Genomic DNA, 288,358 nt, shown 5'->3' on the forward strand with positions numbered 1-288,358 from the left:
AACTTGCAAAATCGCCACTGCTCTGTACTGCCGTGCTAAGGAAGAACGCCGTATGAGCCTTCAGACGTTGCCGAGTTTCCTCCGATAAAACCGAATTTACCGAGGAAATTGCAAATATTATTTTCTGAAAATTTCAGACATTTTGTACGCAATTTAATCTAAAATATCTGGAAATTTCAAGGGAAATTATGCATGAATGTTGTCAAAAATATATGTTTCATCAAGGGAAATTAGGCAACTCTCGAATGTTCATAAGGCGTTCTTCCTTAGCACGGCAGTGTACCACGTCGCACAGTAGATCGAGTCAATTAGAGAGGTTGGACATACAATTTTTTACTAAAAATGCAAATTTTTATGTTTGTTTCGTCACATTTTAAATTTTCAGGAATGCTGTCAGAAGAAAATTCCACGAGGAAACCAATCGAATCGCTTTTGGAGCGTAAAAGTTTTGTACAAACAGAGTTATAAGCGTTTAAAGTTTCCAAATTTTGCCCGACCTCTCCTGTTGACCCAATTCACTGTGCGTCGGTCAAAAAGAGACATTCGGGGTCGATTGGTGAAAAAGGGCACTCATGAAGGAAATGTTGGAACACAGTGCCACAGAGTCCTCTAGTATTATAAAATTGCCTTAGTAATACTAAGATCATAAATTTTATACACTCAGTATTTTGGCGTAAAATGCATCGAAATTATGTAAAATTTACAGGATGGTCGGCAAATAGCAGTTTTTGAGCAAAGGAAAAAAGTTAGAAGTTAGACAATTTTTTCCTATTGGAGTGCCCAACGCAATCAACCGTGATGGAAGGTTTAAATAATTTGCGTAAGTTTTTACAGACTTAAAAATGCTCAGAATTTGAAATTGGGTGTTTCTGTAATGTGGACTTCAAACTTGGTACACTGCTTTTAACTTGTTTAAATCACCATCAAACCGTCTTTGACTTTCATCAGTCAATAATATGGGAAAAGTTGTTTTAAAAAAAGCGCTATATCACTAAGTCAAATCCGTTGAAATGTCGACTCAATTAAGGGCGTCACATTGCACATTCAACTCCACAAGATCCTCCTAACATTAATATATTTTCATTCATTATGTGTGTGTGGAATGAGAGGGTTTTTTGTACTCATGCGTAGCGTGCGGTATTACCGTTTTTTTGCAATGAAACGATTTATTTCATTAAATATGCACCCAATAAAAAGATTAAATTGCACTTTCAAAGTTAAGATAAGGTAACGATGCTGGACCCCTACTATTATCTCGCACAATATTCTACTAAATTTATTCTCTGACTCATAATCTCTATTATTGTCTTGAGGGTTCCGCACCTTTCTATCCTTTCTATGGTACTTTCAGTAAGTTAATTGGTGCAGGAATCCAACTAAATGTGTACAGAGTCCAAGCTATAATATTCAGAGACCGATGTCGTGGAATTGCATAGTCATTCATCTGAAGGAAATTTATGTACGCGCGTCAGAAAGTGAACGATTACATGGCTTAACATACTCAGCGTGTTCAAGCGCGCTCTACCACATTCTACGATACGCGTCGTCGTGTGTTGAATATAGATTCCTACTGAAAAATGTTAGAATTAGTTTCATATTTGATCTATACATTTTCGTTTTTCTCTTAGCTTTCGTGAATCTTTTGAAAATTACAGTTTTGCTCTATCGGTAGTATTCGCTGAGAAAAAATTAATGGCGACACTTATACTTTTTGGGAGACCCTCGTATTTTATCAAGGAGAATTAGCGACGTTCGAATGTTCATACGACATCGGGGAAAAAGTGTAAGAGGTCATCCCTAAAACTGTGGCACAACCCCGATTTCTTGGATGATATGGGCATTTCCAATTAACTGTAGTAGCACCGCGACTCGAGTTGGGATAGTACCGCAACATGTGAGTTAGTAACCTAATTCACTGGGCTGCTACCAAAACTAAATGAGGCACTACCACAATTAATTGGAAGTGTCTAAGTTGGGTCTTAACCCCTTCCTCCTTTTTCCGTGAACGCTTTCCCCTAACACGGCAGCATACAAGTCGCTAGTGTATGTATGAAAATTCAGTGGCGAGGCGTGCTTTGCGATGGATCAAATGCAATTTAAACCTAGGGAAAAGGATCGATAAACAGGGTGTTCGCAACGAACACCGTAAAAATCGATTCTTCACCATAGCTTCAAATAGGGAAACATCAATAATCGATCATTCACGCCTCGCCCGGGTAAAAAGTCACCTCCAACATATTTTGGTGAGGCAGAGAGCGCATCCGATGAATAAATCGGTCGATGTTACAACCAAACAAGTCCAAACGCCTGATGAGCCGTGTAAAATACGCACTTTCATGGAAATCAAGGCTCACGACTTGCCAGGTTTTTACACCAACCGAAGCAAAAATCGTCACCTCCAACATTTTTTTGGTAAGGCAGAGAGCGCATCCGATGAATAAATCGGTCGATGTTACAACCGAACAAGTCCAAACGTCTGATGAGCCGTGTAAAATAGGCAATTTTATTGAACTTACGGCTCATGACAAAATAGACTTGCTAGGTTTTTACATCAACCGATTTACTAGCGAAAAACATCACCGTCTCAACCTCTTTCCGCTCGGAGTAAATCGATCGATGTTACAACCAAACAAGTCCAAAACACCTGATGAGCCGTGTAAAATAAGCATTTTTATAGAGTTCAGGGCTCATGACGAAATAGACTTGCTAGGTTTTTACATCAACCGATTTACTAGCGAAAAACATCACCGTCTCAACCTCTTTCCGCTCGGAGTAAATCGATCGATGTTACAACCAAACAAGTCCAAAACACCTGATGAGCCGTGTAAAATAAGCATTTTTATAGAGCTCAGGGCTCATGACGAAATAGACTTGCTAGGTTTTTACATCAACCGATTTACTAGCGAAAAACGTCACCGTCACAACCTCTTTCCGCTCGGAGTAAATCGATCGATGCTACAACCAAACAAGTCCAAAACACCTGATGAGCCGTGTAGAATACGCATTTTTATAGAGGCCAGGGCTCATGACGAAATAGACTTGCTAGGTTTTTACATCAACCGATTTATTAGCGAAAAACGTCACCTTGTCTACCTCGCTCCGCTCGGAGTAAAGCGCAGCTGTGAATCAAAAAAATCTCTTCCATGGGAAAGCTTTTAGACTGACGTCGCCGAAAATCTCGCAAGAGCTAGGCCTGAGCCGCGTGCCCCATTTCCCACCCCCCGGCCTACATCTGACACCCCCCCCCCCCCGGCGGTGACTCCCGTGGCCCAGTGCGCGCGGTGTCGCGTCGCGCGGTCTGGCATACCTCCTCTCCGGAGCGTGCGAGCGCGCTCGGCTGCTCCGCCTTTGCCTCTGCCTTTGCGCAGATCCTTTTTCGATCAATAAGTACGCGCGAGTGGCGAGCCGCGCCGCGGTGTCGACGCGGCAGTCGGCCACGCGAGATTCCCCCGCGATCAGTCCCCGGCTCCGCGGTCCTCGGTTCGAGCCCCAGTGCGTATCGCGGATCCAGCCGCACCGCTAGCCTCCCGAGACTAGAACTCTCTCCTTGCCATCCGGTAAAATGCACGAAATCACGAGGAGATTTCATGATTTTGACGTGTTTAGAGCGTCGGGTGCAGAAAAGGCATTTCTTGGTTACGCTGTTTTAAAATCTCCACTGGTAATTTAAATTTTAGAATGTAAACTGTTGTCTAATTAGGAGTGAGCGAGATAATTTGCGATTTGATCGGAGAATGTATCGCGATTTTATCGACGTCGATTTATTGCTACATTAGCGGATAAAAAATTGCAATTTCATAACATAAATTTGCAAAAAAAATTGCGATTTTATCGACGGAGATTCATTGCAATACTATTGAAAAAAAACGTTGTAAATTGAGATAAAATGTTGATATAATCGAATGTGATTGTATAGAGATAAAATTGCGACAAGATTGAGGATAAGCAATCAGATGTTGGTGATTCTAGCTATTTTGTCGCTAGTAAATCGTAAAAAAATCGCAACTTGATTTCAAAATATCGCGATTTTTTCGTCAAACGATGCTACGTGGGTGGGTGAATTTTTTGAAAGTTTAAGTTTTTAGCATTATGAAATCATAGAGAGAATTCAGTAAAAGTTTTAACGAATTTTATGTATTTGCTTTGATCATGGTGGATGAAACGTTAGCGGAGATTCTGAGACACCGCAACCAAGAAATGCCTTTTATGCACCCAACGCTTCATTAATGTTAAATGGAACCATGTGGAAATGAATGACATCGAAAGGAACTATGATAAACGCAAATCCTATGCACCTGATTTCTTTTGAATTCGTTCATTTTCGAATAATTTCTTTTAGCATAAATGCGTCCATTTGTCTATAATGAACCTACCGGATAGGATTTGTGGAAAATCTCAGAGTGTATTTCACTCTGAATCACTTAAATCGTCCCAGAGGAAAGAATTTAACTCCATTCTAAAGTCGAATATTTGACTTTAAAAAATAAATTTTTCTGCAAGAATGATTGTGCAGTTTCCGTTTAAAATTTTGCTGATTTTTTGTGGAGTCGGAAAAGAAAATCAGTAAAATTTGCAGTTAGAAACGCCCATAACTTTTAATTAAGAATAATATTTGCAGGTGCAAATTTGACAACGCTGAGATGTAGTTATGCTCTTTCTTCTGAGAAACGACGATTGGTTCCAAACAACATTAGTGCTATAAATTTGAAGGGAAAACTTCTCTTTTTGCGGAGTAACATCCACTTTTCAAGAATGAATTTCACTCCTCATTCGAGTAAAATGAAGTAATATCACTAGATAGGTCTATTTACTGAATTTTAATTCCATCGAAAGATTATGTCACAGACTTTTGTTTCCTTTTTTGAAGAGAGGGGGTTTTTTTTACACATGAGTACAAGCTGATTGATTGTTGCATGAATTCGATGTTGATACTTATTGAAGCCATTTCTATTTTTCCCCCGAAATGGAAGATTTTTAGACAAACAAGGAAGGCGTTCTTCATTTCTCGCAAAAAAGCGAGCATAAAATGGGATCATAAGGATATGAAAGTAAGCCTTTGCTCTTCAATGTATTTAATATTTTAACGGACAAAATACCTTCCCATGTGTATTCGTTACTACGCAAGGTAACAACTTTCAAAAATAAAAAGCATGCTCAGTCATGGAAAAGCAGTTCTCAGTTTAAGAACTTTTCTTTTTCTCTCAAATTATAAAATTTACACAAATTTAAAATTTTGCAACGATCAGCTCAATTTAAATTAAAGTCAAAATTATTAGATTCAAAATTATCGAGCGATAAAACTTCCTCTATCCTAATTTCGACCACCCTTAATTTTTTAATACAGTGAAACCACCCATGGTCCGTAAGAAGTGTTGTCGGGAAATTAGACTGCGTGTGTGTGTTGAACTGTGACGTCAACGTGTGATGGGAGGCATGATCGAAAGGCTGCTCATAGTATCGCGCCGAACGTGGAAGTTTTTCTAACATTGTTGAAACCGGACCCAAGTTCCGCCGTATTAAGCTCACCGTCATCCAGTGGAAACTAACTCGACAAGAACAACGTAAGTTCAGAGCATTCACTATTCACTGTTGTCTTTTTTTCATTCGGATTTTATATTGGATGGGTTACGCTCTGATGTTGCCCTACCGTTGCTCCTCTAAGGGCGTAACTCCATTTTCACATGAGCCCTGAAAATCATGGAGTTACATGGAGAACAGGGCTCACATTGAAATCGAGATACGCCCTTACGTCAGAGAAGCGACGCTACGCTGGAAAAAAAAACACATTGGATCTAGAGTCCAGACTCTTAAAAACATCGACAAGAAAAGGTACTCTTGATTCAATCAGAATCTAGCTTAAATCAAGAACCAAGCCTCTTAATTTAAGCGGATTTCGTTTTGATTCAAGCAAAAATCCGATTAAATCAAGAGTATCTTTTCTTGTCAATGTTTTCAAGAGTCTGGACTCTAGATCTAATGTGTTTTTTTTCCAGTGTAGAGGCAGAAGTCGCTTTAATTTACTAATTTATGGACCGCAATAGCGATCTTGCATGGCATAGGGATTTGCGATTTTAGCACTTATCACAAGAAACATGATGGTGCCGCTGATTTTCTCTGAAAAAAAAAAAAAACCTCTGTTCCTATAAAAACCCCTTGAAGTTGGGGCTGTAATGAGGGATCTCCTACATTATGGTGAGAGTTCGTCCTTTCCTCTGTATCCAGTCAAACACCCCATGCACAAATCGACGGTGTGAGTCGGCAATCACATAACTCGGTTTGCGACATCTTCCTGTCATACTTATTTTTTGAACGGAAAACTACTCAACGGCGATTCTTTAAAACTGCCGTGATTTTTCTTCTCGGTGTGAAAAAGAGTCTGCATAAACTTCAAGGAATGATGTCAATTTGTTCTCCCTTAAAAAAATAACAAAGAGGCGGAGATTTTCTGACACCGCAAACGAGTTATGTGATTGCCGACTTACGCCGTCGAAATAGGGAGTAGGCAGTAAATACACAGTTGCCGTGAATACAGCCTTGTAGTCCCCATACAAAATGGCAACACTTTTAGTGTATTTGCCTCTTTGCCGTAAATGTGCGTGGAGAATTTGACTGAATATACAGATGGACTCTCGCTATAACATAAAGCGATTTCCTCCGTTGCGGCCTTAAATTTGAGAGCTTTTTTTGAGCTTCGAAGTTTGTTTGTGAGTATATCAGTGGCTTGAAATTGAAAAGTAGAAATATGTGACGAATCGTTTTAAGTCTTACCTTGTTTAGTGCCTTAATTTCAAGTTTCGGATGAAGTGATGATGCCCTAATTCTTACCCTGGGTAGTCTAATATCTGGACGTGGGACCTTAAAATCTCCGCATTACGCTGTATGTACATATCGTATCTAGACTTCATAAACCTGTGAGGGAGAGTTCTCTTCAGTTCTCATGGGGATTGCAGGAATCGAATTCTTGCTGAGGAATCTAAAATTGACACGACACCGTAGGGAATAACAGACTTACGTTAAATCCATTCCCGTCTTGAAGTCTGAAGGATCACTTACTGAATCGTTTCAAGCTTTTTCCGGAATTGAAATATTTCGGATCCTCTTCAGAACAGATGACATTTTTATACTGGAGGAGGTATGCAGTTAAATGTTTCAATGAAAGTGGATCACCAGCTTTAATATCAATACTCCGCGATCAGTTGGACGCACTTCTGTCAAATGGAACAACATGCAATAAGACATGAGCCCTGAGACCCTTAAGAATATATGCATAACAGGGCTCACGTCATAATGCACATAGTTCCGTTTGGCAGAAATACGTCTAGTTGGAATATGGAAACAGTACTTCTGAACTTACTTTAAAGGTTTATTTTTTTAGACGATCATTTCTCGATAATTGTTCTGTGGACTGACATTCCGGTTTTTCGAAAAGAAAATTCATAATGACTAAAATCTACAATATCTTGAGATATTGGCAAATTGCTGAATGAAAAAATCCACCTCAAAGAATCTTTATTCTATAATCAGAAAACGTTTTGCGAAAGCAATTTACGACTTGATCTTCGCATGAACTTCAGTACGAATCTGCTCTCTCGCAGTTGCGGGCTTGAGGGAAAATTTAGATGCACGACTTTTGCACTCACTTCTAATTATAAATTATTCTAGTTCCGTGTAATTTAAATTAGAGTGAAGATTAAAAGAGGAAGAAGCGCGCGGAATGTCCGGTAAAAATATCTCTCCAATCCTTAAATTTAGGAGAGAAATATTGGTAAAAGGCGCCAAGGCACTCGCTTAGGTCAGCTAGCGAGGAAGCTCATTGCCAAGTTTAAGGTCGTTCACCGAAATTCTGAATTTTTCGTCGAGAAAACACTAAAAGACTTTTCCGACGTCCCATACAGTAGTTTACACAAACTAGTCGTTACCAGTGTTGCACCAAGCAGCGTATCTCTTTGAGGGACAATTGTGCTCACATGGGCATTTTCTCTCTGTGTTGAGATTTCCAGCTTTATGCTGATTTTTAACGCACGTTGGCTAAAAAATTCCAAAGTGCAGTAATTTATTTTTAACATCTTGGTTGAACAGGCAAGCCTAATTGATGGTAGCCGTAAAATTACCAGCTCGGACTTGTTTGATTCATCGCTCGTTTATGACGGATTTTCCATTACTTATATTCACTTATGTTCCATCTGGATAAAAAGTCCCATCAATCACCCTAACCAGCAAAGTACATCAAAATCACCAAATTATAGCACAGATGTTAGAAGGTACGAGAGGATGCATACTATCCAGTGCCGTAGGTGCGCTTAGCGATAAATCGATTGATCTGCCATTTAAACCTATAGAAAAGGATCGATAAACAAGGTGTTCACAACGAACACCTTAATAATCGATTCTCTATAACATAGCTGCAAACAGTGAAATATCAGTAATCGATCATTCATTTTAAATTGATCGGGTCAATAAAATATATACTTTGATGCGCTTTGACAGAGAACGTCTCCTTACATTTTTACCACAATCCGGTATATCTACCTTCCAAAAACTTTATGTTACAAAACTATGGCATTGAGCTTCTAAGAATGTTTGTTGCGCGTGGCTTGCTGACAAGAGCGGAATATCATAATTTGCTTTGAAAGGCGATCCACTCACGAGTCGTCGCGTCGCTGCGAGTTCAATGAAATCCGGAGCGCCTGCGAGTTTGGCTGCATGCAACAATCGCAACACCGTTCTTAGTTTCGGACATTTAGATGCGTAAAAAACAATTTGTGTGCAAACCAACTCATCTCAAATCGATATTTATAGTGTACATAAATTGAGCTCAACGGAGTTACCGTGTTCTATTTTTGGCGTTATTGGTGTCACTACAAGGAGTTGCAAAATGCAAATATTACAGCATAAAGCCATAGAGTACATAGAGTTGTAATGTAAGTGGGAGAGCTGGCGCCACCTTTAGGTAATTTCCAGCAACACCGGACGGTGCTTACTACTGCCGTGCTAAGGAAATCGCCGTATGAACCTGCAGGCGTTGCCGCATTTCCTTCGATAAAACGCGAATTTCCTGGTAAACTTTTGAAAATTTTCCTCCCAATTTTTCAGGTAATTTTGTTCGCAATTTCACCTAAAGATTCTGATAATTTTAAAGGAAAAATTTCATAATTTTCTTCAAAAATGAACAATTCATCGACGGAAATTTGGCAACTCTCAAATGCTCATACCGCGTTCTTCCTCTGCACGGCAGACGAGGGCAGGATTTGGATTTCCTTTACGGACGGCCTCTAAGATCCTTTGGATATCTTTGAATGATACCCTTCAAATTTAAATGGCACACCCGTTAACCAGGACATTAAGCTTTGTCTTGCGACTGTCATAACGAGTTGAGATAAAGATGAAAGTGTCGATGAGCACAAGGCTCATTAACGAAATCGGAGACTATTAAAATTATTATTCTTAGCTCGGAGTTTGAATCTATGCGGGTGATACGGAAGCGTCTTACAACGGCTCCGATGTAAAGAGATTCTTTTCTTAAGTTGCCAAGTCCAAAAGATAGTCTTCAGAGTCATACTGGTGTGAATTATGAGTGATCATCTGTGGAAAGAAAACTTTGCAACTATGGAATGTCGTTAGTAAATGTTTCCCCTGATATTGATGCTTTTCTCGCGCGGCGAGTGAACTTTCTTAACCCTCTCCCTTCTGTTTTCTAACGAAAACTCATGGCACCTCGAATTTGCGGCAACTCAAGTGAACGATTTCATGCTAAAAGGTATTATCTAACCATTGATAATACTCTAAAAAGAATTTCGTTTTTGATACGCAACGAAAAGTTCTGAATTATTGGAATTCAAATTATACGTATGGTTTATATATTTTACTCATACTACTTCTATCGTTAAAAACAATTATTACATAATTCGTAAATCATTCAAAAGAAAGAAGGAAGAAAATTTATCATGAATTTTTCCATGAATCATGACGAGGAGAAATTTTTCTTTAAGGATTTTTGACTCCAATTTCGTGTTTATCTAACCTTCAATTGAATCAAAATAAGAAGAGAATAACTAGATTGCATTAGCCGATGTCAATTAAGTTATCTTTGTAATTTATTTATTATGAAAAAAATAAACACCTTATGAAGTGTCACTTTTCGTTGTCTTATGAATATTATCTCACAAAATTGTCAAAAAACCTTAAAGACCTGATAATTCTTTCCTTGCGAAAAAATTGAACTAGTAAACAAAAATTTTGCAACTTCTGAATTAAAATAGCGTCTCCTCCTTCTATATTGAATGAAATTTTGAACTCTAATTCAATTAATGCCGTAGTATTATAAAAAGTCCTTTTTTCCAAGAATAAAGCATTCATGCCATAAAATTCTAAAAACTCAAAAACTCAAAAAAAGCTCCCAGAGTTGAGGCCGTTGGAAAGGACATCCCACGCTATCCTGAGAGTCCATATCTATATCATGTCAAACTCTCCATGCAAAGATAGGAGGCAAATACATTAACAGGGTTGCCACTTCTTTTGGGAACTCCAAAACTGTAAACACGACAACCCTGTCTACGTATTTTCTCCCTATCTTGGCATTGAGAGTTTGACTGGACATAGAGGTGGACTCTTAGGATAGCGTGGGATATCCCCTTCATTAAGTTCTCAACATTTTGAGATCTTATTTTGAGCTTTGGAGTTCGTTCCAGAGAAAACCAGTGGCACCATCGTGTTGCTCGGGATATTCACGCAAGAAAATGTACTTCAATCGTAGATCCCCCCAAACATGCAAGAGCCCTACTTGCCAGTTTCAATTTGATCCTCGAGAAGTAGCTGTCAATGCTCCCACTCCATGTCCGTCAAAAGTTCCGAAATTCGGAACTTTTTTGTTCCAATTGCTCCCACTACATGACCATCAAAAGTTCTGGGAAATTCAAAAGATCCGGAACAATTCTGACCAACCAACTCTGACTCTAGACCAATAGGTCCCGGGTTCGTATCCCGGTGGTGGCGACAAATTTTCACGGAACTGACGTGAGGATCTGCAGAAACAGATTCTACTCGGCCTTAATCCCTGAAAATTTGAAAGCCGGAGCATGGATGCCCCTATCGCCTTGTTGTCTACGGACATTAAATCTCTCTCTTTAGTTGACTGTAGACCTCTGATTTAGAGGTACAAGCCATTAAACCTGAAAAAAAAATCCGGAAAATGCAAAAGATCCGGAGAATTTTGGAAATTTCAAAAGTTCCGGGAAGAGTTCAGGAAAATCTAAAAATTTCCGGAATTCGAAACTAGTCCCGGAAAATTGGAGCACCGGTAGTTCTGAAAAAATGTATTAGATTCGACAACACTGGTTCAGTAATTTGAGGCGGACGCATCTGCCTCTTCCTCCACCTCGCGAAAATGAAAGTAAAGCGCGGTGGGGTGTAGGGAGCAGGTGCGCTGGGAGCCATTGGGAGGTGCGAGTGTCCAAATTGACAGCTACGACGCAATGCCTTCATAAATCGACATCCTCTTTCGACTTTCACATCGCCCAACTTGATTTTCCTCGGGTCAGCTACCCCAACCCCTCTTATTCGTCAGCTATCTCAGAACATAATTTCCACGCAACTCTCTTGCGTACCTCACTCAGAGTGGGGATCGATGGGAAATTGCGAAACCACTTACTGCGGTCAGTATCGGTTTCTGACTGAAAATTGAGAGGCAGCAGAATTGAAACGAAGGAGGTTTGGCGAGTGTCATGCACAGTTCGCTCAATCTTATTTCGCCTTCAATTCCCGAGGTAGGCCACAACACTTACTCTCTTCAGCAGTAGTTATCTTCTCGATTTTTGAGTGCCGTGCAGTAAATAATGTTGGACTCCGCGTGAAAACATTGATACCATGAAGTTGATTTAGTGTTGATGACTCTATTGTTCGATTCAAGTCTCCATATTTGATGATAAACACACTGCGAATGAAATCTCTATTGCCAAATAAAAAACTACCCATTGAATTTACTTTTCCCTTGTGCAGATATAATAAAATTAACTCGTCATCGTATTTTTCTCACTTCTTTCACAGATAAATGTATTTTAAACTAACAAAATACACGCATTTTTTGGGGAAAAACCGCCTTATCCGCCCGAAACCTGTCATGTTCCTCTTTTCAACCATTATATTTTATTTTCATGTCCGGTTTATTTTCAAACGAGACTTATTACTTTATCCATCACTTTCTAATCTATATATATTAATTTAATACACATTATTCACGAGTTTTTTTTTTACTTTCAGTTGTCAAACTCGAAGAATGAAAATACACTACTTTTCTCCCCTTCTCTCCAAATTTTCTACCATTACATTTCATTACCTAAATGTATTTTTCGTCAAAATTCTATTGGTGTCCAATTGATGTTAAACCACAGCGAGCACAGGTATCAATCAGCCAATCATACCTCTGCCTTACAGCCACCTCTTCACCGCCATTTGGCAACGTTTCAAGCTGAAGGCGATGTTTCTTAATCCGTCAAGTTGTTTCGTTCAGCCCAACTTTGAGCAAGTTCCTTAAAAGTATAAAAGTTTACCTTCCTTCATCTTTCCTCTTAATCGGTTTCCAAGCTTCGGATCGTAATCCCAATATTTTTCAACCTAAATCTGTTGAAAAAGTTGTGATGAGATTTGCTGACGCCCCTTTTCAGCTCAGGGCAAGACAATTTTCATTCAATTCATGTCTATTTTCCCTGTCCGCATCATATTATTTTGTGAGACGTTTTTTATAACTTAGTCGTGCTGAAATCAATAGATACATTATAGAGACTCTCTACTGGTAAACAGACATTGATGGAACGAAAAGCTTTTACTCTAGGGTATTCATCATTTTCTCATGGGTAGCAACAGTTATAGATCTATATAATTTTTCCGAACATTGGCTAGTTCGCTACACTATTTGCTCAACGTGTTCCTCAAAAGCCAACAAGGAGGTAATTTCAAAGTTTGAGATGCCCCAATGCCCCATAGGGTGAGGTTTCTTATCTTCAGGAGGCTACTAAAGAGTCACTATTCCGCTCTTACGAGATAACTGAGGAAATGAACGGTCCTCCACCTTAGCCATAAGAAATGCCACGGTTGAGGGTGCCCCAGCCTTTTGGAACAGCCAAACCTTTCAACCTGCGCCAACAGGAAACCTGAAGAAGAAAAAATCTCGATTGCATGCAGCGTTTCTATCTATGATACTTCTCTATCCTCTCGAGAAAAACCAAGTAATGTTTCCTCAAAAATCTGGCAAACATATATTAAAGAAATATCATGTGAAATTCCGCTCTTAAAATCAAATATGAAAATGAAATGGACAGAGGGTAAGGTTACTGCTACATTCCAAACCAAGAGTCGCATGTTACATTCAAATCATACCATCAATGAACTGAAAGATTTCTATACGAATCAAATGATTTGTTATGACCGTCATTCATTTTTATGAAATGCAGTTTTTTAAGAGGTATCGGTCATTATTGTTTTTTCGTATGGATTTTCCCATACTAGCGAGAATCTCACTTGAGGAGAGTTGGATGTGGGTAAAGAAATCAGGCCTGTTGTCAGCGCCACTACCGGTTTCACGCTTGTTAGCGATCGTCAGGTGTGCATAGACAGCCAGTCCCGATTTGAAGCCCGAACACTCTGAGATGCCGTGCAAATCAGAATGCCAAACTCCGGCGGGAACCACACTAGCAGCGCGGCTCACGCCCTCTACCGTTAGCCACCCAACAACTCCTAAGTTTTACTTCTGGCGGCTGCCGCGAACGCGACTAAAAAACCAACCCGAAGGCCTCCATACGGAGGAAATTTGAGCAGTCCATTACGGACATTTTGCTCAGCACGTTCACGCCTCTGTGCCTATACGAATCAAATGATTTGTTATGACCGTCATTCATTTTTATGAAAGATTTCTATTTATATTTAATGATTTTAACTTTTCAGCCTCCTATGAGAATATTGATAAACGAATGTATCTCCTATCTCTATAGATATGCTTAAAAAGGTGAGCAAAAAAGGAAGATTGATCCGAGGAAAATTGATCCGAATTTTGCTGAAAACACGTGACCCGTGGGTTAAATGGGGCCGATGATGCCGGTGCATACGAGCTATAGGTGAATCACGAGGTCCAAAAAGGAAAACAAATCGAGTTGCAACCCAACAAAAAGAAGGAAAGACGTAATGGGTCTCGTTTTTCTAACTTCTTTCATGCACCTGAGAGCACTGCACACACTTCGCGCCCACAATTTTTCAGACGCAACACGGACATCCATCAAGTGCGAATAGTTGTATCTCTGCGCCGTCTTCAACGCGCAACATATCCCTTGCTCTACTCGTATTTCCATATTGTGTTGGTTCTGTTCAGTGTTCGTCTCATTTGTAGTGGTGGTTCAACGGCCACCAGTGGCGTGGCGTGCTTTGTGATATATCGATTGATCGGCCATTTAAATCTATGGAAAAGGATCGATAAATAGGGTGTTCGCAGCGAACGCCTTAGTAATCGATTCTTTACCGTAGGTTCAAATGACATATCAATCGATATATTGCAATTCGCGCCACGCCACTGACGGCCACGTGAGTAACACAGCCGAGGATAGGAAGGACATATTCAGCCTTGTTCTTACTTTCTCGCTTTTTTAAGCGATTCATTGCGTAAGCATGATCGCTTCTTCCGATCAATTCACTAATCTAAATATCTATACTTCACCCATTTGATCGAAGCAAAAAAATCGCGATCTATAGCATACTTCAAATGGCCCGTTTCGGTTGAAATACTTCTGAACGAAAGAACAGAGTTCAAATGAGCAATTTCATTTAGATAAGTTACAGACTACCCGGTCGTTTGTACTCACACATTTATTTTGAATTTAGAAACAAAGTGTATAATTTCATTGTGAAAGTTCGCTTAACACTGATAAAAAAAAAAAAAAAAAAAAAAAAAAAAAATGAGCAATTTCCAAAATCCGGGCTCACCTCAAGCGCATCTCATTTAACTTTTGGGTAATTATTAATGAAGAAACAGCTTTTGCACGCGTTCAAAGTTTTACACGTCGATTAGTCGATTACTCGATTGTGAGGTTATAAAAAATCGAAAAAGAACTCAGCTGATTTGAGACGTATTCATTTTTGCTCTCACGGCATTTCCATATTTCAACTCGCCTCTAGTCGATTAAATTTAAAAGATAAACAACTATTCGATGGAACATTGAATCGCTTCCTTATCCGGCACCCGAGGGCCGGAGATGTCAGCTTGTTTTTATTCTTGGCAACTTTGATCGAATGATAGCGTATCTCATGCAAATTGATAAACTATGATTTTTAATGCTTGAGAAACTCACGCCTGTCTTACGCTCATAATTTAAATATTTAATTTATAATTTTATTCGCAGTATTGTAATGAATTATGTGAAATTTTACGTTCATCTTCCCACCCATTCCCCTCTCTGAAATGCGTATCTCAAGTTTTTCAAGTTGCTGCTATGTAAATACCGCAAATATTCAGATTTCCTCGTATCGTATGAGAATGTCCGTTTCTATTTAGTGATTACACTCCATTGATTGAGCCTCACATCTACGATCTATGTTTAGTGATATCCGCCAAATTCAGTTACCGCCCGTGATCGTATACAACGAACACTTACGTGTTCGACCGCGCGCGGTAAGGGAACATCTCAACGGTTAATCACACAGACGTGGCCTTCGTATCAATCTTTGAGCAGCGTACAACACAGATTATCTCCTGTTGCCAATTAAAGTTCATACAAAGGTTACTAATCCAAGGACTCCTTCCAGTAATTGCGCTGCAACACGCAACGCTCCCACGCACTCAGCATGCTCCCTCCTCAGCTTTGCAGGAGACTAGCCGACACTACACTGACAGGAACCACATTTTGTGTGATGAATCAACGGTGAAAGTACAAAAGTACTCACCTAAATTGCGTGTATTTCCAAATTGCCGCTGCTACTTCATTATTTTTTAAGAGTTTTTTACTGAACGTCTTTGTTCCTTTAAACAGGTTCGCAAACTCCGCTTTTTCAACTGAAAACTTTCAACCGGCTTTACTCTGGTTTATTTTGACATGTATGGCATCCTCACGAAGCAAATAACGTAAATACATTCTAATGTTGCCAAACTTCCGCTCGCAAATCTCATTTTTACCAGGCAAATTGTGGAAATTTCTATCTAAAATTTTTATTGATTTTTCTTCGGATCTGGAGGAAAAATCAGAAAAATGTTGACACGAATTTTACAGGTCTATTTTTGTTTGAAAAAATTGAATTGTTCGAGTCCATTTTGCAACCTTGGAATTGAGTTACCTTCCTTCATGCGGGAAACAACGAATTGAGGTCCGTGCGTTTTGCGACTTTCGTCATGATATACTGAGGGAAAATATAGGAAATATGCTGAAGGGAAATAAGAACAGATATAAAAAATACAAATCTTGATGATCTCAACCTAATAAAATTGCTAGTATGTCATTTTACCCATCTGCTAAATATTACTATAACAAAAAAAATATTTGCAGATAAAAGTAAACACTGATAACACTGAAATTAAAAAAATTAATCTTACTAAAAGTTTGAAAAAAATCAATGATAAAATTGGAAACGAGCAAAGTGCTGCGCTCTCTTTTCAAGTTACAAAGCTTCGAGAAACCGCTAATTTTTTTTTTTTTTTTTTTTTTTTTTTTTTTTTTTTTTTTTTTAATGTTCTACTCCCAGCACTAATTACGAGTAAAAGCACCCGATCGGAGCTGGAAAATACTCTTGAATTAATGGTGGTGAACAGATTATCGGATTACCCGACGCACAGTGGATCGTGTCAATAGGAGAGATCGGACAAAATTTGGAAACTTGAAACGCTTACAAGTCCGATTATACAAAATTTAGGCGTTCTAAAAGTGGCTCCGTTGATTTCCTCGTGAAATTTTCTGCTACGAACACCCCTCAGAATTCAAAATGTGACGAAATAAACTTCAAAATTCGCAGTTTTAGTCAAAAGTTTCACGTCCGACCTTACTAATTGACTCGGTCCACTGTGCGACGTACCGCAATGCGAACAACTCAAAAACTAATCGACTCGGACCCACCGTTGGCAGATTGTCCTCTCATGAAATATTCCTGGAAACTGGTCGCGAGGTGGGAGAGTTTTTTTTAGAGCCGGGCGACTTGGCGATAAATTCTTGATGAAGTTTTCGGCCCGACGCAACGGGGAGCGGTAATCCGCGAGAATCAATCGAGAAACTTCGACAAGTGCTTTGAGGAGCGTGCCGAGACCGTGACGTCACTTTCACGGGATAAATTGCTGTATTATAGCGGAGGAAATGAGGGTATAATAAAAACCGCGGGGAAAATTCAGGTCGCGATGAAGACGGGACGAAACAGAGGCGGAATTCTCGGAGCCTAATTAATCAAAAGAGAGGAAACCCAAGGTATCCCGGGGCGAGGCTTCTAAACCCCTTAAATTTTTATTCCCTGCGCCGTAGAATTTTACTGTTTCGTTCTCTTACCAGGTTATTTCATACTCTCTGTCTGAGAGCAGAGAAGAAAGTGTGAGGAGGAAAAATGGCTAATTCACCAACATTAAAGCTTTGGGCTTTAGAGACTTCAGATTTTAAGAAATTCTGAACACGACTTTTTGTGACTGAAACCTTTTACACGCTGAACATGGTTAAAAAAATTGATATTTTTGTACTCGAAGATCATAGAAAAATATACGTACTCAACCAATGAAATTTTGCTAATAAAGCAATGGTGAATTTTTTAAAAGAAAGACGAAACTCTGGGCTGATTGTTGAAATTGAAAGACAAAGATTAAGACAAAGGAGACAACATGTAAATAGAGTGACCCTATTGGTGGAAGCGGGTGGATGCAATAGACATAGGAGGTAGATAATAGACTAACGAACGGCAACCCACGAGAGATCCTATGGTTAGTCCACCATCATGTACCCTCTTAGTTTATAAAAGAACAACCAATTTCAACCGATGGGATTGCTCCACACTCCCTATGTCTCCTTTGTCTATCGCTTTGTCAATCCATTTCAACAATCAGCCCGCTTTCGGTTTAGACGATGACTCCAAGATCACAGTATACGTATAGGGGCTGGAAAGCTTCAGACATTCTATCTGATGAAGGATGACGTTTATTCATATCATATAATACCTATGCAAATCAAAAGTCCTCACACTTTTACATCAAATTGGACGTATTTCAATCAAAATGAACTATATTAATTCTGACATGAACGTGAGATCCATAAGAGTTTGTGCATCCATTAGAAAGCTCATGTCATAATGGACATAGTTCCTAGATAGTTCTTACTGCATATTCTGTGAAAAATTTGCTCTCTAATTCCAATTTTTAAGCATCAAATAGTCTGTTTGAACGCTCTCTTTCCACCATAAGGATCCATGTAATTTTAAAACTTCAAACGCGTATTTCTCGAAATAGCAAAAACTGCTCTCATGCAGCTCGTCCTCGAAGCCTCTCAAATGAGCAGACGAGCATAATTCTATAATATTGATGCGATTGATAATTGATTTTTGAGATAAAATAAACGTTGCAAGTATAGACCACTGGGAAAAAAACACATTGGATCTAGAGTCCAGACTCTTAAAAACCTCGACAAGAAAAAGTACTCTTGATTCAATCAGAATCTAGCTTAAACCAAGAACCAAGCCTATTAATTTAAGCGGATTTCGTTTTGATTCAAGCAAAAATCCGATTGAGTCAAGAGTATTTTTTCTTGTCAATGTTTTCAAGAGTCTGGACTCTAGATCAAATGTGTTTTTTTTTCCAGTGACTGATAAAAAATGTCAATTTTTCTCAACTATATGAAATTCAACGAGAGACCGAAAAGTTCGAGTCACTTTTCCGTTTTCATTGTCTCAGAAGAGGTAAAAGGTGAAGGTTGCCGAGTTTGAAAGGAGACAAGGCCACCAGGACATTTGACGATCGCTCAATGTCCTGCTCAGCTCATGTACAATATTCTATGTATCGCGAGTTTTCATTTTCTTTTTTTCTTCATACTTTCTCCATGAACCGCTGTCATTTAAAACTGATTACTCTATAAAATTGATAATTTATGATTAAAGAAAATACAAAAATACAGAGACTTTATCAAAATTTTAATCTTATTTTTTTTGTCCTTTTTGGCCGTATGGCCTCTATTAAATGACATTTTCGTGTAAGGCTACGATGGCGGAATCAATGAACACAGCATCAACGCTGACATGACGTTCATTGGCGGATCCAGCAAATTGGCAATATTGTCTTTTCTCCATTTAATTCTATGGAAATATATCATTCCTTGGAGGGGCCAGGTGCTCCGACAAGAATCGATTATTTAGCATAGGTTTAAATGAAGGAAATCCGGTGTTATCAAATTGCTGGGTACGCCTCTGATGACGTAATCACGGAGACTTCATGATCGGAAGTAGACTTAAAACCGATTGGAATGCTTGAGATTTTGAAGCACTGACTATAATTACAAGACGATAATCTCCCGAGCGATTCTGAAATCTACCTCGATATGAAAATCATCTAAACCCGCTTAACCTCCGCCTGCGTGGATTGCAAACCCAAGCAGTTTCTCCTCCCCTCGCTGAACCGAGAACTGCGGCTTTGGTCGCCATCGCGACGCAAAAGAACAAGTGGAGCTCGGAAACAAAGCCCGGGAAAAACGTGATAAAGCGCGGAGGATGTCTTTGTTTCGAGATGTATTATTTGAACCCACAAAGCCAGTGGTTGTAAATGCTAACACTGAAAGACCTGAACGCCACACAACTGGCACATCCCACAGTAATTAAGTTCCTGCTAAGTTCAGGAATGCGCGGCTGAATGTTTAACCGACCAGCCCTGGACCCTGGTAAAAATTGGCAGAAGGATCTTTGTTCCAAAATACTATAGACCTACAGACGGCTGTACGATTTCCTATAACTTCTATAGCCGACTATGCAATTTCTTATAGCCTTTTATAGCCTATAGCGATAAAGCTACTACCAGGCGATAAACTGTATAGCACGGCTATATACTGTATAGCCCAGCGATATACTGTAAAACCCGGCGATAGGAACCATAGCCCGGCTGTATAATTTTATATCGCTTCGTGTGGCCCGTCTGTGTGATTTTCTTCGCTTTCTACAGCCAGTTATATAATTTTCTATCGCCTTCTATAGCCGGCTATGAGAATTCCTGTGGTATTTTGAAACGCAGCTCCTATTGCTTATTTTTATCAGGGGAGCACCTTCATAAAGAGAGTATAAACTGATTTAGTGGTTCCATAGTAAAAATTGGCAGTAGAATCTGTGTTCCAAAATACCATAGACCTACGGCCGGCTGTAAGATTTCCAACAGCTTCTATTCTTCTATAGCCGGCTACACAATTTCTTACAGCCTTTTATAGCCGATGGCGATTAAGCAACTCACAGCCAGGCGATAAAGTGTATGCTAAACGTCACTAATTACGGATGCTAGGACTTGGTGAGTTTTTGGACCACTGCTCTCTTTTTGGGCCGTAGTATCTTGATTTATTTTGCGAGGAAAGCTCCGTACTTTTGATGGATGCCTGCCATTCCTAATATATTAGAGCGCCTTCAGTTTCGTATGATACTGTGCAATACCTCTGGTGTGAAATAGTTGCTTCAAGCGCTGTGGCACGCTGCGGCGCGGCAGGCGGGCAGCTAGCGCGAGACTCGCCTTGGCGCCTACAAACCTAACAGGGATACTTCACGCGTTGCACAATGCGTGAAGTATCCCTGTTAGGTTTGTAGGCGCCGTGCGTCGCGCCGCTCCGCTTTGTGTTAGGCTCTAATATTTAATCTGACGGAGTCAGCGTTAGTCAACTCATGATTTTGAAATGTTTGCACATCCTGTATGGATTGTCCTCATTTTGATTGATGAAAAAAAATATGTATTAAAGGAAAATATAATGTGTGTTTTGTAAATATTAAGGTGGTTCCGTATCAAACTTAATGATTTCCAAAGCACACGAATTTCTACACAATTTCTTATAGCCTATTATAATCGATGGCGAAAATGCAACAGCCAGGCGATAAAGTGTAAAACCCGGCGATAGGAACTATAGCCTGGCTGCATAATTTTTTATCGCTTCGTATAGCCCGGCCGTATGATTTTCTCCGCATTCTACATCCAGCTATATGATTTTCTGTAGCCTTCTTTAGCCGGCTATAAGAATTCCTATGGTATTTTGAAACGCAGCTCTTATCGCCAATTTTTACCTGGGCTACGTCATTATCGCGACTTTCGACTACTGTACCATGATTCCAATCAGAAACATGATGAGCGTCCAGCCCACTTTCAAACTGGGACTCTCAAACTGTCACCAATTCTTCAATTTCTCAGCCATTTCTACACAAATTCCTTGAAAATTTCAAGATTTGATCTGTGATGTGTCCCAAATATATCGGTTACCTTCAAAGATGGTCGGTCCGACGATCTTTGAACAGCACCAGTCGACAGTTCTATCGATGAGCCACTTTGAATTCCCTAGTTTGTGCCTGGGCAGGACGTTATAACAATCCAAGCCAAGTCGTATTTTGTTTGAGGTAACAGTTAGGAACTAGTTTCCGAAAAATTGTTATTTGTGAACTTTTTCTCGACCAAGGAGCAGCCAATGCGAGAACAGACGAGCAAAGTGAGGTTAGGAACTCCGCAACAATCTCTAGAACTTGCTCAGAGCACGTTCCGATTGTTGCACATCAAAGCGCATCAAAATATTACATCAGCGTTGTCATGTTGTGCAAAAAAATCCAATTTAATAAGTACCATCCATTGACACTCACACAAAATAGGAATGTCACGCACTGATGCGCAACTGTTCCCATTGCTACGCCTAACAAAGTACGACTCGATTTAATCGTATCATAGACAATGATAACCAATCAGAAAGGTATACCTGTCGGTTCTTCCTTGACATCGTGTGTGCTGCGTTTCCCTCGACCAATAGAGACTAATCTTCAATTTTGACCATACACTAGCGACAAATCTGCCAGGGAGTATCTATTTAAAAAACACACATTAATTTACCTCCATAAACTTTGATAGAGTTAATAGACAATACGTGAACCTTTTGGCAGAGGTCAGAACACGTCCACTGAGGGTTCGCCTTCAATCTGGCTGCTTAGGCAACAAACTTTCTGAGGAGTGCGAATCAGGAACACCTACACACACAACATCCGTCCGAGAAACACACATTTATCTCGCTCCTAAAGTTTGATAGAACAGAGCTGTGATATTTCCTTAGCTACATCTGAGGGAATCCTGACTATGTAACTTTGTTTCCAATTTAGCGATAACATCCCTCACGATCAGTGGCGTGGCGTGCTTTGCGATATATCGATTGCTATGCCATTTAAAGCTATGGTAAAGAATCGATTATTGAGGTGTTCGCTGCGAACACCCTGTTTATCGATCCTTTTCCATAGGTTTAAATGGCATAACAATCGATATATCGCAATTCACGCCACGCCACTGCTCACGATATAGCTGAAATTTAAAGTAAATCATTCCGACTTGAACTACTAGCTCAGGAAAATTATGAATAATTTGTTTTATAATATATTTTTGACTGATCAATAACAATTAGTCAGTGATCTAAGTTCCCAGGGCTGATTAAGAATGTCGAGCTAGAGTGAATGAGGATTCGATTATGGCTGTTTATATTGGGTTAAGCTGCTTTCAGGCAACTTTTTTGGGGTTTGTTTTTTCTGAATTATATTTTTTGGCAGACCATGGTCTACCTGAAACTCGGGGTCTGCCACTGTAATAAATAAATTACAGTCGCGATAGTCTCGACTTATCAAAACTTTTAAAACTTTGCTGATGGATTTGCAGGGGATCCCTATTGAAACGGTATGATGTTGAAGAATTAAAATATTGAGCGCATAAAAAGGAGACAAAATTCGCAGAACTCAACACAAATCTTTGTCTGCTCTGAAAAGGCGACAATACTCATAATTATTACCACCTCAACGTGACAGAAAAGGTTGGTCTCAGTGAGCCGGGGAATTAAGCGTCATAAAAGCAAATTAATATTTATGGTCTTTTGAAACTGTCGCCATAAGAAAGAGATTATAACATCATAATCCCGAGGGGTAGAGAATGAGTAGGGGCGTGGAGGTATGAATGGCAAAAACAGTCAACAATGCCCCCTTCGTTGCGAAGTTGTCTCTGTCCTACGGACCCCGTAGTTTCTTCACCTCCCGTTCCCGCTCTTGACTCAGGGTAGAAGTTTATTCAAGCACGATTCTGTTTACCTCCATCGGCGAACTGGGTTTGATTTATTCATTGCTCCCCTGTCTATACATAGATACTACCAAGGGAAGTTTGGGGTACATGCCCTCCAAGGCCCCCTACGTGGTGAGAAAGATTTTATGGAGCCTCCGTCAGATTTTTTTCCTAACATCCTAATATGTATAAAGTCGCTTTACAACGCACTCTGGCGTTCTACGACACCCAAACGCCACTTATGCCTGTCTTCCCAGAGGATGTTTGGATGTTAGGATGTTAGGATGTCTGGGAAGACATCCTAATATCATTCGAAAAAAATTAAAGGCCATGATTTAATTGTTCTTACCTATATCTAGAAAAAAATTTTAACTTAAAAAAAATTATTTCATCATAAACACAGTTCGTGAGGGGAATACAATTTTTTTAATTCATAAAAAAATGGATTCATAAAAAAAATTTAATTCATAAAAAAATTATAATATCATTTTTTTTTTTCATCATAGGTACTTTATCCATTTACACTTACAAACGGTTTAATTTTCGGTTACCTAAGTGAGCATTTTAAATGCGCATGCTGAGATTTTAATAGAAGAAGCCTTTGGAACCTTTATTGTGAGAGGAAATGGAAACTAAGAGTATTAAAATCCCTGAGCATATCGTGGTTATAATCGTGGTATCGTGGTATATCATGGGGATCATGGTGTATCGTGGTATTGTGGCTAGTTGAATAACAGAGAGTGAGTATAGTTTTCCAAACGCTTTTTACGTCTATTTGCTCCTCAGAATAAATATTTCAACCCAAGAATGCAGTACCTATTTTTTTACTACATTTCCGCATCCACCTCCTTTACAAGGGTTCAGAATGAAATGAATATCCCAATGACCCACGAGCTAAATTATAAAAATTGAACATCGTTCATAAGCTATGGGAGTAATCCATTTAAAATTATTTTTACCGGTATGCTCCATCCATAAGAGTTCAATAAAAAATATCACGTACTCAGTCACCCTCAACGAATGATCAGCTTATAATCTTAATAAAATCGTATCATTAAATCAAAGTGTATGTATTATATGTTAGAGCTAAAAAATAAAGCTCTGATGGTGGACAGTTTCTTCGAATCAACCCGACCCTCTTTTCGAGGAAAAGACTATTATTTATATCGGCTTATTAGAGCAAAGATTCGCGATAAAATACGAGCTTATACTCGACAGCCGACAGGCCTGCCACTCGTGAGAGTGTGATCCTTTTTAACCCCCTTTCCCTCACCCCCCCCCCCCTTTATAAAGCATCGCGCCTATCTTCATTATTCTCCCAATATTGTTAGGATGTACGCCTTTTATTTTTTTATTCCTCGGACGTCATTTTTTTAAGCGTGCCAGTATTGTTTTTCTTGTATTTCCCGTAAACAGCGTCAATAAAAACGTTAATATCTCAGTCGTAGGAGTTGATTTCAGTGATATTCATTGCGCGAATCGTGATCTACTTGAAATTCTGGCACAGCATCATGTATCGGAGTGCTTAAATATACCTTTTTTAATGGTCCATTTGATCTAAAAAAGCGAACATAGAGGAGTTTCCTAACTTTTCTCGGAAAAAATATTTGATCGGGAGAAACGAGGCAACGTTGGTCTGCTCATACGGCGCCGAAACACAACATGGGCCTTTTAAGCCCCATTATTCGATGCCGCGATTATTGTGACGAGAGTTCAAATAAGCGCGCCAAACACAGTGCGGTCGGCGTTAAAAGCATATTAGCGCCTGCAAGACTGCATGAATACTTCTCGCATTGCGCTCAACGCAGTGCAGTCGGTCAGTTGTCCCGGAACGCATATTAGCGCCTACAAGACTGTCGGAATACCTCACGCATTGCGCGCACAGCACGGTGCGCGCCTTGATCGTTGTAATTTCTCGATGTTTCTCGGTCGGACACAATGTCCAACCAGCGTACAACGGAAGCCTGCAATCGCGAAGCTACGAAGCTTCTAGACCTTCTTGGAGCAAAAAAGGTGCACTGAGAAATATTTTCCAGTTATAATTCTCTGACGAGAATCCTTGTTTAGTCAATCGAAAATCTCTTCGAAATGACAGAATGTCTCTTTGACTTGACAGAGATACCGTTAAAAACAGGGAGCTTTTTTGAGGATTCAACGAGAGATCTCGTCTAGAAATCACTTAATTGATGGAATTTCTGATAATTTAACATACAATTCCTCTCCGTGCGCCGTTTTTGAACGAGCTCTTTCCCTATACCAACGCAGAGGGAATGTCTCATTCAAAGATTTTGATCAAAGAGAATGATCAATTTATGGATACTTCCCCATTTGAAGCCATGGTAAAGATTGATTATTAAGGAGTTTAGTGCGAACATCTTGTTTCTCGATCGTTTTCCATAGATTTAAATGGCAGGTCAATCGATAAATCGCAATGCCCGCCACTCCACTGATTTTTTCTATGTATACGTTTCATGGTTTTTCCGAATAACTTCTACGCATCCATTCATTTTTATTGATACGTTTTAGCGCCTTTGAATCTTTAGCAAAACTTTTTATTTTGCAGGTATCCAAGGATGAATCCGCCCGGTTTGGATGATGTGGCGCCCAAGGACCCGAAAGCCGCTCAGCAAACGCGCCAGGAATTCACCGAGCAAGATTTTGAGGGTAAGCTTTCTCGCCACGCTATTCACACTATGAATTCTCTTTAATTTCAGTCCAAAGTGTCTTCTCATTAACGAGGCAGCGCAGAACACAATAGCTACCCTACCTCACAACCTCACCTAAAAAACTAATCGACGGTGAATTATTGCAAAAATACGTATCTCAGTTGCAGCGTTTCAAGAGCTCTGCTCATGCTTTATTTTTTAAAAATATACCCAACCAACATTATGGCTTGAAATTTTCATAGAATAATCATCGCACACAGAGTTAAAATCACGGAGGTTTTCGAGAAACGACGTTTGACAGTTTTCTGGGTAGAAAATAAAGGATAACACACGGAGAAAAAAACTTCGTGCGTGGGAACCGAAGTTTAGGTCATATGGATCTAGTTTTCGGATCACTTATCTAAAAACTTGAGGTCCAGCTGCCGAAGTTCGGGTCAGACATCTGAAGTACTTCGATATATACCGATGGGTTCGGGTCACACATCTGAAGTCCTCCGGCACATACCGAAGTGCCTCGATGTCTGACCCGAACTTCGGCAGCTGGACCTCAAGTTTTCGGATGCGTGATCAGAAAACTTCAGAGATCCATATGAACTCAACTTCGGGTCCCATGCACGAAGTTTTTTTCTCCATGCAGGAAGTCTGCGACGCCGCCAACCGAAATGCGCAGTTCTGCATGATGAAATTGCACGCACGTATGTAGGTAAAAGTTTAGTAAGGGTAGTTAGTGCATGTTGGTAGAATTTGATAAATGTAACAGAAATACAGAAAAATTACCAGAAATCGGCAAAATTGCCCATAGTCGGTATAACCACTGAGCATGTTTTGTAATTTCACAGTATTTCCGAAGATTTTATCATCAATTGGACGAACTTAAATCAAAAGGAACTATATTCATTGGGACTTGAGCCCTGTCACGCGTGTATTTTATGGACCTTAGAGCTCATATAAGAATGGATATAGTTCCTTTTCATTTAAATACGTCCAATTTACTGTCGCACATGGTTGGTTATATTACTGATAAAATATGATAATATGCCAAGAAAACAGTTACAGGTTTTCTGCGAGCTGATTATTGAAACTGATAGACGAAGCGATGGACAAAGAAGACATACGGAGCCATCATATGGGTTGAAATTCATGGGTCTTATAGACTAAGGGGGTAAAAGATGGACTAACTATAGGGTCTCTCGTGAGTTGCCGTTAGTTAGTCTACCTACCTCCTTTGTCCATTGCAACCACCCACTTCCACCAATAAGATCTCTCCATACCCTTTTTGTCTTCTTTGTCTATCAATTCCAAGAGTCAGCCGGCAGGAAACAGCAAAATTACCCAACATCTCCGCAGCATTCCCGTTGATGGGAAACAATTCCGGTAATTTTTCAGTAATTTTGGTGATTTTACCGATCTCTTTTCCTCCTTCTCCCACACGGAGAAAAAAACTTCGTGCGTGGGACCCGAAGTTGAGGTCATATGGATCTCTGAAGTTTTCGGACACGTATCTAAAAACTTGAGGTCGAGCTGCCGAAGTTCGGGCCAGACATCCGAAATACTTCGATATATACCGAAGGGTCGGGTCAGACATCTGAAGTACTCCGGTACATACCGAAGTGCCTCGATGTCTGACCCGAACCTCGGCAGCTCGACCTCAAGTTTTCGGCTGCGATATCAGAAAACTTCAGAGATCCGTATGACCTCAACTTCGGGTCCCATGCACGAAGTTTTTTTCTCCGTGCAGAACACGCCTATTTTGGGGCAAATGCCGGCTGATTTCACCGCGCCCGCCACGACGCTGGCAACGGGGTCGAAATAGTGAGTGGAATGGAAAGAAGCCCCACACGTACTAGTGCAGGAGTCATAATCGATACACTTTACACGGAATTGGAATGTGATGCGATGCGCCGAGGCTTTGGTGCCCCACCGCGCCCCTGTTTCGCCCCGCCCCCGCCCCCACCCCCCGCCCTTGCCCTCGCCCCCTCGCCTTCCGCCCTTGTCCCGTCCCGGCGAGCCATGCTGCCTTGCCAAGGAAAAACGCCGTATGAACATTCGAGAGTTGCCAAATTTCCCCTGATAAAATCATTATTTTGAAAGTAAGTTTGTATATGTCGCAGGAAATTAGCAATCGCCGGCAATTTGCAAGCGGTTCACACGTTGTTTCAATAATCGCATGATGCGCATCGGCATAATGCAATTTCGAGGGTTATGTCCTTCAAAAAGATGAGCTCAGCTTGAAGCGCCTTCATTTTTTGGATACTCTACGTTTTGTCACGATCGTTAGTTTTTAGATTGCTGTCCGATCTCAATCCAACTAATGTCACAGAGTTCACTACACGCTCTTCTAAGTGTCATATTCCTCCATGTGTTTTCCAGGATGTAAAATGACATTCACATTACAGCAACATAATCAGCACTCTAAATCTCGTTTTTTTATTTTTGAATTTTATGATGTCCCAAGATTGTATCCACCACCAGCTGTAAATTGCCGGCGATGCGAATTGCCTGCGACTATATCGACGGTGAAACTACCATAACCACGTTTTCTCGTTTGCGTGATAAAAAAATCTACGGCTCACATTTTATATTTTTGAAGAAGACCCAATCAATATCAAACCTTGGAATTTTCCACGGAATTTTCTCCGCACAAAGAGGAAAAATCACAGAAATTTTCAAGACTGGGATGTTAAGTAGTTTTTTCATTTAAAAATAAAGCATGACAGGAAGTCTGCGACGTCGCAAACCGAGATACGTGGTTTGGTAGTTTCACCGTCGATATATCGCCTTGAAGTTTTCAAATATTTTAGGTTAAATTACGAACAAAATTGTCTGAAAAAATGGAGGAAAAATCTTCCCAAATTTAGATAAATTCGTATTTTATTGAAGGAAATGTGGCAACGCCTGAAGGTTCATACGGCGTTTTTACTTAGCAGGGCAGCATGCTCGTCCTCTCACCCCTAGCCCGAGAGAGGGCTCATTCTCAATCTGCCTCTTCCGCCCTATGTTCCCGAGTTCCCGAAGCCGAAGTACTGAGATCTCAATTACGACACTTGCATTTTTATCGCTTTATTCCGACCAAGCATGACAACCTGCATACTGAATGTGATGGAGTCAGGCAAAATGCGCCTTTGCGTGGGAGCTCGAAAGCGGAAAAACTCGTTTCGAGTCCAAAATATCGATTTCCAATTTTCCACGCTAAACGCTTTCTAATGACCTCGAGATATTGGATCAGAGTGGAGATTTTGCATGTGGTGGGGACTTGCGATTAAAGTACGTTTTCTTATCGAGGGCTGAGAAACAATACCGCCTATCTCAACATTTTGGCGATAACGAGTTAGCGACTTTACCGCATTCTACGGTATAAAATAGGCAAGCTGATGGTTTAGTTTCTTCAAATTTTGCATGAAAGAACTGTAATAACGCTGTTATGTGAAATAAATCGCAAATCTAGCCCTCGTAAAAATTGGCAGTAAAATCTGTGTTCCAAAATACCATAGACCTACAGCCGGCTGTAAAATTTGCAATAGCTTCTATAGCCGGCTACAAAATTTCTCATAGCCTTATATAGCCGATGGCGATGAAGCAATAGCCAGGCGATAAAGTGTATGCTAAACGTTACTAATTACGGATGCTAGGACTTAGTGACTTTTTGGACTACTGCTCTCTTTTTGGGCCGTAGTATCTTGATTTATTTTGCGAGGAAAGCTCCGTACTTTTGATGGATGCCTGCCATTCCCAATATATTAGAGCGCCTTCAGTTTCGTATGATACTGTGCAATACCTCTGGTGTGAAATAGTTGCTTCAAGCGCTGTGGCACGCTGCGGCGCGGCAGGCGGGCAGCTAGCGCGAGACTCGCCTTGGCGCCTACAAACCTAACAGGGATACTTCACGCGTTGCACAATGCGTGAAGTATCCCTGTTAGGTTTGTAGGCGCCGGTGCGTCGCCGCTCCGCTTTGTGTTAGGCTCTAATATTTAATCTGACGGAGGCAGCGTTAGTCAACTCATGATTTTGAAATGTTTGCACATCCTGTATGGATTGTCCTCATTTTGATTGATGAAAAAAAATATGTATTAAAGGAAAATATAATGTGTGTTTTGTAAATATTAAGGTGGTTCCGTATCAAACTTAATGATTTCCAAAGCACACGAATTTCTACACAATTTCTTATAGCCTATTATAATCGATGGCGAAAATGCAACAGCCAGGCGATAAAGTGTAAAACCCGGCGATAGGAACTATAGCCTGGCTGCATAATTTTTTATCGCTTCGTATAGCCCGGCCGTATGATTTTCTCCGCATTCTACAGCCAGCTATATGATTTTCTGTAGCCTTCTTTAGCCGGCTATAAGAATTCCTATGGTATTTTGAAACGCAGCTCTTATCGCCAATTTTTACTAGGGAGCCTCAAAATCATCAAAATGTCAAAGATTTCTCTTTACTCTGCAAAATTGTCAGTTTGCAAATGGGCGATATATTGTTCCTTGGCCAAGATTATGTAAAATTTTGTGTGGTGCACGATGGTACATTAATTCTCCCTGAAACGGGATCCTAAGTTCGAAAAAAGCTCTAGAAGTTAAGGCTGTAATGAGGGTTCCAAGTGAAACTGAAACTCCGCACCTCTCACTAGAGGACAATCATATCGATTCTCAGTTCTTTATGTTAAACGCTCTTCAATAATATCATGAGCGTTTGAGGTGGATTATCTGTTTGCAAGTTGACAGTTGTGCCGGCAAAAACTGCATTTACATCAAAACTATGTACCGCTCTCTAGCTTGAAATGCTCTAAAAAGTTCAATTTTTGGGAATTCGGGGAAATTTTTACGTTGAATGATTAACCTGAACCAATGAACAATCAACTTTAATAACCTCGCTAACCTCTGAATAAAATGTATTAATTTATTTCTACTCAAAATTGTTGGATAAAAATAACAATTTCGTCAATTGCACACGATATGCTATAAAGTGTTTGCAACTTATTCCATTAATACCGGAGAGACTTTCCATAGAAAACTCAAACATCTGACTTTCGACTCAACTTGACCAAATTTCTCTCCTGTAAATTATTTTCCTCTGTTTACAAAGGTGACAAGGATCACAAATCTCGCGAATACCCCAAAACTCAAAGGGAGATCTAAAAAAGGGGTTGGACAAAGTTCTTTTTGAATCAATGGACCGTGGATTTTAAATGACACCCCACCCTCTCAGAGGATTCAAAAAAAGGCGTTGAGATCCCCCCATGACGCAATTATAAATCAACTACTCTTGCCTGAATCCCATGCCAGCTTGTACGTGCCAGCCATGACCCGATTTTACCAATTACTTTTTTAAACCATGACCCCCGTGATACCTGGCGCAAGAACAAAGGGAATGAAAAAGCAAGAGGGAATTTCGCTCGGTTCTCAAATCCCTCGGTAAACCATAATTTCCTATGCACCCGCTTGAATGAAAAAACTACAATCGAATTACATTGCGAACGGATTGTATATCAATGGGGCGTGGAAAACGCCCAGGAACGTATGCAACGTGACGATCAATCTCAATTTGCTTGGGTAAATCTGCTTATAAATTCTGAGTCCGACCCGTCGAAGGATTCACCCGTCCGGTCGTATATCAATTTCAAGTCCGTATCTGCTCGACTGAAATATGTAACAATTTTCAGTGTTGCCGAGTTTTGTTTCAATAATTTCATATTTTCATACGCGGAGGGGGGTCTAAAACGGAGCACGAAGGGTTCAAACATTCCTTCAACATCTCACTGGCCCCCTCTCCCCATTCCTCAATGGCGACTCCTGCAAGTTGACAACACTGTTTTTTCTCATTTTAAATGTATGTGAAACAATCGATTCTTGGTGAGGCAGCTTGCCTCACCTAAGATCGATATTTTCAATGAATTTAAATGGAGGAGAAACAGTGTTGCCAACTTGCAAAATCGCCACTGCCCTCCCTCCTCTATCTTTCATTCTCTCTCTCTCTCCCTGTTCTTCATAAAACTGCGATTGATACATCGCCGCTAATTTTACTTTCCTTAAAAATTTATCGAGAATTTTCTCCACTCCTTCAAGAGATTTTCTCGTTTAAAAAATGTCAAGGATATGTTCGTAGTTGTGAGTTAAATAAACATAAATAACAATTTTGGAGAAATCGAGTTATTTGCATCCGCAACATATACTTATTGTTAGTAAGGGACCTATATGTGTAAAAAAATGGTTATAATATCAGTACAGATGTTACAATATAACCATAATTTCTAGCTCTTTTCGGCAATAGTATTTCCCATTAGTTTGGCGATGACGCCTCTATGAATGAGTCAGAAATAATGGTTCCTTTTTTGCAAAATGAAGGCTAATTTTTCCTATAGCGCATAATTGGAGATTCTGAAACGTTTCAATAGCGATACGCTTTCAACTCGACCATCGATATAGGATACGCCTTTGAACTCTGAACCTAACATTTACCGTTTGATATCCGAGTGGTGTAGTGCTGTTGTTGAGGACGGGGGTTTGTCCCGTGAAATGCCGCGACCGAGCGGGGGCGGCGTGGATCATCGGCCATCGATTTATTTCCATTTGAAGCTATGCTAAAGAATCGATTATTAAGGTTTGCGTCGCGAACACCCCGACAGTCGATCTTTTCCCATAGGTTTGAAAGGGAAAATAATCGATTCATCGCATAGCACGACACGCCACTGGAGGTGAGAGTGTTCCCGGCAAAGCCCCACTCGCAAGCCCGAGCGTGCAATCAAATTGTTTACAGGAGGAGTGACAAGCGCCTTTCCGCGTTCCGCCTTTGCGCCACTCCTGAGCGAACTTTTAATGCGGTTGAAATAACATCGCGCATTTGCAACGGACGTGGAGCGCGAGCGGTGGCCGGCGAAAATGCCGTGACCTGGTCCCGTTCCCTTCCCGTTTTCCCTGAGTGATGATTTTCGGCGTTGTGCGCACGGGCAGCGAGTGCGTGTGGAAGAGCGTTTAGAAGCGCGTGGAGACGGAGCGACGACGACTTTCGCATTGACGTTTGACAAACTTAATTTGCGCGGGACGGCGGCTCTCACGGCTGAGTGCTTCCATCAACCGCCAAATTCCATCAGCTGCCGAATCCTTGCCGACCGTTGCCGATCGTAGCGGGACAATATTTTGATTACATTTCGCAATGAGGAGCCACTATCTCTGGCTCTTCTATAAAAGCATGGGTAAACCAATGGCATATATGTTGTTTCCAAATGAGTCAGAAATAGTAGTTCCTTATTGCAAACTATGGTCAATTTTAACGATGCTGGCCTAGTATTACGAGTTGGTTCGTGACAATGGAGGAGAAAAGGCGGTTTAAATTTTCCAGTTTAAAAACACACACTGGAAAAAAAACACATTGGATCTAGAGTCCAGACTCTTAAAAACATCGACAAGAAAAAGTACTCTTGATTCAATCAAAATCTAGCTTAAATCAAGAACCAAGCCTCTTAATTTAAGCGGAATTCGTTTTGATTCAAGCAAAAATCCGATTGAATCGAGAGTATTTTTTCTTGTCAATGTTTTAAAGAATCTGGACTCTAGATCCAATGTGTTTTTTTTTTCCAGTGCAGTTTGGACCAAAAAGTACTTAAATTCCTACTTACCATAATTTACTACACTGCCAGATTGTAATGCAATTGTATTTAGCAAATGGGTGGTTTTTTTACGAGATTAAGAATAAACAAGTGGTTAGAAATGAAAACAAAATAATACGAACTATGAAAAACGATAATCCGGGTATCGGAACTCGGCTGTTTTGAAAACGCCTTCAAATGCGGCGTGATACCTCACGCATTCCGGAGAGTTCAAATAGTTGTATCATTGCGCCGTAAGAATGTGACGGAAGATTACAATTGAAATAGCCTTCATGCACGCTAGGCTTGTCGATTTCCTTTGACATTTTTGCGGTGGTGATTGCAAAGCTGAATTGCGCTCCAGCTAGAATTGAATTTAGCAAATGGGTGGTTTTTTTACGAGATTAAGGATAAACAAGTGGTTAGAAATGAAAACAAAATAATACGAACTATGAAAAACGATAATCCGGGTATCGGAACGCGGCTGTTTTGAAAACGCCTTCAAATGCGGCGTGATACCTCACGCATTCCGGAGAGTTCAAATAGTTGTATCATTGCGCCGTAAGAATGTGACGGAAGATTACAATTGAAATAGCCTTCATGCACGCTAGGCTTGTCGATTTCCTTCGACATTTTTGCAGTCGTGAATGCATAGCTGAATTGCGCTCCAGCTAGAACACAAACTTGCCATTGGCACAAAATGGAACTAGAACAAAAAACAAAATTGAACAAAATTGTGCCAGTGGCAAGTTTGAACAGTCTAGAATTGTTTGAATTCTAACAGAACGCTCGCAACTACGTCATAGAATACCGGAAAGGAAGAGCTCTCCATCGAGACTTGGCGATCGATTTTCCTCCTCAACTCGGCAAAAACCGCTCTCCTAAAACTCTGCAACTGTTGATTACAGTCTCCATTCATGGGGACGGTCACATTATACGTTTAAGATCTCCCTGGCAATCTATGCACATACAACTATTTCGTCGCTTAGGGACTGATTTTGCCTACACGGTGGATAGGAGGCGAAAAAATGTTCGCTCCAGGTACAGAACGTAATTTAAAATGGGTAACTGAGTGCGTCAACTTTCGTAATACCTGGCGGAAACAGACTCTGTACGAAATACGAGTAGTCTTTCCCCGTAAAATACCGACCTCTGCTAAGTGCACGTTACGTGAGGTTACTTTATGTTACCAAAAATCTGAGCTGAAGATTACAGAACGGGACTCGAGTCATTCTTGTGCGGAGGTACTCAGTGGCAATTCTTGCACGTTTGCGAATGAATCAGTGCGAACGAAAACCCACCAACTCGGTAACTCGAAAATGGTCAATTTTCATTTAAGAGAATCAGTTTTCATGAGGGTCATTGAAGTTAACGCATCTGTTCCAACTTGGACCTTTAGGTAAAGTGTCCACTCCTTGAGTACTTGTCTCTCGGCACCAAAAATATTTTTCTTGTACAAACTTCTGCAACTTGTGTGCATTTTCTTGTTTCTTGGTTGATTTCGTTTTTTCGAGTTGGTGTGTTTTCGTTCTCAATGATTCAAATCTTGATTTGTTCATTTTAATTAACTAATCAATGTAATCGAATTGGGTTGCTTCGCCTAAGATGAATCAAAAGGAATATATATAGGTTAGAATGGATTTCAATTGAGAGGAAACGGCACTGCCAGCCTGTAAGAATCGCCACCGGTAGTGCTTGAGCGTTGGATTCCACCTGAAGCACTCTAATCCCGAAATTCAATCAATCCTTTAAACAGACAAACTCTCGCTGAAATCTACCATTGACTATTGACCTCTTTTGCGCGAATGAATCCTTTTATTCGTTAAGGAGTCTAATTGTTAGAATTCTCTCAAGAGAGGGCTTGCATTTCCTATCCACTCTACCGGAAAACGTCTGATTTGATTTGTTGCGGGTGCCGGTGCTTTGCCCGGCTCTATCACCTCCAAATAAAACTTGCGCTCTAGTTGAAGTGGTAAAAGGTACTTCAAATACATGTTAAATTTATCACAGCATCAAGAAAAGAATAATTGAACTACATTTTGCAATGAGGAACTACAATTTCTGGCTCAGTTTAAAAACAACTAGGGCTGGATTAAGGGGGTGGCCACATGGGCCGCGACCCATAGCGGCAAATTCAGGGGGCCGCAAATTTTGCAATTTTTTTAAATGTAGGTATAAAAAAATCGGATTCAGAAAAAATTATTATCAATGAGAAAAGGGACAAACTCTCTTTTTCCTGAAAGTATAGTAATTTCTAATTTTGTCGTTTTTCGGCGATACAAGAGACAGCATCTTCAATTTAGTCGAGTTAAGAGAGGAACTAAACACGCGCGCAATTTAGCCTGAAGCTTAGCGCAGAGAGGAATGATGACGAGGACTTGAGATGAAAAGGACAAGCCCTCGGCGCGGCAGTCGGCATGGAACACATATTAGCGCCTAAAAGACTGCATGAATACTTCACGCATTGCGCCAAACACAGTGCGATCAGCGCGGCGTAGCGGCGGAAGTGAAAATTATTAAACCACATTTATGTTTGTTCTTTCATAATGTTTTGGTTCATTTCTTATGAATGGAGGACTTTGTCCACACAGAGATAGGTTTACGGAACTTAACTTTCGCGTCAAGTTCCGTGAAATTTTGCTAGTAGTGTTGACAGGGCTTTCGCAAAAAATCTATCCAACACGAGTAGGTAAACGCATCTTATGCACCCCTCCCCCTCCGGCACGATCACTTGATGGTTTTTATCGATGTTTCAAAACTAATGAGAAGGAGGCGGCAAAATACAGGCGGCCCATGGGTGGCAAGTAGGTAAATCCGGCCCTGAAAACAACGTATGTACCATTAGTTTCCCTATGTACATAAGTGTTTTTATGGATGAGCCTGAAATTGCAGTCCCAAATTTCAAAATAAAGTCCAATTTTCTAATACCTCGATTTTATAGCCTTTAAAATATTCCTTAAATCGGACTACAATGATAATACTCACTGCCAGGTACTTCGAATTGTTCCTACATTTTTAACTCATACATACTGGTACTCAAAAAACCTTACTAGAGCACCAAACCATGTAATTCATTAAATAAGCCCTTAAAGCGGACAAACCAGCATAAAGCTTGTTAATGTAAAAATAGAATTTTAATTGCCTTTTCCTGCCAGGAAAGCAACACTGGAAAAAAAAAACACATTGGATCTAGTGTCCAGACTTTTGAAAACATTGACAAGAAAAAGGACTCTTGATTCAATCAGATTTAAGTTTAAATCAAAAGAAAATCCGCTCAAATTAAGAGGCTTGGTTCTTGATTTAAGCTTAAATCTGATTGAATCAAGGGTATTTTTTCTTGTCGATGTTTTTAAGAGTCTGGACTCTAGATCCAATGTGTTTTTTTTTTTTCTCAGTGAAATCTAGGCATGGGTCTTGCCTGTTGAAGTTAGAGACGACGTATGATGGGTATTAAATGCGATGAGTGGAAACGGCCCGTTTTATAACAGATGGAATGGCGTTTCCTCAAACATACGATTCAAATACAACCAATAAAAAATGCGTACATGAAATACACAACGCTCTAAGGGGAAGGATCTGAGCCTGCGTTACGTGGAAGGGAGGGATCCAGAGTCGCTTCGTATTACGCTGCATTTTTTGAAGAGGATTTCCGTCTCATTTTTCTTGGAATTTCTCCTTTGTCACATTATTTTTCCAGGGAATTATTTGATTGTAATATATTTGGACTAATTTTTTTGCCTTCATTATCTCCTCTCCGTTTTGCCTCATTTTATTGACAAATGGAAAAGAAGGAAGGAAAAACTAAGGTTTACTATTCATTTTTCTACTTTTTTTGGAGTCTGCATTTGTGTAAAATATTTTTAAGAGAGTGTAGACCTTCTTACGGGGGAAAGGAGACAAGGGACAAAAATCCGATTTCTAGCGTTACGTATTCTATGAACGGCCTCAATCATGGAAAGAAATGCCGGAGAAACTGCCTCAACAAGTAAGAACACTGTGCGAGCCACCAGGCGTTGACAAATTTCCTTCGATAAATCACGAATATTCAAAAAAAATTGTGAATATTACTCTTCCGATTATTCAGAGGATTTCTTTCGTAATTTGGTCTAAAAAAAGTTAAAATTCCAAGGAAAAATATCGATAACTTTCCTCAAAAATAAATATTTCTGAGAAGAGACTTGGCAACATTCGAATGGTTATGCGGCGTTTTTACTTCAGAATAGTGAGGTAGAAACGGTCGCACGGACCCCTTAATCCACCGTTAAGCGCGGGGCTTTTTACGTTCTTGAAAATTGACGAGTTACCGTTTTACGGCCTGCGTGGCGGGGGAGCTGAAACTAGAATCTAATAAACTGAGCCTTTAGCGGTGAGAGGCGAGGGACACGGTGTGCGGTGTGGCAGAGACGGCCCACGCCCTTAGGCGGCGAGGCTCCGGTTAACTACCGCCTAAAGTCATTACCTTGCATTCCTCCCGCACGCCACAACGCCTAAAAGGCTTAACTTTGAGTCACTGTAGCCCCGTTGCATGATTGGCGCCCGCCGCATAACGAAGGTGAATCAAAGAGAAACGCAGGGGAAGTATTTTAGAGAGGAGGAGGGGGATCGTTTCCCCCATTCAGTATTTGATCTCATTTTCAGGCAAGTTTCATCAATACCATTCAAATTTCAAATGTTCTTAAAGATTTCTGTTGAAGTCCCGTTCCCCAAAAAAATGTTGCCTCCCTCCTACAGTGTAAAATAATCAACATGATACTTTTGAGAATGTTTTGCTTACTTTCATATGATTCTATACATGCACAGGGCCGTATTAAGGGGGTGGCCACATGGGCCGCGGCCCATGGCGGCAACTTTAGGGGGCGGCATTTTTTGCAATTTTTTTAAATGCAGGTATGAAAAAAATCGGATTCAGAAAAAAAATTATCAATAAGAAAAGGAAACAAAATCTCTTTTTCCTGAGAGTATAGTAATTTCTGATTTTGTCGTTTCTCGGTGATACAAGAGACAGTATCTTTAATTAGTCGAGTTAAGAGAGGAACTAAACTCGCAACTTGGGCCTGTAGCTCAGCGCAGAGAGGAATGATGACGAGGACTTGAGATGAAAAGGACAAGCCCTCGGCGCGGCGGTCGGCATGTAACACATATTAGCGCCTACAAGACTGCATGAATACTTCACGCATCGCGTCAAACACAGTGTGGTCAGGACCGGTTGCATGAAACGCATAGCGCCTACAAGACTGCATGAATACTTCACGCATTGCGCCAAACACAGTGCGATCAGCGCGGCGCAGCGGCGGAAGTTAAAATTATTAGATCACATTTATGTTCGTTCTTTCATAATTTTTTGGTTCATTTCTTATAAATAAAGGACCTTGTCCACACAGAGATAGGTTTACGGAACTTAACTTTCGCGTCGAGTTCCGTGAAATTTTGTAACTTTTGAAATGTATCCAACGCGAGCAGGTAAACGCGTCTTATGCACCCCTCTCCCTCCGGCACGTTCACTCGATGGTTTTTATTGATGTTTCAAAACGAATGAGAAGGGAGCGGCAAAATACAGGCGGCCCATGGGCGGCAAGTTGTTAAATCTGGCCCTGTACATGCAGCGTTTAAAGCACTTACTTTCTTGCAGAAGCACATTTATCTCATTAAAAAATAGCGAGGATTTACGCAAAATTTCATACTTGTGTCTCCAGAGAGAGTGATTATCTGTCCCGAAAGAATAGTTTTCACTCCCGAGAGAATAGTTTTCTCTCCGGGGCTGTTTCTTCTCTTTCCTTGGGTTTCACACAGCCACGCAATTTACACCCTCACGGGGCATTCGTTTCACTTTCGAGACGGTTCCCACTGCTTTATTTATTTATTTTTATTTATTTTTTCTTTTGCCATGATGATATACCTTTTTTCTCTTCGGGGAGAGAAGTCTCTTTCTCGAGAAAGAGAGGAGTTTTCCGTCCCGGTTGAGATGTCTTGTCTCCCGGGTGAAAGGTTTTCTCTCCCGACGGAAATGTATTCTCTCCGAAAAGAAAACTTTTCTCTTCGGAGAAGGAAACTATTTTCTTCCGAGAAGGAACTCTCCCGACAGAATAGTTTTCTCTTCGGAGAGAGGAGTTTCGTCTCCGGAGAGGAAAGGGATGTTTCTCCCCGGAAAGAAGTTCGGCATGTTTGTTTCGACAACTCTATAACCTTTTTATAATGTAAAAATACCCATAATTAAAAACAACCAGGAGAAAAACAAGTTATCCAAAGGTAAAACGAAACTAATAATAATTATGTTTTAGTCGTAACCTGAACTGTTTTTGATTAGGAATTATCAAACAATTCTCCTGCAGTTGATTACAATTCAAATTTTGAAACAAAAACGTTTCTCCGTAAGAAACTGGAGAGAAATGCTACGACGCGCTGACTGCTTGTTTCCCAAAGAACTTTGTTCACCCTGCTACACTTCATCCAAATCGTCCCGGTTGGTCCGAGCAAGCTGACACAGCACGGAACTGCGAAAACCGACGGACATTCTGCGGGGCGGTGAAAAACGCTCGGTATCTAAATCCCGCCGTAAACTCGCGCGAAACGACGGCCGACAGAGTTGGCGAGAAAAGTTATTCGTGAAACGGCGTCCCGGATTCCCACGCTTTAATTATCGCGTAAAATTCGAGGACGGCTCCTGGAAAAACAGATCTCACCCTCCATCCCTCCATCCCCCCATCCCCCATCCCATCCCCGAAACCCAGGATCCCTAACTCGCGGCCGCCTGCTTGTACTCGCAGCTCGCAGCTCGTCCCCCTCCCCACCCCGCCCTTCCCGTGATCTAATTCTCACTCTGCTCCGCAGTGCTCGGATAGAATAACGTATCTATTCAGTGTTGTTGCGGTGAGTTACGCGTTTCTGACGCCCCTCTCGCCGGCAGGAGCCACGACGGTGTATTAAATTATCCGAGCCGAGTCCCTGCAAACACCCGCCGGACAAAACTCCCGGGTTTACTTACAATTTACGTCACTCAGTTCAATTTACGTCATCCGGTGACACGCCGGATTAGATCGGGAGAGACGCGCCTCGAGCGATTTCGCACCTTCGATGATTTGATCGCGAACGCGCTGATTTGGCGTTTCCGTTGCCGCGGGAATTTGCGTTTTGGCGAGTCGATGTTTTAGCAGAGTTTGACTCCAATATAAATATGAATAATCTAAATGAACGACAGTGTCTGATTGCAATGCCATTTGTTATTTGTCTAGAGGAAGTATTGATCCAGAGCTACCTTTGCAGAGTTTGGATTCAATTAAAGTGAAAGTAATTTAGTGAAGGGGACATAAACGAGTTCGGAAAAAATGAGACGGGAGTTGGTAAAAAGAAGTTGACAGAAATTAATTAAGTCACATCAAAATCGAACGGAGTAAAAGAAATTAGTAGTATTATTCCTACATAGAACTCGGCAATGCGTGATGTGAAATTCAATGCCTATTTTTACATTCAATGTATTTTTTCTCGAATTTGAATTGTTGCTAGGTGGAAATTTTCTGCTGATTAAGATCAAAGCCAGGGCTGGATTTACCTACTTGCCGCTCATGGGCCGCCTGTATTTTGCTGCCCCCTTCTCATTCGTTTTGAAACATCAATAAAAACCATCAAGTGAACTTGCCGGAGGGGAAGGAGTGCATCAGGCGCATTTACTCGTGTTGGACACATTTTTTGGGAAAGCCCTGTCAGCACTAGTAGCAAAAGTTCACGGAGCTTGGCGCGAAAGTGGAGTCTGTGTGAACAAGGCCTTCCATTTATGAAAAATTAACAAAAAAATTATGAAAGAACAAACATGAGTGTGGTTTAATAATTTTAACTTCCGCCGCCGCCGCGCCGAGCTGACCGCACTGTATTTAACGCAATGCGTGAAGTATTCATCCAGTCTTGTAGGCGCTATGCGTTTCACGTCGACCGCTGCTGACCGTACTGTGTTTGACGCAATGCGTGAAGTATTTATGCAATCTTGTAGGCGCTAATAGGTGTCACATGCCGACCGCCGCGCCGAGGACTTCTCCTATTCATCTCAAGTCCTCGTCATCATTTCTCTCTGCGTTGCGCCACTCCAGGCCAAAATGCGTGTTTGGTTTTTCTCTTAACTAAACATATTGAAGGTGCTGTCTCTTGTATCACCGAAATGCGACAAAATTAGAAATTACTATACTCTGAGGAAATGAGAGATTTTGTCGCCTTTTCTCGTTTATAATTTTTTTTCTGGATCCGATTTTTTTTTATACTTACATTTAAAAAAATTGCAAAATATGCCGCTCCCTAAATTTGCCGCCATGAGGCCACCCCCTGAATCCGGCCTTGCAAGCCGCTTTTAACTCATTTTTACAACAAATTTGAGTTGGTCCTTTTTTATTGTATCAGTTCAGTTTTGAGCATAATTAGTTACACGTGGTGGTCTTTAATGAAACACTCAAGGTTAAGAAAAGAAGTTTTCAGCATTTGGATTCTGGCGTTGAACTTTCTCTCGAATATTGAGTCTCATCGAGGAATAAAACTTCAAACATCTTTTCCGCAGTTTAATCTTGATTTGACTTGGCTCATCTTTGTTTTAGCTGTTCCATTTTGTCACAGTATCGATTTGTTCCGTGAGTCGTGAGCTGTAACCTGAATTTTCCCCGATTTATTTAGAGATTGCTTACAAGAATGCTTGGGGTGAGAAAAAACATCACATGAATATTCAAACGCTGCAAATGTTCTTCCGATTGTCAAATTTTCTGAGACAGGACGGTGAAGTTTTTACTTTGGAATTTTCAGAATATTTTTTCACAATTTCTTAAAGCATATTCGAAAATTTTGAGGGGCAATAATGATGAAATCTATGAAAATGAAACATTTTAACGGTAGGCAATTGGCAACATGTGAATGCACACTCGGCATTCCCACTAAACCCAGCATTCTAGAGAATTGCATTTCGGACTTGAACGTTCCATTGGGATCATTCAAACCTCTCGAATTTAAAAGTGACGAAAGAAACGGCTCTGAGAATCCAAATAAGAAACTCAACTGCACAGCAACCCTCATGCTTCTCTGATTGAAGCTTCGTTTTCGTTCCCGAGTCCAACTACACTGGGGAAAAGAACTACAGGGGAGCCTTGATGCGTGGGTGGAATCATTTGGGCGGAAAAATGATAGATGGCTTACAAGAACAGAGGTCTGATGATCTACGCAATAAATCCGACGAACCCAGGATAACGATGCGTTCCGAACTCACTGCGTCAGGCGTGGGAGAAAAATCACCTCATCGGCCCCCACGCTGAGAATAGAGGAAATGAAAGGGTGTCGCAGAACACGAAAAGAAGAAGTCAATCGATCAGCAGAAGTTTATTTATGACAATTTACGGGGGAGAATGGAGTGCCCCGGTCAACGGTGCAATGAATTTTTTCAGTGGCGCACGGTGGATCGAGTCAATAGGAGAGGTCGGACAAAGTTTGGAAACTTTAAAAGCTTATAACTCCGTTTATACACAACGTTGAGGTTCTGAAAGAGGTGTCATTGGTTTTCTCGTGAAATTTTCTCCAAGAAACATTCCCTAATATTTAAAATTTGATGAATTAAACATCAAAAGTTGCAGTTTTGGCGGGAAATTTCATGTCCGACCTCTCTGGTTGATTCGATCCACTGTGTGGCGTGGCTTGTTCTGCATGTATCGATTGATCTGCCATTTAAACAAATGAAAAAGGATCGATAAACAGGGTGTTCGCAACACACACCTTCATAATCGATTCTTTACCACAGCTTCAAATGGGGAGATATAAATAATTGATCATTCACGCCTCGCCACTGCATTTTTCCGCTATGAAACTCAACTCATCGTTATCACAATCGATCACTTAGTAAAGACGCAAAGTTTTGGCGCGTGCGGAGAACCAAATAACCGTGCGAAATAAATTCCTCCCGCTACTTTCTCCATGGAAAAGAATATATTTTACATGAAAAAATTGTTTTTCATTTTCTCACGATAATAGTTAATAATATTTCGGTCTTTTTTGCCTTTTAATGTTAGTTTATCACGCTCGGCTAGTAAACTCCCCTATTTCTGTGAACCGTCATCATTTGTTCTAGAGATCTTTTTTTAAGCATGTAGGCGATTCCCCTTGAATAAGGAAAAAACTGCAATAGAAATAAGTCGCATCCTCCGCTGAGCATCCAGTGCTATTCACGAGAAAACTTATTTAGGCCAAACTTTCAGGGCCTCTTTGAAGCACCAGACTTTTATTCTTACCACATAAAAATCTGAAGTCGGAATGTTATGATGTACTCGATCGCCTTGTTTCGAAACCTACTTGAAAGTTCTGTGTGTTTTGCCGCAGGATAATAATCAAATCCGGCATTTCGCCAAATGCCGATACAGACTGCTCATTCTATTTTAGATTACGATTCTGAGATTCGTCGCATTTTTGGACAGAGGCTATCCAAATATAAGGCTCTGATGAACGATGTGAAAACTTTCGAAAAGCAAAATGTAAGGAAAATTGTCATTTTCATCTATTTTTTCTCTTAACGCACGGAAAAATTCAGATACGATTTTTCCTTTTTATAACAAGAAAACATCTTGATAAACCCTTTAAGCCTGACGATAATCCTCCAAACATTTATCAAAATGCCGACATTTGCGTCCAATTCCCAAACTTCAGGCGATTTCACGGGAGACCATAAGTCAAGGAATGATTTAATAAGCGTTTTAAAATTTTGGTCTTAGTCTTTGTACAGTGGAAAATCTTGAGCTATGGGAATGTTTTAAGTGACCTCTTAAAATCGTAGCGTAACCGCGTAACGCTTAATGATAATGGCTGAATGCAACTATTCGTGGTCAATAGCTGCGCGTATTGCATAAGCAAAGAAATGAAGGCGGATCGGTGTTACAAACGTTCCAAGCAGCTTAACGAAGCAACAACTGGGCGATCGTAAACATAACATTCTTTCAGATATGGCCGTATTTTCATGCAGAATCTGGCTGACATAAGCTTATTCACAGCCGTCTCCTGCACAAATGCGATTTTGTATATCTCCTCAATAGGGACCTGCATCGGATATGAATGAATTGGTTTCTGGTAGATAGGCGTGCGTCCAAAATTTTAAATATTGTGTTTTTCTGAATGCCTTTTACTCATTTTTGAGATTTTGCTCTTTAATATTATTTCGAAATAAATAGAGCAATGCTTAGACATTTTTACCTTTATCTAAAGTTTGTATTTTCATGATCTACTTTAATAACGGAAATGAGTAATTAAGCTTTCAAAATTTACTTTAAACCTAATTTTTCTTCTTCATTTTCTTAGAAAAGGATGAATCCTTTAAGTATTTAATATTTTTCCATCAATGAAATTATTTCCGAACTCTTAAAAATACATTAAAACCAACCTTTTGAACCCTATAGAAAATTTTTAGTCCACATGTTAGACAAGAAAATCAGTTGTTTTTCCTCTCCTGTAAAATTTGGTTTTGTGGACTATGTTAAGTGGACTACAGTTCTTCTGGATACCGATTTAAAAGGCTACAGCGAATGAAGCAAGAAGAAAGCAATCCATATGTTGAGCTAAAGTAGAGTTCGCAGCAATTTTGAGCTTGCGCGTAAAATATTTTCCTGTCAACAATTCAAACTTGAGAAAAAATATTTTGAGTGTGAAAAGTGCAATCATTGCGACAGTTTGGGACAGCGAAGAAATTCAAAAAGAAATGCCAATCAGAAATTGATTCCCCATGTCTGAAGCGGAGTAAAGGATCTCTACTCCCTTTCTCACTCTCTCCTGATACTCCCTGGTGTTTTTTCACTCACTGTCGGCGAGTGAGAAGAGATGGAGACGCGAAGATATCGACTGAAAGACATAATGTTGCTTCCCTATTTACTTTTCAGCCTCTCCTCCTCTAACGTTGCCGTCAAACTGAGTAGAAAGGCTTGTTGAGACCTTTGAAATTGCCCTTTTTGAAGCCTTTCTTTCCAATATCCGAGATGCGCCGGCTCGACACGATGATCCCCAAATTGCTTTAAGCTCATACTTTTTTACTAGGCTGCAGGCCTCGCTCTAAATTTTTCCCCGGTTTGATGTACTGTATGAATTTCGACGAGTGCGAGTTTCGCTTGGGGAGAGCTTTTAAATAATTCTCGGAAGGATCTCGAAAATTCTTCAACATCTTCAAGTTCATACAGAGCGTTTCAGAATTCGTAGAACCCACACCGGCGATCGTATAAAATTGAAAAATGATGTATACATTGAGGATGATTTGAAATGTGGCTCGAAACGCCACCGCAATTCTGGGAATTTTTTCGCTCTGGAACCAGAGATGGAAGAGAAATAATTGGACCGCGTTAAACAGAAAGGAACCAAGTCACATCAGCTATTGCCAAATTTATTCGGGCAATTTAATTTTTTACGTGAAAACGGTTGTGCGGATTTTTGTGCAAATTTCTATGAATTTTCTCCATAATATAAAGCCAATTCCTTAAAATTTTTGAAGGAATCCGCACACACGTTCTCTCGTAAAAAATCTAATTCCCCTGTTAAATTTGGCAATAGCTGATGTGGCTTGGTTCCTTTCTGTTTAACGCGGTCCAATTCGTATAGGGGTCCCTCATAAAATACGTAAAGATCTGGGGGGCAGGGGTGGAGGAGCGTGTTGCGCCATTTTGTTTTCTCGTTTTAAGGAAAAGATACCTTACAAAAACGTCACGAAGGGAAGACTGGGGGGAGGGGTGTAGAAAATCCAAATTTAGCGTCACATATTTTATGGACGGCCCTAAGATAAAGAAGGCTTAAAGGAGACCCTCAACTGGCATCATGAAAAGAGCGATACTTACGGAGTTCAAGTAAGATCCGTAAGTGCAGCTTTGGGAAAAGATCTTTACAAGAAATTGAGAAAGTTGCATAAAAACACATACGAGACATAAAATGATAAATTATATATTAATGTGAAACATTGAGGGAGGGTTGAATTTCCTTAAAATTCGCAAGACCCGCAATGCACGTTTTTTACTGTTTTATTTTAATTGAGTAATCTTATTCTTCGCAAAGATCCATTTCCAAAGTCATACAGTTGAATTTTACTCATAAAATGGTCTTTTTTATGATGCCGCATTAAACATCTCCATCATTTACTCCAAGTCACAATGTATATGATATGTGGCCTCTCCAAGGAAAGGAGCAGATTAAGGAACGACCGTATAAGTGAGAGTGAGAGTACCGTTGAGTGAGAATTGGTTTACTAAAGCTTTCTCTATATCTGTATGTCTGTCTAGTTCTGTCTGCTTTAATATATTAAAAATATGGTTAAGTCTCATTATAGGATTACAATGGGGACTGGAATTGGATCTATTGCAACTTGAGTAAAGACCCTATAAAAGTGACATTTTTAAAGATTGTTGAGCGATGATGCTTAAAATTCTGGCTCAGAATCGCGTTATATTGATGAGAACATTTGCCTTTTTGAAATATTTGCTCATAAGCGCATTTCGGTTTAACTTTGATCGTGTAAAGAGATCTTAAATTATTCATCGAAGACTCAGGCCGAAAGGCGCCTTGACGCCTACAAACCTAAGGGATACTTCACGCATTGCGCAATGCTTGAAGTATCCCCTTAGGTTTGTAGGCGTTTTCAGTCACCCTAAAAAGGTGACATTTTTAAAGATTGTTGAGCGATGATGCTTAAAATTCTGCCTCCGAATCGCGTTATATTGATAAGAACATTTGCCTTTTTGAAATATTTGCTCATAAGCGCATTTCGGTATAACTTTGATCGTGTAAAGAGATCTTAAATTATCCATCGAAGACTCAGGCCTCGTATCAAAATATATGGCTGGAATTCCTCAATATTCATGGAAGTCCTTCAATGCCGCTCTGAATGCAACTCAGCTCGAGGCAAAAGTTCGATCTCGACGACCTTTTTTGAGACTGTTCTCTAGGCTCTTGACCTCTCTTCCCTACAACCTCTCCTCGCTTCCCAGCATCTATCTCTCTTTTCCTTCCTTTCTCTCTCTCTTTCTTCCCTCTTATTTTATCCGTGCTAAGTTTTCCCGACGAGTGCTCTTTACCGGGTCAGCTTTTTGTTTCGCCTACAATCGACGAGTCGCTTTCTGAAAGTTTATGCTGTTGTCCGCATTCTTTACTCACAGATTTTTTTTTTTTAATATTACTGCCATCAAATATTTTCTTTCTCAATTGATTCCTCTGACTGAAGTTTAGTGCTTTTTTCTAGGTCTGAAGTACTTATGATTCCTGCGAGAAATGAAGCGTTTGTAGATGGAAAAAAATGAGTTCCCTTGTTAAATCCTTTCTTGCGAATTCTCAATGATTTGCAAGTAAATGAAAAGTTTGTTAAATATTTGAGTCATTCTGTTTTGCTCAGAGTCTTCAGTCCTCACTGATTTTAAGGTAAAGTTTGTCCCCCGGATTAAGGGGTTGGCCACATGGGCCGAGGCCCATGGCGGCAAATTTGGAGGGCGGCAAATTTTGAAATTAGTTTAAATGTAGGTATAAAAAAAATCGGATTCAGAAAAAAAAATATCAATGAGAAAAGGGGACAAAATCTCTCTTTCCTGAGAGTATAGTAAATTCTAATTTTGTCGTTTTTCGGTGATACAAGAGACAGCATCTTTAATTAGTCGAGTTCAGAGAGGAACTAAACTCGCAACTTGGCCTGGAGCTTAGCGGAGAGAGGAATGATGACGAGGACTTGAGATGAAAAGGACAAGCCCTCGGCGCGGCGGTCGGCATGTAACACATATTAGCGCCTACAAGACTGCATGAATACTTCACCCATTGCGCCAAACACAGTACGATCAGCGCGGCGCAGCGGCCGAAGTTAAAATTATTATAACACATTTATGTTTGTTCTTTCATAATTTTTTAGTTCATTTCTTATTAATGGAGGACCTTGTCCACACAGAGATAGGTTTACGGAACTTAACTTTCGCGAAAAGTTCCGTGAAATTTTGCTAGTAGTGTTGACAGGGCTTTCGCAAAAAATGTATCCAACACGAGTAGGTAAACGCATCCTATGCACCCCTCCCCCTCTGGCACTTTCACTTGATGGTTTTTATTGATGTCTCAAAACGAATGAGAAGGGGGTGGCAAAGTACAGGCGGCCCATGGGCGGCAAGTAGGTAAATCCGGCCCTGATCTCTCCTCTCATGATAATTAATAAGAATTTTCTGAACATTTGAGAGCTTATTTTTGCTAATTCTCAGAAAATTTAATGTACATTTTAATCTGTTGTATTTAAAAATTTAGATAAAAAATTCATTCATAAGTTCACACAAAAAAGCAATCATACATAAGAGACGATTATTCAACGTCAAATTCTTTTTTCATAGTGCAGTACAGCCCTTAAAACTGATCACGCTTACACGTGCGGCATCTATGTTCGACCTTACGGCGTTTTTAGAGGATAAATACTAAGTTCGCCTAAGTTTCCGGGAGTTCATTGTGCATGCTAAACATGTATGCCAACATGAATGATGGAAGTGAGGCACTCGGGGCGCACAAGTGGAGGTCGTGAAAACATCAATTCAATTTATCCGTTTTCGTTGTTGTTTTTTTTTAGAAACTGAGCCCTCGTCAGCGCCAGATAGAGGGGCGACGAGTGGGAGAGAATCTCGTTACTCAAAGGTTCGTATGGCGTCGGGCGAGTATTAATGGCAAAGCGAGGATCATCGATCGATATTTTCCCACTTGAAGCTATTGTAAAGAATCGATTATTGGTGAACACCCTGATCGTCGACCCTTTTATATTGATTGAAATGGCAGATTCGTCGATTCATCGAAAAGCAAGACACGCCACTGCAAACGAGTATCAATGGCGTACTTATTGCCGAGTGATTCAATTTTGGCACTGAAAGGGAACCCTCCTTTACACCGTCAAAGACGATTTCGTGGAATCATTATAAAAATATAAATAGACTGGAGTCACGGAGTTGTAATGGGATTACTGAACAGTCATGGCACTTGCAGCTTTTCCTGATATTTCAATGAAAATTTGCTATTTCGTTTAATTTGAAATGTAAGAGGCTCTTAGCGCATATTCTGCTCTTTGATCGACTTATCTGTGCTCAAAAAATTTATTCTAATTTTAGTCAACCTAAAAGCCGGAAGCTATAAAAGTGTCATGTTACTTCGCTGTTGAACCTTCTAATAAGGCGACGCCAAATCCCCAAAAGCAAGCAAATTATAAGACCCACTTGGGCTTATGGTTGCCAAATTTGGGGCTGTGCCCCCAAAACTAGTTTAAAATCATTGCAATCAATGCAGTCTAAAGTATTAAGGAAATTGTGTGGTGCCAAAAGGTATGAGACTAATAAGGACATCCATAGAGACTTAGGGAAAGGAGCTATTTATAAATATATTCAAAAATTTCGCAAAGATACGAAGACAGGCTACATCGTCACCCAAACGAAACTGCCATTGAACTTCTAAATAATATCAAGGAAATTAGAAGATTCAAAAGGAAAAAGCCATGGGAGCTTGTCACCAACGCTGATTCTGACTTTTACGAGTTAATAATACTCAATACATTTGAATTTCACTCATTTCATCCTCCTAATCCTTATGAGTCCTTATTAATCTTAAAATTAAGCCACAAGTTTAACTATAATCATTATAGAAATAAGTAATTATCCAGTCGTTAAATTTATATACCCTTATGTACATACATTAAGATAATTGTATATGTTACGGGCAACGTCCGGGTCTCGGGCAAAGTCAGTCTTTGCCCGGGCATTGATGACGGTGCCCAACTCGCCTGGGCATCGTCGTCATTGAGCGGGCATTGACGACGGTGCCCGCGCGAGTTGGGCATCGTCTTCCACAATGTAATTGAGGCATTAATGCCCGGGCATTGACCGTCCTTGGCGGGCAGCGGCAACGATGCCCCTGCACCATTGGGCAACGGGCCACGGTAGGCGACCGAACTTGTCACTGCTTGAGGAGACCGAATGGACCTTGTGGCAACGAATCTAGTGGATGTTTTCTGTCTTTTAGGAGCACCTTTAATTTTACAATCTGACAACGGCCGTGAGTTCGTCAATTCCATTATGAACAATTTGAAGGATATGTGGCCCACTTTGAAAATAGTGCATGGTAAGCCTCCACAGCCAGTCGCAAGGCTCTGTGGAGCGGGCTAACCGCGATGTGGGGGAAATGCTGGGAGCCTGGATGAAAGACCAGAATTCTGAAGACTCGGTTGCGGGTCTCAAGTTCGTTCAGCTAAGTAAAAACAGAGCCTTTCATCTTGGAATCAAAATGTCTCCTTATGAAGCGATGTTTGGCTGCCCTGCAAGAGTGGGACTGAAATCTACTTCCTTGCCCAACGAGTTGTTGGATGAAGTCGAAACAGAGGAGGATCTGGAGCGTTTGCTTGATGCTGAACCAGCTTCTGAAGCAGCGACTTCTGAAGCAACTCCTACTTCTGAAGCAACTCCTACTTCTGAAGCAACTCCTACTTCTGAAGCAGCTCCTACTTCTGAAACAGCTCCTACTTCTAAAAGAACTCCTACTTCTGAAACAGCTCCTACTTCTGAAACAGCTCCTACTTCTGAAACAGCTCCTACTTCTGAAACAGCTCTACTTGAAACAGCTCCTACTTCTGAACCATACATCAACAACATACTTAGAAAAAGGTGTGTTGCTCTACAAAACCTTGAGGTTCAGGCCAATAAAAAGAAGAAGCAATCTGACGCCAAATTCAGTCCTGTTTCCGTAGGGAAAACAGTCCTTGTGCCCATCCCCGCTGTAGATCGTTCCCGCACCGACTCCCGAAATGTGTCGGCAGTGGTATTGGAGGAAAAGAACGGATTTTATAAGTTAGGAACAACGGAAGGCGTCATCCGCTGTTTGTACACTAGGTCCCAGTTCACGCCGTGCTCATCTGACCTCGTACCATTGGAGTCTGTTCCTAGCACGGAGAAAAGTTTGCGTCAAATCGTATGTTCTGCATCCGTATCCGGTGGGCAAGGGATGCAGAAATGTGACTGCCGCCAAAAATGCACAACAAAACGGTGTTCTTGTCGTGCGCGAAATGTGCTGTGCAATTCACGCTGTCACAACTCCCAATCCTGCACTAACAAATAGGTGATTCATTATTTTCATCTCACTTATTTTTCATTTTGACGGTGCCCGATAACCCTTGGGCATCGTTGTCAGTGCCCGGGCATGGTTGCCTTACTCTCTCGATCCCAATCTTTGCCCGACCGTTTAAAGCACTTCTCGGGCACCGTCGTCAATGTCCGGGCATTGACGACGATGCCCAGGCGAGTTGGGCACCGTCGTCAGTGACCGAGCATTGACGACGGTGCCCGAGACCCGGACGTTGCCCGTAACATATATATTTCCTCCTAGGAAATAAACTCTTTTTTAAAAAAAAAAAAAAAAAAAAAAAAAAAATCCCAAAATATATTACTTAACTCTAAGTATACTTCCCCCAGCCCCCCGTCCCTCCCCAAAAGGACTCCTCCGAAAGACTGGCCACTTTTTTATCAAATGATTTTTTTCGTGGGGGAAAATTTAACATTCCAATTCTCTCATTGAGATAAAAAAGAATGGCAAACACAACTAAATTTTCAGCTATAACGTCCAATTGTTAGTGCTTGATACCTTATAACGAGTATGCATCTGTTAGAAGAAATCTAATAAAAAAGTATTAATTGCTTTATATAACGGGGCTAAATGCTATTATAATAAAATTGGAGACAACGCGTTTCGGCGTCTTATTGTGACATTTTTAACTGTGAAAATCGTAACGGTTAACATATTCTAAAGTACAAAAAAATTAATACCTCACCACTGCGACGGCAAGCAAAATCCGAAATGCAGCGCAAACAGAGAACGAGAGAAAAAAGGCACAGGAAAACATCCAAACTGAAACATCTAAGAATTCTCATGTGTGATAAACATTATCAGACATCTAGTACTGGCTACAACATTTTCAAGTAATCTTGCGTACCTATTGCCAGAAATCTAGTATCCACTATAATGGACCACTAGACAAGGTACGAATTACAGCATTCTGATACATGATTTCTGACCAAAATTTCACGTAGAACACGATTCGCACAACGAAAATTACCGAAATTAACTCCTTACGAAGATATTTAATGATTCTTGGTGCGTGAATTGAAACCACCCGCTCATGAAAACTCAATGCTCTACGTGATTCACATCGCGCGCTAAACGTTATCATCAACGTCTCAGCGATATATAAATCTGGCAACCTCAGTCCTGACGCTTTGGCTCAGCTATAGCAAATTGCTTATAGTTTGAACAACACATGGTGGGAAATGAACATTGCTCGATTGAGAAGCTTGCTGAAACCGTTGTAGTGCGCGATTTGACTCGCGTAGAGCTTTGAGTTTCTTGTGAGCGGCCAGTTCAAATTCCTCGTAACTGATGTGAAATAAAAACGTTAATATCTTCGCTAAGAGTTGGTTTCAATAACTTTTGTTGCGCGAATCGTATTTTACGTGAAATTTTGGTTCAGAAACATGTATTAGAATGCTAAAATTCGTACCCTGTCTAGTGGTCCATTATGTTTTACCCGTCTTATCCTCGTCGCTTAAAGTGGATGCAGACCCTCTCCGCATTCTAAAATTGTCAACTAAGCCTCGCACGAACCCTTTCCATATAAAATTCCTCCTAAAACCTTCCTAAAGGTTCTTGACAGGCACGAGGGGGTGGATTGGGGCTCCCTGTTCCTATCTGGATAAGTAATTTTACCCATTGAATAGCGGAGGTAAAATCCTCAAGGTGTCTGAATCTCACGCTGCATTTGCAATCATGTTAATGAGCTTCAATTCAGTTACCGGAACTCTATTGTCGTAGCAAATACTCCTTGATTAATTAACTCCTACACAAGCGCAAATTAATTAGGGAAATTACTCACTCCTTGCACTAACCAATGACTAATCCGTTTATACGGCCACGCGCAGGCAACAATTTTGGTTGACACTGAAGGTTGCCCAATTGTGCGCTTTCAGCTATTCGACAAGTGTATATAATGTATTCCATTTCTCTTTTCAATTTAGTAAAGTATATGATAGCAAATGGATGGTAGGAATTCGAAATTGCTCTCTGATCGGCACTATTTGGAGTGTTGTAAAGGTTTTGCACACTATCGAAGGACCGTAATGCCTTAGTCGATTTTTAATTGAAACGTTTCTCTGAATTTAACCTCCACGGAAAAAGGTGTTAGGTGTTATTCCCTAAAATAGTGGTACTACCTCATTTGTTAGATGCTATGGACATTTCTAATTAATGTTAGTAACACCGTAACTCAAGTTGGGGTAGTCAATACCGCAACATTTCAGTCCGTAACATAATTTATTGGGGTAATATCAAAATTTATTGAGGTACTTCACCACAATTAATTGAAATTGCCCAAGCTGGGACTTCACCCCTACCTCTTTTTTTCCGTGTCGATTTTTGGGCACGCGGCGACAAGAGACTGTCTCAGTAAAATTGAATCTTCTCGCGAACCCTTCGACCGAATTTCAAAACCTTGAGTTTATTTTGAAGCTTAAAGTATGTCAAATATGACTTTTGTTACCGATTTGATTTATCTGTTTTCGTTCGGAAGATACAAAGTAGCGAACCTTAATTTTCGGATGACTCTCGCACAAAACCTTGTTTCTTGATTTACGACAGTGCATATATTTATTTCCTCTTTTAAAATGTTTTCCTATAAAATCTCATACGAAACTTCTCCCATTATAATTTTAAAATTTGCAGAGAAGAGCTGTTCAAAACTTTGCAAGCGAGGTACATGTTTCCGTAGCCTCTCCGCTAATACACTGTCTCTGGACAAAGTAACGTTTTCTGCTACGTTAACGTTCAAAAATAAAAAACAAAAAACAAAAAAAGTTTTCGTTGTGATCACGTGACAGGATGCAAGTGAGGAGTTCAAACCGGAGCTTAAGAAGTATAACTAAAAGGCAAGGCATTGTGTAACCCAGTTCTATAAAAATTGCTCCACTAAGAAATTTCCTTCCGTACGGACGGTTGCGTATATTCTACGAGTACTACGAGCTGATTGTTGAAATTGATAGACAAACAAGGTAGGTAATAGACTGACTAACGGCAACTCGGCAACCTGAAACGCACACTGAACCCAACAGTTAAAGACAATTTGATATTTTTGTACTCAGAGATCCTAAAAAAATTAACGCACTCAATCGATGAAATTTTGCTACAAAACGAATGGTGAATTTTGTAAATGAAAGTCAAAAGCGGGCTGATTGTTAAAATTGTTAGACAAAGCTATAGACAAAGGATACAACAGGGATATGGAGTGATCCTATTGGTGGGAGCGGGTGGTTGCAATAGACATAAGAGGTAACTAAAGACTAAATATCGGTGACCCACGAGAAACCCTATAGTTAGTCCATCATTCCCCCCCCCCCCCTATGGTCTCTAGGAACTACCTATTTCAACCAATAGGATTGCTACATACTTTCTATGTCTTCTTTGTCTATCGCTGTGTCTATCGATTTCAATAATCAGCCCGCTGGAAGGATGCGCTCACATCATCCTTCATTGAAACATCCCGATCGTATTCTGCCGTGCTAAGGAAGAACGCCGTAAGAACATTCGAGAGTTGCCACATTTCTTTCTATAGAATGTTTATTTCTGAGGGAAGTTTTGAATATATTCCCTTGAAATTTTCAGGAATTTTAGGTGAAGTTGCGTACAAAATAATCTGAAAAATCGAAGGGTGAATATTCATAAATTTACCAGGAAATTCGTGCTTTATCAAAGGAAATTTGGCAACGCCAGAGGTTCATACGGCGTTTTTCCTTAGCACGGCAGTATTGTTGAATCTATCGGCAGATAGTGTCCTCTTTGAGATGAGCGCGGGATCCGATTTTACACGCGGAGGAAAAGCCCCGGCTGACGTCACGGACCTCTGTGCCTTGAATTTCAAACGGGAGCTTAATTAGATGCTAAAGAGACGTTTGATGCAAAGCCACGTCGATTCTCGGGGCTTCGGGCTCCCGCAAAGCTTTAAACTTGGTAGCGGAGATTAGCAGGAGCGAGCACGAAGCTATAGCGAGCGATTTCAAAGTCTAATATCTTTTGCCTGCATTTAATTGGCCCCCGTGCGACCGCGGAAGATTTTGATTTCATGGCCGTTGCGGGATTGCCGCGTCCTTGGAAATTTACCTTCAGAATTAGCACAAATATCCATCGTACAAACAGAGTGCAAAGAGGTTTGGCAACCCCGGTCGATCGAGATGATTGTGAAAGTGAAATTTCGCTTTTCTTATTCCTCTCGTGTGCCTTTCCGATTAATAGCTCAAACATCATTCACCGTGTTCAAACACGAAGGAAGCGAATGATTCGTGAATTGGTTTTCACATTATTCTTTAAACAGAGTTCGAGTTCCTTTATGGGGAGAGTTAAAGCATAATCATGTCGAGAAACGTCATCCGGTAATGTTGGCTACGAGGTTTAACCTCAGAAACCCCAGACTTTTTTTTATAAGTTTCGAGTCAGATCAAATTATCCCGTATGTAAATACTATGATTTTGATAGTTTTTGATGTATTATCAATGTTATTTATATGTTTTTGAGGGTACGAAATCATTTTTCTGACATTTTCGCCTTTGTATTCCATACTGGCACTTTCTCACAACTCCTTTTTCACCCGCCGCACCACATGTAACTCTCCCAGAAGAGAGGAAATAGAGCACAGGAAAGGACGCGTATTAATGACGGCGCAGAGATACAACTATTCGTACTTGATGGATGTCTGTGTTGCGTCTGTAAAATTGAAGGCGCGGTAGCGCTCGGCATACACTCGCAATGCTCCTACCTTCGCTGTCAATGAGAAGTTGCTCAGATTCGGGAGAAAATTTTAAAGAGGAGGCCTGAGCACGCTTCTCCCATCTTATCCCATCTCTCATCGATCGTATTGACTCTGGATTTTTTTCAATTTGACGTCTGACTATTCTTTTAAAATGTTTTTGTAGGCGTTTGTCTGAAGCTCGTATGTATCAGTCCCATGCAAGCCTCGAGGCACGTGTTTTAGGCTAAAACACGTGCCTTTTCAGCAAAACTTTTAGCAAACCTTTGGTCCCTTTGACCCGACTTGGGCATCTATGGATTAATAAACTGTTCGTCAACTATGTAATCCAATGACCACCTTATAAAAACGCGCGCCTCGAAATGTAAAGTTTGAAATTACAGCTTAATATTTTATGTAAGTCGATGAACTAGCTGTATTGATTAAATTTTTACAGAATATCTGTCGCTCAATGGAAAAAAATCATCGAAACCCTCAAAAGTTGACGACGATTATGGTTTTTCAGTAAAAAGAAGAAACGAATGTGTGGTAGGAATTATGCAACGCCATAAATCGGACTGAGTGTAGGAAAAAACTATTTAGTCTATTTTTCCCTTAATTTCTCAGCGTTGTCATTCTTATGTAAACGATTGTGGCTACCTACTTATTAAATCACTGACAAAACGCATCTAGTTTCATTGAGCACACAGAGTTGTAATGTAAATGGGAGAGCTGACGCCACTTTTAAACATTATCCAGGTCCCGAATTTCGAGACTCCTGTATCACGTCCGGTCATCTTTTCGATTTATAATCGGTTGTTTTCGATACACGGGCACCCGACCATCCGATGTAGACAAATAGGATAGGGATGGAGGTGTTGCATGTGTGAGGAATTTGCGATTTGACTATTGATTCTTGTGTAAAAGTTTGCGACAAACACGATGGCGCGGCTGGTTTTCTCTGAAATCAACTCCCAAACTCAAAAACAGCTCTCAAGTTGAGGCCAAAATGGAGAAGATATCCCACGCTATCCTGAGAGTCCACCTTTACATCAAGACAAACTCTCCATGCAAAGATAGAGAGCAAATGCATTAGCAATTTTAGAGTCCCCAAATAAAGTGACAGCTCTGTCAATACTCGTATATTTGCTCCCTATCTTTGCATGAATTGTATGGAGAGTTTGTCTTGATGTAGAGGTGGACTCTCAGGATAGAGTGGGATATCCCCTCCACTACGGCCTCAACTTGAAACCTTTTTTTGAGCTTGGGAGTTGATTTCAGAGAAGCCAGTGGCACCATCGTTTTTCTCGCGAACTTTTACATAAGAATCAATGGTCAAATCGCGAATTCCTCACACATGCAACTACTACATTACATGCAACACATGCATTACTACGTATTATACATCGCCATTTTGGATCGAAAATGTATGGAAAAAGTGACGACCAAAGCTCGGCGCACACCGGGCTCGGAACTCGTCGACGAAGAACATGGCGCCAGCTCTCCCATTTACATTACGACTTCATGCACTCTATGTCTAGTTCAGATCACCCGGTTATGCTATTTTGAGATTAAATAGTTTTCTCCAGTAATTCCATGCATGGAATCAGGGATGTGAGACACGTTGAATGGGGAGCGACAGTTCCTGCGTCGCGGTGACGGGGATCGTTACGGCCATTAGGGACACGTACGTGCATCTAGATTCCGTATGGTGCCATCCAAAATGCAGTGTTGCCAACTTTGTGCGCCACCAAAGATCGGTGCTTGGACTACTCACCTACACTGCCGTGATAGCGAGAAGAGCGGTGAGTGCAAAAATGAAGTTTTGAGAAAATGGGCTCCGTAGCTTCGGCGCGGAAAATGTTATTAAGAGAATTGGACGTATTTATGCAAAAAGGCGCTAAACGCCATTTCCAAACTTCTCAGTAAAGCAAGTTTGACTAAAACAATTGGCGTTTCCGTACTAATGGACCGATTTTGGTTTACTTTAGCTTGTTTGAAAGCTGAAGAGTTCCTCTAATTACGTACGTTGCCAAAATTAGGAAAAAATGCATATTAAGCGAGATATAGGGGATTTTTGCACGTAGGTCCATTTGATTTAATGCGCTAACCCGGATTCCGAATTAAATCAAAAGGCGCTATCTCCACTTGAATCACTTGATTGACGCGCGCGCGGCGAAGCTTGGTGGAAACTTGGTGAAATTTGGTACCGGGGGTATTTTTGGACGGGAAACTCGAATTTCGGGTCAAATTTTGAAAATTCAGAAATCCAAGATGGCGGACATGGCCTAAAATGCTATCTCGGCCCCTATCCAGCCGATCTTGGTGAAACTTGGTATCAGGGGGTATTTTCGGACGGGAAACTCGAATTTCGGGTCAAATTTTGAAAATTCAGAAATCCAAGATGGCGGACATGGCCTAAAATGCTATCTCGGCCCCTATCCAGCCGATCTTGGTGAAACTTGGTATCAGGGGGTATTTTCGGACGGGAAACTCGAATTTCGGGTCAAATTTTGAAAATTCAGAAATCCAAGATGGCGGACATGGCCTAAAATGCTATCTCGGCCCCTGTCCAGCCGATCTTGGTGAAACTTGGCATCGGGGAGTATTTTCGGACGGGAAACTCGAATTTCGGGTCAAATTTTGAAAATTCAGAAATCCAAGATGGCGGATGTGGCTTAAAATGATATCTATTTCTTAAACAAACGCACTACACGTCTAGAATGGCCGCCAATGAACCTGCGTAAAGCGCACGGGCCGGGTTGTGAAGGCCGGAGGTGGTGGGAGCCCAAATATACCTACCTAACCTCAATCTGCTTTCCCGCTGCATCTTGCCAATGTGGATGAGATGTGGAAATTTCCACGTTTGTAAACTTTAAATATATGGCACTCTACACGGAGAAAAAAACTCGTGCGTGGGACCCGAAGTTTGGGTCATATGGATCTCTGAAGTTTTCGGATTGAGCATCTGAACACTTTAGGTCTAGCTGTCGAGGTTCGGATCACACATCTGAAACTTCAGTTCTTACGTCTGAAGTCTTCAGGTGTGAGAACCGAAGTTTTTCGGATGTGAGAACCGAAATTTTCGGATGTGAAAACCGAAGTACTTTAGATGTAAGAACTGAAGTTTCAGATGTGTGATCAAAACCTCAGCAGCTGGACCGAAAGTGTTCAGATGCTCAATCCGAAAACTTCACAGATCCATATGACCTAAACTTCGGGTCCCACGCACGAAGTTTTTTTCTCCGTGTACGTTCACAATACACCGCCTCGTCGAGGTGCGTGGTTTACCTAGCAGCGTCGGATCGTGAATTCCCTTCATGTGCTGATTACCTATGTTAAAATTTTCGTATCTAAATAAAACAGTTTCTGTTGTCATTTTGAGCCCCTAATACCGAACTTCACACAAACGATTCAGGCATTGAGCTATTGTTGAAGGCCACATCCGCCATATCGGAGTTTAAAATTTTAACAATGAGGTTATTCAGTAATTTTTAATTTTTGCATTTTTTTGGAGGATTGAGTACGCACAGTTCGCTGGAATTTTCTCCGATTTTTTGAAACATTATTAACCCACGGAAAACAAGTTCGAAGTTGCGTATTCTGAGCTCCCATTTAAACTCGCGTCTCCGAGGAAGTCAAGATGGGGCCTGACGAACCCCTAGGTGACGGTCACGCTTTTGACCACGTAATCCTTCCAGCGCGCTCTTAATACTCATGAATTTCTAAATACTGTTCCGATTCCAATAAAGTACCTAACAGTGATTTTAATGAAAATTAAGTGATTCCGATGGGTTCGTTAATTTGTTCGCTCGTTAAAAGCCCCTTGTCCATGTCAGTGCACACTGACATCGATCGAGCCAGAGGGAACGCACGGTCGATATGTGACCGTCACTCAGGGGACGACATCTGGGATTTTTTGGCGATGCGCGTTTAAATAGGAGATAACATTTTAGGCCACATCCGCCATCTTGAATTTATGAAATTTTAAAATTTGACCCGAAATTCAAGTTTCCCGTCCGAAAATACCCCCTGATACCAAGTTTCACCAAGATCAGCTGGACAGGGGCCGAGATAGCATTTTAGGCCATGTCCGCCATCTTGGATTTCTGAATTTTCAAAATTTGACCCGAAATTCGAGTTTCCCGTCCGAAAATACCCCCTGATACCAAGTTTCACCAAGATCGGCTGGATAGGGGCCGAGATAGCATTTTAGGCCATGTCCGCCATCTTGGATTTCTGAATTTTCAAAATTTGACCCGAAATTCGAGTTTCCCGTCCGAAAATACCCCCTGATACCAAGTTTCACCAAGATCGGCTGGATAGGGGCCGAGATAGCATTTTAGGCCATGTCCGCATCTTGGATTTCTGAATTTTCAAATTTGACCCAAATTCGAGTTTCCCATGCGAAAATACCCCCTGATACCATGTTTCACCAAGATCGGCTGGATAGGGGCCGAGATAGCATTTTAGGCCATGTCCGGCATCTTGGATTTCTGAATTTTCAAAATTTGACCCAATTCGAGTTTCCCATGCGAAAATACCCCTGATACCAAGTTTCACCAAGATCGGCTGAAGGGCCGAGATAGCATTTTAGGCCATGTCCGCATCTTGGATTTCTGAATTTTCAAAATTTGACCCAAATTCGAGTTTCCCATGCGAAAATACCCCTGATACCAAGTTTCACCAAGATCGGCTGGATAGGGGCCGAGATAGCATTTTAGGCCATGTCCGCCATCTTGGATTTCTGAATTTTCAAAATTTGACCCGAAATTCGAGTTTCCCGTCCAAAAATACCCCCCGGTACTAAATTTCACCAAGTTTCCACCAAGCTTCGCCGCGCGCGCGTCAATCAAGTGGAGATAGCGCCTTTTGATTTAATTCGGAATCCGGGTTAGCGCATTAAATCAAAGGGAATTACATATAGTTCCTTTTGATTTTATTCGTAATCGCTGATTCCCTGTTTTGCGATTTTTCAGGGGCTGATTCCAGGGGATGAAATTAGTATTTTGGGGGCATATTTACGTGTGAGAGCAGCCTATTACATGGAGAATCCAGTAACGTTAAAAACTGAAATTTGGAAATTTGGCGCTTAGTTCCCTTTCGTATAAATACGTCCAATTAAGCCTCCGTCCCTTGTCAAATTGCCACAAATCAGCCGGAAGACTCCTGGAAATCGTTCGGATGATTAAAAATCGACCGATTTTATTTCAATCGCCTAAAAATGGTATTGTTCATTTTCATCCTAAAAAAGACCAAGAATCCTAAAAAATAATTTCCTAATAATGGGAATTTGGACGTGAATTATTCACGGAATATACATTAAGACTAGTTTTAGCTGAAAGCAGTACACAAAGAAAAAAACTTCGTGCGTGGGACCCGAAGTTTAGGTCATACGGATCTCTGAAGTTTTCGGATTGAGCATCTGGACTCTTTAGATCTAGCTGTCGAGGTTCGGATCACACATCTGAAACTTCAGTTCTTACATCTGAAGTACTTTAGATGGAGAACCGAAGTTTTTTGGATGTGAGAACCGAAGTTTTTTGGATGTGAAAACCGAAGTACTTCAGATGTAAGAACTGAAGTTTCAGATGTGTGATCCGAACCTCGACAGCTAGATCTAAAGTGTTCAGATGCTCAATCCGAAAACTTCAGAGATCCATATGACCTAAACTGCGGGTCCCACGCACGAAGTTTTTTTCTCCGTGTAATACCTCAATTTTGTCAAAAACTGCACTTGTGCGCTTTGTCCTTCAAATGCCTCAATTCATTCAGACGTAGTTCCTTCTAGCTGTTTAGGAACATTTCCATGCTTATACGGCTCTCGATGATCCCATCCAAGCTCAGGGCAGTGCTCCATGCATTCCATGTCCGTCAACAGTTCCGGCATTCTTTTGAAATCTTTTCAGAAGTTCCGAGAAAGTTCCGGAAATTGCAAAAGATCCGGAGCATTCCGGGATTTTCAAAACTTCCGTGAAAAAAACCATGAAAATCTAAAAAGTTCCGAAATGGGCCTGTTGCATGCAGGAGATACAGCCGCGCGAATAGACTTTTTAAATGTTAAATGACACGAAAATTACGATAGTCACATTAAAAAAGTCTGAAATACACTCCTTACTGCGCAATTTGCGTTGTTAGGAACGCGCTTTTTCAAATTTCCCGCGTCTGGGGGCAGTTTTCTAATCACCGGAAACGAGCAAACGGCGGGCTCGGTGATTTCCGGAAGATGCCGAGTCGTTGTTGTTGTTGTTATTTTTTCCTTCAGTTTGTTTACAAACCCAACGTTATCTCTTATAGTGGTCCATATACGCTTTATGCGGTCACCAAATCGATCAACTTTTAAATATCCAACGCAATCCTCCTACATTTCATTTCACGATGTCACGAGCTCCGATTTTTAGGTTATGTTGTCAGTTTTAGTTGACCGGAAATAGCCGCGAGTTGCCGTTAATTGTTTCCGTTAGAAAACTGCCCCCAGACGCGGGAAATTTGAAAAAGCGCGTTCCTAACAACGCAAATTGCGCAGTAAGGCGTGTATTTCAGACTTTTTTAATGTGACCATCGAAATTTTCGTGTCATTTAACCTCTGAAAAGTCTATTCGCGCGGCTGTATCTCTTGCATGCAACAGGCCCATTCGGTACTAGTTCCGGAAAACGGGGGCACCGGCTCAGAAAACGTGGGCTCGGTTTCACCTGATCCGGCACCTACGTGTAACTATTTATAAGAGATTGCGAAGGTGAGTGCGCTAATGTCGGCGACGGATTTGTTTCAGGTCACAGAGCAGCCATGTTCATCGGCGTCCACCTACCGGGGCAGAAAAAGCACAGGCGCCACCACCGACACAAGAACAAGAACAAAAACGACGACGAGGAGGATGAGGAGGAGGAGCGACCATGTAAGTTTCTTTCACTCAGCAACTCGGCAACATTGTTTTCTCCATTTAAATCTATGGAAATGTATCGATTCTTAGAGTGGGCGAGTGCCCCAACAAGAATCGATTATTCAACACAGTTTAAATGGATTTTTTGCAATAAGGAGCCACAATCTCTGGCTCTCCCACAAAAGCACATATCGACGGTGAAACTACCAAACCACGTACCTCAGTTTGCGACGTCGCAGACTTCCTGTCATACTTTATTTTTTAAATGAAAAACTACTTAACATTCAGTCTTGAAAATTCCTGTGATTTTTCCTCTTTGTGCGGAGAAAATTCCGTGAAAATTTCAAGGAATGATATTGGTTCGGTCTACTTCAAAAAAATAAAATGTGAGCGTAGATTTTTAAACACCGCAAACGAGATACGTGGTTTGGTAGTTGCACCGTCGATATTTGCATAGGGAAATCAATGCCATGTACGTTGTTTCTAAATCGGGCCAGAAATAGTGGATCCTTATTGCAAAATATAATCCAAGGAAAACCAGTATTGCCGATCTGTCGGATCCGCTTTTTGTTTTATTCTTCGTCATCGGGTTTTACAACCAAGATGGTTATCACGCAAGAAACTGTCTCGATGAATCGATGATCTCCTCGTCAGGGTGCACTTTTTGTCGACCGCGCTAGAATGCACATAGGTGGCATGTGCATCGTCCATGAATGTGAAAAATGCCCATAAGAACTTAATATGACCCTTAACGCCGTCGTAGAATGGTAGTGACGTTATTGAGGGTCATTCATAAGATTAGTGACACTTTAGACAGGGGCGAAGAAGGCTCTGGACTGTCTGAACCCACGTTACGGGTGCATCGTGTGGAGGGGAGGGGGGGGGGGCACTTCGCGTCAACTCTCCAAAAATGTCAGATGAAAAATCTATGCAAGGTGACAATTTTGTATTCAAATTGATCACTACACTTCAATTTCAGGGAACGGAAGTAATTAAAGTGTTAAGTCATTTTTTCAAAGGAGTGTAGGCCTCTAGTACGGATGCGTAAATGAGAAGAGGAAGGAGTAAAAAAATCCGATTTTCAGCGTTTCAAATTTGTAAACGGCCTTTTAGAACTATTGCAATGCCAACGCATTATATGTATGTATTTAAACTAATTTCAACAGGGCGAACCAAGTCACCTTTTCGAGAGAAATGAATTATGAGTGTTTTTATGCTCAATGCGAGTACATTACATACTCCTGCTAAAAAATCAAAACCCGCAAATAATTTTTAGTATCATTACCATGAGCTCTCTGACCCCTTAAAGTATTTTAATATTTATCACAGTTTGTTCCACCGTTTCGCTGAGCCGATTTCCATGATTTCTGGGCCACCGACAGGTGTTTTCTCTTAAATGAGTCCTGAATAAGATTTTGGAAATATGACACAGGTTTTTGAATATTACATGGTAATGTTGTGAATTCTCCAATTAAAACACTTTTTCTTTTATTATCCAAGATTATAGCCCGGAAATTGTGATGTTTTCCTGGGAAACTTTTCGACAGTAATGCGTAAATGTAACATGGAATATAGATCGGCGTAAAGTACAAGCGGTAGTGTAGATAATATTCTAATTAAAAAGTGTTACAGTATAGAGAGCAACAGAGTAAATTGGCAATGATCTCGGAAGAGGCCAAGGGCAATCTCAAATTGCCGCGCCGCCCGCTTGGTATTTATTTCTGTTATCAGTCATTTACCCACTGCTGACTTTCAACTTGACATATTTCTCCGCGTGGGAAATGTGTTTATTTTCATCAGAGCTCGGCTAATATTACTATCCCTGCATGTTGTTTGTAGTCATAATTTGATACTTTGGTCAAAAATCACCATTTAATTTGTGTTTTGATACTTAGTTTTGGCTAAAAATCATCAACAATAATCGTAAAATTCCTTGGTTATGTTCTTTAGTTCTTCAGTCAAAAAATGTCCATGATTTAAATAAAGTTAATTCTACCCAGTTGCGGAGGGACACAACATGAGAACTTAAGCGTTGCCTACTTTTTTAGAATAAAAAATGTCTCTCTGCGAGAAGTTGAGCCTATTTTTCCTTTAATTTACTGGCAAGTTAAGTGAACCGTTATTAAAATATTCAGAGGGGAAAGTTCAATAGCCTTCCGGAAAATTCATATTGTATCGGTGGAAATTTGGCAATATCCAAATGTGTGATCAGAGATTTTCTCTTAGTGCGGCAGCATTGAAAGCTGAATCTTGTTATCAAAAAATAACGCTTCATAACTTAAAAAAGACTAAACCGCGATAAAGTGTAGAAGTGCTTCGGTAAAGCTCTGCTGCTCTCGGTTATTAGTTCGAAGCTAATAATTTTATTTAAGGCTGAAGGTGAAATGTATACCAAAATGTGCATCTGTAAACAAAGAACCACATGAGGGATACAGTTCGGTTTTTCTTTCCAGAGGAAATCTCATGTTTTCACTGACGTAGCTCAGTTTTTTACCGTGCAGTGAAGTGTTGTGTGAGGCAAAGTTTTCGCCGGATTAAACCAGAATATCTTCGATTGCTTAGAGTCAGCGTTGGCGCATGCTGGCTTACTTATATATTTAATAGTGCAACTTCGGACGTCATAAGATGGCTGATAAGGAAAAGAACGACGATGAGCTTCAGATGGCTGATAAGGAAAAGAGCGATGAAGTATTTCCCATGGCTGATAAAAAACGTAAGCATTGAAAATCAAGTCAGTACATCACGCAGCTTGGCGTGAATGATAGTAGTCAATAAGTCAGGTCCGCTAGTTTTAAAATTTTATTTCGATGGTTAAAATCAGTGGCGTGGCGTGCTTTGCGATATATCGATTGATTTGCCATTTAAAACTAGGGAAAAGGATCGATAAACAGGATGTTCGCAACAACACCTTAATAATCGATTCTTTACCACAGTTTCACATGGAAAGATACCGACAATCAATAATTCATGCCTCGCCGCTGGTTGAACTCTTTAGGTTAGCAAAGAAGTACGAAGTTTCCAATTTTCAAGTTTTAAAGTCTAATATTAACAAAGGTACCGTATCCGTCGAAAAAAACACTGTCGGTTGACATCATCATCCACTCGCAATGGTTTTTTTCCTACTTTGAATGGCCTCATGCATAATTTTGCTAGAGCGAAAAGAAGTTGAAAAGCTCTTGTCTTATTAAGCTAAGGTGAAAGACACCATGGTTTGCACACCGCCTAGGCAGACGACGCAAGTCTCACAACAATTGGACTGAGTCAAGCAGAAAGGAACCAATCCACATTTTGGAAAAAATTGAGTTATGAGTAGTTTTGAACTCAGCCACTGCTCTACTATCTATCGCCAAAAATTCAAAGTTTTTGTTGGAGCAAATTTTGCAGAAACAGAACTTAAAGTTTATCTTTTACATTGAGTCTTATGCAGGAGCCAAACTTTAAACCTCTTTTTCTCGGTTCGATCCCGATGTGGCTTGATTCCTTTCTGTTTAACTCCGCCCAATTATTGTAGTTTGACACAATCAAATATTTAAATTCTGTCTCAGGAAATTCAAAATTTAACACCTTGAACTTACATTTTTGTTCCACGATTTATTACACGATTGTTTCAACTGATTCACTGATTCGGCATTGGTTAAGCATAAAATTCTAAAGAGTGGAAGTATCGCAATGCTGGAGTGTGTATTTTAATTTTGCTAGCGTCAATGTTTTCACTGTCACCATCCATAAACTCCCGTCGGAAGTTCTTTTAATCATTGAATTTACGAGCCCTCGAGGCGATGCTGACTAGGTGCGCCATTAAAATGATTTCACGTTCCGCCAACTTAGTGAAACTTTTTGAAATTATTAATTGCCAAGTTCACTCAGGGATGCAGGGCATTCACTTAATTACTTTTCAAACAATAAATATTTCATTAAGTTTCGTCGCTGCAACATTATTCATGATTCATTTCATACTACACTCACTTTTTATAGCGGGCCACATCTTTACTTTACGAGTATGTGTGCTGAACTTTCAACTTTTTTCTTTTCCCAAAAATTTGAATAAAAACCTCGCGCTTATACAGTTAGTTAGTTAGTTATTATAATTTTGAGACATTCAGCGACTCAGGCTATTAACGTCTTTACAGGTAATTTTGAAAATAGGAGTATAAACGAAAATTTAGATTTTTAAATTAAGAGAGGTGAAGAGTTTCAGCCGATGCATAAAAGTAACTTCAGATACATGAATAATTTCTAACTAAAATTTTAATCCGTAGTTTTTTCTGTACGTCAAAAAGACATCTTCGATTAAAATGTTAGTTGCCAGTGTCACAGAGTAAAATGTAATATTAAAAAATCTCTCATGAATTCATCAGAACTACCATAGTAACACAGCCGTATTTCAAGAATTGATCTTTTTATCAACAGGAGCTTATTCGATACCTTTCAAAACTTGGTTTCAATTTTTACACTTCAACGTCGAAATTGATGTGGCTGTAATTTGCCAGGATCCAAACTCTAATTATCATGAATAATTTAGATTTTGGTTTTAGAGATAAGTTGTTAGGAGTTTCGATGGCCAACTGCAACCAAGTAGTTTCGTCAAATATACAGACACCCTCTGCCGTCAAATAAACGCTCGATTTTAGAAATTCAGGGTGAGTCCGATTTTCGCAATTTTGGCTCATAACGACTTGAGGTCCCTTCATTGACATCATCGAAAGTGAATTCAATGAAACATTCCACGAAATGTCCCAATCTCTCATATCAATGGCCAAAGAATGAAATCACGACATTACAGTTTTCTTGTCATACTTTTTATTGTATTTTTTGGAAAACTAATCAACGTAATTTCTTGAAAACTTCCTTGATTTTCTTTCTTTGTTATCAGACTATTTTGTATAAACAATGTACGAAGTTGGCTTTTTTCTCTTCGAAAAGTAAAATCGGAAAAACCGCAATTGACATACCGATGGTGAAACTGCAGAAATGCGTATCTCGGTTTGCGGAGTTGGTTATAGGACATTTCGACAACGATTTTGCGTCCACGCACCTGTTTTTTCTAGTAGTTTACGTCCACGCGTTTTTTTGGCAGGTGAATTTTGGTCCATTTACCAATTGAGACCCAAAGTTAATAAGTCCACATGTGAATACATGTAAGTTCTAGTATCTGTATTCAATAACGTTTAGCATGATGTTTGAACTTCATTAGAGGAAGGAGGACTTGATTCAAGCAGAAATAAGCTCGAATTTACCACCGAGAGAATTTCCTCATGAATCAATAAAGAAAATTATGCTTGTTTAAAGAAAAGAAGATACTTACATGAAAAGAAAAGTCACTTCCATCAAACAGAGACCCGCTTTCATTCAGCTACTTTCTTCTTGATTCAAAATATAGTCTTCTTGACTGCATACTCAGGAATGTTTCTGCCTAAATCGAGTCACTTTTTTCTCTGACGACATCCAAAAAGTATGCTAAGCGTCATTAAATACGGATGCTATCACTCACTGAGTTTTTTGACTACCGCTCTCTTTTTGAGCCGGAGTATCTTGATTTATTTTGCGAGGGAAGCTCCGTGCTCTTAAAGGAAGCCTTTTACTGTGAATATGTTGGAGCGCCTTCAATTTCGTATGATACTGAGCAACACCTCTGTGGTGAAATAGTTGCTTCCGGCGCCGTGGCAGAGCGGTCAACGTGCAACGTGCATTGGCGCCTACAAACCTAAGTGGATACTTCAAGCATTGCGCAATGCGTGAAGTATCCACTCAGGTTTGGAGGCCAATTCGCTCTGTGTTCGACTCTAATATGTATATTTAAACTCGCGGAGTCAGCATATTTCAACTCGTGATTTTGAAATGTTTGCACACTCTGCGTGGATAATTCTCGTTTAAAACGATGGAAAAAAATATGTAAAGGAAAATATAATATGTGTTTTGTGAATATTAAGGTAGTTCCGTGTCAAATTTATTACTTCTAAAGCACTTTAATTTTTTCTTTTATATTTTGTGATTTTATGCTGTGCTGCAGCGTGATGCACACGCAACCAAACGCTCAAAATTGGACGCATTTGACTCTAAAAGGTCGATGTAAAAATACCGATGATTGCGTGCTTCTTGTTTATCTTTTCCTCTTTTATTCATTTTTATACAGTTTCTTTCAACACCTCTACGGCTAAATGGACTGCATATTGCAATTTGGAACTATAAATTCTAGCCCGGTTTAAAAACAACGTATGTGCCAAGAGTTTTCCTATGCACATAAGTGTTTTTCCAGAAGAGCCAGAATTTACAATTCCAAATCGCAAAATGCTGTCCAAATGATATTAATATCGGTACCATCTCTTAGCAAGGACTTGCCACGTTTTAAAAATGTAAATGTCTTTAAAATGAAGTAATATTTTCATTTTAAAAAAAGAAAAAAAGGTGTATATAAGGTATACTACAATACTTCACGTCGAAAATTTTAAGGAAAGAAATTGAACCATATATTCACCCATAACAATTTGAAAAGATGAATCAAAAGGAGAAAGTAACATATCCTTTAGAAAAATGAGTCACCATAACAACATCTCCTTCTCTTTCAATTTTCTCATTTTGATAGTGTCAATATATGATTTTACATACTGACTAAAATATAAAGCTTGGACAAAGTCACTGTTGCTTATTTTACGCGTGGACGTTATCTACTGGACAAAACAGGTGCGCGGACAAAACATCGTCGACGAAATGAACTACGTTTTGCAATTTGGAACTATAAATTCTAGCCCGGTTTAAAAACAACGTATGTGCCATTAGTTTCCCTACGCACAGAAGTGTTTTTTCAGATGAGCCAGAATTTATAAGACCAAATTGCAAAATGCAGTCCAAATGTCCTGGAACCGCGGAGTTGCAGACTTCCTGTCATACTTTATTTCCTACATGGGAAACTACTGAGCGTCGTTTTTTTAAAATTACAGTGATTTTTCTACTCATTATGCAGAATATTCTGCGAAAATTTCAAGTTATGATGTTGGTTCCGCCTTATTTCAAAAAATGAAATCGGAGCAGGGATTCCAAAACACCGCATCCGTGATACGCATTTTTGTAGTTTCGCCATCAATACGTGGTTTCACGTCATTGCCAACGATAGGTATATTCCTCGCGTTTCATGGCACCCTGAACCGTTCGAAGCTCCCTCGAAAACAGTTCCTGGAAATGCACGTCATCAGGACCATTTTAAGGCCTTGCCCACACGAGCGTGGTTCGCGAAACTTAGTTCCAGGAACTTGTTCCCGCAACAATTTTTAGCTGAGCTGAAAACTTATTCCTCCTAAACCCGGAACTTCCCCCGTACTTCGAGCTTCTACATATATGTAGAAGCTGTATGAAACATATATGTTTCATTTGATGTGAATTTGTGTGTTTTTGTTTTTTACGTCCTTTACATGTCTTGGCATTAATTTTTGTTACTATGGCGGCCGTAAATATCTATTATTTTGCAATAATTGTATAGTTTTATTGAAGTTCCGGTTCCAGTTCGGGCAAACTCGTGTGGACAGCATCCCTCCTTTCAAGTAACAAGTTCCGGGAACTGAGCAGTTCGTCGAATAAGTTCCTCGAACCACGCTCGTGTGGACAGGGCCTTATGTCTTTTGATTTTCCTGCACGACGGGCCTTTTGATTGAGTTACTGACCGAGACGATTGACTTTTCCCGGCAAATGATGCTCATCCCTCGAGTTCAAAACGGAGGGTGATGACTCGATGCATGTGGAGGAACGGAGAAGAGTGCATTAAGCGAGCGCCGAGGCGAAGGGTTAATGTGCTTCAATCTCGATGACGGAAATAAGAACAACTTGACTCAATTATCCGAGCTGTTCTGAAGAATCCCGCTCTCCTCGCCTTCCGTTTTCCGCGGAAATCAACATCAATGTCGCTAGAAAGACCGTGGACCCCCTCTCTCACCGCATATCTCATGAAATGTTCTATATTAGGTCAATTTCACCACAGAGAACTGACCCTTTCAAGTTAATTGAATGATAGAGCTTTTGAACTTGAAAGTTGCAGCAGCCGCATGATATGCTCAAACCTCGATGGGAAATTGAAAGGCTGAAATTTCAACTTTTGTCTCCTTCTATTATTTTGTAGACCCATTTGATCGATTCCAACCACCCAAATCATAAACGGTAGGAGAAAGAGCAAGATTACCACTTGTGTAGAATTTGAAGTGAAAAAAAGGAAAAAACATACTTTGTACTCAAAATTAAAAAAACCCATATCTTTCTTTTCACATTTGAAGAGTTTTCAAACGTTTTACAGCCCTAACTCTCCTCAGAATGGGGAAAAAAACACTAAAAAGTGGCCCAAGCTGTATGTAACAAGGTGAAGAAATGTTGCTGGGTCCACACCATTTCGCAAAGCCAAGAAGTTCCAAAAATTACAATTAGAGTTAAAATTAAATTTTGTTGAACTGTAATGCGAACCAGTACGAAACTGAGGGGGGAAAGTGTTCAGCTCAGGCAATTTGCATTGGAATATTAAGTTGGAGTCACGCCGAGAGATCTATACCGGTTTGGGCCTTTTTAGACCTCACACTCGGCAGTGAATCCAACTCAGTCTCGTACTGGTACGCTTTAGAGTTCAAAAAAATTTAATTTTGACTCTAATTATAATTTTTGGAATTTCTTGGTTTTGTTTTCCCCGCAAAATGGTGTGGACCCAGCACCATTTCTCCACCTTGTTTCCGCAGAATGATTGCTGATACGGCGTTGCGTACTTGCTTCCACCAATTCAATGCGTCTCTTGGCAAATCATCCGCAGAAAACTTAATTCTATTTAGCAAGAATGTATTTTGACCTAATTTGCCTTTTAAAACCATCCTATCAAACACGGCGCGGAGTGAAACACTCCCGTATCCGTAGCCGTGATCACCGGAGAAATAATGATTATCGTCAGATCGCCGGATTGTCAGATCGTGCAAACATTTCCCCACGCTTCCGGTGTAAACGGTGATTAGTTCATCATCCGAGCGTAAGTTCCCTCACACAATCCGACAGTTATGAAGCGCCAGGAGTCATGGCAGTTTGCGAGCGGCGGAGCTTTATCAACGGACTCCAGGCGCAATAACCATCTCGTCGCCGAGTGAAAAATGGAGCTCGTGAAACGTAATCAGTTTCGTTGTGACCGTACTACAGCGTCGAACTAGAAGTTGCCAGAATGAGGTAGGATTTGAAAACAGGCTGTCAGCTCAATCTCTTTGGTGAAAAAAGATCTTACCACTGAAAACTGGACGTATTTCTATGAAACGGACCTAAGCGCCATCGGGTGAGGAAGGTAGAGGGGGGCTTGGATTGGCGGCGGAATCGGGCATCCGGCTTATTCCATCCTATACTCGCAATGCTTTTCCATGGCGCTTAGGTCCGTTTGACAGAACGCGCTATCCGGGATTCTATATTCCTCAAAAGGAACTCAAATTGGCGCTTAGTTTCGTTTGATAGAAATACGTCCAACTAGAGTACCTTTATAGACAGAGTATGGCCATTCGTACCTTTTAACTACAGGAAAACTGTGCCACTTTTTGATTGGTCAACGAGTTTTCAGGCTGCATGATGCTCTTACGGCCGTAAATAAACAAACAAGATGGCGACCCGCCGTAACATTGATAAGAAGCTAAACTTTGACAAAAATTTCAATTATACGGCAGTAACAATTTAAACTAGCATATCTACGAATAACACATAAAAAACACATGAAAACACTGTTAAATCGCCTTTCGCCTTAATCACAGGAGGATGTAAGATGTGCATTACCTCAAACTTGCTAGCTGATAATAGCTATCTTGTTTGTTTATTTACAACCGTAAGAACACTGTGTCAGCCTATTTTCACGCGACCAATGAGAAACCGGCACAGAAATGGCCATACTCTGCCTATAAAGGTACTCAAGTCCGCTGCGGCGCGGCGCGACGCGACGTGCTGCCAGCTCGGAACACGCTCTGACGCCTACAGACCTAAGGGGATACTTCACGCATTGCGCAATGCCGCGGCTCTCCCGGCGGACTACAGTACCTTTATAGACAGAGTATGGCCATTTCTGTGCCGGGTTTTCATTGGTCGCGAGAAAATAGGCTAACACGATGTAACCTATGCTTGACCTTCATTCCTTTATGAGGTGCCGCCTTTACCGAGAATTTCGACATAGCGCCGGCGCCTGGATTTCGGTTTTGCTTCCGAGATTCACATTCCTTTCTCTCACTTCGCGGAGAGGATAAAGAGACCACCCACGTTGAATTTATGGGGTTTAACGTGTATATGTAAGTGTGGAGCTTACATTTTTACTGTGACAATTGATACATCATTTCGGGATAGTTTTCAATGAAGAATTCGAATATGAGCTCAGGTTGTAGGTATCTTGCAGTATAATTTTTTGTGTGGTAGTTATGAAGCAGAATGCACTTCATTAGATAGGTCTAAGATAGTTTGGACCGCGTTTAACAGAATGCAACCAAGCCATATAAGCTATTGCCAAATTGAATTGGGCAACTCAATTTTTTACGAGAGTTCGTTTGTGCGTATTCCTTTGAAAATTTAACGGAAGTTTCTTCGTACTCTGGAGAAAATTCACTGAAATTTGCACGAAAATCTACACAACCGTCTAAAATTAAATTTCCAATATTCGATTATTATAAAGTTGGCAATAGCAAGGTGGAGAAATGGTGCTGGGTCCACACCATTTCGTGGGAAAAACAAAGCCAAGAGATTTTCCCCACGAAATGGTGCGGACCCAGCACCATTTCTCCACCTTGTTACATACAGTTCGGGCCACTTCTTAGTGTATTATTTTTTCATTTGGCAATAGCTGATGTGGCGTTGTTTATTTCTGTTTAACGCAGTCCATTTGGAATGCATTTCGCGATCAGAAAATACATATTTCTGGCTCATCCGTAAAAACAACTTATTCGCGCATGGAAACTAATGGTACATAGTTTGTTTCCAAACTAAGCTATAATTTGTAGTTTCTATTGGCGAAACGGAGTCCATTGTATCATCTATTTTAAATACCCATACTCTATAAACTTGGGCTATATCCATTAGTTTTAGAATTACATCATACTAAGCAATGATGGGAGAAATGCCCCGCGAAGAAAAATATTATAAACATAATTAATCGTTCAAACATGTTCGCAATGAGCAAGGCCAAATATAAATGAATTAAAATAAATCTAAAAAGCCGTAACCTTGCAAATAACGAAATATTTAAATAATTCGCAAGGTTATGGCTTTGTAAATTTATTTTATTTTATAATTAATCGTGATTTTGCTTCATTATTTCAAGAATTATTAAAAATATTGCATTTATTTATTGCATCATATTTCATTGCATTGTAGGAAAGAAATCATATGTTTTCATTTGCCTTTTAACTTTCGAAATATATCGCACATTATTAAATTTGTCATCAGAGGAAATAATACTGCGGAGCAGTGATTTTGTCTCTGGGCGATGCGCCAAATGTATCGCGGTTTGAGTTAATTACCACTCACAGATATTAATTTCCCGCAAAAGTGTTGCCATTCTCTTGCCTACGTGTTCCTGCATATTTTATCTTTGTAACATTCCTTGCTTATTTCTATAAAATAACGCCGAATTAAACAGAGAAATTACGGATAGAAAATCGAAATTTTACCGGAAAATGATTTCCAGCCATCCTCTTGCACAATGAGAGCTTTGAACTTTGTCGTCACAACTTTCACCTTGCTTTTACTTTCCTTCATTGTTCAAAGCTGCTAACTTGACTAAATGCTGATGAAACTTCTTGCAAACTTTCCTCGATATCAGTAGGTAGCTCGTAACTCACGCAAAATTGTCTTACATTGTTATTAGTGCTTCAACATCGGGGCATAGAACTTTTCTCTCAGTGGTGCAGCAAAACTAGCGAGTTAAATCATTCTTTAAAAAAGCAAATGCTGCATCATTTTGTCACAAATTAGAGCTATAAGACATTAGCTCAAGCGCATAGGAGAGATAAATCGACGGTGCGGTGTTAGTCCGCAACCTCGTATCTCGGTTTGCATCGTTTCAGACTTTCTGTCATACTTAATTTTTTAAATGGAAAACTCAACGGCAATTCTTAACGACTGCCGAGAATTTTCTTCTCTTTGCAAAGAAAATTCTGCGGAAACCTCAAGGATGATGTCGATTCGTACTCCTTGAAAAAGGTAAAATGGTCGCGGTGATTTTCAGACATCACAAACATGATACGCGGTTGCGAACTGCGACACCGTCAAAATTCAGTTTAAGGAGCATACCGCCGGAAGGACGGAATCTAGAGTGATAAAATACACCATGGCTAACGTCGGAAAATGCGTATATTTAATTGCTTTATAGAAAAACTCTTTTCATGTTTTCTTTTTTTTTTTTTTGAGAAGAAACTTCGAAGTGTATCAACCCATGCCTCCTTCTCTCCACGTAATATTGAGTCTCACTTCAGAAAGAATAAGTCGATAAAAAAAAAAAAAAACCAAGCAGTTAAAAATATGCGACCAACCTCTATCTTACCGTGGTGCTGAACGCTCAGCGCTCGTATGAAATGTTGGTGGCGGTGTATTGTACCGCGTTACGTTATTGGATTTTTGCACGTGTTATCGGCGGAAGGCCCGATGAGGCTTTACGCCAAATTTGTGTAAATTCGTCGCTCTTCTGACATAAGGGCTTATCTTGAATACATAATGAGCCCCAGATATCATGGACTCACATGTGAAACAGGGTTTACGTGGAAATTGAGGTACGTCATTACGTCAGAGAGGCAACGTATTGAGCTCGAGGCTTCACATGTCGTTCCGAGTTTTGCCCACTTAAAAGTGACACATAACACGCTCGCTAATTTTTCCTACGGATGTAAGCATGACTTACTGATTTACTGGTACTTCGGGCATGTAAAACTCCTAGAAACATTGTTTACTTCCAAATATCTGAAAGTGTTTCCCGCTACTGGGTGTCTTGAGACTGATTTCAATAGTGACGTTCATTAGAAATGTGTAAGCTCCAATCAAGATTTAATTGTGTTTTAATCTGGCGCGGTTAATTTTTGTCACGGATTTAAGTGTTCTCTCTGCTTTATTCCGTCGGTTCTTTGTAGTGTGGTGGTTGTAGCACCGGTTCTTCTATCAGGAGGTCCGGGGTCCACTCTCGGCTGTGCGATCTGAACTTGATGGTCTTAAACAACGGGTCTCTTTGGGGACTGTTAAGTAGGAATGCAAGCAGGGAGATTGGGCTCTAATTTAAAGCGGAGGGATATCCCTTACGAGGTATTTGAAGTAGTGAACAAAAAATAATTAAAGGTGTGCCATAAATAATTGCAAATTTTCCGAGCAGAATGTATGTGTGAAGGTAAGAGGCCATGGACTGATACGCACATAGAAGAAACAATCTTCCTCGAAATTTCTCTCCATAGTTAAAATCAAAGTTTCCATTTAAACTTGGATGAATCTCCCCATTCTAAACTGAAGGACAAAAACTCAATCTCATAAATTACCGAAAGATTACAAATTTCTTGAATATTCTATCTAAATCCAAACCCATCACATCTACACTGAAAAAAAAAAAATCTTGAGATATTATTTTGACTTAGAGCGTCCTTTCTCTTTGACAATTTTTTTTTTTTTTTTTAAAGTTAATTCCGTGCGGATTTTGTTAAAGTCACTTTTTGGAGTTCAAGGAATGTTGTTTTGGTATCGTTTTTTTAATCAAAACTTAACGAAACAAAACAACGTTTCTTTAACTAAAAAAACTGACTCTAAGTTAAATCCACACGGGTTTAACTATAAAAAAGCCAATTTTGTAGACAAGAAACAACCCTTTCAGTCAAAATAAAGAAAAAACAAGCAGTGAACTCCAACACAATGTGTTGATAAGGCGCGTCATTAACTCGCACATATCAACCCCTTTAGTTTTCATTTACAGAGATTTCAAAAAAGGCAAGCAGCACAACAGGAGAATTCACGATACAACACTACAAGGTCAACGACGCACCTTGACGAGACCGTGTATTGTGAATCTAGAAAGCTATTCGAACAAATTTAAGTTTTTTGATCCGCCTCAAGCAAAATTTTATCAGATTCTTGAGGAAAAGTGCTACGGAAAAATTTAAGCGAAGAAAGGAAAAATTCTGTCGAATTCCTAGAAGATAAAGTCGATTTAAAGGTATTTTGGGGTTAAAATACCCAAATCACCGGTATTATAAATCCCGTTATATTATTGAAAAGAAATTGACTCGATATAAATGCAATTGTATTAAATATGTCTTGATTTTGTTATTTAAACGTCTTTTCATGCAAAGAAGCTCAACCATGTCCATGCTTTATTCATTCATGAATTGAAAGTAAGCAATCCACATCCCGAAAATCTACCGATTTGCCGTAAAAAATCGCAGAAACTTGATATACCAGGTCGATGTACCCACTCTTTGAATTTACCAATCAATTTAGTGAGTGCACGTAGGTATGTGAAAGTCAAAATGCTATAGTCATTTTGGGTGCATTCATTTTTCATGAAACAATTGTAAGTAATTTCAATCCCGAAAAACCATAAATTTTCCGTATAAAATCGAAAAAATCAAAATATGTCGACTCCCTGACGTGAAAATTGAATTCTACGTGTGAAAATACTTATGTATCGATATGCTGAACAGAATGCCCGCCTCTCCTCGTAATGTACAAACCGTTCCTATACTCATCTTAAAATTGTTCTCAGAGCTTTGTGTTATTATCAGCTTCCATTTAAACCCCGGTTTGATGGCCGAATCGGCTGCCCAAAAAGCAAGCCATTTTTGAAGGGCTCTATGAGAAATTCGTGATATTATCAGCTCTCAGGAAATCACCTCATGGGTAAAATTGCTGATATAAATCGAGTGCTTAAAATAATCGTATTCAAGAAACTAAGGCATTAAACTATGGAGTCAATTTCGTTTTAATAATATAACGGGATTTACTTGTCTTCAGGTCAAAACTCATACAAGGAAGCCCCTTGCAAGAGGCTAATTTTTTGTAATTTCACTCAATTTTTTCTCCTTTTTATAATTGAATTGCTTGTCACATTCTGAGGTCAATCATATTAAATTGTAATTTATACATTTCTTTTTTTCCCCCTTCATTTTATTTTTTGTTTGGAGAAGTTTTGTTGATTTCTTCGGATTTCGAATACTGTAACTTCTCTTCTATTTGGCCGATTTTTATGAATGAGACCTCTTTTAATTCGTGTTTTAACGGAGAGTAAGGAAAAAATTGCTAAAAACTCGCGAAACAATTTTTTTTGAAAATTGGACGAATCCTAGCGTGACGGTGAAATGGTTAATGAAGCGTAAGTAATTGGGCGAGGGGCTGAGGATCCCGGCATCGCTTGGCAACCGTCATTAGCTATTGTTCGTCGAGACGCCGACGCAGTGAGCAGGAGCGTGGGAAAGAGAGGGGTAAGTGGATTCCTGTATGAGCCACGTTTAGCTAATGGTCTAATGAGTCTCGAGGCTCATCACAGATTGCACTTACACAGATTGCACTGTGAAAATATACATTTTATCAGCTGACACTGACAATGTTGTCAGATGAACAGCACTATCAGAGCACGGGTACCAACTTTTGGAAATTATAACCGAGGTTACAGATCTGTCAAAGCAACGTTTTGAACAAAACGGAGGAGTTAAATTCTCATTTCGAGAGTGCCGACCTGCTCAGCCATCCTCGAATCAATTCGCTTGATTCTGCTTATATATGCATAATTTAAATCAGCGCGTCGCATTCTTAGGCTTTTTTTGAAAAAACCAAGTAACGTAGACTCTTGGTATTCACTGCACATAAACTAATGAGCCCCAGAATGAGAAACAACTTTAAATCATAATTATTGATGGATAAATAAACTTTTTACACGCTTTGGAAAATCTCAGAAGTTCGCGGTAGTCACTTTTCGGTAAGGAACTAAGGGACTCGGTTATTGTATCGAGCAGGGTTCGAAACGATCGCAAAGGCGGTATACTACGTATACGCGCCAATATTTTCAGTGTATGATGGAGCAAAAATCCATCTTTTTTCCATGCCACGGATTGCGTAGCTCTCGCTGAAACCGACATTTAAAGATTTAAAATGATGTAACAACCAGAATAAACCATGGAAGTCAACAACTTACCGTGTAGAATTCATTCGCATAACATAAATTGGAGGACCTCGGTAAAGAACATTTTAAAAAAAAATCTGACTTTGGCTGTTATAAACCGGCGCTAACGCCTTAAAAGCATCTGGTAGATTTCAAGCTTAACATCAAGAAAATGCAAAAAGCGTTGAGCGCCTCGTCTAAAGCTCAAGCGACAGATAACATCCTCGTTATGACAGACGAAAGTCTCTTGTCATGCTCACAAGACGCTGTTTTTTGTACAACAATTCGCTCCGACGAGACTGAAATTAGAGAGCCCACAAAAGTCCTGTTGCAACATTCTGCGGGGCAATTGAGCGTTTCTGCCGCTCCTGCACCCCACTCAAAAATGAAGCGAATTTCATCGCAGTCTGAAAACTACGGCCGTGCGCCCCACTTTTAATAATGGGGCTGAAATTAACAGGGCGAGGATTTTTCCCGAGCTGAAGGTAGAGTTACGGAACGGTAACTGTTCGTAATTACAGGAGTGTTGTCAGATGAGTTGCCAAGTTTGCCTTTTCATACCGTAGACCTCGCCTGCTCCCGTGACATCATCGGTGAAATTATTTGATACTTGGCAACGCCATTTTTCCATTGTATCGATTTTGTCACCAAAGGTATGTAAAGCATGATGTTATGACAAATATATGCCCAGACAGGGAGACATACATCGTTAATTCGTTAATAGGATGCTCGGTGGGACAAAACTACATGCTCCATTCTCTTTAGCTTCGCCCTGCAGCTTCATATTACTGGCGTAGCAAAGATTCTTTAAGGGGGGAGGATCCGTGACGGTAAATTTACATTATTTTGTGTACGTCCCTGATAATATTTTACTGGGGGGCTATTCCCATCCATGGCCGCTACGCGGCCTAACCCCCAGAGGGCGCTTCGCGCTCTAGGTCCGCGTCGACAGGAGGACGACCAAAAAAAAATGAAAAGATTTCAATACCCGACTCTCATTTGTCCAATCTCCCCCCGGCCGGGAGCGATTGGACCAATGCGAATCGACGGAAAGAATATTTGTTCAAACTTCACGCCAAGACTGGAACGGAACGGAACGAATCGTTTCGTCGCTTTTGGATAGTCTGCACCAAAGGAGATACCTTCGATTCACTTACCCTACTAACAGATCAGGATTCAACATTTTCCGCTAAATTTGAAATCCCCCCCTTTCTAAGCTTTGTGGTCTTCTCTAATTTAAAAACACCTGGATCTTATTTCCAAAATCTGATTAGAGCGGGCTCATTTAGGAACTATCACCTGTCGATAACCGAAAAATCATGGAAATCGGCTCAGTAGAACGCTCAAACGAACTATGACAAAAAATAAAAAAATGCATCGTTTAAATGGGAGAATTCGCAGCTTTACCACGTAATATAAGAAAACGTGGGTCATATTTTCAAAATCCGAATAGAGCGGACTCATTTAGAGACAATTGCCTGTCAATAGCCGCAAAAATCATGAAAATCGGCCCGGTAGAACGCTGGAACTGAGCGTTACCAGTTATGCAAATTTAGGAGGTCTCTGAGCTTATATATGATGTCTGCCCTCCAATATTGAAAAAAGGTAAAATTAACGAAGCTAAGGGGGTTGGGGGGGGGGATCCAGACCCCCCTCTACGCAACTGCGGCTGAGAATTATTGCAAGATTCAGGGTCCCTTACAGGGAACTACAAGATTGCACAAGCAAGAATTTTTAATAGCATCTGTAATTTCTTCGTAAGGGGTGCCCTAGTTTCTTTCCTATTTTTCTCTCTTGGGAGCAATAAATCGTAATTCTCGCGCGCCAGGGTGTATCCGCAAAGACTTTTAAGCACTAACCTCTGGGGCAAGGTATACGCATTCACCTCTTGCACCCTTGAGCGAATGCTATTTAGACCCGCGGTATAAATTCGTCCGATGTATTCCACCTGATGTTTTACCCATGGATGTAAGATGGAGGAACTCCGCAGCACGAATGCTTCAGCCGAAAAGATGAATGGAACAGGGAAGCAACAAATACAATGCAGACCTGATGCTGGGAAAATTTGGAGCGGAGCCAACTTGTAGCTCAACCGCGGTTGACAGCCTCGGATGATAAGTCGCCCACCAATTCGGAGCGTTATAAGGGCGGAATAAGGGTGGCTCCACACTCAGCGGGGCGTCCTGGTGGTTAACTCAGCGACGAATAATCGCTCAATGCCACAAACGCGTCTCGCAAACAACACAAACGTATTGAGACGTCGTATCTCGCTTGAATCGTTATCGTCACGAGCTCACGGAATGGCTGAAATGGAAAATCATATCTGGTCGTCCATTGCAAAGCTATGTGCGCAAAAAGGTGCCCCGTCTTTTCTCTCCGTGGCCAATCACCGTCATAATTCGAGGTTCCCGTGACGCAGATTTTCCATCAATTTCTGCTGAATAATTACGTTTCTTTTTCACTTTCAGCACAAAATCCTGTCGAATCATTGCGTTCAATAGATCCGGCAAATTTTTGAAATCTTAAATCTACCAGGGCACATTTTGAGGTTTTTGTGATGAAAATTTTAGAAAATACTAACTGAATGAACACGGGGTTTTTATTTGAGACTCTACGTTAAGAGGGATAATAATCCTCGGTTAGGGGTTTTCAATTTTTCCCACCATCTAGAATTTTGAGGGGAGAGGGAGGCAGATGATACTATTTTCAATCCTAAAGGGGGCCTTGACCCACATTTCGTACGCCCATGAAGTTCAGAACTTCCTCCACGTTTCTGTTTGTTTCTTTCTCATCTCTGATCAACCTAGATGTTGCCGCTCGATGATTGAACATACTGATCATCGATACCGTCGCTTTTAACCACCTCAGTAGGTGATTTCAAAATAACACATCAGAAACTTAAAATATTGCGGTTTGACGTCACCAAAGTTGAGGTTTGAATATAGAATATAATGTGCCGTAAAGCGGTTCGGATGTAAAAACTAGTTCCGGACCTTGAAATAAAATTCACTCTTTCTTTTAAACCCTCTCTGAAATAAAGTAAAGCATCATGCCATTAGGTACTCCAAAAATATGCTTTAAAGATGTGCGGAAAAAATCATAATGAAGTTTCTAATTTCTTTTGTTACAGCACCGCGACTTATGATGCGACGACGAAGCAGCAGGCTGGGCAGTTTTACCGACGATGGAGAATGTAAGTTTCAAAATGTTGATTACTTTATTAAGCGTTTTTATTAAGCGCTTTAAGGCGTTTAGTTAACCCTACAAGAATTTCTTTTGAATGGTGAGTGAGATTACCATTTTTTGCTCCTCATTCAATTGTAAATGAAGGGACTTCAAGAAAAAAATTCGTAAGCGAATATGATGGGGGTATGATTTCAAAATATTAATCTTTACCGAAATCATGCAAAGTTGAACGGTTTTGACAGGCACAGAACTAGGCTAAACATATCGGACGTTGCCTAATTTCTACCCAAATTATTTAAATCAAATTTTTTTTCTGACAAAATTTGTCCTTAGTTCTTTTTTTACGATCTACGGCATTTTCACTGAAAATCTCAGGGCATTAAGTTGCCCCAATTTTGGTCTAATGAGAAAAATACGCGGGAAATTAGATGACATTAATTTCAGTTGAGCCGGTTCTACTTAAAGTTAATCAAAGTAATGTACACCGGAAAATATTAAAAAGGAGGATGAAAAATGAGGTAAAATGGAGGACAAAGCAGGATCATAAGAATAATTTCAGCTTCACTTTAAACTTTGCTCTTTCAACGAACTCCTGCCGGCTATGATTATTTTCTACGCAAAAATAAATTTGCCAGCGCCCACGGGACACCGACCTTTAGTCCGTATGACCTTCACTTTTTTTAATTTCAAAATTAAGAAACATCTCAAGCGCAGAGATAAAACTATCTGCGATTGATGGATGTCCATGTTGCGTCTGAAAAATTGAAGGCGCGATGGTGCGAAGCGTGAACGGGCAATGCACCGATCTTTGCCACCAATGAGATGTCATTCAGATTCGGGACAAAAATTAGAAAATCGAGGCCGGATTACGCTTTTCCCATCTTCGGCGGTGTTTCTCACGTGGCTCTTGAAACATCATCACAAAAGACAACCGTTGAATTAAGAGCAAGGAGAGGCGCGGGTTGACGACGGCGCAGAGATACAACTATTCGCACTTTATGGATGTCCGTGTTGCATGTACAAAATTGAAGGCGCGATGGCGTGAGGCGTGAATTCGCTATGCTCCGCTCTATGCTGCCAACAAGGTGTTACTCAAATTCGGTTACTCAAAAACAGATCGCATAGATTTGAGGATTGATCAATGGAAAGTAATCACGACTAAATAATAAAAGATCAAGGGAAACGGACATTCTCGTACGATATTGGAAAATATGAATATTTGTAGTTTTTACATTTGCAGCAACTTGAAATACTTGCGATGTACTTTTCGGAGAGGGGAGGGAGTGGAAAAATTTTCATAAAACTTCACATGATTCATGACAATACTACGAGTAAAATTAGAAATTCAAAATTTAAATTATGAGTGTAACACAGGCATGAGTTTCTCAAGCATTAAGAAACATATTTTATCAATATTCATGAGATACGCTATTATTTAATCAAAGTTGCCAAGAATAAAAAAAAACGAGAAAGTAATAACAAGGCTGGATTACTTCTCTCCTATCTTCGACGGTGTTGCTCAAATAGCCCTTGAAACATCACCACAAATAAGACAACCGTTGGATTAAGAGCAAGGAGAGACGCGGGTTGACGACAGAGCAGAGATACAACTATTCGTACTTTATGGATGTCCGTGTTGCATCTACAAAATTGAAGGCGCGATGGCGTGAGGCGTGAACTCGCAATGCTCCGCTCTATGCTGCCAACAAGATGTTACTCAAATTCGGAGGAAAGTTTAAAAAAAAGGACCAGATCACATCTCTCCTAAATCCGGCTGTGTTTACCTTCCTTTTTTTCAATTTGATGTCTAGTCCTTATTTAGGATTTGTTTGTAGGCCTAAGCGCTCGTATGTATAGGCCCCTCATAACCCACGAGCCACGTATTTTAGTAAGCCTTGGGTCAATTTGACCTAGCTTGGGCATCAAAGGGTCCGACACAAAGCCTGCAGAAAATTTAATTTAAATTTTTTATTCTGCAATTCAGTGCGCAAAGTTTCCAGATCGTTATTAATCTTTACGCCATCTGTCAGCAAAAAAAAATAATATTAATCACTCACAGCGTATTATAAAATGGGCTGGAGAGAAACTACTGTGTCGAAAATTCAAACATCTAACATGACAGATATCTTTCTATGAAAAATTGGATATCGACGGTGAAAGTCGGCAATCACATAACTCGTCTGCGGTGTCTGAAAATATCCGCCTCTACGTCATTTTTTTAAAGGAGAACAAATTGATATTATTTCTTGAAGTTTTTGCAGAATTTTCTTCGCATTGAGAAGAAAAATCATGACAGTTTTAAAGAATTACCGTTGAGTAGTTTTCCGTTTAAAAAATAAAGTATGACAGGAAGTCTGCGACGTCGCAAACCGAGTTATGTGATTGCCGACTTTCACCGTCGATATAGTTTTTCACAACAGTCGCATCATTATTGTCACATCTACATTAGTATCGCATCTACATTACCAAAGTTTTGCACCAAAAACTTCGGTTATCTTAACTGAGGCTCGGTTTTTACGACTGAAAATCTCATGCCGCCTTTTAAGTTTTTGAAAGAAAACCCACTAAGATCCCAACTTAAAAATGGTTGCGATTTTTTTTTGCACAAACGATGGTTATTTACAAGACATTTTAAGCGTGAATGATGGATCGTTTCCTTCCAAAAATTTAAAATAGGAGATGAGATTTTGATACACTGCATTGTGTACGTGACATGTATCGCTTTAGTGTATGCGGTTTTACATTTCTCATGCCTCCTTTTAATTTTTAGGAAGAGAACGAACCAAGATCTCAACTCGAAAATTGTTGCAATTTCCTTGCCCATACGATGGTTACTTACACGAAATTTTAAGAGCAAATTTAAGATCGTTTCCTTCCGAAAAATTCAGATGAGATTTTGAAACACTGCAATGTATACGTGACGTGTGATGCTTAAGTCCATCCAATATTACATCCATGAACCGAGGTCTATTCTCACGGGCTGTCACGATTAGACGAAACATTTGATACTCGAGACACATGTTTTTTCTGTTTGTAATGTGTTCGTATCCAGATGAAAAATTCATTCCAAGAAATATATCCTCCCCACGGAGCCGCGTTTCGTTTTGAACGTACAGTTAAATTCGTTCGAGTGATGATTATGCTTTATTTATGCGATAGGGGCGCCACCGTCGCAGCGAGTGCAATTTATCCTGGGCGAGGACGGAGACAACGACTCCCACGAGTCGCACCCCCTCTTCTCCGAAATGGAGGAGCTCATAGGAGACGGAGACTCAGCCGAGTGGAAAGAAACTGCCAGGTAACGTTGATACCCACGAGAAAGATGAGGAGGAAAAAGGCAATATTAAAGAATAATTAAAATTGGAACCTTCGTTCTTGCGAATATTTTTGATATCATATTCTTAAGAGATAGATACAAATTTTTAAGAGCAGCCCAAGACAATGATAACAGTGGAAAAACGAGGATGAAAAAACGGGAAACAAGGCTAAAAATACACAATTAATGAAACCCGAGACGTTTCGACTCAAAACTGAGTCATTTTCAGTCGGAAGCAATAAAAATTTAAAAGAAAAAACGATAAAAAACCTGAGCCCTACGTGGTGGCGGCCGGGATCTGAGAGAAAGGAGAAAAGTTACAAATGAGAGAAAGTTATCAATTTTCTCTTTCTCTCAGATCCCGGCCGCCACCATGTAGGGCTCAGGTTTTTTTATCGTTTTTTCTTTTAAATTGTTCTTGTTTCCGACTGAAAATGGCTCAGTTTTGAGTCGAAACGTCTCGGGTTTCATTAATTGTGCATTTTTAGCCTTGTTTCCCGTTTTTTCATCCTTGTTTTTACACTATTCTTAAGAGAAATACTTATAATTAGAACGCAAACCGATTAGGTTTTTTTTTTTTTTCGAAGGGGCCAAGAATTTAATTTCTCCCTCCCCTCCCCCCCCCCCCCCTCGCGGAACGGTGGAACGAGTCCTTGAAAGAAGTCGGACAAGAAATGTTTCACAAAAATCGCAAAATTTATCGTTTATCTCGTCTCAGTTTCAATTTTTAGGGGTGCTCTAGATAGAAAATTTTAATTTAATGCATTCCGTTTGTTCCTTGCCGAACCCGTGATTCCCGGGTCCATTCCAGATTATAATCTTTGCAATTGATGAACATGTCATCTTTATTCCGTTTGCAACACTGTAAAGTCCTAAAATACGGAGACCAATCAGGAATGGATTCACATTGTCTTAACTCGCAATAAAAGGGATTTCATTTTTTTTTTTTTCTGCTGGTTTAATGGCTTCGTGTCTAGCACCTTCGGGATTCTAGTTCCAAATAGAGAGATTCACATAAGACGATTTTGATTTTTAGGTGGATCAAGTTCGAGGAGGACGTAGAGGAGGGCGGAAACCGATGGTCGAAGCCTCACGTGGCGACGTTATCACTCCACTCTCTTTTCGAGCTTCGAAGTTTGATCCTCAACGGGACTGTCATCCTGGACATGGAGGGTCTCTCCCTTGAACAGATCGTCGACAACGTCCTCGACAATATCGTCAGTTCCGGCTCGCTCGAGGAACATCTCAGGGATAAGGTGAGACCGCACTTCACCTCAGAGTATTCTGCGATTCCTAATTGCCTGCAACATTTATGCCTGAGAATGTTTGTTAAGAAATTAATGAGAAAAAAAATTACTGACTGAACAATCACAATCACTGCCTGTGCAAATGTTAATTAAACAATACTAAAGCACCTATAATCGATGGTGAAAGTGCAGAGGTGCGAATCTCGGAAAACACGATTTTCCAGGAGAGTAAAAAAACTGTCTGCATTCCTCTTTATTGTCGTTAGAAGGGTAATAATTCTTGAGGATAGCAAGAATGAGATGCTTTTTCAAACTCCATCAGCAGTCTCAATAATTTCTCGAACTGTTAGAAAATACGGCAGAAATGCCGAGATTCGCGTTTTTGGCACTAAAAATCGACACTTCATCAGGAGATACGCATTTTTTCAATCAGTGTTTTAAACTTGTTGGTGGATTTGCATCATTTAAGACTGAAAAAAGGGTTTCACACTTCAAATTCCTTATCGGATAAGATTTAGTTTGTCATCCATGCAACATCCATCCATTCTTTACGCTTTCTTAATGGACCAGTGGACAAAGTACCTGTTCTTCAATTTTAATTATTCACAGTTTATCAAAGAAAGCTCATTTTATCCGTGCGAAGCTTTTTAAATTCACAACCGCTTTTGAGGAAGTTTTGATCTTGTAAACGGCGACTCTTTCAGTTTCGATTCAGAATACGATGACCGAACCAAGGGACTTAAAATACACAATCTGATGCAGCCGCCTGCGCTCTCTTCTTTGAAATAAGAACGTTGAGACCAAAAATAATCTCATTATTTTTTTAAAATAATATTCCTCGGGATTTTTGGAATATGCGGCTCGATTAAAAACCCAAAATTATGACCTTTTTGGTCAACATCATTCTACAAGGCTACTCACAATGTATACAGAAGAGCGCCTTCAAATCAATCCGTAAACGTAATGAAAAATTCTGATACCACTATTCGTGCGTCACGGCAGTCATTTTGCATACCCGGCCATTTGAAGGCGAATCATTGACTTCAGGCAACGGGGTACGAATTACAGCAGTGTGAGGAGGTGAATCAACCTGCAACTCAACCCTCGCGGTGCCCCCCCCCCCCCCCCCTGACATCCAAACCACGAGGGTTGAGTTGCAGGTTGATTCACCTCTGGAGTTTTTTCTCCCTAAGAATATCGAATGACATTGCTGTAATTCGTACCCCGTTGCCTGAAGTCAATGATTCGCCTCTCTTTTCCGCATTTGTACAAGAGGGATAAATACGCTCGTGAGGGCAGGCATGGAAATTGGTCGAAGCGTAACGAATAAAAGGTTGGAATTTTAAAAAAATTCCCGTATAATCGTGTTTTTTCCCAATCACCATAAATTCTATCTGGAATCGATGGATTGAGAGCGAATGGTGATCTGTAGCTTGTCCAAAACATATTTTTCCGCAAAACGAGGGCTCATTCAAGTGAAATGACAGGACCCCTCCCGCCTACTCGGCCGGGAACATGTCGATTGACGTGCAATCGTTACGTCTCTACTACCAAGCTAAGGCAAAACAACGCATGAACATTCTGGCGTAGCCAAATTTCTCATGATGAATTTCGAATTTCCTAATAAATTTATGAGTGGTTCTGTTTGGATCTTTTAGGGAATTTGATGTGTGGTTTCATCTAGCGCAGCTGAAAATTTAAATGAAAAATAATAATAATAATTTTCCCTAAAAATAAATATTTCACCAGAGAAAAATCGGCGAAGAACGAATGTTCTTACGATGTTTTCTCTCAGCACGATACACTACTTCAGACCCTTTGAAACTCATTAAACCTCTCCGACTATTTGAATCGGTTGTAATGCCACATCCAACTTAACACGCGATCTGTTTTTCGCAACAACGGCTTCGAGCTGGCTTCAAAATGTCAAAGGTCCTCGATTGAGGTGTGCCAACTGAACCATGGAAACGTAAAAGACTTGAAGAGGCTATCTTCATGGATTATTTTTAGATCCCCTCCAATTTTACTCTGTTTACTTGCGTGGGCGACCCCGAAACCGACCTGAATAATGAAGGCAATTGCGTTCAGTGAAAAGGCCTGGTGTTTTTAACTCTTCCTTAAATAACCATCTCATAAATGTGTAATTTTCTGCCGATGCTCTCCTGTCTTTTCTTGGAAAAAGATGGCTTGAAATTATTGTATCACGATAATTGTTCTCGTGTGTTGATAGGTTCATGAAGTCTTGATGAGAAAACATAGACATCAACATGAAAGACGGAAAGAAACCTCGTCGAGACTTCCTATCATCCGTTCCCTAGCTGAAATTGGAAGAAACCACTCGTCCTCTAAAAGTAAGTGTTTCACTGTTTTGCAAGTTTTTGCTTTCAAATTTATACGTTTACAAGTGTCTTTTTTCGATGATATCAAAGGCCAAAAATATACTAAAATCCGTCAAACTGAAAAAATAGGCCGGATTAATAATTGTCACTCTTTTGAAAACAAGTACCTGACAATCGTTAAAAAATTGCCGAGAAAAATTCTCGTTCATTCTGTATTTACCCATATTAAAAAAAGCTAACTGAGTCTAACCTTGAACTGTTTCTGATCTGCGTACAGTGGAAATCAGACCTTACGATTCTCTTCTGAGACAGTGGCAGATGCCGGAGAGGGAGAGGAGGGGTCCCAAGACCGTCCCGATTCCTTCTTCCATCTTGTTCCATTCTGATTCCACTCAATTCCTAGCTTAAAGTGATTCGACGGTTGCCATTTTTTGTGTCAGAGCGACGCGCGATTTATCGCATCAATTCGTTCCATAATTTTAGCTATTTGTCATTTCTGTCGAATTTTGCATTGGTGCAAGCGCTTTGTGGAAGAACGCTCATTTCTGACATACTTCGCCATCTTTGTTTGAATTGGAATCTGAATATTGGCAGTGAAATTTTGTGTGTTAGAAGGCTGGCTGCCCTTTTGGGCCCTGAGCCCTCCTTGAAACGATCTGTCCAAACACTTGCTATCTTTGTGTTCAAATAGGTCAACCTTCTCAGTGCTCAGTAAATTAGAGCCACCAATTTTAGAAGAGGTGCGTTGTGTAAGTTACCTCTACAGTGTTGCTAGGATTATCTAAGTTTCTCGAGGTTGATTCTGATCATAGGCGTAGTTAGGTCATTTTGCTAGGGAGGGGGCCGGCCCCTCACCACCGGGGGGCCACCCCCGGAAAATTTTTGAAATTTTAACTCCATTTGAGAGCATTTCGAGGCACTTGTGGCGCTAATCTTCCTTCAATTTCTGCCTAAAAATCACCCAGTTTTATGCATTTTAAGGTTAAAATACTTTGAAATTGTTGCACTCAACGGGTTATACTATTTAGAGGCATATGTTAGGCATGGTTCACTAACATACTGAATACCTACTAACATACTACATGTTTACTAATTGCCGAAATATTTACTTTCTATTTGTGACGCATGAAAAATGCAAAAATTAAAAGGTAAAGAAGAAAAAGAAAACACTGTTCGTAATGCTTCTTTTGATGATATCAGCTTGCTGCGTGCAGTAAAATGAGTAAACTAACAATGTGTTGCGTTCAGTTAGGTCACGCAACTAAACTAATCTCCCGGAGAATCGAGAAGTATAGCCAGATTTGAAGGCGTTCTGAGCGTTCGGTTGGGCCACGCAACTAAACTAACCTCTCGGCAAAGCGGGAAGTATCGCCAGATTTGAAGGCGTTCTAAGAGTTCGGTTGAGTCACGCAACTAAACTAACCTCCCAGCAAAGCGGGAGGTATCGCCAGATTTGAAGGCGTTCTACTGCTGGCTGCCATCATTAGAGCGTGGCCGAGAGCCATCAAGAAGTAAGACATCTGTACCACTCTCATGCGGCCAAACATATCTGATAGAGGTCCACTTATGGCTGATGAGATGCACGTACCGATTGCAGTTGAACTGGCTGAAATTCAGATTACACAACTCAGTTCAAACATTTGAAACAATTGGACTACATTTTACAATTAATAACTAATATTTCTGGCTCGTTTCCAAAACTACGTGAGTACGTATAATAGTAGTTTCAATATGCAGACTTGTGATTTTACGGATGAGACAGCAATTCTTGCATTCGATACTGATATCGAAACTGCACTCGAAGCTGATATTTTTCCTCTAAAAAAATCCAGCCCTTATTACGTTGAATTGCTTTGTCAAATTTGGTACACGAATTCTGCAATCTCATGACAACAGAAGTGCGGTCTCGAATTCCGAAAGAAATGACAAGTAGCTGAAATTATGGAACGAATTGATGCGATGTATCGCGCGTCGTCTGACACAAAAAAAAATGGCAACCGTCGAATCACCGTAAAAAATATGCGTAACTGGAACAAAAGTATAGATCTCGGGTCGAATAAAGACCAGATACATATACCAGAAAGAGGTTTTTATCTACAACGGAACTACGATGCAATCGGCAATTCATCCATAGGAATGATTACCATCAACAGTTGACTATGCAGTAGAACATTGCGCAATGCAACATTCATGGCGCATGCATATTACCGTGCACAAAATACATAATGCAGGGACATCTCAAGCGGAGGGACCGGTGCACTTCATTACACTGAAATTGTGCTTTGGTTTGTTCGTGTTTGCATTCAATTACATACTCCGGCGATTTGATGCCGGCATTCCTACAAACCGCGAAAGGACACAAGCTAGCTGTGATGCATTCAAATACTTTACGATACAAAAACCCAGATATGATGGAGCTTTTCTCGAAGAGATGGAAGTTGATGGACTTTTATTCAAAATAGACTATCTAATTTATGATTTCGTTCTTTTGTCGCTAACCTTTTTAAATTGTGCCGTGAACTATGAAATAAATAAAGCCATGTGCGCGATGTAATTCTGCCGTGATAGCGAAGAGAGCAGTAAGTGCATTTCTGTATGAGCAATGATTAGGGAGGGTATGGATTCGATCGACATGAATGTATCTAAAAATGAAAACGTGAATCGATCGACACCGATTCGATCGACAAATTATTAAAAGACCGGTGTCGATTCGATCGACATGAATCGATCGAAAAATTAAAACGTGATTCGATCGACACCGATTCGATCGACAGTTAATTTAAAAACACCCGTATCGATTCGATCGACATGAATGGATCGAAAAATGAAAACGTGAATCGATCGACACCGATTCGATCGACAAATTATTAAAAGACCGGTGTCGATTCGATCGAAAAATTACAACGTGATTCGATCGACATGAATCGATCGACACCGATTCGATCGACAGTTAATTTAAAAACACCCGTATCGATTCGATCGACAGGAATGGATCGAAAAATGAAAACGTGAATCGATCGACACCGATTCGATCGCAAAAATTCGATCGACTCACGGGTTTGTCGATCGATTCACGGGTTTGTCGATTGATTCACGGTTGTCGATCGAATCGGTGTCGATCGATTCATGTCGATCGAATCACGTTTTAATTTTTCGATAGATTCATGTCGATCGAATCGACACCGGTCTTTTAAAAATTTGTCGATCGAATAGGTGTCGATCGATTCATGTCGATCGAATCACGTTTTAATTTTTCGATCGATTCATGTCGATCGAATCGACACCGGTCTTTTAATAATTAGTCGATCGAATCGGTGTCGTTCGATTCACGTTTTCATTTTTCGATCGATTCATGTCGATCGAATCCATACCCTTCCATGATTAGCACATGCTTTTATGTGTCTCGAGGTTCATCCCAGCATCCACTTACTGCTCTCTTCGCTATCACGGCAGAATAGTGGAACCTTGAGTGAACTAAATACAAAGAATAGTAGCTGTTGTTTGATTCTTGACTTTATTGTAGACCCCCCCCCCCCTCCAGTTGATTTTTAAAAAGATTGCATTCGCTTCGTGATTTAAGCAAGCATGCAGGACCGTAAATTCCCAGGAAAAACATTCATAGCTATTCAAAATGAATATTGTATCGGAAGATTTTATCGGAGGAAATCTAGCAACATACGAGTGCTCATACAGCGTCCTTCCTTAGGACGGCACACAGTGGATCGAGTCAATTAGAAAGGTCGGACATGAAACTTTTGACTAAAACTGCAAATTTTGATGTTTAATTCGTCACGTTATAGATTTTAAGGGGTGGTCTTGGAAGCAAATTTCACGAGAAAACCAGTGGAACCATTTCTAGAACCTCAAAGTTTTGTATGAAAGGAGTTAAAAGCTCGTAAAGTTTCCAAATTTTGTCCGACCTCTCGTACTGACTCGATCCACCGTGCGGCAGAGCGAGGGTCCAGCTGCGGGACATACACCCGCGGCTCCCCGCATTTGGCCTGGATTGTAAATAAACGAGTGGTCAACGCTCGTATCCGAAGAAATCAATCCTGGCATGAGTCATCGCTCGCGGACGAATAAAAAATAACAAGTCTGAACTTTGGAATTCAATTACGAGTCTTCCGACTCAAAGCTCGCCCCCATGTCAGCTCTGGTCGCTACAGATGAACGGTGAAATTCGACTCTTTTTCGTCTCCCCCATATCGTTAGAGTGTAAATTGAATTTTCCTAGCCGCGAACAGGAATTAAATATTGCAGCCAACGGTCCTCCTTCAATAGTTTGAAATGTCTCTGTTGCACTCAAGAAACATACACTTGGGGGGAAAAGACACATTGGATCTAGAGTCCAGACTCTTGAAAACATTGACAAGAAAAAGGACTCTTGATTCAAGCAGATTTAAGCTTAAATCAAAAGGAATCCGCTCAAATTAAGATGCTTGGTTCTTGATTTAAGCTTAAATTTGATTGAATCAAGAGTATTTTTTCATGTCGATGTTTTTAGGGCCTGGACTCTAGATCCAATGTGTTTTCTTTCCAGTGCATATGATGCGTTGATAAATGGATTAAGTTTCTTAAAATGTAAAATCAATAAAAATCAATAATCATCGCTCTTTAAGGTACGATTTGAGTAGTCTCTATTATGCGTGGTCCTTTTCAAATTTTCCCCGCTTAAACTTGATTATACTTAGACGCTATTAGCGGTAACGTCACCATAGGGATTCTCCACTTTTCTCTTTTAATGCTAACAATGAGAATAGATCGATGTGTATCGCTTATGTGTGACGTAGCACTAAAAGCGTCTATTCCCTGCAGGCATCCAGGATTGCCTACAGACAGATGCGAGAAAACCTAACTTGAATAACAAATGATCTCGGAAACTGTTTCCTAGCTTTAATGCAGCGCTAATGCCAACAGTCGATTTTGAATGACAGGGGAAATGCGGGCTATACCTAGAGTGACAGTCATATTAACTTTTGAAGCTTCGAATTATCGAGGGAATTTCTCGCTTCATATCGAATCATGGACGGCTGCCTTCAACTTTCTGAAATTCGGAGAGGAGATAATCGCATTGATTATTTTTCGAATGTGAAAGAGATTTTCGAAGAAACTGCTACTTTTACTTTGAATCTTGGAGGCTAACACATGAAGAGGTGACTGTAATAATCCACTTGTTGGCTGTCAAAACACGGGAGCGCTTGATATCGCAAGTAAAGAAAGACATAAAAACGGTTTATGTTACAACAAGAAGTCACGACAAGCACTCTTATTTAGTAATAATCGTTTAATCAAATGCAAGCTTGAATGCAACTGAACAAACCAATAGCACTGAAAAAGCCTCGTCGTAAAATAATACTATAGCTATATAGCAGCAAAATCCACCGTGCGTGCATTCTTTATCTCTCTGTCTTTTAAACTTGATCTTTCATTAGGCTAGTTTGATCAATTTTGGGGCACCTTTGGGAATTTGTTGAAGTTTGCTCCCCCCATAGCAAATTTTCTCTTCTTCTAACAATCTAACAAAACCCTCCTCTCCCCTATCTTTCCCTTCCCTCCCAAAAAAAAGAAAATTAAAGAGATGGTGTCAAATGAATGACTCGTGTTAGAAGTTTCCTGTTCACTGTCCTCGAATGCAGCAAAATTAACACAGGATTTTCAGGTTTATTTTATGGTTTGCTTTTAAGAGAGTGTCTCCAGCCAATCCAGCGATACTGAGCTGACAGTAAGAAGAAGCGCAAGTGACCCTTCTTCCAAATACTGTGCGCAACCTCCAACAACTTATGGTTCTTTTTTAACCGTACCCGGCATTCCAGGGGTTCCAGGTACCAGAAATTTACCCCTCTTGTACGGATTGTAACTGAGTGCGTATTTGTGAAAATTCTACTGATGAGTATTGTTGAACCCGTAGCCGGTCGATTGCTAATTATTTCCGCCTAATACCCTGGGTGTAAATTTCGCTCCTGTATATATCGTACGTTCAACCTATGAGCGAGTAGTAACGGTTTCATTTTACTCGGTTGGCTTTAAAGTTGAATCACGCACGCATAATTGATTGCTCAATAAATCCGAACAGACGCCCTCAATTGAATTCAAATGTAATGGACCACTAACATTATTTCGCCTTATAATTAGCGGCCAATTTATAGAAGATTGTGTCATAGAGAATTTTGACAGCTATCGTGTAATCTCATAGATAATTTGTCTCACGCCATATATTTTCGTCGCACAAACTTGAATTATCAATGCAAAGATTGTGTATGATTTGTACTTAAAAATTACGAGAGTATTTTGTAATTTGGTTTAGATTGCGGCTGTCCGTTATATCTTTCCTTCATTGTAAGTTATGTGTCGTAAGTGTGTATTTATTGCCAGTATATTAGGAATTTAAAAGCTTACTCGCACACTTGGGCCATTAAGTAGGGAAGAGCCTTACGTTGATTTGGTTGTGATATAGAAATTTTGAAAAATTGTACCACAATTTGACGTGTGGCGTCCCCCGACGAAGTTTCTAAGTCAATTAGGTTGCCTTTACATTGATAAAGCGTGCAACAAATTGAGGCATTTTATGCCATTTGTATGATACTTGCTCAGGGATAATCTTTTTTTACGCAAATTAATACACAATCCAACATTCTATCAGTGTCAATACAATCATATAAAATTTTTTCAGAAGTGCCAGGAAATTAATAAACTTCCTCGTAGAAAAAACTTACAACACTGGTATTAAATGCAACTGAGAGGGATTTTATAAAGCGCCCCTCTATTTTTCTCGAGGCGCCTTGTGAATGCAGTGAGAGTAATTAAGGAAAGGAAATGATGAAAAATCACTCCATTAAGAGATTGAATGTACCTACACAAGTACAGTTCCGGTATTCAGAGCAAGGGAATCGAGATATTTTTCAACGAAATACTCCATTTTAATTAAATGAGACGCATTATCATGAAAAATACCTTGCAGCAGATAATGCGATTAATTTATGACGTACATTCTTGTTAATTTTTAAATTAATATTAAATTGTCACCAAGAAAGATTCTCGACGAAGGTTATGAATGGAAACGGTCCAGAAATCAGTTCTAAACAAGAACCTAACAAAAAGCTCGCTTTTTTATTCTCACCTTTTAACTGATTCCTAAATCTATGAATTCTTTTTGAGTAACACGTTTCTTTGCGATAATAGCAAAAGTCTTCATGGCGTATTTTGTGATTAAGCCTGTTATTTTATTGATGCTTTTACTATTTTCCTTTCGATCAGCAAGATTTTCCCAAAAGCTCTCGCAGCATCTCAGACAGATGAAGAGAACCATGTATACAAGGCATCTCTCCTAAAATTTTCTCTATTTTGAATCTAAAGGATTTCTAAAATGAAACTCTGTAAGTATTAGACATTCTCCATGAAAATGTTTAGCTTAGGCTCAGATCTAATTTTGAAGAAACAATAATCCAGAAATACATTTTAGCATATATAACTATCACATGAAGGAACTTTTTCTTACAAAACATGTAAATTGGCAAGCCGTAACATTAAGATCACTTGGAGATGAAAGCTAACATCCAATTTGAACTTCCCCCGCTCTGAGGTTTTATGTCTGTCACACGATAAGTCCATGAAATCCCAAGTTTCGTCAATCGACAAATAGATCTATTTTAAGGTAGGCTGTTTGATACGTCAAGATTCAGAAACTTTTCCTTCATTGAGGATCCCTTATGTTGATTTTTTCTTTCCTGTGTTCACTTTTTCTAAGGATCACTAATCATAAAAAAGTCACGCACCTTGAAAAACTAGGATGGGTCTAAATGACAGTCTGGTCGATATCGTTCTGAGAGAGCTATCAGTTTCCCGCGCGAAATTCTAAATTCTTATTTGTGCTCAACAATCACGTTTTTATCGGAAAAAGTTTTTGCTGAAATCCCCTTTCAGCTAAACCATCCTATAAAGTGTCATCAGCAGAGACGCAAAGCGTACACCTCATGGCACTTTAAAAGGATTAAACTGTTATTTTTACTCGAAACACCTCTCAGAAAAGCTTTTATGCCAACCTGTCTTGAGATAGACTCGAGAGTCCCTTTGATTAGAAGTTTAAAAAAAAAAATCCTTCCTTGAAGGGCCAAAAAATATGGTTCTTTACACACTACTCAATTTCCGTCTGTGTAGAAAGCAGCATTCACACATACGTCTTTTATAATAGTTTCTGAATCTATCTGTGAGGAAAGGACAGAATTTTGGAAATTCTAATTTTTATGCAAGATTCATCATCATCTTTTTTTTTTTTTTTTTTTTTTTTTTTTTTTTTTTTTGCGTTTGAATTTCCTCTAAAAAAATTTGATAAAAAGTTAAAGAAAAATTTGCCAGCATACGCGTTATATTTAAACTCCCTTAACCATGTAATGCACATCTTAAACTTTGGGCTCATTATAAGCACGAACGCATAAATCTTCATGAGAAGAAATAAGACAAAAAGGTAATATTGCTTGCTGGCTCAATGTTACATCAACATTAATTTAATAATATTGCTGAGGCTTTGCGGATTTTGAGGCAATATTAAAAAATATTGCTTTGCGAAATGGATAGAACAAAGAATGGGCCTGTTGCAAACTTTTGCTAGAGCAGAATGAAGAGTTGTTTCCTATAGATGATGCCTCAAAAATCACGATGAGCGCATCGGCAAAGTCTGAAATGCACTCATAAATTCACAATCTCCGTAAGAAATTTGCGTTATTTTGAGCTTCCCGCTTCAAAAACGATACTACTGCACAGGTGAACATTTTGTTAGATGAGTCCCTCCATCGTCGGCAATATTCATCATGGCCGACGCTTGCGCAGTTCCGCGAGTAATTCGAGGAGAGTTCAAGATCAATTAAGGCGGGCGAGGAAAATATAAACGTAAACACGCCGATTGTTATCTGGTTTAATCCTGTTCAGATGTTATCTCGTCCCATCACAGGTGTTTCGGCGGACTGGCGTCGGCCATGATGAGTATTGCCGCCACTGGAACGACTCCTCTAACAAAATGTTCACCTGTACCGTAGTATCGTTTTCGAAGCGGGAAGCTCAAAAAACCGCAAATTTCTTGAGCAGATTGTGAAGTTATGAGTGCATTTCAGACTTTGCCGATGCGCTCATCGTGATTTTTGAAGCATTATCTGTAAGGAACAACTCTTAGTTTTGCTCTAGCAAAAGTTTGCAACAGGCCCATTGTGGCTCTTAAGTCAGGTGTTGACCAACGTGATTAACGCTGCTTTAGCGACGTTTTCGACTTTTCATTGGTGCAGTCTTGAACGGCGAAGTTGAAGCGTGAGAGTAGGTGATAATCTTAACGAGTGAGGTCCTGTTAATGTCCTTTGAAGCCTCATCCTTTTGACCTGCCGTTTGAGCTTTTACCTCGCTTTTTAGCGATAATGGTTCCCTCTTGTGGTGAATTGCGCCACCTCGGAGTCAAGTTAGCGTTTTTAAATCTCCTTACTTGTAATGGACCACTAGACAAGGTACGAACCTCAGCATTCTGATACATGTTTCTCAACCAAAATTTCACGTAGAACACGATACGCACAACGAAAATTACCCAAATCAACTCCTGACGAAGATATTTAATGATTCTTGATGCGTGAATTCAAACCACCCGCTCATGAAAACTCAATGCTCTACGTGATTCACATCGCGCGCTAAATGTTTATCATGACAGTCTCTGCGATGTAAAAATCTTCAACTTCAATCTTGACACTTTGGCTCAGCTATAGCAGATTACCAATAGTTTGAACAACTTATGGTGGAAAATGAACATTGCTCGATTGAGAAGCTTGCTGAAACCGTTGTAGTGCGCGATTTGACTCACGTAGAGCTTTGAGTTTCTTGTGAGCGGGCAGTTCAAATTCCTCGTACCCAATGTGAAATAAAAACGTTAATGTCTTCGCTAGAAGTTGATTTCGGTAATTTTCGTAGTTTGAATCGTGTTCTACGTGAAATTCTGGTTAAGAAACATGTATCAGATTGCTTAAATTCGTACCTTGTCTAATGGTCCATTGCAGATTTTACTAGCTTAAACGCGTTGAAATGGAATCGGACGATTCTGAACTCAAATGAAGAAAATTGTAAGAAATATAAGAAAAACTTCCTTATGTTTTAGTGAACTGAATTTAATTGATTATAAATCACTTTAAAAATATTATGATAGTGAATGTGAGCGGCCTTCGCCTCCATTCGATAATAATATGAATGCAGTGAGCGGTTTTCGCCTCCATTCGATGATAATATGAATGCAGTGAGCGGTTTTCGCCTCCATTCGATAATAATATAAATGCAGTAAGCGATATTGTCGCATACAAACTGAGAGCTTAAAAGCTACATCATAGAGAATGTAGTGAGCGATATTTTTCGCCTCCATTCCCGATGTGAACTCATGAATTAAGCTTGGATAGAAATAAGATTGCAGTGAGCGATATTTTCGCCTCCATTCTTATCCTTGCAATACTTGTGTAAGACCTGGGCCTAGGCTTCTAATTCGATCGGACAGAGGCGGTGTCTCGACACGAACGAAAATAAATAAAAAGACCTATCTAAGCGAAAGTGCATTTAGGCAAAAATGACGGCTTTCAGCCGATAATAATCAAAAAAGACCTATCTAAGCGCAAAAGTGCATTTAGGCATAAAAGACCTATCTAAGTCTCAGTACATTTAGGCTACCAGCAAATAGATATTTTTGGCTGCTTATTATTTTCTGCACCTGTGCAAGGAAAGCAATACTTCCCCAATGCACTGCAAATAATTGAAAATAATTGAATCCAAGAAGATTTGAGGTGAACTATTACTTTTCTAATTTACACTTAATTTGACCGTGATTTGGAAAAAAACAAAGCAATTTTCAAAGTCGGCATGCGGAGTTGAACATAATTTACTCGCACAGCGGGACAGGATTCATTGGCAATAACAAGATGCAAATCTTCGGATAGGTTACTATTACAGCACTGAGGATGTTGTCTGGCCTACTTCCAAAATTGAAGGCGAAATGAATTAAGACATGCGCAACCGCATACTTCTCTGCCCTTTCTGCGTGATAATCATCCCTTCCCAATTCTCAGTAAAAAACACCGCTGTCCTTTTATTTCAAAATGTAACAGGAGGATAAGAATAGAAAACTTTTGGGACAACCCTTACAACTGCGTAAATCTCACAGTTCGAGTTTTCTACCCTAGTATCCAGTGGCGATTTTGCAAGTTGGCAACACTAGTTTTACTTCATTCAAATCCATTACAAATATACATCGATTAAAAATATCGATAAAAATAATCGAAAAATTCGAATCCATCAAAAATATTGAATTCTATTTTTATTTTTTTTACGTGTATTTAAATGGAGAAAAAACAGTATTGCCAACTTTCAATAATTGCCACTATTAGCATCTATAATGTAATAAATGACGTGCATTTTACTCCAGATGACGGCTCGGCTCAGCTTCCGCACATGATCGGCTTTACTGCCTGGTTTAATCTATGCAATTTTCCTCATTCAGGTTTGCCAACATGAATTTCCGCACATTTTCATATTCCTGTCTTCGTGTTGTCCCTCTTGCATCTTTAGTCTAGACCGTCCGTCACACTCATTTGTCCTCGTAAAAGTTGTATATTGACAGGAAATATCTTAATTTGTATCGAGTCACAAAATTATTAGATCATGACGATACGCTAGCAGCATTGCGAGCAAACAGGAAAAGATTAGATATTAAAATATTTAACGAAGGATTTGCCTTCGTCTTCTTCAGAAATAATATTGATAGTGAAACCGTAAATCACGTATCTCGAGAGCAATGTCTCAAAATGTCCACCTTTTTTCAAAAAAATTAAGCTCACTGCGTTCCTGTGATCAAACCGGATCTGTAGAGATTTTATTTCTCCCAATTACTGACCCTTCTGTTTTTCGCAGGGACCTATATTCGTTTGCTTAAAGAAATAAAAACGATACCGCCTCTTCATAACGAAAACTACACCCTCGCGACACATGTGCCGGTTTTTTTCCTGAAGAGCGGAATTTAACAATGCACCTAATAAAGATGTTGTTGACTGCCTATCCCTCTCGTCTCCTTGACGTGATTTTAGATGAATCAAATTAGAGGATACATGTATAATTCACTTTCACCGCTTGCAGTGACTTGTCCCATTCTAGAGGTTAATTATTTCTTCTGTGGCACTAAATTTCACTATGTATATTATCAAAGTGATGATCACCCGTCAGTAGCGCAGATTATATTATAATGTGTTAAGCTTTGAGCACGGAGAAAATTTCCCTGTTTATAATTTCCTCGTCGAATTTCTACTTAAGACAAAGTGAATTCCTGTTGTCTTTTTATTTATTGTATTTTATCGTTGACTCTATAGATTAACTTAATCTGATTAAGGTAAATCTGAGGGGTGTATAATCTGTACAATCCCTCGAACCTAGGATTGCAGGCTCATGGTTTGCACTAATCGGAAATGTTGCACACCACGGTAGTTCCGGCACCGAGAAATTATGCATTTTCACCGATTAAAACGCGCACCGTGGTGAATGCGCAATGCGCGAGGTATTCCCACAGTCTTGTAGGCGCTACTACGCGCCTCACGCTGACGGCTGTCGGTCGGCAGTGTCGGCACTGTGTTAGGCGCAATGCGTGAAGTATTCCGGCAGTCTTGCAGGCGCTCTTGTGCGTTCCGCGCCGATTGCATTGTGTTTGGCGCGATAGTTTAACTCGCCGATTTAGCGTTTTTCAACTACTACCATTAAGTTTTTACCCACTATGTGCGGATTACTGTCATTTAAAATGATAAATAAAAATACATAAAATCAAACAAATTTTCACCTGTTTATTTAAAAGCGGTTTGCAACATGCCCGCACCTCTTGCGAAGCTACACAGAATTGTCAGCCGCCGGAAACTCACGCTCTTAAGAGGGTAGATTACTTCCTTTCAGCACCGTGAATTTTACTTAAATGTACGTATAATTATTACGTAAACAATAGTGTTTTATTCAATGGAAAATTACTTTCGAGCATTACCTTTCAGAATTACTCTCTTTTGAATAAACCTTATTTTTTTCTGTGACAATATTCGCAGTAAGTCCAAATGGTATAATAATTGTCACAAGTTGGCAACCGCTCGTCCAAATTCTTGTTAGGACAGTCAAAACCCCATTGGGACAACAAGAATTATTCCGGTTGTCTCATATAGTAATCGGATGAGGAAATTATTAACAGGGGGTTCCCATATGCGCTCCCGACAATTTTTCACCGCATAAATAGCCTCGTTTAGTGTCAAGTTTTTCCATCGAGAATCACCTCAGATGAATAGTCATCAAATTCTCTGGAGTTTTCCGATGAAACCTCATGAGTTTCAACACCAGAATGCAATGGACCACTAGACAAGAAACGAATTGAAGCATTCTGATACATGTTACGTAATAAGAATTTCACGTAGATCACGATTCTTGCATCGAAAATTACTGAACTCAACTCCAAACTAAAATACTAACATTTTATTTTACAGTACGTGAAATTCTCTACGTGAGTCAAATCGCGCCTCACAACAGTTTTTGCGGACTTCCCAATCGAGCATTATTCCTCTCCTACTCTTTATTATTCAAAGTGTTAACAATTTGCTATAGCTGAGCCAAAGCGTCAAGATTGAGGTTGCCAGATTTTCATATCGCGGAGATTGTCGTGGTAAAGTGTGGTGCGCGATTTGACTCAAGTAGACAAGTGTGTTTTTATGAACGGGAGGTTTGAATTCATGCGGCAAGAAAAATTATATATCTTAGTCAGGGGTTGGTTTCAGTAATTTTCGTTGCGTAAAGCGTGTCCTACGTGAAATTTTGGTTAGGAAAAATGTACCAGAGTGCTTAACTTCGTACCTTGTCTAGTGGTCCATGGGCTTTCACGATGGCTACCTGTATGTTTTTCCTACCACTACGGGTGATCGTCACTGCAATCTGCACGGTAATGTAGCATCGCGTCCATGATATTGGACTCCATGCTCAGCTATATGATATTCGGTTGCTCATCACGTCCAAGATCTTGGACTCCATGCTCACTTTAATTAGGGATAATTTTTTCGAAAAATCGAAGTGAGCATAGCGTCCAAAATTGTGGGACGCAGGTATTCTCCGACAATATAGGAGCATGGGGTCCAAAAAATTTATTAAGAAATTTTTGTGAAATAAAGACAAAAAAATGTGTTCTCGAAAAAAATTGTGCATTGCTTAGGTTGAGTTAGGTAAGGTTAGGTTAGGTTAGGTTAGGTTAGGTTAGGTTAGGTTAGTTCAGGTTAGATTAGATAAGCGAAGTATACGATTTTCTATCATGATGAACTTTAAAACTAAGGGAGGTCTACTTGCTTTTGGACTCCATGCTCAAGCAAAGAAGTGAGACGTTTAGCGATGAGCATGGAGTCCAAGATCTTGGACGAGATGAGCAGGTAAGTATATCAAGGATGAGCATGGAGTCCAATATCATGGACGCGATGCTACATAATAATGCACAACTCTATACATATTTGTAAGTACTGTCCTGCGTGGTTCCTATTTGTTATGTTGAACCGTATGGTTTGAATGATGTCCACAGTCGATGAGCAGGCTTCTTCTTCTTTGGCTCCAAATCGGACAGCCTCCGGCAAATTCCTTTCTATCCCTGGCTCTGGTAAATTCCCCAACTTTAGACTCTACTGCCCGTTTTTTGTTGTGTTCTCAGCAAATTCAAGTTTTTGACTTTCAACAGTAATTTGAAGTATTTCTGCTTTATTTTCTTGCTGTGCTTTTTCATGTTTTCTTTCTATTAATTTTTCAGTTCTCATTTTTACCGATTCAATTTTAAATTCTTGTGCATGGCTATCTCATCTCTATGAATACTTTTATCGGATAAGTAAGTTGAACTTTACATACTAGTTCCTTTTTTTCGCAAGGGGATCCAATACTCTAAACTTTGAGGGACTTTAAAAGTTGAGAAGAAAATCAGAATATGCGACCGTTCACAAAAGACAGTGTCTTTATGCTCTTTCTATACTTGCTGGCGCAATTTCTATATTACTTATAGCTTTTAATTTCAACACATCTTTTCATGATCCTTTGATCGGAGGAGATCCTTATGTATTGTACAACATTTTTGTTTTGTTTTCTGGTCATCCTGAAGTTTATGTATTCATTTCGCCATGTTTTGGTATTATTTCTCACTTACTGAGATGAGATGCTAGTAAATTTGGACAAGGCTTTGAAACTTCCGCGGATTAAGAAGATCGTGAAATTTTAAAGCAGAATTTTACTTGGTGTTTTTGAAAAAGGAGGGAAAAGGACAAGACGCATAAGTGCAGTTTTTGAGAAATTGAGATATTGATGATCTCAAGAAAAAATAGTCTCAGTGCATATTCTGTGAAAAATTTGCTCCCAAATTCTAATTTTGAAGCATCAAAAAGTCAGTTTGAACTTTCTTCCCGCCATAGGGATGTATGAAATTTCGAAACTTCAAGCACGTATTTCTCGAAATAGCAACAACTGCACTAATGAGCCTTGTCCACCATGCTCTTCAATTGATTCTGGTTAAATTAATTTGTCCAATCTTTATTTTAAGAGGCCCACAAGCAGTGTTACCACAAAAAGAGAATAGTTGGGAACTAAAACTAGGTTGTGCCTGAAATCAGACATAGTACCGCAAGAGCTATGATTTATTTTACTCCATGCTATGCAAGGATGTAGCCTTGACTTTTAAAGTTCCAATTCTACTTGACGAAGAATGAGATGAGCACCTGGAGATTGACTTCCGCATAGGGATGATTAAGTTCGATCACTTCGAAGTTTAAACGCTTTGATGGGCGGATATTGCGTGGGACTCGGCGAAAGAGAGAACGGCAGGACTTAGAACTTGTTGTTCCTCAACCCGCGCCACTCTAAGCTTTTATCACAGCAACCCTTAAACCAGGGACGAGAAAGAAGCGGGCTGTCATAGTCTCAACGAAAGTTGTTTATTGTAAAGACAAACGAGATAGACACTAAAAGACGCAATCCGCTTTTCAGAATTGCTTCATTTGCTCGGAAATCTTAAGTACTGCTCTCAATCATTATTCGTTAGCCGCCCTTATTTTATTTTGCTAGAAGAGATTAGTTTCATTTGTCTCCACGGTGAACTTTCTCCGCTCGAAAGAGTCAGGTGAAGGGCAGACAAAGCGAGGAGGGAACTTTAGCTCCTACATAGCTCTTGTCCGATTTAAACTGAATTAAACAGGAAAGAAGGAAGTCACATTCTGAGGAAAAATATGAGTCAAAAGTCGAAGTTTTGAGTCTAACTTCCCGCACTTTTCCTCCTAAAAGTCTGGGAAAAAAATTAATATGAAAACGGGCACTGATTAATAGCTCTAACATCGAGTTTTTTCGTATAATGAAATCCTAAACCTCGGTTTGATCTTTATATTACTTTGTTTTGTCTCTCTGTTAATTTTGGTTAGTTTCAGGCCCAACCTAAAATTACAGTCCTACTTTTGTTCGTTGAAGCAATATTTCAAATATTGCAATTTTTTACGTACATTTAAATGTATAAAACCCAATGTTACCAACAATATTTCTTTCTTTCAAGTAATGAAATGTTTTTATTTTGTCCCTTAAGAAAGCTAGAGGACTTTTGTCTCTCAATTTGTATGCATACATATCTATCGATACTAAAGTTGATATCCGTCATTTTCACTATAATTTTAATTAATTTTTCTCTCACTACGTAGATTGCGTACACCCGTGGTACGAAGCGCAGAAAAAAGTAAAAAGGAAGCTTCAGGGTTATTAAATTTTTTCATTTGCCTCCTTTCGTTTAATCCTCTCGAGTGTGTTGACTGTGTAGCACCCGGGGAGATGGTGTGCCGTTTGGCCTACTTTCCGAGCTGAAACGCAATTTCAGCACTGTAGGAACTTCAATGTAATAAATTTAACTTACTTTTTCAATCGAATTCTGGACCTTCATGTGATGGTCCTCGGGGGAAGGACAATACTGCACGATACCAACTTTTTTAAGAGAGTGATTTGTGTCGAGTTACGCGGATCTGAACACGGTTTTCTGGGTTTTCGACGGAAATCTGATGGTGAAATGCAGAGCTGAAGTTTATGTTTACCCGCTTGTGTGAGTGAAATTAATTCTAGGCTACATCTACTTTAGAATAGAGTATAATTCGGTCATTTTGGCTCCAGAATTTTACTCTCAGGATTCTGATTGTGTAGTATCCGACAGAAAAAATAACCAGCAGTCCCATTCATTTTCAGGCTGATAGCGGATAGAAAGTTGCACTTGAATTCAACAATATACTTCAAGCCCTGAACACAGTAGGTTAAAACCTGAAATAGTTTATTTTCCAAATCGTGTTTCTTTGGATAGCATACAAACTTCCAACAGTCAAAATCTCGATTTGATATTACATTTTCGGCTGCATTTTTGCCAATGTCCACAGAATGCTCCTTATACCTACAGTAGTGCCAATATCTTAATTTTAAACCTGTTGACATAGGGGTCTATTTTCCTGTGAGTGATTGTATATTGATATTTGAGTCAATCCTGTTATCGAATTTGTGTTACGTTTACCTCGGTGATTTTACTCAACAAAGCTGGTCATTGATTTTAAAAACTACTTAAAAAAAAAAAAAAAAAAAAAAAAAAAAAAAAAAACTTACTTGAGATGTCGACTTATGTTTCTCCAAGCGTAACCTAAATGAAAGCGTTGAATTATTGTTCCAATATTAGCTCGATGTTTGAACCAACGACGCAACGGGTAACGCAATCCAATAAAGGCACGTGACAAGATGATTTTGCAATAAATCTCTTCTCTCCTCCTCCGTATACGCCTTAAGTTACGAGACATAGTAGGGTCAACATCTTCAGCGGATCAAACTCGGTAGAGTTCTTTGTAATTTAAAACGCTGTAACAAAGATGTTAAAACAGCGAATTAACCTTATTATTTTATTTCATACGCTATTGTCTTCTCTGGGATATGTCAAATGTGCATATGTGCACCGGAGCATTGGTGCATATGATGGTCTTTCTCAGCATGGTCTCATCAATCGGAAATGAGTGAATTTTGCATCAGTTACTCCACTAGAGTCACTAAGGAAAGTGAAGAGAAGGAATTCATAATACCTTTATGTGTAAAGTGATGCAAATTTACAAAAGCGAATGATAACATTCATTATGCTATACATAAGGCAACATTTCTATTTATATTGGACACATAGACTTACCATCTAGACAAATCGAACGAAGGTCCATGTATCTTTAGAATTGAGACTTGAAATCACGATACTATACAGTATATCCTCCTGCGACTCTTATAACAGGTTGGAGAGGTATTCACATTTTTGTAATCATTCGGTGCGTTACCATTAAGAATTCACAAGTCAATTCTGAGAAAAATTGAAATTGGGCAAATTTTTATTTGCTCCGAAGAGAGGATTAAGGTTCACTGAGTGCATGCTGCTTAACGTACATTTAACTAAAATAAAAAATGAACCCTGTTCCTCAATCGCAGTTTCACCATAATCTGTAATTTTTACCTTATATTTTTCAGGGGGTTTTAATAATTGTGCATGAAATGTATAAAGAATATGTAAAAAGAGAACCGTGTGTAATTTCACAAAATAAATAATGGTTGGTTCCCTTCTTTATGGATTATGGATTAATTGTAGAAACAGTTTTAACGTTTTGGCGAAGATGCAGGATTTTTTTTAGATTTTCACTGAAGATAATTAAGCGACCCATTTTTGTGATAACGTGTTTAGGGGACGTCCCTAAATTACGTAATGCATTTTTTCGACATTTTTGACCCCTCCTCCCTTGTAACGTTTCTGTAGCGTAGGACCCTAGCGTTATCCTTCAACACTTCAAATCAAAATGGCGTAACGGTCTACTCTTTGACCGCCCTCCCCCCAAAAGCGCTACGTAATTTATGGACGGCCCCTTATTTTTGTACATGTGCATTCACGTAGCTGATATTTTAACCACACTCTTCGTAGATGCATTCGGTTAGTTATTTTCGATGTACTTGGTTAGTCTAGTATGTAGCTCATTAGATTCTTGATTAGTACTTGTTTTCGATGTACTTGGTTAGTCTAGTATGTATAGCTCATTAGATTCTTGATTAGTACTTTCAATTTCAGCTTACTCGGTTTTTTCTTTTTAGCCTTTTTTTCGATGCTCTTTCCTGGAGCAGCAAAATAAAATACAAATCTGAATTTTACCAATAACCAGGAGTATGCCGTAAACTATCCTTATTTTCCACAATATTAATTAAGTAAAATACTTTTTTTTTAAATTTGTCAAAGCCCTCTTAATTACATAAAAATTCCTGAAACTGACTTATATAGGATTTATGGTATCCTGTTAAAGTTTTCTTGTAAACAAATTTTGGTTCAGTTAGCGGTTGCACGTTCCGACTTTCTAACAGGTTGCGTGACAACTTGCGCTGGATATCGTGACATAAATTCTGAGAATTGCAGAATCACGGAATGAGTATCAACTAAGGCGCCTCCTCTCAAATAAACATAGCCCAGTTCTCGAGTTCCGCAATTCCACCCCGTGAAGATCCACGTTTTTGTTTCTCTTTTCATTTCATTCATTTGAACGTATTTCTGCTAAACGGAACTATGTGCATTACGGCGTGAGCCCTGTTATGCATATATTCTTATGGGTCTCAGGGCTCATGTCTTAATGCACATAGTTCCGTTTGGCAGAAATACGTCCATTTGTAACTCGCTCGTAAACTTTCTGCTCGAAAATGACTTTTTCACTGTAATCCTCAAACTTGCCAGCTCAGGAATAATTTCATGAGACTGCAACAGCTTTTTATGCTCTGACAATCTCACAAATTTGGCATCAATACTTTTCCACGATCCAATTTTTATGACTCAACCTTTTAATCATTTTTTATGACGTATACAACTGGCGTTTAGTGAAATATCTCGACATTGCATTTCAGCTGTATCGTATAGCTCAGTTGCGCATAAAAGGGGCGTTTGAGGGATGAAATTAAGGGTAGCGGAAGGGTTGCGAATGAACAAACTTTGGGGGGGGGGGGCTGCGCCGACTTCAAAAGCTTAATCCTCTTAGTAAAACCGGGGTCTTAGTTTAGGAGAATTGGAAGACGGCTCCTAAAACTGAATCACGGTAGAATATTTGAGCTAACTTTATCAGAGGTAGAAGTAAAAAGTTCAGGAGAAACTAGTGGGCGCTAAAATGGTAGGATGATACCAACTTTATGACAGATCGTATAGAAATATTGCTTTCACCCAGACCCTTTTGAAGTTCCATATTTGCTCACTTCGTCGAGATATATTGAAAAGCTCTGCACTTTCAAATGAATCACATATAGACGAGTGAATTTAAAAAGGACCTAAAACACATTTGTGCAGAGACATATAGTGACGGTAAAATTTCCAAACGTATCTGGATTTGGTTTCAGGACATTTTGTCAACGTTTTTTTGTCCGCGCACCTTTTTTGTCCAGTAGTTTACGCCCACACGAAAAATAAACAACAGTGACTTGGTCCAAGCGTTATATTTTAGTCGGTATGCAAAATTATATTGACAATATGGAAATAATGAGAAATTGAGAGAGAAGGAGGTGTTGTTATGGTTGCTCATTTTCTAAATGAAATTTTATTACTTTCTCCTTTTGAATCATCTTTTTAAATTGTCATTAGTGAATATTTGGTTTTATTTCTATCCTTAAAATATTCGATGTAAAATATACCTTATATATGTATAGGTACTTTTTTTTTATTTTTCCTTTACGGAATTATTGCTTCATTTTGAAAACATTTATATTTTTAAAACGTGACAAATATTTGTAAAACCTTTTCCAAGCGACATTAATCTCAATGAGCCGCAGTTGTGCCAACAGAAACTACAAAAATGAATAAAAGAGGGGAAAAAACCAAGAAGCACGCGATCTTTAGTTTTAACCCATTTGTACGTCGATCTTTTAGAGTCAAATATGTCAAATTTTGAGCGTTCCGTTGCGCGTACACCTCGCTGCAGCACAACAAAAGCACAAAATGTAAAAGAAAAAAGTAAAGGGCTTTGGAAATCATTAAATTTGACACGGAGCCACATATATTTAAAAAACACACATTATATTATTATTCTCCTTTGATAAACTGATACATATTTTTTACCATCAATTTAAATGAGAATAATCAATGCAGAGTGTGCAAACATTTCAAAATCATGAGTAAAAAAAACAATAAATATTAAAGCTTAATAGAGCGGAGCAGCTTGCTGCCAGCGCGAGAGGCTCACTGGCGCCTACAAACCTTTGTGGATACTTCACGCATTGCACAATGCTTGAAGTATCCACTTAGGTTTGTAGGCGCCAATGCGCGTTCCGCTGGCCGTCCGCCCGCCCTTGCGGCGGCGCCTGAAGCAACTATTTCACAACAGAGGTGTTGCACAGAATTATACGAAATTGAACGTATTAAGAATGACAGGCATCCTTTAAAAGTACAGATCTTTCCTCGCAAAATAAATCAAGATACTCATCGTCCACAGAAAAAATCTAAGAGCCTTTAGCTGAAGCAAATATAGAGGTTTATCCGGTTCAGGTATAACAAGGTGGGAATCTCTTGAAAGATAATTAAGTCCTATTACACCAAAGAGGTGTAGAGAGTTGACAAAACAAAAAAACAAGCAAACCCTCATTCTTCCAAGACATTATATATTTTCATCCAAAAACGTCGTGAGCAATTGTCGTCTGTATTTACATGTGGGCCAATTAACTTTGGGTCTCAACTGGCACGTGGACCAAAACTCCCGTGCCGAAAAAACGCGTGGACTTAAATTACTGGAAAAAACAGGTGCGCGGAGAAAAAATCGTTGATGAAATGTCCTATAACCCTGGATTTGCAACGTTGCAGATTTTTTGTGACACTACATTAAATCAGTGAGAACTATTCAACGTATTTCTTTGAAAACTTGAGCAATTTTTCGTCTCTGCCTGAGGACTCTCCCAACAAATTTTCAAGGAATGATACGATTTCTTTAACATTCAAGAATACGTTGGAAAAAGCCACTTTTAAACACCGCAATCAAGAGATGTAGCTTGGGAGTTTTATCGCCGATATGAGACCGTTTGGGAACTTATACTGGAATAACTTTTGTGCAAAAAATCTCAAAATCGAGCTATTAGGACCCAAAGATCTGAAATTGAACCGGCTTTAGAGTGATTTGAGGTTTGCAGTTCGAGAAATCTAGTTTTGAGAGGAAATTTTATAAACATTAAATCGACTTACTTCGGGGCAACATTCGTTTGATTAAACCGTAATTTTATGCCCTCCACCGGTACCAAAATAAACTATCTATAAATACCATTGATATCTTATTTTTTGGAATAATAGAGATTAATTGCCGTTGTTGACTCAAATTCCGATTTTTTTAGTCGACTTAAGAAGAATCTCTATCCCGAAATTGCCTTCGAGGACTGAAGTCCGTTTCTCAAAGATGGTCACAAATGCATAGATCAACCAGTATCCTCGACAGGGCATTTCTAAAATGTATAGTTTTATAGATTGTGCAGCATGAAATGTTCACAATTTTCAGTACTTTCTTTATTTTACCATACTTTCATTCCAACAGGAAGCAATCCTGGTGGCGAGGGTATGGAAAGAAGTCCTAGTTCGGTGTCCATGAACAAGAATCATAGCGCGGGCGAATTAAACGGTGATCATAAGGTAAAAAATGAATTATTTCATGATGTGTCATCTATTTATAACTATGTAAGTATGATTTATTACACTGTTCCGACTGAAGAAAAAGAAGAGGAAACATTTAACTTTACAATTTGAGCTGTTAAGAACATAAACGAGGCACCATCATCAATGAGAAACCTCGCGCAAGGCGCCGCATTTGATCGTAACGCCTGGATGCAACTAAACCAGCTCAGTCGTTGTCCACGTTGCATACGTAAAAAATTGAAGGCGCGCCGACTTTTCCGCAGCGTGCTCACAGCGATTCCCGTCGTATCGCTAGACGTCATCACTTGTTCGAGCCGCCCAGCAGGCCGATTATTGAAATGGATAGACAAAGCTATAGACAAAGAAGACAAAAGAAATATGAAGGGGTCCTATTGGTGGAAGCGGATGGTTGCAATGGACGAAGGAGGTAGGTAATAGACTAATTAACGGCAACCCACATGAGACCCTATAGTTAATCCATCATTTTCTCCCTAAGTCTATAGGAACCACCCATTTCAACCAATAGGATCGTTCCATACTTCCTATGTCTTCTTTATGTATAGCTTTGTCTATCAATTTCAATATTCAACCCCGTATAGTTGAGGAAAAAATACGTGTAAATTACAAGGTCAACACTTGCGCGATGTTTTTGAATTTATTGACTGTATACTGTGTCAATATCGAGCCAAAGCTGAAAGGATAGCTTTAATCCATCATTTCAGTGTTTACCTAATATTATGGCGTATTTTGTCGATATTTTTCAAACGTCTAGACAGTATTTTTTTTTAATCTTACTGCAATATTGATTTGGAACTTTTCTGATATTTCATGAATTTTTTTTAAAAGTTTTTTTCATTGAATGTTAAATAAAGTGTTTCATGACGAAACCTTAAAAGGTAAATTCCAGTGGTTAATATGTTTCTTCACGGACGAGCTTGTTGCGTTCAGCATGAGATAAATCCAGTCACTAGTGAGCTAGAAAATTGTCGAATAATTTTAACTTTTTATTCTTTTTTTTCAACTTTCTTACTTTAATTTTTTTTAATATTAACTGATTCCGATCATGGATACTCTTGAGACATTGCATTCACATTGATTCAACAGCTGTCTCAGTCAAGCAGCGAAAGGCATTATGGCTGCTGTAAGCTCTCGTCATCAGTTAAGCGCTGACGAATCATCTTCGCTGCCAAGTTGAAAAAGTTGTTGAATCAGTGCTCCACTATTATATAAGTATTAATGGTCAATGAAACGTTAAAGTCATTATAGAATTCGCTGGCTTAAGAGAGAATCATCGGTGCTGCATGAGTGGATTTCTCATCCTAAGATGCTGAGCTCAACAAGCCTTTTCCTGAAAATACAAACTTATCTAGCCCGATCTCAAATTACTTGAACTCACTTCCTACGGTTTCGTCGTGAAATTTTATCCGGGATTCAATACTCAATATTTGAGGGATAACAATGGCGCAGGCTCCTCTCGCTCATGTGCGAATCGCTCGCAATTCGAAGTGCTTCACGCTCGAATGATCACCCATTCAAATCCACGATAAAGTCCACCATCCTCTTCCTCTGTCATATCCTCTCCTTATTCTTCGATGCAGACTATTATACTTCGATGTCTCCTACACTATACTGATAATTTGTAAAAAATAAAGGGGGGGGGCCAGAGCACATAAACTTTCCCATAAGGAGTGCTGTGAGAAAATGACTGCGTGAAATCTAATCACATCGGGATCATGTTTAATCTAAATTGCCATAGAACATTTCAACAAATTTATTCAATGTGGCCCATCCACAAGAAAAGGGGCCTCTTTCACCTGCAAAAGCTCAAAGCGTCAGTTTTTTTTTTCAGTTAAAAAATTATCGTTTTGTTATCATTAAGATTAAGTTAAAAATGATTTCAAAACTACGTCCCCTTAACTCAAACAACCAGATTTTGTCGAAAAGGAACAACGCTGTAAGTCAAAACAATACGTCAAGAGTTTTTTTTTTTCAGTGCAAGCAAAACTAAAATCAGGATGATTTGAAGTTTGTAGTTAAAAAAATAGTTTTTAAATAAAAGACCAGCCGACTTTTTAACATTCTAACTTTTACAGTTGTATTGTTGTGTTCCTCTTTTTTACAGGCTAATACCCATTTTATGCGGAAGATACCTCCAGGAGCAGAGGCCTCTAATATCCTCGTAGGAGAAGTAGACTTTCTTAGTAAACCACTTTCCGCCTTTATTCGGCTCAAACAGGGAATTTTTTTAGGCGATTTAACCGAGGTTCCTGTTCCAACCAGATTTATGTTCATCCTTCTCGGTCCCATGGTAAGTAATAAAGTTTCATTGCTACCAACATTGCCGGATTCAGCAAATTGGCAACATTGTCTTTTCTCCATTAAAACCTATGGAAATGTATCGATTCTTGAAGGGGTCAGGTGCTCCGACAAGAATCAATTATTTAGCATATAGGTTTAAATGAACGAAATACGGTGTTGCCAAATTGCTGGATCCACTTCTGGTTACCAAAATAATTTTGACCTCACAAATTTACGATTTTTCCTTCCCGCCAGTTTTCCGAGATAGCCAATTTTTTCCAGGAAAAGCGCTGTAAAAAACTAGTTCAGCCTTTTTGCGAAGAACGTGAGAAAAAGAGTTCCTGGACCAAGAAGGAGAAGGGACTACTCTTAGACTTCTTAAGTAGTATTTTGAGCTGCTTCCGAGAATGACCTTAGTTTATTTTGCTTACTATCCCTTCAATTTTCCAGAGGAACTATTTTGTCCTAGAACAGGTTTTTACCCTCTAAGGACGTAAAAAGCTCCTCCGGGAAAAACTGATTCTTCTGAAGAACTGCAGGGCTGTAACAATATAAACGTCATTTTTAGAAAGAGCGGCACAAAATACACTATAATTACCACTTTACAAACCTGAGGAAGTCTTTATCATGTTTCTTGAGGCAGCAGGGACAGTTTTCCATGGCATTTTTCTGGAAATTATCGACTGCAAGCCTTTCAATTGACTCCATATTCTCAAAACCTAATGACATCGGCCTTATGTAGGAGCGCAACGCTTAGTCGCCATGAATCTTTTCCCGATTTCTGCGTACTCCCGAAATCTACTTTTCCGAGGATGCTTGGCAGGAAAACACACACTGCTACATATTTACTGGGTAATTGTTATAAGACTCCGAAGAGCCACTGGGAACATTTTTGGAATGTTCCCGGAAACTTTTATTTGAATGTTCCCGGAAACTTTTCTTTGAATGATCCTGGGTACTTTTCGGATGATTGTCAGGAACTTTCCCTTGATCACGTCTCCGGCACTTGACTTTTCCAGCAAACTCAGATCTTTGAGGCCTTGTAAATACGAGCTCAGTTTAGACGATTAAATTCTGCAAACTGGGGGTTCCAGAGGAACAAGTTATACGTAAGTTATAACAAGTTCCTGGAACCAGTCCGCTGAAGTTCCTCAAACCGCGCTCTCGTGGACAAGGCCTAATGTTGACAGTTCCCGCTGCCAGATCACTCACCTTAAAGATCGACAATGACTGCAACCTAATATTCCATTGCTTTTTTCCAGGGTGGGATCGGAAATTACCATGAGATCGGGCGTGCAATGGCAACGCTGATGTCAGACGAGGTCTTCCACGAGGTAGCGTACAAGGCCAGGAATCGGAACCATCTCCTAGCTGCCATCGACGAGTTCCTCGACGCTGTCACCGTTCTTCCACCCGGGGAGTGGGACCCCACCATCAGGATAGAGCCACCCGCTGCCATACCTTCTCAGGTACCTCGCAATGGGTCACTAAACAGCATAGAGAAAAAAAAGGAGGTGTTTGCATCTTGAGGATTTGTACCCACCTACGTCATCAATGTAAACAAGACGCTCGTTGAGGGTTATGTTGACGCTGTAAAAACGGACCATAATGTCCGATTTTTTTACTTAAATCAACTCTTTATATAATTTCAAGCACTTTTTATAGAATGACTTTTTCCCTTAAATTACACCATTTCCAAGAAAATCGACAGGATAAAAACGTCGCTGTACCCAATGACGTCATCAAAGCTATAGATACTCTATGAAAAATTCCAAGATGCCCGAAATACAAACACCTCCTTTTTTTTTCTCTATGACTAAACAGTGTTCCCGGGTGTTCCGTGTGCGAGATCCGCACGCTCTAGAGTCCCTTCATACTGAGAGTCAAGACAACTTGAATCCATTTCTGATTGGTTCCCGTATTTTAGGCCTCCACAGTGTCACAAACGGGAATAAAGATTACATTTTCACCAATTGCAAAGATTATAATTTGGAATGGACCAGGGAATTACGGGTTCGGCAAGGAACAAACGGAATGAGAGGAGGAACGGAGAAAGGCATTTGAGAATGGGCCGATCAAAGATTACGAAAAACGTTCAATTTCTGTAATCTTTATTCCCGTTTGTGACATCCATGAGCCGAATTGTCTTGACTCTCAGTATAAAGGGACTCTAGTACGCTCTACCGCTCTCCGTGCTGCTATTGGCTGAGCGTCATTCTGTGACGTCACGCGTACGGATATTTTAAGATAGGGAAGCGTTTTTCCCATAAGGTTTTTGTCCGTAGGCGGTCCGTGTCGGTATAGGGAATGTCCGCGCGGCACGGATAAATCCGTACGCCTGGCATCACTGTCACTAAACCTTGTTTACTTTATTGAATATTCTGAAAGTACAATGTGAGTAGATACCGTGGTGATTTTTCCGCATTTTTATGGAGCCGAAATCGCGGAGAAACCCGCTTTTGAAAAATCTAAAAACTGCAAGACATTTCAAACGCACCCGAATGGCGGGAAACTGACGGTGTTGAGACACTGCGGTAGTCATATCGCAATCTTCTCTCATCTTCCTCTGATGTTTGTTAAAATAAATCGTGTTTCAATATGGAAGTGTTGCTCGTTTATTACAGCTAACATATGAATGAGATTCAAGTCTTGAGTTCAAAAGATATAATTTTGACTTTAGTATTGTTTCCATATACGAAGAGTAGATAGACATTTAACGGAAGTCGTGGAAACCCGTGCCCGCTTCTGATTGGTGCCGGATGACATCATTCGGCGCGGCGCGAAACCGGGGCGTTTTAAATTTGCGTATAAGTTGAGCGATTTGCACTGCGCATTTCTCGGCTATTGAGTTACTTGTTCGCGTTTTTAATGTGCGAATCGTGTTCTACGCGTCATTTTCTTTCAGAAAACTATATTCGCAAGTCAAAATTCGTTCATGGTTTAGTGACCCATTTCCTCCACTTCCCCCTTCATAGGTACTATACATGTCAAAAGCTATGAGAGACATATCGAAGGCGCGGCGTAAGTCCGCAACCGCATATCTCGTTTGCGTTGTCTGCAAATCTCCGCCTCTGTGTTATTTTTTTAAAGAGGAACAAATTGACATCATTCCTTGAAGTTTTTCAGAATTTCAATTATACGGCAGTAACAATTCAAACCAGCACATCTACGAATAACATATGAAAAACACATGGATAATACTGTTAAAACGCCTTTCGCCTTTATCACAGGAGGATGTAAAATGTGCATAACCTCAAACTTGCTAGCTGATAACAGTCATCTTGTTTGTTTATTTACGGCCGTAGGAACATCATCGTGTCAGCCTATTTTCTCGCGACCGATGAAAACCCGGCACAGAAATAACCATACTTTGTCTATAAAGGTACTCAAGTCCGCTGCGGCGCGACGCGACGCGACGTGCTGGCTAACAGAGCGGAGCGGCGTACTGCCAGCGCGTAACGCGCACTGACGCCTACAAACCTAAGGGGATACTTCAAGCATTGCGCAATGCGTGAAGTATCCCCTTAGGTTTGTAGGCGTCAGGGCGCGTTTCGAGCTGGCAGCACGTCGCGTCGCGTAGCGCCGCAGCGGACTTGAGTATCTTTATAGACAGAGTATGGCAATTTCTGTGCCGGTTTCTCATTAGTCGCGTGAAAATATGCTGACACGATGTTCTTACGGCCGTAAATAAACAAACAAGATAGCCTGTCAGCCTATTTTCACGCGACCAATGAACCACCGGAACAGAAATGACCATACTCTGTCTGCAGCAGACTTGATTACCTTTATAGACAGTCAATTCATAGGAAGCGAAACTCAAACCAACCCTATTTTGTGTTGATTCTGGTGCAGTTTCTGAGGTGACTTTAGCCTAGAAAACAAAAGAGGGGACCGGGAAACCCCAGATTCGACCGCAGGCGAAGGTTAATTTGTGATTTATTTCCCATATAAACCAAACTGTAGTGTCGAGTTTTCTCTTTGCGTTATAGAGGCTCCACCACTCAACCCTTGAAATTTCTTTCTTCGTCTAGCTATATTATTTAAATAAAATGTAGGATGTGAGAAGGAAATAAAACCAATTACACGGCCGTTAAGTTGATGCTAAGATCGCGTAACTGATCCGTTCAACGCATGAAAAAGGGACACGTCTAATAGTTTGAAATTAGAAGATTAACTCATGTCTGTGCTTGAGGTTCCGATATTGATTGTCGTTTGGAATTTCATGAGTGATTGAAGTTTTATTCTATGTTTTCAATCCACGCAGGACACAAGGAAACGACCATCGGATAAATCGAGAGAGTCTATCGACCCGGAGTTGGAGGAACAGAAACTTCGGGAGGAATCTGGACTGTCTCGAACAGGACGGCTTTTCGGCGGTCTTATTAATGACATCAAAAGGAAAGCGCCCTGGTAAGTGAAAATCAGGAATAATAACTTGAACTTTGCATTTAACTTGGGCATTAGGAAAGCGAAAGCTTACCCGAAATGATCAAACGTCCATCAAAGAGACTGCTTTCTCATGGATATACAGGGTGTCCCATGATTAAGTACGAATATTGAAAGAGTCGAGTCTCTGGGTCAAAAGAAGACGGGAGGATAACGGGGCCCCGTTATCCTCCTATTATCAGCTCCCATTTTTCCCTTCTTTTTTTTTCTTTCTTTTTATTCATAGAAAATAGACATGAATACAATTCGCATAGAGGCATATAAATAAATGTTCAGGTTCTAGTTGAGATCTCAAGTATGTTAAATTAAAGTTATGAGATCATATTCATGATCATGATCAGATGGTAAAGAGTTAATCATAAGTTAATCATAATTACAATCCGTGTAGAAAATAGTAACATAAATATACTAGGTCTGCATGAGATCTCAAAACGTTATAAGCTGGCCAATTAATTAATCAGTAAGAAAAAATTAATCATATTTGCATAAACTTGTCTATTCCATTTTCTACAATACCGGAACCGGCCGTGGCCACTACATCGGTTTGATTTTTCCCTATTAGCCTCTATTATCTCGAAAACGATGAGTTATAGCGAAAAAACGCAGGGGGCATGTTCCCAATATTTTTCAACTCTAAATCTTGTGGTGCCGTCAAAAATCGTTTTTTGTCGCTAGAAACATTAATTTTGGCCACTTTTAGGTTCGATACCCCCTCTAAACCCCCCTTAAAATTAGTTTTACCTTTTGTAGAGGTCAGAAATGAAAAGAACGCTAAAAGTTACTCCCAGTTGCCAATTTTCATTAATATTGGTTGATAAACATTGCCGCAAAGTTAAAAAGACGATTTTTTTCGTCCAATTTTGGGGAGTCGTGGCGCCCAGGCAAAGCGTTTTAGGAAAAAAAATTAACCACAAAATCGACTTTTTTGACCCAAAGAATCGACTCCTTCGATATTCGTATTTAATCCTGAGACACCCTGTATGCATTACTGTCATATGTATGCAATCGCCCAGGGAACATATTTTGATAACGTTGTAGGAATTACTCGAAAAAATGTGTCAACATTTTCGAATTAGAGAGGTCGTTTTGGTCTTTTTTACTTAAATATACCGATGGGGTATTCGTAGATACAACGAGCAGCGAAGTGACAAAGCCTTACGGCAGTTGCGGTACCTTATTATGGAGCAACAACAACTGCCAAAGAAGGCGAAGCGGCGCAGATAGTGTAAGAAATCCAGCGCGCCTTCATTTCATTTGAATGCAACACACATAGCAGGCCTATTTGAATGCAGGCGTTACCGTAAATGATGCGCCGGGCCACGCTTTACTCGTTTAGAAAAATACAAAGATGGGCTTTCTCTGGCAAAATCTGTCTTTTACATACCAGTGAGTCTTTCTGACAAATTTAAGATTGACTAAAACTTAGATTTGCATCATAAAAGGTTTGAAAATCATAGTAAGGACATTGACAAAGTCTAAAATTAGTTTCTAACCTCACAATCACGCTGAACGATAGAGGGTGCTGATGACAGCACCTCCTGTAAACAGGGCCCTTGCGCTTTCTTTTTTATGCTTACAGAACTTTTCTGTTGAGAGGATAGAACTTCAACCGTGAGCACAGAGTACGCTGTTCTCGTAACAGAAACTTCTGTAGATGTAAGCTGTACCTAAGATAATGCAAGAACCATATGAACAGAGCTATTTTTTTATGATCTGCGCGAGAAATGAGGATTTTTCAGTTTCCCGCTTCAAAAATATTCAGCGACGAAGATATAATTTGATACAAATTAGCCATTTTAGTTTCATTATTCCATGCAAAACTTAAAATGCCCACCCTGATCAGACGCAAAATCTAGGAAAGCAACGAGAGGACCACCAGCTCTGAACCAACATCTGTATTCATGGGTTGCAGGTACCTCTCGGATTTCAAAGATGCGCTGGCGTTGCAGTGCGTTGCATCGTGGATTTTCCTGTATTTCGCCTGCCTGTCGCCCATCATTACTTTTGGGGGTCTCCTCAGCGAGGCGACCGGGAAGAACATGGCCGCCATGGAGTCCCTCATCTCGGGGTTCGTCTGCGGGATGGGCTACGGCCTTTTCTCCGGTCAACCTCTCACTATTTTGGGATCCACCGGACCTGTTCTCGTCTTCGAAACCATAGTCTTCGAATTTTGCAAGTCAGTATATCAGCACGCTTCAGAAAAACGCCGTATAAACTTTTAGACACAGACCAAATTTTTCCTCTAATGTAACATGAAATTTTTTTTTTAGAAAACTTGTAATTATCATTGAATTTTCCCGAGAAAGGTACTTGCATTTTAAAATCTACTCAGTACTTGCAAAATTTACTTAATGCTTGCTTACTCAAATATCTTCTGCGCAATTGAATCGTTGTTCAGGGTATTTTATTCGGATTTACTCCTGTTCTTATGCGAGTTTAAGGATAATGTATGCAACACTGTGTTTGACAATGTGGTAGTTAATCGATCAATCGATGATATCTTAATTTAATAATACTTAAATGTTGTAATCGAAAAGAAAACTGAGAAAAACACTGGATTGCGTCAAAATATTCGTTTACAAGTTTTGATCGAGACATACTCTGACAAAACTCAAAAAACACGTCTCCAGTGTACATCGTGAATATGTTTGTCCTCTCCTTTGAAATATTCACCCGAGACTTAGTTTTGAATTCATTACAAAACAAAAATTATCATTATAGTATAACAATCGATAAAAAATGTCTTTTTCACGATTTGCTTAAATATATAGTTAGGTAAAAACACATAGGGATCAAGTGAGAGCGAATATGGCAGGATATTTTTCGTGTGTGCAAATGTTCTGTTGCATTTCATCCTTGGGTTCTGTGCTGCAGCGGTAGGTATCTGTTCAGCTCACTTCGGTAATGAGCCCCAGCTAAAAGATTCATACGAAGAAAAATCTTCGACGAAATTGAGTAGCTAAGAAATTGGATAATTTTATGATAATGGGATGCGGGAAAGTCCGGTAAAAGTTTATCCGGGTGAAACTTTTTAGAGGAAAATGCAAGCTGATACGCCCTCTAAGTTATTGGAAGAACAGGAAGTATGAATTAAGGAAATAAACGAGGGAGAAAGATGAATTTTGGAAAACTTTGAGCCTCTCGGAATTGAAATTAACTTGGTAGCTTAACTTACCACCGAATAATTTCTCGCGAGGAAAGTGATCCTCATTTTTTGCCTCTCTTGTGCACGGAGAAAAAGAATGTCAGTAGTGGTTATTAGATTCTTGCTTTTATATGATCCCCAGTAATCCTTCCGTTCCATTCCATTTCATGCGCTCATTGCAAATGCTCTCTCAAACTGCACTGAGTGCATAATGCGTACTAACCGTATTGCAAATGGTCTTGCCAACTCTGCCATGGTAAGGAAAAACGCCGTATGAACCGTCGGATGTTGCCAAATTTACTCTCAAGAAACGCTTATTTTTGTTTAGAAAAATTATGAATTTTTTCCATGGAATTTTCAGGAACTTTAAATCAAATTACCGACTAAATTCGCTGACAATTTTGAAGATAAATACTTACAATTTCCCCGAAAATTGTTGATTAGCCAAAGGTAGTTCGGCAACGTCTGAAGGCTCATACGGCGTTTTCCTTAGCAAGGCAGAGTTCTACCGTGCTAAGGAAAAACATCGTACGAGCCTTCGGGCCCTGCCGAATTTCCTTTCATAACCAACGAATTTACTGGGAAATTCTGAATATTTTTCTCGCAATTTTTCAGACAATTTTATTCATAAAATCTAAAATATCGGAACATGTTGAGGAAAAATACCCATAATATACATAAATACATGTTTTATTCGGGGAAATTTAGCAACTCTCGAATGTTCATACGGCGTTCTTCCTAGCACGACAGAACTGCATTGAGTGCATAATGTTTTGTGTATGTGGCTGAGTGAAGGGTAGAAATAGCGATATTGCGTACTTTGCTCCTAGGATATCGCTCTATTGCTTTGTTTCACCCGGCAAATACGGGGTGAAACTGTACATTCGTTTTATTGTTATTACAGGGAACGATCTTGGGATTACATGAGTTTCCGCTTATGGATCGGCCTGTGGATAGCCTTTATATTGATCGTTCTGGTTGCAATCGATGCTAGTGCTCTCGTCTGCTACATCACCAGATTCACCGAGGAGAACTTTGCCACACTCATAGCTTTTATCTTCATTTATAAAGTGAGTAAGCTCCAACATACATTTGAAGTTATTGGAAAGTTAAGCTTGTAATAATAAATCATAATCCGATTATATCGTGTAAACCACGAAATCCGGTTAAATTGTAAAAAGGACTTCCAAAAATACTATCGTTAAAACTAAAATTGGAATTTGAGAATTTATATTTTTGACATTAACTATGGTTGAAGCGCTTTGTTGGAGGTTATTTGGACGTATTTATGCTAAAAGGAAAGGAGAGACCGGTGGAAAAGAAAGAAATGTGCTCTTTAGTGGAGGGTCGTAAGAATGAATGGGAATTATAAAGTGCCAGTGACGTCAGCGGCGCGACGACTCATTGTCAGACGTGCGACAACGAGGAGGTTCGGTGTTGGGGCACTTTAACTCATGAGCCCTGTCCACGACGCTACTGTCACATGCCCACTGCTCATGAGATAGCATATTTTAACCATAGCTTGGTTCCTTTTGATTTAATGTTAAATGTCACTTTTCCATTTTCTTAAAAGGAATCAAGCATCAAGCCTACTTTTAAAACGTGTCTTATCCAGCTTTCTAGAGCACACCCCCATCTTTCCTACACGTCTCTAGTTCCGTTTAGCAAAAATACATCCGATCAGTTGTGTTATTTGAGAGCGTTTTCTTGATGCAGTTAGACGAATGACGATGGAGTTTCCAATTTATACTGCAAAAAATTATACTGCACGCTGGGCGGAGCCGAGAGTTTTCCTAAATCTAAGGGTATTTGAAGTAGCCGGATTTCAAATTTTATGTCGAGCATATAGAAAAAAAGTTGAATTGGAGAGATCTATAAAAAGATATGATTCGGAAAAGAGTAGGCAATCGCTATTTTTATGTTGTGGCACTTACGGCAGCTAAAAGCTACGTTTAATCATAAATGTTGACCGTTAGGGGTTATACCTTTGCTAGCTTTGTAAGAGAGAAAAACTAAGGAATGAACGAGTTCAGAAAACATGGAATCGCTGAGAATTTATTTCCAAATGCCCTTGATCAAAATTCATGCATATAGCGGTGCTCTGAACGAACATCAAATCTTCGTAAGATGGGGCATTATTTACTCAGAGTGAACGATAATTTGGGTCAATGGTTATTTCACCACCTTTCCTCCCCTACATTTCCCTACAATGTTTACACTTTTTCGTTCCCTCTTCACTCCCCTCTTTATTACTCCCTCACCTTATTTACTAACTTGTCACCCTGATAATATCCGACATTTCTCGCCCACAACTCATATTTTTCCTTGCACAATCGCACGCAAAGAAAGGCCGGGGAATGCATTAACTTTTATTGCAAATTACACTCTCTCAGCGTCTAGTGGAACTTTTGCTCGTTAAATTATCGTTAAGGTCACAAGAAATAAGCAACATTGTTTACAATGGCACGGAGCTTACAAGAGGATAAAACTTAAGTTCATACAGAATTCTAAGTTTACAGTTATCACGTACCTGTTTTCCGGCACAAGGACCGTACGTTAGTTCGGGTGACTAGAGTTTTTGATATGCACACGAATTTTCGCACCAAAGACCTCCGGTCTCTGAACCAGCCGCGATTCTTAAAAGTTGGCAACACTGTTTTTCTCCCATCTAAATGTATGTAAAACAATCGATTCTTTGTGAGGCAGCTTGCCTCACCTAAAATCGATATTTTCAAAGAATTTAAATGGAGGAAATACAGTGTTGCCAACTTGCAAAATTGCCACTGATCTGAACTAAAATTCGATTTTTACGACTGAAAATCTCAGTTACCTTGACCGAAAACTTTTGCGTTCCATAAAAACTGAATTTTTTTTCTCTGTGTATGCTCCACGAGACACGCCAATCTTTTTGAAGACTTATGATTAATAATTCGTGTACTTTTTTTCAGGCAATAGAGAATGTGATATCAATCGGAAAAAAATTTCCATTAAATAGGAATAAACCTTTAGATTGTGTCTGTCTTCCACCGTCATATATTAGCGATTATCAAGTACCTGATTCAACAGATTGGACCTCTTTCGACAACACGTCATGTCTCGTAAGTGGCCTTCAACATTTCGTCTCTTATGGCGAACCTTCTAAGTTTTGGAACATCATTGAATCACGCTAACGCTGATATTTTTCATTGTATGTTTCATTTTTGTATTGTTAGAGAATGTTCTTACGATTAAAATAGTCTCTTGATCATTTTTTCAGATATGACCATTGATTGGTGGTTCATTCATGGCACGCCTTTTAAAGTCAATGAAACAAATTTAAATTTCATGCAAATCTATGTATGGACCACATTTTCGCAATAAGGAACCACTATTTCTGGCTCATTTTAGAAACAACGTATATGCTATTGGTTTCCCTATGCCGAAAGGTGCTTTTATGGAAGAGATAGTGGTTCCTTATTGCAAAATGTAATCTGTATGATCAACGCGCATCCAAAGGCGCATATTTCAGAAAAATAACGAGATTTTTATGATGAAGACGTCCGTCGGTGAGATAATTTTTTACGAATTTTTTTTTTTTTTTTTTTTTTTTTTTTTTTTTTTTTTTTAGGCCCTAAACGGGACAATGGGCGGTCCAGGCTGCTCTCCTCCTCCATATGTGCCAGATGTCTTTCTTATGTCAATCATTCTATTTCTCGGAACGTTTATTATTTCTATCGAGCTCAAGGATTTCAAAAATGCCCTATTTTTCCCATCTAAGGTAAGTCCTGTTCATCCTCAGCCAAATCAGTACTAACATCATTGGACAGAGCAATTATTCATAACGAGCAATTATTAAGAGAAAAATCTCCAATTTATGAATTCGATGTTAATTCGTTTTCGAAGTAATTGATAGAAAAATAAAATTGTAAAATGTATAAATGTACCACCAAGTTCAAAATATAAGAGACGAATCGGATAAAAAAATATATCACCCCAAGTAAACGTCATGGTATTTACACAGAATGTTTTATTTGAACAAAATGTTGAAATATTATTTATTTTGTTGCATTGTCAAAATGTTTTTGGAAATTTTTTGGAATAAAACCTTGTGGAAATAACTTGGCGTTTAACTAAACAGTTACATATCATTAATTTCTCTCATGCAAATTGTTCCAGTTAGTTTTAACATTTCCTGCACGGCGCTCATTACAGCAATTCTTCACCTGAATCATTATTGCCAGTCCAAAAAAATATCGCCAAAAGCTGCATTAAATTTTAGCAATACACTCATGTAGTATTCTCACCAGGAGCCTTGAGAAGAGCTCAGACTTTATATCTGCTTGGAGAGCACTTGCACCCTCCAAACTTGACTACGTCGTAAGAAATCTATAGGGGTGAAATCTGAAGTGCATTACCATTTGGAGCCTGTTTTGCCTCTAGAAATATTGAAGGATGTGAGTGAAATACACTTTTGATTTCACCCTTGGAGATTTTCAACATTAACTTGCTAACCTGAGAATTTTTCCCCCCAGGTTAGGCAATTGATCAGCGACTTCGCAGTAATTCTGGCTATCCTCTCCATGTCCGCTTTGGACTATTTCTCGGGGATAAAAACCCCCAAGCTGGAAGTGCCAAGCGAATTCAAGCCGACACTACCAGACCGGGGATGGATTATCATGCCATTTGGTATCAACCCAATCTGGACGTGTTTCCTAGCCTTTTTACCGGCCGTCCTCGGCACGATCCTCATTTTCATGGATCAACAAATTACAGCTGTCATCGTCAATCGCAAAGAAAACAAACTCAAGGTATGTTATATCAACTCAAAATAGTTGCCCAAATGCTTGGATCGGAATCGCACCTTTACTCGAGTAAACGTTTCCTGGTAGAGTTGGCCATTTAAAGAGGAGATTTAATTAAAATATGGGTAAACAAGGCTAAAAAATTATTAAAACACTAAAAGGCAAGACGTTTCGAGCTGTTACCAGCTCATTTTCAGCTGCAAAAACACATAAAAACAAGTAAAAAATTGAATGGCGACCTGACCCCAGCCGTTATCACGTAACCACTGGAATTCAGTACCGAAAAAAAAGAAAAAATACGTGATAACGGCTGGGATCAGGTCGCCACTCAATTTTTTTCTTGTTTTCATGTGTTTATGCAGCTAAACATAAGCTGGTAACAGCTCGAAACGTCCTGCCTTTTAGTGTATTAATAATTTTTAGCCTTGTTTACCCATATTTTAATTAAATCTCCTCTTTATTCGTACATTCGGGCTACGTTTTTTGTGCTTTATCGTTTGCCATTTATTTGCACCGAAAAAAAACCTCGTAAAAGTTTACAAATTCAGAGACCTCACATGAATAATTGTGAGCATATTTTTCCGGTCAAGAAGACTCAGTTAGTATGAAATACTCAGTAAACCGTTAGGAAGAAACGGAAAGTAAAATGCAACAATCGTGCTAATACACGAACAAGAAAAATGTACACGGCGAAAAAAACTTGTGCATGGGACCCGACGTAGGTATAGATCCCTGAAGTTTTCGGATCACGCATTCAAGAACTTGAGGTCCAACTGCCAGAGTTCGTGTCAGACACCTGATATACTTCGGTACGTGCCGAGTACTTCAGATGTGTGACCCGAACCCTTCGGTATGTACCTAAGTACTTCAGATGTCTGACCCGAACTTCGGCAGCTGGACCTCAAGTTTTTAGATCGTGGTCCGAAAACTACAGAGATCCATATGACCTCAACTTCGGGTCCCATGCACGAAGTTTTTTTCTCCGTGTACGTAAACATTTTACATTTTTTTTCTTAAACAAATCTAGAAAAACTCGTAAAAGTGTGATTTTAAAAAAGGCTTCCTGCTCATTACCTATTAGTCCATAGTTATTCGCCTTGAACCTTAATCATTTTTTAACACACTGGGGAGGGGGGGGGGGTCCGCATCTTGATCGATTTCCGAATCGACCATCCGAAGTGCTTCGTGCCTCAGGTGTTGTGCGTTACGCATTACTCTTATGATAGGGTAAGACAGTGTCATAGATTTCTTAACAATCAATATAACTAGGATAGACCAAGTTTCATCGGAGAAAATCAAGTACTACTCGGGCAAGTTTTAAAAAAAACACCGTGCTATGTGGGGAAACTGGTAACAGATGTGTTGTTCCTAAAATTAGTCAGAAGAGTTGTTTACTCTCTGCTGAACTCGATGCTAAACCCAATCCAAAACCAATCACTTCAAATAAGTCACCTGTGATGACCGACCTGCACACCTAACACGATGTACACATGATCGAATTTTTTCGGTCCAGATTCGTCTAATTTGTGCTGAGAAATTATTTAAATAATTAATATGAGTAACAAATTAAACCACTTTTGATAGGATTTTATCAATTCTCAATATTCATAACTAAAGCACAAACACTCAAACTTATTTAAATCCTATCAGACTATAATTTTATGAAATGTCTCCTACCGTTATCGAAAATTATCTCTTTCCTATAAATAGTTCTTCGAAGCAGATCAGCTTATTAATTTACCTGCATTTTTTTTTTGACAATTTGCAGAAAGGCTGTGGATATCATTTGGATTTATTTGTGTTGGCGATACTGATTGCAATTTGTTCAATAATGGGTCTACCATGGTTTGTCGCTGCAACTGTTCTCTCAATTAATCATGTCAATTCTTTAAAATTAGAATCTGAATGTGCTGCTCCCGGTGAAAAACCTCAGTTTCTTGGGGTCAGGTAAATGGATACTTTCTCATTTGTTCACGAACATAACTTTTTGCGTGTTCTCACGTGATTTGCTCAGTTCCCTCAAAAAAAAAAATCATGCTAAAACACACGAGAGATCGCAAAGACGGCAAAATGCAGGAATCACCTGAGAGACTTTAACGCGAGGCAGAAAAATAAGCATACGGACAAATGCAAGTTGCTTGACGCATGGAGACCCTCTTATTTGAAAATTTGCTCAGACTGAAGCATATCGGAGGTTTTTAGATCATTAGTTGCATATTTGGACTGCATTTTGCAATTTGGAGCTGTAAATTCTGGCTCATCTGAAAAAACACTCATGTGCATAGGGGAACTAATGGCACATACGTTGTCATTAAACCGAGCTAGAATTTATAGTTCCAAATTGCAAATGTAGTCCATTTGTGCTTTGCCTGAAACTTTGATAGGCAAGAAACGTGATTTGCAATGAGTGCAACTCATTTCAGCCGCGACTGTCGCAATGTTGCAGCAAAAGGAAAAGGGCTTGTAAATTATTTGGGGAAAACTGAGCTGGAGATCTGTGCCAATTGAAGTCACACTATGTAATACTTAGACGTGCTGACGTGTAATTGGACAAATCATTCCCCGAAACGAACCATGCGCAAATGAATGAAATCGAAAGAAACTACGTATCACTCAGATTCTACATATACACTTATTAGTTCTGTTTTACGTTTTATTTAACCACTTTTAACAAAGCTTTTTTAACGCTGATTAATCACGTCAAATTGATCGTTTACTGTTTACCTTTTTACTTCTGACTAATTTTTTATCGGAGTCCATGTGAACGATATTTTCGACGGAATATTGGGTAGCTAAATTTGTGACGTAGTCAATATTACTCGTATGAAAATACTTTAATCTCCTTTACTTTCATGATGAACGAAAAAAAATAATTAGTCGAGAACACCATTGTCGTCCAGCTGGAAACAAATGTAAAAATCTTGAATATTTTTACTTCATTCAATGAAAAGGGTAACATCTCTTGATTAAAGAGCCACCAAAAATAAGGGCTCACTTTCGCCACTTTTTCGGTACTCGATTCGATCATCGAACCAAGGTTTAAGTGGCAGCTTATAATGCCAGAAAACTCAATAAAAAATTTCAAGGTGAGTATAGGAACCGTTTTGAAGTTACGGGGGGAGGGGGGGTAAAGGGGTCAAACTCCGGCCTTATTTTTCGCTATTTTCTCGTTGAATTGATGTGTCTAAGGAGCTGTTATCGTCGTTTACACATGTTATACCAGCGGTTCCTACTTATATTTCCACGGAAAATCGAGTCTTCATGTTGATGAGTCGAATTCGCAATCGGTTTTATCGATTTTTTAAGATTCTTTACGGAAAATCGACGATTTTTTGAGATTGAAATTATTCCTTTTTGATTCATGGATGACTAATTGCACCTAATATGACTGTTGCACACCAACACGAACGTATTGGTTCTTGTGGAATCGATTTTTCACGTTAAGGAGTCGATATATCCATCGCATATATCGAATTTTTGCAATTTTATAGGAAAATCGATCATATATTCGAATTGAAATTGGTTAATCTCCATCCGAGAAAAAACGACATGCTTTGGCTACTCAGGGGCCAGGTGTGCTGCCCCGGCTTTGGTTCCTTAGGGGCCAGGTGGGCGGCCCCCGGCTTTGGCTTCTTAGGGACCCGGGGGCTGGCCCCCGGGTTAGGCTCCTTAGTTGCCAGGGGGTTGGACCCGGATTAGGCTCCTTAGTTGCCAGGGGGCTGGCCCCCGGCTTAGGCTCCTTAGTTGCCAGGGGGGCGGCCCCCGAGTTTGGCTTCTTAGGGGCCCGGGGGCTGGCCCCCGGGTTGGGCTCCTTAGTTGCCAGGGGGCTGGCCCCCGGCTTACACTCCTTAGTTGCCAGGGGGCGGGCCCCCGGCTTACGCTCATTAGTTGCCAGGGGGCGGGAGCCCGGCTTAGGCTCCTTAGTAGCCAGGGGGATGGCCCCGGCTTAGGCTCCTTAGATACCAGGTGGGCGTATCCCGGCTTTAGCTTCTTAGCTGCCAGGGGGCTGGCCCCTGGCTTACGCTCCTTAGTTGCCAGCGGGGCGGCCCCCGGGATTGGCTCCTTTGGGGCCCGGAGCCTGGCCCCCGGGTTAGGCTCCTTCCTTGCCAGGTGGGCATTTCCCAGCTTTAGCTTCATAGGGGGCAGGGGGCTGGCCCCCGGGTTAGGCTCCTTAGTTACCAGGGGGCTGGCCCGCGGCTTAAGCTCCTTAGTTGCCAGGGAGGCAGCCACCGGCTTTAGCTTCTTAGGCACCAGGGAGCTGGCCCCCGGGTTGGGCTCCTTTGTTGTCAGGGGGCTGGCCCCGGGCTTAGGCTCCTTACTTGCCAGGGGGCTGGCCCGCGGCTTAGGCTCCTTAGTTGCCCGGGGGCTGGCCCCTGGCTTAGGTGCCGTAGTTGCCAGGGGGTGGCCCCCGGCTTTGGCTCCTTAGGGTTCAGGGGGCTCACCCCCGGCTTTGGCTCCTTAGGGTTCAGGGGGCTCGCCCCCGGCTTCGGCTTCTTAGGATTCAGGGGCTGGCCCCCGGGTTTGGCTCCTTAGGGTTCAGGGGGCTCGCCCCCGGCTTCGGCTCCTTAGGGTTCAGGGGGCTCGCCGCGGCCTTGGCTCCTTAGGGTTCAGGGGGCTCACCCCCGGCTTTGGCTCCTTAGGGTTCAGGGGGCTGGCCCCCGGCTTATGCTCCTTAGGGTTCAGGGGGCTCGCCCCGGGTGTTGGCTCTTTAGGGTTCAGGGGGCTCGCCCGCGGCTTTGGCTCCTTAGGGTTCAGGGGGGCAGCCCCCGGCTTTGGCTCCTTAGGGTTCAGGGGGCTCACCCCCGGCTTTAGCTCCTTAGGGTTCAGGGCGGCGGCCCCCGGCTTCGGCTCCATAGGGTTCAGGGGGCTCGCCCCCGGCTTTGGCTCCTTAGGGTTCAGGGGGCTGGCTCCCGGCTTTGGCTCCGTATGTTGCAGGTGGGAGCCCCCGGAGTGTTGGCCTTTTGGATGACTCTTCTTTAATTCATACCCAGTATCTTGAAGTCAATGATTCGCCTTCAAATGGCCGGCTATGCAAAATGGCTGCCGTGAAGCACGAATAGTGGTATCATAATTTTGCATTAAGTTTATGGATACATTTGAAGGCGCCTTTGTGTATCCATCGTGAGCGGCCTTTTACAACGATGTTGACCAAAAAGTTCATAATTTTGGGATTTAAATCGAGCCTCTTATTCCGAAAATTGCCGAGGAATAATAACTTGGAAAAATAGTAAGATATTTTTTGGTCTCTCCGTCTCATTGCAAAGAAGAGAGCGCCTGGAGGCGGCTGGATCAGATTGTTTATTTTAAGTCCCTTGTTGTGCGGGCATCGTATTCTGAAGCGAAATTGAAGGAGTCGCCGTTTACAAGATCGCAACGTACTCAAAAGCGGTTGTGAATTTAAAAATTTTCGCACGGATAAAATGAGCTTTCGTTGATTAACTGTGAATAATCGAATTTGAAGAAAAGGTACTGTATCCACTGGTCCATTAGGCAAGCGTAAAGTATGGATGGATGGAGCATCAATGACCAACTAAATCTTATCTGATAAGGAATTTTAAGTGTGAAATCCTTGTTTCAGTCTTTAAATGATCCAAATCCACCAACAAGTTTAAAACACCAATTGCAAAAATGCGTATCTCCTGATGAAGTGTCGATTCTTCGTGCCAAAAACGCGAATCTCGGCATTTCTGCCGTATTTTCTAACAGTTCGAGAAATTATTGAAACTATGCTGATGGAGTTTAAGAAAACATCTTATTCTTGCTATCCTCAAGAATTATTACCCTTCTACCGACAATAAAGAGGAATGCAGACAGTTTTTTTACTCTCCTGGAAAATCGTATTTTCCGAGATTCGCACTTCTGCACTTTCACCATCGATTAGTGCTTTAGTATTGTTTAATTAACATTTGCACAGGCAATTATTGTAATTGTTCAGTCTATAATTTCTTTTTTTTTCATTAGTTTCTTCGCAAACATTCTCAGGTATATATGTTTAATAATGTATGATAATTAGCAATCGCCGGCAAATTGCAATCTATTCGTGCTTAATCAACAAATTAAATCGTTTTAAAGTGAAAAAACGAGATTGGAAGTAGGGATTATTATGCTTTGAATTCAAACATACGTTAGCCCCTTCTTCTTGGATACATGGTGCCAGCTAGCACACTCGCGAGTTCGTGAAATGTCATCAATAATCTGTGTTAGGTTCGGTTAAGCAACTAAACTAACTCCTTGGCAAAGCGGAGAGTATCGCTGGATTTGAAGGCGTAAAGAAATCTTTACTGAAAACTTGATCTGAAATCTTTACTTAAAATTTGATTCAATCGGAAATATGACCGATTGGAAACCACAATCAACGGGATTCGTTATCCACCCGAAATTTCACTTCATCAGAAATCGAAAATCTTAATTTTTACTCTACCGGAAACGTGCCCCAATCGAAAACTTGACTCAACTGGAAATCGACCCGACCGGAAATGTGTTCCATCCCAAAATTTGTTTGTTCTCGGATGGAGAATAACCATTTTCAATACCAATATGTCATTGATTTTCCTATAAAATAGCAAAAATTCGATATAAGCGATTGATATATCGACTCGTTAACGTTAAAAATCGATTCTACAAGAACAAATACGTAGGTGTTGGTGTACTACAGTCATATTAGGTGCATATAGTCATCCATGAATCAAAAATGAACAATTTCAATCACAAAAAATCGTCGATTTTCCGTGGAGAATCTTAAAAAAATCGATATAACCGATCGCTATATCGACTCGTCAACATTAAAACTCGATTTTGCGTGTAAAAATACGTAGGAACCGGTGTGTATAACATGTGTAAACAATGATAACAACCCCGTTAACACGTCAATTCAACAAGAAAACAGTGAAAAAGAAGGCCGGAGTTTGACCCTTTGCCCCTCCGTAACTCGAAAACGGTTCCTACACTCATCTTGAAATTTTTTCCTGAGTTTTCTGTTATTATATGCTTCCACCTAAACCTTGGTTCGATGGTCGAATCGAATACCGAAAAAGGGGCGAAATTTTGGGAGGCTCTCTTAATCCCTTACATATACCTCTTTTTAGCATGTGCTGTTGATTAACCTCAAAGTGCAATGAAACACTGAAAAACCAAATAATTATGAGCTGTCTCTTTTTTTTTCAGGGAGCAGAGAGTGACGCACATTATGATATTTTTGATGATTGGTTTTTCTGTTTTGATAACACCGATGCTTCGTCATATCCCTATGCCAGTTCTGTTCGGAGTTTTTCTCTACATGGGCGTAGCATCTTTGAAAGGGCTTCAATTCTTCGATCGAATGCTGATTATTTTAATGCCTGTCAAGTATCAGCCCGATTATATGTTCTTGCGACAAGTACGTGAGAACTTGTTCAACGAGTATTTTTCTTATTTTTTTTATTAAATTATTATTATTAAATAATTATTAATTGGATCCAGAGTCCAGGCTCTTAAAAACATCGACAAGAAAAAGTACTCTTGAGTCAATCAGAATCTAGCTTAAATCAAGAACCAAGCCTAATTTAAGCGGATTTCGTTTTGATTCAAGCAAAAATCCGATTGAATCAAGAGTATTTTTTCTTGTCAATGTTTTCAAGAGTCTGGACACTAGATCCAATGTGTTTTTTTCCCCAGTGTTTATCAAATTTCGTAAAACTTTTTCTTACCGATTTTTCTAAAATTGTTGTTGATACTTCTTACACCACAGCTGTTTCGAGCAACCGCTCATCGTCAGGTGTTTAAAAAAATGTATAAAACCTAAAATTATGCTTTTCCGCGACCGCGAGTAGTTCGGTATCCGCGTCCGCGTTCACGAACACGTCACATAGTCACATCACGAACGCGAACGCGGATACCGAACTACTCGCGATCGCGAAAACGCATCATAATTTTAGTTTTTATACATTTTTTTAAACACCAGACGATGAGCGGTTGCTCGAAGCAGCTGTTGTGTAAGAAGTATCAACAACAATTTTAGAAAAATCGGAAAGAGAAAGTTTTACGAAATTTGGATTACATTTTGCAATAAGGAACCAATATTTCTGGCCCATTTTAGAAACAGCATACATGCCATTCATTTCCCTGTGCAGATATGTGGTTTTATGAAAGAGGCAGAGATAGTGGTTCCTCGTTACAAAATGTAATCCATTTGATTTGAAATAAGAGTTATCTTATATGACGTAATCACACTGAGTGAATTAAAACATAACAAGATAAAAATCTCCCTCCTTAAGTGTATACTGCTGATTCAATTCACCACGTTTGGCTCTTCATTTTGGAACGATCTCCTGCGTTATTGCTGAATTGTTTGCAAATTATATGTCGTTGTTAATTAATTTGTTTTCATTTCTTTTCAGGTGCCAATAAAACGTGTCCATCTTTTCACTTTAATTCAACTGTGCTGTTTAGTTGTTTTGTGGCTGATTAAGTCCTTTAGTCAAACATCTATATTCTTCCCTTTGATGGTACGTATTGAAATAAAATGCAGTTTCAATGTTAAATAAAAAATATACGTGCGGCTAAAAATGAAATTTTCATTGTGATTATCAATGGATTTTTTTTCTCTTCGCCGAAAAGAACATTTTCTCTTTAATTCACTGCAAAATGCAATAACTGCCAATCCGAATGTGCATAACTTACCACCTATAAAAAAAGAATAGAAAAAATTCTAATGAAATGGCGGTATGCATAATTGCATATATATTATAGACCTTTCCCTCGTAGGCTATATTATATATATGCTGTGGTGTTAATTGAAATTCCTCTTTTGATCATAAACAAACATTTTTAAAAATTCTGTCAATGGCGACCAGCCTTTAATATTGTGCGAATATGATAATTTGACCGCCGATGAATTGGAATATTCGTTAAGTGCGCCTATTCCTTTTCCGCTGCGTGACTAACTCTTGAACTCAATTTGTCCCCAGCTGGTCGTAATGATAGGAATAAGGAAGTCTCTTGATTGGGTTTTCACTCAAAGAGAGTTGAAAATTCTTGATGACGTAATGCCTGACACAATAAGACGAAGTGAGGAGGAAGAACGACTTGATGTGGATGAGGTAAGTTGGTTTTCCTATTGTGCATAAGCTACTCTTGTTTTTGAGAGAGAGAAAATACATATAAAAGAAATACTGCGAGGATCGCCTTGACTTTATACAGAAAAATTATTTTGCAACATCTGTCTTTAGGATATTTTCCCTAACTTTTCAGGGGAAAATCATGTAACTGTAAGAGGAAACACGTAAAAATTCCCTAACACACGTATTCAGAGAGATGGAAATATTCAGAGCCCCACTCATGCTCCAAACAATCATGATACCTGCTAGTCTAGTGCCTTCAAAAGCGTCTGCTGCAACTGTAGGAACGTATGTTAAGTTGCGTTGAGCACTTTTGAAGGCACTTTGATTCACTGTATTTCATCTTTTATTTTCCGGATTGTCGGTTGAGTGGGGTGACAACTTTTTATGACTAACATTAGGACCTGGGTTTCTTTAAATGATCTCTGGGTATCTTTGATTGTTTCTTTTAATGACGAGATTTCTAATCGTGCCAGCTATTATTTTTTATTCTTATAACATTACATGATGAATATGTGTGAGCGATTCAGTACATATTCCTCGCTTTTGAAATGTCTATGGCATCTTGTTACAGTTTATGCTCTGTTATTTAAAGAAGTATAATTTTTATGACGATTATCTTCATGGATTATATGTTGTTGCAGGAAGAGAAACCAATGGGTTTCGAACCGAGCGGAAATTTACAAATTCCGCTTGCCAACGGGAATATAATGAAAATTCCTTTTGCATCCATCAATATTTCAGAGGAAGTAAATAAAACAGGAATATGGAAACAAGTAAATAGGGATAGCACAGAGGAAAAAACAAAAGGAAAGATCATGTGAGTTCAATGAATCATCAAGTGAGTCGTGTGTTTTCTGCTTTTTTCGTATTCTTAAGCTATGTTAGTGAATCAAAAGTTTGGCTTTTTGGGCTTGACCAATGTTTAACACACAGTTCAATAAAAAACAACGGAATTTAGTAATCAAATAAGCTCCAAAAAACAGCATTGGAGGGTTGGAAAAACTGTTTTACTGAGGGGTATTAAAACAAATTATAGCCGGGATGGTTGGTTATCTTCCAAAGTTAAGACGAGAAAAAAAAAAGTCAATAATATAACAGTTTCTCTCCTCAATAGACTCATTCGGTTGAATGAGGCTATTTTATTTTAATTTAAAATTCAATATTTTCTTGAGATTTGAGAAACCTAATTTTATTATAAGGTCTACCACGATAGAGTAAAATTAACCTGAAAACCTAAGGCCACCTGCAGAAGGAGTAAGAGTTAAAACTTTTTAAGAGTTTAAAACACATATTCCACATCCTTTATAGACAAATCCACGTAGGGTACACTATATTTATTAATATTACACTATATTGTTGGGAGGATACACTTTTAGAGTAGTTTTTTTTTTATCATAGAGTGAAATTTACTCTCATTCATCCTTGAATTCTTAGTTTTAGAAGAGATGTATCTACATATATAAACCAAAGAGTGGTCACCGCCACTAATGATGTTTCCTATTAGGATATTTTCACGCTGGTAGATTACAGCACTTGATGTTAATTGTTGTGTACATTAATCAGTGACGTCATTCCCAAGTTGGCAACACTGTATTTCACCCATTCAAATATATGTAAAATAATCGATATCCATCGAAGCAGACTGCCTTACCTAGGCTCGAAGGGCTCATATCGAATTTAAATAGGGAGAAAACAGCATTGCCAACTTGATTCAACTGATGTATAAACTCTGAATGAATTACAGATTATCATCTGCCTGTACCTAAAGTAGATTCGATTGAAGATTGTAGCCGTTTCCTCATGCTTTTTATACTGCACGCATAGATGCAATCACACCGAGCTTGAAAAAAGGAAAGATCTGTCTAGAGAGCGCCAGTATTTATTGATTCGTCTTTGAGTTGAGTAACAATCCCGCGGAAAGGAAGGTCTTGATATCTATGAAGATTTGTAGTGAAGTTTTCTATTTCCTGTTTAATCGATGTATATAATCTTAACAGAAAATTTTAATCCAAATTCATCGAATGCAATCGAATCGATCATTTGGCCTCCGCAGACCTGTTCTGGATTTTGCTCTCTTTATCGTTTTGTAGATAGCTGTTGAGTGTCTTTTCGGGAAGAGTATTGTCATCCTACCCCTTCTGGTACAGAAAAACTGCGCTGCTTTCAGATTATTTTGCATGTGTTCAGCATCCGTGCAGAACACACTCATACCAAAGCAAAAAAAATAGTAAAATTTCCATCATCTGAAAATGAGTTTTGAACAAATTTTGATGGATATTTTTACCACGAGAATCACTCTTATTAAGTGTGTCACTCATTTCTCTTGAGAAAATACAGTTTTCTGTGGGTTGAGTTTCTTTACTTGACCTCCAAACCCCAACGAAAGACCTAAAACTGTACTGAGAAAAATAATTGTTGCTTGTACAACCCTGGTAAAAATTGGCGATAGGAGCTGCGTTTCAAAATACCATAGGAGTTCTTATAGCCGACCAAAGAAGGCTATTGAAAATCATATAGCTGACTGTAGGAAGCGGAGCAAATCATATAGCCGGGCTATACGAAGCTATAAAAAAGTATTCAGTCGGGCGATAGTTCCTATCGCCGGACTTTACACTTGATCGCCATCGGCTATAAAAAGCTATAAGAAATTGTGTAGAAATTCGTGTGCTTTGGAAATCCTTAAGTTTATACGGAATTACCTTAATATTTACAAAACGCACATTATATTTTCCTTTAATACACATTTTTTTTCATGAATTAAAATGAGAATAATCCATACCGAGTGTGCAAACATTTCAGTCATGAGTTGAAAAACGCTGCCTCCACGAGATTAAATATTAGAGCCTAACACAAAGCGGAGCGGCGACGCACTGGCGCCTACAAAACCTAACAGGGATACTTCACGCATTGCGCAATGCGTGAAGTATCCCTGTTAGGTTTGTAGGCGCCAATGCGCATTTAGCACTCTCTGCCCGCCCGCCGCGCCGCAGCGTACCACGGCGTCTGAAGCAACTATTTCACACCAGAGGTATTGCACAGTATTATAAGAAATTGAAGGCGCTCCAACATATTACGAATGACAGGCATCCTTCAAAAGTACGGAGCTTTCCTCGCAAAATAAATCAAGATACTACGGCACAAAAAGAGAGCGGTAGTCCAAAAACTAACTAAGTCCTGGTATCCGTATTTAGTAAAGTTTAGAATAAACTTTATCGTCTGGCTGTTGCTTAATCGCCATCGGCTATAAAAGGCTGTAAGAAATTGTGTTGCCGGCTACAGAAGCTATTGGAAATCTTACAGCCGGCTTTAGGTCTATGATATTTTGGAACACACTTTCTCCTGCTAATTTTTACCAGGGAATGCTGACAATGGAATCAAGGTCTCGGTTGGATTCAATCCTGGAAACAGTGCAACATTGTTATCAGAACCGAAACCGGTTTCTAAGCATTTCTGAAGCACTTTATCCAGGACTGAGGAATTTTTACCACATACGTAACATTTTACTTCAGATTAGAAGAAATGATTGCACCTGGCACCGGGCACCCACCATAAGCATTGTAAGAGCAACCATTGTGCACTGGAAAAAAAAAAAAAAACAAACACATTGGATCTAGAGTCCAGACTCTTGAAAACATTGACAAGAAAAAATACTCTTGATTCGATCAGATTTTTGCTTAAATCAAAAGGAAATCCGCTCAAATTAAGAGGCTTGGTTCTCGATCTAAGCAAAAATTCGATTGAATCAAGAGTATTTTTTCTTGTCGATGTTTTTAAGAGTCTGGGCTCTAGATCCAATGTGTTTTTTTTCCAGTGTGGATAAGCATTGTAGTGAACCAATCTCAGAAGGGCGCAGATATGGTAATACTTTTCGCACACTGGCACTCTGCATAGCTGTTGTTTAAATGATTAATGAGCTCTACTTTTATGGGTGTATTTAGTTGTTCCTGTAATATAGTTAAAAATGTCTGATTATATTATGCTGTCTACGGTGATAATGTATTTTGCCCGTGGTTTTAGCATACCCGCCAAATTGAAGAAGCGCGGAACGAAGAAAGATGCAATTTCCGATGAAGAGAGGCGGCGCCTATCAATCATGACGGAAGAGGACGAAGAGGAAGGACTCACGATCAAGGTGGGGAAGATTCTCCCCTATCCCCCACCCACTCCATTGTAAAACCCCATTAGTGTAAGTGATGAGCCACATTTTATAAGAAAATCCGGATAACACACCTGCGGGTCGATTGTTGAGTCGATATCGAATGACTCGACGGGGCGTGACGAGCTTTGCGATATACCGATTAATCCGTCTTATGGAAAAGTATCGATAAACAGGGTGTCCGCAGCAAATACCTTAAAAGTCGATTATTCACTGAAAAAAAAAAATCTCGGTGTATTTACTGAGAAAAGGGTAAAATTACCAAGAATTCAGGGTTCCAATTGATCCCAGTTTTTTCTTGGTAAAATTACCATTTATGGAATTGGTAATTTTACCGAGAAATCTCGGTAAAATTATTGACTTTCTCGGTAATTTTACTGGACCTTGGTAAGAACGCCAATATTTTTTATCGACTGTGGTAGAATTACCGAGATAAAATGGCAAAGTTACCGGGAATTGATTACCAATAAAAGTGGTATTCTTACCTGAAAAAAAAAAACAGTAAAAATACCGGTTTTTAGGTAAGCTTACCAGTCTGTCTTGATAAAATTACCAATAATTGGTAAAAAAAAGTGAGATGGTAAAGATACCTACGGGCCTTGGTAAAAACGCCGAGACTTTTTTTTTAGTGTTTACCACAGCTTCAAATGGGGAAATATCGATAGATCGCCAAGCACGCCCCGGCACTGGACCTTGATCGATAAGTTGCATCGCTGAGATAGGAATTTATCGATCAGAATCATTCCATAAGGACCCAACAATGTACCCGCTGTTTTCAAATGTTGATTCTCAAGCTCTCTTCCACGAAAAATTGGCTCATTCACATACAGACATAGTTACAGCATTTTTTTGGCATCGATTTGGCCCCCAATCTCCCATAGGACTCAGAGTTTCCTCATCATAAAATGGGGGAGAAACCTGGAGTTCCCCTAAATTTTTCTCAGTTTGGTGATGAATAACCTTTTTAAGATTCATTTTGAGCTACTATGACGTTCTGCAGGCTGATTATTGGAATTTATAGACAAAACGATAGACGAAGAAGACATAGGGAGCATAGAGCGATCCTATTGGTTGAAACGGGTGGTTCTTATAGACTAAGGAGTATGGACTAAATGCAGGGTCTCTCGTGGGTTGCCGTTAGTAGGTCAATTCCCTTTTGTCCTCTTTGTGTATAGCTTTGTCCATAAATTTCAATAATCAGCCCGCAGTCAAGCAGTGTACAGGCTTAAAGCTCTAATTTGCCAATGGACCTTTTAAATTCATCACAATTTTTCCTTATCTCTCACGTATGGTGATACGCTGAGGCAAGGAATAAACAATATTTAGAGTTCTTTTCTATTGTCTAGAAATCCAAGAAGGTTCAGATGATACTGTTTCAAATTCTAGATGGCCTATAGGACACCCTGGCCCGTTGAGAGCTACGCGCTACATCTATGTTTACTTTCATACGCAATCATTTTAACCATCACTTTTGATTCAGACTTTATGAGGTGTTCGAAAAATGCGACTGTCTATAATTGAGGAATGAGAGTTCACGGAGGTAGCACCCTTAGTTAAGTAATTGTTGTCTCGTTCAGTTGAAAATTCAGATTGCCAAGTTTAGTCGAAAAATCAGAATTGAAACCCTGGTAAAAATTGGCGATAAGAGCTGCGTTTCAAAATATCATAGGAATTCTTATGGCCGGCTAAAGAAGGCTACAGAAAATCATATAGCTGGCTGTAGAATGCGGAGAAAATCATACGGTCGGGCTATACGAAGCGATAAAAAATTATGCAGCCGGGCTATATAGTTCCTATAGCCGGGCTTTACACTTTATCGCCTGGCTGTTGCTTTTTCGCCATCGATTATAAAAGGCTATAAAAAATTGTGTAGGAATTCGTGTGCTTTGGAAATCATTTAGTTTGATACGGAACCACCTTAATATTTACAAAACACACGTTATATTTTCCTTCAATACATATTTTTTTCATCAATTAAAACGAGAATAATCCATACAGGATGTGCAAACATTTCAAAATCATGAGTTGAATGACGCCGACTCCGCCAGATTAAATAGTAGAGCCTAACACAAAGCAGAGCGGCGACGCACTGGCGCCTACAAACCTAACAGGGATACTTCACGCATTGCGCAACGCGTGAAGTATCCTTAGGCGCCAATGCGCGTTTCGCGCTGGCTGCCCGCCTGCCGCACCGCAGCGTGCCACGGCGCTTGAAGCAACTATTTGACACCAGAGGTATTGCACAGTATCATACGAAACTGAAGGCGCTCTAATATATTAGGAATGGCAGGCATCCATCAAAAATACGGAGCTTTTCTCGTAAAATAAATCAAGATACCACGGCCCAAAAAGAGAGCAGTGGTCCAAAAACTCACTAAGTCCTAGCATCCGTGATTAGTGACGTTTAGCATACACTTTATCGCCTGGCTGTGAGTTGCTTAATCGCCGTCGGCTATAAAAGGCTATAAGAAATTGTGTAGCCGGCTATAGAAGCTATTGGAAATCTTACAGCCGGCCGTAGGTCTATGGTATTTTGGAACACAGATTCTACTGCCAATTTTTACCAGGGAGTCTGGGAATCACGTATCGCGTATGGCAGATCATAATTTGGTTTTGTTTTTTATTCAGATGGACGTTGGGAAAAGAAAAAACTCTCTAAAAAATTGGCTACCAACATATCTGAAGAAACCTGACGAAGAGACTGCTGTATGACGGAGTGCTGCATTTGTCACTTCTTTATCACAGACACCAAAACTTTTGTTATTCATGACTATTTTATTAAGTGATTTGCATCATAAGTTTTGTTTAATATTTTTACTAGGTCATTGTTGAATGTTATAAAATAATAAATTATTACGTTGTCGTTATTTTTAAAGAGCGTTGGAAGTGACTACATATCTTTTTTAAACCGTGATTTCCGTGGTTGTAGTTTCTGAGGCAAAGTATTGACATTTTTCCGCCATAAAAAAGCATGGGCCGAAAATTATCTTAAGAATAGTCTTAAGAATAGTAAATTATAGAAGTAAAACAAAAATCCTATTATTGTTGCTGAGTGAGAGGGAGGGGGCTAAGAAAAAAGGAGAATGAGGAATAACTATGTTGACGTTTTCTTTTAGATTGTTCCACGCGGAGTTTTCCGAATTTTTTAACTTTCAAGTGAAACAGCAGCGAACACATTATTCAAGAAAGTAAACATATTTATACAAGGATATTTTGTACGTACATGAAGAGATGAAGAACAAAGGAAGGGTAGAGAGAGAGAATCAGACAAGTTAATGTTTAAAGGAACTAAGTGAAAATGGATCAAAGCAAAAGGAACTATGTGCATATAATTCACGTGCTATATAGTTCCTCTTGATTTTATTCATTCTCGTTGACCTCTGACGATATTTCTGCTATACCTGTTAGTTTTTGAGAAACCGAAGTCACAAAATGCGGGTATTTGTCCTAAGAGAATATGACCAAAGAGGGTCTAAAAGAAGGCAATACCTAATAGAACAGACAAAAACCTGCCTTTCCGATTAGCTGTATCAGATAGTGACATTGCATATTATTATTTTTACCTTTAAGGATGGGTGCTTTGTCTCCGAAATCTGATACTATGGTAGTGAAAGGAGCTTCATGTTTTTTACTGCGGATTCGGGTTTTTCTCTCTTTTTCTCTCATAATAAACGACTTAAACCCAAAATTTAGAAAGGTATTTCCTGGATCAGGACACAGTTTTGCAGCGCAGCATATTGCATACATATTTTTTCTTCAAACCTTTAACCAAAAGCCAGGCAGGACCTCAGGATGTTGAGACTTTTTCGTGTCCTGGCGTTGAAGTTTCTGTGGAGACTGCACAATGTGTTGCGTTTCCTCACTTCGCAGGCGTTTTTTATCCGTTCTATTTTACATGATCAGTCCCAAGTGTCAACAAAAATTATAGTCACTCCTTTAGCTGTTGTAGAGAAATGATCACTTCGATTAATGTGGATTTCCGTTATGTTTTTGTTTTTTTCTCTCTTTCTCTCTCTCGAACCCTCCCCCTCTCCCCTACAGCTGTTGCGGCTTAGCAGCGACTCGATGAATCAAAGATACAGAGCTCTGCTCTACGTTTCTAACATCCTAGTGTTTATTTTATCCTAGTAGAAAATCATTTCGGATATGCTTTATTGCTTAGGATATTGTAGTAACTTTGACAGAGGGTTGTGGGTTAAACTTTTTTGCACGAGTTTAAACTTCAAAGTAAGGAACATAAAGTTTCAAAAGTCTTTAAAAATGAAATTGGCAACGCTGAATTGATAAATATCCGCACATAAACTAGCTTCTTGAGAAAATTAAAAATTTTATTACTCATGTAACTAATTGTAAGTAGAGAGGAAAGAAAAAAAAAATGGTCAACACAGAACTACGTTTCTCTGAACACCTCGAAATTTCATGCTGCCTTCATTCTCACCTTTTTAATGTTTTTAATTACCTAGAGTTGTAAAGAAATATTACAGAATAATAATTCGTTCAAAATTATTGAGACCTACAAATCCCATTGAATTTTGCGTTCAACCGGAAATGCGAGTCAGCGAGAGGAAAAGGAAACGGAGAGATGTAAACAAGTCACTCTCGCCGCTAGTTCGTGTTTCCAGTCTTCTGCCTATAGATAGCGTGGGTAATTACATATTTTACGTGTTTTGTGGTAAATAGTGGGCTGTGGCAACTGAATAACCTGTGGTGTCAGTGTTATCAAAATGGCTGCCACTTGTTGGTTGTTGTGGTAGGGTAGTCAATTATTAATTTTATCTTTATGTGCCTTTTTAAGTATAAACAAAAGCTGTCGGTCTAATTTTTCTTGCGTCCTTTTACTCCGTCGTTATTCATAATGTAAGTTTTAAATTCGTTTCGTTCGTTGCTTATCGCGCGCGAGTGTTCATCGTGGTGAAACTTGGTGTTTTCCTTTGTGGTTAAACCTTTTCGAAACCTCTTTTGCCGTGATATTTTCGAGTTTCCGATGGTTTTAACAACGGTTCAGTGTTTGTGTTGTGTGCCCATGATCTAGTTGGATATTATCTCGTGAATATGGATGAAATTCTGCCGGGGAACAGAGAAATGTAAGTCAACCTTTCTCCCAATACCAGTAAGCCTAAACACTCCTTGATCATGATTCAGTACAATCATCTCTCCACTATAAATTATTTCTTTCCCAAACTGCAATATATGCTCTTCTCTTAGTGAACATCCTATCAGTATCTGAAGTTGCAATGCACTCTTTACACTTTCTGTGTACAATCTATTTCTTTGCTTACCGCCTTACGTTCCTCGCTGTGATCAGCATCGTTAGGTCGGACACTTCACTTCTATTGTGGAGACACTGAGTCGTATTAATATCCCTCTTATAGTTCTCTCTAATTTATTTCAATACATAGCACATCGTGTACCAGTGGAAAAGCCTAACCTATTCCTCTGTTAGAGCTTGCTCCTGCAGGTGCCCATGCTACATCATCACTTTGCACCTCCAATCTCGTGCCACTTTTAGTCTTATAAGTCTAACTTTTAGGAAGGTTCTTGATGTAGGTTTATAAGAATTGCTAAAACGTCATCTTTAAAACTTTATTCTCTCCTGGCCCTTCTCAAGTTTTATTTAGTCATATTGACAGTCTCAAATCATATCGGGTTTGTTTACATTGATTTCACACGAATCCAACTAAATAGCTCCGCGTTGATACTGTATAAGTTCTCTTTTTTTCTCGATGTCTCCTGCCTCATCGCAAGTACTTGTTTCCTGTCTTTGCTTCTTCTCACCTCTTCCCGCCTTGATTACTAGTCAATGTGATGAATTTGAACAACTTCAAAATGCAAAATTAACAGGATTTATCTCAGGCGCATGAGTGCTACCTTCAATCTTAGTGCTCGTAAACTTAATAGAGATTCGCTGCTGTCACTTTGCACATAGCTTTTCATAGGAAAAATCAAGCAGACCATTCTGTATCGATAAGATTTGTATCATCATCCTCAGGGTCTCAGTTTCAATATTTTGTAAATTAAGACTGCTTCCCTTTAAAAGAACGCTAGCAAGTGAAGAAGTATAGGTTGATGCCGTTTTGACTAGTTACTTTGATTCGTAGGAGTCAAATTTGGGAATTCACATTTATTTTTCATAATAATGAATGCATAGCAGTGGCAATCATGCCTGCACTTATCCTGATCAACACTGCTAAGGATTCCTTACTGGAAGTTGAGATAAAATAAGTCAAATCTTGAGTAAATATATTAGCGCTCATCAATGGGTAAGTTTATACGAGTACCAAACTCAATACGCATCAATCATCAGCTCGATCATAAATGCGATGTGACGTTTTTGATTAAATTTAGATTTACTCTCGAAGTGCTTGTATAAACGTACCTAGTGGCCTTATCTGATTGCACGTATTGAGTTTCTCAGTCCTGTTGTTCTGGGACTCAGTAACTAGATTTCGACATCTGTCATGACATACGATGAGTAAGCTCTAGCCTGCACTGAAGCATTGATAATAAATTTTGATATCCAAGAATGGTGGAATTTAGGTATATCTAAATTTAATAAAATCAATCGCTACTTAGAATCGGGGAAAGATAAGAACGGACAAATTTCATATCAATCTGAATGCATAAATTATCAGTTGGCCCATTGTTTATCACTTAAATTCATGTCGAATGGTGCTTTTTTCTGAAATGACATTTGTCCATTATTTTCTTTCCTCAGTTCTAGTGCATACCTCTTCACATCAAAATTGGCATAGGTGTTAGAAAAGTGGGTGACTTACAAGTTCATGTCAGCCTGCGGTTAGCATGATAACTCTAAAAATGGACGTAAACTTCTTTGCACCTGAAACTTCCATATTGTCACACGCCAACCCGCCAGCTCTTTCCAAAATTTCCCACCTACCTATTTAACGAATGAGGATCTTTTTCTTCTTGTTTTCTTTAATTTTCAACTTTTGACTCCTAAATATTTCCCACTCTCCCTCAATTTTAAGGGCCTTTCCACATTTTTATGCTCTTGAGTGGACGCATGATCAAGCATTCTCTGCGCTCTGGCTCTGTGATCTCATGGCTCCTCCAAATGTTGCTGCATCATGCTTTCTAGCCCCGGACCGAACTTTATTTGTATGTCTACGTAACTAGTTATCCACACAATGAGTTTGAAAATTTTGTATAGATGTGTCTGATGCTAGCGTCTCCTAGTGCATCCATGGTCATTTTGGCTGAAAGAGTTTTTATCACTAACGGAGTTTAAGTACAGTATACAACGGGCACCAAGTAGGTTTGCACCATAGAGCGAAAACAGTCCACACAGTTGTGTGACTTTAAGATGACTTTACTTATTTTGAAGTTTGAAAATGTACCAAGTATATTATTCATTTATGACCATGCTAACTTTTGTTGAAAAATAGCATTATAGCTGCCATAAGTAGATTGAGATCAAGAGTGAAGACTTACAAAATAGATTTCATTATTTTTCCTCTCCTCAGCTTCCATCCACCATCAAAATCTGTTGACTAAAATTTAATGCTATGATGATGATACCATAGATGCAAAGAGCCCACCTTGTAGCAGCTAAAATGGACTTAAGTATAAAAAAATTGCGCAAGCGTTGCCACAATGTTACTTACCATCGATTCATCGGTCATAATGTTGTAACAACGTTTTAGCTATGACTTGCTGGGCAGGAATGATTTGAATATAAAGTCAAGCAGAATATTTTAAATTTCATTTCAGTTTTTCCAAATTTATCTATTAGCATTTTACTTTCTATGCAGAGAAGGGTGATGAAAAGAAACGATGAAGCCTCATCTTCCCATATTCAAACCCTCGGAAACCGTTGGAGCCTTGTTATGCTCAAGTCCCAACTTAGTGCCAAACTGATCTCTAACAGCATTTCCTCTAATCCTCATTAGATACAAACCTAAACAAATACCCTTAGGATAAAAAACTAAAATGTAAAGAATGGTTAGTAAAATGAATTAAGTGTATCGAAATACTAACGAAGTCCCAAAGTCATGTGGAGTAAAGACAAGGTTGCCGTGGACCAAAACCATTGACCAGAAAATTTGAAACAAAATCAAAGAATATTTATCCAAATAATATTTTGAAAATATTAATTTATTCGATTTTAATTTAGCAGAGAGTCTCTAAAAATTAAAAGTTGCTTCCTCAATCTTCACAACCTGAGGCATCTCCTTCTACTATTTCAAATTTCAAATTTATTTTTATTTTTTTTTTAGCTGTCAGGTTTTCCTAAATATAGAAAAAAAACAATAAAAATGGCCCGAACTGGATGTAACAAGGTGGAGAAATGGTGCTGGTTCTACAACACTTCGTGGGGACAACAAAGCCAAGATTCCAAAAACATTTCAATTAGAGTCAGAAATTAAATACATTTTTTGACTCCAATTGTAAAATTTTTGAAAATTCTTGGCTTTGTTTTCCCCACTAAATTGTGTAGACACCCAGCACCATTTCTCCACCACGTTGCTTTCGTATAACTTTTGCTCTTCTTATTGGGTTTTTCTCAGTAATTTTTCCAAACGTATTTTTTATGAATAGAGGACGTTTATAAATGTACCCAGGTATTATGATCGTATCATTAAAGCAAGCGCGCAAACATTCGAACTCCGCAGTACTTAAGTACCTATACTTGCCGCGATATTGAGGTGAAATACCCTTATTTTTTGTTTCCTCAATACAGCCTTAATAATAAATCATTGGAAACGAAATTGACATGGAAAACGTATAATTTTCCTTATTTTTACAAAACCGTTGATTGAATTATTATTTTTTATTTTTTTTTAATTTTTTTTTTTAATGTTAATGGTTAATTTGCATAAAAATGTTTTATGAACCAACACTGGTCAAAGCGAACACCAAGTACGCAACTATTCGAACTCCGGAGTAGGTATGTCGTATCACGCGAAAATGAAGGAAAATCTTAGCTTTTCGCCTGTCTCAAATTCTGACATTTATGAATGTAGGTATTATGCTCGCCCCGTCAAATGCAGAAATCATAGCGCGCAACTATTCGAACTCCGGAGTAGGTATGTGGTATCACGCGAAAATGAAGGAAAATCTTAGCTTTTCGTCTGTCTCAAATTCTGACATTTATGAATGTAGGTATTATGCTCGCCCCGTCAAATGCAGAAATCATAGCGCGCAACTATTCGAACTCCGGAGTAGATATGTGGTATCACGCGAAAATGAAGGAAAATCTTAGCTTTTCGCCTGTCTCAAATTCCTGATGTCTATGAATGCCGCGACATTCATGTTTTTCCATGCGAGTCGGTCCTCTCATTTTTGACAGAATTCGTCGTCTCCCGGACGGAGGAACGCAACTCCATTCCAAGATTGCCAAATTGACTCAAACAATTAATTGATATTTTTATTTAAACCTTTATCTTCTTTTATTACGAGGGGCCCCAAATATTTCTAGCGGGGTCCACTGGTCCACCCCCAGGAATATTAGGGGCTAGTCCACCCCTGTCTCTACGGTGCAATCTTGGCAAACGTTTTAATAAGTGAATGCAATACAGAGTAAAGTGTTTAGGGTTTTTCTGCGGAAAAAGCTATAGAAGATTTTCAAATATGTCTGGAAAACCGGGAAAAGTATGCAAGGAACCCTGTCCAGGGTGTCTACAAGTCCGGAATTTCCGGAAAGTCCGAAAATAGTACTGATTTTTTAAGGGCGGTCTGGAAGTTCCGAAAATTGCGGAAATTCTGCAAAAAGGTCCGGAATTTCTTTTAATTTTTTGTCATTTTTGTTACAATTTCAAATTATTGAAATTTTTCTAATTTAGTCAAATGGAGGTACTGAAAAAGTACGGAATTTTTCTGTTGGAGAAGGTACTGATTTTCTCGAGAATGTACTGTACTTAAAAGTACTTATTTTTGACCAGCCTGTTTTAGTAGACACCCTGTACAGAGTAAAGTGTTTAGGACTTTTCTGCGGAAAAAGCCAGGGAAGATTTTCAAATATGTCTGGAAAACAGGGAAAAGTAAGGAAGGGAACCCTGTCATCATTGCGTCCGCGTCGATGCAAAACTAGCGCAAACCATCCCTGCGCTGCCTTCATTTCCCGACGAACTTGAAATCCTGTATTGGTACAGATCCCACCGAGCATCCCTGATTAGTGTACCTTCAGTTTGCTCCCTCTCATTCGTGTCTCCCACACCCTCAAGGGGCCCGGTCGGCGCCGCAACCTACCCTCAGGACTGGGGTGCAGGATCAGCTGACGGGTTCCTCCCCCTCGCATCGAACCCAGCTCCGCTTCATCGCCCTCTCGTGCAGGAATCAACGTTGTTGTTCTCGCCATGTGCTCGGACACTTTACTGTCCCATGCGAGAACGGTGCTATTTAATTTTAGATTCTGCATTTTTTCTGAATAGACTGATTTAACCAATATCAGCGTAAGTAACTACGCCAGACGTTGCTTCATTTCATTTCAAATTTTATTTTATCAACTTCAGAAAAGAAATCATCATTCTGACTTGAAGTTCATTAGGTATATTTTTAGAATTCAGGGAAAATACCCAGAAAGTTCAAAGCGTTATGCTGCTTTTGTTTTCTGTTTAAAAACAACAGCAAAAACAACGACTTTCGAGGAAATTAGGCAACGTAAAATGCAGTTAAAGCGATTCTGGTTAAATCAAAAATAATATGGTGCTTTAATTTTTACCCCTTCTAGTGACCCACTCTTACAACAAAAGTAATATTGTAAGTAAGTTAGACTCTTTAGGCTCTGCTAAAATCAGACGCGAGAATTCCGTACTCAACGATTTATTTTTATCCTCGAAGAAAGGGTTATATTTTTTCTGACGAAAATTACTTAAACGTAAACCATTCTGGATTCTATTTTTAAAATAACTTGACATTGACCCATATGCACGTGTGCACTATTACATGCACTTATTTAACATCAATCTTTCATGGTGAAGTATGGAAAACGTATTTGGTGCCGCTAAGTATCTCATAATGAAAAATGGCCAAATTCTTCATTCGATCGTTTAAAGAGCTCATTAGAGAAGGGTAGGAAGCCGAAGAGGTACTATTTTTACATATTTAGTCAAGCAACAGCGCGGCCTATGCCCCTCACCGCCAGTAGCGTGGCGTGCTTTGCGATACTTCGATTGATCTGCCATTTAAACCTATGATAAAGGATCGATAAATAGAAATTTCGCAAGGAGCACATTAATAATCGAATTTAAACCTATGAAAAAGGATCGATAAATAGAGTGTTCGCAAGGAACACAGTAATAATTGAATGGACCACTAGCAAGGTACGAATTTCAGCATTCTGATACGTGTTTTTCAACCAAAATTTCACGTAAAAAACAATGCGCACAACGAAATTAACCAAAATCAACTCCTTACGAAGATAATTAATGATTCTTGATGCGTAAATTCAAACCACCCGCTCATGAAAACTCAATGCTCTACGTGATTCACATCGCGCGCTAAACGTTATCATGACAGTCTCTGCGATATAAAAATCTGGCAACCTCAATCTTGACGCTTTGGCTCAGCTATAGCAAATTGCTAATAGTTTGAACAACACATGGGGGAAATAGACATTGCTCGATTGAGAAGCTTGCTGAAACCGTTGTAGTGCGAGATTTGACTCACGTAGAGCTTTGAGTTTCTTGTGACCGGGCAGTTCAAATTCCTCGTAACCAATGTGAAATAAAAACGTTAATATCTTCGTTATGAGTTGATTTTAGTAATTTTCGTTGCACGAATCGTGTTCTACGTGAAATTCTGGTTAAGAAACACGTATTAGAATACTTAAATTCGTACCTCGTCTAGTGGTCCATTGAAACATATGAAAAAGGATCGATAAATAGAGTGTTCCCGAGGAACGCACTAATAATCGATTCTTTACCATAGCTTCAAATTGAGAAAAATCGATAATCGATCATTCACGCTTCGCCGCTAGTTCAGCATGAGACAATAAACGGATGTAGGTGAATTTTGTTTGTTTTCAAAGCGCGTCTTTTGATGTTGGGCCCAGAAACTGGCCGTTTGGATGACGTCACCGTATGGTGCGATAATGCACTAATGCAGTGATGCAACTTATTTTACGGACCGTCCGCCGACGCACCGCGCTGGCGCTGGCTTCTTCCCGTAATAGCCGCTAGAGTCCCTTTATACTGAGAGTCAAGACAATTCGGCTCATGGATGTCACAAACGGGAATAAAGATGACAGAAATTGAACGTTTTTCGTAATCTTTGATCGGCCCATTCTCAAATGCCTTTCTCCGTTCCTCCTCTCATTCCGTTTGTTCCTTGCCGAACCCGTAATTCCCCGGTCCATTCCAGATTGTAATCTTTGCAATCGGTGAAAATGTAATCTTTATTCCCGTTTGTGACACTGTGGAGGCCTAAAATACGGGAACCAATCAGAAATGGATTCAAATTGTCTTGACTCTCAGTATAAAGGGACTCTAATTTTAGCTATTCTGCCGTGCTGAGGAAGAACGCCGTATGAGCCTTCGGAGGTTGCCACATTCCCTTTGACGAACCACGAATTTTCGGGAAAATCTTTAAACAGTTTCCCTCTGATTTTTCAGGGAATTTTGTTCGTAATTTTGTCTAAATGGACCATTAGACAAGGTACGAATTTAAGCGATCTGATACATGTTTCTTAACCAGAATTTCACGTAGAAAACGATTCACACAACGAAAATTACGGAAACCAACTCCTAACGAAGATATTAACGTTTTTATTTCACATTGGTTACGAGGAATTTGAACTGCCCGCTCACAAGAAACTCAAAGCTCTACGTGAGTCAAATCTCGCACTACAACGGTTTCAGCGAGCTTCTCAATCGAGCAATGTTCATTTCCCCATGTGTTGTTCAAACTATTAGCAATTTGCTATAACTGAGCCAAAGCGTCAATATTGAGGTTGCCAGATTTTTATATCGCAGAGACTGTCATGATAACGTTTAGCGCGCGATGTGAATCACGTGGAGCATTGAGTTTTCATGAGCGGGTGGTTTGAATTCACGCATTAGGAATCATAAAATATCTTCGTAAGGAGTTAATTTCGGTAATTTTCGTTGTGTGCATCGTGTTTTACGTAAAATTTTGGTTAAGAAACATGTATCAGAATGCTGAAATTCGTACCTTGTCTAGTGCACTGAGAAAAAACTATGGTTTATAAACCTATTAGAGGTAAATATGGAACACCTATAATAGTCGTAAATAAAACTAATGATTCTCGGTCTGTGAACCATACTAAGGTCTCTGTACCTAATTAAGGTACCCCGTACCATAACTAAGGTATATGTGCTATTATTATATGTAGAGGTACTACTATTAGTGGTGTTCCATATTTACCTCTAATAGGTTTATAAGCCATAGTTTTTTCTCAGTGTAGTCCATTGTCTGAAAATTTCAAGGAAAGATATTCAAAACTTTTCTCAAACATACTTAAATATTTTTTTGCGAAGAAATCTGGCAACATTAGAATGTTTATACGGCGTTTTCTCTTAGCACGGCCGAAAGGGGCCTGGGAATTCACGCTATATCTCACGGATCTGCACTGAGAAAAAAACTATGGTTTATAAACCTATTAGAGGTAAATATGGAACACCTATAATAGTCGTAAATAAACTACTGATTCTCGGTCTGTGAACCATACTAAGGTCTCTGTACCTAATTAAGGTACAGAGACCATAACTAAGGTATATGTGCTATTATTATATGTAGAGGTACTACTATTAGTGGTGTTCCATATTTACCACTAATAGGTTTATAAACCATAGTTTTTTCTCAGTGTGAAGAGCTTTCAGAGACCCCCTGAATGGGTCTCGTTCATCGGGAGAAACAAACTATGGAAATTTTGGAGTTTGGAGTGGCGCAAGTGTTGGGTGCACTAATTATCAGGGGTGTTGACCGTTCCCGTTAATTTCTTTCAGTTTTATGTCGGCAATCTCAATAAATGTTTGTACCTCAGATTCGGTTGCAGTGGTGATTTTCCAAGTTGGCAGTCCTGTTTTTCCTCCGTTTGAATCCATTAAAAATATCGATTCTGGGCGAGACAGACTGCAATCTTTCAGTTTCATTTTACGCCCTGGCTGAATCCAATAATCTTACAATTATTATTTATCATCCCTTGTCATCCCAAAAGTTAAGAATTTTCTCTCAGAATTGACCGGGAAACTTGTGAATGAGTCAAGGAATTTTCAATTCAAAACCCTAGTTACCCTTTGTTGAGTTGTGTCCTTCAAAGGTAACGCAAATTTTCTTTATGAGAGGTGTACAAAACCTTAAGTGCTCCTCCCCGCGAATGACACTTCGTATTGATTCGTTTGATGATGATACCTATCGCTTATTTGCCTGTAACAAGGTACCTAGCAAGTTAAATAACCAGGAAAAGGTAGACAAATCTTAGAATTCGATGAAAAGTGTCACAGAAAAGAAAGTCTTAGTCGCTAGCGCTTTCGCATGACTTTTACCCGATGTGTGGAACTCGGAAGGTTTCATCCACGTGAAAAGCGCAGCGGACATTCTTAGAGAGTTGTGAGGGTGTTTTATTCTTAAAATATGTCTCGAAAAAGGCGAGTAAGTTCCTTAATCTGCGTTCAAATCAAAATTATCCACAGTATAAGGCGATTTATAGGGATATCTAAGGGGGCAGCACCGATTCCTCCCGCATGTGGGGCGTGGCGTGCTTTGGGATCTATCGATATTTCCCCATTTGTAGCTGTGGTAAATAATCGATTTTTAAGGTGCTCGCTGCGAACACCGTGTTTATCGATCCTTTTCCATAGGTTTAAGTCTCCGATCAATCGATATATCGCAAAGCACGCCTCGCCACTGCTGTCATTGTATCAATACTCGACCCGATTAAAGAGACTAAAGGCCTGTCTGCGCGCTTGCTGAAAGGCTCAATTTGAGCTTAATTCGGGGCTCAAAGGCTCATCGATGAGGCTTAATAATAGTCAGACTGACGAATATTAACATCGATGACCTTTGATGAGCCGCACGTTGAGCCCAAATTCAGTTTCTCAATGGACCATTAGACAAGGTACGAATTTAAGCAATCTGATACATGTTTCTTAACCAGAATTTCACGTAGAACACGATTCACACTACGAAAATTACCGAAATCAACTTCTAACGAAGATATTAACGTTTTTATTTCACATTGGGTACGAGGAATTTGAACTGCCCGCTCACAAGAAACTCAAAGCTCTACGTGAGTCAAATCGCGCACTACAACGGTTTCAGCAAGCTTCTCTATCGAGCAATGTTCATTTTCCACCATGTGTTGTTCAAACTATTGGTAATCTGCTATAGCTGAGCCAAAGTGTCAAGATTGAAGTTGAAGATTTTTACATCGCAGAGACTGTCATGATAAACATTTAGCGCGCGATGTGAATCACGTAGAGCATTGAGTTTTCATGAGCGGGTGGTTTGAATTCACGCATCAAGAATCATTAAATATCTTCGTCAGGAGTTGATTTGGGTAATTTTCGTTGTGCGTATCGTGTTCTACGTGAAATTTTGGTTGAGAAACATGTATCAGAATGCTGAAATTCGTACCTTGTCTAGTGGTCCATTAGCGTGTAAACGGATCTCGATACCTCAGCCAAACGAAGCGTTGTGTTGGCTCGATCGCTCATTCCTGTGATTCATGTTAATTGTCGGCCCAATCGAGGATTTGCAACATCCTTAAAGTTGGAGGCATTCGTTCCTGAATACGAGGACATGCTCGACGTAAAAATGGATGTTATTATTCGGAGACGAACGGTTTACAAATAAGTAAAATCAAAAGAACTTTGTAGCATGCAAATCTCTTGCTGGTGCTTTTTTTTATATTGAATTCATTTGTACATAGTATTTTTTTTGGCACAAATCCGGTCAAATGACAAGGAAATACAACATGAATGATCGAATCTGACGAATACACGCGTGTTTTATTAAATGACATAATTTCCGAGCTATTGCGTCGCATCTCCTCTCTGTAAAGCCTGTATTTCCACATCTTTACAAATCATAAGTAAATTGCATGTAGTACTATGAATTCAGAGCATTACGTTTTCATGGAAAGCAACAATGTTTCCTCTCGAAATTTTTCCATTGCCTTAAGTGCCGCTAGAAATTACTGCATTCACGTGGAGATCTCACAGTCATAGCGTTCAAAAAAGAATCTAAATAAATGAAACTGCGGTACACGCACTTTTTAAGGAAATACAGGGTGGTCCAGGGTGTAACGACCAGACTGCAGGAACCGAAACACCTCCAAACCACCCATCCTTAAATTGAGATCATGATTTATGAATATTTATGAATTCAGGGCATAAAAGTACAGGGGAGTACAAATTTTCATGAGATTTGGTTCCCAGCCGCTGCCAAAATTCAGGAAAAACGATTTACTTGCCGAACTTTTGGAAAAAAACTTTTTACAACAAAAAAGTCTTATTTTGACCCGTAGAACACGCTCATACATTCTGGCCGTTTAACTCTGGATCACCCTGTATAAACTAAACAAGCTAAACTCGAAATAGAAATCGACGAATTTTGAAAGAAATCGAACGAAAGACTCCTTCTTCTAGTTCTATATTTCATGCCGCACGACAAATGACGTATCGTAATCATCGCAAAAGATAACATGCATGTTTGTTCTTTCATTTTTTCCCCGCCCGATTTCTCGATCAAGACTTATAATCAAGCAATAGCGCAATTAGCGAACTGAAAACGTCAGTTTTTTCCGATCAATTTAATAACAGTAATTCATGTGCTCGAGTCTGAAATCGATAATCGATGAAACTCGTGACATCCCGCACTGCAGGCGGAGTATCAGTTTCGAGCGACTGCACCCAGAGGCTCACATTTTATTGTTTTAAGTTTCGGTTCTTCTTTCGTTTCCGTGTTTACTTATTTTTGGTCGTCTGATTTTACGATCGGAAATTGATTAGTCTTGCTCAGAACTGGAGCGCCGCATCGCACGGTCACGCTCGCATGTTCGATTATCGATATTTTCCTATTAGGAGATACAGTGAAGAATCGATTATCAAGGTGTTCGTTGGGTACACCCTGTTCATCGATCCTTCTCCGTAGGTTTAAATGGCAGATCAATCGATGAATCGCAAATCATGCCACGCCGCGCTAGCGGCTCAAAGAGCTGATTTAATTCCAATCGCTGGTGCCGTCGACGCCGTCGTTTGTCATGATATTTCCTCGCAGGCACTTAAGACTTTTCACAGGCTTTTCATAAAAAGTCACAATTATGATGCAACATAGCTTTCGCGCACATCCACACGTCCAGAATAATGGAAAAGAGCGTAGTCTCATTTCTGCTAACTCGGAGACTTTAACGCAGAGCAGGAAAGTTGGATGGGGCGAAACGTGTGATGCAACTATTTCGACATCCAAATAGGTGAAATTGCATATCTGCGAAATGTAAGAGATCGTTAACTTTTTTCGGCTGACCCAGAGACTTTAACGCCGGAGTAGAAAAGTTGAATATGATACAACCTCTTTGACTTCCAAGAAGGTGAAATTGCATTTTCGCAAAATGAAGGAGAACATGGTGTCCTATAACATCCCACTATTCGCTTCGTCAAACCCAACTTTCAGTTCTTGTAACCGAACTTATGAGGTTAAAAAATATGTCCCCTCAAATGTTGCAAAATTGCCATCGATGAAAAAATGTCTCAATATTATTTATGGTACTCTGAGACTCTTCAAAGGCATTCCACATCGGTTAGGTAGCATTATCAATCACCATTCAAAGAAATAATTCCCACCTTTTCAAAAATAAAAAATAAGAAGAAGAAGACGACAGAAGGGTCATTTTATGTAAATAAATTTGGCAACTTCTCAATGCCGATGCATCGTTCTTCCTCAGCACAATACTGCCGTGCGGAGGAAAAACGACGTATGAACCTCCAGGCATTGCCAAATTTCCTTCGATAAAACACGAATTTCCTGGTAAACTTACGAATATTTTCTTTCCAATTTTTCAGATAATTTCGCTCGCTACTTCACCTAAAGTTCCTGAAAATCTCGAGGGAAAATATTCCTAACTTTCCTCAAGAATGAAAATTTTATCGAAGGAAATTTGGCAACTCTCGAATGTTCATACGGCGTCCTTCCTTAGCACGGCAGAATAGGATAGGTCTTAAATTTGGCACTCGCGGCACATCGCGCGAAAATCGCGGTTTCTCGGAGCATCCCGGTTACGAGTGAGTAATCGGACGTATTTATGCCAAAAGGACCTATGTGCATAGGGTTTGCCTGTAACATAGTTCCTTTTAGCATGAAAACGTCCAATTGAATGGCAGTCGTAGAGCGAGAGTGAGTGAATCGACCTTGGCGAAAATAATAGGTACGCCGCTCCACGGTGGTACGCATCCCCCCCCCCCCCCCCCCCCGGATTCTATGTTCCAGCGGCGCTAGCAGTTGAGTTCGCAGAGTAAACAGTACGACACAAAAGCCGTAATGGGCCTGTTGCATGCAAGAGATACAGCCATGCGAATAGACTTTTTAGAGGTTAAATGACATGAAAATTACGATGGTCACATTAAAAAAGTCTGAAATACACTCCTTACTGCGCAATTTGCGTTGTTAGAAGCGCGCTTTTTCAAATTTCCCGCGTCGGGGGGCAGCTTTCTTACGGAAACAATTAACGGCAACTCGCGGCTATTTCCGGTCAACTAAAACTGACAACATAACCTAAAAATCGGAGCTCGTGATATCGTGAAATGAAATGTAGAAGGATTGCGTTGGATAATTTAAAAGTTGATCGATTTGGTGACCGCATAAAGCGTATATGGACCACTATAAGAGATCACGTTAGGTTTGTGAACAAACTGAAGGAAACAACAACAACAACAACGACGACTCGGCATCTTCCGGAAATCACCGAGCCCGCCGTTTGCTCGTTTCCGGTGATTAGAAAACTGCCCCCAGACGCGGTAAATTTGAAAAAGCGCGCTCCTAACAACGCAAATTGCGCAGTAAGGAGTGTATTTCAGACTTTTTTAATGTGAGCATCGTAATTTTCGTGTCATTTAACCTCTATAAAGTCTATTCGCGCGGCTGTATCTCTTGCATGCAACAGGCCCATTGTCGTAGAGACCCTCCGACGTAAACGCGTAAACTCGTTTTCACGCGAGTCCGCGAAAGTATCCAGTTTTGTGGGTAACACGGCTTATCTCCAGTTCTCCAGTTGCAGTTACGAGTTTTTGACGGCGGAGGGATACGCGCTTTTTCGCTTCTTGCCCTGCTCGCACTGTGTTCGACACGTGCGGGATCACTATCAATTATGTCGCTTTTCTTCTTCTTTTTTTTATCGCTTTAACTTTACCCGGTCGGGGATTATACACTCGGTGTAATTTGCTTTCCGTAATTTTTTTGGTCGTGAAATTCGTGCTTTCAATGCTCATTAATGGAATAGCGTCAAGTGTGGTCATAGACGATATCCATGGCTGAAGTGTGAACCCACTTATCTCCTGTGCGGTGTCTCAATACTCGGCTCCTATTTTATTTTTTCAAAGACCGACAAGTCAACCGTATAGCTTGAAATTTCTATGGAATTTTCTGCTAATACAGGAGAAAAATCAAGGAAGTTTCCAAGAAATTAAGTTGACTAGTTTTCCAATGAAAAATAAACTATGCAGGAAGTGTAGAACGTTGCGAACGGAGATACGGGGTTTCGTACTTTGGTCATCGATATACTGTAGGGACCCCGCTCTAGCAATGGGATAGTAATATTAATGTAATTGGGATGGTCGAGGCAAATGTTATATTCGGGGGTTAATACTACGTACTTTTCGCTTAATGATGGTCGATGAATAACGTGCTGAGCAAAAAATTAATGGAAATTCGCCTAACAAGCCTGGATGCAGGATCAAATTTCTAACTAATTCCGATCAAAGTAGATGACTGTTGGTCAAATTAGATGAATGTTGGTCACCATTCATCAGTCTTCTTCGATGAAAATTTGACGGCCCCTCCAATTTTTTTCAAAACGAAATGCCACCATTCATCATTTCTTGCACGCAGCACATTTCGGTCGTTTTCATATGAAAGTAAAGCAAAGTAACAATGCGTACCACATGACAATTAAACGCCGAAGTGTAAGGAATTTTCTCTTCTGTAGCTTTTCTAACTTAAATCCTTAAAGTTTTGTTTGAGGTTATTTTTGATTTTTTTAAAACCAAACGATACATCGAACCACTATATCGAATACGATCCATTGGTTCGGCATTTTGATCGTCTATCAAAGACCTAAACCGCCGTGCTAAGGAAGAATGCCGTATGAACATTCGAGAGTTGCCGAATTTCTCTGGATAAAACCTGCATTTTCGAGGACATTTGTGCATATTTTTCCTTCAAATTTTCAGATATTTTAAATTACATTGCATGCAAAATTGTCTGAACATTTGGAAAAAAGTATTCACAGTTTTCTCAGTAAATTCGGATTTTATTGAAGGAAACTTGGCAACGCCTGAAAGCTCATTCGGCGTTCTTCCTCAGCACAGCAGTAAAGATGCCTGGCGATTGTCGAGGTGAGCATTATGCCAATCGAGTTTTTGCCTTGTTGTTCTCGTTGTTTGTATTTTGTTCTGTTCGTTTCTAATGAGTTTTTTTTTCTTGGGTTTCAGTACGAATGTTTCAAACGGACCCTCCCTGCGGCGAACCCCCAGTACTCGTGAGACGATTCACCATACCACGACCATCATCGTCAACAAAGATGAACGTGGTTATGGAATGAAAGTCTCTGGTGACAACCCCGTTTACGTCCAGTCAGTAAAAGAAGGTACGCTATCTCAATCTTTTTTATCTCGTCAATATTTTTAATTTTTGACAGATTTGACAGATTTTTGAATACTAAGTACGCAAAAACTCCGAAAATTGAAAGTACTCTTGAAAGAGCAATCACCCCTTGAGGTCATTCTCCGGGAAAATAGAACAATGTTAAAATCCAATTCTTTCTCACACTTAATTTGATTTAGGAAAATGGGGTGATTGCGATAGTCATTAAATTTCGTTCTAATGATTTAAGCTTACAAATCTCTTGCCCTCTAAACGGCCCCCTCTCTCCCTGCCATTCTTTTTTAACTGTCAACTGAACAACGTAACGCTTTGAAATTTTCTGTGAATTTCTTCCAGTTAATGAAGAATACTCTATTAACTATGAAACCCAAAAATTCCGTAGAATTCTGTTCCAAAGATGAAATGCACGGAGTTTATTAGAAAGGAACCAAGCCACATTTTTGAAAAAATTGAGTTATTTAAGAATGTTTTCTAGTTCCACCAGCTGTATTGTATTTTCTTCTCCCAAAAACTGAGAGTCGAAAAACGGAAATTAGTTTGTGAAAAGAGGGGTTAAAGTTGATTTTCTACATCGAGCCTTATGCAGGAATAAAACTTCAAACCTCGTTTTTTCAGCTTCAACTTAATGTGGGTTGGTTCCATTCTAATGAACTCGGTCCAAATATGCAAGGAATGGACTTACTCTGAAAAACCTCCTGTTTACCTTTTTACGTTCATTTGATAAGTTCTCCATCCAATGAACTTTTTTCTTTTACGGTCGAAGACTCTTTGATTTTTTTCAGTTTTACATGAACCGATCCACCCGCACTGGAAAAAAAACACATTGGATCTAGAGTCCAGACTCTTAAAAACATCGACAAGAAAAAATACTCTTGATTCAATCAGATTTAAGCTTAATCATGAACCAAGCCTCTTAATTTGAGCGGATTTCCTTTTGCGCCACAGCAGCCACCCCAACCCATGGCGCCACACCCTCCCCCGCCGCCCCAAGCCACCACCGTGAACTCAGCACCCGCCCGCCCCTCCCCCCTCCACCCAGAGCCCCCAAGCCTCCAGCCGATTCCACCCCCCATCGCCCTGCCCCCGCCTGCCCTAGCCTCCCACCTCCGAATTTTGTCTTAATTTGAGCTGATTTCCTTTTGATTTAAGCTTAAATCTTGCTTGAATCAAGAGTCTTTTTTCTTGTCAATGTTTTCAAGAGTCTGGACTCTAGCACCAATGTGTTTTTTTTTCCAGTGCGTCCACGTGTAGTCGTAGTTTGAGTATCCTCGTGGCGGATCCACCGCGGCCCGCGCCGTTTGGCCAGGCAAGCGAGTCGAGTTCCCGTTGCCGTATGTACACCTATTTCCCGCTCCATCCTTCTGGGAAAACGACCATTTCCCGCACAGTTTGACAACGGCGCGTTGTGGTAGGACAAACGATGGGCTTTGTTCCCGGCCGCCTTCGCCGATCCCGAGCCCCCCGAGCGCGGTGCGGTGCGCCGGCCCCGACCGTGGCGCGGCGGCCCAGCAGAAGCTTTCCGAGAATTCATGGCTATCCCCACCAACCCTCCCCCCGCCCCCCGCCCCGGACCCCCTTTTCTACCCCTCCCCTGTCGTTATGCCCCCGACGGTTCTGTTACTATGTCCTGCCGCACCCGCAGGAAAAATGCTCTACGCTGCCGTGCTTAGGAAGAACGCCGTATGAGCCCTCAGACGTTGCCGAATCTCCTTCGATAAAAACCGAATTTGCCGGGAAAATTGTAAATATTTCCCCCCAAAAATTTTCAGACGATTTTCTACGCAATTTAATCCGAATTACTTGAAAATTTCAAGGGAAAATATGCTCGAATTCCGTCAAAAATACACGTTTTATCCAGGGAAATTTGGCAACTCTCGAATGTTCATACGGAGTTCTTACTTAGCACACTGAAAAAAAAATTTGGGTGTATTAACTAAGAAAAGGGTAAAATTACCAAGAATTCAGGGTTCTATTTGATCCCAGTTTTCTCTTGGTAAAATTACCATTTATGGAATTGGTAATTTTACCGAGAAATCTCGGTAAAATTATTGACTTTCTCGGTAATTTTACTGGACCCCGGTAAAAACGCCAATATTTTTTATCGACTGTGGTAGAATTACCGAGATAAAATGGCAAAGTTAGTGGTATTCTTACCTGAGAAGAACAGTAAAAATACCAGTTTTTAGGTAAGCTTACCAGTCTGTCTTGGTAAAATTACCAATAATTGGTAAAAAAAAGTGAGATGGTAAAGGTACCAACGGGCCTTGGTAAAAACGCCGAGAATTTTTTTTCAGTGCACGGCAGTATGCACGTCTGGGGAGTGCCAGATTTTCTCAGGGACAATGCGATTTTTTTTTAAACCCTTGATTTTTTTTCCCTTCAAATTTTGTGTACATTTTTTAAAAAACCAGTCGAGCCTATCTCACAATTTCTAAGAGCAATAGCAGGAACTTGTCTCGAAAATACAAATTTTACCGGTAGAAATTCGGCAACGTTAGATTTTTTGTTTCCACCATGGCACCGCAGTATGTCGTTCCCTGCATTATTCCTATGTCATAAAATCTGTTTTACGATGGGTCTTCTCCGAGACAACATATTCCAGAGACCCCGCACTCTTAATTCGCATTTCCCGAGCGAAGGAGCGTAACTCCATTCCAAGGTTGCAAAACTGACTCGAATTATTCAATTTGTCACAATGAAAGTGCTCGTGTAATTTTTGTCTGATTTTCGCATTAGATGAAAAGAAAAATCCGTGGAATTTTCAGTGAGAAATGTCCGGGATTCTCCTCGCAAAAATGCATTATGCGATGAGAAATTTGGCAACGTTGGAATGGAGTTACGTCCTTTCGTAAGGGAAACGACGGATTCTAGCCATGTAATCGGGTGAGGCAGAAGTTGGGTTCAGAGGTCATCATTACTCTTTTGCCGAGTGATGATTGAGATGAACATATTTTCACTTACTGAACATTTTATTCATGTCATGATTACTGATCAATGATGAATTGAGCAGCTTGCTGAGCAAGTTTGTCAAACTCGGTTCCGTTGGCCAAACAGATGTTATCTTCATTCATAATTAGGTGAAGAAAATGGAAGCACGTGAAGAAGATTCCAAAATGGGATCATCGAATATTGTCCCTAGATTCTTCGCGACTGAAGATTGCCATTGCAAGTTTTGTTGGGGGATTATGTCGTTATGGAGCAGATGTAATGTTTGCTGCCAAATTTTATATCGTATTTAAAAATAATCGCAATTTTACTGTTCCGATGTTTTATCTGTTCCAGGTGGTGCTGCTGAAAGGGCAGGTCTACATAGTGGAGATAAAATTATTAAGGTAAGATTTTCGACTTTACACCACTATACGTCTTCGACACCAATTTTCAAGAAAACAGTAGTGACAGAGCAATTACCTTTATTTTCCTGTCATCCAAACAGTTTTCACCTTCAGAAATGAAGTCAGTAAAAGTGAGAAGTACTACAAGATAAAATGGACTTCTCTCCGCACTAAGGAACCTTCTTTCTTGCTCATCTATTAACGCACTTATCTGCGTCGAGAAGCTTATGACGCATGCGTTGTTTCTGAAATAAGAGCAGTAATTGTGGTTCCTCATCGCAAAATTCAGTCCAAATCAAGCACTAAATCGAGAGTTACGATAGTGCTCAAAATGCATCGGCTGCGCCTGAATGCGCAAATGCTCTACCTAAATGCGACTGAAAGCGTTTGTGTTGAATCCCGTCAAATGGACCACTAGGCAAGGTACGAAATTAAGCATTCTAATACATGTTTCGTTAACAAAATTTCCCGCAGATCACGATTCGCGCAACAAAAATTACTGACACTAACTCCTAACGAAGATATGAACGTTTTTATTTCACATTGGCTACGAGGAATTTGAACTGCCCGCTCACAAGAAACCCAAAGCACTACGTGGGTCATATCGCGCACAACAACGGTTTCAGCAAGCTTCTCAATCGAGCAATGTTCATTTGCCACCGTGTGTTGTTCAAACTATAAACAACTTGCTATAGCTGAGCCAAAGCGTCAAGATTGAGGTTGCCAGATTTTTATACCGCAAAAACTGTTATGATAACATTTAGCGCGCGATGTGAATCACGCAGAGCATTGAGTTTTCATGAGCGGGTGATTTGAATTCACGCATCAAGAATCATTAAATATCTTCGTAAGGAGTTGATTTCGGTAATTTTCGATGTGCGCATCGTGTTCTACGCGAAATTTTGGTTACGAAATGTGTATCAGAATGCTTAATTCGTATCTTGTCTATTGGTCCATTGTAGGGTAGTTCCACGGTCTTTTTTGAAAATTCATGCAGACTTCCCGCTGCTCCGTTCTGTAATATACGAGTCGTAAAGGCTCCTCTTAAAATCGCCTACTCTTCGTTGACGTCGGTTTTTATTTTATTTTTTCAGGTGAACGGTGTCAACGTGACGCACTCAACGCACACAGAGGTGGTGGACCTAATCAAAGGTGAGTCGCAAGTCCCGATCCCATTCACTCATTCATTCACTATTTCGCTCTCCCGCCTCGCAGTCTAAGACCCACCGCCGACAAAACAACGGGCACCCCGCTCCGAACGCATGGCGCATACGTCGTTTTGCACAGGAACGACTCCGCTATCACCGGCAACTTTCACCTTCATTCGAACCGCGCCGACACGGTGGGACGAGTCCATGCTCCGTGGAAGACGGTAGCGATTTTGCAAGTTGGCAACACTGTTTTTCTTCCACTTAAATCCATTGAAAATATCGATTTTTTTGTTCGAGTGGTGAGGCTTGCTCCCTCACCAAGAATCGATTATTTTACGTACTTATAAATAGAGGAAAAACAGGATTGCCAACTTGCAAAATTGCCACTGTTATACTGCCATGCTGAGGCTCAGTTCTGTCACCATCTAGTTGCGGATTCATCTTACCCGGATTGAAATTTGACGAGTATTTGAGTATTTCACCGGAAAGAAACACATTGGATCTAGAGTCCAGACTCTTAAAAACATCGACAAGAAAAAGTACTCTCGATTCATAATCAGATTTAAGCTTAAATCTAGAACGAAGCCTCTTAAGAGCGGATTTCCTTTTGATTTAAAAGCTTAAATCTGATTGAATCAGTCCTTTTTCTTGTCAATGTTTTCAAGAGTCTGGACTCTGGATCCAAGCTACTTTTTTTCCCAGTGTATACTGCCATGCTGAGGCTCAGTTCGTCACCATCTAGTTGCGGATTTATCCTATTCTGATTAAAATTTGACGAGTATTCGAGTATTTGTTAAATTTTGACTCGAGATTAGACTTCTCTTTCCAATATGTTCTCCCGGAACTGAAAATATCACGCGCGCCTTAAAATGTATCATGTCCTTTCTCTCCCTGTCTCCTCCCCCCTCCAACCCCCGGCCGCCAAAAAAAAAACTGCACGTCTCCATGCTTGATCAATGTGAAAATGTGTGCATTGCCACCCTGAGGAGCATTAAAGCTAAAAATCAGTGCCAAAAGCCCTGAAAAGCTCTCTTCAAAACTTGCAATACTGGCAAATTGGCGCCGACTGAGGGCGGTGCTAGTAAGTCTAGCGATGCGACGAGACTTTGCCAAACTGTATACTAATCCTCGCTCGCCGCCACATAAATAATTTTGAATTTGGTTTTTTTACCATGCGACTCGGCGTCGCCGCGCGTCGATGGACCCGCGGTGTCGCGTCGCGATGCTCCTGTTGTCTACGCTTGCCGATCGTCGATGAGTAACCCCCCTTCCCCCTCCCCTCCCGCCATCAACGCATTGGTGGACCTCGTACTCAATCCCCAGGGGGATACTTGCCCCCCGCAGTAATGTTGCCAAGTTGTCCCACGTGTGCTTTTTGTCGGCAGCGCTGTAATTTTAATAAACTACACGAATTTGGGACCGGAAATCGCTGAATTCGTCGTTTCCTGGACGAGAGAATGTAACCTCATTCCATGGCCTCAAAATTGACTCAAACAAATCAATTTTTTACAAGAATGTGCCCGCTTAATTTTCGTCAGAAATTTTTCTGATTTTTGCTTGATATCAGTAGAAAAATCAGTGAAATTTGTAGTCAGAAATGCCCGAGACTCTTCCAGTGAAAATGCAGTTTGTGCGTGGACATTTGGCAGCATTGAAATTTAGTTACTTTCTTTCACGAGGGAATTATAATGCAAGTTCACGATCTTCATCGGCTTACAAATTATCTGTATGGCTCGCAACTTATTCCCTAGTCGAGTGTTCGCGAGAAGGTTCGATTCAGTTTTTGATTACCGTCGACCTTTGTTATGGAAAAACGAAATTCTCTCCAGCTTCGAAGCGGAAATCAAATAGGGCGGCTTTCAAATAGGAAACAATGACAGCCACGTCCAAAATTTTATATCACGTCTTCAAGTGGCTTTAAACGTGGATGCATGTATCACAGGCAATTAGCAATCGCCGGATATCTGCAAGCAGTTCACGTATCGTTTCGATAAACGGCAATAATGCGAATCGGCACAATGATGGTTTGATAACCTCTAAAGTACGATCTCGGCTTGGAACGCCTTCATTTTTTGCGATACTCCACGCTTCGTCAGGGAGTTAGTATAGTTGCATGTCCGATTATAACTCAACTAGGGTCGTGGATCTCATTGCTCGCTCTCCCACTTATGCCTGTTATTACCATTTTTTTTTACGGAAGAAAAAGTGTGTGCTCGTATTAAAGGCATGAATAATCGGTACTCTAATCTTGCTCCTCTATTTGTGCATTTTATGCCTTTCTATGTGAACCTGCGCCACCCGCAAATTTTTGCGATGGACGGATACCGACATGGAATCGGCAACACTCGGCGGGCAAGCACCTCGGCGTTCTGGACGCGGTGTTTAAATGGTCGCGCGGCGATCGCCTCACAGTGGACCGAATTTATGTGAGAGGTCGGACATGGTTTTTTCCGCTAAAACTGCAAATTTCGATCTTTATTTCGTCAAATTTTAAATTGTAAGGGATGTTCAAGGGGTGATTCTTAAAGAAAATTTTACGACAAAACCAGTAAGACCATTCTTAAGACCTTAAAATTTATAAAAACTGATTTGTGAGCTTTTAAAGTTTTCAAATTTTGTCCGACCTCTCCCATTGACTCGATCCACCGTGCGCCAGTCGAATGCCCCGTCCGCCGTTGGACCAATTTATGACTCGCGATCCGCGAAATTTCATTGTTTTCCCAACACTCGTCGTGTGAGGTTTAGGTGTCAGGCTGTCGCTCCGCCACACACTGTCCCACAAGCTTCGTGACACTGTCTCGTAAGGCCGCATTCATGGTCGTCGAATAAACAGCTCCTCTTCGCAAATAAGCCCCCACGTGATTTACACTGTGATTAACGAGCAAGGGAAACAATCGATATTCGTCGAATTTTTCAAATGATTGTCTTCGCGATGTGATCTAGTGTATCTAAAAATTCTGGATAGAAATATTTCTAATTTTTTTACATACCTACATAAAAGCCGCTTTTAAAATGCTCCTGGCGTTTTATGACACGTAGCTGCTACAGTGCTACAGTGCCCCACCTTCGCATTCCCAAGTAAAAACGCTGTATCCCATCGAAAGTGTTTTCCATTTTTTTGTGACAAACTGCTGTTCCAGGTGAAACGTGTGAACATAGCCTCAAAAGTCAATGGGCCTGTTGCAAACTTTTGCTAGAGCAGAATGAAGAGTTGTTTCCTATAGATAATGCCTCAAAAATCACGATGAGCGCATCGGCAAAGTCTGAAATGCACTCATAAATTCACAATCTGCGTTAGAAATTTGCGTTATTTTGAGCTTCCCGCTTCAAAAACGATACTACTGCACAGGTGAACATTTTGTTAGAGGAGTCGCTCCATCGTCGGCAATATTCATCATGGCCGACGCTTGCGCAGTTCCTCGCGTAATTCGAGGAGAGTTCAAGGTCAATTAAGGCGGGCGAGGAAAATATGAACGTAAACACGCCGATTGTTATATGGTTTAATCCTGTTCAGGTGTTATCTCGTCCCATCACACGTGTTTTGGCGGACTGGCGTCGGCCATGATGAGTATTGTCGCCAATGGAACGACTCCTCTAACAAAATGTTCACCTGTACCGTAGTATCGTTTTCGAAGCGGGAAGCTCAAAAAACCGCAAAATTCTTACGCAGATTGTGAAGTTATGAGTGCATTTCAGACTTTGCCGATGCGCTCATCGTGATTTTTGAGGCATTATCTGCAGGAAACAACTCTTAGTTTTGCTCTAGCAAAAGTTTGCAACAGGCCCATTGAGAAATCTGAGGAAACGGATTTTTTGTAATAGATTTTTTATTCTCTCGAGTATGAAATGGCAACGAAAGGTGAAATTTGTAGGAATTTTCTCAATTTCAGCTTTTCCAACTTAAATCCTTTTTGTTCGAGGTTATGGTCTAGTGTTTTGAACCGAACGATACATCGAACCACTATCGAATACGATCCATCATTCACATTTCCGCCGTCCTGAGACCGGTTCGATGGACAATATCGATATTGCTATATGCTGCCGTACTGAGGAAGAACGCCGTATGAACCTTCAGGCGTTGTCAAATTTCCTTTGAAAAACACGAGTTTCCCGGTAAACTTGTTAAACTTTTCCTTCCAAATTTTCTGATAATGTTGTGCGCAATTTCACCTGAAGTTCCTGAAAATTTAAAGGAAAAATATTCACAGGGTGTCTACAAGTCCGGAATTTCCGGAAAGTCCGGATATAGTACTGATTTTTTAAGGGCCGTCCGGAAGTACTAGAAAAGTGCGGAATTTCGCGAGCAGGTCCGGAATTTTTGTCATTTTTGTCGCAATTCGCACGAGAAATTCAAATTTTTGAAAATTTTTGAATTTCGTCAATTGGAGGTACTGGAAAAGTACTGAATTTCTCTTAAGAGAAAGTACTGAATTTGTTGGGAATGTACTGTAAAAGTACTGTAGAATTACTGATTTTTGTCCAGCCTGTTTCAGTAGACACCCCGATAATGTTCCGCAAAAATTAACATTTTATCAAAGAAAATTTGGCAACTCTCAAATGTTCATACGGCGTTCTTCCTTAGCTCGTACGGTGAGAGACCCAGCAGGAGCAAACTAAGCAAGCTGCACCAGCTGAAATGAAGGGGATTAAAGTCTATCGTCCGCGTATGTGTCCGCGATGTGAATATGAAAGTGCGCGATTATTCATCATTTTTTCATAAGGTCACTCACTTATTCCCCGAGCAGCGCGATTCTCCAAACTGGTGTGCAGCTATGACTGCCTTGCCGTTCCTGCGGCAGAGACGCATCATGGGCTATTATCTGTCCGCGCTGTCAGCAGTCACTCAAACCGGTCGAAGAAATGTGAAAAATTGCTAATCTTGCTCTTACGCAGAGAAATACATGCGGCACCGCTCCGGTGCGTTGCGCACCTCCGTAATTTGACGAAGCTACTTCAATTACTTTGACCATCCATTTAACTTCGCGACCAGCTTGGTGAACTTCCTCAAAGCCTGCAGGCTGCTAAGGGGATCAAAAGTGATGAGCATCAGGAAAGTAAGAAATTCGCAGTTTTCCGGACGAAGAAACCACGGAAAAAAAAGTGTCAGGGGTTATCCCCTAAAATTGTGGTACTACCCCAATTTGTTGGATGATAATGGACATTTCTAATTAATTGTGGTAGTACCGCAACTCAAGGTAGGGTAGTACCGCAACATTCGGGTTAGTTACCTAATTCATCGGGGTACTACCGTAATTAATTAGGGCTCTACCAAAATTAATCGGAAATGTCCACATCGTCGAACAACCTCGTGCTTTTTTCCGTGACGTAACTCCATTCCAAGGTTGCAAAATTGATTAAGCCAATTCAATTTCTTACAAGAATTTACCCGTGTAATTTTTGTCCGAAATTTTTCTGATTCTTGCGTGAGATCGGAGAAAAAAACGAGTGACATTTTCAGTTAGAAGAATCCATACCCTCCATCGCGATAGGCGTAACTGAAAATCCAGAGTCCAAACGCAATGGCGCGGCGGGCTTTGCGATCTATCGATTGATCCGCACGTTTAAACCTATGGAAAAGGATCGATAAACAGGGTGCCTCAAAAATCGATTCTTTACTCTAGCTCCATAGGGGGAAATATCGATAATCGATTATTCACGCCACGCCACTGGTCGAACGTAGAGTCCCTTTATACTGAGAGTCAAGACAATTCGGCTCATGGATGTCACAAACGGGAATAAAGATTACAGAAATTGAACGTTTTTCGTAATCTTTGATCGGCCCATTCTCAAATGCCTTTCTCCGTTCCTCCTCTCATTCCGTTTGTTCCTTGCCGAACCCGTAATTCCCTGGTCCATTCCAGATTATAATCTTTGCAATTGGTGAAAATGTAATCTTTATTCCTGTTTGTGACACTGTGGAGGCCTAAAATACGGGAACCAATCAGAAATGGATTCAAATTGTCTTGACTCTCAGTATAAAGGGACTCTAGTCGAACGGGGCTCGCGGAAAAGCCGTGGAAGCTCCGCGCCGACGCGACGACCGGGTCGGGGCGAGAAGTGAAAGAGCTCGCGGGCGATTCCGCAAAAACGGCAGTTTAACGGATGATGGATTCATTTGGACGGCGGCCAGTCCAGTTATTAAATTCGCCACTCTCGGTATCCGCCTCCCCCTCCCTCCCCCCCCTCCCCTCCTCCCCCTCCCTCCCCCTCCCTCCCCCTCCCTCCACGTCTCGTCCTTCGTTAACCACCGTCGCCCGGCCCAAGAAGAAACGTCTGAACGTCGGAAACACATGCGACGCGTCGCTCAGGGTCCAGAGAACCCGGGAGGTACCGGTATATTGCGAGGAATTAAAAAGCTCCAAGGAAATGGGGAGGAATCACTAGTTTCGAGGTTAGATCATGGAGCGCCTACGGTCCAAACGCGCCGATTATCACAGTTTTCACGACCCTCGGTAGGAACCAAGGATAGGGTGTCTACAAGTCCGGAAATAATACTGATTTTCTAAGGGCGGTCCGGAAGTACTGAGAAAGTGCGGAAATTCGACTAGAAGGTCCGGAATTTTTCATTTTTGTCGCATTTTGAGCGAGAAATTCAAATTTTTGTCATCTTTGTCGCATTTTGAGCGAGAAATTCAAATTTTTGACATTTTTCGAATTTCGTCAAATGGAGGTACTGAGAAAGTACTGAATGTTTTCGTTGAGGATGAGGTGCTGAATTTTTCGGGAATGTACTGAGAAAGTACTGTACAAGTACTGATTTTTGTCCAGCCTGTTTTAAAAGACACCCTGTATATAAGCCAGGAAACGTTTTCTCGCCGAGTTTGTAGACATCCTCTGAAGGGTGCAGAAAACAGATTTCTTACATTTTTCCCCTCTGCAAACTTTTGCCCTAGGAACCAAGAAGGAAGTGCGGCCATAAATTTTGCGTCAAAGAGTAAATTTTGAAGATGTTTAATTTTTTTCTAAATCCTTCTACCCTGTGAAAAGCTTCTCAATTGGCCGTATCTCTCGTTTGTGAGTAGGAGACCCGTTCAATCACCGCCATTCACGGTCATCGATGCGCTGGTTTTTTATCGAAAAAGTACAACAGCTCCTATTTTATCAAAATCGAATCAATCGGCCGAATTCTCTTATCACGGCCCTATACCGATCGCTTCTCGATTCAAATATTTTATGAGTGAGTCGAAATCATAGAGTACATAGAGTCGTAATGTAATTGGGAGAGCTGGCGCCACTTTTAAGCATTTTCCATGTCCCGCATTCCGAGACTCCTGTGTGGCGCCGGGTCACTTTTTCGATACATAATCGATTGTTTGCGATACACGGGTACCCGGCCATCCGATGACAACAACAACAACAAAGGAGATAGGAATTACCACGTATTCCACACCGCCATTTTGGATCGAAAATGTATCGAAAAAGCGACCCGAACTCGGCGCACACCGGGCTCGGAATTCGTCGAGCAGAACATGGCGCCAGCTCTCCCATTTACATTACGACTCTATGTACTCTATGGTCGAAATGCATTTTGAATCGGCGCAGCGGATCGATCGCCGAGCCGGTGATTGCATCAAACGAGTTTTGGCGGACGCTTCGAGAGGGTCATTGACAACGTCAAACAAACGCGAGTCTTAATTCCTCCTCAATTTGTTTGGCTTTTTTCTTCGTTTGAATCAACAACGAGTGCAGTTATTGCACTCACGTGGGTGCTCATGAACGATTTCAGGCCCTCTCACACACCCTCCCCCACTTCTAGACGCAGCGTATATTAACGTTGTCGCTTAGTGCCAGCGTGGATTTTACATTCCTACGCCATGGCATCCTGACTAGAGTACCTATATACAGGGTGTGTACAAGTCCGGAAGTAGTACTGATTTCCTAAGGACGGTCCGGAAGTACTGAAAAAGTGCGGAAATTCCGCTAGAAGGTCCGGAATTTTTCATTTTTGTCGCAATTTGAGAGAGAAATTTTTGAAATTTTTCGAGTTTCATCAAATAGAGGTACTGGAAAAGTACTGGATTTTTCCGTTGAGGAGGTACTGAATTTCTCGGGAATGTACAAAAAAGTACTGCAAAAGTACTGATTTTTGGCCAGCCTGTTTTAGTAGATATCCTGCTAGAGTACCTATATAGGAAGAGTACTCACTGAACAAAACGTTTCTTGAGGTATTTATTATTTTGATATAAAACGTCGCTTCTTGTCGACAAAATTTTATTTCTCTTTAGTCAAATCCGTGCGGATTTATCCGTTGTTTTAACTTGAACTTAACGATACAAAGCAACGTTCTTTAACTGTGAAACGAAATTTCGGTTTTTAATACCGTTGCTCTTCATTCGTATCGAGAATCCTTCGCGGAGAAGAAAAATTCGGTTCATACGGAGCATCGAAGTTTTTTTATTCGGGCAACTGGAATTTTTGGCATCAAATTTGGTTCGGCTAACCAAAATTTGGTTCCTACGGGCACCTGGACCGACAAATTTCGGTGTTCAATACGGATCGAGGTTCAGTGTCTGTAATCAAACTCGTTTTCTTCGTACTGAAGAGGAAGAAGAAGGAAGATTTTCAAATCCCGAACAGCCTATATTTCTACTCCACGTGCCGTCCGCAGGAAAAATCGAGAATCAAACGTAAAAATTGGCAACCGTGCGAGAACAATTGAATGATTAAACAACGCGGGTGACGACTAAGAAGCGACTCTCAGTTGCGGCACGCGCCTGCGCTGTTGGGAGCGCGGCAAAAACGACGTATCTACCTTTGGTTTCCGAATTAAGTTACGTGGTTATTGCTCCGCCTGGCCGAACTCTGGAGGGCGAGCAACGAACGTCGTTTCGGCCTTTTCGCACTCCCAGTCTCCGAGCCGAGAGGAATGAATACAAATTGGAGTGAGTGCAGTTAAACCGAATTAATAAGACTGCACTCACGCGAGATCGTTGTCGAATTGTGCTGAAAAAATCAGTACTTTCTCCCATTTTAACCCGTGTAGAATATCTCAATTTAATGGCACAATTCGGCAACCTTGCGCGAGCGCATGCGGGCTCGACGCGACGCACTCAACGACTTTTGACAGTCCGGATGACGAGTCAGGTCGATGGGGGGTGCTTCGTCAAATGCAAAGGGGTATTGTTAGCAGGAACCGAGGTGTTGTGGATATATTTCTTCAATTCACTGAGGCACTTTTCGGCTTACGCCATTATCAGAGCATTATGAGAAATCTTGAACACAAACGTATTCATAGTTAGAATTTTTATGAAATTTTTCGTCACTCACGGAGAAAAAAACTTCGTGCATGGGACCCGAAGTTGAGGTCGTATGGATCTCTGAAGTTCTCTGATCACGCATCCGAAAACTTGAGGTCGAGCTGCCTAAGTTCAGGTCAGACATCGAGGCACTTCGGTATGTACCGGAGTACTTTAGATGTGTGACCCGAACCTTTCAGTATTTATCGAAGTACTTCAGATGTCTGACCCGAACTTCGGCAGCTGGACCTCAACTTTTTTGATACGTAATCCGAAAATTTCAGAGATCCATATGACCTCAACTTCGGGTCACACGCACGAAGTTTTTTTCTCCGTGCAAATATGTATATGATGGTGTCAAAATTAAAAACGTAAAAGATGATGAGGAAGATCATTGTACCTTTACGTTTTTTATCATTTTATCACCCTTATCACCTCTTACGTTTTTAACTTTGACACCAGGACCCTAAAATGTACCCCCTTTGACTTTCCGCCATAACGGTTGAATTTTGATGTTCTGAAAGCTGTTGCATGCACGTGTAGCAATAAGCGACAAGATATCGAAAGGATCTTGAAATGGGACGGGGTGGAAGAGAGAGCCTGTCATCGTGCATCAGCTGCACCTACGTGTGTGCAAAATGCACTCGTTGAAATTTGCCATCCAGTTCATAAGTTAAAGCAGAGTTTATTGATCGAAAATCTATTCAAATGCTTCGCGCGTATTGTTCGAGGTTTGAGGTACATTGACCCACTATTCTGCCGTACTAGTAAAAACGCCGTACAGGCATTTGAATGTTGTCAAATTTCCTCTCAGAAAATATTTATTTCTGAAGAGAGTTATAAATATTTTTCCTTGAAATTTTCAGACTTTTTGGATCAAATTACAAACGAAATCCCCTGAAAAATCGGAGCGGAAATATACACAAACTTTCCTAAGAATTTGTGATTTGTCGAAGGGAATTTGTCAACACCTAATGGCCTATATGGCGTTCTTACTCAGCACGTCAGTATTGGATTCGGGCGGGTTCAGCAGTATTTCAGTCGACCTCTCCGGCATAACATGGCGTGTGGTTTTATTTCGCGCGGAGTGAAAACGCGAATCGAGTTTTCCGCAAATTCGCATAAATGTCGCGGACGGACAGGAAAATGCCATCGCCTGCGAATACGATTGAGTTTTTAAGGTCTGCGAAAGCGATGCGAGCTCCGAGTTATCGGCTTTCTGTCTCCAAGGTGTCCTGTGCGAAGGAAAGTGGGGAGAAAATATAAACATGGAACACGCAACCGCTCCGGATCCTGGTTATGCAATAAAATTACCCACACCCACCCGCCTACCCTTGAATTGTTGTTGTTGCCATAGTTAGCAAATTATTTTTGTTTTTTCTCCTTTTTTTCAATAAGTCCTGCCTTTTGCACTCTGCTAGAAGGGACCAGGGCCGCAGAAAGTTCTTAGCCTTCCCCAATTTATTATTAGGATTATACAGTTCGGGCCACTTCTTAGTGTTTTTTTTTTTGTTTTTTTTTTTTTTTTTTTTTTTTTTTCCATTTATTATTAGGTCACTAACCCAAATCAGGGTGTCTACCATCAGGAAAAACCGGGAAATATCAGGAATTTTGGCTGATCAGGAAAAAATCAGGAAAATCGGAAAAATCGGACGTTTTATCAGGAATTTTTCTTACGCGAATCTCCTCAGCAGAGAAGTCTTACTATTTTTTGCCTACCATGCCAGGAGTCGTCGCGCCGTCTTTGTCTCCGATAATTTCTCACCCGTAGCGCTATAATAAATATAGTTTTTACGAGAAAAATCAGGAAAATATCAGGAATTTTCAAAATTAAAAAATACTAGACACCCTGCAAATATTGTGGTACTACCACAATAAATTGAAAATGTCCATTTATTCCAACAAATTGGGGTAATGCCACAATTTTAGCACATGACCCCTAACACTTTTTTATTCCGCATATACTCGGTGTCGGACTTTAGTCGCCATCCTTTAGTTTAAAACGTTCTTAGACCGTTCGATATTTGTAACATCTAGTGGCGCTTAGAATGTTTAGGATCCCCATTCCTCATTTACTACATCCTCCACTCACCGGAGGTTTCATTTGTTCCCATCCTCACTCACACGCATAGTGAGCTTTCCCCCAATTTCGGTTATGAATAACTAGCCAATCGGAACTCGATGCACCGCTGACTGCCCAGTGTGCCATCTACGACCCACGCATTGGACGATCAATCAAAAACTCCCATGTTCGATAAATAGGGCCCCTCATCCCTGTAATCCCTTATCGTTTCGATACAGGGACGATGTTCCCGTGAATTGGGAGCTTTGTGTGAAGGACCTGGCGCAGTAATGGAACAGCTGTCCGTTTAATGTTATCTGCGTCGGGTCGAAGCGTTTTGCCGCGCCTGTGAAGAACAACGTATGTGCAGCCCGACGTTGCCAAAGTATCTTCCGATAAAATACGCAGTCTCTGAAAAAAAAAACCTCGGGAATTTCTCTCGCCGAACTTCTCATTAATTGCAATTGCACCTTTTTTTATGTATCCTAAAATATCGAGGAAAAATAGCCCTGACCTTTCTGAAAAATAACCGTTTCGTCGGGGAAATTTGGCAACATTCGGAAGTACATATGGCGTTCTTTCCTACTAAGGCAGCGTTGAGTTGTGGTAATCGATCCCCACCCATCGGTGAGCTCCAGTGAACACCGATCGAATCGTGTCTAATTATTCGCCGAAATCAGATCGCCGATTTTAGTGACCCTTACGCGTTGGTCACCTCGTCGATAAAAAAGAAAAAAAATCGTGCGATTCGAAATGTGGAGGGGAAGAGGCAGGGTCGCATCTCACGTTTAAAATCGATTAAATGCTCGCTAAGAAGTTGTAAGGCTGTTTCATGGAGAGAAAATCCTAGGTTATACGAACCGATCAGTTCAGTAGGCGCATTTTTATTCAGAAGACTGACTCCTCCGTCATGCGAAACTACCACTTAAATCGACAGAACCAAAATCGCACTGCATTTTGTAATTAGGAACTACAATTTCTGGTTCAGCTTAGAAACAACACACGAAGCATCAGTTTCCCTATGCAAATAAGTGTTTTAGCAGATGAGCGAGAAATTGTGGTTCTGAATTGCAAAATGTAGTCCAATTCAGCTCCTTTTATAGAAAGTTCAGCTTCACAGACCCTAAAATCAATTCAACCATCCGGACCAATTTGGTTCCTATTGAACTTTTGTCATATTTTAGGTTTTAAATTCTAATTAGACACCATCGACTGATATAAGTCAACTCTTTTTACAGTTCGGTTTGTTCTTTAGGTTTCTTGTGAAAACTCGAGTAAACGAACCGGAGGCACATTATTATGAACCGAATAGTGTTGCCCATTTTGATTGCGTTTGTCGAATTCACACTGGTTCATAACGACCGACTTTTTTTCGTTCAGAGTGGTCACCTCATTAATTTTTTTTTCTTCCTCTTCTTTTTTTTGGCGTCATCAAGCTCGCGAGGGGTAAGCGGAGTATCATCCTAAACCAACTCAGTTATAAAACTTCCCCTATCTATTATCGGCTTACTCAAGTTATGTCATTTATCGGAATTATGCCGTAAGTAGCTCAAACCCACGGAAAATCTGAGCGGTCCATTAAAATCGTTGCTGGAATCGATTCGAGCGGAATGTCCATCGTTTACTTGACGCATGTCATCGTTTCGAAGTGGGTAGCAAAACCGGCCTCCCGCTTTGGTGTTTTAAGATCCAGGGATCGCAAATCGGTCAAGGCGTGAATTAAACAGAATAAAATGACAGACTCAAGTGCATGTCTCTCAAGTTGTGGAGGTCCTGAATCGATCGAATGAACTTTACCACTCTATCTCCAAAGGCTTTACCGACGAATAATCGAGTTCAAACCCTTTGACCAAAAATTTCATCTCAAGGTACAATTTGCAACTGTGACGCGCAAGTTTTTTTTCTTTCTTTTTTCAAGAAAAACGGAATAAATCAATTTGAAATCCAAGTTCCTAGATTTTCATCGAAAATTTTAGTCAAAATGTCTGTACATTTTCAGTGATAGATTTCGCGCTACCAGGACCCCGAAGGACTAAAGAGTGGTTGCTCTTCAAACTTTAGCCAATTTGACGACAATTTGAGGGCCCACAGCAACTTTTAATAAATCTCTCTTAAACTTTCAAGGTATCTGTCGAAGCCTTTTTCCCCTTTCAGCAGGCCCAGGGACCTGCAATCCTCTTCTTAGCGGGCCCCGGTGAATTTTGAAGCCCGATGGTTGCAATGTTATTATCATCATACCCTGTTATCCTTTTTTCCTTTTCTTACCACGATGTACTTCATTCATTATCAAGCAATTTCGTTCGAACTGGCCGCATTGGTATCTCGCGCTCCAGGTGAAAGAATCATGTAAAACGGTTAACCCCGAAATATAGACACCCGTTTTCCAAGAGCCATCTTTTTAACTGTTTCAAAGCTGTCCACGGGCCGAATTCGAGAAGACCATCACAGTGCGCATGCAACCTAACCTGCAGCATCAGGGCGCTGAAATATGGTTGCGGGCGTTAATGAGCGATGTGTCCACCGTTTGAATTTCGGCTAATTCGAGGTAACCACCAAGCACACCATCACACCCTTTTCAGGAATAATCGCTTATCTACATTCGGTTTTCATTGCATTTACGTTGCTTTTGCCGCGCGCAGCGACAGCATAGCGCACTTTCACGCACGGCTGCACCGCTGCACTGTACATCGACTCCCGACGTTGCCAAACGTGCGTTTTCATTATTCGTACTTTAATGAGCTATGAAGTATGCAATTTTCGGCACTGCCCGGCAACATAGGCTCAAGTTCATGCACAAGCGCACGCGATGGGGGCCACGTCGAGTCGGCCGCATCGCCGCCGCCGTCAACTAACAGTAGCCCATCATTTCAGAATCGTTTAGAATATTTGAGTGCCTACATACGTAGGGAGAGTTCCGGACATGTCGGTAATTTTAAGGTTAGGTCATGGAGCTTTTAAGGCCCGAAACGGCAGTCTACGTATGAATTCAAAACATCCAAAGTGACGTATTATTACAATTGTTACAACCCTTCGTTTATGAAGCACGTATTTGACTGACAATGAGCCTTTGTATAAATTCACTCATTTTTTTTGAAGAATGCTCATTTATGAACATTCTTATCCATCTTGGTTTGATATTAGAATCTGAAGATCGGTAGTGGCATTTTTTGTGTTAGAAGGTTGGCGGCCCTTTTGGGCTCTAGTAGCTCCATATTTTGACTTGTCCGCACTATTTCTGTACACTGAGAGACATTTTTTGGTTAATTGGGCGAAAAATTTTGGTTAATGCGGGAAATAAAACACAAAATAACCCTAGCCTTAGGTCGACAATTTCAAAAGAAAATGCCTGCTAGTTTTCTTGAAGAAAACTTAAAAATGAGGCTTGAGCGGTGAATGCCAACGTCGCAATCGGAGGAATGTGTCTTCCCAGTCTCTATTCTTTCTCGTGCTAAATTCACCGCAAATCATACCAAAATAAACACAAATTTTTTGTTGGTTTGTGTTTCACTTCCTAGAAAACCAGAAGAACACAAATATTTGTATTGGACTGCTCTGCCCTCAGATATCTCCAATCACAGATCCACTCCCCTACAATCAACAGAAATACTAACCCATACTTACTTGCAATGAACCCAATGTTACTACCAAAATTCTGATACTCTTCACTTCTTTTAACTTAAAAATCTAAATTTTCGTATATACTCCAATTTTCGAAATTCTCTGTAAAGACGTTAATAGCCCGTGACGCTGAATGTCTTAAAATATATTAACTATTTGTATTAGTGTATAGGTACGAATAAGGTTATGACCAAATAAATGTAAGGAGCGAATGTTTCTCATTGATGTCAGAAGCTCACTCCTCGTTTGCACCCCATCATGAAACGACTTGGAACCGAAAATCTCATGCTGCGAGTGCCGCCACGAATCAAAGAACCCGGATTATTTTCAAGAGGGCGCAGGCCGCAGGCGCCACCTAAAAAGGTGCGTGCCGTGGCCGTGTGCGCGACCCTCTCGCGCCTTCACGGATTAGTCCCGCGCCGATTTCGCACCCCTCGAACGCACGTGAAGACGTGAATGCATTTTAAGATGAGCCTCGACGTCCGTATATTCTCATGCTTATCGGAGCTCAAGTAAAACTCAAGATTCACCCTTACAACATGCGAGAGCGACGATATAATTATGCGGGTGTTGTTATTGAAGCGCGGTCTCGAGGCCCTAACCTTTTGGCTCTTGACCCACCAACCCCAGTCAAAGGGGTGAAGGCTGAAAGGCCCCCTACCACAGTTCCCACCTCGATAATCTTTATTTATGACTATTATATCGTTTGTTTGTTTGTATTATGGGCGACGACTGAGGATCGAAAACCTTTTTTTTTTTACGCTCTTCATTAAGGGCGGTCGCTTAGTTTCGGAGCTCCTAGCTAAAAAGTCGGCGGTTAAAATTACTGAGCTTTTTTCAAGGTTATTTGAAAGCTTTTCTGCGCTTTTTCAAAGAATCAGACGCGTGTTATTGATTCGCCGCGGAAGGTAGCCTAGTTAGACGTTCTCTCATCCGTCTGAATGCTCCTACGACGTTTCTTCCTCAGCCGGACAGAATGGAGTTTTCGCTAAGGCAAAACGTCGTATGATCAGTCGGATGTTGCCAAATTTCTTTTGAGAAAATATAAATTTTCTACAAACGCACGATTATTTTCCTTTTGATTTTTATTGAGGATTTTATTCGCACTTTAATTGCATGTATCTGCAAATCTCAAAGCTATGTATCTTCATATTTTCTCCGAAATATTTTATCCGGGGAAATTCAGGAGTATTCGAATTCCCTCACGGATTTTTTCATCAGCACGGTAGTACATGTTCACGCCTATGAATCGTTCAAATTTCCCGTTGATCTGGCAACGTGGCCGGTGGGTGAGATGTGGAATACCATTTGAAAGCTAATGAGTTACGTATTTGAATTAATTGCCCGTGTCGGCGGAGCGGTGGCGGATGGACGGCAGCGCCACGTTGTCATTTTCTTTTATTTTTATCCAATTTCTAACGAGGCTATTGCTCTAAGCTTAAACTGTTCCCCTCGTGAGAGAATGCCGTGATTTTTAGTTGGGTGTTGCTTACAGTGGCGTGGCGTGCTTTGCGATTTATCGATCGATCTGCCATTTAAACCTATGAAAAAGGATCGATAAACAGGGTGTTCGCAACGAAAACCTCAATGATTGATTCTTTACCACAACTTTAAATGGGGATATATTGATAATCGACCCTTCAAGCCTCGCCGCTGGTTGCATTCTGAAATGTGCATCGATGGATTTTCAAAAATGCACATGGGTAGGGTTTCTACAGGTCTAGGAGACCGGGCATTGTCGGGAAGTTTCATGAAAAAGACTGGAAATTGTGAAACTCTTGAAACTTGAAATCTGAGGAAAACATTAGCGCTGTCTACGCTGTTGAACTGAGTCTTACTCTGGTTCGGGGCTCAATTCCCTGAAGTGCACTCGGAAAAGTGAATAGAAATGTAAGTCTTCACCTCCCGGCCATAGCATCACAAGCGCCACGCGAACTTTAAAATTTTCCGCCGCTATTTTATTTTTTTACAGAGAAGTTAATCAACGAAGCTGTCCGAAAACTTCACTGAATTTGCCTCTCGCTGCCGATAAAATTTAGTGAAATTTTCAAACTGATTCAACCAACAATATCTGCGTTAAAAAATAAAATGGCGGCGGAAATTTTTGAAACGTCGCATGGCACTCGTGATACTCAGGCCGAAAAGTGACGAGCAAGAATAAATGTAGGAATTTTTTCCAGCTGAGTTTTTTCACACCCTGACCATGATCTGTAGCAGTTAAGTTAAAATAAAAAAATAAAAAAAATCATCGTCACTTGAAAACTTTTGTCTCTACTACTGAATTTTTACTCAACATGCGGAAACGCTCTTCTGCGTTGTAATGAATCCACGATTTTCCCACTAGGACGATATTTTCCTGGTCATATTAATATTTTAGACTTATCCTTAAAAGCGCCTATCTGCATTGGGAAACGAATGCCACGCATGTTCCTTTAAAATGAGCCGGAAATAATGATCCCTCATCGTAAAATGTAGTCCACTCCACCAGTGGCGTGGCATGAATTGCGATACATCGATTGTTGTGCGATTTAAACCTATGGTAAAGAATCGATTATTAGGGTGTTCGCTGCGAACACCCTGTTTATCGATCCTTTTCCATAGGTTTAAATGGCCAATGAATCGATATATCGCAAAGCACGCCACGCCACGCCACTGTACTTCACCCGAGGATGGGCCCAGCCAACTCGGCACTTGTACTTTCTCGTATGTGAGGTTGCGATCTGAGCGCGGAATTCTCATGTGAATCCCATTCTGCCGTCCTAAGAAAGAACACCGTATGAGCCTTCAGACGTTGCCATATCTCCTTCAATAAATCACCAATTCACCTCCTAAAAATTGTCAACATTTTTCTTCAAAATTTGTAGACAATTTTGCTTGCAATTCAATCTAAAATATCTGAAAATTTCAAGGAAAAATAAGTAATACTTTCCTCCAAAATACAAGTTTTATTCGGAGAAAGTTGGCAACTCTGGGATGTTCATACGGCGTTTTTCCTTAGAACGGCAGCATTCTGCGTCGCTTCATCCTTGCTCCAGTTGTAAAACGGGCGGGATCTAGGGAGTCGCTATTCCGCTGTGTTGTAGTACACACGGACGGACATCCGCCCTCTCCCTCTGCCGTCCTAAGGAAGAACGCCGTATGAACATTCCACAGTTGCCAAATTTCCCTCGATATGACGTGTATTTTTGACGCAATTTACGCACATTTTTCTTAAGCTTTTCAGATATTTTAGATTAAATTGCGTACCAAATTGTCTGAAAATTTCGCGGGAAAATATTTACAATTTTCCTAGTAAATTCGGTTTTTATCGGAGGGAATTTGGCAACGTCTGAAGGCTCATACGACGTTCTTCCCTAGCACGGCAGCTTTGGTGCCCGGTGCATCGACGAAATCCATCCTGCATCGCCAAGTAGCTTGTCGGCGACGATGATAAATTATTTACCACTGAAATACCGTCAACCCGAGTCCGCTTTGTGTACAGCCGCGTTGCAGTTCCATTTTGCGCGTTGACAAACCTCCGGAATTGAGCAGGGTGTACACCCTCAGAAAGTGCTGCAACAGAGTGTCAAAAGTACAGATAAACTGATGAAGGGAGGCTTTCGAAAGGTCGGCACGAAATTACGGAAATCGCACGTATTTTTCATGCGGAAGTACGGGAAGCAGAGATTTTCATTAAAATCATCGAAATTGGAAGCGGGTGCCGCGGAACAGGTTCAATCGTGTGAGTGGATTTCCCGAAAAAATCTTTTTATTTTTGCAAAGTCAGCTGAAAGAGGATATGAAAGATTTCCCTTCGCAGTTAGACTCATTTTTCGTGACATTATTTTCATTTGGTCGTAAATCAAAATCTTAAGTCCTACATTTTTTTTATGTTTCAGGTAATTTGCAGTGCTCTCCTTTCGTTTTCTAAAAGTCGGTCTCTGTAAGTCTTTCTTTAGTTAAAGCGTATAACATGAATTGGCTCCTGTGATGATCTCAAATCCTGTAAACTCGACCATCAAACCATTCACTTGAAAAAAAAACACATTGGATTTAGAGTCTAGATTCTTGAAAACATTGACAAGAAAAGATACTCTTGATTCAATCAGATTTTTTCTTAAATCAAAAGGAAATCCGCTCAAATTAAGAGGCTTGGTTCTTGATTTCAGCAAAAATCCGATTGAATCAAGAGTATTTTTTCTTGTCAATGTTTTCAAGAGTCTGAACTCTAGATCCAATGTGTTTTTTTTTCCAGTGTCGGACCAATTTAATTAAAAACAAGCAGGAAGCTCCAACGCATTGGCGTCGGAGAGCGGCTCTGGGGGCAGTAGTTGTAGTCAAGAATGAGGGCCTAGACACATTTTGTCATTGATGTACAATCCGACAACTGTCGATTCATGTTTTGTAACTTAGCAGATTTACGTAGCCGGTGTATAAATGTGTATTGGGCTTTGATATGGCGAATACATGGCATTATCACTTGTTGTATACTTTTAATTTTGAAAGCTCTTTGGAGGTCCGCTTCCTAAAAAATCTCTGGTTGATAAGTCGTTTAGCGAGGCTGCAAAAAATTTGCATTTTTATATCTGAAAGTGTAGGTATTGGTTTTTTGTATAATTGTTTTTTTGGATTGCTGGAAAAGTAACGCATACTTCTATAATTTAGGACTGAGTCAGGGAAATATAAGGTTCGTTAAATAGTAAATATTCCTAGTACCGTGTGACACTATTGTTAACGAAAAGTTTTTGCAACTTGTCAAAGAGGTTGTTGAATGATCTTCGAATAACTTTTGATGAGCTAGAGGTAATGGTTCTATCTGCAGCTCGTGGACTTCTGTACGATATTGTCCAGAATCATCTAAATTTTCAAAAAGTGTCTGCTTGTTCGATACCCAATTTGCTCATTCATGCATACAAGGAGAAGCGCATGAAAGCTTTAGCAGACATTTTGGAGATGAATCAAGAATTAGATGAAGAATTTATGACTTAAATCACGGCACCTTAATCACGGGATGACCTTAATTACGGCAACTATTTATTGTCCATGAGATGCAGATGGTTCCATTTCCCTAGCTCATCAAAAGGTATTCGAAGATCAATTTCATCAGCCACCCGTACGAACCACGTTTCTAGTGACCCGTACTTGCTTCGCACGTATGAAACATACAATCAGAGAAAACAGAATTCATCTTACAATAATCAATAATCAGTAGGACATGAATCGTTGCGATGTATAATACGACATTATAATGCGGCATTACTATTGTAATTCATTTTAATGTTTAGGGGCATTATAAATCATTATTGCCACGTCGGAATGAAATGTTGTAGACTGAATTGAAAAGCATGTTGGCAAAATTTATTATAAAAATAGTATAACATGTAGGTACATAACATAAAGGTAATACAAATTAAATGATTAGAGCGTGTATATTTCATTACATTATAGGTATATTACAATCATTTTTGTCATTGTTGGAAATTTTGATAGTTTGAATTTTGATAGTTGATAGTTGATAGTTTGAGAGTTGAAAATTTGGTTATTTTATTTAGTTAAGGTGATTCGATAGACGCCATATTTTGTGTCAGAATGGCATGCGACATATCCCATCAATTGGTTCCATTTTTTCATTTACTCATCATTTTTCTCCAATTTTAAGTTTCGCAATTCTGTTTTCAGGAGACTAAAGCACTCACTTATCAATTTGTATATTTATATTGAGTTAAGGGTAGAGACGTATTCCTCACCGGAATTGAGGAATGGAGGTGTTACAGTAAGTCCGGCATTAGGTTCCATTTCGACATCAGCGACGATCAACGCTACGATACTGGAAGCCAGTCTTCCGATATTAAATCCCTAGCGGGGAAGAAAAAAAATGCCTAGATTTCGCTAAAAATCCCTAAATCCCCAGATTTGCTCAAATATACTTAAAAAATCCCTAGATTTTGCAAAAAGCGCCATTTTTTTATGAAGAATCATGATGTCATTCGATGTAGCGATTTGCAATATTTAAATCTGATTGGCTCGTTTGAATTTTGGCGCTCTCTGAAAGCAGTGCTAATCCAGACCAATAAAATGAAAGAATATTAGTTGATTTCTTATTATTAACAGGTTACTAACTAATTCAGTTCGCAAATGCTGAAAACGGATCAACTCTTTTCAAAAACCGGTAGAAATAATTCCTCGACATGGCACAATTTAATGTAGGTGTGTACCTGTCTCAAAGGTTACAGCATTCCGAATGTATTTTCTGTTCTTTTATGTATTTTTTATCAGCTTATCGTTTTCCTCCTATTCAGATAAACCCGAAACCGAGTTCCAACGAATCCATCGGCAAAAAGTCAAGGTTGCCCATTGTTGAAATAAAAAAAAAGAGAAAAAAAATTGTATATTCTTGAAACTATCACATTTCCTGGCAGGGAAAAATTGCATACTTATTCCAAGCTTTACAGTTAATTTAAAATTATTCCTATTTTTATAAAAAACAAAGTTGCAGGTTTGTACTTACGATAAGTCACGTGACTTTGATTTTATCTTCTTTTTAGGCTTTGAGTTCGACTGATGTGTTTCAAGATTTTCGATGAATGAATTTTCTGCTTCATTTACTGGATGCGTAATATCAGAATCATTGTTCGATATATCATTTGCAACGTTCACCCTGTGTAGAGGAAAATATAAGATCGGTTGTTTTAAAAATAAATTGGAATTCTACTACATGTATGCCACTTGGGTTGAACAAAATTCTAAAAAGTTTTTTTTTAACTATGAGCGCAAAGTTTGACATCGACGAAAATTGGCCAAAGTGACACTCTTACATCCCTAATGAACATACTTGAAGGAATTTTTTGTCCTCCGAAAGGATCGGTTACAATAGCGCGTTGAATGCTGAAAAACCCGCATTTTTCGCCAAAATTGGCCTTCAGACCCATGTTTAGGCCAGTGGTAGACCCCAAAATAGATCGGAAATGACCAAACCATTATGCATTCCGTAAAATATAGACCTTCAATGACCAAAAAAACGCAGAGTTGAGGAATTTCAGGGTAGGCCCAAAAAAGGCCCTTAACGATACCCCTCCTTTGTCAATTTGCAGTATTAACAGTTGGAAAGCAGCCAATAGATAATTAAGATGCTTAAACCACAATTTAAGGGGCACCTACAGCCGCATAGTAAACATAATAGTAAACTTAATAATACTCACGTCTGTAAAAAAACAAATATGCATAATGAGATTTTGGAAAGTGTAATTTTGTTTCACAAGACTAATGCTCAAACTACAACATTTTAAGTGGTGAAATTTTGTTAATTTGCAGTATTGCCAGTTGGAAAGCCGCCAATGGGCAATTAAGATGATCAAACCACCTTCTGAGGAACATCTAAAGTCACACAATAAACTTGATAACAACGCAAGGTTGCAACTAGAATAGAATTAACTGAAATTTTTACTTACAGTGCATAGGTTTCACTCGATTCTATTTTCTTTTCCTTCTTTGGCTCGGCGTCATACGATTGTGCAGATGTTTCAATGCATATAGTATTGTTTTGGATCGGGGTGGATTCATCAAAACCAGGAATGTTTCTGCATTTGGTTATAGCTGTATCTCTGAAACAAGCAAAAAATGGAGAGTTTCTTAGGTAGATTAATAAAGCTTCTGCTAAAATTTTTTTATTGGTTGCCATATTATGACAAGAAAATTAAACAATTGGTTATAAGGTGAAACAACAATAGCCATGAACTGAAATAATAAATGCAAAGCATTGCAAACTTGTTACTTATTATCATCGCATTAAGAGTTGGCAAACAAATTTTCTGATAGTAAAATGATACATTATCATCCAGTTACTTCACAGGACATTGAAAAACAAATTACAGTTCAAGAAGACCACACAACTTCTGGTTACTAACAAATTAAGCCACCACTAAATATTAGGTATTCAAAGTATTAACTCCTAAAATGGTCTTATCAAACGTATAGATGTCCAAAACATTCCTCAATTTTGCATATCAACTAACACTAACATATTGAGTAAAAGCAGATTTCTTACCTCTGAATTATTCTTTGACTGCGTCGACTCATTACCTGAAATGAAAATTAAAACAGCATTATATTTTCTACATTTTTTAAGTCAACTCAAAAACTAAATTTTTGAAATTCTATAAATACATTGAGGCTTTAAAAATAAAAAAGAAGAGCAAGACACTAGTGAGGAACTCTTGAACTATAGGTTAATGAGCTATAGATTGTGCATAGAAATTGCCAGTCTAAAGTTTCAAGAATGAGAAAATAATCAGCCCATGAGTGGGTCCAGAATGAGGGAGAAGGAAAAGTTGAAATAATTTTACTGGAAGGAGGGATAAATGAGGTACTCACCGAATTTATTCGTACAGAACATTCAAAAATCCCGTGAAAAAACAGCTCACAAATAAAAGCAAATTGCCATAGAAACTTCTTCACGAAATCACACACACAACGAAGAACGAGGCGCTACAGACGAGTCCGTCCAGGACAAGTTAAAAAATTCCCATGAGCCGAGTGCCGTAGGTTAAGGGCCCGTTCGCCAAAACTAATCGGAACTGTATGAATGAATTGCTCCTTTTAAAAATCAAAACAATATCGAATTGCGATATATTACACAGTTAAGATAGGGCTATGTCCTGTCGTAAGCGGCGACATACAGTCGATATCATTTCAATAATCGCCCCAATGGCCACGATAGTTGTTAGACGTTTACGGTTTCCCTGGTAACCTTTGTTTGCTATCAGCTGATATCGAGTAAATGACTAGGAAGCTCCAACCCAGTGGTTAAAGCTTCCTTAACCGCGAAAACTTTAAAATTCAAATTTTCAAATTTTGAACGTAAAGTACATTTTTTCCATCACGAGATAAAAGCACAAACAAGTTTTGAATTGTTGACTGTATCACCATGATTCCAAAAATACAATACACAACATAGCATTGACTAACAATAAAACAGTATGCAATAAAATAAAGTCATGACAAGGAACATAGCCGAAAATGGCGCCGATTCCCATCAACCAACGCGCGGTCTCTACAATGTAACATGCTGCATTGATACTCCCCAGCTGGGACCGTCCGGAATAGCAGCTCTAGTGCAAGCACCAGAGCCGCTATTCGCGACAAGTCTTGAAAGTCTCTTGTTCGACAAACATGCAAACCTAAAATCTGATGCGCAGCTCTGACTTGTCTCCTCGTTGCTCCTCTGACGTAAAGGCGTATCTCTTTTTCCACATGAGACCCAGAAAACATAGCATCTTATGGAGCATAGGGCTCACGTGTGAATTGAGATACGCCCTTACGTCAGAAAAGCGACGTCCTATACAAACTGACTGGTTCAGCTGGTTTTGAGATGAAGATGAGCTTGGTTTTTACTGCGTTTGTCATTGCATGCATAGTACGTAGTAAAAGTAGTGCGTAATCACGACGTGTAGAGTTGCGGGTTCGAGAGAGCAGAAGGTGAAAATGAGACCAAATTTAATGCTCAGGTGGTCCAGCATTGGGTCAGCGTGAATCCGGATGCTTCCTCCGCAAAGAAGTGGAACTCTTCGTTAGCCGTGCGAGTGATAAATCGTATTAAAGAAGTCATTATCCTGTAATTCGCCACGTCAACCTATTCTAGTAAAGTGTGAGTCAACTGTAAAAATAGAGTGAAAGTTCTTGAAAAGGCGGGGAATGTTTCCCGACCCTCCACTTAGTGGATCGAGCCAATAGGAGAGGTCGGACAAAATTTGGAAACTTTAAAGGTAACTCCGTTTATTCAAAACTTTGAGGTTCTAAAAATGGTGCTAATGGTTTTCTCGTGAAATTTCCTTCTCTAAGCACTCAAAAAATTTGAAATGTGACGAAAGAAACATCAAAATTTGCAGTTTTTAGTCAGAAATTGTATGTCCAACTTCTCTAATTGTCTCGATCCACTGTGCTCCAGTCCGCTAGTTTAGTCGTGAAAACTTGAAACTTTTTCTCGACACTAAAACATTGCATTTTCTCAACTGATCTACTCATTTGAAGAAAAGCGTAACCACCGAAAGTCATGTTGCATTGTAGGCATCCTGTCATACTTTTTTTCTAAAATGGAAAACTACTCAACGTCAATTCTTGAAAACTTTCGTGATTTTTCTGCTGTTGTTTTCGAAGAAAAGTCTGCGAAAACTTCAAGGAATGATATTGATTTTCTCTCCCTCAAAAAATTAAATGGGAGCCGATATGTTAAGCACAGCAAAAGAGATGCATCCTCTCGTAGTTTCACCGCAGACATCAAAGAATTGCAGGAGCTTTCGCTTTTCGAAGTCTTGACTGAGTTGACTGTAGCGCCTTGATGCAACTATTCGTGTTACACGGATGTGCGTGTTGCATATTCAAAATTGAAGGCACCTTCGCCGTACAAAGTCCTGACTGAGTTGACTGTAGCGCCTTGATGCAACTATTCGTGTTCCACGGATGTGCGTGTTGCATGTTCAAAATTGAAGGCACTTTCACTTCACAAAGTCTTGACTGAGTTGACTGTAGCGCCTTGATGCAACTATTCGTGTCCCACGGATGTGCGTGTTGTATGTTCAAAATTGAAGGCATTTTCGCTTTACAAAGTCTTGACTGAGTTTACTGTAGCGCCCTGATGCAACTATTCGTGTTCCACGGATGTGCGTGTTGCATGTTCAAAATTGAAGGCACTTTCGCTTCTCTCGCTCCTTCAGAGATGCACGGGACTCGTCATTTGTAGCACTCCAACAACATAGTATACGTGTGTAGGGAGAGTATCACCAGTTATTGATATGAAGTCAGAGTATCTCAGGCCAATAATTGAATCTGTCACTTTTTAAAAGACTTAAGAGCCAGAGAGATGAAAACACACAAAGAAACAAACTGTTATGATCGATGCGTTTAAAATCGTAGATTACATCATATTGTGATTATTTAATTTACCGCTTTAAAATTTCAGAACTCTGAAATTTAGAACGGGTCGGTAACATCTTTTTCTCCTTTTTTACTGCTTTTCTCGTACATTTTTTGCAAAATTTACGTACAAATCATACAATTTTCGCGAAAAACTCGAGGGTGCCGCTGGTTTTCTCTGAAATCAACTCCAAACCTCAAAAAAGTTCTCAAAGTTGAGGCATGATGGAGGAGATATCCCACGCTACCCTGCGAGTCCACCTCTATACCAAGAAAAACTCTCCATGCTAAGATAGGGAGCAAATGCATTAACAGGGTTGACACTCTGTTGGGGGACTCCAAAACCGAAAACACGGCAACCCTGCCAATGTATTCGCATCGAGTTTGCGTAGAGTTTGTCTTGATGTAGAGGTCGACTCTTAGGGTAGCGTGGGATATTCCCTCCTTTACGGCCTCAACTTTGAGGATTTGTTTTGAGTTTCGGAGTCGGTTTTAGAGAAAACCAGTGGTACCATCGTGTTTCTCGCGAAATTTTTCATAAGTGATCAATTCTTAGTGCGCAAATTCTTAGCATATGCAAGAGCTCCACCGGGACTTTGAAAAATGTGTTATTGGAAAATTTTGAGAATTTGTTTTTGAGTTTTGGAGTTGATTTTAAAGAAAACCAGTGGTACCATCGTGTTTCTCGCGATATTTACACAGGTGATCATTGAATAGTGCGCAAATTCTTAGCACATGCAAGAGCCTCACCGGGACTTTGATAAATCTGTTATTGGAAAATTTTGAGAATTTGTTTTGAGTTTTGGAGTTGATTTTAGAGAAAACCAGCGGTACCATCGTGTTTCTCGCGAAATTTAACGTAGGTGACCATTGCTTAGTGCGCAAATTCTTAGCACATGCAAGAGCTCAACCGGGACTTCGATAAATTTGGAATTTGGAAAATTTTGACAACGGTGGGAGTTATCAAGTGGCGGAGGCGCGAGAAGCCCAAGATAAAGCACGGGCCGCGCGCGGCCTCTGGCTGCACCAGCACCAATGCCGCGATAGCGAGGAAAGCAGTAAGTGCATTTCTATACGAGCCCTGGTTAGCACATGCTTTAATGTGTTTCGGGGTTCATCCCAGAATGCACTTACTGCTCTCCACGCTATCACGGCAGACCAGCGCGGTAGTGAAAACGCGGGCCCGTAGATTACCATCTGCGCCGCGCTCCTTTTAATTGCAGCTGTTAAAAACAGGGAGCCCTGGCCCCTGCCCTGCCTGCTACGCGCCATCTATTTTCTTGGTGATTCTAGCGTCCAGGGCTCCGCTCTGCCCGTTAGTTTCTCCTGCGCCATTCGATCAGTAATCGACGCATCTTATTAGAGTACCTTTATAGGGAGAGTATGGATACTGGGACCCGTGGAAAGCGAAGGGCCCAAAAATGGCGGCGCTTTGTTTTGGTTTTTGAGAACGGGAGGGGGTCATTGCCAACTTTTGAGGGTTATCGCCAACCGCATTTGCTGTTAAGTTTAGTATGTGCAAAATGAATTTTCTCGATCGAAAGTAATGCACGATCGGCCGTGAAACTATACAAATACGTCGTGATAGTGCATTTGAGTAGTAGGTCCGGAATTTTTTTCATGTTTTGGTCATTTTTGTCTCAATCTGAGCGAGAAATTCAAATTTTGAAATTTTTGAATTTCGTCAAATGGAGGCACTGAAAAAGTACAGACATTTTTCTATTGAGGAGGTACCCAATTTTTTGGGAATGTACTGAAAAAGTACTGATTTTTGGCCCGCCTGTCTTAGTAGACACCCTGGCGTAGCGGCCAAGGACCGTACCCCTTAGTTTGAAGATGCCTGATCGGATTCCTCCCAGGGGGATACGAAAGCGGGTCTCCAAAACATATGCCCTCGCATTCCCGACGACAGTAAGTTGTGCGAAGTGCTTGTAAGTTGTACGGAGCAACTGTCGGCGTTTCCATGTAACTCATGCTCCGTCGTCGTATCCATTGGCAATGTCTTTGGCATGGACGCGCGGACCCGTCAACGCGGCCACACAATGGGGTCACATTTCCCGAGGGTTAACGAGACGGGATCGCGGAGCGTCACGCGCGGAGCTAAAACGGAACGCCGTCCCTGCACCCTCGTCAAGACGGCGGGAAGGCGCGAGCAACAGCTGAAATACCCCGAGCGGGGCGGGGGAGGGCGCGGCGAAAAGCCCCGGGTTTAAGTGATAATTTGTAAACTATTTTGTCAACTAATTCTAATTGAGTCAGCTTTCGGCGCCCCGCTCCGGAGGGGCCCGGTATGCGCGGGGCGGGGATCGCTGCACATCCTAATCGCAGCGGGTTTTCGGATCTGGCGCCCTGCCAGCGCCCCCCCCCCCCCCCCCGGTGAGCAATTTGTCGTATCGCTCGATCCCGAAATCAAACTGCCGCGGTACGGATCGATTCGGTGGTTGCGCTATCGTAGCGGTTCGCGACACATCGATAGTCGATGGTTTCGATCGTGTAAACAAAAACATAACCTCAATCCGAATTCCGTGCAGGCCAGTCACTATAGAGGCGCGAAGAGGCAGCACTCTCTAGAGTCCCTTCATACTTAGAGTCAAGACAGTGTGAATCCATTTCTGATTGGTTCCCGTATTTTAAGCCTCCACACTATGAGGTGTTGTCTTGACTCTCAGTATAAAGGGACTCTACGCTATCGTAGCTGTCTGCGACGCATCGATAGTCGATGGTTTCGATCGTGTAAACAAAAACATAACCTCAGTCCGAATTCTGTGCAGGCCAGTCACAGAGACAAGAGACCCTCCACTAGTATCTTGGCCATGGTGGAAGCTTTTACTTTCGGGACTTCAGCATTCTACTGTTGACTTACCCACATGGTTGATGTTCAATAACGTGTTGGCAGTTTCGTTTTGCAAACAAGCCGAAAATGGCCGACGTTTGGGAAAGTTGTTTGGCTCATGACGTCATCCGAAGCTCATCATCGACCATGTAGGTAAGTCAACAGTGGAAAATAGGGTGATGACTGTTGCTCGCTAATAATTGTCCATAAGGAATTGTTGAAACCCCGAAAAAAAAAGCTTCCACCTGTCGCTAGGAGGCCAGTGGAGGGTCTCTTGTCTCTGGCCAGTCACTACAGAGACGCGGAAAGGAAGCACTCTCGTGGAGCGCCACTGACAGTTCGAGGCTGTGAAATTGACCCGAACATTTCGTTTTTCAAAAGGGTACGTTTGTGTTAATTTCTGTGCAGAATTCCTCTGATTTTTCTGTGAAATCAGAGGAAAATCGGTTAAATCAGTTGCAAACGCCGAACACTTTCCTAGTAAATATCTGTTATTGCAATTGAAAACTGTGGAGAATTTTTACCAATAGTTTCATTCGTTCTTTCGATGATGCTTGATTCGCTGATTCCCCAGTCTTTTTACAACTATTTTCGGATGTGGTGAATCGGAGGAAAATAAATTGAATTTAGGAAGTTTGACACCTTGCAACCTCAACAGGCGGCATTAACCATTCAAATACATTATATTTTAGTAGATTTTGCCGCACGAGTGTTAATTTATTCGCTCAAAAAATCAGGAATTCTCATTTCAAATTGCCGGAAAAATCAGAAAAATCTCCCAAGAAATTGTAGTAGACATCTCGATAACGTCTTCTCTTCAGCAGGGTGTCTACAAGTCCGGAAATAGTACTGATTTTTTAAGGGCGGTCCGGATGCACTGAAAAAGTGCGGAAATTTCGCAAAAAGGTTCGGAATTCTTTTTTCATTTTTGTCGCAATTTCTAATTTTTGAAGTTTTTCGAATTTCGTCAAATGGACGCACTGAAGAAGTACGGAATTTTTCTGTTGGTGGAGGTACTGAAGTTCTTGAGAATGTACTCAAAGAGTACTGTAAAAGCACTTATTTTTGACCACTTGTTTTATTAGACACCCTGCACTCAGGGAAACGACGGAATCTTCGGTGGCGAAAAGGTGGACAAACAGCTCCCGAAGTGTGAGGCACGAGTAAGGATCAAGACAATCCCTCTGGACTGTTTTCGTTTAATTTGTTTGTCGTTCTCCGGGGCTGGAACTCCGTAACGGTGGTGGGCTCGTCTGCGTTGTTATTCACCCCGCAGGTTGTGAGGGGGCAGCGCGCAGGGGTGGCAAGATGACCCAGTCACGGGGACCGTGGGGTAGAGCAGGGTTGTTGAGAGGTTGAGACGAAGTCCGGCCGGCCGCCACCGGGGATGCTCATCTGCTGTTTCCCGAAAAAGGGAGCGGAAACAGCCCTGGGTTGCCGCTTCTCTCCCTAGGGATCTTTCTCTTGTTCCCAAGTCGATTTGGATTACATTTTGCAATAAGGGACCTCTACTTCTGCCCCATTTTAGAAACAATATACATACAGGGTGGGGCAAAAGTCCTTGGACGGCTTACTATTTTTTGAACGGATAGAGCTGGAGAGTTCCTTATTTTATGCTCTTTCGAAGGATGCGTCACAAGATGGGGGTTGCTATTTGAAAAAAAAGTTCGGGGGGCTAGAGACCCCCGAAAGGGAAGGTCAAAATTTTGACCCCAAAAAATAGTTTTTTTTCACTCAAGGGACATACTTCAAATTTCAACTCTCCAGCTCTATCCGTTCAAAAGATATTCAGCCGTCCCGGGACCTTTGCTCCATACTATACATGCCATTGCTTTCCTTATGCTGATATGTGTTTTTATGGGAGAGCCAGAGATATTGGTTCCTCATTGCAAAATGTATAATCGTATCTATTCGGTTGAAATTAAGTCACATTTAGTCACTGGGGGGAAAGAAGTCTCTTGGATCTAGAGTTCAGACTCTTAAAAACATTGACAAGAAAAAATACTCTTGATTCGATCGGATTTTTGCTTGTATCAAAAGAAAATCCGCGTAAATTAAGAGGCTTGGCTCTCGATTCAAGCCGAAGTCCGATTGAATAAAAGGTATTTTTCCTTGTCAAATGTTTTAAGAGTATGGACTTTGGATCCAAGAGACTTTTTTTCCAGCGTCTCTTGGATCCTGAGTCTATAGGCTCTTAAAAAAATTTGACAAGAAAAAATAATCTTGATTCATTCAGATTTTTACTTGAATCAAAAGGAAATCCGCTTAAATTAAGAGGCTTGGCTCTCGATTCAAGCAAAAATCCGATTGAATAAAAAGTATTTGTCCTTGTCAAATGTTTTAAGAGTATGGACTCTGGATCCAAGATACTTTTTTCCAGTGTCTCTTGGATCCTGAGTCTACACAGACTCTTAAAAAAATTTGACAAGAAAAAATACTCTTGATTTATTCGGATTTTTCCTTGAATCAAAAGGAAATCCGCTTTAATTAAGAGGCTTGGCTCTCGATTCAAGCAAATTGAAGCATGATTTTTTTTTTTTCTTGTCAAATGTTTTAAGAGTATGAATGCTGAATCCAAAATTCTTTTTGGTATTGACACTGAAAATTTATAAGGAGCAAACTTCACCCGGGAGGACGAATGGAACGCTTTCGCAATTGCGCCTTCAATATTCAAAGTAGGCCAAATATTATCCTCCGTGCTACAATAGTTTTGACAGATTCGCTCCCTGTATTATTTACAAATCTTGTTCAGTAGGAAATTCGGGATATCGCCACCCTATAAAGTTCGAGAATTCCCCCAAACCCTGAAAAAAGCCACTTGCAAAACCTTCCATCTTTTTCTTACTCACTATACGTCGAATTTTCGCAATTTCAAGTGACTTCGCCCGTCGAATTTTTCGTGAAAATTCTTTTACAAAAAATCATGCCAATAAAGAGCATTCGAAAGCCTGGGAATTTAATTTTTGGATACCCTGAAAAGTAAAAGAATTTAGAAATCCAAGGAAACTTGCCACCCCGGCGAGGGGGAAAAAACAGTAGTCACTCGAATTGCGGAAATATGCAAATTCACGGTTAAACGCAAACACAGCCAACCGTGGACTTGGTAAATAAAGGTACTGGCGTTGTCAGTGACATAGCTGGCCCGGCGTTAACAAATTACGGTGAAATTGGGAGTGTATTCGCACAGCTGACAGAGGCGCAAACAGACGCGGTGGGGCTCATGCTCTTCATGTGGGAATATCTGGTGCCCTGTTGCAGCGAGGGATCTTTTTTGGTGGTGTCATCATATCTTGCTTCTTCCCAGAATCTGTCTACACGAAAAAGTTGTAGAGTTCTTTATAGTGAGGGTCAAGACAACACCCCCTCATGGAGTCACAAACGGGAATAAAGATTACACAAATTGAAAGTTTTTCGTAATCTTTGATCGGCCCATTCTCAAATTCCTTTCTCCGTTCTTTCTCTCATTCCGTTTGTTCCTTGCCGAACCCGTAATTCCCTGGTCCATTCCAGATTATAATCTTTGCAATCGGTGATAATGTAATCTTTATTCCCGTTTGTGGCGCTACGAAGGCCTAAAATACGGGAACCAATCAGAAATGGGTTCACATTGTCTTGACTCTCAGTATGAAGGGACGCTAGAAAAAGTGGGAGTAATCTCGGGAGTTCGGCAACGTTACTTTTTTGATCATTTTAGCATTGCCATATCACCTTCCAGCTGTTTAGCTACGTTGGAACATGTGAACAAATTTGAACATGAGCACGAATGTGAACATGAGCACGAATGTGAACATGAGCACGAATGTGAACATGAGCACGAATGTGAACATGTGTGTGGTCAAATAATTATCTCATAACATTTCAACTCTTTTAAAAAAATGTAAGTACAATAATTTGTATGGCCTACGAAGGATTGAGTGTTTTTCATCCATGCATATTTTTTAATATTCCGACTCTCATAAAGGAAAAATTAATTGAAGTACCAAAATTTCTCACATGAGACGATACAAAATTTTTCCCATCACATGAACTTCATTTTGCAATTAGGAAATACGATTTCCGTCTCATTTGTAAAAATACGTATGTGTACAGGAAAGCAAGTATTAAAGTATTTTTTTCTAACCCAAGGAATGTAATTCTTAATCGGAAAATGAAGTCCGTGTTTGGATGGATTATGGATTGAACTTAATTACACCAGACGTCGCCTAATAAATTGCGGACTACATTTTGCACTAAGAAACCATTATTTCTGGTTGAGGTTAGAATCAACGTACGTGCCATTACATTTCCTTTGCATATAGGTGCTTTTATAGATGAGCCAGAAATCTTAGTTCCTTTATACACAATGTAGTTCAATTTTCTCCGGCGTTAGATTTCTTAAACAGAAAACTGAGCACCACTGAAGCTGGAAATTTTGTGAGTATATTCTTTGTGATCTAGGCTGTAAATTCTTGAAAAACAATTTAAGGCGTTTAATAAAGCATAAGAATAAAATAGGCAACACGAAATGCATTAAGGCTGATTCCGGTTAAATTTGTCCAATATAAATCGAACTTTCAGCCCACTTAGCGACCGAAAGCGTCCCTCCTCCCGCTCTCCTCAGTTGCACCGATTCACCGAAATCGCTCCCGGTTGCGTCACTTTTCCGCAGATTTATTTAGATTAATCGATTTGGCTGTTGCCGGCTCTACCAAAGAATCTCACGCGAAAATTGTTTTGCAGTAGCGAGGTGTGAATAATCGAGTATCGATGTTTCCCCATTTGAAGCCATGGTAAAGAATCGATTATTCAAGTGTTCGTTACGAACACACTATTTTTCGATCCTTTTCCATAGATTTAAATGACGGATCAATTTGATATATCGCAAAGCACGCCACGCCGCCGCGCCACTGCTGTTCTATTATGCTAAGGAAGAGTTCTGTTTAATTATTCGGGCTTTGCCAAGTCGCCCTGGATAAAACTTTTTCGAAGTAAGTCACGAATATTTTCCCTCGAAACTTTTCGATAATCCAGATCGAATGGAGAATTTGCATACGAAAAATGTTATTGCTTCATCTGAGAGTGCTTAATGAGCTGAGTTCGCAGTAGTTTTCATTTTTTTTTTTTTCTGAAATGGGAAATTGTATGAAAGTAGATTTCAGAATGAGAAATGCCGTCTTATGACGTCATCTTGCGGGCATTTCCCATTAAACACGTTTGTTTTAACAGATTAGGTTATTTTGTCATACTTCCTCCAATAATTGCTCAAATTAGAAACTGAGTGAATCCTCGTGCTCAGTTTTCTTAGCAGGTTCATTTTATGCATGAAAAAAATTTATAAAAAAAAATTCAAAAAAATATAAAACAAAAAATTATAGACACCTGCAAATTTTCCATCGCGATTAGAATTTTCAATGGGATCCATTGAAAAAAAATATCCACAATTTTTACAGATAATCCTTGCGTTACCGGAACGAAATTTAGCAACGTGTCGATGTTCACACGACGTTATTTCCGAAAGCGACAGTGTTGTCCGTCAAAAATATCGAAACGATCTGCGTTAACGGCAACGTGGGGCCGCGGTGTTGCCGTGCAGGGAGGATTAATCCGAATTTTCCGGCGAAAACCACGACACGAAAGAGGGATTTCGCTCGCCATTTTCTCACTCCTGTTTGCCGATATCGTCCAAGTTCGAATGAGGCCAATGCTCGTCGTTAAAAGTTTTCGCTGTAAACATCGTAAAAACTTCGCGTCGGGACAGGAATTTCACAATGCTTCCGAACGATACACTGTTCCCGCACGCGGCGGAAAATCTGCAGAACTGCATCGGGGAATTTTAGTTCAGTGCCCGTAACCAGAGATGGACTACATTTCGCGACAAAGAACTGACATTCCTGGCTCACCGATAAAAGCAACTAACTGCATCGGACTTATACGTTGTTTTTAAAATTAGTCAAAAACAGTGTTTCCTTTTTACATAATGTGAGTCCATTTGGACGTTACCGAATTCCCGAAATGACCCGAAAAGGTCACAAAATGTTTTCATATTATTTAGTATTTTTTAACTTTTTTGGTCAATTTGTAGAAAATATTTAAGTAAGACAAATAAGAAATTGAATTTCGTTTCATTGGGCATTGCAGTTTATGGACATTTTGTGTTGGACAAACAACATACATTTCACAAGTATCATTTCATTGTTGACGTTTTTGGTAATTGGCCATTTTATATTAGACATTCTCATCTGTCACCGTCTGCATTCAGCTTCACTGAGCGAAATCGTTCTCGTGTGTCAAGGAACCAGACTTTTGACATGTCGTCCGTATCGTCCGTTTCACTGTATCGCAACATTTTTAAAAGACGCATCCATAGTATACTAAAAATTTTATTTAGACCTTTTTTCAGTCAAATTGTGGCTAAGCCCCTCCCCCCTTTCTGTAACCCTCAGAGAAAGTGTTTGTATGTGCCGAGGAATCTCTGGAGAGCCATCCATAATAAGACGTTAGACAATTTTCCTGGTTCCTGCTCCCATCCCCCTACGATGTCCCCCATTTCAGCCATCAGTAACGTGATTTTTGGCACATGTCAGGAACCTCAGGAGCCCCCTACGTCGTCATATGTATGGTCTCTTCTCGCGCATTACGCTTTCTCGAAAAAAAAAAACTCGTGAACTATTTAAGAGAGCACGGAGGACTTAAAATCTGGCAGCGAACTTTGAGTGCGACCGGCGCACAGTGGAAGTAGCCAATGAGGAAAGTCGATTACGAAATTTTTTACTGAAATTTTAAATTTTTCCGTTTATTTTATCGCATTATAAATTTCATAGGCAGCATTGCGATTATCGGTAATTAGCGTTAAGCAGAAAGACATACAATTAATCGATAAGGAGGCTCAAGGAACCATTCTATCGTGAATCGAAACAGACGCATTTGTTCCTCGAATATGTGGTTACGGTACACCCGCGATTGCATGCTGTCAAATTAGCGTCTTCAGTTAGGTTTAGGTCCAAAGGTCGTGCAGACAACTAAACTAACCGCGTGGCAAGGCGTATAGCATCGTGGGGTAACGAAGGCGCTTCAAGCTGAGATTGTGTATACCTGCGTGATGTTTTTCGAAAAATTTTCTGATTCTCACACGAGATCAGAAGAAGAAGCATTGTAATTTTCAGTCAGAAATTCCCAAGATTCTCCTCGTGAAAAGACAGTTACCGTGCGGAAATGTGGCAACATTGAAATGTCCTTACGCTCTTTCGTGTGGGAAACGACGAAATACGGAGTGATTTTTGAAGGAAATCACAAGCAAACTAACGAAACCACTTTTTTAAACATGGTGTCTAGTTTTTTAAAAACCGGGAACGACCGGGATTCATCAGGGAATGAAAATTTACTGGGAAAATCAGGGGACAATCAGGGAAGCTGTTCCAGAAACCGGGAACCTTTTTTCCAACTACCGAGGGATCATTTATTTTTCAAATTTGGCGGTCCAATCTGACGTGCGCCTGAGAAATAGCTGTTACATTAATTAAAATCGATAATGGAAACAAAGAGACTTGTGAAAGCAGCCCGAAACGGAAACGACAGTCGAAAACGCAGGAAAATGCCGAAACAAGGATAAAATAAAAAATACACAGGCAGGACGTTTCGGTACCTTACGGCACCATTATCAACTGCTAAAATCGATATTCATATCTGAATCTCTGGAAAATTATATTATTTTCCCCAAGAAAGTCTTGGAAAAGTGGGAGAAAACTTCGGTTTTTCATCAGAGAATGAGCTCCTGAAAATCAGGGAAAGTCGGGGAAAAATCAGGGAATGAGCTTTGCCAAGAAAACTAGACACCGTGTTTTTAAACCACCAAGTCTCGTATTGACAAAAAATCAGCTTTCAAAGTTTCCACATCATGTCGGAGCCCGACCGACTGTACGACAACCGCCGAGTCGAGTTCATTTCGGCGAGGCCATAAAGTCATAAAGCGAGCATGGAAGACGCGTTTACTTAGTCAAACGCTTTAATGGGGATCATCTGGGCCGGCTCCGGGGAGTAGTGCGAGTTGTTTGCGCGGGGCCCGGGGCGGCCGCGATGAGACGTAAAACGATGAGACACATCGTATCGCCGTGTTCTTGCAGCCCGGACGACTGTCAATGCCCTGTCGGACAATTAGAGCCATCGTTAGCACCGCCAGACACCGTCATCGTCGTCGTAGTAGCTGCTCTGTCGAACGCCTGTGAATCTGGACGAGAACGACTTGTGAGCTTCGAGAGCGAGGAGTGGGGCGGGAGGTCTGCCACCCACTAAGTTAAATGGTTTTGCAGTTTAATTAAAAATGAAAAATAAATACAAATCAGACACGGAGAAAAAAACTTCGTGCGTGGGACCCGAAGTTTAGGTCATATGGATCTTTGAAGTTTTCGGATTGAGCATCTGAACTCTTTAGGTCTAGCTGTCGAGGTTCGGATCACACATCTGGAACTTCAGTTCTTACATCTGAAGTACTTCAGATGTGAGAACCGAAGTTTTTCGGATGTGAAATCCGAAGTACTTCAGATGTAAGAACTGAAGTTTCAGATGTGTGATCCAAACCTCAGCAGCTAGACCTAAAGTGTGGAGATGCTCAATCCAAAAACTTCAGAGATCCATATGACCTAAACTTCGGGTCCCACGCACGAAGTTTTTTTCTCCGTGGACGTATCCGGAAAAGTCGAATCGACTGAAGCCTGTACACTACGGGTATCTACCACTCCGGAATTTCCAGAAAGTCCGGAAATAGCGCTGATTTTTTAAGGGCGTTCCGGAAGTTCGAAAAAGTGCAAAAATTCCGCAAGAAGGTTCAGTATTTCTTCCTTCATATCACGCGTGTTTCTTAATAAAGCCTGGAAAGTGTGCAATCCCCTGCACTGGAAAAAAAAACACATTGGATCTAGAGTCCAGACTCTTAAAAACATCGACGAGAAAAAGTACTCTTGATTCAATCAGAATCTAGCTTAAATCAAGAACCAAGCCTCTTAATTTGAGCGGATTTCGTTTTGATTCAAGCAAAAATCCGATTGAATCAAGAGTATTTTTTCTTGACAGTGTTTTCAAGAGTCTGGACTCAGGGTTAGACTGGGAGCGTAGACCCTTGGCTGGTTAAAGGGGCGTAATGTGATATTTCCTGATGGGGCATCCCCTTCGTGGAGAAGGGTTCAGACAATTTTGGTAAAGCAGCACAAGTTTACGCTATTTTCAGGTTCAAAGTTTATTAATAGTACAGAGTAAAAATTGTGAAATTGAACGTGTTGAAGTGACCGATAGACTTCTGAAATTAAAGAAAACAAAAAAAATGAAAGCCACTAGACGCATCCAAGCACCATTATTTCCATAAGAACCGTGTCAGTGCTGCGGTTTACACGAGTTTAAGACGTGCGGGTCTTAAAATCCATCCTAAAAAAGAACAAGAAAGACGTATTCGGGCCTCTTTTTTTAACTTTTCTCCCGAATCTGAGCGGCACCTCAGTGGCAGCATATATCAGAGCATTGAGAACTCACGCTCCGCGTCATTGCGCCTTCAATTTTTCAGATGCAGCACGGACGTCCATCAAGTACGAATAGTTGTATCTCTGCGCCGTCGTTAACGCGCATCCTTTCCCTCGCTTTATTTCCATATTGTGTTTGTTTGCGTTTGTCTTATTCGAAATGGTGCTTCAAGCACTACGTGGATAACACAGCCGAAGGTAGGAGAGATGCGTTCGGGCCTCTTTTTTAACTTTTCTCCCGAATCTGAGCGGCACCTCAGTGGCAGCATATATCAGAGCATTGAGAACGCACGCTCCGCGTCATCGCGCCTTCAATTTTTCAGATGCAGCACGGACGTCCATCAAGTACGAATAGTTGTATCTCTGCGCCGTCGGGACACGGAGACACTGAGAAAAAAATGACTTGATTCAAGCAAAAACATCTAGATAAATATCCTGCCGAATTTCTTCAAATCTACGACTTTTTCTTTGTTAAACGTCTACATTTTTTCCGAATGTATCATGATTTGGTAATTTCAGAGCTTTCTTCGACCTAATACCGACCTAAAAATGGTCTGAAAGCTGATTTTGGTGCAAATGAGGTTTTTTTCGACTTTCGACCGCAATTCTTCAAAATATGTTTTTTTCGCTAAAATCGGCCCTTAGTTCTATGGTTAGAAGAATAATAGTAGACCTGAAACGAGACCGAAAATTATAATGATCAAATCATAATGTATTTCGTAAAATGTAGACCTTCATTGAGCAAATAATCGCAAAGTTGAGGATATCAGGATGGGCCCAGAAACGGCCCTTATTAAATCCTTTTCTTCGAGAATAACTCTGTTTGAATCAAGCCAATTTTTTCCTAGTGAAGGATTGAGTCGAATTCTTTATAGCGATGAAAAGAGATAAGTTCTTTGAAGTAACTCTACATGGGTACATGGTGGAGGTCGCAAAACACGTGTCTGGATTTTGAACGTTGGGGTTACCGGACCACATTTCATTTTTTGAAAGGAAAACCAACGGAATTTTTCACTGATTTTTTCTCTTCATCTTAACCTAATATATATGAAAAAAGAAGTCCTGCTTGTATGATTCTTCCAGTCATAATTTATCCTTAAAAAGGTATTATTAATAAAAATGTGTTTATTTATCTATACCTAATATTGTTGACCTTTTTTCTGAGCTCAACAAAGTGGTGACCCCGACGTGATTCTTTTCTCAAAATCTAGAAAAGAACTAATCATACTGTTGTGTGAAGTTAATTCAAAGAGTGGGTACATCGACCTGGTATATCAAGTTTCTGCGATTTTTTACGGCAAATCGGTAGATTTTCGGGATGTGGATTGCTCACTTTCAATTCATGAATGAATAAAGCATGGACATGGTTGAGCTTCTTTGCATGAAAAGACGTTTAAAATAACAAAATCAAGACATATTTAATACAATTGCATTTATATCGAGTCAATTTCTTTTCAATAATATAACGGTATTTATAATACCGGTAATTTGGGTATTTTAGCCCCAAAATACCTTTAAATCGACTTTTCTTCATTCAACACGGAATTTTCTGTGAAAATAAACAATAACGTTGATTGATTTTTCCACGAGAAAATAGTCGAGATATGCGCTTTGCAACATTCACCGTACATACGTGTGAAGTCTGTTGGTTTGGTTCTGCGAATTACTCTCGATGCATCAAAGTTATAAATGAAGAATTCAGTGAAGATACAGTAAGTGCTAAATTCGGGTCTGCACGAAAAGTTTTCCCACTTTACCTCGTGTTTTTTTAATTATTTTTTGGTTGCTAGATACAACCAGCGAACGAATCACTTCAAAGTACATATTCGCAAATAGAACGTGTGTAAAAATGAAAAAAAAATATTAGAGAGATTCAAAAGGAAAAAATGATGAGAACATAAGGAACTTGGAGAAAAATATAGGACTCCCACTACAGCGTGGAGGAATTCCGAGGAAAGTAACATTAGACACTAAATCTCGAATCGGGGAGCGAGATCTATTTTGAATCGCCTCTGTTTCATTTATCCGCAAGCTCCGCGACGCTGCCACATTTAATCGAAAATGTATAATTTAATTCGAAAGCGAAGGGGTTGCACAGGTTATGCTCATCACTCATCTTCCCTCAGTTCCTGAGACAGGCCAGAAATCAGGTTTCTTCATCAATACTTAGTAAGAACATACTACAAAAATTATGATTACGCACCAAATTTCTCCGGTGGAGCAGTATTATTTCAACCCACGAGCAGCGCCACTGACCACGAAAATTTGAATTATTCATCCTAGATGAAATTCAGAATTTCCCTGGCTGCAAAATTAATGCAAAATTTTTGTTATGTCGCCAATATTTCATCCGGAATGATGCAATTGGGAAACTACAAGGGTCTACGTTTAATTTGTATCCCTGACAAAAAAATGAACGTATTTGTTCCCTGAACTTCTGTTTTTTTTTTAAAAAAATCATTTTTGAAAACTAACATACTATTTAACAAACTGCCTATTGCCTTACTGACTCTTATTGTATTATGCATCATCGGCAGAAAAATTCGATACACCGTTGAGTGTTCTTAAAATAATGTTTTTTTCTCCATTTTTAGAGAGCTTTGATATTCGACGCTTATACAAATAACTCAGCTTATTCAGTGGATTTGCTTGAGTGGATGCATCATTATTGATATGTGCAGCCATTAAATAAATGTTGCAACAGGGTATAGTCGCGTGCGTGAATGGCTTTCGACCGTGTTTTATTTCGGAAGCAATTTATGAGAAACATGTGTTTTCCTACCAATCACCTGATACCTCCCTTCGTGCTTCTCACCCTCACCCATCCTTCGTTGTCTGTTTGTGCAAAAAATTCCTATTTTTTTTTTCAATTTTATTTGATAACCACCAAGAATCAATATGAAGACGTTCATGCATTCAGTAGACTAGTTTAAATCTCCGGGATTTGTCTCTTTGAACGATTTTATTAACATTCCCTCAAACATAAATTGACATTATTTATGAATGGAATTGTTCGACAAAATAAGCACTTGACCGTCCGTGAACAGATCCCAATCGATCCGAAAGAAAATTTAGAGGAGAAATTTGAAAAATCTTGGATTTTGAAATCTGATAAAACATTAGCGATTTCACTTAATCAAACCGCGTCTCGGGGCACATTGCTCTGAATTATCACGGACAGATAAATAGGTTTCAATAAGGAATTGATACAATCTTAATTAATTAGATAATTAATTCCTGAAGTTAAAAGATCCACTCGTGTCTGTAATTTGCCAATAAAATGAATGCTATTTTCTTTTTCATTTCAATTGTACGTGTGCTAACTGTAGATGTGAAAAGTTAGGGAATTTCGATGATTTCGGTCAGGAAAACCCTGGAAAAGTCCGGAAATTGCTTCCCGCCGAGTCTGTAGGCAAGAGTGGCGTGGCGTGCTTTGCGATATATCGATTGATCCGTCATTTAAACCTATGGAAAAGAATCGATAAACCTCGAGTTAGGTTGATTGATGTCTGTAAGGCTTAATGACTACAAAATATTCCAATGGTTGAAGTGCGGAACCAGTATCTTCGCTTGGGACGTTACAAACTTCCTGCCGTACACCGTTTTTCCTCGGAAAACTAGTCAACGTAATTCCTTGAAAACTGCCTTGATTATTCTTCTCTGTCGCAGAATATTATGCATACATTTCAAGGTATAAAGTTAGCTTGCTTCTCCTCTTAAATATAAAGTAGGAGCGGAAATTTTGAAACTCTGCAATGGAGATACGTGGTTTCCCACGTCGGCCATCGACTTACAGTTAATAATTGGACTATTTCTGCAAAACGGAACTAGAGACAGGTGGAAAGAAGGGATGTCCTGGGGGTGAAAGAATGAACTTTAATCATAAAACGCCAGTTTTATGATCAGTTTTTTTTTTTCAGCGGCTCCGCCTGGGAATCTATAACTCATGATCCCTGTCCACAACGCTCTTGTCACGTGCCCATGGCTCATGAGCCTCGCATACAATGCGATCAGTTTCGTTGGCCACAGAATCGTGTTTTGATGCTTGATTCTTGTAGAGTAGCTAAAAATAATAAGATCTGTCCAAACAGCAACTTTCTACGTTGAACATTGGGCGAGATATCGCCCTTTGAACTTTTGACGTTATCCACCGCGGTAGTGACACCCTTGGTTTCTTCCACCTTGCTTTTATCAGTCAAGGATACACACTAGCACCATTTACTCCGCGTGAAACGCGCATGAAATCAAGGTGGAAGAAACCGCGGTGGATGACGTCAAAAACTCAACTTCTCAAAGGGCGATAGCTCGGTTAACATTGAACGTAGAAAGTTGCGGTTTGGTCGGATCTTAATATTTTTAGCTAATCTACAAGAATCTAGCATCAAAACAAAATTCTGTGGCCAGCGCAACTGACCCATTGACGCTTAGTTCCGTTTGACAGAATTTAAAATCCCGCTCTTCCATTTCTCCGAAGGGAATCACGGCCATCTGACATTGCTTCTTATGCAGCTTTCCAGAGCACACCCCATATTTCCCACCCGTCAATAGTTCCGTTCGGCAGAGACACGTCCATTTCAAATTGCGCTATAATAGAAACCGCGCGGAGCTGTAGTGCGATGTAGAGTCCCTTTATACTGAGAGTCAAGACAACACCCCTCATGGAGTCACAAACGGGAATAAAGATTACACAAATTGAACGTTTTTCGTACTCTTTGATCGGCTCATTCTTGAATTCCTTTCTCCGTTCCTTCTCTCATTCCGTTCGTTCCTTGCCGAACCCGAAATTCCTCGGTCCATTCCAGATTATAATCTTTGCAATGGAGAATTTGCAAGGGTCTGAAATTTGATGAATTTCCTGTTTAAGTGGAATCCTCTGAGTGAACTGAACACGAAGATACCTTGATTCATAAATTGAGCGATTATTAGAGGAGATATGACAAAATAACCGATTCTGCTAAAATACATGTGTTTAAATGGGAAATGCCGCCAGATGACGTCACAAGGCGGCGCATTTTCTCACTTTTAAATCAATTTTTCTCCAATTTCCCATGTCAGAAAAAAATTATGAAAAATATTGCGAACTCAGCTCATTAGGCACTTTCAGATGAAGCAATAAAAAAATTGCGTGCAAATTCTCCATTGGTGAAAATGTAATCTTTATTCCCGTTTGTGACACTAAGAAGGCCTAAAATCCGGTTAACCAATCAGAAATGGATTCGCATTGTCTTGACTCTCAGTATAAAGGGACTCTAGTGCGATGCGCCGTATGACGTAGGTTGACGTCCAGCGCGATTCCGCGTAGTCCAGGCGAACCCAGGAGCAAGGAGGAATCCCAATAAGGGGGGCTCCGAAGCTGGTACCCGCGCCGGTCCATGTTCTCCGCTGGATCCTGAGACAATGTTTGTTTTATCTTTGTCGAGCCCCGGCTCTTTTCACTTTTAATTTCACTTTACGCGACGCGACGCCTCGCTCAAATAGTTTCTCCCGCGCCAGGACGGCAATGACGGCAGACGTGCGCTGCACTTGACAAATTTTAATCAGCCGAGCGCCTTATCGAGCCAACTCTGTTCCGGTCTTATTGGAGGATGATACGAGTGGATGACATGCCCGAAGACAAATAGAAACCCCCTCCACCGACCGCTCGGCGACAGGTGTACACTTTTACTTTTGGGGATTTGACAGTTCTTTTTGGATGACAGCAGTTAGGTTCCGATAATTTTCCTTCCATATTTCCATGAATTATTATATGGGCTAGAGCACCTTTGTAGACGGATAATGGGACCGCGTTAAGGGAGCGTTCATAAATTAAGTAACGCACTTTTTCGCCCCCCCCTCTTGTAACGCTTTTGTGACGTAGGTCCCTATCCATTAACGCGTAAGAACAAAATGACGTAACGCTCTACTCGATCTCCCCCCCCCCCCCCGGGCGTTAAGTAATTCATGGACGGCTCCTGAGCAGAAAGGAACCAAGCCACATAAGCTGTTGCCAGATTTAATCCGGCAATTTGATTTTTTACATGATAACGGTCATTCGGATTTTTTTGCAAATTTCAGTGCATGTCCATCAGTCCACACAGGTCAATCATTCCTGAAGATGAGTTTTGGAACTCTACTACGCAGTGACGTAGAGGTGGCTGTTATCTCGGCGGGAAATTCAACGTATCGCCCAGGGGAGTAGCCAATGTGACGTCACATTGGCTGTGGACGAGCGAAGGCGGGACGGGGGAGCGGATTTCAAAAAAATGCATACCGACTGACCTGTGTGGATTGGTCTCGATGTCCACACTTTCTCAATGAATGTGCTGTAGGGCGGACCGTTAATCAGACATTTTCTGCCCAGGTTCTTTATTTTCGCAAAGCGGTCCTCTGCGGGTTGATTGTTGAAATAGATAGACAAAGCTATTGACAAAGAAGACATGAGGATTATGAAGCGACACTATTCTCATGGATCGAAATGGGTGGTTCTTTTAGACGAAGAGGGAGAAAATGTTGGACTAACTATAGGATCTCTCATGGGTTGCCGTTAGTTAGTCTATCACACGGAGAAAAAAACCTCGTGCGTGGGACCCGAAGTTTAGGTCATATGGATCTCTGAAGTTTTCAGATTGAGCATCTGAACACTTAAGGTCTAGGTGTCGAGGTTCGGATCACACATCTAAAACTTCAGTTCTTACATCTGAAGTACTTCAGATGTGAGATCCGAAGTTTTTCGGATGTGAAAACCGAAGTACTTCAGATGCAAGAACTGAAGTTTCAGATGTGTGATCCAAACCTCAGCAGCTGGACCTTAAGTGTTCGGATGCTCAATCCGAGAACTTCAGAGATCCGTATGACCTAAACTTTGGGTCCCACGCACGAAGTTTTTTTCTTTGTGCCATTATTACTTACCTCCTCTATCCATTGCAACCACCCGCTTCTACCAATAAGAACCCTCCATATCCTTCTCGTCTTCTTTGTCGATCGCATTGTCTACCAATGTCAACAGTCAGCCCGCAGGGTGCTCTAAGCGCCTGCAGGGGGTAAGCCCGCCCGCCTAGCTATCATTACTTCTTTGGCTTTCGCTGAAACTAACGATGAATTTGTGTTTGATTTCAGCTTCGACGGAAGTGATCCTGACGGTGCAGCAGCGGCCGGCGGCGTCGTCGACGATGCGCGCCACGTCGATCCCGACGTCGCCGACGGGGGGCGTCGGGGGCGGGGCGAACAACGCCCACTCGCACACGCACCCGCACCCGCGGGGCCTGCAGCACCACCACTCGGCCCCGGCGCGGGACCACATCACCGGACCCAAGCCGGTCGACGTGGAGAAGCAGCGGCAGGTCGAGTGCCAGCGGGTCCACACGCTCCGGCTCATGCTCGAGAAGGAGCAGCGCTACGTGGAGGCCCTCAGGAGCGAGCTGGCCAAGTGCAGCGACCCCTCCAGCGAGCCCAAGATCGTCCACGAGCTCCAGGGGCCGAGCGCCGCGTCAAGACCCTCCAGGAGCAGCTGGTCCATCTCACCCAGGTCAAGTCCGAGACCCAGGTAAGCACGCCCCGCCACCCTTGTCTACTAGCTAAGCCAGTTCCTCGTTCCTCCCACGTGAGGGCGTACCTTTGCTTCCACATGAGCCCCTAATGCATAAAGCCAGAGACAAGAGACCTCCACTGGCCTCCTAGCGAACGGTGGAAGCTTTTACTTTCGGGGTTTCAACAATTCCTTATGGACAATTATTAGGGAGCAACAGTCAGCACCCTAGTCTCGGCTGTTGACTTACCTACATGGTCGATGATGAGCTTCGGATGACGTCATGAGCCGAACAAGCTTCCCAAACGTCGGCCATTTTCGGCCTGTTTGCGAAACGAAACTGCCAACACGTTGTTGAACATCAACCATGTAGGTACGTCAACAGTAGAATGCTGAAGTCCCGAAAGTAAAAGCTTCCACAATGGTCAAGATACTAGTGGAGGGCCTCTTGTCTCTGCGTAAAGCTCAGAAGAACTCAGCGGGCTGATTGTTGACATTAGTAGACAAAGCAATAGACGATAAAGACTAGAAGGATATGGAGGGATCCTATTGGTGGGAGCGGTTGGTTGCAATGGACAAAGGAGGTAGGTTAGAGACTAACTAAAGCAACCGGCCGGACCGGCCTGAGGTACTGGTGCTGCAGCACCGCGGGCTTTCCCCACCCCCCTTGGGGACCGCAACATAAAGCGGGTGCCGGGTCCTACCAGCACCCCGGGCCTTTTCTCCCCCGTCCAGCCCTGACTGTACCTCTCGAGAGACCCTTTAATTAGTCCATCATTTTCTCCCTTTGGCCTAAGAACCTGCCAATTTAACCAGGAGGCTCACTCCACACTCCTTATATCTTCTTTGTCCATAGCTTTGTTTAGCAATTTCCACAATCAGCCCGGAGCTCTGGAGAACAGGGCTCACGTGGAACCAAAGGCCGATGTGCTCTTAAAGCGGAAAATTCTTTCGCCCAGTGTATACATAGTTTTAAATTGTGAAGATGTGCTTGTTTTGGAGATTTTACCGTGTAACTCAGAGTGGGTTTGATTTGCGAGTGATCTCTCTATCCTAATCATGCATTTTGTAAATACTTCCAGGCTTGCTCATTGCTATGTTGATTTTTCCCCTTCATAATTTTATTTTGAGAGTTATTAATACGCGGAACGAATGAAAAGTGTTGTTGAGTCCTTTAAACGGCTGCTTTAAAGCAGTCGCAGCTAATTAGGAGGTAAATATTATGTGTTGGTAATGGTAACCAAAAAAGCTCTGCATGAGGCATGACCGGAACACCTATTAAAGAATCCTAAAGAAAATCCCCTTAAACTTTCTATTCGACCTAGGTCGAGCCAATTTTCTCGTCGATCCACTTTGAAAGCCTCTATTTTTTCAAGCAGAGTATTTTTGCACCACGAAAAACTGCGAAGGAAACTGTTCGCTGTGTCGTAAAAATAATGAATACAATTTTTTCAGTGCATCGGAAAATCGATCCGTAGCATTATCATGTGATGTAAATCCCACCGGCTCTCGTTATAAATTAACGATGAGGTAAGGCTGTACTCTCGAGCCAAGGAAGTACGCCGTATGAAAATTCGAACGTTGCCAAATCCACTTCGATGAAAAGTAAATTTTCCAGAAAACCTGTGAATGGAGATGTTGCTTGCGTGAGGAATTTGCGATGTGGATGTTGATTCTTATGTAAAAGTTGGCGAGAAACACGATGGTGCCACTGGTTCTCTCTGAAATCAACTCCCAAGCTCAAAAAAAGCTCTCAACTTGAGGCCAAAATGGAAGGGATATCCCACGCTATCCTCAGAGTCCACCTCTACATCAAAACGAACTCTACATCAAAGATAGGGAGCAAATACATTAGCAGGATTGCCGTGTTTTCAGTTGTGGAGTCCCCAAAGAAAGTGGCAGCCCTGTCAATGTATTCGCTCCCTATCTTTGCATGGAGAGTTTGTCTTGATGTAAAGGTGGACTCTCAGGATAGCGTGGGATATCCCCTCCATTTTGGCCTCAACTTGAGAGCTTTTTTTGAGCTTGATGAGAGTTGATTTCAGAAAAAAACCAGTGGCACCATCGTGTTTCTCGCGAACTTTTACGTAAGAATTAATAGTCAAATCGCAAATTCCTCACTCATGCAACATCTTTATTTTCGTAACTCCTTTCAAAAGTAAATGTTGTATCGGAGATGGTTTGGCAACGTTTGGACGTTCATGCAGCGTTTTTCCGCTGTACATTAGTGTATGCATCGAGTCGGGAAACAGAAGAAAGAATCTAGAAATGAATCGACTGCGCTGAGGTATTGTCGGTCGAGTCAAGGATGGATCCGCGAGTGGGATAATTCGTCATGACACTGATGCTACCGACGAGTAACAACTCGACGATGAGCTAATCACTTACTCGAAGAATTTTCGTTCGCAGCCTTCGTACTCTGCCGTGCTAAGGAAAAACGCCGTATGAACCTTCAGGCGTTGCCAAATTTCATTTAATAAAGTACGAATTTCCTGGTAAACTTTAAAAATATTTTTCCGCGAATTTTTCAGGTAATTTTGCTCCTAATTCCACCGAAAAGTCCTGAAAATTTCAAGGGAAAATATTCATAACTTTCCTCCAAAATGAACATTTTCTCAAGGGAAATTTGGCAACGTTCGAATGTTCATACGGCGTTCTTCCTTAGCATGGCCGTACTCTCTTGCTATTTATTCCTGCTACTTGTTTTACTAATTATTATTCCTCCGCGGGTTCCGAGAGTTTCCTCGCGTTGTCGGTAGCGAGGCGTGAATGATCGATTATCGATATTTCCCCATTTGAAGCTACGGTAAAGAATCGATTATTGAGGTGTTCGTCGCGAGCACCCTGTTCATCGATCCTTTTCCACAGGTTTAAATGGCAGATCAATCGATATATCGCAAAGCACGTCACGTCACTGCACGTTGATGGTTCCGTGGGAGTGGCGCGACGGACGGTAACGTTGCATGGTGGCAACGATCATGGTGTCAACAAACCAAAAATTTGATCACGGAGTCAACGATTGTTGCCGTCGTGATCACGCAGTAAAACGCAAAAATGGGCCCTGAGCATGGTGTCAACGATCACGGTGTCAACAAACAGAAAAATATCTTCCTTGTGAGTAAAATTAAAAAATTAAGTGTACAGGAGAGGTCTGGGTCACGTATAGTTGGATTAGGTTAGTTTAGGTCAGGTTAGGTTAGGTCAGGTTAGGTTGGGTCAGGTTAGGTTAGGTCAGGTTAGGTTAGGTTAGGTTAGGTTAGGTTAGGTTAGAGTAAATAACACAAGAAAAACAAGACTTGAAATTTAAAAGGTGTTATTGAGGCAAGTTTTAAGTTTCGTTGACGTCGTGATCGTTGACACCGTGATCATTTTTCATGAGGGTCAGAATTTTTTATTTTTGGATGATCATGGTGTCAACAAAAACTTAGAAAAACTGTTTGTTGACACCATGATCGTTGACACCATGCTACGTAATCCGACGGACAAGTCCCTGAAAAAGAGAGTTTCTAGGTGCGACCATCGAGACTCCCGAAAATCAGCGACACAGGATGCTAAGAAAAAACGCCGTATGAGCTTTCACGCGTTGCCAAATTTCCTATGATAAATCACGAATTTCCTGGTAAACTCGTGAATATTTTCCCTCCGATTTTTCAGCTAATTGCGTGCGTAATTCTACCTGAAGCTCCTGAAAATTTCGAAGAAAAATAATTACAACCTACCGCAAAAATGAACATTTACCGTAGGTAATGGTGTCCTGTTGCAAACTTATGCTAGAGCTAACTATCGAGTTTTGTGTCCTTACAGATAATGCTTTCAACAATCACGATGAGCGCATCGGCAAAGTCTGAAATGCCCTCATAACTTTCACATCTGCCCAAGAAATTTGCGTTTTTTGAGCTTCCCGCTTCGAAAACGATACTACGGTACAGGTGAACATTTTGTTAGAGGAGTCGTATCCATTGGCGGCAATCCTCATCATGGCCGACGCCAGTCCGCCGAAACACCTGTGATGGGACGAGATAACACCTGAACAGGATTAAACCATATAACAATCGGCGTGTTTACGTTCATATTTTCCTCGCCCGCCTTAATTGACCTTGAACTCTCCTCGAATTACGCGAGGAACTGCGCAAGCGTCGGCCATGATGAATATTGCCGACGATGGAGCGACTCATCTAACAAAATGTTCACCTGTGCAGTAGTATCGTTTTTGAAGTGGGAAGCTCAAAATAACGCAAATTTCTTACGGAGATTGTGAATTTATGAGTGCATTTCAGACTTTGCCGATGCGCTCATCGTGATTTTTGAGGCATCATCTATAGGAAACAACTCTTCATTCTGCTCTAGCAAAAGTTTGCAACAGGCCCATTTGGCAACTCTCGAATGTTTGTACAGCGTTCTTCCTCAGCGTGACAGTGCTACTGTTCTAAGGAAGAACGCCGTATGAAATTAGTGAGATGTCTTATTTCCTCGAATAAAATGTGTGTTTGTGAGGAAAGTCATGCATAGTTTTCCTTGAAATTTTCAGATTTTTTGGATTTCCTTGCGAACAAAATTGTCTAATAAGAGGAAAAATATTCATAATTTTCCCGGTAAATATGACTTTTATTGAAATAAATATGGCAACATATGAATGCTTTATAGGGCGTTTTTCCTGAGCACGGCATCGTGTAGTGGTCCCAGCGATGGTAGCAGTCCTAGCTATTTTTACGAAATCGAGTAACTTAGTGACATTTTCGGAATTTTTAAAATTTTATTTCTGAAAATTCTGCAGCAAGGAAAGCGCGGCATTGCTCCAGAGATGCCTATATTTTCAGGATATTCTCGCTAAGGCCCTCCGAGACGTCTCAGGGTTCCCGCTGGTCTGGAAAACCGGGAAAGTCAGGACGTTTTATTCAAATGTTTGGGAAAGCCAGGGAATCCTATAATGTGCCAACAATTTAAATTATCCAGTGAAGATTTAAGAATTTATGGGTGAGTTGATGAATCTCTAAAGCAACCTCACAATTTTCCTGAAACATTTTAAACAAATCGTCAAAAATATTATTTACTGTACAATGTTAAAAATGTTTCCGGTTTTATTTATCTTTCCGGTAACCTAGCAATAGCTGATAACACGCAGTGCATTTACCTGTCGGACAGATGATATACACCGCGCAAAAAAGGCGAATCGTTTCGAATGGAAAGATCGAAAGCCCTGGCATTGTGGGGCGCATGAGGGGGGGGGGGGACGCTTGTGCCAGTCAGTGATTTGTACCCTCTCAATTTCTACGCTATGCGCCACTCCTACTCCTCAACCATGATCATAATTCGATCAGTTGCGTGGCGTGCTTTGTGATATATCGATTGATCTGTCATTTAAACCTATGGAAAAACATCGATAAAGCGAAGGTGTTTGCAACGAACACGTTAATAATCGATTCTTTACCAAATGTTTGAATGACAGATCAATCGACATATCGCAAAGCACGCAGTGCCACTGAATCCTATGGCCTCCCCCTCCCCTCTCACCCTCCTGTTTTGCCGCAGAGGAACTACATTTTTTTTTATTCCTGATTGAATGGATATTCGATTATCGTAGCCCGCAAATCGGCTGCAAGAATTCATCGACTTGATGTCAGGGTGAGCCATCGTCAAGACTGAACGATCGTCATTTTTTGCGGTCGCAGAAAGAGAACCGAGGAATTTACGTAGGTGTGCTCGAAGTTCATGTTGCATATAAGCCGGCCCGTCGCAAGGGGCTTAAAAAGTTTGTACCCACCCACGCAAGACGCCGAAATTCTTCACGGCCTTCTTCTCTCTAAAAAAAATCCCAACATATCTAGGAATAGCAATCAGAATAGGTACACTGAAAAACAATTTTCTTGAGATATTATTTTGACTTAAAGCGTTGTCTCTTATCGACAAAATTTGATATTTGTGAGTGAAATCCGGTCGGATTTAACTTAAGTCAGTTTTCTCTAAGTTAAAAAGGCGTCGTTTTGTTACTGTCAAGTTTAAGTTAAAAAATATTAATAACACAACGTTTCTTGAGCTCTAAAAAACCCAAATTTTGTCGACAAGAAACGACGCTTTGAGTCAAAATAATATCCCAAGAAAACATGTTTTCAGTGTAGACGAAATTGTAATGACAATCAAAGACTTCCTTCTCTCTAGTCCAGTAGTAATGAATCCAGTAGTAGAAAATGCATTTGATGTTAGCATACTTCACTGTTCGCAAACTTTGACGTGACTCCTTCAAAAGCTAAAAATATTGGCGACTCCTTCAAGTCTCTCGTCGGCAACCAGCAGTACTTCGCGCTCCGTCCCAGTGACCGAAAATTCGATGGCATCGAATGTGAGTGATTGTTGGCGGTGCTTTCTCTCGGATGCGAAGCTTTATTATCGGTCGGTTTTGTTTTGGCTCGTTCCAACTGTTTGTTTTTTCGCCGGCAAGGACCAATGTTTGCTCGCCTATATCTCCCGCTTATCTCCAAAATACTTCCTATCATAGTACAACCGAACCGGTCCGTAGACCTCACTTTGTTCCAGTCCGGATAACTGTAGTGGGCATTGTTGCCTACACTGAAAAAAAAATTTTCTTGAGGTAATATTTTGATTTAGTGTCGTTTCCTGTAGACAAAATTTGTGTTTTTTTTTTTTTTTTTAGTTAAATCTGCGCGGACTCAACTGAAAATCAGGGTTTTTACTTAAAGAAGCGCCGTGTTGTTAACGTTAAGCTTAAGTTTAAAAATAGTGTATTTTCTTTGGAAAATACGCTAAAAAACGGTAGCAAAACAAAATTTCTTTAAATATAAAAACCGACCTAACAATAAGTTAAATCTGCCGGGATCTAACTAAAAAAGAACCAAATTGTGTCGACAAGAAACGACGCTTCAAGTCAAAATAATATCTCAAGAAAAAAATTTTTCAGTGTAGCTTTACACAGGGCACTGTCGACTGGAATAAGAATTAGTGATTTCTGGATACCATAGATGTTCGGACCGATTTGGTTTAAAAATCTGTCAAAAAATCCAATTCTTAACTTACTTACATGACTATTCTTGTCCTCTGAGCAGATACCAACGTAGGAAATCTAACTTCTCTCAAACTTGATGAAAATAAATCAAACCATGAGAAAAGGAGAAATAAAATGCAAAGTTTGTCAACGTTTTCACCCTTTGTGTCGCGTTATTAGCGATCTACGAATGGTACACTTACGCAACAGAGTAGGTGAGACTCTGGTGCATTCTTCTAGCACATCGTATACAATCTTCTCATCTCAGTCAAGACCTTTTTGAATCGTTTAAACTCTGTTGTGTCTCTCATTGCTAGGCTGGTGTATTTTCAGCTGTTAAAAGTGTAAAGAATTCCTAAAATTGTCAATATTCGTCGGAAAATGATGTGTAATATAGAGTGCAATGTGTAAAGTTTAGTGCAGTGCCAAGTTCAGTATTGGAATATCAGTAGTCCGATGCATGGTGTAAGGAAGAGGAAGTACAAGGGCCTTCAAAAAAAGAAATTGGCCAGATTATTTGTATTCAAGTGTTTATTTGTGAGTACTGAGCTTTATTTCTCTCTCTCTATTTGGAACCACTGTAAAGCTCATAGGTTTCAGCCATTTCAAAGTAGTAAGTTAGATACTCGTAAATAATGCATTTCTTTTAATAATTTACTTTCGGCTCTCCCTTCTGAAAAAAATAGCTGCTGATTCCTTTCTGTTCCGTCAGTTTTAAGGCGAGAGTATTTTTGTAATACTTATTAAAGATGGATAGGTTAGGTTAGTGCAAACTGACGATCTTTACAATCAAAATCGAAAAATGAGGCTATTTATAAAACATTTTACACTAATACAATACTCTTTTTTTGTATACTGCAAAAACAAAGTATGGAACTAACCGAAACAAACCGCCATTTATTTAAAAACATTATGGATGCTGTCCATCGAAGAAGAAAGGAAAGTTTTTCGAACTTCAGAAGTTCGAACTTTACATCGAAAGTTTTTGAAGTTTCCTACTGACAATGAGTCGGAATACATTTTAACCAAACTGAATATAATGCTATTTTGGCATTGGCCTACGACAGTATCTAGAGTGGAAATTCAAAATCTGGCTAGCTGTTACAAAACTGAAAACTTAAGTCTCTTGAATTCAGAGTATAATCTCTTAAAAAATTTGACAATTTTTTTTTGCAAAAACTAAGTTAAATGCGTGCCAAACAAACAACGGGTCCTAACAACTGCAATAATATTAATAACTCTGGATAATTCGAATCAGTAGGTCGGCTGCCTTTTTGAGCCATATAATATCAATGACCTACACTGGAAAAAAAAAACACATTGGATCTAGAGTCCAGACTCTTGAAAACATTGACAAGAAAAAATGCTCTTGATTCAATCAGATTTTTGCTTAAATCAAAAGGAAATCCGCTCAAATTAAGAGGCTTGGTTCTTGATTTAAGCAAAAATCCGATTGAATCAAGAGTATTTTTTCTTTTCGATGTTTTTAAGAGTCTGGACTCTAGATCCAATGTGTTTTTTTTTTTTTTTTCCAGTGTAACCTCAAAATCACCGACATGCCCGTACTCTCTCTGTATAGGCACTCTAGAGAAACCTGAAAAAGTGAGAGAACCACAATTCAAATCTCTATACAGTCAGTTTGCCCTTAATATTGGCAACCGTTCGTCTGAAACAGACAACACCGCTCATCGATGGTCTGTTACTAAAATTAAAACCCCGTGTTGTGTGTATACACGCTCCTGTGAACTTGGAGCGCCATGCGCCACCCTCCCGTCCGGGTCGCCGGCGCGGCGCTAGAACAACGTATCTGCATTCGGTTTTCTTTTGCTCTTAAGCTGTTCTTCCTCAGCGGGGCAATGCTGGGTGCTGGGCTGGGTGAATCTCCTCGAAGACGGGTCTACTGGGCCCCGAGGGAAGAAGGTGCAGAAGGGGGGGGGTTCGGGGGGCTCTGAGCAGAGTCGAGGACCAGGGCTTCGCTGAAATTGCGATTTACGGGCTCGAACCCGTCTTTAACAAATTAACCGATCCAGATGCCGCGCGATGTTGCCCGATCTCCGCATTTCGGTCGTCGGAATTTTGGACTACCAGGAAAACAGGACGAATGGAGATGTTGCATGTGTGAGGAATTTGCGATTTGACTGTTGATTCGTATGTAAAAGTTCGCGAGAAACACGATGGTGCCACTGGTTTTCTATGAAATCATCTCCCAAGCTCAAAAAAAGCTCTCAAGGTGAGGCCAAAATGGAGGGGATATCCCGCGCTATCCTGAAAGCCCACCTCTACATCAAAACGAACTCTCCATGCAAAGATAGGGAGCAAATACATTGACAGGGCTACCGCCTTATTTGGGGACTCTAAACCTGAAAACACGGCAACCCTGATAATGTATTTGCTCCCTATCTTTGCATGGAGAGTTTGTCTTGGTGTAGAGGAGGACTCTCAGGATAGCGTGGAGTATCCCCTCCATTTTGGCCTCAACTTGAGAGCTTTTCTTGAGCTTGGGAGTTGATTTCAGAGAAAACCAGTGGCACCATCGTGTTTCTCGTGTACTTTCACATAAGAATCAACAGTCAAATCGCAAATTCCTCACACATGCAACATCTCCATAGGGTGTGAGAAAAGTCCGGGGCAAAGAGCCAAGTGCCCGAAATATTACCGGAAATCAGCTTTTACAGAAATTCCCAATGTTTTTGTGTCGCATAATGCAGTTTCCAGTGGCGAGGAAGAATTTGAAGAAATGGAGGAGGTTGAGAATATTAGAATTTGATTTTTCGGCTAGAAACATTCCATAAAATAAGTTAAAATCTGTCTAATTATTTTTGTACTAATCGGTGGCGAAAAGTAATTCCATATTATTCGGACTGCGTCGAGACCTAAAAGTGACAGGTGAAAAACTCAAACTAGTAATTTCTCGTATATCATGTTTTTTGAACCGCGAACCTGCGGGGAGCACATTTCGGGAATGTTTTGACATTTTCCGCTGCTTTCTGTGTCAAAATATTCGCAAAACCCCCCTCTTTGTCAAGGAAATCACAATTTAAAATTACGTTTTTTGGTGCCAGATCCCTTTCCTCTTTTTGAGGTCACCTACGTTAAATCTGCACCATCTGGCAGATGATGCCAAAACCAACTGCGTTTACGAACCCGTTGTGCCGAAGGTGCTTGATTACAGTGGCGTGGCGTGCTTTGCGATGTATCGATTGATCTGCCATTTAAACCTATAGAAAAGGATCGATAAACAAGGTGTTCGCAGCTAACACCTTAATGATCGATTCTTTACCATAGCTTCAAATGGGGAAATATCGATAATCGATCGTTCACGCCTCGCCACCGCTTGATTACCATTATCGCGGGCCTATTCGTAAAACGGGAGTAAGAAGATAAATAAGACCAGTCTAATTGGAGATGAAAGGGGGGGGGGGGTGCGAGTAATCATAACGATTTGGCCCCTGTACAAAAAAATCCGAGATGCAAAGATTCTTCTCTTCGAGTAACCGCATTCGCGTGATTGCAAGAATACACTCCACGCCACGGCAGCCCGAAAAATGTTCGTGCGTGCGAACGCGAAGTTGAGACGAAAAATTTGACCGGCGGTTATTATATTCTGATCCCGGTGCAGGTTTGCCGATTTCAAGTCTCAAAATTGTCGGATATTTTAGGGGAATGTAATCATCGACAGCAATCAGATCTATCGGAGTTCGCGATTGAGCGAAATCTCGCAGAAACAACTTATGCGCTTTGCAAGCCGTTCAGTTTGTGCATTTTAATGTATAATTTGTAGCAAACTGAATGAATATCTACGCTGATTATTTTTGAAGAATAGTGGGTTGGTTTTTGAGAAACTAAAAAACCACTTCAGCTGTATTACTCACGAAGTGCTTGAAGCACCATTACGAATAAGACAAACGCAAACAAACACAATGTGGAAATAAAGCGAGGGAAAGGATGCACGTCAACGACGGCGCAGAGATATAACTATTCGTACTTGATGAACGTCCGTGCTGCATCCGAAAAATTGAAGGCGCGATGACGCGAAGCGTCAGCTCTAAATACTCTGCTATATGCTGTCAATGAGGTGTCGCTCAGATTCGGGAGAAAAGTTAAAAAAGAGGCCCGAACACATCTCTCCTACCTTCGGCTGTGTTATTCACGTAGTGCTTGAAGCACCATTACGAATAAGACAAACGCAAACAAACACAATGTGGAAATAAAGCGAGGGAAAGGATGCACGTTAACGACGGCGCAGAGATACAACTATTCGTGCTTGATGGACGTCCGTGCTGCATCTGAAAAATTGAAGGCGCGATGACGCGAAGCGTGAGTTCTCAATGCTCTGCTATATGCTGTCAATGAGGTGTTTCGGAAGAAAAGTTAATAAAGAGGCCCAAATACGTCTGTCCTGTCTTCGGCTGTGTTGATACTCGTTATCTTTCTTCTTTTTTCAGTTTCTTGTCTGATTCTTTTTCAGGATAGATTTGCAGACCCACGTCTTAAGCTCGTGTAAACCACAGCACTTTCTCGGTTCTTTTAGAAATAACGGTGCTTGGATGTTTTCTTAATTTCAGAAGTCTGTCGGTTACTTCAATACGTTTAATTTTGCAATTTTTACTCTGTACGATTAATAAACTTTGAGTCTGAAAATAGCGTAAACTTGTGCTGCTTTGCCAAAATTTTCTGAGCCCCTCTCCACGTAGAGTAGATGCCCTACCAGGAAATATTACATTATGCCCCTTCAAGCAGCTAAGGGTCCACGCCCTCAGATGCGAGCCAGTCCGACCCTGGTTAATGAGTGTTCGAAACTCACAGGCGCCAACGCACCAAATGCGCCTAAGAAATCGGTCATCACAGTTCTACAGCGGTACGAACCGAAATCCGAATTTTGGCCAAAAAGGTCGGGAAGAGCGCACAGTGCAGTGTCCTTATGGGCGGATAGGAAATAATTCATATCTGATCGAATAATGCAAGGAATTCAATGAAATTTTGACAGTTATAAGTATTCATTTTGTACTTGCTTGCATTAAAGTCTAAGTTTCCAAACTTCCCCAAATGATTGAATATATTGTTGCCAAATTTTGTCAAATTAATGTGCCGTTATTTTTCCACTTTGTTTAATGACATGAGTACATTATTTTTGTGGGGAAAAGAGAAATAATCAACCTGAAATCACAACTAATAAAGCTTACGAGGGTATCTGGCCCCTCTCATGACCGCTCCATTTTAAATCAGTGTTGCCAATGCGCCTAGAAAAATCGGTTTTTTAGCAATAATTCAAGGATTAAAATGTACAGTTCTGTAACTAAAACATCTTGCGTCTAAGTTTTCACTAAATGCACCGTGATATATAGGCAAAAAGTCAATCTTGCCCCTAAAAAATCTTCAATGGCCCCTAAAAATCGAGCTCGTTGCGGCACATGACTCCTAAAACTCAAAGGTGAGATCGAACACTGGTTTCAATGTTCACCTGTTGTTTCGATCGGAATTCGTAGACAGTTTGCTCGTGTAACCAAGCCTCGAAAGATTGAGTAATAGACATGGAGTAAGCCACTCGTCAATCAAAATAATCAACGGTGAACTTCACCGATTCACGGTGTGCGCCGGGCTCGTTGGCAACATGTGGACGGGGGACGCCCGGCGCGCGTCGCGGCGCCTGCTGCACCGGACGCCGCCGTAGTTGGTGCTCGATGAGCGTCGCGGCGCTCGACCTCGCCGAAGCGCCACCTCGTGAATCACTCCGCGCCACCCACAACCGCCGCCGCGCGCTGTCGCGAAGCTCACTGGCAGAACGGCCGCTGGTGAATTTTACATATCCGTAAGTCGTTGCATCAGCCGACGATATTTCGGAAGATTAATCGCACGTTCTGCGTGTTGCTTCCAGGATTAATGTGGCTTTCTGTCACCTCGGCGACCGGGCTAACCGGAGCCTCCTCTCCCTACGACTTGTAGAAAGGCAGTAAGCTGCAGTGGCGCGACGTGCTTTGCGATAAATCGCGATTGATCTGACGTTTAAACCTACAGAAAAGAATCGATGAACAGGGTGCTCGCAACGAACACTTCACTGGAAAAAAAAAACACATTGTACCGAAGAGTCCAGACTCTTGAAAACATTGGCAAGAAAAAGGACTCTTGGTTCAAGCAGATTTAAGCTTAAATCAAAAGGAAATCCGCTCAAATTAAGAGGCTTGGTTCTTGATTTAAGATTAAATCTGATTGAATCAAGAGTATTTTTTCTTGTCGATGCTTTTAAGAGTCTGGACTCTAGATCCAATGTGTTTTTTTCCCAGTGTGATTCGTCGTCATAGCGTCAAACAGGGGAAAATCTCTTCGCAAAAAGACAGGATGAAATGAAGGCTCTGCGCCAACGTGGCCCCTAAAAATTGTCCCTCCTCCCTCCAAAAAATAACCCAATTTTTCTGTCAGGTGATTTTTCGAAATTTCCCCCAAGTTGCAGTTACTAGTTCTGTAACCAAAACTTCTTGCGTCTAACTTTCCACTAAGTGCGCCTAGTGCACTAGACAAAAAGTCAATTTGTCCTCTAAAAAATCTTCAATGGCCCCTAAATATCAAGTTTGATGCGCCACGTGGCTCCTGAAACTCACAGGTGAGTTTCGAACACTGACCATAGTTCGTCACCTTCCAGGCAAAGTATCACAAGCGCCATGCGACGTTTAAAAATTTCCGCCGCCATTTTATTTTTTCACAGAGAAATTGTTCAACGAAGCTGTCCGAAAATTTCACTGAATTTTCTTTGTGCTGCCGATAAAATTTAGTGAAATTTCCAAACAGATTCAACCAACAATTTCTCAGTAAAGAAATAAAATGGCGGCAGAAATTTTTAAACGTCGCATGGCGCTTGTGATACTTTGCCTGGAAGGTGACGAGTTGTCTCTGCTGAAGCCCAACCTCGGGAACCAATCAGGAATAGATCCCACATGACGTCACTCCGGGACTCCGGGTGCACAGGGACTCCCCAAGACACGACGACGTCCTACGCTGGAGGATTGCGTGAGCGCGGGGCGATTTGGCATCCGTCCGGTGTGGCGATTCATTCAGCTGTTGCCCGGGCCGGGGGGGCTCGGGGGACGGGGGCCGTATCCCAGTCGTAGTCGCGTAAATCCGCGCTCTCATTCGCGCTCCGCGAACCTCAATGAATCCGCGCGCGACGACGCGTCCCGGTCCCGATTCCCGATTCCCGGTCCAGCTGTCTCCGTTCCCCGTCTTCGTCCTCGTCTTCGTCGCTCCGGTTTCCTGAAGCCCCCCCCCCCCCTCTACCCTCTTCCCCTGTGCAACCCGTTCTTCCTTCATGTCTACCCTCCACCGCACTCGAATCGGTAGTGATTCCCATCCTTCGTTCTTTCTCACTTCTTCTTTACCTCCTACCCCTTCCTCTCCATCCCTCTTCAACCGCGTTTCGGTAGAGGTGGCTCTCCATGAGTGAGCATTCGTTTCGACTTTTTGTTCGATTTCGAAAAGTTGTGTGAACTTTTTATATTTCCAGTCCCACCGGCAGTTTTTCACCTCCATGTCCATCCTCCACCGCAGTCGAATCGGTAGTGATTCCCATCCTTCGTCCTTTCTCTTTTTCTCAATTCCTTGACGACTTGTCTCCCTTACCTCCTACCCCTCCCTTTCCATCCCTCTTCGACCGCGTTTCGGTAGAGCCGGTTCTCCATGAGTGAGCATTCGTTTCGACTTTTTGTTCGATTTCGAAAAGTTGTGTGAACTTTCATATTTCCAGTCCCACCGGCAGTTTTTCACCTCCATGTCCATCCTCCACCGCAGTCGAATCGGTAGTGATTCCCATCCTTCGTCCTTTCTCTTTTCCTCAATTCCTTGACGACTTGTCTCCCTTACCTCCTACCCCTCCCTTTCCATCCCTCTTCGACCGCGTTTCGGTAGAGCCGGTTCTCCATGCATGAGTGAGCATTCGGTTCGACTTTTTTGTTCGATTTCGAAAAGTTGTGTGAACTTCCGTATTTTCAGTTCTACGAGCAGTTTTCCTCCTCCATGTCAACCCTTAACCACAATCGAATCGGTAGTAATTCCCTTTCCTTCGTCCTTTCTCACTTCCTCTATTCCCTGACGACTTGTCTCCCTTTCCTCTTGCACCTCCTCTTCCACCCCTCTTCGACCGCGTTTCGGTAAAGCCGTCTCTCCGTGAGTGAGCATTCGCTTCGACTTTTTGGTTCGATTTCGAAAAGTTTTGTGAACTTTCATATTTCCAGTTCCACGAGCTTTTTTCGTGTTTCCTCCCGTTGTTTCCACCCCGCCCGAACTTCCACCCTTCACGACCCCTATTCATTTCGTACCTTGTTCCCTTCAGTCCTGAGGTAGTACCTCCTCAACTACTTTTCTTCCTTACTTTCCACCTCCCCTCCACCCTTCTACACCTGCGTTTCCTTATCGCCGGCTGTTTACAAGTGAGTATCAGGTTCGACGTTCCTAATCGAGTTTGAAAAGTTTTGAACTTCGATGATTTCCAGTTCTACTAGTCCTTGCTTTCTTCCTGACCTACCCCCTTCCCATCTACACTGCAACTATTTACACCCTTAATATTTACCCTTCCCTTCAGTTCTTATTTTCTCTTTTTCTTCCCTCGATTCATCTTTACCACTAGATTTTAACACTTCTACCCTTCTTGTGTCTGCTCCTTGCTTTCAATCCGCCTTTCTTCTTTCCTCCCCTCGTTCTTCCAAGTCAGCACTTGCCTCTTTAACATCTTCTTCTAACACATGCAAAAGAATCTCGAGAATTTTGCCATTTGTCATGTGTTTTTAGCAGCTATCCCCTTAAAACCTCTCAGATTCTCAAAATATTTCAATATCTGTTCTTGATCATCATCCATGAAGATCAACGAAGCACTGTACTGTGTACCCCATTTTTCTCCCGGTGAGGTGTATCCTGTAGGCACTAAAATTGAAAGGTGTCCCGAGAGAACTTCAGTTCTTTCATGATTTTCATGTTTCAAGTTTCATGTTTTTCCATGATTTTAGTTGAATTACAGAGGGGCTTGTGATTTTGGTAAAGTTTTCATTCTCTGAGGTTTTTTTAGTTGACGCCACCGTCATTGATGAGTATTGTATCTATTACTATTTCAGAATGTCGTATTTCATCCAAAGGAAAACTCAGTTATCCATGAATACAAGGAGCTCTGTCAAATTTTATTTCCTCGTTTCTCTTACTTCAAAAATGTTTTCAATACTTCAAATCGCACTTTAGCGCCGTCTGCACGAGTTAGCAAACTATGAACCGGCTCTGATATTTTGTCCGGCGATTTTTTTTTACTCGCATTCTGGCCCCGAAAGTGAGACAGTAGAGCGCAGGCTCGGACCGACAAGGAAATTCCTTGAATACAAGTCTCAGCGAAAAATACTGTCTCGCCGAACAATCAGTGTTTTTAAATCACCCGGTCGTGTTTTAAACCGTGCGTTGACTAAGTCTCCCGAGTGTGAAGTTCTCTCAATTACATGTACTTTCTCAATATTTCGAACGCAGTTTGCAAGACGCATCGTTTTCAAAGCAGAATTGTTTTCATCAATCCTGAATTTCCCGAGAGCTCATCGGTTCAAAGTACTCGATGAATGTTGTGCAGGTGGCCGTTATTGTTGTGTCCTTGAAATTCGGTGTTGCGTCATTGTTTTAAAGCGTGCCCCCCATAAGACAGAAATCAAGACAATCTGTGATTTGAATTAAGGATGGTTTATCGCAGTCCGACTTTTCTTGCATTTTAAGTAAAAAAAAAAAAAAAATCGATTGGGAGTGTGCATTACTTTCTTGGTAATTATGGACGGTACAATCAGATTTTCGATGCAATCCCAGCTCAGAATAAACTTCTCTCGATTTTACACTTTTGCGCATTGACCTATGATGACCGAATTCACTTTATTGATAGGATATTTTTGCATCACTGCTCATAGTCAGTAGGCCAATCGAAAAGTTAACCATGATATTTACTCATTGAGTCATCGCCGTTTATGTTACAAACCCGCCGATATCTCATTTGTTTTGGGTTTGAATCGATTTTGATAATATTTGGTCACTATATGTCATCAATCTTAGGTAATACTAGGGTGAATTGATATCCTTATCTCCCCGTCTCCTCTTCGTCCCTTCTACCTTTTTTCTATTTCCTTTTCTGCTTTTTACGATACAAGTGTTCAGTGCGGAGTTATTCGGCAAATCAACGACTCATCGAAGACCTTCATGGTATTGATCTTCCGTTTTAACGAACCAATCCGAACCCGTTAATATATGTGCATTTTCGAAACATTTCGTGTGTGCGAAACTGTGAGTGTGCGACTTAACGACTCGAAAAATCGAATTCCGACTTCTGTTCCGCGGATGTGCAAACTCTAAATCAAGGATTCATCTGTCGATATTACAGTCGAATCCCATGAAATTTTGGAGTAACGTATAAAGGATAATGTCTATCTTCTCTTTTCGCAAGGTTTGTCGTCACTTATCCAAATCAAAACATAAATCATAACATGAGTTCTTTTTCCTAGTCCTTTTGTGATTTTTATACTTTCTTGAAAAACCCTCCTTTTAGCTTTGAGAATTAATCCTTTCTCAGTTTTTTTACGTTCACTTCCTTAAAAACGTATTGCATGGCGCATGCTTTAAGCCCAATGGTTTTACAGACTACCATGTCTTTAAAAACACTCGTATGCATCTTATTCGACCAGTGCATTCCTTTATTTTCTACGTGCGTTTTCTTAGTTTTAATTTGCATAATATCGATGCCGGCTTAAAATCTGCAATACGCTTTATAGAAAGAAGCTTTTAAGTTCACCAAGAAAGCACTGATCTAAAGAAGCTCTATCTTGAACGACAGTTCGAACCTCTCCTGAATTAGGTTTACTGCATTACACGTCGCCCAATTTTGCTTCACGATTGATCTTTTCAAAAATCACACAACATTTTATCCTCTGAAGTAAACTATTTATATTATAGGGTAGAGTCACTTAAAACTCAAGGCATTAAAGTGCCTGCCTCTCGGTTAAGGAAGTAATTTATAGAGGAAATGAGGAGGATTGTAACATGATCAGGTCAATTCTGGCTAAAGCTGTCCCTTTTACCTTAAGCCCACTTCAATGAGGCCAAAGTGTTCATCAAGGGTGAAGGAACAATCCCGCCTAACTGACGATGTTTGCAAAAGTGAGATCGTGACTTAGCCGCATTCTAAAGTATTAAACATGCAAGCTGACGATTTTAGTTTTTTTCTAACTCTATGAGGGAGCGCTGTATTGACGGTGTAATGTATGAAAAAATTGCAAATCTAATCTCAAAATTACAAAAATTGCGAAGTGTTTCTATTCGTCCTTCAGAAATGTCATTTTGCAGTAAAGCGGTTTTGCTCCTTATCCATCATCATGCATTTTTGATTACACCGCGTTAAAGAGAAAGGAACCAAGCCACATCAGCTATTGCCAAATTTAATTGGGCAATATAATTTTTTACACTAAAACGGTCGTGTGGATTTTCGTGCAAATTTGAGTGAATTTTTTCCATAGTACGAAGCAAATTCCTGAAAATTTTCAAAGGGATCCGCAGAAAAGTTCTCTCGTAAAAAAACTAAATTGGCCCACTGGAAAAAACTCATTGGATCTAGCGTTCAGACTCTTAAAAACAGCGACATGAAAAAATACTCTTGATTCAATCAGATTTAAGCTTAAATCAAGAACTAAGCCTCTTACTTTGAGCGGATTTCCTTTTGATTTAAGCTTAAATCTGATTGAATCAAGAGTCCTTTTTCTTGTCCATGTTTTCTAGAGTCTAGACTCTAGACCCAATGTGGTTTTTTTTCCAGTGCCGGTTAAAGTTAGCAATAGCCAAAGTGGCTTGGTTCCTTTCTGTTAAACGCGGTCCAATCGCAGTTGAAAAATATGCGTATCCATATTCATCGTTCGAAGTTGCGGCACGAATGATCGTGTTACTCCAGCGCGAAAAAAAAATGGTTTTTCTCGATTTCTAAGTCACTAGCGTGAGATTGTCAAGGATTGTCGGAAACTCAAGGTTCTGGCTCACTATACTAACCGAGAAAATCGGAATCCGAAGAGCGGAGCTGTTTACAAAGTACACTCGAGTAAACGAATTTTTATTGCCGACAGTTCGCCGCGCAGTAGGCCCGCCGATTGTTAGATGCGCACACCGAGAAAAGTAGGGTTCATTGAGACAAGAAAATATATCTGTTCCGCAGTTTCTGGTCGCACTTAGGAAAATCCCTGTTGCGCCAAGGAAGCGACCAACACTGGAAAAAAAAACAAAAAAAAACACATTGGATCTAGAGTCCAGACTCTTGAAAACATCGACAAGAAAAATTCTCTTGATTCAATCAGATCTAAGCTTAAATCAAGAACCAAGCCTCTTAATTTGAGCGGATTTCCTTTTGATTTAAGCTTAAATCTGATTGAATCAAGAGTCCTTTTTCTTGTCAATGTTTTCAAGAGTCTGAACTTTAGATACAATGTGTTTTTTTTCCAGTGAATGCTCAAAGTAGAATTTCAGTTGTGACCACGAAAGTTTACTTGTTCTGATGTAATGTATCTGATCATCACGTGTCGAGAAAAGAAATTCATTACACTAAGGAAAGGGGCACTGATACCTAAGCACTGATTTTTTTTTTTTTTTTTTTTTTTTTTTTTTTTTTGTAAAGATATTGTTTTGACTTAAAGCGTCGTTTCTGTCGACGAAATTTGCTTTTTTGAGTCAAATCCGTGCGGATATAACTCAAAGTCAGTTTTCGTGAGTCGAAGAAACGTTGTTTTGTTATCTTTTTTTTAACTCAAACTTAGCGATAGCAAAACGATGCTCTTTTAACCGTTAAAAAACTGACTTTAAGTTAAATCCGCACGGATTTAGCTAAAAAACACCAAATTTGTCGACAAGATACTACGCTTTAAGTCAAAATAATATCAAAAGAAAAATTATTTCAGTTCTTGAAGCTTTCGAATTTAGGATTTTTTCGATTTCGAGAGATTTCACGCAAAAAAAGTTTTGTGAAAAGCATTTTGCAGAGAAATTATGCCTTATAAGTCTTTGAAAAGTCACAGAAAAATTCAGGAAATTTTTCTTCCAACCCCCTGAAAAGTCCCGGAAACATATGAAATTTCGAAATGAAAGAAAACTCGTCACTTTGCTAGAAATCTAAGGAAACCTCGAGTTTTCGTCCGGGAATTTCTCCCTTGAACCTGAGAGATATCTCGAATTTAACAGAGGATGAAATAAATCAAGAATCTAAGACACGACGAATAAAAATTATAGAAGAAAAAAACTCCGGCGGAGGGATGTTGCATACCCATCGCCCGCGCGTCATCGGCATATTTTTAGCAGTCTTCAATCGCGGCGTGTTTCGGCCAGAACGACACGCTTCGTTCCCATGTGCATTTACGTTGTTCCTTGCTCGGGTAAACATTGTATCGATCCGGGAGTTTTATGATTTTCGGCTCGAACTTATTTCGCCAACGGCAACTCTATTGCCAAACGCGCTTCGGGGGCTCCCGCGAGAGCATGCGGTTCCTTGGAAGCGAACCAAACAACCGGGAACGATGACCCTTTTTCGTATCAGCTGTGCTTCTCGGAAAGGACGGATTCTGTCCCCTTGAAATGCCCATCTTTTATACATTTATTTTTATCGACAAGTTTTATTTTCGGAGCGACGATTTTCGGCTTTCCTCCGGAAAATGTTCTGCCTCCGATTACACTTCTATTTTTTTTTTCTTTTAGTGACTCGTCTTGTATTTGACACCCCCGTAAGACCGAAAATATTTTCGAAGTTTTAAAAATGTTATACAATCTTTGAGTATTGTGAGGTTGCTGCTATGCTAAATTGAATACTAATGTTCTTAAAATTTTGACTACATTTTGAAAATGGAAACCACTTTTTCTGGCTCTTTTTAGAAACAACGACTGTATCATTATTTTCCTTATGCAGGCTTTTGTAGACGAGTTAGAAGTAGTGGTTCTCTATTGCAAAATGTTGGTAGTCCAATTTTTAAAATTGTTAAAACAAATGTTGTTGTGTCGATGACCATAGTGAAATTTTTGTGAAGTCGCACTGAATTTTTTCAAATCTTAACCTGGAAGAACTCTCATTGTAGGCACTGTCGTACAGTTTTACAGAATAGTCGTAGAGTATTTTTATAATACCTTTCATAGAAATGTTCAAAAATAGTCTTATGCTCTCTTGAATTTCTCAAAAAATATTAAAACGTATTGTCTTTCCGAGAATGTCAGAAATCCGAAACGACGTTTTATGGCTTTGAAGCTGCATATCGCGGGCTCACTAATCAGTGGCAACTCCAGAAAGTTAGCAGCACTGTTAACTCTCCATTTAAATCCATTGAATATATCGATTCCGGGTGAGGCAGACCACCTCACTTAGAATCGATTGTTTAGCACACATTAAAAGGAGAAAAAGCAGTGTTGCCAACTTGGAAGAAACGCCACTGCCACGGATGGTTGCAGGAACGTGACAGAATTTCGGACAGGTGTCGCGGAGTAAATCGAGTGTGACCCTTGCGGAGGGAGGGGGGCACTGAATGAACCCCCCCCCCCCCCGCGGCCCCCTCTACGACTCCTCCAAGCCACCTGTTTAATGTTCAGCCATTCAACATTTCATTTCAATACCTAGCAATGCTGCGTTATATTGTTTACACGCCTCTCTCGCTCAGAATATCCTAAAGCACGATCTGTCTGTTTCTTAATCATAAATGAAGGGGGAGGGGCTTAATTACTATGCTCCGGCGTTTCAAAGTTTCATCCGAAAACCTATTTCTTTACTCTTCAACGGTGCATGTTTCACAACAAAAATTTATCAATGACTCAATCTCGGGTTTCATGTGAGCTACAAGGTCCTTTTTCTACGAAAGTCGTAATTGTCTTTTGTAAAAGTAAGCAACTTGCGGACCAATCAATCTTGGGGCTTAATTATCGTACTCGGATGTGTCAAAGTTTCATCTGGAAACTTATTTCTTCACTCTTTAGTGTATATTCAATGCTGCTTCAAATGAGAATCATATTGCGCGAAAGGAATCTAATATCGGGTGTCCACCATCAGTAAAAACCGGAATACATCAGGAAATTCGGCGCCATCAGGAAAATCAGTCATTGATCAGGAAATTCTGAGTGCTTCAAGCATTTTTCAAATAGCTGGTGCAATTCATTAAATACATTGATTTGTTTAAATCAAACAAGTGTCAATGTTTTCCAGCAAAAAAATCAGGAATCCTTTTTTAAAGTAGCAGAAAAAATCAGAAAAATATCAGGAAAATCGAAAATGAAATTTAGTGGACACCTAACAACTTATAGAGTCTTTTGCCATTTTTGCGAATGATTTTAATTGGACGTATTTCTGCCAAACGGAACTGTGTGCATTATGACGTGAGCCCTGCTATACGTGTATTCTTATGGGTCTCAGGGCTCATGTCTTAATGCACATAGTTCTGTTTGATAGAAATATGTCCAATTCTTAACGAGCTCAGCCCATTTTCTCGCCTGCCTCAAATGTTGATGCATACGTGCTTATCTAACATGCTTACCAATCCTGAACTATTGCACTTATGTCGTTTTTCAAAACTCTGATTGTACCCAGACTTCTTTCGTTTGAATGCGCCCAATTAAAAATGTCGCTCGACCAAACATAGGAAGCGAGGACTGATTCTTTACCGGGGTTCACGGATGCGCTCCTGCCACACTCCAACCTTGACCTATGACGGCGGAGCTACGATCGGGAATCGAACGACTAATTTCACCTGAATGGGGAAAGTCGATGAGGCATAACGAAAACAAAGAGCCGCGCAATGATGGTTACTGGTTATGCCGTGCTCAGGAAAAACGCCGTATGAACCTTCAGCTGTTGCCAAAATTCCTTCGACAAAACAAAAATATCCGGAAAATTCGCGAGTACTTTTCCTTCGATTTTCCGGGGAATTTGGTTCGCACTTTGATTCAAAACCTCTGAAAGTTTCAAAGGAAAATATTCACAACTTACTTAAAAAACAAATATTTCCGAGAGTAAATTTGGCAACATTCGAATGCTCTTACGGCGTTTTTTCTCAGCACGGCAGTACTAGTTAGCCCCGTTCGTCCTGCGACACTGGTAACCGGTAAGGTGCGCAGCCACTAAAACGCGGGCTAATTGAAGCTGTGACGAAACGAAAGACGTAATGAATAGGGGCACAGCTGGAGGAGTGGAGGATTCACGCTCGGTTCACGGGCAAGGACAAATCAGCGCTCGGTTGTCATAAGAGCGTAACTACACTCAGAGATGACCCAGGGAAACAGTGAGTGAGTTTTATGGATGATAGGGTTCGTCGCGAAGTGGAGTTACGTGCTTATGTCAGGAGGACGACGAATCATGGTTTGACCCGAGGAGATCCTCGTCGTATCAAGTAGGGTGTCTACTATCAGTAAAAATCGGGAAACTCGGAAAATATGAGGAATCTCGATGATATCAGAAAAATCGGCCTTGAACCAGGAAATTTAGAGTGCGGCAAGCATTTTTCAACGACATGTTGTGAGTTGGCACGTGCAAAAGTGACAAAATCTGATTCAGTTTATTTGCGCAAAATATCAGGAAATTTCATGAAAAGTAGCGGGAAAAATCAAAATGAAATTTTAGTTGACACCCTTGTTCGGAAAATTCGTCAACTCGTCAAAAAGTCCGTAATTTTACTAATTGGAGCGATGAAGGTTGTAAAATTGCGACAAATTTTAAGGCGGGTTCGTTAAAGTCTGTGAACTGTCGAGATCCGGGCAAATTAGAAGATTTAGCCAGCTCTTGAAATATTTTAAAACATATTTTCGTCCTCCTAACGTAAAGACGTAACTCTATTTCGCGATGAACCCTGTCGTCCATATAATTCAATGTTTTCCACGGTGTCTAGCATCAGGATTTTCCTGACTCTATCAGGATTAGAGGTCAATCAGGATTTAATCCCGATTCCATCAGGATTGAGGAAAAATCGGTCGTAAAATCAGGATTTGAGAAAAGTCGGTCGTCCGATCGGATTTTTTTATCGAGCAATTTTTGTGAAGCTACATTCGCCTAATTTTTCTCCACAAAAATTCAGGATTTGATCAGGGTTTGAAAAATTATGAAATCAAGATTTAGCAGTAAAAAATCAGGAAAAATCAGGATTTCCCAAATTGAAAAAAAAATTAGACGCCCTATTTTCCCTGGGTCATCACTGAGTGTAGTTACGCCCTTATGACAGCCAGCCGTGGCAAAGCTGCGGCCCCAGGTATCCGGCCCGGCGTAACTGCGAGGCAAGTTGAGAACAGCGCGAATAAGGCAACCCTTGATATCACCACGTATGGATAGAAACGGTCGAACGGTGATTATTCACAATTTATTGATAGCGCCGTGTCGGGTTTTTGAAATATTTCTGCGCTCTCCACATCAATCGCGCATCGGTGATTCATCCGATACGTCGTTTTCGCCTCCTGTCCTTGGTGTTACGTAGCTTTAGCTCGCGCGCAACGCCCGTCGCAAGCTCAGAATCTTAGTTACATAGCTGCAAAGGCTTTACGCCACACGCCGCGTCTTTTAGCGCCTGCCTATACAATTCAGGAATCACTATACTGCCACTCTAAGGCTCGATTTTAACACCTCTTGTTGCTGATTTATCCTCTGCTAAAGATTTGACGAGTACTCTGATTACATTTAAACCGAGAGTTTACCCTAAGCTTCAAAATGCTCCAGCAAAACTGAATTTCATAGTCAATAAAGAAATTATGTAGAATTTTTCAAAAAAAAAATTCCAAATCCAAAGTGCTTTATTTCACTGAGAAACTGAATCATTAAGCGGGCTGTATTTCACTCAGAAAGTGGATCGTTAAGAACGCTGAAATTCTTAATCACAATTTGGCTCACAATCGGTGGATTTTAGTTCTCTGGTGAGCGGAAATCTCTAATTGACGGGCACGGAAAATGCTGATTCCTCGCTCATGAGAGTTGAAAGTCGTCTTTTTTTATGCCATCGGTCGCCATCAGTCGCCGTCACTGCGCAATCATTCGTGTTTTGTTTCGTTGATGCCATCAGAAATGGGCGGAGCTTAGTTTGTCAAACTGAGCTAGACCATCAGTCACGTGACGCTTTGACGCCATCAGCCGCAATCACTCGTCACCCGAGTCCGGAGTGTCTCCATGGAGCACCATCAGTGAAACCTAACCTCTGCGATTGTCCTCTGTCGTCATAACAAAGTCAAGTTGTCTGTGATTGGATAGAGAAAAATGGGCGTAACCATCAGTCGCAATCACAGCGATGCCATCGGTAAGCGACCGACGACATAAAAAAAGACGACTGAAGTTTAACACTTTTGATTTTCTCACCGTGCAGTACGGAAAATTCTGGTAAGAAAACTCGTGTCGTAGTGATTTTAACTGCATTTTGCAATACAGGAACTACAATATCTGGCTCATCGGTAAAAGCACTGATGTGCCTAGGGAAGCTAATGGTAAATACGTTGTTACTAAACTAATAAATGTCCAAAACCGGTGCCCTGTCTAGTGTCCGTGGGAACAGTGGCGTAACGGACTTCCGCTGGGCCCCCCCGCAAAATTTTTTCTAGGCCCCCCCCATGTCGATAAAATTCCAAAATTATCTCCCCCTCTCACCCCTTCCCATTTTTTGGCCCGAGGCATTTCAAATCACGGACTTGGACTCGGAATGCCTTACCCCTCACCATCCCAGATCCCGTACCCGATTATATGGGACCCCTAAAGGATCAAGGATCTAAAAGGTGGCAGGAGCCCAGCCCAGGCCCAAGAATCTATAGAGGGGCCCCCAAGAGCCTTGGGGGCCCTTTAGATTATTTGATCTCCCAAAGCCCGAAATACGAAAAGTGACAAAAAAAGAAAAAACATTTTAGTAATCACTGAGTGGACATTGGAAGGCAGGGGCCCTCCAGCAAACAAAAAGTTTGGAACAGTCCGAAAGATGTATGAAAAACCCTGAGCTAACAATAAAAATCAGAGGAAGAAGCCCCACCTCGGTAAGTAAAGGCCCAAAGTTTGAAACCAAAGCAAAGCATCAAAGAGAAAGAGAGAAAAAAAATTCTGGCGGCCGAGGGCCCCCTTGGCGCCTGGGCCCCCCTGCATAGCAGGGTCTGCGGGGGCGCCCGTTACGCCACTGCGTGGGAACTAGGATGACCGGACCTGGAGTGCAACGTTATCGGAACGGACGGCGGACGTCGCAGTTCGGACGTCCGGTTCGAAATTCGGGATCATCGGATCCCAAGTCTCGAAGCTTTTTCGCATGCCCGTTTCCGGAGTTCTGTATCCTCCCACTACCTTCTGTTTATCGAATTATAAACCATAGCGCCAGTAATCGCGATGATGATTTCATTATTTTAATGACCGTCCAGTTCGTCACGTTGCAGTTGCAACTCTTTTCAGTGCGGTCAGTTTGTATCGCGTCTGTTCGAGTCTTTATTTCAAGACGCGTTATTGTGTTGCTTCTTTGATCGTTATGTTTCCTTTCGGTATTTTTGCGGTCCCACGCGATGGTTCTCCTGGTTTTTCTAGACACAATCCCCCAAAAATACCTTGCACGACGGTAAAGTTATTGTTCTACAGGGTTCGTGACGCCTTGGACATACTTTTTTTCTCGAATCGTCAATTGCTCGGATATTCTTGATTTTTAAGATATTTTTTTAACGTATTTGAAAGCCCTTGTATTTTACGTTATCTCGGTAGTTCGTTTTAGATTGCTGAGACCTTCGGAAATCCTAGATTTTACGGCGGGATTTCACGAATAAAAAACTGAAGAAAAATTCTTGATTTTGGTTTTGAAAAACCAACACAAATGCCCTGACTCAGAAATATATACCATCATACGATACTGGTTTTTATCTTTAACGATGATTCTTTTTACCTACTGGAATGGTATATTCCGAATCAGCTTCCTTGCATTTCACAAGGTCTAAATTTCCTCTCGTGTCTTATTTTTGCACAGAGAAGTCAACCAGCCTCGTAATTTTTCGTAAAGATCATGTCGTGTTCTTTTGAACAAAATTCCAGAATTTAGCTCGGTTTTTTGTCATGAAAATAAAACATGTGAGAAAATTAAGCAGCGTGTAATGCACATAGGCAGATTTTGAGTAATGCCGTCCATTTTTTGGTGGCAGTGTTATTCTGAATTTTTTTCATTCATAGTAACTTTTTATGTGGAGAAACTTTTCAGATTCTTAGTTTTCAATTTTCTTAGATATTTCTAGTTACAGCTAAAACGATTTAATTTCTAGAGCATGTACTGCCAAAAGCACTGTTTTTTACACTCAACAACACTTTTTATTCGTTCTTTGGTATTTTTAGCTTTAGTCTTACCTAAAAACTTGACGATTCTCAGCTACGCCTGCTGCGAAGTTTGGTTTGCTGTGACTGTGACTTATCGGCCTATACGGTATCGTCCTCTTTTTGAGCATAGATTAGATTTTGAGATTGAAGCTCATGTTTACTTTTACGTCAGTAAATGCACCACGTGGGGCTTCATTTGGAAAATTTGTTTCGTTACTAAGCTGTTAATTAACATAAGAATGTTTTGGCAGCTAAAAATCTCCTTTACCCGATGAAATTCGTTGCTCTGGTGGGCAAAACCAGTGACGATTATTGCAGGTTGGCAAAACTGTCCTTTAAATTTCGTGTAAAACAATGTATATTTAACACAGGCAGTCCAGAGAAGTTTGCTCATTCATGTGAGATTTGAGGAGCATGAGTTCTTATGGTTTCCAAGACTCACGTGTAAGTGCAGGGAGATTGCTTTTGCTCAGCGATGTTATAATTTACAACGAAAATAGCTTTTGTTATGTATGGGGCACATCTCTATTTAAGACGATAGAGAGATTCAAAAACACATCGTCATAATGGAGTTAACAGACACTATTCCAACACTTTGAAGTTATACCAAGTTGAAATCACTAAGTGTACATAAAATATTTGTAAATATTTCATCGGGAACAATTGAAATTGAAGTTCAATAATTGTTGCTTGTGAGGCCTCTAAAAACTAATCGGTTTGTATGCCTGGAAACTGCATATACTTTTCTTGTGTTTGATCAATGTATGACTTTTTTCATCTTGTAATCTGATCAGTTTGCCTTTTGTATATTTGTGTTTTCTTAATATTTACCACGGTGGTCAGTTATGCATTTTGGATTGGGTCCTAATATCTTTCCTGCCTTTTCAAGTTCTTGTAGATTTTGGTTCCTCACGGAAAGATGGTCCGAATTGGCAATCAACGTAAGATAACCCCGCATCTCTTCCCCTTCCGCCCTTTTTAAATAATACTTAAGTGAAAATTACGTCATGATTCTATTTTTGCTCCTTGAAACTGGCACTGAATGGGCATTGATCAGTGAGAAAAAACATCGTATCTGCGGCCTGAAGAAATCAGGACTCATCAAGGAATTCTGTAGGAAAATAGGAAAATCCACAGTAAAATCGGGAATATGTCCTCTTCCCAGCCCGCACTGGAAAAAAAAAAAAAAAAAAAAAAAAAAAAAAAAAAAACACATTGGATTTAGAGTCCAGGCTCTGGAAAACATCGACAAGAAGAAGCACTCTTGATTCAATCAGAATCTAGTTTAAATCAAGAACCAAGCCTCTTAATTTAAGCGGATTTCGTTTTGACTCAAGCAAAAATCCGACTGAATCAAGAATATTTTTTCTTGCTAATGTTTTCAAGAGTCTGGACTCCAGATCCAATGTGTTTTTTTTTTTTTTTTTTTTTTTTTTTCCCAGTGCGGGACCACATAGTATTTAATTTTGATAATCCGCGATGATTTGGCGCTACATAAATTATAAATTTAAAAAAAAATAATAATAATTAAAACAGATTTTTTAAAGAATATATAAAAAAATTTTAAAAAAATACGATAAAACGTTAACTCGGCAACCACAGAGGGAAACGCGGAACGTGAGAAAGGAAAAATTTGGCGGATTTCGGTTGATTAAGTGTAAGGTGCGCCCGGGTCGGACGGCGACAAGTTGACTCTATTTTAATATCAAATTCACTCTCGTGACACATTCAAACTCATCAGCGGTCAACGCTCTCCATGTATCGCATTCCGATGCGATTCGCCGCAGCTCAACTGCAAAAACCCGTATTTTCCTTCGCAAAAAAGAAATCCAACGCCACGTCGATCACCAAAGCGTGTAATGTCGACTCGAGTTTCGTTCTGTTAATACGTCTGTCGTATCGTTATCGGTCAAGTCCTCATCCTCGGTGCGATGTGAACGTTTCATGATTTTTTCCCCTTAAATTTTGGTATAGGTATCACGTTGACATACACTCGGCGTGGAACAAAAGTTAGCACATTGGATCTCTGAAGTTTCCAGAGCATCTGCAAAAAGCATTCGACAAGAAAAACATACGCTTGATTCAATCGGATTTTTACTTAAATCCAAGAACTCAGTCTCTCAACTTGACGTCGGATTCTCCTCTTAATCTTAAGCAAAAATTCAGATGTGGATCGAACTCGACAGCTGACTAGTTTTTCGTTGCTCAATGTTCTTCAAGAGTCCTGGACTCTAGAGTCCCACATGTGTTTTTTTGCTCGTGTATTGCCGATTGTCGATATCAACATTTATCGAACGCTTTATTAGTACATATATTTAATCCCTAAAGTTAATCACTCTTTTACACTCTAAACCTGTTTACAATTGGAAGTGCACCAGTTTTAAGCTTTCTGAAAAGTTGGCTAGTGGTTTGACGCATGGTTTTCTTCCTAACTGAGCATTTTTTGAAGCGCATGACTTTCCACTGGAGTTTGCAATTCGCCCCCTCTGGACGAAAAATCCGTCAATTGTTTGCTCCGTTCTACCCCCGCTGAACACCTCTATTCACAGCACCAAAAAGGGATGTGCTTTTTTTTTACAATCCGTCTGGTATCCTTAACCGAGAAAAGTGCAGTGAAACTTGGAAAAAATCTGAGGATACTTGATATTTCGTTGGCTTCACCAAGAAGGAAACCTCAATCTTACTTCAAAATATTCGTTCCGCATATCTTCTCATTCCCGCAATGTGAACGAGGGTTCTCCTGCCCCCTTTCCCTTTTTCCGAAAGAAAATCTAACCATTAAAGTTTCTTAACATTGAGAGATGTTAATTCTCTCCTTCATTTTTCCTATCTCTTTTTTCGACACTCCGTTTTCTTCTTTCACTATTGCAAATGAGAGGATATTAAAGTCCACCCTTCTATCTGCTGTAACAATAAGGGACATAAAACGCCTCGAGAAGGGTTATAAACAGAAATTGTTTATCAAATATCATAAGTTAAAAATTATTAAAAATGCTCTCTAATTTTTTAAAAACAAATCGAGGGTGAGGGACCCAGCCTGTGATTTAAAAAATAAAAAATAAAAATTTAGACTTGTGACTTAAAGAATTATTGTCATCCTTTTGTGATTTTAACAACTCAACTACGTGCGTGCGTGGATTTAGGCAAAAAGACACAAGACGCCATCTTGTTAATCGCGAAACGTCACGTAAAGTTAATTTGTTCCGACCTCATTAATTTCGATTTAACTCCTATTACCCATTTCAACCCCAGCCGCCAAATACCCTGACCTTGTTCGATTTTCCTGCAATTTCGTCAGTTTCCAGGCAAAAGAACTACCTTAATATCATGGATGCAAACTTGGCGTTAATAGTTCTGCTGCTTTACAAGAAAATGACCGCGAAATACCCGTTGAACATTTTGCTGATTTTTTCTAAAATCTATAGAAAAATTAGTGATATTTTTAGTGAAAAATCCGAAGAGTCTCCGAGTTAGGAAACCAATTTTTTGTGTGTATTTTGTACATCATAGAAACGAAGTGAAGTAATAACCTAACTCTCGTTCTAACCTTTCGTCCAGAAACCGACTAATTGGGTAAGCGACAGTGCACGGAGAAAAAAAACTCGTGCGTGGGACCCGAAGTTTAGGTCATATGGATCTCTGAAGTTTTCAGATTGAGCATCTGAACACTTTAGGTCTAGCTGCCGAAGTTCGGATCATACATCTGAAACTTCAGTTCTTACATCTGAAGTACTTCAGATGTGAGAACCGAAGTACTTCGGATGTGAGAACCGAAGTACTTCGGATGTAGAACCGAAGTACTTCAGATGTAAGAACTGAAGTTTCAGATGTATGATCCGAACTTCGGCAGCTAGACCTAAAGTGTTCAGATGCTCAATCTGAAAACTTCAGAGATCCATATGACCTAAACTTCGGGTCCCACGCACGAGTTTTTTTTCTCCGTGTGGCGTGGCGTGCTTTGCGATGTATCGATTGATCTACCATTTAAACCTATGGAAAAGGATTGATAAACAGGGTGTTCACTAAACACTGGAAAAAAAACACATTGGATCTCGAGTCCGGACTCTTGAAAACATCAACAAGAAAAAAGACTCTCGATTCAATCAGATTTAAGCTTAAATCAAAAGGAAATCCGCTCAAATTAAGAGGCTTGGTTCTTAATTAACTCAAATCTGATTGAATCAAGAGTATTTTTTCTTGTCGATGTTTTTAAGAGTCTGGACTCTAGATCCAATGTGTTTTTTTCCAGTGAAAACATCCTAATAATCGATTCTTTACCATAGCTTCAAATGGGGAAATATCGATATCGATCATTCACGCCTCGCCACTGGAGTATGGCCATTTCTGTTCCGGTTTTTCATTGGTCGCGAGCAAATAGGCTGACACGATGCTCTTAGGGCCGTAAATAAACAAACAAGATGGCTGTTATCAGCAAGCAAGATTGAGGTTATGCACATCTTACATCCTCCTGTGATAAAGGTGAAAGGCGATTTAATAATGTTTCAATGTGTTTTTCGTGTGTTATTCGTAGATATGCTAGTTTAAAATGTTACTGCCGTATAATTGACATTTTTGTCAAATTTAGCTTCTTATCGATGTCACGGTGAGCCGCCATCTTGTTTGTTTATTTACGGCCCTAAGAGCATCATGAAGCCTAAAAACTCGTTGACCAATCAAAAAGCGGAACAGTTTTCCTGTAGTAAAAAGATACGAATGGCCATACTCTGTCTATAAAGGTACTCTAGTAAGCCACGATCGCGTGACAAGGTAGGAGTCGAGGAAAATGCATAACTGACCGCCGTCGGGAGTGTGGTTGTGTTTTGGGGTGGCGTTGGACTAATGCTTTGCGGGTTGCGTTTTTCAGCCTTTCTGTCCGCCCCCTCCCCCGATCGCGACGCTGCCGACGAGACAGGCGGCGAGCATGATCGAGTCCTCGACGGACTCGCCGCCGCCCCTCCCGCAGCGGAACCGGCCGTCGACGGGCGCCACCTCGCCCCCGCCGCCGCCCACCTCCCCGCCCCTCTCCCCCCTGTCGCCCCTGGCGTCGCCACCCCCGCTCCCGCCACGGCAGTACCTCCAGTCCTCGGACCCCGACGGCCCCACCAGCCCAACGGAGCCCCTAGCCGCAAGTGCCTCTGTGAGTATCCTTCGATTCTACGATTCTGCCAGTGGCCAGGCGTCAATCGATTATCGATTTTTCCGCATTTGAAGCTGTGGTAAACAGGGTGTCTACAAGTCCGGAAGCACTGGAAAAGGGCGAAAATTCCGCAAGAGGTCCGGAATTCTCTACATTTTTTTTGTCATTTTTGTTTAAATTTTAACGAGAAATTCAAATTTTTGAAAGTTTAAAAATTTTTCAAATTTTGTTGAATGGAGGTACTGAAAAAGTACAGAATTTTGCTGTTAAGGGGGTACTGAAAAAGCACGGAATTTTTCTGTTGAGGAGTTACTGAAAAAGTACTGAATTTTTCTGTTGAGGAGGTACTGAATTTTTTGAGAAATACTGAAAAAGTCCTGTAAAAGTACTGATTTTTGGCCAGCCTGTTTTAATAGACACCCTGATAAAGAATCGATTTTTTAGGTGTTCGTTGTGAACACCCTGTCTATCGATTCTTTTCCGTAGGTTTTAAAGGCAGATAAATCGATTTATCGCTAAACTTGCCACGCCACTGGATTCTAGCACCAACGAGGGCTCTTCAAACGATTCTCATATAAAAATTGTGAATGAAAGGGATGCAACATGTACCCCTAAAAAAACATATGGCAGTTGATCAATTCCGATGCATTTTACAATTGTCGCACACAAACAACTTGTGAAAATTTAGGGAAAGGGTCTCCTCTTGACCACTGTGCGACCTAATCCTAGTGACGGTTCTCGCGAATCGGCAACACTGATTTTTCTCCCTTTAAATGTATATTAAACAATCGATTCTAGGCGAGGCAACCTGTCTCAGCAAGAATCGATACATTCAATGGATTCAAATGGAATATAAATAGTGTTGCCAACTTGCTAGAATCGCCACTGCCCAACCTCCATAGCAGGATGGCTGCCACTGCCAGGGGAAAACAGTAAAATGACTAGATACTTGGAAGATACTGCGTATACTTTAATGACTGCTTTTTACGTGTCGCTTTAGCTTGTTTCGGCTTGTCTAGCGCAGTTGGATCAGAAAATCGCCTAGTGGTGTCTAAAAATTCAGGGATTTTTTTTGTGTGTCAAGTGTTTCAGAGATACCCCTGAAAAAGTTATAAAGGATTTTAACTGAGGATGTTGTAAAATGCTCGAAAATTCGTCAACTGACTTCTTTTCTTTCATAATTTTCAAATGTTCATGGTCTCTTCATTAAATTTAACAATTTGCAATGGAGTTGCGCCATTTTGTACCCACCTGGCAGTTCATTTCTTTTTGCAATGGTAGCCAGAATTCAAATGAATTTTCCGTGGTGAGTAACAAAAACACCAGTGCTAATAACAAGTTCTTAAAAAGTAGCACCATGCGAACTTTTGGAATTTTGTTCGCGAGCCTTTAGTTGCATTCAGAATTTTTGAAAACGCACCACCCGAACTTGAGCAACTCCGTCGATTTTTATTGATCGATGGAGGACGCTTATTTCTTGTTCGGACATTATACTCAATTTTTTAAGGTTGTCATTGTTATTCAGAAATGATTTCCTTTTCTGGAGCATTACCTGAAACATTAGTTTCCAATGTAAGTAGCTCCTTTCAGTAGTATTCATCTCGTTACAATTGCTTCAAATACGGATGGAAAGGTTGTAAACTCATTGTAAGTAATATTGGAGTAAATAAACCAAGAAAGATGGGTTTTCTCGCTCTCTCCATTTATGAGGCGTTTTAAAAATTTATCAGATTAGTTGAGTTTAGGAGGACATTTTTAGGGTGTCGGCTGTCGCAGCTTCCCAAGAGCATTTTCTGAGGGGGCATAGAACATTTTAAACTTGCCTTTTTTTGGGGGGGGGGGGGTGTCATTTCGTAGTTTACCGGACGGAGGAAAGTAATTCCATTCAATGTTGCCAAATTTCTTATCACTAATCGCATTTTTACCAGGAAAATCCTGGGCATTTCTAACCGAAAATTTCACCAATGTTTCTTCTGATCTCATACAAAAATCAGAATAATTCTGCACAAAAGTTGCACTGGTATACTCTTGTTAAAAAAATTTAACTGTTGGAGTCAATTTGGCAACTTTGGAATGGAGTTACGTCTCTTCGCCCAGGAAACGTCGAAATGACCCCCCGCACTGCAGCCGCTCTCGCGGTAACGCGGTAGGATGGATGCATGTCGACTGGAAGAAAACTGCATATAGTACCCGGTCGGGAACATGAAGTCACAGCTCGTCGTCGCACAGTGGATCTAGTCAATCCGAGAGGTCGGACATGAAATTCTTGACTAAAACTGCAAATTTTGACGTTTATTTCGTCACATTTTAAATTTCAAGGGGTGCTCCTAGATGCAAATTTCACGAGGAAACCAATGGAACCACTTTCAGAACCTCAAAGTTTCGTATAAACGGAGTTATAGGCGTTTAAAGTTTCCAAATTTTGTCCGGCCTCTCCGATTGACTCGGTCCACCGAGCGTCGCCGAGACCCGTTAAGCATCGAACAGTCAGAACTGTTGATTGATCGGGTCCATAAAAATGGCATTCCGCAGCGTTACAGAGTCGGGAGTCGGGTGCATAATTTTATCCGCTCACAAAATACGCCAGCGACAGTCTGCGCCGAGCCCATTTCCACACGATTGTCAAACCGATCCGAGCCGAGTCGAGCTTTTCCCGCACGTCCAGCGCAGCACCGTGGCGTGCTTTGCGATTTATCGATTAACTCCCATTTAAATTTATGGAAAAGGATCGATAAGAAGATCGATCTGAATAATCGATTCTTTGCCACGGCTCTAAATGGGGAAATATCGATGATTGGTCCGGCGATGTGACAACTCGGCCGATTCCCACGATCCGGCAATTTTACAGCCGCTGCCAAATAGACCCATTAGCCGTGTACAAAGTCCGGATTACATCGGGCACCGTACGCAATTTTTATTTCCTGTAAACGCAGTCCGGAGAGCTTTTTCGATTTCGATACATAAAGCTGCGGGATCGCCTATGTGCAGGGTGTTATAGGATTAAACCCGCCAGCTGGCTGATTTGTGAAATTGATAGACAAAGCTATAGATGAAAAAGATGAAGGGTTATGGAGGGATCCTATTGGTGGAAGCGGGTGGTTGTAGTGGACAAAGGAGGTACACTGGAAAAAAAAAACACATTGGATCTAGAGTCCAGACTCTTGAAAACATTGACAAGAAAAAGTGCTCTTGATTCAATCAGAATCTAGCTTAAATCAAGAACCAAGCCTCTTAATATAAGCGGATTTCGTTTTGATTCAAGCAAAAATCCGATTGAATCTAGAGTATTATATCTTGTCAATGTTTTCAAGAGTCTGGACTCTAAATCCAATGTGCATTTTTTTTGCAGTGTAGGTAATAGACTAACTAACGGTAACCTACGGACCCTTTAGTTAGTCAATCGTTTTCTCTCTTAGCCTATAGGAACCAACCATTTCAACCAAAAGGATAGACTAACTAACGGTAACCTACGGACCCTTTAGTCAGTCCATCTTTTTCTCTCTTAGCCTATATAGGAACCAACCATTTCAACCAAAAGGATATCTCCCTAAAATTTCTTTTTAACTTGAGATTTCTTGATTTAAGCTTAAATCCGATTGAATCAAGAGTATTTTTTCTTGTCGATGTTTTTAAAAGAGTCTGGACTTTAGATCCAATGTGTTTTTTTCCAGTGCGATGATTTTCCCTTAAATGTAGGTGCTGTAGTTGATCAGGCTAGTGCCAGCAATCGTATTTGATCCAGACGACTTGTAAATAAAATTAGGTTGAGATTTGATCATGAAAGAGCCAAAATCGGAAAGCTTGGGTCCAAAAAGATGGAGGGTCTTGCGGCCAGCAGAGAGAAATGAGCCCTTGTTCCTGATTGTTAACTCTCCGTACGGCTCACCTCTTTGAATTAATTAGTGAGGAAAATGTAATAGGTCCCAACGTGAACCCTAGAGGTGTCTATTTTAGTCTATCGGTATTTCTACTTGCACTAACAGTATCAACAGTCATTGTATTGGCAACTTTCACACTCTATCATGCCATCGTTTGAACTTCCAATTTCACGATATTCCTTTTCAAAACTACATTTCTTCATTAACGCTTTTAAAGAAAATCAGAAGTTATAACCCAATTTCAAATTTCAAATGCCCTCCTTTCAAGGAATTTTTCTTTTTTTACCTCGAGTACTTGAGCGAAAGCGTACTCGTCCTAGATAATAACACCCACAGGCAATGGATGTAAATTAAGGGATTGGAGGACAAGGCGCATGTGTGCAGTTTTTGAAAAATTGAGGTATTAATGATTTCAACCAAAACCAGTCTTGAAGTATATTCTGTAAAAAGTTCAAAACTAAAATCCAACTTTAAAGCATCAAAAAGTGAGCTTAAACTTCCTCTCCGCCATAAGGCTCCTCATAATTTCGAACCTCTAAACACGTATTTCTTGAAATAGCAAAAACTGCACTTGTGCACCTCGTCCTCCAAGCGCCTCATTGCACTCTTCTCGCTAAAAAAAAGTTTTGCTTTTATTTATTCCGACTGGATTTCTTGCATTTTGTTGTTTTCTGTGCATTTTCATCGATTGCTGGATTGTAAATTCAAAGTTGCCAATTTTTTAGTTTTTAAAGTTTTTAACATCACCTATTCCTCTTTTGAATTTGCGTTTTTTTGTCTTTTTCTATGAAATTTCTAAATTCTTTGAGCTTTTTCTCTCTTTTTTTGGTGCATTTTAATTATGTTTGTTTTTTCAAGTGCTTGATATTTTTAATGAGCTTCAGCAGAGTGTTTCTGCCTCATAAGATTATTACATTATTACTGATTTCTCAGTATTTTTGTCTTGAAAAATTATTTTCTCAATCCCAAACACAAATTTAAGCTATTGTCATCACGCTTTACTTCTACAAAGTATTTGGAAATCGCCATTTTTAATTACGTACCCATCCTTTTTTGCATTTGTGATTTTATGAATTTATTCAGCGTTAGCTATCCCTCCCAAGGTTTCAATTTCCTTAATTCATGATTTTTTTTCTCGATTTTTCCTTGCATAACGCTTCCAAGTTTGATTCTTTTAGCTGTGTACGCAGTGTAACAGTAATTACTCCATTTTTTTTTAAGAGAGAGGAGTTTCCCCTCAGAAAGATTTCCATGATTTGTATTTGTGAATTTTTCTGTATTTAACTAATGGTAATTTGTTTTTGTGTTTCAGGCAACTAATCCTTTAGTTCAAACTCATCATAGAACAAAATCCAGTCCAGATCAAATTAGCAATTTACTTGGCAATCTTTCTCTATCTGAAGGTACCATTATCCCTCTTTTTAATTGTAATTTCTTTGTATTTTTACGCAGCCTCCTTTTCAAACTCAATTTGAATTGCAGAATATTAATGCTAATACATAGAGTTGACAATGAGTCAAGTACTAAAACTCAGCTATCATCAGCAGGTTTCCTTTTTACTAGTTAGACCTGTGCTGCTTTGCTCAATATAAATTCTTTTCAGCAATTTATTTTTAGTCACCTTCAAATGCATCAGAACTTGTTTGGTGGTAAAATCAAAAAAAGATCTGAAGAAGTCATTCAATGTTGGAAATAATTTTTAAAAATTAGAGGGCAGACTATTGAGGACCCCAATGGAGGTATATTTAATTAAATTGATCCACTATTTTATGGTATCTCTGCCAGGAAAGTTTCTATACTGTCTTATATTTTTACAACTTTCTTTAGGTTAAAACTGAACTTTTCTCTTTTTACCACCCTGTTAGATTCTCTGCAGGTTCTCTGAAGCTGTTCAGTAAACCATTCATTCGGAAATTTTTAATTAATAGTTCAGTACTTCAAAATTGATGTTGTCAATATGTAAAGGAGGAATGTACAAAGTTCCTTTGTCATAATTTTATACTTTAAAATGATCTCTCCAGTTTGTGTCTGAAGCCTTGAGAATTAATTAATACCAAAGAAGTCTATTTTTGTGGCTAAAGTTAAAAGATGCATATCTCAGATTGAGACGTTTTAAGTAGCCGCTCTATTTTCACGTTTCTTAGTTAAAATTGATCAACACTTTCTTTTGAAATTTTCGGTGAATTTTCTTCCCTCTTTCCATTAAAACTTCACAAAATTGCCAGAAAAAAGTTTGGTTAGCTTCTATTGATGAAAATAAAACATTATTGAAGATTTTCATACATTGTTATTGAGATATGCGTATTTAGTCTATAGCCATTAAAAATGGTGCAGATAGACTCTTTTGCTTTCCAATTAACTTGGTATTGTATTTAAAAGTATCTCTTTTTTTTGCAGCTTCAAAGCGACTGATAGCATCAGAATCCATATCAGACCTTAGCCTAGGAACAAAACGAGCAAAGTCAGGCGTTGTATGTGATGTAGACTCTCCAAGGATAACACCGCCAGGGACGCCCCCTCCACCTTATCCAATCCCAGTGACGGCGCTACCTGAGTCAACCGCCGATCCAGTTAGTCCCCTGCAACAAGATGATCCAGATTCATCCAGAGGAGAGGTAATGCAATTATTGGTTCGCCAATATTGATTTAAAATGACACAAAAGCATCAATCAAGCACTTTCAGTTTGGTTTTGTTGGATTAGGTGTTATTTAGCATGATCAGAGAAATTCTTGATATAAAATGAGGGAGCTTTTTCTCGCAAGTCGTGTCATAGAAAATTTAAAAATTTTTTTTTAAAAATCAACTCACTTGCGATGAAAGTCTTTCAGTATTAGCAGACGTGTTCGGAGCTATGGCTCATTTTTGGTGCGACTCATGGTGCGAGTGGCACCAATGATGAGCCGTAGCTCGAAACACGTCTGTCGATACCATAAGACTTTCGTTGCAAGTGAGTTGATTTTTTAAACAAATTTTTAAATTTTTAAGGGAAATTCTTATCTTGGAGTTTCACTGAAATGTTTTACAGAATGAAACAACTCATAGTAGTAGATCTATTCCCTTATAATGATTTTCACCTGTTATGTCTGATTGTGTAATAAACATATTGTTAGACAGGATTCAGAATGAGGTGTCCAAAAATAGTAATACTCATATAGAGCTATCAGAAACTGATAAAATAATCATTTTTATCACAATACAAGATGAATCTGAGAGAGAAAGAAGAGGGATGATAAAACAGTGGAAGATATTCATTTGTTGAACCCTTTCAAAAGAGTTAATAGATTTTTAAATAGTATCTGAAAATTCTTCATCTCTATGGGTGCCATATTGATATAGATGTCCTAAGTTTAAAACCTCGTATCTTTGTTGGGATGTTTCAAAATGTCCACTCCTATTTTATTTTTTCAACGAAAGACAAGCTAACTTTATAGCTTCTAATTTGTACATAATATTCTGCTAACAGACTGGACAAATTAAGGAACTTTCGAGAAAATATGCTGACTAGTTTTCCAAAGAAAAAATACAGTATGACAGGGAGTATGTAATGTCGCAAACGGAGATATGTGGTTTTTGCTATTTGACTATCGATGTAAGTACAGGTATCAAAAGATTTTTCACCTTTGCTCATCAGTTTAGTCCATCTTTCAATCAAGTTTAACTTGTTACTCAATTATTTTCCCCATCAAGGAGTATAAATATTCGGATTTTGATGTCTTTATTCTGTCTCTTTCAGCCACCTCCTACTGATAGTGGACAGCTGGAGGCTTCTCCAGTCAAAACGAATCATGGTGCTTTTGTTACTCAACAACCTATAATTTCAATGGAAGACGATGAAATGTCTGATCAAGAAATGGTAAGTTTAAATCTTTTTGATCAATTATCAGAAAGATGCTAGTATTTATGTGATGCAGCAAGGTTGAATATAGCTCCAGGTGGAAAATAAAATTATTCAGTACAGAACAAAAACCAGTTTTGGATTAACGGAATCTATGCTAATCACTCTCAAAATCACTCTCAAATACTTGCAGGAACATTAGGTCAATAGTTCCAGCCCTAATTTGTATCATTCATCAATGATTTTATAATTGTCTGAAGTAATATACAACCTGTAACGACCCCATTATTCCCTGTTTCTATTCCACATACTCTGCCAAAGTTTTCTCTTTGGGAGGGTATGGAATCGATTGAAAAATGAAAACGTGAATCGATCGACATGAATCGATCGACACCGATTTGATCGACAAATTGTTATAAAACCGGTGTCGATTCGATCGACATGAATCGATCGAAAAATGAAAACGTTATTCAATCGACACCGATTTGATCGACAGTTAATTTAAAAACACCGGTATCAATTCGATCGACATGAATGGATCAAAAAATGAAAACTTGAATGGATCGATGTGAATCGATTGACACAGATTCGATCGACTCACGGGTTTGTCGATGGATTCACGGGTTTGTCGATCGATTCACAGGTTTGCTGATCAATTCACAGGTTTGTTGATCGACTCACGGGTTTGTCGATCGACTCACGGCTTTTGTCGATCCATTCACGGCTTTTGTCGATCGATTCAGGGGTTTGTTGATGGACTCAAGGCTTTTGTCGATCCATTCACGGGATTGTCAATCGATTCATGGGTTTGTCGATCGATTCACGGTTGTCGATTGAATCAGTGTCGATTGATTCACATTTTTATTTTTCGATCCATTCATGTCGATCGAATCGACATGGGCGTTTTTAAATTAACTGTCGATCGAATCGGTGTCGATCGATTCACGTTTTAATTTATCGATCGATTCATGTCGATCAGATCAATTCATGTCAATCGGATCAATTCATGTCGATCGGATCAATTCATGTTGATCGGATCGGTTCATGTCGATCGGATCGACATCAGTTTTTTAATAATTTGTCGATCGATTCATGTCGATCGATTCACTTTTAATTTTCATGTCGATCGAATCCATACCCTCCTTTTCTTTGCACCAAATGATTCAGAATTTATCTAACATTATTTGACAATTTATCTTAATTCAATGGCTTTTGTTTCCAGAACCAGTTAGAAGATCATGGCCCATTCAAAAGCCTATCAAAATTATGGGAACATAATGCACATTTAGCTGTCTTCATGAATTATGTGATATCAAATAGTGATCCATCGAGTTTGGTAAGTTAATTTCTTTCAATTCCTCGTTTTTCAGTATTCAAGCCATCAATAGTAAAATCGCTCATTTCTGGAGGTTGTGAGGATTTTCAGAAACCAGCGACAAAGAGCATAATTTTTAGGCTAGGAACTTAAATTTCATTTTAGTTATCTGATTTTCAAGAATGTTTGCTCTGAGTTCTGTGGAGGGTGCAGTTAGGAATAGTGAGCCACATACTTTTGTTGAAGGTAAATAACTTAGATGGCATTTTTAGTTTGGGATTTTGCAACGTAGAACTATTAACATAACACCTGTAATGTGGTTAGCACTTATTTTTAAGGCACTGCACTTAAGGTGTGTGATGGGCATGGCCAAAGTCAGATCTATGCAAATTGATGGTCATGTCAACAAATAAGATCAGTCGATTGGTGTCGGACTCCCTTACTTTAAGTGTGGGGTCTGTGTAATGCTTTAAGTGCGATGCCTTAAATGATATACCATAAAGTAAAAATCTAAAATTCAAACAAATTTAATGTTTTTTCAGTCCAGCCATTTGTAATTTTGATGGTTCTAGAGTACTTCTAGTCTTGTCATTTCAGCCTGAACTTAATCATAATTATTATCCTCTTTTTGAATCCATATCGACGATGTTAGTCGGCAATCACATGACTCGGTTTGCGACGTCGCAGACTTCCTGTCATACTTCATTTTTCAAACAGAAAACTACTCGACGGCAATTCTTTAAAACTGCCATGATTTGTTTGCTCTGTGTGAAGAAAATTCTGCAAAAACTTCAAGGAATAATGTCCATTTGTACTCCTTTAAAAAAATAACATGAACGCGGAGATTTTCAGACGCCGCAAACGAGTTAGGTGATTGCCAATGTACACCGTCGATATGTATGTACACAGACATACTAAATTTTGTCAAAAAAATCTTTTCCAAATTTCTGTCCTACGACCATCATTTAACATTCATTTGCTGTTTTTTCGCCCGTACAAATATTGCTTTTTTAATTGACCGACAGTAAATCTTTCTCTCTGATTTCAGCTTTTCTACCTTGTAACGGATTTATACAAGGAAGGAAATGCAAAGGAGATGAAAAAGTGGGCGTATGAAATTCACTCCAGTTTTTTGGTTCCTGGGGCTGTAAGTATCAAGTTTTGCATAATTCACCTCTTCTCGAATTTAATGTGTAAATTGCTAAACATGATAAGCGTCTATGTCAATGCGTGATGTGCTTGTTCTACTTTTCATCATTTATTCCATTACCAAAAAAACTAAGGCTGTGCTTGTTCTACTTTTCATCATTTATTCCATTACCAAAAAAACTAAGGCTTCAGAAGATTGTCGGTGGTTTCTTTGTTGACGTCAAGAACGAGTACAAAATTAGATACCAGACTGATTTAGTGACTTCCTCTAAGTTTTATATCACAGTTTTTATAGTCCAAATACAGGCACATAACCTTGTTGTATTTGCGCTATGGTGGTAAAATCGTCCAAATATTTCTTGCAGTCAAAATTGCTCATGTCTAATGAACCATCAATCGATTTGAAATAATTGGTTGCAAAATTGTAATTAATGGATTAATAGACTCACAGAATTTGGACATGAGTTTATGTTCTACTGTTTGAACCATTGCAAATTGATATGTTACGATTGGTAGAAATGACACAGCCACTTAATCAGACTACTTCCAAATTATAGAAGTTAGCCTTTGTATAATTAAACAAGAAGAAAAAATCCAACATGAGTATGTTGGAAAAGCGTGCCGAATAACTGAAATGTTGGACAAATACCTCTTATTTTCACGTCTTTGCTTTTTGCATCAATTGGTACTTTTTGCTAAATTTGTGAGAAAATATTGATTCATGAACGTTGAATGTAAATTAATTTTAAAGATTCCGTCCAATTATCTTGATTTTAAGCTGATATGCGGCATTTGCGCACGACCGTGATTTGGGCGAACTGCCGTGCATCGAAATCGCGTTCAGTTAATCTCTTTGGATTTCGAACTGTAACTTCTCTCCTATTCGGCCGATTTGTACAAATGAGGTCTCTTTTTATTTGTACTTCAACGGAAAGTAAAGAAAAACTCGCTAAATAGACGGAAAACAATTTTTGAGAAAATTTGGTGGCTCCTAGCATCACGGTGAATGGTTAATCGGTTAATCGCCTCGCCGTCTTTTATTGCCTTGCTCGAAACCGGACACCCAAAGCTATATCGCGAGATAACTGTAGTGGTTTAAGTGGATTTCGGCAGGGGCCATGGTTAGTACATAGTATAATGAGTCACGAGGCTCATCACAGATTGCACTTACAGTGCAAGACGCTCATTGGCTATAGAGTTTTGGCGGGAAAGAAGGTTCTAGAGTTGAGTCCTCCGAGCGTAAGAAAGCTCCTATGAGGTTTCTGTCAAATTGAATAATACGGTTTTAACAGAAAAATGTTCTCAAGGGTTTCCAATTAGCTGTTCATTAGATTTTTTGGTAAAAGACCATCAGGGCTTGACAGTGTAATGGTTCAAAGACAAAGAAACGGGTGCGAGGAAAAAAGTATATGGACGACCCGTTGAATAGCATTGGTTGATCTGTGTGCTGTACTATGGTACATCCGAGTGATTTCAAAAAGCGAGCCCTACTGGCACGCTTAAAAAAAGTGAGAACCACACTCAAATTGATAAAATAGAGCCCTATTGGCATGTTTTCTCCACTTCGCAATATGTACTGATGCAGTCTTCCACAAGTACTCAAAGTCTGATTTTTGTGACCAAAATTTTTAATAGACACTTCCCTTAAAAGGGAATGGCTTTATGAACGATTTGTGTTTTTATGTTGAAATCTGAACTATGATAAGGTATAAATTCAACAGCCTGAGGAGCTATTTTAGAATAATCAAATCTTGCACTATTATTATTAACTTCGTCCCTCCGAAGATCATGTTCTTACATATTTTTCATTGTTTTGTCTCGTAACTACCAAAAAACTGCAAGTAATCTTGCATGGAATTGCTGATTTGAAAATTTTGATAGGTATCCATTAGAGGTGTCGTCAGCTAAGTTGGCGCTTGTTTACATTCCGTTCGCAAGCAACTGCAATGCACTCGTCGAATAGGGATCGAGGATTGACTACGCTCACGATCGGGTAGCGGTCAATCCGTGTTTACTATTGGACAATTGCATTGCAATCGCTTGAAAGCGGAATGTACACAAGTGCCAATTTAGCTGTTGACACAAATAAAGTGTGGACCCGGCTTTATTTTACCATATATACTTACTGACAAAACCTCTACGTTATTTTTTCAACACAACTTTTATCAGAGATCTTGCATTCAGAGGTAACTCTAATACAACTCGGTAAGATAAATCTTATCCGAAGAAAGCATTGTCCTCTTCAGCCTAGTATGTCGGATTAAATTGGTCATTATTTCTTCATCATTTGATTGTCTCTTTTCAGCCGCTAAGACTGAATAATGTAGATGAAAATGTTGCTCGAGAAATAGATGAGGTTCTACTGAATGAGTCGGACCGGGAGGAGATTTTAAGAAAAGTAAGTTTATCATCTCTCTTCATTAACTTATACTATCCATAAGTTAAATCCTCTTGAAATCTGTTCTTCACTGCTCAGGTTTCTGTTTAATTTATGCTTAATTTGTCAGCAATTTTTTTTTATTTTATGTTCAATTTTTATCTCTCTCTTTTTTTTGCCTGTTTCATCCTAATTTTTGAACATTTTCGCTCTGCTGAAATTTGAAACGTTGATTATATGAAGTATGCACGTTCATGGACTGAATGATTTACTTCCTAGCCCAGTCCACTCTCGTCTTCATCAGGCCGATATCTAATGTGACTACATAACGAATAGAGGTCATAAGGCTCACCTTTCAGTAATACGAATTGATGATTACCTAAATAAATATCATGAACCTGCATTACAAGGCATATTCTCATATGAGAGGGTGAAGACATGTACGTCTAAATTTTCCCTGAAAAGTTTAGTCGGGTGTTAGGGGCAACAATAGCTGCAACCAATGAGGTAGACGTATTTACTTCACATTCTTAATTACAGGAACGCCCTTTTATTATTTTTTTATCCAAAGATAAATCCAGAATAATACAAAAGGCACAAATGTTTGATATTTTATCATATTTTTCTAATTTTTCTCCAACTAAGTCACCTCCCATGTCCCAAATTGAAAATCTGTAAGAATGTATTATGTGCTTGTGGAATTTTGTCTATATATTTCAACAAATTTGTGAAATCCAGGTTTGCTGTATATTTCCAAGATTTTCCTGATAAGCTCAACTTTTGTTTTCCTTAGATATTCTGGAAAGCACGTGTGAAAGCCAAAGAAGAACTGAATGAGCAGCTTGCAGATTTCCAGCAAACCCGTACGGCTGGTCTGGGAACGTTGTTTGGTCCAACTGATGCTCAACTGGACGAAACAATCCATGATAAGAACAAGGAACAAAAAATTATTGAACAAATTCTTATACCAAAGATGGAACCCTTCATGTGAGTCAAACATGGTTTAAGTGGTCTAAAACAGTACATTTACTTAAATTTTCTAAAACACTTTTTGTATATTTTACATAATACTTGAATAGGAAAATAAGCGCATCTTACCCCCATGCTCCGTTCTCCTGGATCAGAATGTGATTTTCATCCCTGCATTAAACATTTTAAAAATAGAATCCCCTAAATTTTAAAGCAAAAAAATTGAGCTTGTTTCCAAGAGAAGCAAATGGAAGGTAAATCTTCAAATTGCCATTCAAACACTGTTACAGAATTTATTTCTCTAGTTGTTTGTCTTAGACCACACAGTCCTATCCGACAGACAGTACTTGACACTTAGGAAATGAGATGTAGGTATTCTTATCTTCCATTATTCCCTGAGAACTACTAGCGGGAGTAATGCTTATTTACGGTTCAAATACATAATTGAAATCTAATGCAGTCGCCATTATCAATGTGGTAGTTAATCATCTATCAGCATGAACAAATCACAGAGCATAACATCAGACCTGCCTATTCCCATTGGTTCCTGGAGGCTCTGTAAATGCTCAACATTTACCTCGATCTGCGAATCATTGGTTTACAGGACCCTAAAAACTCTGAATCAAGTCCAACAAAAAATATTGAACCTCAAGATTGACTTTTGCGGATCTATCTATTCCGTGAATGTAATTTGCTCAAGGTTCAAGGATACTCATCTCGTTTGTGTTTATTTCTCTACAGTGAGGATATGGAGCGTGAAGTAGTGGATGATCGTAGGTTTACAATGGCTGCTGCTCTTGGCACAATCATGGGCAAAGTTTTTGGCGTTCGTGGTCAGCATTTCAGTTCACTTCTAGACCGGTGTCCAACGTTCGTTTCGAAAGAGAAGTCATTAAAAGCCAGGCTCATTGGTCGTTCCCGGAAAGTAAGACTATCATTTCTATCCCCAATTTTCTAATCCTAACAATCTTTTGCATTGCCCAATAATTTCGAAAGTTCTCGTCAAAAGGACGAACGTCAAAAAATAAATGCTACGTAATGAGAATAAGTTCAGATTCATCCTTGGCACTTTTATACCAAAGTTCTATCTACCTCATAAATTTTTACTGTGTATAGCACAATAAAGAACCTATTTCATCCTCATCTATTATATCAATGGTGGATACCTGCAGCATAGCTTCATCTTATACGTAAAATTGGAATACCCAAGCAATTTATCTTATGAAACTGAGTTTTTTCAAATTGTTGATTTTAGGTGAGGGATGATGTTATGAGGGAGTTTCCCCTTGATTTTCTCTTTTTGTTCGATGTATATCTATTGGATTTTGGACATGGAATTTCAGGTTAACTCTTGGAAGTCTTTGAAGAGTCTTTAACAAAAAACGGTAGTCGAAATAGTTGAATGCCTTTGAACAGAATTTTATCTGTGAATGAGATAAAAGCTACTAGAATTCATTCTTCTGCCAAAGAATTGACCAGACTGCAGAGTGCAAAACTTCAAAATGCACCTCTTGATCACTATTCAGAGAAATAGCTTTTTGTCAGATTTAAATAAATTGTTATAGATTGCAGTCTTTCTCAATTACATACTGAGTTTATTCTCTGAGGTTGGAGTTTCCTAATTCAAGCACACAGAGAATAGACAGTAAAACCGCAAAAAGCAAATCCATCTATATCGTTCCAGAATCTCCACATCAATTTCGTTTTATCTCAAAAGAAAAACTCAATATTATTGCTTGAAATTTTCACAGAATATTCTTTAAACAGAGAAAGTAAAGGAAAAAACTTTTTAAGAAATGAGGTTGAGAATATTTCCATTCAGAAAATATTTTATGACATAAATGCTGCGGCGTTCCAAACTGAGTTACGCGTTTTTCACTTTCACTGTTGTAATACAAGATCTTTAGCAGAATTTGGAGCACAAGACTTTGATGCTAATTTCATGTGCAGCCTCCATTATTTTCGGATAATTATCTTCTTTCCTCATCATCACTGGTAATCTTCTTCTATGATATGTTTCAGGTAACTGTCCGAGGACACAATTTTGTAGCCCATCAGTATTACACAGTAACTTATTGCAACCACTGTCAACTTATCATTTGGGGAATCGGTCCTCAGGGTTATCAGTGTACTAGTAAGTTCAGTTACTCAATTTTCCTTAAAGTGTTTGTTGGAAACAATATTTAATTCAAAGTTATACCTACTTCTGTTTTTCATACTGCTGACAAAAAGCAACTCAGTAAGGTACAGCAAAAAACCTTAATGGTTTAAGAATAATGGAATATTTTATACATTTTTTTCTCTCAATAACTCATCATAGCTTTCAAACCCTACGAAAATACTTTTCGATATTGGAATGTCCTTACTATTTAAATCGTTAATGAGAATTATTCGTAGCTTTTTTCAAGTTCAAAAAGAGAAAGAAAGTTTCCAGCTTCTGGGTAATGTCTACCTCGACAGATTTGAGTGACAGCCTGGTGTTGCAAAGCGTCCTAATGCATTCAAAAAGCGACTACTGTATATGCTCGCCGATAACCTGCACCCCAGATGTTGAGAGGGTTCAAAAAAAAATTCATGTATAACCCACATGCGCCTACGGTGTTCTGTTTAGCTTACATTGTCAAGTAGCGCCTGATAGGTATTCAGTTTCCGTGAGTTTCACAGGTAACCCACACTCTGATTTTCGAACGCTGAAATTGGGGAAAAAAGGTGCGAGTTACCTACAGGCGTATACGGTAATACATACATACTTTTCAAATTCTAGTCATTGAAAGTAATAAATATAAATGAGTCAGTGGTACCTATTTTTTAAATGTACAGAGAGGACCATGCTTCCAGTAATTTTTTTTAGTTTTATTTTAATCCTGAATGGCATAGACACTCCGTTTTGAAAATGTCTGAAATGAAATCTGTTGGAGACAATATTTTTGGCGGGCTCTCATGATGTAGCCAGGCTGAGGAGACGGCATTTGCTGATTGGCTGAACTCAGCTTCAGGCAGCTTGCTATGTCAAGTCAACTGTCAGCTTTTGATAATATTTTTCTCCTTTTTTAAATGATTTTTAAACGTTGTCATGAACTTTTTGGTTTTTTCATAAAACTTTACGCAAGAAAAACTCCACTGTAACTCTGCAAAATTTCCTTATCACCACCCCAGTTTTAGCATAACTTCATCTTACTTTGATAAATGCCCAACATATTCAACGCAAATTTTTTTTTGCATTCGTTCTATATTATCAGAGAAAGGAGAGAAAAAAACTGAATTTGGTGACCACTCAATACAAAAACTTAAAATCAGGGTCTAAAATTATTTTAGCCCACTTGCTGTCAGTTTACTATTTGTTTGTTAGGGTCAGATAGGCGATGTTGATCGTAGGATCCTAACTTAGTATGTAGCATGTTAATTTGGATTAGACGTAATGGAGAATTTGCAAGGGTCTGAAATTTGATGAATTTCCTGTTTAAGTGGAATCTTCTGAGTGAACTGAACACGAAGATACCCTTGATTCATAAATTGAGCAATTATTAGAGGAGATATGACAAAATAACCGATTCTGCTAAAATACTTGTGTTTAAATGGGAAATGCCGCCAGATGACGTCACAAGGCGGCACATTTTCTCACTTTTAAATCAATTTTTCTCCAATTTCCCATGTCAGAAAAAAATTATGAAAAATATTGCAAACTCAGCTCATTAGGCACTTTCAGATGAAGCAATAAAAAAATTGCGTGCAAATTCTCCATTATTCGTTTCCACCCATGCATTTTTAAGAATTTAATATCTTCTGGTACATCATTTAGGTATGTGATTAAGCCAGGTTTTATTCATTTTTTTTAAAATATTTGTTTCAGACTGCAATCTAAACATTCACAGACCTTGTGTCAAAACGCTAGAAGAAAACTGTCCAGGACCACTAGAACGTAAAAAAGAAAAAGGGAACGACAGAATTAGCAAATTAATGGAAAAAATCCGTCCAGAAAGAGAAACTCGACGAAAACCGAGTTCTCTCATCATTGCTCAACGTAAGTGGATTTTCTCAGAATTCATTCTTCTATTTACTACTAGTGACTTCCAAGTGTCGTGTGATCATGGATTCCACAACTTTTTTTCAACTTCATACTCAGAACTTTTTCAAGTGAAAATTTTGCCATTTCATAAAAAATCTCACTCTTTTACTAATATTTACGAAGAATAGACACTAATTATTCCGAAAAATGATTACCTCTTTCATGTAACTGCCATACTAATCAACCCAACAAAATCTACTGATCATACGACCGGTACTGTAATTGAATGCATAAAAGCCATAATGGGACCTCTCTCTTTATCCTCATTCATCATCTTTGTTGGACTGCTCCTCATTTAAGTATCCCCCTTTATTGTATCATGAAGGTCTTGATAACCTTGCTCTGTACCTGAAAATTTCTCATATATTTTTAAAGTAAAATCATAAGTCAATAAAAATCAAGTCGCTCAAAAGAACGAAGAGTAAAAAGTTGTGGAATCTACGATACATGCAAACTTTTCTGAATTGTTGAAATATTCATGGCCGTTTTGCAAAGTAGGAATGATTAGAATCTGGTGAATAGTAGCGTTTCTGGTTTGTTTATTAGTGTGCTCTGTAGATTCGCTGTTCTTGGATGTGCACTCGTAAGCTGTGGGTTTGATAAATGGCTGGAGCTCTGCTTCTTCTTCGTTTTAAATTAATTTGAAGGCTCTCTGCTAATTTGACTTTGGAAGAAAATTTTTTCTCTCTCTTGTCAAGTAAACATTTTTAAAATAAAGCAGAGGACACAATTGAATTTTAAATTTAACAAGGTTAAAAACTCACTGATGAAGACTATGACACACTTTCATACCAGATGGGTTTCAGGCAGGCAGCTCATCATCCATACACCTAGTGACATCGGTGGGACAGTTGCACCTATGATGGGCTGCCTATGAAAATTTGTAAAAGTTGTCACAAATGAGCTTTTAACTTTGTCAAATTTTATATTAAATCATAATACTTGTGCGAAAAATTCCCTTCAATTTCAAAAGAAGTATAGAGCATAATGCACTGTATGAATTTTTAGTTTATTTACAAGTTGTACAGTTGCAAAACAATTTAGGACAGTTTTAAAAACACTCTAAAACAGTAGTATCATGATCGAAACTTAAGTTTGTTATGAATTCATAAAAAAATAGATCCATCAACAACACATCTTTTCGGCAAGGACATTTAACATGTAAATAACGAAGGGCAACAAATCACATTTGAGCAAAAAATACACATACAAAATATTAATCCTAAATTTGGTAAAAGCAAATGAAGCCAAACTTTTTATTAAAAAAAACAACAACAACATTGAAAAGTAAATACTTGAAGGATCAAGGCTTAACTAAACTGAAATAGTGTCAGTATTGTCATGGAGCTGAAACAAAATTTAGCTGCTCTCTATAAAGCAGGTGTCGGAGGAATAAGCTTTCTCAAAAGAGAGTTTCTTTTTGGAATCAGTAATCTGTAAGACAAGGCAAGAATATTTGGAATAGAACTGGGTCAGTTGTGCCAGTCAAAGAATCTTACGTTTTGATGGTCTCAGTTTACAGATTAGAAAAATTCAATGAGATCTGCTCAAAAGCTTAGTTTCTACGTCCAATATTAACAGGAATATTGCCCTTCAAGAAACACGATACGTGACATCATCTACTGCAGTAGTACATATCATGAGTTCCTCCATTTTGGATTTGATAATTATTGATGTACACATTTGCACTGGTTGCTTGACTTAAAACACAGATCGAACCAAGTTGGAAGGAATCCTTGTTATGCACCACTGCCGTGGAAGACATTAGACGCTGTGTTTTTGAAGGGTGATTCCTCCATCAATATTGGATGTGGAAACTTGCTGCTTGGTAAAATCTTTATATTTTTTGCTGACCCATAATCTGAAATGATCCAAACACAAGTCGCTGACCAGACCGGTTAACCCATTGTCAAGAGAAAAATCAGAATGGTGAAACAATTAATCTGTATCAAATCTAAGTTAATACCTAACCAACATTCATCTTACTTTTTGTTAAGTTTATACAATTCCACAAGTCTTGACCAGACCTATGAAATCTGTCATGTACTTCCTTTGCTAATCCAAAAACGAAGCGCTGAATAAAATCATAAGTTGCGGCACATTCAACCGGATACTTTGCATTCAGGGCAAAGTAACATTTAAAACAGAAATTGAATGCTGCCGGCAGTGAATCAAATGGGAATTTTACATCATCAATTACTACCAAACTTTGAGTGATTGCTCCAGGGGGTCCTACAGCAACAGTAGTAGGCTGAAATGGTAAACATCTTGCTGCCAAGAAATTCTTCTTTTCAAGCAACTTAGCCTCCAGGGAGTCAGGATCTGGTACCCTCAAGATGAATCCATCTCTACTCTCAAGCTTTGTTGGTTTCCACGGAATTGTGTCTCTCCTGGATTTATTCACATTGCCTGCGTTACTGAAAAGTAAAGGTAGCACCAACAAAGCTTCAGCACTACTGCGGTCAGATCCTGAAAGCAGGATAAAATAAAATAATTATTAGTATCGAACTTCAAGTCGGACAAGAATTCAGTTTTTTAGGCTAACTCAAGATGAAGAAAGAAGGGAAATAGGTTCCCAAGGAAACGTAAAAACCAGTAACGGTTAGAATAGCTGTCAGGTCACCTTAAATTAACGTAGGTTGTTTTTGAAATTTTAACAGTAAGAAACAGCATATATTATTGCTCTTCCGATGTAAGGGACTATCTCTATTTCTACATGAGCCGCGGCAAGCATAGAGGTATTTGGAGAATATGGCTGACGTGAAACGGGAGATATACATTTACGTCAGAGGAGCAAACAAAGTTAAATAACATAGAGACATAACATTAAAATAACATTTAAAATGTAGAATTTAGAGTGATCGCAGATAAGAATTTATCTATATTATCAGCTAACCCAGTGCCAGCTGTTGCGGTTAAACTTAGAATTACCTAATTTCATTTAGACGAATTATATTCTTTTTGAAAAATATATTAACAAAACGAAGTATAAGTAAGTAAAATGTTTAAATTTTGAAAAATCTCACCAATAAAAATGAAATCCACTATTTAAAAACTAGGATCAGATACCCTATTATCAGAATAATTTTTACTGAAGTGGTAAAAAAGAAAAATCTTTAAACTTAAAAAATTTGGCGGAAATTCCACTAAAGGAATCTGCTGTATGATTGACAATTGACAATCTCTCTGATTTTGAGGATACGATCTGTTTTTATATTGACTCTCCCAGTTCTTTTTGAGTTTGTAAGCTGCTTTTTTTGTAGACAATGGTCATTTGAGCCACTGAGTCCTTATCATCAGATCAACTTGTCGCTTGAAAAGCAAATAACAGTGACGTAGCATTGCGTTGAAGCGCATGTGATACTATGGCTGAGAAGTGACAATATGTTGAAAAAAATTTGTGATAAAAAATTTACACAACGTATTGTCACTCATAAAAAATTTACATAAGTAAATAAACTTGCAAACATACCATCAATGAAAAGATTAACTTTTGCTCGATGAACTGTTTGACGGAAAATAGGCTCCCTTAAATACTTTTGTTGGGAGTGGATCAAAATTTTTTCTGCTACATGACTCCAATTCTTAATAAAATTACCCTCTGCTGCAGGATGGGACAGTCGAAAATCCATCTCAATCTGTAACAGAAATGAATTAAAAAATTAAGAGAAGGCTACTTTAGTTGTAAGCAAATTTGGCTAAGTACTAACGTAAACGATTTCTTTAAGTTTGATGTTACAGCAGTGAGCTTTGACCAAATGTAGGTACAAATAAATAATCAAGTGATCGACATGAAGAGACACAATTTGCTTTTGCTTTTTCTTCTTCTCTCAATTACTTCATGATGATTTTACACAGTTAGAATAGGAGTTGGTAGTTACTTTCGGAACGGCTATTCATATTGAGCTGGTCAATATTTTTTACCTCTTTGTAAGTGCGACTTATTGCACAAAATCTGTCGAAAAGTCTTAGATGAAATCATGTGAGTTCCTTAAAATAATGTTTCTTCGTTTTCCATCGAAGTTCTCGACTTGTCTCAATTGTCATCATAGCATGAGGCATCTTCTATGATGATAACAATAATAATGACTTAACAAAATGAAAAGAAACTCTCATTGTCACAGACTATCACCGTCAAACATTTTACAAAAAGAAACAAGAGATAAATGTCAATTTAATCCTCAAGATTATTTAGATGTTCCATCAAACAGTTATTTTCTTCGTTTTGCAACTAGAGCGTAACTAAATAATATAAGAAGGAGTTTTATCTTACCAAAGGAACGCCCAAGTGTGGAACAGTCAAAATGGGGAACTCCCGGAAGTACCTGTGAATTGTATCACTTTCCTTATCTTGCAAGAGGGTCTCGAATCTAAATTCACGGGTTGTGGCCCAGTGACACTCAGCTAAATGTTGAGGCTTCAGATTCTGCTTCAGCCACTGTACAGACAGCTTTACTTGCTCTCCTGCGTAAAATACAAAAATAAGTTTCTTTCAAAACCATAGAATATTCAACAAGAAGATAAGTTACTGAAGCATTCACAAAGTATTGCTCTTGAACAAATTTTAATCATGCTATACTGTTTTCAAAATTCTGGACCCCCAGATATTTTTAAAAACATGAATGAAGGTAATCTAGAAAATGATTTAATGAATGTAATGCGCGTGCAATGTAGTGTGCATTTAATGAATGTGTGTTTGCGTTATGAAATAATTTTTTTTTTATATTTTTGTCAAGGATAAATGAAATCCAGGCAAAATGGCGCTAACTTCAAAATTATAAAATAGGTTTTTAGAATCATGAGTTACCAATTCTAAGCCATCTTCCCTGGTTTACAAGGCAAATTATCGCTTTTCAATTGAGAAGTGAATTCATATTATTTTACCTTGTTCATCTACAAAAGAAAGAAAGTATGTAAACGAAAAAAGTTAGTTACCAAAATTTTCCGGTTGCATTTTTGATATTATGTCTCTTGGTTTGATGAGCCCCACTTCTCGGAAATTCCGAAGACGTCTTTCATACTTGTCAAGAAGTCTTCCTTTTGCCTTCCTCGAACCCGCAATACTGCTGGAAGAACTATAGTAACTTTCGACTACTTCTTGCGGGAACAGTTCATTTATACTCTTGGCCAAGGAGTGCAGTTGAGTGCTTAATAATCTTGTGTTAGGATAGTCTTGAAATTCATGTTGCAAAATAATATCACATAATTGTAGTGCTTGATGTTTGCTCAAGAAATGCTTCAGCTCATATGCCCTCAAGATAAATTTTCCATGGTCACACATTTTCAAAGCCTCTTTCAAGGTAGCCCCGTTTGTTATCGAAAGGGGTTTATTGCGAGGTATAGCTGAAGCCTTTACCAAATCGAAATCAGACAAGGATGCTGGTAATAAAGTGTCTTTCTGTGGCAAAATAGTTTGCAAGGATTCTAAGTTTTTGCAGACGGGATTGCTTACTATGTTGGGTTGTTGTTGGATTGGAGGATTCTTCAGCAGTGTTTCAATTGTCAGCGGAGAAGGTAAAGCTAATCGCGAGTCAGGACCAGCCTTGCTAGGACTAGCAGCATGTGAGATGGAATTTGAGTCCTCTGAATCATCATCAATATATTTAGGAGTGGACCGATCTGTGTCAGTCAAGTCTAATTTATTTTCAAATGATGTGAAGGATTCACAGTGAGTTGGAGGAGAAGCCGTAAATGATTCAGAGTGTGTTGGAGGAGAAGCCGTGAACGATTCAAAGTGTGTAAGAGGGGGTGTAGCAGAAGTAGATTGAGGCATCTCGGTCAGGACAAGATAGTGAGGCTCATTTGATTCCCTTTGAGTTTTGGAAGGAGTGTCACTCACAGTTTCACTGCATGTGGAGGAAGGTATTTGATGGCCAGCTGCATCCTGGGGAAAGAAAAGTCAAGAAAAATGGCAAAAATTATTCAAACGAACAGAGTTCAGAAATGTCATTAAATCTTTCAGTTCTTGTACATCAAAAGGTACATGTATTCTCCGCCTGATCCCATTTCTGAGTTTCATCTTAAAAGTTCAGCGCAGATTAAAAACAAAAAAGAAACCCCATTAAAACCGAAGATACTTCAATGATTAGAAAATTTCTTTGACATGTTGTTCACCGGTCATAGAGAGAATAAAAATTAACGGTAGTAAAGTTTTGGTTTTTCTTGTCCTAGAAATATTGGTGTTTAGAAATAATCTTTAAGCCCTTAAGATGTGCTGTCTACGGATCAATTGAATTCGTCAACTTCTTTTTAACTTCACCTAAAAATTATGGAAGGCCAAATAACCAGTTGGGTCTGACCTTGGGAATCTTCATCTGCTATAAAATAATTTGAAAATTCTGGAGTTGATGTTTTTTTATTTAAAAAATTCATTAACAAGACTGTCAATTTTTTTTAAAATTTTCTACCATAAGGAAACAATAAAACAGTTTTTAAGACTTGGTCTAGAGAATTTCAGAAAACATAGATTATGAGGCAGTCTAATGAAGCTGAGTGTTTCTCCCTTTGCTTGTAATTAAAATTAAAAATATTTCTCTTCTTTTCCATTGACTTTACTTGTCAAAACCCTCAATTTTGAATTTCTGGCATAAAAGTTTCTATGTTTTGAAATACTTGAAATTAATGCTGTAAGAAAACTTCACGACTACATACAATAAGTATATTAATTTACAATGCAAATAACTAATCGATCCCTTAGAATAGAGGTGGCTCATCACTAATAGAAATACAAAACGAATGACCAAGGCTATGATGAATAATACATTGCTTCATCTGACTGTTGCATCCTTGAACATTACAAGATAAAACTTCTTTTAGAGACAGATTTATGTAGTCATGCTGCTTCTTGGTTTTGAGAGTTCATTTGAAAGTTACAATGAATTAAACTTACATCCTGTAAGGCTGCGAAGAAACGCAGTTGAAGTCCCAAAGGTAACAATTCAGCAAGATCTTGTCTCTGTTTGATATAAGGAAGTGTGTCATCGTCCACCCATGCTTCTGAAAAAAATTAAAAAACAAAATATTCGCAATGGAACTAAGAACCCAAAAGTTAAACTGTTTATATGTGCGAACATTTTTTTTTTTTTTTTTTTTTTTTTGAGTTTTGTGGCTTCTATTCCTTTGTATTGTTTAGATAGGAATCTACAGCCATCTATAGACAGAGGGGGTTATATTAATGATACAAGGGGTTTAAAGAATAGGAATGTATAGTAGGATTTTTTAAGGTTTTTAGAGAGTTGGGTGGGTAGATAGTAAGGTAAGAGTCCCCTACACCAGCTTCAGGCTAAATGTGCGAACATGCTAAGGAAGAATGCTGTGTGAACATTTGAGGGTATCCAATTCTCCCCGCTAAAAATTTAGTTTCGAGGAAAGTTATGAATATTATTTCTTCAAATTTTCAGATACTTTATACTTAAAACTTACTTTATACTTAAAAATACTTCATACTTTAAAATTGAGTACAAATAAAATTCTCTTAGATATTGGAAGTTTTTGCGGTCTGAACTTAACGTTTAAACAACTGTAGTTCCAAGAAAACCCCGTTTAAAATTCTATCTCCTGAATGATTAGGGCTCGAAAGTGCTGGGTTTAAATCCAACTTTACGCCCCTCACTAACGCAAATACAAACAAAACCCTTCGCAACATATTATTCAAGACAGGAGAATGAGTTGTCAAAATCTAATTTTTTATCCAAAAAGACAGAACAACAGTCGCATCGGGCTGGTTCTCCAGTAGAGACTGAGAGAGTGCGGCTTTCATTTAAAGCGCTAAATTATTGCGCTTAAGAGAAAGTCCTGACTGAAGAAAACAAGAAATAATACCTGTACCGATAGCATAACTGTGTATATGCACTACAGTGGTCACTTATAAAGAACAGACACGAACAAACACTTATGAAAAACATTGAACAAGAGAGCAGAACTGGATTATGTAACTGTAGTCTCTGATTTAGTTCTAAACTGCGAATTTGAAGAGCCATGAGACACACATCAGATGTGTAATCACTTGGTTTGGGCCAAAGAAACCTTGAACTACATGAGATCATATCGGTAAAGCTTGAGAGGTCAAAAGGCTTATAATACTAAATAAATGGTGAACTTCTAACTCTTGAATGAATTCAGGACCACATACTTAAGACAAAGAAACTGCAAAACATTTGATTTGAGGCGAAAATGAAAAGAGGATGGTCAAAAAAAAGTAAAAGAAGGAAGTCTGGATTTGGACACTGGACTTGTAAGACTGATTTTCAGAATGCACCTTAAAATGAGCCGACAATTACCATTTGAGTGGTATTTGAAGTAGTAAAAAAAATGCTCCCTGAAAGTTTTGCCTGTGTAAAGCAAGGTCCTTTTTCTCGTAGACAGTCTCTGTTATGACGCGCCATACTAAGGAAGAACGCCGTATGAACCTTCGTACGTTGCCATATTTATTTTAGTAAAATATGAATTTTCAGAGGAACTTGCGATTTTTTACTGTCCAATTTTTCAGAGAATTTTCGAGGTAATGTAATCTTAAGTATCTGAAAATTTTCAGGAGAAACACGCATAATTTCCCCCCAAAATTGTTATATTAAGAGGGGCAACTTGGCAACTCTCTGATATTCATACGGCGTTTTTCCTTAGCTTGGCAGTATACTGCCGTGCTAAGGAAGAACGCCGTATGAGCCTTAAGACGTTGCCAAGTTTCTTCCGATAAAAACTGAAATTAATGGGAAAATTTCTTCCGATAAAAACCGAAATTAATGGGAAAATTGTAAATATTATTTTCCAAAATTGTCAGACAATCTTGTACGTAATTTAACTAATTTATCCACAAATTTCAAGAAAAAATATGCATGAACGTTGTATAAAATACATGTTTCATTCGGATAAATTTGGCAACTCTGAAATGCCCCTACGGCGCTTTTCCTCAGCATGGCAGTATGCGTTTTTTCTGCAATGAATGAATCAATAAGTGCGTGAAAACCTCCGACCAACCTACCCTTGAACTTATCCAAGAAAGAAGAAGCTCCAAGTTTCGCGAGAATCAACTCAACTCGCGTGAAAATCATTTTTCCGGGAGAGTAAATTTATCACACCCAAAGTTCAAGTTTATTAATTCGAAAACTGAAAACGCCACAATTTCCACTAAACTGCCGAACAAACCATAAGAGGCACCACTTGTACTCGGTATGGAAGAAGGTGTCCACTCGGGGAGAACGATAACGGCACTAACAGCGCCGGTAAGAAGTCGGGTCAGTTTACCGGATAGGGGTGGTTAGTGCAAGTGCGGTGAACCTTGAAGCCAAGTCCGGAAAATCCACCCCCATTTTACCGGACGCCGCGCCGTCGGGACACAGGAATTTCCGGGTTTGTTCGAGCGGGATTCCCTCAATCTCTTCGGATCGAAGTCAAATAAAGTTCGGCAATAAAAAGGAGCCGTTAAGAAATCCAGAAGAATGAAATTGAGGCATAAAACGGACTTAATACGTTTTGGATTTGTGTCCGGGACGTAATATCTTCACCATCCGGCCAAAGTATCACAAGCGCCTTGCGACGTTTCAAAATTTCCGCCGTCATTTACTTTTTTGTAGAGAAATTGTTGGTTAAATCTTTTTGAAGATTTTACTGAATTTTATCGGCAGCACATAGAAAATTCATTGCAATTTTTGGATAGCTTCTTCGAACAATTTCTCTGCAAAAAAATAAAATGGTGGCGGAAATTGTTAAACGCCGCATGGCGCTTGTGATACTTTGACCGGAAGGTGACGATATCTGGAGAAATTATACGCTAATTGCAACTAGAAAATATACGCAAATTTATTATTTTAAACGTTAAAGATCCATCCATGAATGGTATGGAAGAAACTCGCAGCTCATTCCCAAGTTGGCCGGACCAATTAACCGCCTTACTGTTTAAACAACGCATCAGCCATTCTAACACAAGTAAAAATAACAATCAAACCACTTTGATCAGCGTGAATTCAGCGAGATTTCAGGCAAAATCGCAACCAGAAAAAAACGCGAATTTATTATTTTAAACGTAAAAGATCCATCCATGAATGCCATGGAAGACACTCTACGCTCATTCCTAAGTTTGCCCGACCAATTAACCGCCTTAATGTCTAAACAACGAATCAGCCATTCTAACACAAGTAAAAATAACAATCAAACCACTTTGATCAGCGTGAATTCAGCGAGATTTCAGGCAAAATCGCAACCAGAAAAAAACGCGAATTTATTATTTTAAACGTAAAAGATCCATCCATGAATGCCATGGAAGACACTCTACGCTCATTCCTAAGTTTGCCCGACCAATTAACCGCCTTAATGTCTAAACAACGAATCAGCCATTCTAACACAAGTAAAAATAACAATCAAACCACTTTGATCAGCGTGAATTCAGCGAGATTTCAGGCAAAATCGCAACCAGAAAAAAAAACGCGAATTTTTTATTTTAAACGTGAAAGATCCATTCATGAATGCCATGGAAGACACTCTACGCTCATTCCTAAGTTTGCCCGACCAATTAACCGCCTTAATGTCTAAACAACGCATCAGCCATTCTAACACAAGTAAAAATAACAATCAAACCTTTTTGATCAGCGTGAATTCAGCGAGATTTCAGGCAAAATCGCAACTAGGAAAAAAAAAACGCGAATTTTTTATTTTAAACGTGAAAGATCCATCCATGAATGCTATGGAAGACTCTCTACACTGGAAAAAAAAACACATTGGATCTAGAGTCCAAACTCTTAAAAACATCGACAAGAAAAAGTACTCTTGCTTCAATCAGAATCTAGCTTAAATCAAGAACCAAGCCCCTTAATTTAAGCGGATTTCGTTTTGATTCAAGCAAAAATCCGATTGAATCAAGAGTATTTTTTCTTGTCAATGTTTTCAAGAGTCTGGACTCTAGATCCAATGTGTTTTTTTCCAGTGTACGCTCATTCCTAAGTTTGCCCGACCAATTAATCGCCTTAATGTCTAAACAACGCATCAGTCATGGAGTTTACCACGGAGATAGGATTCCGCGACGAACGCCCGCCAATCAAGCGGGTCGAGTTTCAATTTCGGAGTGATTTGTGAGCAATAATAATCAGTTTTCCTCGGTGTTTGATTGCAAGACGAATGTAGGTCACTCGGGCGATGCGAGGTTTTCATTGTAGTGGTGAGGATGGAGCATTGCAGACGAGTCGTCTCAATTAAAATGCAATATGTCTGGTCTCGTTCATGAATTAGCAACGAGCTCTAATTCGCATCGGAGGGGTCCCCAGTGGTAGTGAACTTGAACTATTCCGGTGTTCAGCAGTATGTGCCCATTAATCAGATTCATCGTTGTTTTTTATCGCATTTCGAAAAAAGCTCGGTCGTATGAGCCGGAGTAAGCACGGTGTACTGAGAAAAGCAGAATGGAGCTATTGCATGTGTGAGGGATTTGCAATTTGACTGTTGATTCTTATGTAAAAGTTCGCAAGAAACACGATGGTGCCACTGGTTTTCTCTGAATTCATCTCCCAAGCTCCAAAAAAGCTCTCAAAGTGAGGCCAAAATGAAGGGGACATCCCACGTTATCCTAAGAGCCCACCTCTACATCAAGACAAACTCTCCATGCAAAGATAGGGAGCAAATACATTAGCAGTGATGCCGTGTTTTCAGTTTTAGAGTCCCCAAATGAAGTGGCAGCCCTGTCAATGTATTTGCTCCCTATCTTTGCATGGAGAGTTTGTCTTGATGTAGAGGTGGACTCTCAGGGTAGCGTGGGATATCCCCTTCATTTTGGCCTCAACTTTAGAGCTTTTTTTGAGCTTGGGAGTTGATTTCAGAGAAAACCAGTGGCACCATCGTGTTTCTCGCAAACTTTCACATAAGAATCAACAGTCAAATCGCAAATCCCTCACACATGCAACATCTCCATTCATCACAACTGGACTGCATTTTGCAATCAGGAACTATAATTCCTGGCTCAGCTCAAAGAAAACGTATGTACCATTAGTTTCCCGAAGCCTATTAGTGTTTTTACTGATGAGCCAGAAATTGTAGTTCCTTATTCTAAAATGTAGTCAAACCAAGAAAACCTTTTTCCCGGCAGTTCCTCGCTACGGCAGGTGGCAAATAATTCTCTTTCTCCCCTCTCCCCTTCTTTTCCTGTATCAAATCAGTTGAAAGCGACTAATAATTAGACTGTACGTTTTCCAATTAGAAACTACAGTTTCCGGCTCAATTTAGAAGCAACGTATGTACCATTGGTTTCCGCATGCACATGCGCGTTTTTACGGATGAGTTAGAAATTGTAGATCCTATGCGGACTGAATTTCTCAACGAGGAACTGGAATTTCTGGCCGTTAAGTAAAAACACCTACCCGCAAAGGGAAATCACTGGCACATATGTTTTTTCTAAAATAAGCCAGAAATTGTAGTAATCGCAAAATGTGGTCCAACTGCACAATATAGTCCAAGAATTGGACGGTATTAGCCAAAATCAGCCCAACCACACCAAAAGTTGCTCAATTATCTCGCGCGTATTATTTATTTATTTATTTTATTTTTTTTAAACAACAACATTATTACTCGAGATTTTGTGAGAAATTCGTCTTAAATCGTAGAAAATTCTCGAAAAGTTTAAGATGTCATGTTGTTTCGATTTCTTTGTCATTTTCTAAACTATGTTGCAACCCTGTGCAAAGCTTTTAAAGTTTCCAAATCCCAAATTTTGTCCGACCTCACACATTGACCCGATCCATTGGGCGGCGGTCGAAAGTCTGCGTAACTCTTTCCGTCGATATACATCGAAGAAGTACGAGGGGTTAAAAATTCTAAAATCGGACACATTTAGTGCCTCCAAAACGTAGTTACGGCAAGTGATAAATGTGCAGCTTGATTTTATCATCATCAACCTACTAAAATAGACTCGGACGAGAGAACATGTCACGGAGGGAATTCTTTGATCCTGTCAAATTTGTCATGTGTTATTTTGTTTGTCAATCAAAATTTTCATCCGCACCGTCCCACAGTTTCCACCCGGTGAAATTATTGTTCATTTTCTTTTTTTACAGTCGAAAAGATGAAGCGGCAGACCGACGAGAAAGAAAACGACTGCGTCCCCGGCGATAACGATACTGGTGAGTTTTTCAAGTTTATTTTCCTGTGCAGGGTGACAAGTTCTTTGCAAGTCAGGGAAAGCCTGGAAAAGTCCGGGAAAAGTCAGGAAATTTTCCTGTGAAACCTTGAATTTCTTTTACTTAGAGGGGCTTAGGGCGGAAATAACGTAAAGCCGGTCATGAGTTTCATGTTCAATAACCCTGAAAAGTCATGGAAAAGTCGGGGAATTTTGAAATTCAAGAAAATTTGTCACATCGCATAGCCCTTCTCTTTTTTTTACGAATTATTTTTTAGCTTTTTTACTCTCTCGTAATTAAGTTTTTCCTCTCTGGGTCTTTAAATGATAAGTATTTCTCGACAATGGAAAATTCACAGGTGTCTCAAATTTTGTAAATTGCATCTTTGAAATGGTACTACTAGGATAACTGAGAACGGGAATAGCCTTGGTTTCTAAATTGGAAAATTATTGGAGAAAATATGAAAAAATAACCTAATCTGCTAAAATACATGTGTTTAAATGGAAAATGCCGCCAGATTACTTCACGAGGCGGCATATTTTCTCACTTTTAAATCTATTTTTCTCCAATTTCCCATGTCAGAAAAAAATCATGAAAAATAGTGCGATTTCAGCTCATCGAGCACTCTCAGATGAAGCAATGAAATTTTTGTGCGCGAATTCTCCATTGTTTACTTCCGCTGTAAATGCACCTTAAGGTGATTCGATGGACTTCATATTTTGTGTCCGAACGGCATGCGATATATCGCATCAATTGGTTCCATTTTTTCAGCTACTCGTCATTTTTCTCCAATTTTAAGATCGCAATTCTGTTGTCAGGAGACTGGAGCACTCACGTACTAATTTTAACAGAGAAATTCAACGTAATAAAGGCGTGGTTTTTTTTAAAGAGGAAATAGCGCATTCGAGTGCAGTTTCGATATCAGTATCGAATGCGATGTTTTCTCTCTAAAAAAAACCACGCCTTCATTACGTTGAATTTCTTTGTCAAAATTGGTACGTGAGTGCTCTAGTCTCTTGACAATAGAATTGCGATCTTAAAATTGGAGAAAAATGACGAGTAGCTGAAAAAATGGAACCAATTGATGCGATATATCGCATGCCGTTCGGACACAAAACATGGCGTCCATCGTATCACCTTAAAATGTGTACTCGGGTCTGCTATACATAAGGTGCGTTGTTAAATTACTTTTACTGCCCAACAAAAATGGCCGAATCTCAGCAGGATTGACGTCATCTCATCGACGACGTCAGCTCAACAGACGGGAGAAAATCGAGGTGTCGTTGTTAAATTCCCGTCGGATTCTGCGGATTTGGAGGTTAAGTTTTATTGAAATTTAATATTTTTAACATTTAAAAATCGTATTAACACCCACATTATTACGAAATTGACGCAATAAACGATTATAAGCAATTGCAAGTCAGTCTGGTGACGAACATGTGGCGAAGAAGTGCGAAAAAATGGCGGTTATGGATGTAAACAATAACATAACAACAATCCAGCAAACTCGGCAGCGGTCCAGAGCTGAAACCTCGCTGAGCTGTCGGGCAGTTTGCTGAGCAACCATCTTGGAAAACGAGTAAATCCACCAGAATTTACCAACGCTTTCGTTGAGCTCAACGCTCAGCGGGTAATTTTCGTTGGGCAGTTGTGGACTTCAACAACGCATCTATATGTCTCCCGTGCGCAACAGACCCGTTACAAGCACGGGCAGAGCGGGAAGGTAAATTGAGAATGAGAGCGGAGCCTGATACGTAGACGAGAGACCTATTTGCTATTCCGGACGGTCCCAGCTGGGGAGTATCAATGCAGCATGTTACATTGTAGAGACCGCGCGTTGGTTGATGGGAATCGGCGCCATTTTCGGCTATGTTCCTTGTCATGACTTTATTTTATTGCATACTGTTTTATTGTTAGTCAATGCTATGTTGTGTATTGTATTTTTGGAATCATGGTGATACAGTCAACAATTCAAAACTTGTTTGTGCTTTTATCTCGTGATGGAAAAAATGTACTTTACGTTCAAAATTTGAAAATTTGAATTTTAAAGTTTTCGCGGTTAAGGAAGCTTTAACCACTGGGTTGGAGCTTCCTAGTCATTTACTCGATATCAGCTGATAGCAAACAAAGGTTACCAGGGAAACCGTAAACGTCTAACAACTATCGTGGCCATTGGGGCGATTATTGAAATGATATCGACTGTATGTCGCCGCTTACGACAGGACATAGCCCTATCTTAACTGTGTAATATATCGCAATTCGATATTGTTTTGATTTTTAAAAGGAGCAATTCATTCATACAGTTCCGATTAGTTTTGGCGAACGGGCCCTTAACCTACGGCACTCGGCTCATGGGAATTTTTTAACTCTAAATTTTTTAACCTAACTCTTCCATTCCGGGAACATATTTATTGAAAACGGCGACTTTTTCAACAGTCCTATTTTTATCTACAACATCTAAGTGGCCCTTCATAATCATTTAATTTTGGCCCCTGGCCAGAAAAAGGTTCGGAAATTGCAGTGATTTTGCCGAAAATGCTGAAGTAAGTAAATTTGGGCATTTTTTTTCCTTCTTCAAACTCTGTGGAGAAGCACTTCTCCTCCAGTACATCTATTTTTTTACTTATCTCTCGCAAGGTACATTTACAGAAGGTGTGTTCCAGTATTAACAGTTCAGATTCGTTGTTTTTTTATTATAACGCTTATTTCGGAAAGCAATTATTACATTGTTCAATTCTACTGACTTTCAACACTCGATTATACTCCCGGCAAATTCTGCAGCAGCGTTTCAAATGTTGACTCTAATGCTTCCAACAGCCATCCGATGTCTAAGGGTTTATTCCTAGATTTAGGGATTTTCCGGAATTTCCAGGGATTTAGGGATTTTTCAGGAAATCTAGGGATTTTTTTTTGATGAGGTAAAGTTACCAAAAATCAACTTTTTAACCTCAATTATAGCTTCGACAATCGAAAACATTTTTTCATCTATATTTTGTAGGCCTTTTTGGCAACACTATTTTCCCCGCAAATAAGCCGGAAATTAAAACGATTGTGTCCTTCGATGTACTTGACATTCAACTGCATTCAACCTGTTAATAATAAGAAATCAACTAATATTCTTTCATTTTATTGGTCTGGATTAGCACTGCTTTCAGAGAGCGCCAAAATTCAAACGAGCCAATCAGATTTAAATATTGCAAATCGCTACATCGAATGACATCATGATTCTTCATAAAAAAATGGCGCTTTTTGCAAAATCTAGGGATTTTTTAAGTATATTTGAGCAAATCTGGGGATTTAGGGATTTTTAGCGAAATCTAGGCATTTTTTTTCTTCCCCGCTAGGGATTTAATATCGGAAGACTGGCTTCCAGTATCGCAGCGTTGATCGTCGCTGATGTCGAAATGGAACCTAATGCCGGACTTACTGTAACACCTCCATTCCTCAATTCCGGTGAGGAATACGTCTCTACCCTTAACTCAATATAAATATACAAATTGATAAGTGAGTGCTTTAGTCTCCTGAAAACAGAATTGCGAAACTTAAAATTGGAGAAAAATGATGAGTAAATGAAAAAATGGAACCAATTGATGGGATATGTCGCATGCCATTCTGACACAAAATATGGCGTCTATCGAATCACCTTAACTAAATAAAATAACCAAATTTTCAACTCTCAAACTATCAACTATCAACTATCAAAATTCAAACTATCAAAATTTCCAACAATGACAAAAATGATTGTAATATACCTATAATGTAATGAAATATACACGCTCTAATCATTTAATTTGTATTACCTTTATGTTATGTACCTACATGTTATACTATTTTTATAATAAATTTTGCCAACATGCTTTTCAATTCAGTCTACAACATTTCATTCCGACGTGGCAATAATGATTTATAATGCCCCTAAACATTAAAATGAATTACAATAGTAATGCCGCATTATAATGTCGTATTATACATCGCAACGATTCATGTCCTACTGATTATTGATTATTGTAAGATGAATTCTGTTTTCTCTGATTGTATGTTTCATACGTGCGAAGCAAGTACGGGTCACTAGAAACGTGGTTCGTACGGGTGGCTGATGAAATTGATCTTCGAATACCTTTTGATGAGCTAGGGAAATGGAACCATCTGCATCTCATGGACAATAAATAGTTGCCGTAATTAAGGTCATCCCGTGATTAAGGTGCCGTGATTTAAGTCATAAATTCTTCATCTAATTCTTGATTCATCTCCAAAATGTCTGCTAAAGCTTTCATGCGCTTCTCCTTGTATGCATGAATGAGCAAATTGGGTATCGAACAAGCGGACACTTTTTGAAAATTTAGATGATTCTGGACAATATCGTACAGAAGTCCACGAGCTGCAGATAGAACCATTACCTCTAGCTCATCAAAAGTTATTCGAAGATCATTCAACAACCTCTTTGACAAGTTGCAAAAACTTTTCGTTAACAATAGTGTCACACGGTACTAGGAATATTTACTATTTAACGAACCTTATATTTCCCTGACTCAGTCCTAAATTATAGAAGTATGCGTTACTTTTCCAGCAATCCAAAAAAACAATTATACAAAAAACCAATACCTACACTTTCAGATATAAAAATGCAAATTTTTTGCAGCCTCGCTAAACGACTTATCAACCAGAGATTTTTTAGGAAGCGGACCTCCAAAGAGCTTTCAAAATTAAAAGTATACAACAAGTGATAATGCCATGTATTCGCCATATCAAAGCCCAATACACATTTATACACCGGCTACGTAAATCTGCTAAGTTACAAAACATGAATCGACAGTTGTCGGATTGTACATCAATGACAAAATGTGTCTAGGCCCTCATTCTTGACTACAACTACTGCCCCCAGAGCCGCTCTCCGACGCCAATGCGTTGGAGCTTCCTTTCTGGAGTTGCAGTCGTCGAACTCCCCACGATCGGCGACGGTTCCTTTTGTTTTATCTCTGTTTTGTTTCTAACTGGCGACCATAAAAATCCAGCCGAAGAGATCATCCTGGAGTGTTAGCGCCGTTGGTCATGTAGACCGTAGGAAGAATGATATGGGTTACATGTTAAATGAGGCAGGGTCTATGAATCGCACATGGATCTGCAGTCGTGGCGCGATGCATTCTGGGCACGATTGGTTCTCGTGAATTTTTAACCTCCGAGTGGACTATTTTGGAAGAATCGAAATTTTTGTCCAGAATTAATCACTCAGCGGCCGAATTTTGTTGGTCCGTCCAACGCACTTAATAAATGTAGGTACCTTGGACGAGTTTCGACTGCACTTCCCATGGAGAATCCCATATCGACGGTGAAACTACCAAACCACGTATCTCGTTTGCGGTGTTTAAAAATCTACGCTCACATTTTATTTTTTTGAAGTAGACCAAATCAATATCATTCCTTGAAATTTTCACGGAATTTTCTCCGCACAACGAGGAAAAATCACAGAAATTTTCAAGACTGGATGTTAAGTAGTTTTTCATTTAAAAAATAAAGTATGACAGGAAGTCTGCGACGTCGCAAACCGAGATACGTGGTTTGGTAGTTTCACCGTCGATATATTGAAGTAGCGTCACCGCTTGGTTTTCCGGTTTTCCTGCGCCCATACCGCAGTTTCGACCGTTAAGGTCGTAGTTTATGGGCGCTAAAGCCAGGATTGTACTTCGGAAACGGATAATTTTTGCAGAATAATTAAAAAATAAAAAAAAAATTACTAAATAATAAAAAATAATAGAAAATTAATAAATAATTAAGAACCAGGAGTAATTTAACTAAATAATAAAGGGAACTCAAATCAACATTGTAACGCGAAACAATTTGGAAAATCTCGTCATGTAAATACAGAATATTCGAAAACGCCTTCAATTGAGGCGTGTTACCTCACGCGTTCCGGAGAGTTCAAATAGTTGTATCCCTGCGCCTGAGCAAGGCGATGGAAGCTTGATATTGAAGTAGCGCCACCGCTTGGTTTTTCGGTTTTCCTGTGCCGCTACTGCAGTTTCGACCGTTAAGGCCGTAGTTAATGGGCGCTAAAGCCAGGGTTGTATTTCGCAAATGGATAATTTTTGCACTATAATTAAAAATCAAGAAGCAGGAGTAATTTAACTAAATAAATAATAAAGCCTTAGCTAGCGATGATGGAAGCTTGATAGTTCCATAAAGAGAATAAAAGGTTTTTGCATTTCGGGCATCTTGGACTTTCCTTAAAAACACAAAGACAATTTTTGGTAATCTTGGATTTTGTCGCTGATGACGCAGGTCGGTACGGACGGTTTTTATCATCGATTTCCTTGTAAATGGTATCGTTTATGGAAAACAAATCATTCTATATAAGGTGTTTTAAATTATATTTTTAATCGATCAAAGCCAAAAAAAAAAAAAAAAAAAAAAAACAGACGCTATGGTCTGTTTCTCATACCTCGAATTTCGGATTTTACTGGAATATCGACACCATAATGTAGCGACCTACGTCGCGGGGTAAACAAACCCCAAGATGCAAACACCTACGATTTTCTTCTCTATGCCTAAGTCCAGCTCGGCGCTTCTAATCGGTCGGTGGTGTGGTTTGCACTCATCGATGTATGTTGCACGCCTATGTGAAAGAGCCGACAAAATTCGGCCTCAAGAATGTTTGTGCCAGGCGAGTGAGGTAAAAGATTTAAGGAGGCAAATACGCGCCTTCACATAGACCGCTGCAACGCGGTGCACTTGTGCTATCCGTGGTAAAAATTTGCGAAAGGAGCTGCGTTTCAAAATACCATAGGAATTCTTATAGCCGGCTAAAGAAGGCTACAGAAAATCATATAGCTGGCTGTAGAATGCGGAGAAAATCACACGACCGGGCTATACGAAGCGATAAAAAATTATGCAGGCGGGCTATAGTTCCTATAGCCGGGCTTTACACTTTATCGCCTGGCTGTTGCTTTTTCGCCATCGATTATAAAATGCTGTAAGAAATTGTGTAGAAATTCGTGTGCTTTGGAAATCATTAAGTTTGATACGGAACCACCTTCATATTTACAAAACACACGTTATATTTTCCTTTAATACATATTTTTTTTCATCAATTAAAACCAGAATAATCCATACAGGATTTCCAATATTTCAAATTCATGAGTTGAATAACGCTGACTCTGCTAGATTTAATATTAGAGCCTAACTCAAAGCGGAGCGGCGACGCACCGGCGCCTACAAACCTAACAGGGATACTTCACGCATTGCGCAACGCGTGAAGTATCCCTGTTGGGTTTGTAGGCGCTAATGCGCGTTTCGCGCTGGCTGCCCGCCTGCCGCACCGCAGCGTGCCACAGCGCGGCGCTTGAAGCAACTATTTCACACCAGAGGTATTGCACAGTATCATACGAAACTGAAGGCGCTCTAATATATTAGGAATGGCAGGCATCCATCAAAAGTACGGAGCTTTCCTCGCAAAATAAATCAAGATACTACGGCCCAAAAAGAGAGCAGTGGTCCGAAAACTCACCAAGTCCTATCATCCGTAATTAGTGACGTTTAGCATATACTTTATCGCCCGGCTATGAGTTGCTTTGTCGCCGTCGGCTATAAAAGGCTGTAAGAAATTGTGTAGCCGGCTGTAGAAGCTATTGGAAATCATACAGCCGGCCATAGGTCTATGGTATTTTGGAACACAGATTGTACTGCCAATTTTTACCAGGGATCAAGTGTCATCCATTCTGCCTTACGAAGGGAGAACGCCGTATGAACATTCGACAGTTGCCAAATTTCCCCGGATAAAACGTTTATTTTTGAGGTTGATTATGCGTATTTTTCCTTGACATTTTCAGACATTTCAGGAAAAATTGTGACTAAAATTGTCTGAAAAAATTTAAGAAAAAAATTCACGATCTTCCCAGTAAATTAAGGTTTTATTGAAAAAGAAATGTGGCAACGTCTGAAGGTTCATACGGCGTTCTTCCTTAGCACGGCGGCATTGTATGTATTAAGCCCACACCCGATTTACCCGAGAGTGCCGCTGATAACTCGAATTTTCCGATACTTCGCACGTGCAATTCAGTGGCGTGGCGTGAATTGCGATATATCGATTGTTATGCCATTTAAACCTATGGTAAAGAATCGATTATTAAGGTGTTCGCTGCGAACACCCTGTTTATCGATCCTTTTCCACAGGTTTAAATGGCATAACAATCGATATATCGCAAAGCATGCCACGCCACTGATGCAATTTGGATCGCCTACCTATCGCTCGCACGTGTCGTCCAAATTATATTTTTATGTCTACACTGCCGTGCTAAGGAAAAACGCCGTATGAACATTCGAGAGTTGCCAAATCTCCTTCGATAAAATGTTTATTTTTGAGGAAAATTATGAATGTTTTTCCTTAAAATTTTCAGAAGTTTTAGATCAAATTACAAACAAAATTATCTGAGAAATCGGTAGGCAAATATTCAAAAATTTTCCTGAAAATTAGTGATTTGCTAGAAGAAATTTGGCAACGCCCGAAGGCTCATACGGCGTTTTTCCGTAGCACGGCAGTACGGGTCCCAAGAGTTTCCATGAAACCCCGTGTCCACGCTCTCTCCATAAAGGCGCACTAATTGACGCGACAGAGCTGCACGGTAATACGGCATGTATTGTAAGCAAGGAGGGCGATGTCAAAAGTTTGCGGAGTTGCCTAGTTTCTCTCAAAAAATCGATTTTCACTCGGTTACCTCGAGGATTCTTAGGGGATCTGGCGATTGCGCGCTGTTAATGTCACTAGGGCTGCGGTTGAGGCAGGCGCTTGAAATTTAAGATGACCGCACTGTGCACGTGGACTGCCGTGCCAAAGAAAAACGCCGTATGAGCCTTCAGGCGTTGCCAAATTTCCTTCGGTAAATCACGAATTTCTGGGAAAATTTGTCAATATTTTCCCTCCAATTTTTCACATTATTTTGCTCGCAATTTCACCTGAAGTGCCTGAAAATTTCAAGGGAAAATATCCATACCTTGCCTCAAGAATGAGCATTTTATCGAAGGAAATTTGGCAACTCTCGAATGTTCATACGGCGTTTCTCCTTTAGCACGGCAGTGGAGCCCCAACGTCGGGCGCCGCGACGCCCCGGTGTTCTCGGACCCGCGGTAACTTCACTCACTTCACCGCTATGATTCATCCATTACGCTTTTGGTCGCCGCAAGAAAGGCTGGTCTGGTTTCTATCATAGTGCCCTGATGGACTCCGCTAGTGGTCGCGTCACAGTGACCCTGTTCTTTACGACCAGTAATAAGTGACCTTCGGTTCCAAGTGAAGGCAGGCACAGAAAAGTACATTTCGGGTAGTACCAGGGTGTCTACAAGTCCCGAAAGTCCTGAAAAAGTCCGGAATTTGCATGACCGGTCCCGAAGTCACGAATAAGTCTAGAAATTCAACTCGAGGTCCCGAAAAATTTAAAAATTCACGGTTTTCGCGAGTCAAAGTTTAATTGTCACGTAGAAAAAATTTCCCCGATTCTACATACATATCGTGGATTCCTTTAGTCATCAGCAATTTTCATAAAGATGAACTCGATTTCCATTAGAATTAGCAGTGATTGTAGACCCTGACTTGGCAAAAATATTCCGAAGGTCCTGAAAAAGTTCTGAAAAGGTCCTGAAAAAGTCCTGAAATCGGCTTTCATAAATCTGTAGACACCCTGAGTACGGAGCATCAAAGTTTTCAGTCCAGCTAACCGAAGTTTTGCGATGAGACACTGTGAGAAAAATTTAACACGCAATCAGGGTGTCTATCGTCCGTAAAAATCAGAAAACCCGGAAAATGTCATGAATTTGATGTTATCAGAAAAAATCAGGGATCTACCAGGAAAATTGGTCATGGATCAGGAGATCCTGAGTACTTCAAGCAATTTTTAAAAATTTGATTGATTCCATTACTTAATTCAAATACTTACTTACTACTACTTACTTAATTCAATACTTCATTTTTTAAGTGAAGCAAGTGTAGATCACTCCCTAGAGGCAGGTGGCACCCTCTGCCGAAATGGGTCTCGAATATCGTGGGATGATCGGGGCTAGAGTCCCTTTATACTGAGAGTCAAGACAATTTGAATCCATTTCTGATTGGTTCCCGTATTTTAGGCCTCCACAGTGTCACAAACGGGAATAAAGATTACATTTTCACCGATTGCAAAGATTATAATCTGGAATGGACCAGGGAATTACGGGTTCGGCAAGGAACAAACGGAATGAGAGGAGGAACGGAGAAAGGCATTCGAGAATGGGCCGATCAAAGATTACGAAAAACGTTCAATTTCTGTAATCTTTATTCCCGTTTGTGACATCCATGAGCCGAATTGTCTTGACTCTCAGTATAAAAGGACTCTAATCGGGGCGACCGCACCTCCCAACTCCGATTCTGATTCCATGCCATGATCACCTACCAGTCGTGATGCGTGGATAATCGACTTTCGATCTATTCCCATTTGAAGCTAAGGTGGACGTATTTCTACCAAACAGACCTATGTGGAGGTGAGAAATATGGGGTGTGCTCGTGGAAGCTCCATAAGAAGCAATGTAAAAGTGGGCGTGATTCCTTTTGAAGAATTGGAAAAGCGGGCTATTACATTCTATCAAACAGACCTATGTGCCAACTAAATGCGGGATTCATGAGCCGCGGGCATGGCAAGAGAGCGTTGTGGACAGGGCTCATGAGATAAAGTGCCCCGACGACGATCTCCCCGTCGCGCCTCCCGTTGATCATTGCCGCTGACGTCACTGGCGCTTTATTATTCTCGTTCACTCTTACGCAAGAGAACTAACGCACACCCATATTTGGACGTATTCTATCAAACGGACTATGTGAATTATGCGTAGCCTGTTATGCATGCATTCTATGGTCTCAGGCTCATGTCTTAATGCACATAGTTCCGTTTGACAGAAATACGTCCATTTCTTACTTGCACATAGGTCTGTTTGATAGAATTACGTCCAGGTAAAGATTCGATCAATCGGGCATTCATTGAGAACACCGCGACAATCGATACTTTTCCATAGTGTTGAATGGCAGATCTGTCGATTCAGCGAAAGTATGCGATGCCGCTGAAGATTACCTCGTCGGAATTTCGAGCAGTTCCGTTTTTCCCGCGCTATGCACTGACTTTTTTTTCTTGAGATATGGTATTTTTGAGGGGCTTGGAAAACAAGGCACTTAAGAGCAGTTTTTGAGAAAATTGAGGTGTTAAGTAAAATTAGTCCTAATGCATATTCTGTGGAAAAATTCGCCTCCAAATTTTAATTTTTAAGTATCAAAAAGTTAATTTGAACGTTCAAGGATCCACGTAATTTCGAAACTTTAAACTTGTATTTCTTGAAATAGCAAAAACTGCACTTATGCGCCTTGTCTTCCAAGCTCCTCATTTTGACTTGAAGCGTCGTTTCTTGTCGACGAAAGGTTTTTCGGAGTTGAATCAGTACGTTTAACCTAAAATAAGTTTTGAGTGTCAATGAAAATTTTTTTTGCCATCGTTAAATTCAAGATAAAAAAACCATAGCAAAACAACGTTTCTTTAACTAAAAAACTGACTTTAAGTTGAATCCGCACGAATTTAACTAATAAAAACCTAAATTTTGTCTGCAAGAAACGACGCTTTCAGTCAAAATAATATCTCAATGAGATTTTTCTCAACCCGAGCCGATGACGCTGTGAAGAAGGTTAAGATCTCCGCATCCCGTCGCATTCGATTTACGCCTCATCGTGGCGCGCCGGCTGCCACTTCTCTCCTGTTTCTAATTAATCGGGATATCACATTCGAAAGCTCTGCTTTAATCTCGCAGACTGCGAGTGTGTGAAAGAATAAATTAAATGAAAGAACCCAGTATGTCTCCGTTGTCGGCATTCTCTTAACTGATTCGGAAGGTGATGTTTTCTGTAGTTTTATGTGCCACAAGAACATTATTTCAGCTGACAATGTGACGGATCGAATAGTTCGGGCGACGCAGAATACCAGTGGCGTGGCGTGCTTTGCGATATATCGATTGATCTGTCATTTAAACCCATGGAAAAGGATCGATGAACAGGGTGCTCGCAGCGAACACCTTAATGATCGATTCTTTACCGTAGGTTTAAATGGCATAACAATCGATACATCGCAATTCACGCCACGCCACTGCAGATTACCGAGCTTATTTTCTCACAGTGGTAGGATTTTCTATAATAGTCGTGAATTCCTACCCCACTAAAAGGACTGCATGGCTGTGTCCCCGAATGACATCACCCAGATTTTAGGTAAAAACTACCCTCAGCTTCGCAGGACTCAACACTTGGGGGGGGGGGGGGGGGGAGCTGTCTCCTGCCCAAATAAATGATTTTGAAAAGCTGGATTAATCGTAAAACGTCCGCGACTGGTGATACCTATCAAATGTTCGTGTAGGAAATGAGAATGACGTCGCGATTGTTTATATTTTAACTATAATTTGATACTTGTTCTTTTGATGGAAGGCAAGGCATTTCACTTTTTACGAGAATTGAGGAGCTTTCTGGAAATAGGGCACATAGCAAAAAATGGCCTTTGAGAAAAATGCATTTGAAGTTTCCATCATTATATTACGGCCACTGCCTGTGACTTACGTTCGAAATCGGGAGTCCAAGCTGCGATGTAAGGTATCATCAGTGACCGGAAAGTAATGATGGAAACTTACGATGCATTTTTCTCATACGCGATTTCTTGCAATGCGCCCTTTCTCCGGAAAGCTCCTCAATTTCTTCTTCATAATCGAGGCATTCCTCGATGTGTGTTTCCTAATGTGGAAAGCAAAGCCGAAAAAAATTATTCGAAAGATTACCATCGTTAATTGAATGTAAACAAGTCTTTGTTTGAAGATCCGTCAATGCTGAAGACACGAGCATTTGGCATCAGCTTTCATTGAAGCTATTCATTGGGTCCCCAATCGCTGCAGTCGGAAATCACGCACCAGTGCAGTGCGGTGTTCAAATGCAAATTTGGTAGAGCAATTTTTATGGGCGCGTATCAGTTCTCAACTCCCTTAAATCTCCTGGGCATAGAGTTTATATCACACACTCCAGCTCAGTATCAAATGCAAAGAAAGAAGGGAAAGTGCAAAGTCCTAAAGATTTCCTCACACTTGTATTGATTAACTGAAAGGATAGGGAAATAAAGTTTCTCGTGGAGCAGATGTGACGTTAAAACGTTTTAATGCACGATGCTAATCAATAGAGGTACAAGTCATATCAAAGATTCCCCTCTGCCTGATGTACTTTTTCCATCGATTCACTTTATTCCATGGTCCAACTTTGCTCTTTTACGGCAGACGTTAAAGCTGGTATCAGACGATCAAATTAGAGCTCTCAAAGTGGCGCATCGATGCGGCTGGTGGAAGATGAGGGTCACGCACGGAGGAATCAACTTCGTGAGTGGGACCCGAAGTTGAGGTCACATGGATCTCTGAAGTTTTCGGATCACGTATCTAAAAACTTGAGGTCGAGCTGCCGAAGTTCGGGTCAGACATCTGAAGTACTTCGATATATACCGAAGGGTTCGTGTCATACATCTGAAGTACTCCGGTACATACCGAAGTGCCTCGATGTCTGACCCGAACTTTGGCTGCTCGACCTCAAGTTTTCGGTTGCGTGATCAGAAAACTTCAGAGATCCATGACCTCAACTTCAGGTCCCATGCACGAGGTTTTTTTCTCCGTGCGTGGGTCACATGTATGCGCCGCTTTGAGAGCTCTACTTTTATCGTCTGATACCGGCTCAAGACACGAAAGTCGACAAGGCACCTCTCTTAACGATAATCAGAGGCGGATCCAGCAATTTGGGAACACCGGATTTCCTCCATTTAAACCTATGCAAAGTAATCGATTCTTGTTGGAGCACCTGGCCCCTCACTGGAAAAAATACTCATTGAATCTAGAGTCTAGACTCTTAAAAACATTGACAAGAAAAAATACTCTTGATTCAATCAGATTAAGCTTGAATTAAGAACCAAGCCTCTTAATTTAAGCGGGTTTCCTTTTGATTTAAGCTTAAATCTGATTGAATCAAGAGTCCTTTTTCTTATCAATGTTTTCAAGAGTCTGGACTCTAGATACAATGTGTTTTTTTTTCCAGTGTGCACTTTCACGTTCGTAAGTTAGTTTTTCTTCTCCAGAAAATTTATATTAATTCGCTGTATCTCTTGTGCGCAATAGGCCTGATTTGTTTATTCAACCCATCAGTTCAATTTCAGATATTTGAGGTTCAAACAGCATGCTCAAGAAAGTTTAAGTAAAAATGGAGTCGTGAAAGTTTCGGGATGAAGTCTAGAAATCGTAAATAGGAGCCTAATTAGTTATCAAAGAGGAACGTCTTCACGCTGTCGTAGCCCCGCT

The 288,358-nt window shown here is 40.0% G+C and overlaps 5 protein-coding genes and 1 long non-coding RNA gene across 18 annotated transcripts; 3 read left to right on the forward strand and 3 right to left on the reverse strand.

The window, feature by feature from the left end:
- Positions 1 to 3,350: 3,350 nt before the first annotated feature.
- Ndae1 (Na[+]-driven anion exchanger 1) lies at positions 3,351 to 142,851 on the forward strand. 12 transcript variants are annotated; one of them, XM_019055367.2, is made up of 25 exons: positions 3,351 to 3,557; positions 5,345 to 5,561; positions 25,806 to 25,906; positions 63,047 to 63,169; positions 82,384 to 82,446; positions 85,599 to 85,737; positions 86,792 to 87,011; positions 89,233 to 89,353; positions 95,026 to 95,163; positions 111,955 to 112,049; positions 114,175 to 114,360; positions 115,613 to 115,819; positions 118,615 to 118,760; positions 120,709 to 120,972; positions 122,846 to 123,011; positions 124,890 to 125,039; positions 125,549 to 125,698; positions 126,453 to 126,728; positions 128,491 to 128,669; positions 133,887 to 134,097; positions 135,098 to 135,205; positions 135,668 to 135,799; positions 136,462 to 136,637; positions 139,838 to 140,006; positions 142,605 to 142,851. In XM_019055367.2, the coding sequence occupies exons 3-24, from the start codon at positions 25,816 to 25,818 to the stop codon at positions 139,992 to 139,994; spliced, it is 3,498 nt and encodes a 1,165-aa protein (XP_018910912.2). In that variant the 5' UTR covers positions 3,351 to 3,557; positions 5,345 to 5,561; positions 25,806 to 25,815; the 3' UTR covers positions 139,995 to 140,006; positions 142,605 to 142,851. The 12 variants fall into 12 exon arrangements, 11 of the variants coding, with proteins under 11 accessions (XP_018910912.2, XP_018910911.2, XP_018910915.2 ...); XM_019055366.2 differs by having other exon boundaries at positions 139,838 to 139,952; XM_019055370.2 differs by lacking the exon at positions 95,026 to 95,163 and adding an exon at positions 100,773 to 100,847 and having other exon boundaries at positions 3,352 to 3,557; positions 139,838 to 139,952.
- LOC140225046 (uncharacterized) lies at positions 50,580 to 52,429 on the forward strand. Its single transcript, XM_072302491.1, has 2 exons — positions 50,580 to 51,421; positions 52,397 to 52,429. Exons 1-2 carry the CDS (start codon positions 50,639 to 50,641, stop codon positions 52,427 to 52,429), a joined length of 816 nt encoding a protein of 271 aa, XP_072158592.1. The 5' UTR covers positions 50,580 to 50,638.
- Positions 86,918 to 124,883, reverse strand: LOC140225170 (uncharacterized). The gene is made up of 3 exons (XR_011900309.1): positions 124,472 to 124,883; positions 107,003 to 107,248; positions 86,918 to 87,056 (listed from the first exon to the last, which is right to left on the reverse strand). It is a non-coding gene; the product is annotated as an uncharacterized lncRNA (long non-coding RNA).
- A 2,177-nt stretch (positions 142,852 to 145,028) lies between the features above and the next one.
- LOC140225140 (rho guanine nucleotide exchange factor 12-like) lies at positions 145,029 to 165,324 on the forward strand. The gene is made up of 4 exons (XM_072302914.1): positions 145,029 to 145,060; positions 160,601 to 160,755; positions 164,055 to 164,104; positions 165,199 to 165,324. Exons 1-4 carry the CDS (start codon positions 145,029 to 145,031, stop codon positions 165,322 to 165,324), a joined length of 363 nt encoding a protein of 120 aa, XP_072159015.1.
- A 19,101-nt stretch (positions 165,325 to 184,425) lies between these two features.
- Positions 184,426 to 189,283, reverse strand: LOC140223728 (uncharacterized). Of its 2 annotated transcripts, XM_072302430.1 has the most exons (5): positions 188,521 to 189,283; positions 188,195 to 188,229; positions 187,599 to 187,751; positions 186,659 to 186,808; positions 184,426 to 186,006 (listed from the first exon to the last, which is right to left on the reverse strand). In XM_072302430.1, the coding sequence occupies exons 2-5, from the start codon at positions 188,224 to 188,226 to the stop codon at positions 185,970 to 185,972; spliced, it is 372 nt and encodes a 123-aa protein (XP_072158531.1). In that variant the 5' UTR covers positions 188,227 to 188,229; positions 188,521 to 189,283; the 3' UTR covers positions 184,426 to 185,969. The 2 variants fall into 2 exon arrangements, with proteins under 2 accessions (XP_072158531.1, XP_072158530.1); XM_072302429.1 differs by lacking the exons at positions 188,195 to 188,229; positions 188,521 to 189,283 and having other exon boundaries at positions 187,599 to 188,181.
- Positions 189,284 to 260,866: 71,583 nt separating this feature from the next.
- LOC140224961 (uncharacterized) lies at positions 260,867 to 268,669 on the reverse strand. Its single transcript, XM_072302103.1, has 3 exons — positions 267,790 to 268,669; positions 265,174 to 266,784; positions 260,867 to 264,538 (listed from the first exon to the last, which is right to left on the reverse strand). Exon 2 carries the CDS (start codon positions 266,671 to 266,673, stop codon positions 265,828 to 265,830), a length of 846 nt encoding a protein of 281 aa, XP_072158204.1. The 5' UTR covers positions 266,674 to 266,784; positions 267,790 to 268,669; the 3' UTR covers positions 260,867 to 264,538; positions 265,174 to 265,827.
- Positions 268,670 to 288,358: the final 19,689 nt, after the last annotated feature.

Source organism: Bemisia tabaci, chromosome 7 (assembly GCF_918797505.1).
Source record: "Bemisia tabaci chromosome 7, PGI_BMITA_v3".
Lineage (NCBI taxonomy): Eukaryota > Metazoa > Arthropoda > Insecta > Hemiptera > Aleyrodidae > Bemisia > Bemisia tabaci.

Bases quoted from the DNA above. Each gene is read 5' to 3' on its own strand.
- LOC140225140 (XM_072302914.1), top strand. From the start codon at position 145,029: ATGGATGAAATTCTGCCGGGGAACAGAGAAAT. The intron at 145,061-160,600 runs GTAAGTCAACCT...CTTGGGTTTCAG, and splicing joins CTGCCGGGGAACAGAGAAAT to TACGAATGTTTCAAACGGAC. The intron at 160,756-164,054 runs GTACGCTATCTC...TATCTGTTCCAG, and splicing joins CGTCCAGTCAGTAAAAGAAG to GTGGTGCTGCTGAAAGGGCA.
- LOC140223728 (XM_072302429.1), bottom strand. From the start codon at position 187,828: ATGGCAACCAATAAAAAAATTTTAGCAGAAGCTTTATTAATCTACCTA. The intron at 186,809-187,598 runs GTAAGTAAAAAT...TCCTCTACACAG, and splicing joins TCGAGTGAAACCTATGCACT to GGTGAACGTTGCAAATGATA. The intron at 186,007-186,658 runs GTAAGTACAAAC...CTTCCCCGCTAG, and splicing joins TCAAAGTCACGTGACTTATC to GGATTTAATATCGGAAGACT.
- Ndae1 (XM_019055366.2), top strand. From the start codon at position 25,816: ATGAATCCGCCCGGTTTGGATGATGTGGCGCCCAAGGACCCGAAAGCC. The intron at 87,012-89,232 runs GTGAGACCGCAC...GTGTGTTGATAG, and splicing joins AGGAACATCTCAGGGATAAG to GTTCATGAAGTCTTGATGAG. The intron at 89,354-95,025 runs GTAAGTGTTTCA...TTTGCTTTTAAG, and splicing joins AAACCACTCGTCCTCTAAAA to AGAGTGTCTCCAGCCAATCC.
- LOC140225046 (XM_072302491.1), top strand. From the start codon at position 50,639: ATGCTGGGAGCCTGGATGAAAGACCAGAATTCTGAAGACTCGGTTGCG. The intron at 51,422-52,396 runs GTATGTTCTGCA...AAACATTATCAG, and splicing joins AGAAAAGTTTGCGTCAAATC to ACATCTAGTACTGGCTACAA.
- LOC140224961 (XM_072302103.1), bottom strand. From the start codon at position 266,673: ATGCCTCAATCTACTTCTGCTACACCCCCTCTTACACACTTTGAATCG.